The 262,106-nt window shown below is 34.7% G+C and overlaps 2 protein-coding genes across 3 annotated transcripts; both read right to left on the minus strand.

Annotated features, from left to right (window-relative positions):
• Nucleotides 1–1,296: 1,296 nt before the first annotated feature.
• Nucleotides 1,297–120,011, minus strand: LOC120636238 (DNA-binding protein D-ETS-3). The gene is made up of 9 exons (XM_039907614.1): nucleotides 119,899–120,011; nucleotides 112,650–113,020; nucleotides 105,353–105,439; nucleotides 57,727–57,795; nucleotides 47,996–48,067; nucleotides 14,773–14,820; nucleotides 7,158–7,347; nucleotides 6,572–6,780; nucleotides 1,297–1,458 (listed from the first exon to the last, which is right to left on the minus strand). The coding sequence occupies exons 1-9, from the start codon at nucleotides 119,901–119,903 to the stop codon at nucleotides 1,334–1,336; spliced, it is 1,176 nt and encodes a 391-aa protein (XP_039763548.1). The 5' UTR covers nucleotides 119,904–120,011; the 3' UTR covers nucleotides 1,297–1,333.
• A 110,691-nt stretch (nucleotides 120,012–230,702) lies between these two features.
• On the minus strand, nucleotides 230,703–247,139 carry LOC120636155 (succinate dehydrogenase [ubiquinone] flavoprotein subunit, mitochondrial-like). 2 transcript variants are annotated; one of them, XM_039907487.1, is made up of 14 exons: nucleotides 247,121–247,139; nucleotides 244,709–244,757; nucleotides 243,968–244,099; nucleotides 243,097–243,170; nucleotides 241,183–241,355; nucleotides 237,881–238,036; nucleotides 237,349–237,506; nucleotides 235,758–235,922; nucleotides 235,270–235,469; nucleotides 234,526–234,717; nucleotides 233,932–234,076; nucleotides 232,837–232,964; nucleotides 231,722–231,829; nucleotides 230,703–230,974 (listed from the first exon to the last, which is right to left on the minus strand). In XM_039907487.1, exons 1-14 carry the CDS (start codon nucleotides 247,136–247,138, stop codon nucleotides 230,822–230,824), a joined length of 1,851 nt encoding a protein of 616 aa, XP_039763421.1. In that variant the 5' UTR covers nucleotide 247,139; the 3' UTR covers nucleotides 230,703–230,821. The 2 variants fall into 2 exon arrangements, with proteins under 2 accessions (XP_039763421.1, XP_039763420.1); XM_039907486.1 differs by having other exon boundaries at nucleotides 243,968–244,159.
• Between the last annotated feature and the right edge of the window lie 14,967 nt (nucleotides 247,140–262,106).

Consider the following 262,106-nt stretch of genomic DNA (forward strand, 5'->3'; position numbering starts at 1 on the left):
ATTACGTGCTTGACGTGAATACAAGGCTTTTTTTTATAAACACTTTTGTTCCATCGTCTACCGGATGTTCTTATTAATCTGTGATACCTGATAAAAAGGCGACAATATGTGATTAATCCGGCGAGTTAGCCGCAGGAAAGTTATAGCCAACAAAAAACAAATAAACATGCATATCAAAGTTCAATTTAAAGTTTTTTATGCATTATTTTTAATGGTTTTTAATTTACTGGTTTTTAGAAATATATAGTCAACCCTGATAAGATATAATCAAAGTCAAGTATTTAAAAGTTTTGATTAAAAATACGTATTTAGAAATGAAAAAAATCTATCAATTTTATTAAACTGATAAAATATGTGTTTTGCTATTTATTTTATTTCTTGAATTGTTTCATAAATAAAATAAACAGTAAGTTATTTTAATTTATTTCAATAAATTAAAAACCATAAAAATAATCAAAAAAAAGATATCTGAAAATCATAGATGTATAAATGTTACATTCACGACGTCAAATTTCTCACCTCTTCATACAAGAACTGTCAACTGTCAAAATTTACTCTTACAAGTTTTGTTTTAAAAATGTATTCGGTTATTACGGTAAAAAAGAATGCGAGTATTTAAAAATATTTTAACTACCCCGAGCGCTCGCAAGTAGAGTAGCTTTAGCGTATCAAAATATTATATGGTCTGGTTTTAGAGTTGCAGATTCTGTACTATTGATAATTATAATATTATAAACGGCTTGCCAATCTTAGCCGTAAAATTGGAAAAATTTAAGCTTAACACAATCTTATGGTCAGTTATTTTTAATCGTTTGTCATAATCGAAAACTCTACGATTGCGAGTGTAATATAGTAGTAAAGATACTGTAATGTTCTGAAAGCTGATAGGAAATTTACATGTGGTTCGATTAAAGCTGAAATGTACTAATATAGTATGGATATTGTAAAGAAGTCCACAGAATCAGTACGGAAATTAAATAGAATACTCAGTCGGCTCGTGTTGCATTAGAGGGTAAAAGTAAGTGTTTATTTAAAAAAAAAATTGGCTTGCAATTACGCAGAGATCTTTCAAAGTGTCCTTTGTGTATATTTTTTCAGAAACGAGATGACCTCAAAATTTTTTGCAACTTTTCCGACCATAATAATGATTTTTAAATTAAAAAATAAATCATACAACATAAATATTTATTGTACGGCTCTCTGTACTAAAATCGAAATTGCTCATTTTTGATCGCAACTATAGACGTCAAACTTGACAGTTTTTGTTTAAAGAGTCACATTGCAGGGTTTATCTTCTCCTTCAATGTGGATATTCCGACGTTCTGTAGGTTGGTCATGCGTAGTGCGGATAGGAGCCCAAGTGTGATGTCACGTGGGGAGGAGCCATAGAATGGGGGGAGTAGAGGTTGCCTCCACCGCCTCCCCAATTACTCCATGACGGTGACGGGAATATTGATGCTGTAACAAAGTGGTTTGCTAACCTGAGTTAATAATATGTAATAATAAAAATATTTTCACTACAGAGCTCATCGCACATCTAGTACCAGCTGAATTTATAGAATTTTTATTACAGTCCTTCTATCTTACAAAGACGATTTACGTGTAAAAATCTAAACAATATAATTAATATTATACGTTCACAACATTTTGTTGAGCGGTCTTCATTAAACAGAAAAGCTATAAGTAAATAATATGAATTGAGCACTCCAGCCAATTTTCGAAATATATCATTAAATGTTAAAGCGTGTCTACACCTGCACACATGTACGGACAGTGCGGTTCCCGTGTGTCTTAGAAGCACTATAGACAAGTTTGCAAACGGTTAGCGGGTAGTTCGCGTGTAAGTTATGTATGTAGGTATGTAAGTAAATGCTCTCGCGTAAATAATGTAAAGCGTAAATTCAAAGCCTGTCACGTGTCCGGTTCATAGTACGTGTACCTAAACGTATGGTCTGTCTAGAAATGCATTAATGACCTATACTGTGAAATTCCAAAAATGCCGTTTCACATAATTTTGCCGAGCGTGACTAGATGCGTGATGAGCTTTAGTATAAACACACGAAAAATAATACAAGTAGCAGTATACTTAATTTTATTGTTACTCAAATAAGTTCGAGGTTCAATGTATTTTACATAATATTACAAAAAAATACACGTACCTACACGCGGCACCGTATGATGTGACTATTGACAAGTTAAAAATATACCTAATTACTGTCGTAGTACATTTGAAGTAGTTACCGAATAAATTAATTTTTTCTGGTTTTGTCTTTGTAACAAGTTAGTTAGATATGTAAAAACAATTTAAGGCTAAGCTTAATACTTTTATCTATTTCTCTATTGCTATGACATTAGATATAGGTAGGGTTTTTTAAACATAGGGACGTTTAAAAGGAAAATATTCCTGTAGAAGAAGTGGCATACGTTAACAAACTGATTTACTAAAATTCACTTCTAAAGGATTAAAATCTGCAGTAGATATATTAATAAAATGTAGTTGTAAATACATTACATCTTCCAGCTTTTTTTTAAGAAAGTGTTTATAATAGGGTAGAAAGAATTGTATGGAATTTTTTTACGTATAAGTAAAGAAGGAAAAGTTTAAATATCGTCATTATTGTTCATTAATTGTCAGGGATCCTACATCTTCTGGTGTGATACTTATCCTTGGAAGACAGCCCGGTAATGATGGATACCAACGCACACCCTCAGCACATATTGGGAATCCCCGGATTCCCCGACGAACACACCAGTGTTCCTCGTCGCCCAAAGGCTAATCAAGGGAGAAACTGTCCCCGGAAATTTGTGAGACATGTATCTACGTTACAACCGTTCCTACCACAATGAAGTACAACACTTGTTCCTAAACACATAGCTGTCAATATTAACGGAACTTTATAAGCATGTTTCGTCCAGACTCGCGGCGATGTTATCACCGTGTGGAGATTGCCTCTGTTGAGTGATATTGAATTTGATTGCGCGGCGTGTCCATCGTCGGGATATACTCACTCGTGGAGTCGATCCTTTATTGCCAAAAGTGTCACCATACTGTGCCGCAAATGTAGTATCCACACGCAATAATGTATCTACTTGTATTGTTACAATATAAGTAAATGCATATACTTCAAAAAAAAGTTGAATTTCAAAAAAAATCGCGAATGCATTATTAGTTAGTCATCGTATTATTACCATCGCCAATCTTTATTAGTACTATTCTAGTATAATAAAGTAACTAGTATTTTAAAAACTACTGTTCCCAAAGTGGCTCTTATTTCACCACTGTCAGAACTTTAAAGTAGGCCATTACAAGAGACTGCAATTAAAGTAGTAGAAGCTGTTATATAACTAGGTGCCCCCGTTATGTAAATACGGGTACCTAGTTATTTGAAGTTTCTTGAAAACTTTATCTCGATTCATAACTTAAAAGCCTTGTACGAAATGACACGAAACAATAAATTAGTGAAACAATTAATGGCGTCAAATATTAGCTGATCATGGCGCAATTTTTTCTAATTCATTTTATTTTGTAATGGAAACAAGAGAGACACGTATAATACGTAATTTTTTTATTTTTGCTTTTTATTTCAGTATTGGGTTTCATAATTACCTTTAGTATTGCCTTTGGGATTGCCAACTTTTTTTTAAATAAATAAAAATCTGATTTATAGGGCTGACATGCAGCTGTTCTGAAAAAGCCCTTAAAAAAGATTAAAAAAAATAACAAACAGATTTCAGAGAGGGTAAATGAAGGATACCAACCTCATAAAAAGGACTGTCATTAAATAAAGCCTGTAAACTGAATTCTGTTTGCTACAAACATTGAACAACCTTTTTGAAGCGACCTATGTTGGCTTCGTTCAGAAATGTCCTAGTGAGGCTTGGGGATACCAACATTTGGTATAAAGTACAAATTTTGTGATGTGACAATAGGGATGCTTGATTGATATAATTAGTTTGTTTAACAAGAGCAACCTCACTCTCAGCTTAATGCCTATGCTACTCATACTTAGAAGAAGGGTGTAGGCCGTAGTCTACTATTCGAACTCTATTCGAAGTACTATTCGGGCTCGAACTTGGTCTCCATGAAAGGAAAGCCGAATTCTCACTCACCAGGCTATCACCGCTTGCTAGTAAGTAGATACTTGACCTTAATTTTGTTATACTAATAGGCTTACCGCATTTGTATTACTAAATATTCTACGCATTACTGCGGTAATGGTGATACCCACAATCGGAAACATTTGTTTTTTTAGAATTAAATATATTATTATATTTTTTTTTGTTATCACCATCTCGCATTGTTACTCAAAAGTACCTAAGCACCTATAAAGTTTATTTCAATATGACTATTTTAAATGATCGGTATAAGCCGAGCAAGGTTTAACCATTACAGCCCCGAACCGTACAGACCGTGTAGCCTTCTTGAAGCCAAATATTCCGAACGAATCGCATGGAACTGACATAACGCTTGTTCTTTACCTGACGATTTCTACCAGTTCACTAACGGTAAAGGCATTTATCCTCAAGCCAGGTTAAGAAACTTTAAACACAACATTTAAATAGGTGTTACGTGTCCGCATGAGAGCTACTATGATTCAGGCACAAAGACGAACATAAAAAGCGGTCTTATAACACCCCTCTTATTGCGTCGGTTTTTTAATGATATGCGCTCCACTTGTCCTTGTACATAAACGCCTTACAGGCTCCATCCAAGGCATTTTGCGAAAATGAATGTTTATTCCATTAAGTCAAGAGAGTGAGCAAGCCTTGCCGGTGACATCTCGCTTCGAGTACTAAGTCAATGTTTGAGCAGAAAGTGGATGCAGATTACACTTTGCTCTGCGCATGAAGGGTGCATGATATTAGCTAATACTACAAGTTATTTAAGTGGTTCGTTGTCTGGCCGTTAGTATGTTTAACTTCAGATTACTATGTGCTGGGTTCGGAGATACGAATCCAGTGGCTCTAAAAAATTAAGTTCTTGTTCTAACAATGATCGTTTAAGTTCACCAGCGCGAATTAGAGCAGGGTAATAAGCTCTAAATCACTCTCTTCTAGATGACTGGGCCCAGTAATGCGACATTCTGAGGCTGATGATGACAAGTGAGTCTGACCATCTTTAGCTTGTTAGTTGGTGCTTCCTTAGTTGTCAAAAAATCGATTGTCTGTAAATTCGGTTTACTGAAGATACTCGTAGTTAAACGTGACAACGTCATAAGAGAATACTGATGGAATGGTTGCATTTTTCAAAAGAAAGTTTTGATATTTATTTGTTTGATAGATATTTTGTATGGATATAGAAAGTAGATAGATTGAAATCACAATTGAATTGATCAAGTTACATTTATTTGTACGCATGAATACAATTATGTAATTTTTTTTTACAATGTACATAGTTTCTATCATCATCATTGCTAAAAACAATTGACACCACATTCACTTTTCACTGCACTTCATACTTGACGAAAACATGTAAATGTATTATTGTATAGCAGCTGTCCACGCGGACTCATTGCTCACTCAAGTAAGAGAGAGACAGATGTCGAACGCTACCGAGCGCGGAAGCCGATTGTGCCTCTTTGTCGCTCGTTCCGCGCTCTCGCTTGTACTTCAAGTCTTAAATGGAACGCCTCAGCGCGAGGTCACGCCGCATGTTGTCACGTTTTTTCGTGCGTGCAGCCGGCTCCATCGAATTATAAGACGATGTCACGTCAAAATGACTGACTGTCTTTCTAGCAGGGGGATTTTGGCTAAGTGGGACATTAAAAACGAAATCATGTTGTGCATTGGAACGCACAGTCTAAGCTCCGTGATAATCATTCATTAATATGATTGGTCGGAATGCACCTTTACTTATAATGTGTGTTCGGATGCTAAGTAAACAGTCATAAAATAATCATAGTGTTGTAAGTGAAACGACGAGTTGTCAAGTGAGAACAACCGTGAAACTGTAGTTGCGACTATTTGACGTATAATTGAGGTAGGTGCCTGCACACCTGTATCACCTACTTTAAAAATGCACCGTTTTGACCAATCAGAGGCTATTGAGAGATGACATAATCACGTCAAACCATTTAAGGAAATACTACCGAACCAACAATAACGCCTCGAGAGCTTAAATTGCTTCATGATGGGGCGCTATTGATTTGATCTTGGCATATATAATGCTTAAAGATTAAAGACTGAGGATTTATGCGGGAGTTATTTACTTTTTTAATTTTTTAAGGAGCATATTTCGACCATAGCTTGAAAGATATTCAAATAGTCAGATGCGTGATTCCTACTTTATTAAGCAGGTACATATTGGTATTAGCTTGACATCAAAATAGGAGATAAAATGATTTAACCTGTTGAACAGCTGCAGTCATAAAAGATTAAAAAAAATAGCGACATAAGTATATTTACACCAAATTAAAATTTTTAATTGGTAGCTATTTTTAAAATGAGTAAAAATGGTGTGAGATTTTACGGAGAAATTGATAACATGTCTGAAATATTTCTAGATTGGTAAAAACTTCGCAAAGGCTTCACACTATTCAAAAATAAGTAATCAACTGAAAAATATAAGTACCTGTTGACGTCGGCATTGCTGCGTGTGGGGCCATGAATGATGAGAGTTTGGCCGAATGGTGGTATGAGCTCATAAAGAGGTCACTCTGATACTTATATGCTGGGTCACTGGCCGCAGGCTGCGTGGCTGCAGCCAACCCTTGAAAGTCGAATTTGTACGCGTATCTTTTTCCGTGCACCTTCGTCATTATATTTTTGTCGTAGTAGTATCTGTGCCAATAAATAATAGTTAAAAACAAATTAATACCAATAATCATTGGACTTTCCAATTTGACTATTGGTACGTATTTTCGACGCACTTTCAATTGTAAATTTGGATAAGACCAACTATCTGTGCTACAAAAAAAAATGCAAGGAATAAAATCACTACAAAACTAAACACCAAATCTTTACTGCTCATCAAGCATCATTAATCAAACCCGGTAAATTTACTCCTTGCATTAAACTATTATTAAACTGGGACACACCTAGATATAAATATAATGTTCATATTATAATTGATCGCAAAGGCTTCGCGAAGCGAAATGGGTACCCGTACATCGCAATGCGGTACAAAATAGCACCTGATAGCTTTTAACCAAGGTTACCTCAGAGCTCTGCTGAGTTTGTCATAATTCATGTTCGGCTTAGATTTCCTCTCGCCCCAACGTCGCGCCACTTCGTCAGGGTCAGTGAGTTTGAACTCCCCATTGGTACCCTCCCAGGTGATGCAGCCGGCGTTACTAGAGTCACTCAGCAACTCAAGTAAGAACTGCCACAGTTGTATCTGTCCTGATCCTGAAAGAAATATACATTTATCTATATCCTTAGAAAGAGTGGAAGCATCTTGACATCTTTGCTTATTTTTAAGAGAGCAATATTAAAGCGTCATATAAAAAAAGGTACTCGTTTTAAGGGCTAAATTTCTTACCAGCCTCTTGATCTAACTAAGTTTTGTACTGAATTGCAACATCAAAATTTCGTAAATTTGTTAATAGTATGTATTAACAAATTTATTATTATATTATGTTTATTATTATACTGATTAAATTTAAATTATTTACAAAAACGCTGATTTCGTAGCGGTCAAAATGAGAGTTTATAAGTTTTTGAGACTCGTTTCTATCGACTCCATTGTGTCGCTTGATATCGTCGGATGTTCCTTTTGTAATTAATATTTTTATTTACAGCATGTTTTGCATATTTTGGTTTTAGGTTATTTTTATTAAAAAAATAAGTTAAATCGCTTGTTTTTTTGTTATTGGCATTTGATATGCCAATTCATGAGGAAAGTTAAATAAAAATACCATAAAACTCTCCACCTGTTGTTTTTTACATGAATACTAACAACTTTAGTTCTACGACTAATTTTTTCACTCGATAGTTTGTGATATATTCCAAATTCAATATTTTATATAGATACTCTACTTGTTTCTACTCTGTAATGTAGCATCGGCAACTTCGCGAACTGCTCGCAGCGGTATGGCAACAGTGTCGGTGGACTATGGTGACTGTTCCACTGATCACATGTATTTGTTTTCACAATGTAATGTCACTTTAAAGAAATAATAATATAATAATAATCTCTTTATTTCAGGCAGAGCCAATATTAATTCATTTAAAACAACAATTAGTATTAGTTAATATACAATATCGAAAAATAAAAATAAGATTTCAAAGATTCTAGTGGCATGTCATATATATAATAATAGTTATTTTTTTGTGTATGAAATAAATTAAAACTGAATTTTCAAATGTCGAAGAACAAAAGTTGTTATATTAATGATAGGAACTTCAAGGCCGAGAGCTTTCTGGTATTTTTTTATTTAAACCTGTATATACCTATTACCTAACATTTCATTACAACCCTTAGGAGCCGAGTTAACGGAGTTTTAGCGCGAACTAAGTACATGACGCGGTAGGTCGGGGCATATTGTCTAGAAGAGTGTTTGTTAGGAAAACTTATCTGAAGTTTTACGAAGACGATGTCTCCGGGAACCTATACTTAATCTTTAACGGAACCCTATCGATTCATATAGCCTTAGCATCTCTTTATGCCGTCTCCAAAAGTCTGGAAAGCTGAGGCATAGAAGCAGAAATAATTCAACGTCTATCCATCTATACACGAGGGGTGTATCGTAAGGAATAATGGGCAGGGTCGTTCCCACATGTTGTGATATTGGGCGGCTGTGTTACGAACACGCACGACTTGAGCCGAATGCGCCCGTCTGTAACTAAGTACCGTCAACACGACAAAGTATCTTTAATAAAATAACAGGCATATTTTTCCTGTTTATTCAGTTTTCAGATGCAGAATCTTTATATACTAAATTGATAAATCAAGTAGTAGTTAATCAAGCAAAATACCATGTCAAGCAAATCCCAAGAAGCCAGTGAACTTAAACGTCACAGTGGTCACGTTGCTGTAAAAAAAATTCCGGCGATGAACGTCCGTCGATTGAGAGGATGACGTTAAAAATGCAGTACTAATGGTTGTTATTGCGGTAAAAAAAATAATCATCTTGACAGTCTGACAGATGACAGTGCGTCATCCGTTGAAGATTATTTATTTTTCGCTAAAGTTTATGTTAAGTTTTTTTGTTTTAGATAAATAATAAAAAAATACCCTGTATAACTTATGTAAAGTGAATAAGAAATATTCAATAAAAAATATCAGGATGATGATTTAAAATTAGCCCCCCAACCCGCAAGCTAGCAGCGTGGTGATTGTTTGCTCCAAAACTATGAAAGATTCACAAATGAAATAATTTGCGTGAATTACTGATAGCACGTTACATGATCGGAAAATCGAAATAATCCTGCAATCAGGCAAATAAGAGTAGAATTTCATAACAACTGCACTTAAAAAGCTGTTATGATTATTGAATGAACTGTAGTGAAATCCGGTAGAATTGAATTGAAAAATAGAAGAACTCGTATTCTCACTCCCCAACGCTTTTGGCGACCATACATGCATAAAGGCAGTTTCACACGAGCGTGGCATCTCGTGATTTATCCGCAATCGATTATGTTGAAGTCATAGCGTTGCGCCTACCTCACCCTGTTGGGAGCTCGAGGCAGTGTCTGTTATGCCTCATCGGTTTAACGACTCTTGATTAATCGCCCATCAATGCAACTATAAAACCCTAAAGTGTAATCCAGTCATAAATACTATTATATGGTTTACAACGGATTATATCGTAAAACTGAGGTTTTTTTACGGTTATGTACTTTACTTATAATCTACAGATAACTGGAAGCGTAAGAAAAACATTTAAAAGCTTGGATAAAAATTTGTTCTTCTAGTCATCATTTCTTCATCTTTATCAATAATGAAGAAATATCATTACCAACCCATTACCCGTTATGGCCCAGAATAGAGCACGGATCTCTCAAAATAAGAATGGCCTACTCCCCAACATGCAACTAAGGATTAGTCCTTAGCCCAACATGCAAGTAAGGATTAGTCCTAAGTCCAACATGCAAGTAAGCATTAGTCCTAAGTCCAACATGCAAGTAAGGATTAGTCCTTAGTCCATCATGCAAGTAAGGATTACCTTCCTTAGTAAGAAGTCCTTACTTGCATGTTGGACTACGGCGTAATCCATTCTCAATTTTAGAGACGTAAGGACGAAGTAGTAGACTTCACATGCCCTTGAGAACATTGTGGACATATCTCAGGCACGCTGTTTCTTTCACAATGTTTTCCTTTACCGTTAAAGAAGTGATATTTAATTGCTTATTTATACATCTATATTATACTAGCTGTCCAGGTGAAGGAAGAATGCACAAACACACGGAAAATACACAAAGCAATTATAATATTAGTTAGGATACTGTTGATGTGAAAGATCTATAGGCGGAGGGTAAACCTGATTTTTGCCGTGGCGACGCAACGCCACGCTGTATGATAGAAATATATGTACTAGGTATACGTTGATGAAAATATAGATATGGAGTTGTCACCTTTTTAAACAAATTTTTGAATTAAAACATTTTGTATATGAAGAAAATAAATGTACATTAAATAAACTGTCATCATTTTCTGGAGAAAATTCGTAATATTGTATTTTTTTATCATGTCATATTTAGTTCCTGTCATAATCTGTACTTTTGTGCCTATTACTTGTACAAAATAATTTCGATGTTTCACATCTGCCAGGCGTCCCAATATATTTCAATTATAATACTAGTAAGGATGTGGAATGTGCACACGGGTGGTTTCCACCTTCGATTGATATTGTTTTTGTATATCTTTTTTATAACCATATACCATAAAAACAAGTACTTTTATAAATCAAAGTTCGTTTAGGTCTATTTAACTAAGACTCTACTACATTTAAAATTACTTTTTATTTTTAAGAAGGAATTGAGGAGCCTTTTCCTTTACTGTTTTTCACTGATAAGAATCATGGAGATCTTGTTCATTGCTCCGGTCTCCTAAATGAAACACAGGGCCTAAGGCACCCAAATACGCCGCGCTGCCGGTTCGATTAGAATTCTACGCAGTGATAGTTGCATTGGTATATAGTTATTAGGATTATAGTTAGTTCACAGTACACAGGTGAGTCGGGCGTGTGAACTGAGTTTAGTAATACGCGTAATTACGACCGGGCAGCTACGTGCCACGTGCCGTGAGTCGTGACTGTCCCACGAAAGGCACGCGGGCACGCTCCGTTTAGTAATGGTTCGTAATTATATGCTTTGATTTAAAGGTGTAACATTGGGCAAGGTAATTTATTTTAATTTGTATACCCCGCTAGGAATTTATAACCACGATGTTGATTTTTTATTGTGCAGCTTGTTTTTTTTTCCAGTAGTTTTACTAAACAATATCATTTCGCTCATTTTCTTTAAAGTTGTTTGTGAAATATTCTTTAATACACGTTTTAATTAGATTTTTTGTATGTATAACTAAGCCGTAATGTTCGAAATAAATATACCTGTTGCCTGTTGCTTGAAATTATTTACTAAAGAAACACCAAATTTAATAAATAAGTTTAAATAAATTGAAATGATTGTATATTACTATTTCGTGGTCAAATCCTGCAACAAAATTTTAATCAATCTATAACCGTTTGAACTAAATTTTGAAAACTCATAAGGTTTTGATGGCAATGCAAGTAAGTAAGCAAAGTTACATTTTAAGGCTAGTGTCGTACGTTTTAAATGAGAAACTTACTATGCTAAAGAACTTAAAATTTAAATTAATTCATGTAGGCCAAACACAAGTACTCATGTAGACTTGATACATACCTATATGTTTACATAATTGTAAGGTAAGGTGATAACTTCGTTTGCTAAATTAAACCTAAAGCTTCAAGGGTTCCAAACGCGCCCCGGTCTAAGAAGAGCCCACAACAAACTTAACTACTTACTTTTGCATTTATACTATTGGTAGTTGTGTACTTTAAACCTAAGATAACTTCACGTCAAATTTTATAAAAAGGTGTTGGGTCTAAATTAGGCATTATCAGGTATCTAATTTTCTTATTAAGTATAATATTACATTGCACATTATGTTGTATAGCCCACCAAACCCTATTGGGAAAGCGAACCAAGCGAAAGCTTCTTAAGATGTTGGTCGAAGCTTTTCGCGAGGAGACCATTGACTGAAACGACGATCGGAACAACAACGGTCGACTCAATATTTATTTATTATTATTTATTTATTACATCGGCAACCAGGCCGTTTGGACCACAATGCTGCTTGACGAAATAAATCAGCATGGCGCAGCGGTAGTACTTCCCCAGAGAAACTGTCACTAAAAGCTCTACTAACTAAAATGGAATACTAAAAAATACAATAAAAATAAAACATATATCTAAACGTAATAGACTACAATTCAAAGCGCGAAATTCAAAACACCCCGCAGCAAAAACCAAAAACAAATGTCACTTAAATTAACTATAGCTACATGTGTAGCTTGCCTGTTAGGAATTTTGAAACTGAGACAGCTTATACCCGTGTAAGAAAACGTAGGCGTCATTATATCCAAACTAATCGATACTATACTTAAAAATTTCTCGTCTTAACTTAAACTATACAGTTATAGCTATAACAATGGATAAATAGTTGTAGGAAAATATTTCAGGTATTGCCAGTAATCGAATCCTAGAGAACAACTGAAAAGAACAATGTTTATGAACAGCCCCAGGAAGTTAGGAAGTTTTTAAAAATGAGACAGCTTATACCCTGCGTAATAAAACGTAGTCTTCATTTTATCCAAACTAATCAATACTATACTTAAAAATTTCTTAAACTTAAACTATACTATAACTAAGCTATAGCTGTAACAATGGATAAATAGTTGTAGGAAAATATTTCAGGAATCCTAGAAACAACTGAAAAGAACAATGTTTGTGAACAGCCCCCAGGTGCCGTGATAAGTGAGTGGCGTGACCCTTTTCGACCTAGCGTTGTTAGAACATTAACTTTTTGACTTACCAACCGAGGGGTTGATCAGACAGATAATAGGTACACGTAATACACCCCCGTGAACTCAGACTTTCCCACACGATAATATGGAGTGGTGCGTTATCACACCAAATATCTATAAGTTTTAAGTAGTAGGTTATTAGGTACTATGGAATGCATGAGCAAGTTTTTTATCAATCTATCTAACTTAATTTGGGGCTGACGAATGTTATAAAGATCAATATTGTATAAATCGAGTTTGGTTTCTAACAGGAAACTGTCGGAAACTCTATTGTTTCTTATGGTACAGAAACGTGACTGTTACAAATGGTATGCAGCAAATTTAGATGCCATAGGAAGATGGTGCGCTGGAGAATAGGCCTAGAGCCAATATCACAGTGGCAACCGCCCACTCGACACAAAAACGTCTGCCACCAGCTCGATGGAGCGACGATTTCGTAAAGGCAGCTGTAACAGAAGCAGCCAGCTTAGTCTAGCCGTAAAATGCAATGGGTTGACGATAATGCCCGGAATATCTATTTTTAATTTTCCCACAGTAACTTCCTATGTACGTAGCTGAATTCGGTGCAGTCTTTCTCTATCTATGGTACTGTAAAAAGTACCATAGATTACAGTTGAGTATAATCTCCCACCCACTTGTGGAAGTTCCGCTTGAAATAAAAAATTGGTTTAGTCATTCTGAGGATTACCTCGCAATCTAAATAAAAATTCAAAATGGTATCAATGTTGTGCTATTGCTCAAATAATTTATTTTATTACGATTTTATTTATTTTTATTGGCTAGGATCAATGACCTCTATTATACTGCGCTGGACTGGTAATAAACACCTCCTTATTGAAATCATTTGATTGTGACAAGTTTGGCGCTGATGGCAATGTTGAGGGTTCTCGGAACTAACTCTAGTGAAGCTACAGTTTTAAAAACCGATAATGTTATAAGACTTCTGCTATCAATGGTATCTTATTGCTTTTCAACGGAAAATGAACTATTAGTTTTTTAATCAAGGCCATTGTTTCATCAAAATTATCTTGAAGATTCGGAATTTTGCATCATTAATTTTGTCTGGTGGGAGGTTTTGGTTTTCGCTACTTACCATCCTGCCAACAAAGACTAGATCATAGATTACTATCATACATTTATATTGTTAGCTATGAGACCACAGACAAACAGACAGACAAAATGTTTTGTTACTGAACCACCAATAAAATACAAATGAACACTAATCACCACAGACCTCAAACCCCCCAAAAGACTTTTTATTTGGGGATTTCGAATAGATACGTACTTATCAAAATTTTCTTGGTTGAGTTGAATTTATTTGCAACTAACTTTGAGCAACCATTAAATGTAAACTTACAACGTATACCGCATATTCAATAAAAAAATTGGAATATGGGCTACAAAGGTATAAGTATTATATTATGTCCAAGGCAAAAATATTGCTGTTATACTCTACTTCTTTAAAGTGGTACGTATAGCGTTTTAAAAAGTAAAATATTTGAATTAATGAATTCAACTTAGAATTCCAATTTACAGCCAAAATGATTTTAATTCAGAATCAGATGGAAATATGTAACTTGTTTAATCTTTACAGAAATAGTGTCGATGACTACTATCGACAAAGTACTCTTAATCATAGCGTCACAATTTTTAGTTGTAATTTTATATTATGGTAAAGCCTGTCCAGCGTACTAAAGTATAATAGAGCTCAGTGGCTAGGATAGATATTATATTGGTTTCTTGTATGATAAGTCAATATAGTACTAATATTGGTTATACTTACCAGAATTTGCAAGACGACTGCTGGTCGGTCCGAACATCTGGTATGGGTCTGAAACAATGAGACATTGTCATTTGAAGCTGATTTGTAAAAAAACATACGTAGCCAATTATTGCATGTCGTCAATATCCCAAATGCAAATAGAAAATTTCTTTAGGCGCAACACTTGTGAACAAAAATCGTACGACTCATCACCGAACGCTTTCCATGAGCTATAAGTCAACTGTTTATATATCATGTGTATTTTGGGTGAACATAAAGCGTGGAATGTGTACTTACTATGTATATATGTTCATAGATTGAGTTTTCACTTCTACCTATCGGCATTCCCAAAGATTAACCCGCATATCTTTTCAACCACTCATGCGTTTAAAGAGTTCGGAATGCTCTGCCAGGTTCTGTTACTTCTTTCTTACACTGAGTATCTTTAAAACAAGAGTGATTAGGCAGCTTCTAGGCTCTCCATTCTTCACCATTCTCAACTATAGTATAGCAAGTATATTAAAGCAAGTAATATTTAATTGCTTGAAACGCAAATAACTCCGAAAGGAGGCACGTGCTGGATATCCAACTCGCTCCCCCCAAAATGGAAGCCGGTGCCCTAACCACTAGGCTATCATCGCTCTATCAAAATACTATAATAAAGCTACCTAATATTAAGAATAATTATGAATAGTTATAATAAAGTGTTGAGACTGTTGGGTTTGTGATACCTGACCGATCGGAGAAGGTTATATGTATACCTGTGTTGAGGGTCGCCTAGACCGTAAAGATAGTTGTATCCATGACGACAGGTCAACAACAATACCGAAAAAAATCAGATCCAGTGCATAGATTGCATTTAAAGCAGGCGTAATGAGGCCGACGTGCACCTTTCAGAATTAGCATAGATAGATAACTGGCTTCCCTTAGTAGTTTGTCGATGACCGTGAGCTGCGAATAGTATGTGCACAGTCGGCATTGGTATGCTTTCATTTCACCATGCTTTTTTATATAACTGAGGCTTAAAACCTACGCCTAATGTTTACGGATACAAGGCGGAAATAAGTATGACGTGTTCTTTGCATTGCGCTGCTTTTCCAACCCATGTAATGGAATCCAATAAAAAAATTAACAACGAGCCCTTCGAGAGTTTAACTCCCATTCAAAATACAGACTTATTTCAATCATCACCTTTATTTTGTGCCTATCTTACCTTCGTGTTAGAAGTCAGTTGATATAATTTAATTATAAATTGTTTACTACTTGCAGAGTACAATGATAAATAATTTAAAAAGTCAAAGTTTATCAGTGCAGTGTGGGTGGTCCCTTACTCTATGGACAATTATATGGTATACACATACTCTTGGCCGTTTGTGAATTTTCCCAGATTAACCTATTTGAACTCCTACATACCTAACTAGGTACGTTCTAATAGCTGTGATAATTTAAACCCCATAGGAATCGCTGGCTGATGAAAGTTTAGAGAAAAACATTGTTACACATACGGCAGGAGAAAAAATAATATACCCCGATTATATCCCCTGACAATGAATTTAATTAACGTGTCTACATTACCATACAATTTATACATATACAATATACATATACGTGTATGTAACCATCTATACTAATATTATAAAGAGGAATAAATATTTTGGTTCTTTTGTTTGTATAATATACAAAAAATAGGCTCCGAAATTACTAGATTTAACCAAAATGGTTCGCCAAAAGAAGGCTAAACTATTAAAATTAACATAGACCATTATAGTCAATTTTCAAAAAACTTGGAGAACCTTAAAGAAATAAATAATGTGACCCAAACACTGAATTCAGAACATACATTCAGACTTTTACAGTACTGCGTGCATTGTGTCCAAGAACAGTGAAAACGCCTCGCGCACTTATCACTTCACACCCGCGAAATGATGCTACCTCAAAAACTTTTCCCATTTTCCCCTTTTTATGGTAAACCTTTAGAACATTAGAGGTAAAATAATTACTGTCAACTGCTTAATGGGATGAAGTGACAAACTGTCTGTTCGAGAAACACTACCAAAGTGGAGTAGTTTTTGGTAGTAGTAGTAGTAGTTTTAATTCACAACTAGACCCAGTAGGCGACGCTGCGATAAAATTCTAGGATTTATTTCGAGGACAGGACCAGTTCGGCTGTGGCCGCTTGTTGTGTATAATTAGTTGATGGAAAAATGTTTTATTTTTCACATTAAAAATAATATTCCTTATTGTATTGACATCACACAGAGTATGCAAAATCAGTTAAAAATAAAAACTACAAGCTAATTTCGCCTATGAACAAATAATTCATATCCGCTTATGAATTAGAACTTTGCTGCTTTGAGTTCTTTATCAGTTTTTTTATGCTTGTAGCTAAATAAGCTTAGTTGCAATTTCATGAGTCAGGACACTTTGTATGCACAACTGATCTTTCGATTTTAATTTTAGGAAGTATTGAAAAGTGCACCTGTGCTATTTCCTACAAATTTGCAGATTTTGTAGATATACATAAAGTAGTCTTAGTTGTTATTACATGCAAGCATAAACCACATTAGATTTAAATACTTATAGGAACGCAGAAAGTGAACATATCCAGATTTTATTTTAACCTCAGTAGAATATTTCAGCATTAAGTTTTTATTTAATTAATGTGTTCTAGGGCCAAATTTAAACAATAAAAGAACCCTCCCATTTGTAACTCGCGCACGAGACCCATTCCATGGCATCGACAGTGGCTATGCAAATTATAGTAATAATTCTCAAGTGCGTCACTACAAAAATCCTTTAAATGTTGCACGCTAAATTAGCCCCTTCTACTTTAAAAATAAATACTAGAATCTCGTATCCGAACATGATGCAACTCTTGGCGATAGTCGCTATATGGATATTGAAACAATAGCGTCCCCTTTTTCGCGGCTTTGTTAATATTATAATTAAGTAATAATTGTTAATGACACTCGAGTTATGTCGGGTTATAAAGCAGGGAGCTGTGACGAATCGACCCTATAACTAAAAGATGTGAATATGCCATAAATGGTCCAGCGAAGTACTATTATACATTTGCCTTGGCTGTAGAATAAAATTATACAATGGTGAAAATTATTCAGTTGTACAAAAATCCTAAAAGTCATCTAAATTATGAAGTCGAAATTATGAAATATATAAAGGTGATAAAAAGCTTTTTTCACGAAGAATACTAATTTCAATATAATAAAGTAGTAATGAAACAAATGAATAGTTAAAATAGATGGTTGTATTTAGGAGTAATGTATCAGACTTTTACAACATTTATTTTGTTGTTTAAAGTTAACTTAGAAGTAAAAGTGTACTTAAATGAAACAAAGCGTATGCTATAGGTATATTCTTTATTAGGTAGTCTTATTACTATAATAACCGTAAATTTGCTACATTCCTCTTACGTATTACACTAATTCATATTCGTGTACCTATGTATTCTTTATTTAATTTATTATTTTCGAAGTATAAAGTAAAATCAGTTCTAGGTCTAAATTTGCAGTCGAATATCTTAAAAGTAGCTACCAATCCTTTAGTTAGATTTTATTCAAGTTTTGACATTGATAATATCTGAGATTAGGTACATAAATTATGATATTTGTCGCTAAATAATCAGTTATCCGGAAAAAATTGCTTAGCACTTAGGTGTATGGGCATTTCGAAACCCACTTGGTCAATATATAATATGCTTTTAATAATGCAAAACTTATACGCTTAGTATAAGGCATGTACCAATCGTAAAATCGTTTAGGCGTACCGAAACACTCTTACGTCGAATTGAAATTTACCTTATGCTCGTTTTACAGTCGCAATTTCTGTAATTCAGTTTTGTGTCGACGAATTTAAGCTTTAAAAGGAGTAACATAAATGCTATTTTACTAAGACGTTACAGAGTATAATACAAAATGTTCTTTTTTAATAAGATGAGGTAAGCCTGTCCTTAAAATAATAAAATATAAATGTTATGAACTTGATTCTTTATTATCACGGCTTGCTAAAACGCCATGAGGCAATCAAGGCGGTGCTAAATGGTGCGAAACCTGGGCAAGTTAGCTTGTAGTAAAATTTTTGATGTGTGTGGATAGCTTTTAGTCCAAATCCAATTTTTTGGATCCATAAAAATAAATATCCCTATTCATACCTCCTATCATATCCTCAGGTAAATACCATTCGTAGTAGAAATATTTGAATCTCCGTTGTGAATGACTGTAGGTTATCCGCGGCACGCATATTTGTAAACCGTACGCAGTATTACGAAATGTATCAACTTCGTAGGATGTTGCTCTTAATAAAATACACTTTGGGATTCTAGGTATTTTAATACAACCCTGAAAATGCATTCTCGTATTAAAACTGCGAACCAGCTACTTTCCAACGTACTCGTAAGTAAGAAAGAAAAAGAAAATTTTTTTTTGGTCACCATAAAATGTTAGGTAAAATAATTTAATCTATCGGCATTTCATTGATTATAATTTAATTTACGACTATAATATTATAATATTCTATATCTATTTATTCATTTAATTTACGACTATATAATGAGAAAAACTAAAATCATTAAAAAAAAATTATCTCACATTAGAAAATCACAGAAAATCATCTTTACCTCGTACCTAAATGCCAATATATGTCAAACAAAATCAATAATATAAAAAAAACATGACATAGGTTAATCAATTGAAAGCAATATAATTTATTTTTAGGCGTTTGCTAACAGAAAAAAATTATCAACAAATACTATTGAGGGAATTACATAGTTTCGGTATTCAATTTAGCGAATAGATTGTCTAATACTTCATCAGACCAGCTGCAAAACCAATATTCATAGCAATTGAAGGCGTATCATAGCATTTGTAAAGAAAATATCAATAAATATTATTGAAAAGAATATTATTTTTTTCTGTGCATTATAGGTTCTATTTAGTGAAAAAATGCTGGGCAGGTACTTCATTCGATCAGCTACAAAGAAAACTTGTAATGAGTTGTAGGTTAAGGTCCTTCGCACAACATATCGTCTCAAAGCCGGCTCGAGGCGAACTTAGCTCAAATTAGAGCACGGAAAATCTGGCTTTTTGTCGTGTGACACAAAGAAAGTGGTTATAAAAACTGTGGAAATAGTCGACGACGAGTGCCCACTTGTTTTACACTTCCAACCACTCGTTACTATTCGTTGGCAATGCTGTCCCACAAAATGGAAAAATTATTGCAAAATATAATTACGAGTATGTTGGAAAAGAGCAACCGCTTAGTTTCTTGCTTGCTTTTTCTCGGTGGAATCTGTCTGCTGAACCGGTAGATTCACCACAAACAGACAGATTTTAAGTTTCAAAAGGGTTTACAAAGTGGGTCTACTAATAAAAAAGTATTTTTTTTGACTCGTCGACTACGCGTTGTTGTCTCCTGGCCACAGCGTTGATCATGCACTGTGGCATACCTCACGATAATGCAAAACTTATACGCTTAGTATAAGGCATTCTTCCAATCGTGAAGTAGTTTAGGCGTACCGAAACACTCTCACGTGGAAATTTAACTTATGCTTGTTTTACAGTCGCAATTTCTGTAATTCAGTTTTGTCTAGACGAATTTAAGGTATAAAAAAAGTAATATAAAATCAATTTTTCTAAGACTTTACAGAGTAGCATAAATATTTTATAGTAAGGGTACAGTAGTCGAAAATGCTAACCCCTAGACCAACGACACAGTAGTCTTAATTAGATAAAAGCAACTTACTCTATTTATGATTTTTCCAATAACTTCCATATGATCCAAGTGTACGTGTGCGTAGAATATTGTTCCGGCCTTTACTGGGTTACAGTGGCCGAAAGTATATTCGCTGTGTACTACTTTTAAAATGTGCAAAGAAATTGCAAATGAAAGCAACTCGGTTTCTGAAATGCTGATTAAGTTTAGCGAATCACCTTATTTATAGTAATTTATTTTTAAATGCGGTACATATTTAACAGATTACCTAATTGATTATTACAGCTTTATCAATCAGTTTCCTTCTCTGTTTAAAAGGAAACCTAGTAGAGGTTTCCTTTAAACCAGAGAAGGGTTAGACTCATACCTAGTCCACTACGGCGTTGTCAAATGCTAACTAAAGATACACTGTAATATTGGGGCTAGACTTTAGATTTTCATTTTTAGCGATGCGGCCTAGTCGTTGGACTCCCTTATGACTTATTTTAAAAAGTGTACATAAATATTGTAGAAAGAATTTACATTGCATTGCAACATGGCCAGGCAAATAACATGAGTCTTTATAGTATAGGAGCTAGCAACGTTTTCGAGAAATATTTTTGGGTCATGACGTCCTTCTTGCACTTTCGGTTACAGTCTGGGCTATCTAGCTGGCGGTTGCGGTTGCGTCCATTAGTGCGCATCCTTTTTTTTTTTTTTTTTATCTTGGTGGAAAAACTTTATGGCTACCTCTGTTTTGGGCAGGACAGAGGTTATGTGGGACTCGTTTATCCAAACTAAAAACCACCACGGCATGTCCCTCTCGTTGGCTTTATTGGACGTCCGGGAACCCGTTGTATACTTCCCAGACGAAAAATTTTCGGAACAAACAGGTTTTGACCCTGCGACTCTCTGGCAATCGCAGCCTGAGCGCTTTCTCCAATTAAGCTACGGCTCTCCTATTAGTGCGCATCCTACCTGTCCAGGTAATAATTTTGTATTTTAAAAACATTTTAGAAGGCGTAATTTTTAATTTTTTGTTTTTAAATAAGTCTACCTGACATACTTTTTTTATTGCCAGACATTTTTGACAATGCTAAATATGTGCCAAACGCAATTTTTTTTTTTAATAATGATTGCAAAGTATTTTATAATGTCTTTTATTTTAATATTATGTTATTCAAAGATAAGAGAAACTTAAAATAAACTTGCCGGACATTCTCATCTGATTTTTTAGACTTAAACATAGTTGAAAATGAGTGAATCGAACATTGGAATAACTTTTAACTCCTTCCATTTGACAAATAAATTTGTCAAAAATGTCTGGCAATAAAAAAAGTATGTCAGGTAGACTTATTTAAAAATAAAAAATTAAAAGATAAACAATTTATCTTTTATGCTATTATTATAAGAGTAGAGACTCAGCTACTTGCCTACTCAGCTCTTTTGATAGTATACTTGGCAGAAAATTTGGGAGTTTGAGTTTCGAGCTTGTGTTTATAAAAATGTCTGCAGGCGGGCTTGAAATCGTGCAGTCTTACTGAAAGCAGCCCTCTTCTGCTTGCCGATACAATAACCCCTGTTAGCTACAGCTTTTTTATTTTAGCAAGGGTCCCCCCTTGAACAAACTCAGAAATGCCATTTTTATAAGATTTTGCGAATCGTTATACCAGGAGTGCAGAAATAGGAAGAGATTGCTCTGAAAGAAAAACACCTCATTCTTAAACTGATTTAGAATTATATGAACAATTTATCTTTTATGTTGCTGATATTGAAACTAAATACTAAGTAGAGACATGCCTACTCAGCTCTTTTGATAGAATACTTGGCAGAAAATTTGGGAGTTTGAGTTTCGAGCTTGTGTTTATAAAAATTTCTGCAGGCTGGCTTGAAATCGAGCAGTCTTACTGAAAGCAGCCCTCTTCTGCTTGCCGATACAATAACCCCTGTTAGCTACAGCTTTTTTATTTTAGCAAGGGTCCCCCCTTGAACAAACTCAGAAATGCCATTTTTATAAGATTTTGCGAATCGTTATACCAGGAGTGCAGAAATAGGAAGAGATTGCTCTGAAAGAAAAACGCCTCATTCTTAAACTGATTTGGAGTTATGTGAACAATTTATCTTTTATGCTGCTGATATTGAAACTAAATACTCGCAGTAGAATAGTAGAGACATGCCTACTCTGCTCTTTTGATAGGATACTTGGCAGAAAATTTGGGAGTTTGAGTTTCGAGCTTGTGTTTATAAAAATGTCTGCAGGCTGGCTTGAAATCGTGCAGTCTTACTGAAAGCAGCCCTCTTCTGCTTGCCGATACAATAACCCCTGTTAGCTAGCTACAGCTTTTTTATTTTAGCAAGGGTCCCCCCTTGAACAAACTCAGAAATGCCATTTTTATAAGATTTTGCGAATCGTTATACCAGGAGTGCAGAAATAGGAAGAGATTGCTCTGAAAGAAAAACGCCTCATTCTTAAACTGATTTAGAATTATATGAACAATTTATCTTTTATGTTGCTGATATTGAAACTAAATACTAAGTAGAGACATGCCTACTCAGCTCTTTTGATAGGATACTTGGCAGAAAATTTGGGAGTTTGAGTTTCGAGCTTGTGTTTATAAAAATGTCTGCAGGCTGGCTTGAAATCGTGCAGTCTTACTGAAAGCAGCCCTCTTCTGCTTGCCGATACAATAACCCCTGTTAGCTACAGCTTTTTTTACAATTAAACAATTAAACCAAGCCTACGTATAATTTATGTCCCATTACGGTCATAGGCGACCTCTTTCGTACAACAATCGCGTTGCTCTAAACAAGTTTTTTTATAAACTCGTAGATAGTTTTAGTTGTTATAAGTATATTTTCGAGAGAGGGGACTTACTCTCGAACAAATAATAATTGAGAAGATAAATGTAGGAAGGTAGGTTTAGTAACGCTTACCTTATCTACAGGGTAGAGTAGGTAAAGGATGGCATTAATAAATTTGAGATCAGAAGATTCTCGATAAGAAAGGTTAATTTGTTTCGGGCATTAAACAGTTATTGCGCTGTCGCAACTATCATAATCACCCCTCTCAGAGCATTGAAAAGTCGCATTAACTTTACTCCTTGCGTATTTTTCCATTACAGCAATTTCAACTATTCCGCACATTGGTGTGAAAATAAACAGATTTTATGATCACAAACGTCAGAGTATTATTGCGTAAACAAGTGTTGATTAATGAACAGTACTCCCAGTAATTTTTCCGATTACTGATTGATTTGGCATGTAGTAGCGAATGTGTATATTATATAAGACTCTAACTTTCCCTTTGCGGATTGTACACGTGACGTGATTGGATTGTCAAAAATGCTGGTTTGGCCCGTTAAAAGCCTATAATCAAAAGAAGACGGAGAATATTTCATTTGGATCTGTGAAATTGATTCATTTTCCATTTTCGAAGTTTTCTCCAGTTAAAATGTTTTATTGTTTGAGAAAATTAATATAATTTTATTATGGTAAGTATAGTTTTTATTTCAAGTCACTAGACCGATATTATAGTTTATAATAAATCTATGTTTGTAGTTAGTGAGCATTCGAATATACTATTCTACATTTTCAGTATTAAATCATTCGAATGTACTCATTTGCAGAATTTAATTGTAAACCTAACATATGAATAAACTCATTGCTCATTATTTCAATAAATCAGTCATTAAGTATTCATGTATTCGATTTAACTGTGTCAGTTTCTGTAATTGGTTGTAACTAGATACACTGGCGTATCTGGATACACTGCGGATTTGTGGACTCTTGAGAACATTATGTAGAACTCTCAGGCATGCAGGTAGAAGCAAGTGATATTTTTAATTACTTGAAACGCACATAACTTAGAAAAGTTGCATGCTGGGATTCGAACTCGGCCCATTGAAAGTGAAGTCGAGCTCCTACCCATTGCGCTATCACCGCTTTTCATAACAGGGTTATGCTGTATAAACGATTTACGAAGTAGGTATAGCATATTAGTACAATATCTACTCTTATATCATATCTATGTAATTGTATACCTATTGGCTTATTTGTTGTCCGTTTTCAGATGATCTAAATTTTATTTATAAATTCGGATACGCATTTTTTTCGGAAATCAGTAAACCTTACGTTGCCCACTAATGTGAGTATAATTTATGTTTCCGAGCTTGGTTTTTTACATAACGTTTGTCTATGCTCTATGTAGCCGACCTAGCTGAAAAACCATCATGTGCCCGTAAAAGTGCCCTTAAAACCGAAACACAGAAACTTTCCCAAAAACTCTGTCACAAAAAGCTTTATTATAGCTAGGTGTGGTAGGGTCACCAGTATATCAAAAAAACTAAAAACCTTAATATTTTTTCCATTAAGCATATTTAATGTCAGGTTGTACTTTAAGTGTAAGAATAATTGTGAACGGTGATAACTGGACCGCCATAGAAGCCACTGTCACAATACGAGCAATGCTTCGCTTTGAAGTGTCACTTTATTTAGCAATGTAATGTACTGGGAAACCATCAATTTACACAGCTCTACTGATTGCATTACCTTCTTCGCCAACCAATGACATCTAGTGCTATCCCAACGTCTATCGATTCATCAAACTAGGTCAATAGTTTAATTATTGTAGTATTACTGTGTATCTTAGATAGCTTAATATTATGCACAAGGGTTATTATTGTTAACGTGAATTGGCATAGATTGGATTGCACAATATATTCGTTGTCTACCGATATAGTGCAATATACTAGACTACATAAAATAAGTAATTCATTTAAAGGATATTGGAGATGTCTCTGAAAAAGTTCAAAGTTTGTATTAAACGTAAGCTTATAGAAAAGTCCTATTATAGTATTAAGGACTATGTCAACGATAACAATTCTTGGGTGTAAATTATTGCTCTAACCAGGTTGCTTCTTTATTTAGTTTTTAAAGGACAATGAGAGATGGTGATAACAAAAAAAAAATAACAACCGGCTAAGTTTGTTGTGGGCTTCTTCTTAGACCAGGGCGCGTTTGGAACCCTCGTAGCTTTAGTTTTAAGTTGACGAATAGTACGAATAGTACGCATTAAAAGTGCCATCTTTGTGCCTATTTGAATAAAGAAATATTTGACTTTGACTTTGATTTTGACTTTGACTATACGTCTACAGGTCAAAACTGTATCGGTTCATCGCTTCAGGTCATCAATCGAGTTTCTTAATAGTAGGTAACTTAATTTAGGTACTTACAATAAGATATTTTAGTGCGACAATAGATTTGTATAATCTACTACTATGGTATGGTCTTAACAGAATGTTTTGTTAAAGAATGTCGCGGTTACTTACCTTACTCAAAGATGTTAAATGATGTACTTAAATATATAACGAGAAAAAGAGTGAATACATGATCTTTACGGCAAAAGGTAGAACGACGAAAGAGTGTGAAGTAAACTGTATCATACTGGATGGTCGACCGCTTAAATATGTTAAGCATTTTAAATATCTAGGACATGTTGTTACCGATGACCTTAAGGATGATGCAGATATAGAACGAGAGCGTAGGGCTTTGGCGGTGCGCTGTTGGTCCGCAGGTTTGCCTGTTGTAGCCATGAAGCAAAAATTAGTTTGTTCAAAGCCTTTTGTCAAACCGTTTACACGGGATCCCTGTGGACCAACTATACACAGGCATCGCTAAACGCCCTACGAGTTCAGCATAATGATGGTTTCAGAATGCTGTTGGGCTGACCACGTTATTGTAGTGCATCAGAAATGTTCGCCATGGCTCATACTGATGACTTTTTTGCCATCAGAAGAAATCGAATAGCATCCTTGATGAAAAGAACGTGGGTAAGCAGTAACGGCATTCTGAAAGCACTAATAAATCGATACGACTCTCCAATTTACAAGTTGTATATTAAACTCCACGTAGGGCTGCCTGGACGCAGAAATTTTAATTTTTAACTTTTTTTTTTATATTCCATATTAATATTTAATGTAAGTTTTATTTTTATTTAGTTTAGTTTTTAATTATTCTATTTATGTTATAGTGTAGTGCGTAGTGATGGGTCATAGATACCAAATAAATAAAATTAAATACAAAAATAAGAAAGAAAATATTTTGTACATTTATCCCTTTACATCATTTTATTTGGAAGTATAAGTAGTGTTAATAAAACAAATATTTTATGCCTAGTATTGATAATTAAAAATCACCTTTTTAAACGGTTTTATTTAGCTCACCCCGTTTGTTTTATTTATTATTCTTGGGTCAAATTTAGTAATTCAAATTTCACCCTCTTCCTGTCAACCGATTAATCTGAAATTTTGTATACACTTTGGATTTTGGTGACAATACAATTATGTTTATTCATTATCATTATAAATTTAAGATGGCCGCCGCTACAAAATGGCGGATAACGTAGGTTCTATCAATCCCATCAATATGGGTATTAAATGAAAGTGCTCAACCAGTATAATACAATGTAGTATATAAAATTAAAATCCAAGATGGCGGCCTCTACAAAATGGCGGATAACTTAGGTTTTATCAATCCCATCAACATGGGTATCAAATGAAAGGTCTCAACAAGTAGAATACAATTTACTATGCAAAATTGAAATCTAAGATGGCCGCCGCTACCAAATGGCTGATAACAATTTTTTATCAATCCCACCAATATGGGTATCAAATAAAAGGGCTTGACAAGAAGAATACAGTTTGTTTTCGCAAGAGACGGAGTACATCTTATACACCCGAAAGCCATACAGTTTCCAGCTAAGTACAATTACGGGACGGCTGAAAGAAGAATGTTGTCTTTAATACTTTATGGGCTTCTACAATACATAAAATGCAGGGCAGCACTGTGGATCACGCAGTCGTATACTTAGGTGCGAAACTGTTTGAAGAAGGTCAAGCCTACGTGGCTCTTAGTAGAGTAAGATCTTTGCAGGGACTACGTATAGAGGAGTTGGACTGCAATAAACTAACGGGCAAGAAACCTTGCAATAATGAAGCACTAAATGAATTAAACATAATGCGAAATAAAAACTAAAAACTAGAAAATAAAAATAGGTAAAAACACTTTTTAAGTTAAACGGTTTTATGTTAAACATACATTACAATGTTTAAGATAAATGTACTAAAAACCAAAAAATAATAAAATAGATACAGTCGTGGGAATTATAAACATATGCATAGACTAGACTAAAATAAAACCATGGGGCAAGTCAATTGTCTACAAATTATAGACTTAATGTGCGATAGAAGAATCGTTTAATTCGTCGTTAAAATAGGCAGTTGGCCCGCAGACGGTGAGGAAATTACTTACTATATTCTTGTTCATGGAAATTCCAATAGTTATACACTCCATGTAAATAAAAGAGATGTTTCAACTAGTTTATCGTTGGACATTCGTACTGCTGGCTGGCGAGGAATCGTTTCACTGCTCGTAGTTTGTCTTTAATCGACAAAACATATGATAAAAGTACTACTCGCTCACCACTATGAAACCCTAAAACTCGCTTATAATCGAGCTTGCTAGCTTGTTTCCACATTCTAGCCCTACTTATCACACGTCCATCGTTGTCGGTTGAACAACTGCCTAATTATAGTGTAACATTACAAAACAAACATTTTAATCAACGATTGTAGACAATTGACGTGCCCCACGGTTTTATTTTAGTCTAGTCTATGCATATGTTTATAATTCCCACGACTGTATCTATTTTATTATTTTTTGGTTTTTAGTACATTTATCTTAAACATTGTAATGTATGTTTAACATAAAACCGTTTAACTTAAAAAGTTTTTTTACCTATTTTTATTATGAATAAAAAAACTAGTGGTACTTTAGTTTTTTAATTTATAATTAACTGCTTGTTGTCGGCTATAATGAAAAAGTAAGTTTACTGTTTAGCTAGATAATATAGTAGGTAACATATTAAATCAATAAAAACTATTTTTTTCCTTCATTCGTAACATCACCAATGCACTTGTTATAGAAAAATAGTAGAGAATTTGAAGAGATGAATGAATCACAGCTCGCATTCAACGTAGGTGACTAAGCAATAACAAAAGACACGTTCCGAATGAAAAACGTTGAAAATAACTGTTAAATGGAGGGTAGTTAAACGCCCTTTTGTAGGGCGAGGCGCGATATAATCGAGATGATTATGATAAATGACTACTTGTGTTGTGGGTCGATTTTTTATACTCGACGACATAAGTTAGCTTTTGAAATCTCACATCAAGGTATGGGACGCAACATTGCCGACGCTGCTGCTATCCCTATCCGTACTTCCCTACTAATATTATAAATGTCAATGTAAGTTTGTTTGTTACGCTTTCACGCAAAAACTACTTAACCGATCCTAATGAAACTTTGTAAACATATTCTGGGAAGTGTTAAAAGTAATATAGGATACTTTTTATCCCGACATTAAGCGCGGTTCCTTTCGGAGAGGGGATGAAAGTGATTGACGATTTTACACCATAACTCCGACAAATTATAAACGATTTAAATAATTATTTTTGTACAATAGAGGTTATAATAAGTATTTAATTTTTCCCAAACTTTGTGAAGATCTGATGAATGTGGTTGAAGATAGAGGACAGAATTCCTCGGCGGACAGCAGCAAACCCTTCATTTAAGGCTTAGCGATACTGAATACTAAATTTCTTTATAACTCCAACTAAATTGAATGCCCCATCAAAAAACAAAATCAAACGCAGACGAAATCGCGGGCAACAGCCAATAAATAATAATTATGTGCTGCACAGATTTCGTCCATCTTAGAAGAGAGCTTAATTCCACTACAATGCCTCGTAAATAAACCCGTAGTCAACCACGCTGACTGAGTGCGTATTGGTAGACTTCACACGCCTTTAAGAACACTATGGAGAGCTCTGAGGCATGCAGGTCTCCTCACGATATTTCCTTTCCCCGAAAAGTTAGAGGTGCGTACCGGGGATCGAACTCATAACAACAAAAGGGAGTCCGAAGCTCTTAACCCTAGACTACCGAAGAAATATTAAAGGGACCTATTCATAAGCATTCCCGATCAATCTAAAAAATTGGCGGTATACGGTACACCAATTTGAGTTCGTGAGTACGCAAACACATTGAGCTAACCTAAGCCTTAACCTAACCAATAAACTTAGGAGTTCACGATTTTCTAAATACATTTTCTTAATGGATAGTCTTGATACTAAAGTTTTTACCTCCCTGATGGCTGTCGCAAGTAATAGAAGTTCGCGCAAGTTTAGCTCTGTCTGGGAATATTAAATCGCGATAGTTCCTTGTTATTTTTAGTGATTATCTGAATTAAAAATCAAGTCTGTCTGTTTGTAGTGACTCCACCACCTATACGGAAATCCGACTCTACTGAGAAGAAGCCGACAAGAACTCAGCAGTTTTCCGAAACAATTTGCAACATTCATTTTCCTATCCTGTAAGAGATGTAAGCTAAGCTGGATTCTTCCAAGTAACTTTTTCGTTAAGCAATCCATTAATTGTATTTAACGTCACTGTAGTAAATTGGATTTAACACAAAATTTAAAGAAAAATTTAGGAACCAACGATAATGAGCGTTATACTGCCTCAGTTTGTGGGCTAAGAGAGTAGGTATATCGATGCCGCGAGGGAATTGCCACAGTTTGAACTTCGCCCTTGGGCATATTATTCTAATCTATTCAATGTCACCCAAGTATTTAATTGGTGTTAGGTGTCTGTCAAAAGTGCCTAAAATATTTACTACGTTATCATATTCGTTATTAATATAAAATCTTCTTCTAAAAATCACAAACTGTTCTTATATAATTGTTGTAAATATTGCTTATAAATTGTCAGGAGGCTGTGTGATATCCGCTGAAAACTTAGTAGGTAAGTCTTTAAGTTTCTGACGTAAGTTTCCGACCGCTCGGGTAAGTCTCGTTTGCACTAATGACCTAGTTACCGCGTATAGACGTGCCATTCTATATGGTTAATTATAACATGAGTATATAAAATAAAATATAGATCTATTACAATTATATGTTTTGCGATTGTTTTTTTTATTTCTACCACCACTGACGTAATGTGACGTCTATCTACCACAGACATTTTGAATACCAACACATTCAAGTACTTAGAATGTATGGTGGTAAAAAAAAAATCCTGACAAAGACGTGCCGTTAAGCGATTTAACGGTCCGGTTCAATGTCGCGTAGAAACAGATTCGGGGTATGGGCTCAATATAACTGCCATGTTACCTACCAAGATTACCCACCTGCTTCATCATTTACCACCTCGTGAGATTGCAGTCAAGGGCAAACTTGCAGTGGATTAAGAAAAATTCATATACATATGAACACTAAAATAATTTAAAAAAATTAATTTCATTACTTTTTCATGTATTTTTTTAAAGCATTTTTGAAAAAAAGTCTGTTTGTAGTGACTACCACCGATTCGGGAGCCTGACTCTACCGTGAAGAAGCCGTCAAGAAACTCAGCTGTGCTCTTTTCCAATACTTATCAATTTTCAATTCAATATCCATTTTTCTACCGTGTGAGAGATGAATTTAGCAACCTTGTTTAACACCAAACTTCATAATTTCAATATTAAAATTCGCTATGAATAATTAGTGATAGACCACAGTAGGTCAAAAATTACTTTTACAGCGTTAAAGCACATACTTAAAACCAATGCAACTCCTACAGAAAATATTACACTCCTTCTTTGGGAAGTCGCGTTAAAATATATGAAGCTAATAATAGATTTAATATTATCCCTATCCCTATCCCTACCCTTACTAATATTATTATTATAATTATAAATGTCAATGTAAGTTTGTTTGTTACGCTTTCACGCAAAAACTGCTTCACCGATCCTCATGAAACTTTGTACACATATTCTTGGAAGTGTTAGAAGTAATATAGAATACTTTTTATCCCGCCATTAAGCTCGGTTACTTTGGGAGAGGGGATGAAAGTGTTTGGCGATTTTACACCATAACTCCGACAAATTATAACCGATTTATATAAATATTTTTGTACCTACTGTAGAGGTTTTTTATCCGATGAATGTGGTTGGAGATAGAGGACATAACTCCTCAACAGCAGCAAACCCCTCATTTAAGGCTTAGCGATACTGAATACTTTAACTATTTTTAGAAATACAACTAAATTGAATACCACATCAAAAAACAAAATGAAACGCAGACGAAGTCACGGGCCACAGCTAGTTTTAAAATAAACCAAGTATTAAAAGTCAGTGTGATAAAAAGGTTTCCACTGTAATTTGTATAACAATAACCAGAGAAACCAGTTAGAGTTATCGCAAAGAAGCATTTAACAATCTTCATGATCGGAAATTCAGTTAAACTAAGAGGTTAAAAACAAAAGCTTACTCAAAATTAGTTTTCGCTGCAATCTCTTTGAAACAAAGTAGCACTATATATAGAGAGAACATACTGTGTTAGTGAACTTTAACATGTATAGAATCTATAGTGAATCTGTCAGAACCGTGCCAGACTGATTGAGACGAATAGTGATCTTTAAAATAGTTTCTTATCGATTTCTCCTCAAAGATATCTAATAACAGAATTCCAAAGTTGAATGGCCTGAACTGAAAGATCGATACAATCTAGACAGCTTGGTATTTTTATATTGCGCTTTTGTTTCTGTTGATGGTTTCAATACTAAGAAAAATAAATGATCTGGATTTTGAGCGCTTTGTACGATATAATGTGATATGATGTTTGGACTTTCTTTGTCCTAAAAACGGTAACTTTGAAATAATATTGCAGGCGGCGGTAAAAGCGTTGTCCCGGCCGGAAAAAAACCTGGAATAAGTTCCCAGCGGTACCGGTACCAGTAGGTATTACCGGGGTCAGTTGTAAATATTGAACTTTCTTACCAAAAAAAACATTAAAATCGGTCAAGTCGCTTATGGATTCAGTGTTATTTATTAGACATAGAATAATATTCCTTACAAAAAAATGTTTCTTATAACTTGGATAATGTTATTATGTCATTTGCCCTTTAAAAGACCTTTTGGTGAAAATAATATCTTATTATATGTGTGGTGCTCCATCACACGTTTTATATTCGCCGTTGGATTGACCATCTAACCACGAAAACAATACATCAAAATTGGTCCAGCCGCTTAGGAGCTCAGTGTTATTAGGCATAGAATTTATTTACGTAGTACTTTACCCGCAAACCATGTTATTTAGATGTTTATAAGTTCGTATTATATCTGTCGCTCCACCGTATAGTTTACACACGACGGAATTAAGGTTAAGAGGTACGGTAAAAGGTTACTTGTATGAATACGCGGTTCTTCAACTGGGATATTATGAAATTACACTCCAACCTGGGTAAAACCGCGGGGATCGTGTGTCACAAGGACATAATTATTTAAGCTAGCTAGCTTTGACGACCTCCCTTGCGCGGCAATGAACGCTGTAGTCCTTAGTGGGGAGGGGCCCCGGTTCGATGCCCGACAGAGGCAATTTGGGAATTTATAATTTCTCAACTTTCTCTGGTCGGATCTACTCCGACAAGGATGTACCGGTCAGCAATTTAACGTTCCGGTTCGACGTCGTGTAGAAATCGATCAAAACGAAACTTAGGTGTCAGAATGCAAAATATGGATTTAACAGGTTATTTGATTGCAATTTTCCACATAGACTGGCTGAATTTGGTGTCAACTGTGATACAGAATCGGAATGCTGAACACTGCAGGTGCTATGTGTTTCTTTTACATAGATTTTCCTATGAAATCAAGAGTTCAGATATCATTAAGTTTTGCATAAGTTTCATACGTGGGATCAATTTGTCTCTATCGTAAGTAATCATACCTATTCTCAAAAGATTTGGATAACTACTAATGTATTTTTCATCACCTTTACTCGTAACTTAGAACCCAAGGGTCTTATTACATTCTTTTGAGGCTTGTAATCCAAGAAATAAAACACGCTTTTTTATTTCACATTACCCTGCTCGTGTTTTATTATAAGTATTCATTGACTTAAGTTGGTTCTCACTGCAAGTTAGAAGTATGTAAAACAGTTTTTTTTTCAAACGGTCCTTGGAGTTTTTTATACACTTTCATGAAATTTTACTTTGTCTTATTATTAATACTTAGTTGAATAATAATTGGAATATATATTGCATAATGAAATTTGAGCGATTGATAAAAATGTAATGATAAATGGAGAATCATTAAAAGTTGATATTTTCACAGTTTTCTAGGAGTTACCTTAGATTGCAAGCTACAGTGGGGTTCGCATATCAAGACAAAAGTGGGTAAGCTCAGTTCAGCTGCCTATGCCATCAGGAAATTTGACAGATGTTGAAACTGCTAGTCGGGTTTATTTTGCATACTTCCATAGTGTAATGTCGTATAGGATCTTGTTTTGCGGCAGAGCTGCTGATATAGTAACTATATATTTATACAGAAAAGAGCTGTACGCTCGATATATAAACTAAAATCATACGAATCCCTTCGTGCCAAATTTTTCATTAATTACTATAATTTAATATTTATGAAATAAATCATTAGTCATTAAAAACTTAAAGTCCAAGATATTGAACAGATAAAAAAAGGTATAAGCAATCTACTTACTACAAACTGACATAAATTAGTGCTATTTGCATGTATATTACTCTGAGAAAAGTACAGGAATTATTTTTTTAGCTTTTATAATATTTAAAAACGACTACGAATTTCTTAACATATTTGATGGATTTCTTAACGAAAAGGCTGCTTGGAAGCTGGCCACTCTGCTCTCATCTCTCACAAGATAGAAAAATTCTAAACATTGCTAAACTGTAAAATGGTGTTAAAAAAGAGAAATCTGCTGAGTTTCTTGTCGGTTCTTCTCTACAGACAAACTGATTTCAAGTTACAAAAGTGCTTATAAACTAGGCTTACTTGAAATAAATAAAAAATATTTTTTGAATAAGGATTAAAACCTTTTGCTGGGCAATAGGAATTCAATACGTGTCAATAAATCTTTTATACAAGATAAAGGAAGCTGGCCTGGCTAAAAAAACAACAGCGCCGGGTGTACCGGAACATGGCATTCTAACCGGGAAGCGTAAACGCTAGAAGCTGTAGCGTATCTCCGTTACACTTGGGGGCTGTCATGTCATTTGTGTCGATACTACAACTTGAAATTCCTAGGTCTAGAGAGAAAGATCGGAAATGCATTCACATCTTGCTTGGCCGAGCACGTAAGCTGATATGAATGAATGAATAAATGCTGAGTTGCAAAGTACGTAATACGGTAAAGCGTGGATACGGACACTTGCTTTAGCAAAGAGATTAATGTTCGAATGGCTGGCCCTGTTACTAGACCTAGGTTTTGGGTGAGCATTCAGCAATATGTTTGAAGGTACCAAACACTCATCTAAGAGTAATGAAATTTTTAGAGTTATTTTTGTGTATCGAAATCCAATTATTAGGTATCATAAACATGAATGTTTTAGAGGATTTATGGGTGTTTTAACACATTCACGCAAAAACTACTTAAATGATTTTCATAAAACTGTACAGGTGTATTTATAGGTGTATTTTGTAAAATAAGCCAAAACATAACAAAAAGTATAACTAGGAAAAATCTGCTATCTAAACTTGCGCTGCAAAAACCAGTAGGTACAGTTCGGTTAAAATATTGTAAAATAAAATATTGAATTGTTACTCTTAAAAATTTGTAAAAAAAACTTCTTACGATTTCGTACGGGAAATCAGAAATTGTGAAACATGAACTAAGGGGCATCCGAAACTGTAACTGTAAATTTAAAAAATATATATGTTCCTCGTTCTAAACCCTTATTTTCTGTAATAACGATTTAAAGACATATTGTTAGGAGCGCTGACTGACCGTCCGCAGTGTGACCAAACTTATGCTTTAGAACATGGCAACAAGATCCATTTTTTTCTGTAACGTTATAGTGTTTCGATGTTCTAAAACGACGTTACAGCTGTGAACGTGCGAACATCATACTAGGGGTGTAAGTGTAGCAAATATTTCTCACCTGCACCTAAACGAAGTTATGCATCAAATAGAATTGTCAAACGTGATTACATTTTCCATTTGCGACGAATTGGTGGGACGACCTGAGCCCCGGATTGTTGCGTGATTGTCTAGTTACACGATTTCATATTTGCTTGATTGGAAATCGAATTTCGGGAGCGACCGTACCCCGATGTTGATTTGATAAATATGTTTTTGGTCCAGCGTTATTGTTTATATTCGTTTATGGTGAAGCAAATGAAGTATGTTTAAAGTATATTAGTATTAGGATGTACCTACCTATTTATAACTATGTACCTACGTATTTAATGATGCCACCATCTGTTAAAAATGTAAGTCAATGCGAATGGGAAAGACTCCATTCTAGAGCATCATATGTCAAAGAGTACACCCGTTAAATTACAAATTTCATCTACTGTTATTTTGTGTGTGTTATACACCGGAACCAGGGTAATTGTGCCAGGGGATTTTAAACAAATACTTTTATTACCTATGGCTGAACAGGTAAACCGATTTTGGCAAAATACTGCAAGGTAGGCAGAAGATGGACATTAAAAAAATGAAAAAGTAGGTTTTGTTTCTGTCTATTTCTCTTTCTGTATATATTCTAAATTTTAGCAAAATCCATTCAAGGCAAGTTCTTGTGAAAGGATAATAAGAGTAACAAGAGAAACAAACATAAAAGCTTTGAGATTTATAATATTAGAGTCAAGTCTTAATACTCGTTAGTTAATACTTATTGGAATGACTCCATTCTAGAGCATCATATGTCAAAGAATCCACCCGCACAATTACAAAGTTCATCTATTGTTATCCGCGTGAGAAGTTATTAAGAGGTTGGACAGGTCAAGGCTAAAGTTTTAGTATTGATTTAGCGAAGGTACTTTGTACTTTCCGGTTAGGAGGTTATAAGTATGAAAGTTTCATTATTCACACCGATTGATTTTGTAAAATTGGAGAAAACCAATGATTGAGTATGTAATAAAACATACTCACATGTTTTCCTTGTTTTTATTAAATTTTGAGTATTCGTTTTTCTGAAGCATTTTCATATTTTTTGTATAAAGATTTATGTTAAAACATAAAATCTTCGGTTCCTGAAGAGGAATTTGCGCTAATTTCAAACGTTTGAGTAATGTACAGTTTTTTTAACAGATAGGTTACCTAATTGCAATTTTAATTCTTAAAGGCTTATGTACATACCACACCTCGTGGCAAGAACAACAGACAAGTTAGCTTACATGAGTTGCTAGTGAAAAATCGATTCGGGAATGGTAAATGTATGCCTAGGAATTTGCTTTGAGCGGTGCTGATTTATGAAAATTCATTCAAAATAAACGAGAGAGCCAATGGCGTGATTCTGGCTCTTTAAAAGGAAATGAGTAGGTAATTCTTGTTTATTTGTTTAACATGAAAATATTTAAAGTCACCTCTGTTTTGGACTATTTGTAAACTCGTCATTTTCAGCATCTTATTCTTACAAGCCTGAAAATGCCCCATTGCCTCTTAGACTGCATCATCACTTACCACCAGGTCAGATTGCAGTGGGAATAACAGGCAAACAAAGAATATAAAAATACCTACTTGACGTCTCTAACTTCAGTTAAGCAACTTATTTCAGATTTATACCCAATACTTGTTGTATTGGGCATAATTCTGAAATAAGAGTGTTTTTAATATGAAGAAAATACCCACTCCTGTAAGCGACTGTTGTAGGTGCGAATGAATATGTAGCCAATAAAAAAATATTTATGACGATCGCAATTTTGGATTCGGTGATAAAATAGGACAAGATTGTGCGATTTTTTCCATAAGCAAGGGACAATATGCGCCCCCTGCGGTGTTGACAGCCGCTCTGACACTCTCCCGCGACGGTCAACACCACATTCGTAGCGCAAACAAACCATCCCCTATGTGAAATGTATTGAGCCACTGTAGATAAATCGAGCATTTCTACCGAGAGAGCTTTGATTTATTTCTTGTTGTGTCTGCACATGATAAAGCTGGCTTCAGATGAACCATTATGAAAAATCTAGTAACAGAATTTCAATAAGAATTGGACACGGGCCAAATGACACTACAAATTATCAAACACAAAATAACAGATTTACGAGTAATGGGTTTCCAGACAGAATAAAGGGAACATTACTATTGATTTAGAACTCACGAAATACAGAAAAATATTTTCGCCATCAGGTTTCTTGTCTTTCAGAAATAATCGAATAAAAAAATTAACACAGCAACGCACGACCCAAATAGCAAATGAACAAAGTGATCCAAACCCTAGTTATGCAACTGTAGGGAATATAGAAACCTAGAGGAAAGCTGACGTCTTTGTACACCAAATACAAAAAAGTCTAAGAAGTTATTTGTTTCAAAAGTTTGCGTTCCATGAGAATCAAATGTAAGCCACATTTAATAGAAGGTAGAAGTTTTATGCTACCGATTCTTGCTACCGAAACATGTAAAAAATACTAAGAAGTGTAAAAGTTTTTCAACTGCCTCGTTGGTCTAGTGGTTTGTATGTTTCGAGATCCTGGGTTCACATGTATGCTAGGCATTCAGTTTTAAGAATTATCAGTACGAGCGGCTAGCCCTGATATAGGAATTTGGCGGTTCAAACTTCGTGGGTTCTGAGACGTTAAGAAGTCTGCCCCGGTTATCCTTAATATTCTTTGAAGCCCACCAACCCGCATAAGAACAACGCGGTGGGTCTATACACTAATAACCCTCTCTACCATGAAAGAGTAGGAATGGGACGTCAATAGAGAAAATTTATTTAGATACAGCAGCTGAAAAACGTTTATCGTGTGAAATGCCATTTACTTTGGTTCCCAAGTGTGTAAAAATCTTAGAAGCATACCGATAGTAATAATATACCGACCACTAAACCTAATAAGGCAGCTAAACTAAAGTGAGCAGTCTTAATTGCTTGGAATCGCCGACAAGTGCTTCTGGACGAGTACCTCTAGTGTCACGTACGATGTTTGCAGTTTAATGAAATCAGTGCGAGGCTAATTCCCAAAGCACTCGGAACCCCTTCGAACGATCGCTGCTCGCCAAATGAACCTCGTAATGTCCGCTTTTCTACTGTAATTACGCACCCATTACCAACACTAATCTTTCTACCACTGTGCATCCAGGTTAATCAAAATGCGACCGTAACGGAACGTAACTACGATCAATTTTGTACATTGCATTGAGTTCTGTCAGTATTGAAGGTATTTTTTTACAAACTCAAAACAGTTCTTATTGCTTTAGCAGTAAATCTAAAATCGTTGATCATGCGTGATAGCAAAGCGATATAAACCTTGGACTCAATAAAATAAGGCATTTATTTGCTGGCCATAAGCATGTACATTGTAGGGTGTAGCTAGAGGCTCGAAGGAGTTAATGCGTGACGCACAAAAGACCAAATCACGACCCTCCCGACGTGGCCGCGGCGTCAAAGAAGAAATTTGTATTCCAATTATGACGCCACAGACACCCGTCGATCAATATTGCTGGCCATTTTCAGGATCTATGAATCTTGTGTTATTACTTAACTACTTATTATTTAGGGCGGCCAGTATATGAACAATTTTTATATGAACTTCTTATAACTTGCTTTAACATCTTTCAAATAAAGAATATATGACCCAAGCCTTTATTATTGCTAATGTTACAAAAGAAAATTTATTATTTCAAAGACTTAAATGCAAGTTTTACAATTAAGGTAGTATATCTCTATTTAACAGATTAGAGTGTTCTTTTCATTCGAAATGTTCCGCAGAATAAAAATTATGTGATCTTAGACAATAGAATAGCGTCCAGAGTGGCAATAAAATAATAATATATCGATAATTACTCCATTTCACTGCATTAACGTGCACTAGTCGGATGGGAAAAGTAGCCATTCTAGAGAGTGCATATTTGCTTTGTTATAATCCTTATATTTGGTAGCTTAAGAGTCACAAAGAAAGCTTGTATTTAGTCCAGTAAAAGAACCCTCTACTATTAACTATTTGATTGCAATTCCAGCCCCAATCTCGGATTCAATAAAGCTCGCCCTGCAGATAAATTTTGTCATTTCTATTTGTTAAGACATTGCCGATTATTGGTTAGTAATTGCTTCGAATCGTTTCGGGGATAACTTAACATCAAACAGTTTTTTGTACCAATTGTTTATCATTTTTCCGCAGGCAGAAAAAAGTTATTCCCGTTTTCACTAACGACGAACTAGGCAATGCCTAGTAACGCCTTATCAAAGAAGAAGATTCCAAGGCGTACATTTACGGCATCAATCGATTTTCACTAGGCAACTCATATAACCTAACTCTGTCTCTCCTAAAATCTGAGTAGAGAAGAAAGGAAAATACGCTCGGTTGTACAGCTTAGCATATTAAAAAAAAAGTAAAAGTTACCCCTACTTCCTGCATCGTTTTTTTTTTAAATTGATTCAAATCTTGTGCTCAAGCATAATATATATAGGTAAAATTAACAATAGCTAAGTCTAACTTGCTAGTATCTGCGACAATCAGATAATTGTTTATGATGTTTTCTTCTTAAAAATCATAATACAGACTGAAAATATACAAAAAATATGCAATAACAAAGCATATTCGGGTGATTTACGTCAGGTTCTATGCAAAACTTTGGGTTAAATTTAAAATTACATATTTTTATTAAGTATACTTAAACAAAATTAAAAAAAAATAAAAAACTATGTCGCAAAATTAAGTGTACCGATTCTTGACAGCGATGTCTCAAGCGAAACTAAACTAGGCAGAATTTCTATTCGGCCGACTTTTTTATAAGTTTACCCCATGTTTGTACGGCGTGTTTGAGTAACGCGGTTTGTCTTTGGGTGGGACCGATCAAACGTCGAACAAACACCCTATAATAACATTGTTTTATTGGGGCTAAATTAAACGGATGTCAATGAGCATATCTCGCGTGACGCGTGATGTCACTGATTGCAAAGGTGTATTTAAATTGATGATATGATTTGTTAACCCAAAACTATTCACGATAATTGAATAACGTAAAATTACATTAAAATGTTATCCCTCTAGCAAATAAAATGAAATAACGTTAATATTATTTATGGTAAAGTAATATTTTCTTTTTCTATTTTATACATAGCTGTTGCCCGCAAATTCATCTGCGATTGATTTTGTTTTTTGATGTGGCTTTTAATTTAGTTGTAGTTCAAAAAAATTTGAAGTATTTAGTATCGCTAAGCCTTAAATGAGGGGTTTGATGTTGTCCGCTTAAAAGCTTTGTACTCTATCTCCAACCACATTCATCAGATCTACACAGTTTGGGCAAAATTAAACACATATTATAACCTCTATAGTACAAAAATAATTATTTAAATCGGTTATAAATTGTCGGAGTTATGGTGTAAAACCGTCAAACACTTTCATCCCCTCTCCCAAAGAACCCGAGCTTAATGTCGGGATAAAACGTATCCTATATTACTTCTAACACTTCCAAGAATATGTGTACAAAGTTTCATGAGGATCGGTTTAGTTTCTTTTGCGTGAAAGCGTAACAAACAAACTTACATTGACATTTATAATATTAGTAGGGATAGGGATATGGATAGGGATAGGGATAGTATCCCAACTATTCCTATCCCTATCCATATCCCTATCCCAGGGAAATAGGGATTAGTAAGGATACTATAGTTAAACCGTTCACCGCGTACCTACTGGCGACTTGAAATGTATAAAAATACTGATTTGATTTGGGTTAATGTTTCGATTTGCGATTTCGTAACCAACTTTTTTTGTACAGATTGTTCATCATCATCAAATTAACGTATTGACGGCCACTTCTAGACATAGTTCTTTTTTACGGAGTTTCAGAACCACGTTCTTGGGCCGCTTGTTCCCAGTGGCTCCTAGCGATTCGCTTGATGTCATCTGTCCATTGTGTCGCGGTATTTTCAGCAGTGGAAGTCCATTGGTAGTCATGATGATGTTAAAACGTATCTATAGACTAAAAACATGTGGAATAAACCTGGTATGAGAATTACACGATCAAACTCGATTGACTTTTAAAAGTATGCACTGTCAGACATCTGGAGACACAATCAAATCGAGTCCTATTCTCAGAGCAATGAATAGACATATTGGTCGGCCCCATCTCGTTGTATCATCTCCTTTAACATAGTATACATGCAGTGGCGTGCACAAAGCCTTTGACCAGGGTATGCATAAATAAGGAAGATTGCATAAAATGGAAAAGCCCTTGGCCTTTATGAGTTATACAAACATTTTAGAATAAGCAGCAAATACATGACTTTTATAAAATTAACTCATCAGTTTTACGAAATATTGACTTCGCTGTAATAGTAAGAAATCGTGAAGCGAATCAATAAAACTTTGTATTAATATTCATGACCAGGAGTAAACATGAAACCAAGGCGCCTAAGAATTCTGTTCACAAGACAATACCGACCACGCGACATTGTGTCACGCAATTGCACTGTGCCAAGGAATTGCTGACCGAATATTTCTCCATATCGCCAACGCTATTTAACATACCTTATTCTATACCTACTAATCTTGTAGAACAGGATATTTTTGATCTTTGAACGAGCAAAGCTACAGAACCGCCTCCAACATAGGACCAAAATAGTTTTTCTTTAACTACATATAAGCATTTAAAATTACACTATATATAAAATTACGCATAAAGCTGAAAAAATTGTATGTTTAAGAAAGCTAATCCTAGGATATTGGATAGAAGCAGGCGTTACTTTACGGAAATCCATAATAAATTATGAAAATTAAGCTTAATTCGCTATGCTCCGTGAACAGCAGGAGAATCTAAATGGTGTAATTTATAATTTCTTAATTCAGTATACTCCACACCAAACAGATCCTCGGCAATGTACCCTCTACGTACGTTTCGCACCGAAACCGCAGCATCCTCAGGAGATGTTGACTTTACAATGAATAAATTATTGTTAAGAAACTTTACAATGAATAATTGTTTACTTACTGGTTCTTTCAAAATTACTCATACACCAGCAGTTTTTTCTTTTTTTTTAACATGCTTTTATTTACGCTTTAGCCCAGTAGTAGAGAGAGTGGCAGATATATTAGATACCTAATCGTTATCTACGCTAAATCGCTTAGCGGCACGTCTTTGTCGGTTGGGTAGTAACTAACAGCGGCCGAAGAATCCCACCGGACCAGACCAAAGAAAATGCAGAAAATATAAATTTCCCAATTGCAACTACCGGGTATCGAACCTACGACCTCAAACTGAAAACCAAAGCGCCCACCACTGCGCTAAGGAGGTTATCAACAAGGAGGCTGTATGTTTAACCCCCTAATCTCAAAAACCAACTATCTGATTTGAAAACTTACTGCTTTACTTGTTGCTTTACTACATGCTGTCTAGGCGGTGAAGTAATATTTCAGTTTTCATTTACACGTTTTTATATGCGTATACATAGTATGTATGAATACATAGTGTACATACACAGTTTACTATACTAGGCGACGCTAGGCTGATGTTATACGTCACGAGCATGTCAGTACCATCCGAGACGCGAACTCAGGAGTTTTACTCTAACAAAAATTACTCAACATGGCTTATGAAGTTTGCACTTCAAGAATGGTATTGTTATTATATTACAGCGCTCAATATTAAATGTAGCTTCTGGTATTAATATGCCAGGAGCCACGGTTGCGCGTACGCCAGAAAGGAAGCTTAAATTAAACATACAAAACTCTTTGGATTTAACATCGAATCTAAATTTTAATTAAAAAGCCAACTGACTTGACTAACGCTGTTTCATTTCCTTGCAGAATCAAAGTTCAAAGCTTTGTGGGTATTGTGTTTTTTATTGGGCGGCCTTTTGGTTCGATTGGATATACGTTTCAGTTAAAATGGCTTGTTGTACAATCAACTATTCTAATATTTCGTTTTTTATTTTTATTAAAGTGTTTTTACCTAAATTTTTAGAACTAAATTCACCGCAATAAACTCTCAATTGCCAAAGCTTTCAATTGAGTCCAAATCTCGCTGGCAATGTTATTTTAATATGTAATTTATTTTTATTAACGATATTTTGTAACTTATTTCTTTTACCTCTTTTATTTTTTTTATTCCATTACAAGCTGAATGCAATTTTACCTGGCTGTTAGTGATGATGCCGTCTAAGACGGTAATGGGTTAACCTGTTAGAGTTTATCTCAGTTATATTAGATTCTTAATCGGTTTCTAAGTTTCGGTAGGGTGGTAACCAGACTCTTCCTCCAACGAGAAGTTCTTACAAGCTAACGTAAAACCACAGGACACAGCTAGTAATAAATAAATGGCAATGTTTGATCTCAAAGTCAGGATGTTCGTAAGTAAAAGCATTGAACCCTACAGTAGGGCCGCATGTAATCCGACCCCGGCGTCAAGAGTCACGCGGTTGACACGCGCAAACACAGTTTTGTGACGAAATAGAGAACTGTGTTGCCTGTCAACGTTCACTGTCAAAACTATAATGGTATATCACCGTGGCACAACTCCCGCCGCTAGAAGAAGAGTGTCATAAGTATAACCGTATTGCCAGTCGAATCCAGATGAATATGTACGATGTAATTTATATTGTATCTTTATTTTTATTTTACTTTTAATTGAATTCGTAATGTTTTGGTAAAATAATATATTAGCATCACAAAACCCACTCAGGTTTAACCGGGTGCCCAAATCTCTACTAATAATTAAGTTTGATATGTTTGACTGTTCAATCGTATGAAAGGTTACTTTAAATTTCAAAATTCTAAAAACTTCACACTGGTAGTTTAGGTAGATAAATCTTTTTTTCATTTGACAGCCGCATTTTCCGAGAGGAGTTTTATTATACTTTCGTTTTGGTTAGTGGTGAAGAGTTGTGCCACGCTGATTTTTGACGAACTCCCTGCCGCCACGGTAAGTTCTGTGAATTTAAGTAGGAGGTCTCGGGTTCGATTCCCGACAGGGGTAATTTGGGGATCTATAATTTCTGATTTTTTTCTGGTCTGGTCTGGTCTCTAGCCGTGACTAGTTACCACTGTACCGACAAAGACGTGCCGCTAAGCGATTTAGTGTTACGGTGCGTTATCGCGTTGAAACCGATTAGGTGTATGACTACCATACACCTTAACAGGTTACCATCTTGGACTACATCATCTCTTACTACCAGGTGAGATTGCAGTCAATGGCTAACTAGTAGGGATTTAAAAAAAATACATAGATATATATAAAAAAGTGATGACAACCTGGCTTAAAGCTTCGACCTTCCTTTCGTGGGAAACTAGTTCAATCCCGGGCGCGCCCTAATTTAATATCATTTGCTTTAAAGGTAGAGGAAAATATTGTGAGTAAAACTGCTAAAAGTTCTCCACAGTGTTCTCAGAGGCTCGTGAAGTCCATCAATGCTTATTGGGCCAACGTGATGGACTACTGCATACACCCTTCTCATTTAAAGAGTATACCTGTGAACACCCTGTAGTAGGTTGGCAATGCTGATGTGCATGATATAAATATAATTCTACTTACCTTTAGTACAGAGTAAGGATTATGATACGGAAGTCCGACGAAGCCCTTGAGCCAGAGAAGTCAGGCTTCCGTAGTAGGGGACCTACGTAACCTATATACGAGTACAATGTCACGACATTGTCTAACAATGTCGGCATTTGGTGGATGAGGCGACAAATATATCTCTTCTTTATATATTACTAGCTGTTGTCCGCGACTTCGTCTGCATTTGATTTTTTTTTTGATGTGGCATTCAATTTATTTTGTAGTTCTAAAAAAAAATTAAAGTATTCAGTATCGCTAAGCCTTAAATGAGGGGTTTGCTGTTGTCCGCTGAGGAGTTCTGTCCTCTATTTCCAACCACATTTAGATCCACACAAAGTTTGGGCAAAATTAAACACATATTATAACCTCTTTAGTACAAAAATAATTATTTAAATCGGATTAACACTTTCATCCCCTCTCCCAAAGGAACCGAGCTTAATGTCGGGATACAAAGTATTCTATATTACTTCTAACACTTCAAAGAATATGTGTACAAAGTTTCATGAGGATCGGTTAAGTAGTTTTTGCGTGAAAGCGTAACAAACAAACTTACATTGACATTTATAATATTAAGTAGGGATGCTATAAGAATATTTCATTGAAGCTAAGTGGATCATAAAGTTAGACAATATTGCAGTAGTTATCATAACTCGGTCCACCGTATCAACAAATTACCGACCCACTAAAGGGCACGGGTCTCCTCCTCCGGTTGATATCTTGGGGAGGTCACTAAAGAAGTTCAAAGTTTGCATTAAGCGAAAGCTTATAGAAAAGTCCTATTATAGTATAAAGGATTACGTAAACGATAAAAAAGCTTGGGTGTAAACAATTGCTCTAACCAGGTTGCTTCTTAAATATTTTCTAATAACAATGTGAGATGGTGATAACAAAAAGAACACCTGGCTAAGTTTGTTGTGGGCTTCTTCTTAGACCAGGGCGCGATTGGAACCCTCGTAGCTTTAGTTTTAAGTTTACGATTGTAGTTATCGCCATCACTACTCACTGCTATGTACACATTTTGTATATAATAACGCATCAAAGGTGCTATCTATGTGCCTATTTGAATAAAGAAATATTTGACTTTGACTTTCACTTTGACTTTCCTCCCACAATGAGAAGGGGTTAAGGCCGTAGTCCACCACGCTGGCCCATTGCAGCATGAGAACATTATAGAGCAGGCTTCCTCACGATGTTTTCCTTCACCGTTATGGCAAGTTATATTTTAATTGCTTAGAAAAGTTAGTGGTCTGCGTGCTGGGATTCAAACTCGGTGAAAAGTGAAAAGCTCAGACCTCTGCTAACTTAGAAGCAACTAAATTGTCCTAAGGTAAAATGTTATCATCATCATCTTCTCTTCAACCGACTGAATTCCACTGCTGGACATAGATCTTATGTAGGGAGTTCCAAAATGTGTATTGCTAGTTCAGCTTCGCGATTCGCTCTTCCTCATTACTCATTTAATCACGTATATATGCTTCTAGCATAGCTCTCTTGATCGTTCAGTATTATGGATACTTTAGTTCAGCTATTTTCAACAAAATCTCACGTTTAACAAGCACCACTATAATTATGCTAGTGATACAAATTTTACTTTGACCATAAACAGTAAATACAATTTATATCGTGAGCTCTTTCAAATGTATAACGACAGCGTTATGGTAGAGAGCAGATTTTATTTAAATTGCCCATTCTATACGTTACCCCCTAAAGAATATGTTTGGACACACACGGGTCCGGGGAACAAATAAACGTCCTTCAGGGTAACTGACCGTGGACGATAAACAGTCGGACTGTTTGCTGGGGACTTTTGCAAATGTATGAAAGAAAATATTTTAGTTCGTTAAACAATTCTTTTACTTTACCCTTTACTTGCGATAACGTCTGAAGACGTTTCGAGCAAAAATAAAAAAGTGGAGAATGTGTAAATTCCAATGTTTGGCAATGCTATTGCTTCTTACGACTGTTTGTGTAACATGTCGTAAGCTTTATAGAATGTCTCCTTTAATTACTACATAACCTATAACATCGACATAAACTATCTAAAAAATCGAATTAACCATATGTTACAGAAAATTACTTTTGATAACTATTACTTAAGAAGTGCCCCATTCATCTGAATTGATTGATTGATCAGCATTTTACCGAAAAACATTTCTTATTTATTTAATGCATAGTTTTCAAGAAATAATTAAAATATTATTTAATTTAAAACTAATATACAGGATATTATACATGTCGGTAGGTATTTTGATATTAAATGCATTTGAATTGAAGAAAACAATAAGAAATTTTCTATTGTCATATATACTTCTGTTATAGCTATTAAAATATTTTAAATTAGTAACAATTCGGATAGTAATAGAATACTGTAATGTTTTGGTATAAATTTGTTTTCAAGTAATAAAAGAGACAAAAAGTAAAAGCAGATAAAAATAAAAATACTTTATTTTTCCAGTACTTTCAAGTATATTTAATTGTATGAGTATTGTTGAACTACTATTATTAAATCTCTGTTGTGTCACAGTGAAAAATACAATGTTTTTTTATGATCATATTTCTAGTAACCACTTTAAACCATTAAGTTTAACGTACTTAACAGAAAAAAAACCAGATATACCTTTAACACAAATCAGAAAACTTTGTTACTTAACTGTCAAAATTTTGGGCTAAAATTAAAAATACTCTAAACTTTCGTATAGGGATTATTGATTTCTTTGGTTATGTTTTATTTTATTTAGGAAACCTGATATATCAGAAAAGTGTAAATGGAAAAGTACACGAAGCGGCTTTTCATGATCACGTTCTATTTTGCAACGTTCTGAAATCAAATCCAGTCATGTCTGAATTGAAGAATCAATATGAAGTAGCTCACGAGCTTTAGTCGATCAAGACGATGTGTAAGAATTAGTTCTAGGATCTGTTTAATGTAATTTCTATAAAAGAAGTTCATGCTACAGTACAATTTTTACAAATAAACTCACCTGGTTGGCGTAAGTGTGTGTGAGCTTCTAAAGATGACTTCGGCATCACTGATAAATTGTTCCCGCCATAGCCTGCAAGAAATAAACATGTCTAAATCCAGGAAATCTTACCTGTATCTAGATACGATATACATATAAATAACAATCATAAAAATACATTTATAAAACTTGGAAGAGAGGGAAATTCACAAATCTCTTAACTTTATCACTTCCATCATTAATGCACATTTTATACTGCTTTAACTTTACTTCATTTAACCGAAAAACATCACTGCTATAAATTTTATATATATATAATTTAAAGCGCAGTTATTATGGATACAAAAGAATGAAATCTAATTTTTTGGTCTGATATAAATTATATGAGCTATATTTAAAAAAAAATAACAGAAAAGTTATTACAAAATTATACACTAAACTAATATATAAGTGATCTACGGCTAAAATAATTGAATTTACAAATAAAATATGAATAAATTTTATAGCCGACCGATTTAATGTAGTAAATTTTGTTTTATCATTTCTGTACAAATATATTACGCAGATTTTTGGTCCTTTATCAACAACAAAAGGTCTGCACCAAATTGTTGTATAATTAGAGCTACCACCTCATCAGCAAGCCTGAGGCCATCAAATCTGTGTAGATAATATTGCCTATTTCCCCCACGAGGGATGACATCTATGTGAACTGGGCATTCGAGAATGGCATTTTGTTTGTAACCCTATTCCTGATACCTTAGCTCCTATTTTCAACTAAATGCGACAGATCAAGGATTATAGTCTCTTTGATGCTCTCAATAGGATTTCACGCGTTGTTAGTGTTAGAGCAACATTGTGGAAACTCCTTTTGATTTTGGGTATATTTTTGATTCCATGTTCTACGGCTCTTTGATTTTTGGGGCGCTGTTAGTGACATTGTTAGGGGATATTTTATCGAGGTAGCGATATTATAGCGGAAAAATTGTTGAGATTTTTGTATATTGTATGATTTTAAATCATATTTTACTATTCTATTCATAGTTTTAATCATTTTCTATTTTTTTCCTTTGAGAGCTCAAAATATCCTCTACTGCATATTCATTTAATAAGTATTTTTAAACTACCTTCAGTTTTAAAATCAATACTCCTATTAATAACTAGCTTGCGTTTTTCGTCAACGTTTATTGTAGTGTTTTACAAATCCCGTGGGATGTTGGAGAAAAGCAGGCGTTACTGTGCAGAATTCCATGATATTTTAAAAATTTAGCTTAATTTGCTATACTCCACGAAACGCAGGAGAATCTGTATGGTATAATTCTAAATTTATTAAATGACATTGATGTTGTTTTAACAATTTTTTCATTAATTTCGACTTTACAATTCATTGTAAAGTCAACATCTCCTGAGGATGCTCCGGTTTCGGAAGCGAAACATGCGTAGAGGGTACATTGCCGAAGATCTGTTTGGGTGGAGTACAAGGATAGCAGAAATTATAAACAACACCATACAGATTTTGTTGCTTTTCGCGGAGTACCTATAGCAAATTAAGCTTAATTTTCATAATAAATCCCGAGGGAACAAACAGTTCCCACAGGAGAGGGAATAAAAGAGTTTGAAAATTTTTCATTGTTACACCTTGAAATGTGAAACGCATTTAGTTATTCTTTTTGTATTGGAAATCTATTTAGTTTTTACGAAGTTTATAAAAATAAAATAAATAAATATACTACGACAATACACACATCGCCACTTAGCCCCAAAGTAAGCGTAGCTTGTGTTATGGGTACTAAGATGACTGATGAATATTTTTAAGAATTATATATACATAAATACTTAGAAAATACATATAAACACCCAGACACTGAAAAACACTTATGCTCATCACACAAACAATTTCCAGTTGTGGGAATCGAACCCACGGCCTTGGACTCAGAAAGCAGGGTCGCTGCCCACTGCGCCAGTCGGCCGTCAAACATAACAACGGCCGTATAGATCTAAAGAACATTTATCGATATAGAGGACAGAACTCCTCAGCGGACAGCAGCAAAGCCCTCGCTTAAGACTTGAAGGGGTTAGATATTTTATTAGGAAATAATGACAGCTCTCAAAATTCGCTCGACTTAGAAATTGTAAAAAAAATAATGTTAAATTCACCTGTAAAATTTCTAACTCAATTACGAACAGTAATTATACATGTAATTATAAAAAATCGGTTAAATGGAATCTTGGACATTTTGCTGGAGACCAAATCGACATAGGTATGGCCTAATAAGTCTAGTCTTAGACTGCAGTATCAATCAGCACCAGGTGGGACTGCCGTCAAAGGTTGTTAGAGAAAAAATGAAAATCGTTTATACATTGCGTTAAACAGTTTTTACGTATTTACCGCGAATCTGGTTTAGTAACAAGCCTAGCTACATTATGATATGTGATTATTGATTTACAAAATAGATATCTCATCATCAGAATTTTGGGCATCAAGCCCCAAAGTAATCGTAGCTTGTGATATGGGTACTAAACTGGGCCGCCAAAATGTTATGGTATGGAGGACAGTATGGATATGATGTACGGCAGAAGCCGCGGGCTGATCTAGAAACATATAAGTTATAACATATCATGATCTATTAGGTCTGACCCTTGTTTGCGCATCGCGCACTATCGCCGACGGCATCAATCACTCGAAACACGATATTCGAGTCTATCGTTTCTTAAGCCACAATTCGGATATGCGAGTATGTCCACACACCAAGGTTATAGCGAACTAGTAAGGCGCGTGAGTTATAGGGAATATCTATTATCTTTTCAGGTTCGCCCTGAACAGTAATCTCACTTCTGTGGAAATGGTTTAAGATGGTAGCGGGCTAATCTGCAAGTCGCGTGCCATTTATATTAAACTCATAACCCTTATCGTTTTATGCGCACCATTGTATTGGAAAGCTTTATCGTTTCCCGGGAATTCTTGTCGGGTGATACTAGCCACGGCCAAAGCCTCACACCAGAGAAAAGAGTTTTAATAAAACTGCCATGATGTAACAGGTTAGCTATCATCTTAGACTGCATCATCACTTACAAACGGCGAGATTGCAGGCAAGGGTGTAGAGAATAAAAAAAAAAACAGCCCTCACTCTATCAATACTATCTTAATCCAAACTTTATTGTGACCGAACAAGTCGTTGTTTAACAGATATTACTCAGGGTCCTTTGCATAAAATCATTTTCGACGATATTGTTTCTATTCTCTGTAGGTTAGCGCTTGACTGAACGCGATTTAACACCAATTTGGCTAGCACCGATATTGTGATTATCATATTGGGATCAACAGGCATTTACTAAATTTACAGTGCAAATTCTTTTCACAGTTTAATTAACACAGGCTAATTTCTTGCCCTCTTGAGTTAATGTCGCCTTCAATTTCAGCGTAGGTCATATTCGGTAAGGAATTAGTTTAATGAGTTTCAAATAAAGAATTATTTCAATATTTCAGTTACCATTCTACTGAAAAGACGTGGCTCCAAGTGATTTAGCGTGCCGGTACGATCCTTCGTTGTACTCGATTAAGTATTCATACTCCTAAGTTCCTTAGCTTGTCTTCTCTTCTTAAATAGCTTCCATACTTCTGACAGTTGAACCAACTACCATTTAAACAGAATTAAAATTTAATGAAATCTTTTAAATAGTTCCTGCTACTTTCCTGTTTAAAGCAAATATTTTCTTCCTTCACTTTCACGCTCTGTCATAATGGGGCTTAAAGTATATGACCCAGCTTTCGAAGCAGCTTATTTAAAATTCCAGACACGATTTCTAAGATGTATATAAAAATATCTACTTAAATAAGTAAACGTCGAAAATACCACGATTTTCATTTGAAATTTCAATCATCCATCTTAATAGTATACCCGTAGAATACGTATAGCACTCGTTTTCGCTTCACGGCACGCAAAACAATAGGGCGCTTGGTTTCCCTCGCCTAAAGCGAGTTTTCCTCCCGTCTCCCATCCCTCTCGCACTCATTGCGAGTTACGTCAAACAGAAACGAAAGGCAAATACCACTCTCAGTTAATTTTCGGAGCCGCCGCTAGCTTCGTCTCATTTCAGCACACCCGGCTTTAAAGTATCGGTTTATTTTTAAAATCTCCGCTTCAATCTTTTACTCTGCTCGTAAAGAAATCTTATTAATCTGACGCCTTTTTATTGAATTTGTCGCGTAAAAACATTTTTTTATAATATGGTGTGCATTGTTTTGACTGGAACTCGATTCACAATTCGATTAGTAAATAAGCTCGATTACGACTTTCTGAGATAGCTTTTAGATTACTTTGAGTTTGTGAATCATTATGAAAAAAAAACTTAACATATTTCCGATAAAAAATACTAAATTATAGGTGATTTTTAAAGTTAGAGGATTGTCCCCAATGGACTGGTTGCACTCGCAATTAGTGTGTGAGGGGCAATAGTTAACTCTGTTAATAATATTATTTATAAATCTTTTTTTAAATTCTATTTACTTACATTAATGTCACAAACATATGAGGCCCTGTCAGGGCGTAGCAATGAAATAAGTTTGACCCTTAATTTTAACAACAATTTACACGATTTCAGTCTTAGTGTAGTCTATAAGTGTATAGTCTAATTGGTGTTAGTAAAAATAAAATCTTAAGCATCTCACATACTAATTGAATTATTGACTATAATAAAAGGGACTACAATAAGTTTTTTTAATCATTGAAATAAAACTGAAACGCAAAACTTTAATAATATCTCCTGCAATATTTTAATGTCGGTGCCAAGTAACCTTCAGGGTTAAAAGATCAATATCACTGAAATTTAAAAAGGATTACTTTAAAGCTCTACGCAAAAATAATTATAAAAATAGGTTCATAAAAAAGAAAATATTTTGCGCGCTATGTTTTGAACCGAAGCGAATCGAGAGAACCGCATCAGTACTTTTTTCGAACAATCTTTAGAAATGCACGAGTATTATAAATTTAAAATAGTTCACAATGTTCTTTAAATGCCCTTTGCGACAAATCGACTTATAAACAATGCAAATGAGACCTATTAATAAGCATTACGAATTAAGGGTGCCATTAGGGGCGTCACCTCACAAATCTCGTCCAGTTTAAATAAAGTTGTAGGAAGGTTATTTATATTTCATTTAGGTACAAGGGAGTTCATGCGGATTATTGAATACCATTTGTCAAATAGTATGATAACTTTTATTATTATACTTGGTTATTTGTTACATAATTTTTTGTTGCTCACGTAGTTATCACCAAGGTTTACACCATTGAAAGAGAGGTCGGTACCGTCTTACCGTCGGTACCCGCGTGACTATACCGTCAGCCGGCGGCTTTTGTGAGTTTGCGTTTGGGGTTAACATTTGCGTACTTTGTGTTGTTATATCGCTTTTACTGTTTAATGTATGTATTCTGATCGTATATTAAAACGAGTGTATTTTGTAAATATGCTACGCGCCGGTACAATGTAGAGACTTATGTGGGGCAGTTTAGAGTAATTAATAATATTATGATTAGTTTGTATTACAGGATAACTGCTTTAAAATCCCTTGCGTAGTTATAATATCTGAACAGCGGAAGCGATATACGATGTTAACATAATACTAACTTCTTTCAATAAAAAAGTCATCACCAACATCGTATTCAACTAATATACGTCCACTGCAGGACATAGGTCTTTTGAAGGTACTTTCAAATTCCACGCTTTTGCGACGCGCTTAATGTCATCTATCCACCTCGTTGGAGGTCGACCAACGCTGCGCTTACTAGAGCGAGGCTGCCATTCCAGAAAGTTGGGACCCCAACGTACATATGTGCCGTAATAAGCTATGTGTCACGCCCATTGCCACTTCAGCTTCGTGACTCGTTGAGCTATGTCGGTAATACTGGTTCTTCTACGGATCTCCTTAATTCTAATTGGATCACGTAGAGATACTCCGAGCATAGCTCTCTCCTTTGAGTGACTCTATGCCTCCTTATGAGGAATAAGATAAAGTATGAATTTAAAAAGAAATATCACTTTTCTTTTAACGAAATCTAACTTAAATTCGATACAATTTGAATGCTATTATCACGCTAGTTTTTACAAAAATATTAGAATTATGAATAATTAATTCAATCTTTGAATATTTCTAGCAGGCCTATTATTATCGGGCGCTATGATAATGGGGCGAATATTACTCCCTGGGGTGAGTTTAAATCGTTTGTAACTATTGTCCGGGGGCATTAAGTCGTCACGGACTGAAGCGGTGACGCGCGAAGCGACTATTCACCAAGTGTTACTCTTGGACCGTGTATCCCATATTGCTTTAGGCCACTCGCAGCTTATTAAAAATAGGTAACGTAGAGCTTCATTCGTCATCCTCGGCCTATTAAAGCCCTAATGCTGGGCAAAGGCTATTTCTCATAGGTATTTAGACCCTAGACCCTCTTATTCTATATTAATATAATAACGCATACCGAATTCTGATGAAACTGCCTAAATTCTGCAGTGCGTCGAACATGTTTGCCGATGCCAGAATAACAGACTATTTCGCGCTTACTCGTGATCTCGAGTTGCAGCCTTCTGATTCCGTATACGCAATTCCAAAAACGGAATCCTTGGTTTATGCTCCGAGTACCCGGAGAATCCTATTGTAAAGAGTCTGGCTTGCCGTGCATCGCGACGGAAACCGTAAATAGTAGGTTCTACGGGTACGAAACCTCTTTTGGGGTAATTTATTATATTTTATTTGTATTTTTTTAATTGTTTTCATTTCATTTGTTATTTTTTAGATCTTTTAAAATACTTTGCTACTTTTTTTACGTGTATATTGAGATGGGTTTTACCTGAATTAAACAATTATTATTATTATTATAATTAAGTGCGTCTAAAGCAATAAAATATCACTATCTTGAACGGAGATGGAAAACATCTGCCTCTAAGCAGCATTGCTGCAATGCTGTGTTCCGGTCTGAAGGCCGTGGTTGCCGGTGTAACTACTGGCACATGAAGTTTAAAACCTACGGCTCAAATTGATGGACACAGTGCGGCATGTTGCAGGGCGTTCTCCTTGTATGCCCTGTGTAGCGTTACTCTGTTTCTAGCCGATATTCCACCATTTTTTTTTTGTCGTGGTGGAAAAGCTTTATGGCTACCTCTAGTCCTTTTGGGCAGGACAGAGGTTATGTGGGACTCGTTTACCCGAACTAAAAACCACCACGGTATGTCCCTCTCGTTGGCTTTATTGGACGTCCGGGGAACCCGATGTATACTTCCCAGACAGGCGATATTCCACCTACCATCAGGTGGGCCATCAGATAGTTTCATCAATTATTACCGTTGAAAAAAAGCATTTCTGAGAGTTCTCTATAATGTTCTGTGAGTTCCACCAAACCGCTCTTGGTCAGCCAGTGGCGTGCACATAGTTTTTGAGGGTATGCATTAAGCAGGAAGATTTATGAGTTGTACAAAATTTTTTAGAGTAGGCAGTGCTTTTGTGAGTGTATGAAGTGCACGCCACTGTGGTCAGCGTGTACTACGGATTTAAACTTTCCAATTCTGTAAAGAGATCCGTTTCCTTTAGTGGGCCGGTAATGCGCTGATAACGACGATGAAAATGCACAACGCGAGATATTAAGTCACGTGAGAGTAAAGCAATCTGAAATCCCAAATTATTTTACTTGAACATGACGAGAGATTGGCTTCGTAACGACGAACAGCGTCAGTGAAGCGTGCCAATGATAATAATCCACGATCCCTCGCTTCTCACTGAGCGGCATAACGGCATAACGATAATCATCGCAATATTGCATCACTTACCGAAATATTGTAAGTGTCAATCAAAGAATTAAGTTTGCATTGTCGGTCGTCGCGGGGCACGTGGCAAGCGCACGCCGCCCGATCCCTTCCATTTCACAATAATTCGCGACATGCTAGGTAGCTTTTATTTTGGGGCGCCTTTGTTTTGATTTTAAAGCGTAAAAAATGTACGTAACGCAACACAGTGCGGCAAATATTAACACGCGATCGGATTCCCGAGTCGAAACGTAATGTTTACATGTTAATTGAAATGGCTCTCCAAATAGGTTAATTAACTTATTGTGAGCACGTAAATATTTTGAAGAGAGCTTTCTGTTTCAGTACAAATTTCATTATTTTTCTGCTCTTTTTTACTCAGTATTTTAAAAATATATAATAAATTCAGTCACTCAGTTTCAACCATAAATAAAGCAAAATTAATATATTAGTTTTCGGACAGGATACTGATTTTAAAACTAAAACTAAATTTTTATTTTCATCGTAAGAGCAAATCAAGCCCATCGTGTTCGGAAGTTATCATCAACATCATGTGACACAATTATAAAAACTCATCAGTAAAACAATTCCGTTGTCTCCGCGTTTAACCAATCACAAGATTGCTGCTCGATCGTGGGCTTCCTGTGATTGGTCGCACGCTGGACGCAATCTTGCCAAGAACGCTTGTTTGACGCCACAGTTTGCCGTTGTATGAACAAAGGAAGTACTTCAGATATGAATATACTATTATCCAAAAATAATGTAAGTTAGCATTTACTAGCAAAAATTATAATAAGTGAAAAAACTACTGCCGTGATAAAAAATTATAATAATTAATGTTTCCATTTACAAATTTGGAAACAGGTGATCAAATTACGTTACTATTTTAAGATTAAATTGAAACCGCAACTGTAAGGCGCCTCTAACACTCGATATAGGATGGTTCTTATAAGTCGTAACTATTGAATTAATTTTCTTGTTTTTACTTTTCCGGTTGTAGTACAAATTGCACATATAAATGGAATCACAATTGCAAGAAAAGAGAAAATGTAGGTGGCGTTTTAGTTTCGAACGTTCTGGTATCCAATTAGATCTTGTCACGCTTATAGCTCAAATTATATTTATTTCGTTGTAAAATACAAACATACTACTGTGTTACGGTTAAACCTATCGGTTTTATACATTTAGTATCTATGATTATGGTAAGAGGCACACTAACGTTAAGTGTAGAGGCGCCAATCTTCTTGACGCCATAACCGGCCCTCTACAGGGCACGAGTCTCTTCTCAGAAAGAAAAGTGTTTATGCCGTTGCACACGATACTGGCCAAGTGCGGATAGGTGGGATTCACGTTATGGATAACTCTCAGGCATGCAGGTTTTTCTTCATCGTTAAAGCAAATGATTTTTTAATTTGCTTAAATTAAACATAGCTCCGTAAAGTTAGAGGTGAGTGCGTGTGTGGACCAAACTGGGACTCTCCGAAAGATAGGCCATAGGACAACAAAGATAGGCTTTGTATAACCGGTATTATATGACTACCTTTGAATGAACTTAAATGCGATTCGTATTTTAAGAAACGATTTTTTTCCATTGAAAAGGCGTGGCGGTATTTTTCCCTCAAATGATGAGATGCGTAGCTTGACAATTATCAGCTTTTCTCTCAGCTGCAGGCAGCACAGGCAGGAGACAAAAATTATATCCCCCGATTATATCCCCTGTCAGGGGATATAACTAACGTGTCCACCTGCTAAAGCACGGAAACAGGGAATAGGAGAAGTTTATCCCCCTTTATTTATTACACATTATACAATTTGGATATTATTTCCACTTGTGCGCCAATGCACTGAGATTTGATAATGCTGTGGGAGTCTCCTGCCCATGCTAGCCGTATTGGTATAAATTTCAAAAGATAGGACATAGGTTAGGATTATAGAAAGTCGGAATAAAAATATCTCACCTGAGGTACTTGGGCCAGACGAACTGGGCGACGACCAGGATGCCGTTGACTTATATGAAGCATCTGGAACTTGAAAAAAATATTATTTTCTATAAGCCTCATACTTTGTCAAAACCTTATTTATTTTAAAACTAGCAGTTGATCACTATTACTATATGTAATACGCAAACTTTCCCATACAAACTTTTGCCCCTATTCAACACCCTTTACGGTTATTAAATAAAATAACGGATATAGAAGTATCTTATTTAAAGCTATGAAGATTTTATAGCCTTTACTTTACAACATTGGACTTTCAATAAATAATCTTCTGACCCCCGATTAACCTCTTCAGGGGTAACTCTTTCTTATTGGATATGAGCCACCTAAAATTTTACGTTCCTTACTTTGAATAACATCCGGACACAGAGTTTTTCCCAATTTCATCGATTTGTAGTTGAATTTTCTGTGATCACGTCTGCTACTCTGGTTTTTTTTTATCCCGAAAAACAAAGGGGTGAAAGTTTTCATCGATTTTATACCATAACTACGTCATTACCTGTGACTAAGTAATTTAATTTCTCATTATTCGCATTTATCTATATACATACGAGTACATATATAAAATCACAGAACTGACTGACTGATATATTAACGCAGAGTTCGGGGTTGACAGTCCCCTTAAAAAGTAAACAGCCACTAAGAAAGGATTTTTTGAAATTATTTCCTGATGAGGATAAATTATGTGATAAAGTCCGAGATTTTTCACGTTATATTCATGAAACTTGGTATTGGGCTTTCGGTTAAAAATACAGATATTGGTATTCCACAGTTGTTAATATTCCAAAGGAGCTATTTACCTAATCGTTGATTTTTCAAGTGTTATCAATGAAAATTGGTTAGCTCGACAGTAAAAATACATGTTTCAGGATTTATAAAATTTTCCTTTTTATTTTTATTTTATAGCCTGATTGTTGAGTGAACATGCTTTTATATATCACGCCAAAACTCTTAGGCAAACGGATGCTATAACGATGCAACACGGTGGGTCGAAGAATGATATTATGTATATTACTTTACTTAACATAAGTAACATAAGAAATACGCGGAAGAAGCTACTATTTGAAACTGTCAATATTTACGTGATTTTTGCGATTCAAATGATGATTGATTGGAGCTTCTCCAATCAAGGTTATTATTATCGCACATCTTAGCCTATTAATGATATATGTTTAAAAAATTCATCGCTATCTTTATATCCTATTCGTTCTTAGTATTATCAAACGAATGAGGATGACTTTGAATCATAGTCTATAGTAAAGACGATGTAACAATTTACAGTCTGACTTGTAGGTGACGCGGCCAAAACCTCCCCGAGGCTAGTTAGCTCTATTTCCTTAAAATTATAAACCATATTGAAAATTATTTATTTTATACTTGTTTCTATATCAGGTTCATCAATATCCTATATCAGTACACTGATGGACTTAAAGCCTCTCCCAACGGGCGGGAATGCCCTCATCCTCAACGCAGGTCAGTCCTCAATTAGGTAATCGCTTAAAATAGTTGCATTGCAAAAGAAAAATCGATGAATTCTATTTTTAAAAGCCGTTTTCTCGTAAAAGCGGCGCGGCGCATTGGACTATGACGGCGATACAAGCAAAAGCTATTTTTAGTTTTTACCACCTTCGGGCTATTTTAATGAGCTTCAAAAGCGCACTTTTAGCAGTCTATGTATGTTTACATTAAATATTCCCTAAATTTTGAGGAAGTGCTATGGTTGATGTACTTTTAAAATTGCTTAATTTAAAATAATAACAAAAGTTAAAGTTTATAGTATTGTTTTTTTATGCTTGTCAGTAGAATTTGCATTTTATACCGGTGGCAGAGTCATGCAAACAAACAAATAGACCAGGCACTATAAAGGCATGCTAGAAATAAATCATATTTGTATTTGACTTATTTATAAAAGAACACCATTTCTTATGTAACTCGGCAGGATCATTTATCTGTGCGTTACGAAAAGTGTGATCGGGCGAAACATGGAAGTGGAGTGGGAGATATAAGTTAGTAAATATAGAAAGAGAGAAATTTACGACTATATATATTACTGTAGAGGCAAGAAAGAGCGGAGCCAGCACACATTTTTTTCTCTTTTTCCTATAGCCTAACCTATTGTATCGGTGTTACAATCAACCACAGTAATCACTGATGCACAAGAATAAAAAAATAAGGAATAAAAATAGAAGATCAACTATTACAAAAATATGAATTTTTCAATGAAAACCATACATTAAAATTATTGTAAAAAATTAATTGCTTAAATTAAAAAAAAAGAAGTATTCTTTAGACCACGAGACTAAGATAAAAGTTTTTTAACTCCATCTATATGTTATTTAAATTTAAATAATAAAAAAAAAAATTGGAAAATCCAAAAGTGCACGACTCATAATGCTCATTTAATTATCAAATATTGAAAAAAAAAAAAGAAATTTTAAAACAGCTGTACTAGGAAAGTGATGCACAGGCGCCCCTGGTGGAATAAAATGTACATAATATCTATAGATATAGATATATCACCATCCATGTTAATTTTACATGGATAAATATAGATCTACAGTCTTGCAGTTTTTGTTTTTTATTAGAATTTAAAAAAAAAAAATTAACTCAAATAATGGTTTTTTTCACAAGTTTCGGGTGTTTTCGGGTTTCACACATGACGGACAGGAAATTTTTTTGACCTATTTTGGTGTTTTTTTCCAATTCTATTGCAGTAAATAAATTTTTTAAAAGTATGGAATTAATCTCCATTAAATTATCTCGACAATAGTATGCAAAATATCTTGATTCCGTGATCTAACAAGGCTATAATAATAAAAATAGCCGCCGAAATGAGGCGAAAAAAATTGCTTGCTTCGCATCATGAGTCGTGCAAAATATTTAAATTTATTTTCTACAATAATTTTAATGTACGAGCATGTAGATTTTTTACACGACGTTTTTCTTCACATTTAAAGCAAGTGATATTTAATTAAATATCACTTGCTCGAGAACACTGCCTAAATCCTTTCATTCTGAGTGGAGACTGTGTGCACTACAGTGTAATAGATTCATAATGGGTTCATAATTCCAATGAATTCAAAAGATAATAAGGGCAATAATAATAACAAAAGTACTGCAAACTGCACTACCAACACCATTTAAAAAGCGCAATACACGAACGCAAATTAGATACGTCTATTCACTGTTTATCGAATACCTACTTGTAATCAAATAATTATGTTAACTTGTTGATATATTTTTTGTATTCCATTACGATATAGCCGTTAAGTTAGTTTGATTTTTCAGTCTAAGATAGTAGCGGGCTAACCTGTTTGCGCTATCAAACCATCTGTTCGCCTATCGGTTTCTACGCTGCATCGTACCGGAACGCTAAATCGCTGGGCAGCACGTCTTTGTCGGTAAGATGGTAACTAGCAAGCCATAGTCAAATTCTCAATTGTTCCCGGAAGCGGTGACAACGGGTTCCATCCCGGCGCGAACCCCTAACTTTTCTAAGTTATGTGCGTTTTAAACAAGGCGAGTCTCAAAGGCGTGTCCAGTCCACACTGGGCCAGCGTGGTGGACTAAAGCCTTAACCCCATCTCATTATGGGATGAGACCAATGCCCAGTAGTGGGCTGATAATGGGTCGATATGATGAGGATAATTGCCTCTAATAGTAATCGAACTCGAAACCTCCCACTTATAAAAACACAAAGCTCAATGCTGCCTCAAGGAGGTCATCGTTCCTATTATAATGAGAGCTATAAAATCCAACTATCCTACTAATATTATAAAAGTGAAAGTGTGGATGTTTGTTACTCAATCACGTAAAAACAGCTGGACGGATTTGCATGAAATTTGGCGAGCATGTAGCATGGATATTGACATGGAAAAGAACATAAGCTACCTCCTATGCCGATTCCTGAAGTAGTTCCCGAGGGAAAATTGAAAATTGATTACGAGCAAAGCCGCGGGCAGACAGCTTTGAAATCTGGTATGGTGCATGTCACCTATGCTTTGGAAAATAATAAATACTTTCTACACCAAGCTCTCAAATAGATGCCGTGGTGGAATTAAAAATAGTGAACGGGCGAAGCTTTAGACAAAATTCTAAAGTGTACGCAGACGAAGTCGCGGGAAGACGCTAGTGTTCTCTAAATAAATAATGTTAATAAATATTTTAATACCATTCATTCATGCAAGTTCCTTATTATCTAAATAGCAATAAACAATTGCCTGTCACAGTAAATACGCCCTAGAGATGCAAGTAAGGCGTCAAGAGACGGTGATTAAATGATGCGGCTAAAACAGAACCATTACGCTCTCAAAAAGTGATATAAGCTGTAAAGTTGGTGAGGGTGTCACTTTGCGAAAGCGTTTGATGTTTAAGGAAGTATGAAGTGTGCTAATGATTTGCGCTTGTTATTCACAGCGGTATATCTACTTAAACCTACAAATATACATAAAACCTTAGCCTAATAATGTCCTACTACTGGGCAGTGGCCTCTTCTCTCAAGGAGAGTGGAATAGAGCCTCCACGCTACTCAAATGTGGGTTGAAGGGATTTCACAATTAGGTACAATCGAATTGACGAAGGTAAAAAAACATTCTAGAATTACCTGATGAGTGGTGAATACTAACTGGTACTTGGGCGCTGCCAAACTGATAGAAAATTTCAAAAGAGTAGACAAATGCCTTAAGTAAGAATGGGAAGATATTTCGAGGAGCCACAGAGAATAGACAAAGAGATACATTTAAATATATATAATTAAGCGACTTCGAGACTTCATCATCGGTTCAGGCTGCTATATTTACGACCAAGAAGAAAAAGTTGTGGAGAAAAAAGAAATCATAGAAGGATTTTTATCCATGGATTGTGTTGACATCCAATCCAATCATCCAATCATCATCCATCCAATCCTGGAACCTTTCCTGGTCATAATATGTCTTACATGTGTAAGTGAGAATAAGAGACACCGACGGCTTAATGTTCCCTCTAACTTTGACTAGAATGTAATATTAAAACTATACCTTTCAAAAATAGTTTTATATAAGAATTTATTGTGCGCGGCGTTTATGACATAAAAGAGACGCATGGAGTCGCTCGATACAAGCCGCATAAAACTGATGGACTGCAGTGACCGTCCTTGGGATGCTGATGATAAAAGTCTAAGGACGTATAAAGTGCATTTTTAGGAAAATACCTATAAAAAAAGGTCAACGTGTTTTAATGGCTGCACGGTGCACTTAAATGAAACTATGAATATACTTTAATTTATGATCAATTAATCGTCGTTTTCCGGGATACAAGCTATGTAAGAGCCAAACAAGACGAACGAATCATAATATAAATAATATTAATACGGATTATGATCATTCCAAGAAATAAAGAGTACTACCCAATTATATGAAAACATTTTAAGTTACAAAATATACAATCTATAGAATTGCGCTTCATAAACAATACCTATTACCTACTAGTAAACTTTTATATACCGCAACATTTTCCATAAAGCAACCAAAAAACTTTGAGGTTCATCTAACCGTTAAACATGTTCTACAAGTAAAACCGCGGTGTCAAACTGGCGTTCTTATCGGCGTTCAAATTTGCGTCAAACGTGCAACCAATCATTAGGCGCGTGCGTTCAAATAACAGCCCTGTGATTGGCTGTAAGACGCAAATTTGAACAATGCTTAGAAATGCGGTCTTACGCAGTCTTAGCTTTAGAGTTGTACTCTTACTCAGGAAAACAATATTATATGGTATTTGAACCTCCGATCTTTCAGATTTTACTTCGGCTAAGTCATAGAGCTCGCAAATGATATATTGTAATTTGATGGCAGACTGCCGAAACTTCTCCAAAAGCAGCAGAATAATTCAACTCAACACAGATAAATTAACATGCTCCATAATCACATAACTAGCATAAGTATAAAACAATGGCTAGTCATGGTAATACGCCCTACAGTTGCGAGCGAGGCGTTAAGAGACAGTAATTAAAGGATGAAGCTATAACAGAATCATTACGCTCTCTGAAAGTGCTACAAGCTGTAAAGTTGGCGAGGGTGTCACTTTGTAAAAGCGTTTGATGTTTTCACGAAAGTATAACGTGTGTTAATAATTTTGCCTCTAATCGACATCGGTCCCGTATTTTTGTAGTGATGGCGACATTTATGTATAATTAGCAACAAATTATGTGAATTTATGTGTTGAGTGTTACAGTAAATTTTACGAAGATAATCTAACGCCAACAACCTTATGAAACACTGATGATTGGTAGAAAGTGAGTCGATTTAAATAAAAACATAATTTTTGCATGAAAATCAATCCGCAGTCACTAAAAGGTACTTTACGCTACAATCACGTGAAATTAACCGGCGTATAGCACCGAGAAATTACTAAAGGTCCGTCCGACTGAGGGATTCAGCTGTTAGCAGCTGTAGAGTTGGCAAAGGTCTCTCTTGGTAAAAGCGTAAGATGTCTTCACGATAGTATAACGTGTGTTGATAAACATAATGCTTTTAATATGCGGTATGCAATTTTTTTTATTGATGGCAACACCATTTTAAGCAGTGAATTATGTGTTTTCTATTATCAACGTAATAATTTAAACCGATTACCGGCTCACTACAGGGCACGGGTTTCCTCCGATGAGAAAGGTTTACGCTGTAGTCCACCACGCTAGCCAAAAGAACATTATGGTGAACTCTCAAACTTGCAGGTTTCCTTACGATGTTTCCTGCACCGTTGAAGCAAGTGATATTTTAATTATTAGAAACGCACATAACTTAGATAAGTGAGAGGTGCGCGCTGGGATTCGAACTCGGCTCCCCGAAAGTGTAGCCGAAGTCCTAATCAGTGGGCTATCGCCGATTTACCTTCGTGTTTTCTATAGTACGACTCAATTATCTTGCCTATCTTTAATTAAATTAAAAACTACTAGCAGCCAACATTTCGCATGCGATAACAGTGAAGCTAAACCACGCCAGATATGTTTGTGGATCTCAGAGCTACGAGTAAGTGAAATTCTGTCATGCCATGTTTTACCAACGCTATTGCAATTAATTACCCTCGCGTTGGTTTACCTGGTTTTATAATGGTTTACAATTTAAATCATGGTATCACAAAGTCCGCCTTAAAACATCTTTATATGTTTTTATCATAGAAATTGAACCTATTTGTTCGCTTCTTATAATCGTCTATCTTGATTTTTTTTTGTTCTTGCCATGAGTAGTAAACAAAAATGGCAGAGTGCTAAATAAGGTCAGGACATTATTTTATGAATGTTAATTTTATGTACGAGTATATATTTTGCCTGTTACCCTACGCGGTGACTGCTACGCACTACAGAGGACTCGTAGCAAAGACTTTGCATACGCTTACTACGAAAACCTGCCTACCTATATTATGCTACGTAGTAATTAATTTTTTGGTCTACGCAGGTGAAACGCTGCCATTGATCGATATAATCACGTATTTATAGTAATATTTTTAATAATTCCATTGGTTCCGGTAGCATAAACATCTGGGCTACTGGGTCGCTAAATCGAAGTCGCTAAACGAAAAATGCTCGTAAGTTTGCTTGAATTAAATATTTTAAGAAACAAAATTTTAATGTTTGGTATTTAACGTACCGCAGGAGCCGAAACACATCTTTCATGAGATGAACGGCGCAATAATGGCAGCGCAATAAATACTTTCTTGTTCAAGTTCCGGCCAATGTAAATCGATGCCATCGCCATCAGCTGTTGAGCACGGTCCGACACGCTACTCTGATTCGGGTTGGTAGGCAAACGGCATAACATCATCATTATGACGGTACACAGCTACACGTAGGCTGTTCTGAGAGTAAAACATCAAACCGTCGTCCGCTTTTCTCAGCAGGTTCATCGGTCCAGCGGCATTGAGCTGAAGTTCGTCCTACACGACCCGCGTATTATTTAAATGGTAAAATATTATTTATTTGTTGAAATATTAAAATGAAATTCGATTTACGTTTCGCTTCTGTCAAGTGTTCCACTAGACGTCAACTGTTTTAGAATACTCAGCTTTTGCTTTGAAGTAAAGTGAAAAATGTTTGGAGTATGTAATTAATACGCAACAATACACAAGCCACTAAGCGAAACCCCGTGCGGCACTTTCCCGCAACGCCGAGCGTTCTTACATAAGTTTTTTCTTGATGAAAATATTTTTTAAAGGTTTAATTTTTTTTTCGCTTTACAAATCACGTTGCTTGCTCCCATTTATAAACGTTTTGAAGCTAAGAAACTGTGACAATTTATGGATTTAAGTATTTGTCTGCTGTTTATCTCATTTGTTGCCGTATTGCTATTTGTTTCTTAAATAAATAGAACATCTGGCTTTAACGCGTGGCATAGCTCTCTGTGAAGGTGCCTTTAACAAAACACCGTATAAAATTTTCTTACGATAAATATAACTATAAGAACATAATTAAGAACGCCGACGATCTGATGGATGCACTGACGATTGAAAGGAATCTGTACTTACGGCATGCGAGACGATTTAAATAAAAACATAATAATTGCAAGAAATTCACACTTCACACCACAATCACATAAAAAATAAGCATATGCAAATATTCACCGGCGAAAAGCATCGAGAAGTTGGTAAAGGTGCCCGTCCGACTGAGGTAGTCGGCGGAGCCTTTGATGTCGAGCATGGCGCGATTAAGTCGGACGCATTGCACGGATACACATGGCCCTACCGATACCCTCGGAGACCAGAGAACGACTCGAAGTCTCCCAGCAGAGGCGGGGCCCGAGAACCCGCCCCTAAACCGCCCCTCGCACCCTCGCTACACGCCTCGCCAATAGGGAAACACTCCGGCTAATCTTTATCAGAGAAAAATAAACAGGGTGGGAGATAATGACGAGGTGCTTCGACGGCGCTGGTAATCACTGCGCTTTGTGGCCCACGACAGCCTGTTAGCGAGCTTATCCGACGATGGTTTGCCGAAAATTGAAAGCTTTGTGTCGCTTTCAGCTCTTTTTTGTTGCGATTATTACGCCGAGGAGAATCGAAGTTGCCATGCCTTTATAATTCTAAAGCTCGGGATACGTTGCGCTTGCAACGTCGGAAGAGAGAAATTCAATAGGACTAGTGTGAACAGCACGCTTTCTGTTTAATCTTGCGCCTTTGTATAGCAGACATTTAATATGTCTTGCGTGTAGACGTTGATTGGGTGACCACGCTTGAACACTTTCATACTATAATCCTGATTATCTATGAAATATACAATTTTGTAGCACTCAAAATACATTTGATTCTGTTTTGTTACTTCATTTTATAACCTACTTATATTGATTGAAAATGGAATATATACTGCCTACTAAATTCACTAGCATTTTCAACTCATGGCGTGTATACGCCTGCCCGAGGAGAGCTGGACAATAAATCCACACTTGGGCTGCGTGGTAGATTACGGCCTAAACCTTCCTCATCCTGGGAGGAGACCCATGCCCAGTAGTGGGCATGTAATGGGTCGATGATGACTGCTTACTTATATGTATACAACTAAGTACCATTAATTTTTACGGTGACTTATACACACTGATGCACGGCCATGGTTTTTCTATACGATTAGAGCCTTATTAATAAACGCGGCATAACGTCGGAATAGTTATGCAGAGTTTTACCACACACGGACACTTGAAAGGTATTGTTAGTTGAAGTGTGACATGAAACTGCATTGCTACTCCGACGGTACCAAGTTTATCATTAAGGCACTAAGAGTTGACCTAAGTTTTTATTTTGAAATGTTAATTTTTGAAATCTTATTATGGGAACAGTACAATAAAACGGACACTAAAAACACAAACAGCACATATAGGTATAACTACAATAACATAAGTAGTTCGCTTTGTTGTGTTACGGAATACTAAAGGGGGTGAATGATTCAGTTTAAAAACGCTTGGTACGATAGTATTCCGGTTTGTCATTAAAATGTTTGTGGTATTACTATTAAAAAAAGATTGTAAAATTAAACGAAAAAGTTGTCGAAGGTCTGCATGGGAGGGTGTCAGTCGGTTGTACAGACAGGCTGTCTGGTATAGGCGCATGATAATTAAACATGACTAATGTAAGTACAAAAGATAATAGCTGTACGCTGTGCTTAGAAAAATTATTCTTTCAGTATTATTAATACAATGATTCTTTCATTGCATTAATAAGACATTTTCTTCATAGAATTAAACATAATTCTTAGAAAAAAAAATTAAAAGTGAAATTATACTTGGCGCGCCTTTGCAGTAACATCGCCCTGTATGCCGTCACGTCAAATGGCAATGCGCTCTCTTATGCCAGCATACCTACCCCCTCTGCGCCACTGGATATTTAATTTTCTTGTAATTATATTCTTCACTGTGTACTTATATTCATTGAAATAATAAGAAAAATATTTTTATTTTACTAACAAAAACTGTTTGTTACTCGCAACTATTTTACCCCATTATTTAAAATTGTTTTGGTTAAGGTGCTCCACTGTTCATAACTGCCGTTTACCTTATCTCAGAACACCGTAACTAAGGCAAAAACTGCTGCTAAAAAGTTCAGCATCCTCAAGGTTAAGTGGTGCTTCACATCCAAACAATTTCTTACCCTACATCAGGTATGATAAACCATTGGCCCGCGTGCCAGAGATGGCACTTAAGTAAGAATATTTCGCACGTCATGAATTGGATGAAATTAACTGATATATGTGAAGCGGTGATAGCCTTGTGGGTAGGACTTCGAAGTCACTTTCGGGGGCCCGAGTTCACATCCCAGCAACCTCTTACTTTTCTAAGTTATGTGCGTTTTAAGAAACTAACACAAGAGTTGTGTGAACACAAGTCATTGAACTCGCGTCATCGTAACCGAACGTTTTCTATGAGCTATGTTTACTGTGAATACATGGATTTAGATTTCACTTCTATTGGCAGTCCCCAAAGACTGCTTCTCATGTTATTTTTTTAAATATAAGAATATTAGAGCGCATTTAGCTTGATTTGTTATGATTCGCGATAGCCAGATACAACATAAGTTTGGTGAAATTTATATTCGCAACACTGATTCTCAGAAAGTACGTGATATACAACTGCTTCGCTCCAGTACATTCTTATTCGATCTTTATTTTTCTAATGAACATTTGAAAGTGAAGGATATGAATTAATGTCTGAGATGTTCTTAAAATATTCAACCACAATGGCAAACGGGGCAAAAAAATGGCACGTCATTATATTACTGAAAAGGTTGACCAGCCCTGCACTATATACACTAAGTTAAATTTCTGTCGTGCATGCAGTACTACAACCATTTATGGGATTGCTCTGCTAAGTATCACCGTGTTAGGAGATTCATCAGTGATAATGCAGTAGTAAAAAAGCAAGACTCAAAGGTTTAGGACTTCGTCTCTAGGCAACTATCGGTATTTGGCATGATATATTTCGGAGAGTGTTCTCGGGATTCTTTTATTCGTTAAGTTCTCACTTTTCTAACATTGAAATAGGGTTTGAACTGTTATACGCTTAATATTCGATGGCGAATTCCCGAATTCATATGCGACACTTTTAATATGGACTCGTTCGAATCTAACGGGTAAGCGTAGTCCACCTTAAACCGCATCTTCACTGCTAATATGAGATGTTATTCCCAACTGGAAATCAGTTATTCACATAGTCGGTCATTAGTTCTAGTGATAAAATAACTTATAGATATCAGAGTGGACCTAGTACTGCCAAATTATAAACAATGCACTGTTTGTGAAATCATATAAACTACAGTAATGGGAATTCTACGGTGTGTACGGTTATGTGCCTGCGTAATAGTACGGCAGGGTCACACATACAACAAGCCCACCCCACGTGACGCCAAGCGTGTCGAGCCCTATCAAAACGTAATATTTTGTTTGTCTATAAAACGAATTTGCACACCCCTGACAAAAGCCCTATTTAGACCTATTTAGTTTCAGTTATCACAGCAACACTAGTTAATATGAGTTGGAAAACGTAGTACGTAACCTATACGTACTTCCCATTATCCTCATTCTTAATCTATTAGTTTCCCATGGCTGGTTGAAGGTCACTGGCACATAGTTGAACTAGCGCTTAGACCCTCCGCGCTCCTCCTCCCCTTACAATCAAGGTACAATCAAGGTACTCATAATTCATAAAAATGTAATTCATTAGAAAGATTTTCAATGTGAAATAAAATTACAATTTGTACTTTATGTCACTAAACAATGTGAAATGGACAAAACAAAAATAATTTCGGCCAACCGTTGTCCAAGCGTTTTCAAACGTAGCGTGAAAAGGTGAACGCGAACAATACGTCTAAAATTAAACCAATTATATGGACAGCCATCAAGATAGGGCCACAGGTAGCGCAATTTTATATAAAATGAAACCTATTCAAATCGTCCGCGGTTTATTGTCCAATGCCCGAATGCGAAAAATTTAAAAGAATAAAATAAAACGACCTATCTTTCATAGGCGGACTCCATAGCCAATATTGAAATATGAAGCAATATCGAAAGGTTACATCTAAAGTCTGGAGTATTCTGACGATTTATTTTTCAATATGGAAATTAAATTTAATGAAGACTTTCATGGAAGTTCCCGTTCTGGAACTTTGACACCGGCTTACACCACTAGTAGTGTAAAAGGTATTTTAACAGTGTAGCACTATTTGTTATTAGTGTTTGTGTAGTGTATGTGTATTGTAGTGTTTGCGTAGTGTTTTGTACTGAGATCAAATAGTACTATTTTTTGGTAGTGTAATGAGTATTAAAAAATACTATTAACAAAATCCATGATGCTAGCCAGTAGTGTCAAGGATCCTTTCCGATACTCCTAGGTAAAAATACAAGAAGACTTTTAGTCTTCATTGAATTCGTTGAATGTCTATGTCTTGTCTATTATATAGGATCTTTTTGAAAATAGAAATTGCAAAGAGTATTCAAACCTCATTTTAGAATACTCAACAGCCAGCATGTTATGTTTAAAAGTTTTCTCACGTAACTGAAAGATAAGATTACACTCTGAAAATCTTGTAAAGTTGAAGCGAACCCCTCACGGTGTTTGCATGTTGTTAATACGAAACACCATTATAAGAGCTCGCCGTTCCCCTTTGATAGCCTTTATAGACATCAACGAACCAATTTTAAACATTAATCCATACTTCTATACAAATATTAAATAAATAAAATAATAAAAAAATATACTGCGACAATTCACACATCGCCATCTAGCCCCAAAGTAAGCGTAGCTTGTGTTATGGGGGCTAAGATGACTGATGAATAATTTTTTTTAAGAATAATATACATAAATACTTATAATTTACATATAAGCACCCAGACACTAAAAACAAATCCTGTTCATCACACAAACATTTTCCAGTTGTGGAAATCGATCCCACGGCCTTGGACTCAAAAAGCAGAGTCGCTGCCCACTGCGCCAGTCAGCCGTCAAAATATTGTAAAGTGGAAAGAATTTTTTTTGTATGCTTGTACCAAATAGGCTCCGACAGTACTGGACTGATTTGAACAATTTTACCTGATTTTTACAGAACAGGTATTTAGTATCTTCTAATTTAATTTACTATTCGACTCGACAACATATCTCTCGAATAAACGGTGGAGCCTTTAAAGACATGAAACAACGCGGACGAAGTATGTTTAATTTTTATTATTCGATGAGAGGTTGCAAGACTGCGACCCTTTCTGATGCGTTGAAGTATTGAACCCATACTTCTAAGCGATTTCTGCGCAGAGTCATACAAATCCCAGTCATACAAATCAGCCAGTTGGTTAATAATAAGTCGTAGCGTAAGCGGAAGCGTTCCTGTGACCTTGACCGTGGGGTTTAATTCAGTAAAAGTGTCGTTCCTGTGACCTTGACCGTGGGATTCTGTAGAAGTGTAGTAATAGTAGCGGTTGTTGTGACTCGTCCGGGGAAATGCCGCCATGGTTATTACTGCCGCTAATAAGCATTGTTGCTATGCTGTATTCTGGTCTGAAGACTGTGGTTGTTGGTATTACAGACACATGAGGCTTTGGGTTGATGGACCCAAGGCGGAACGTTGCACACGTGTGTTTCTTGCATGCCTTGCGAAGAGTTGCTATGTTTATAGGCGACGATGTAGAATCTGCTTGGACCGTCAACTATTACTTATAAAAAAGCCTAACTGTACATAACATTCATAACCATACCTCTAAACCTTTTTGCTTCGCTATTTCAAGAAAATCCATGTAGAATTCTTTCACAAAGAAAAACATATGAGTTTACACGTGTTTGGAACATTTCAGCTTTATCCAAAACGGGGAAGTGGATCAAATTCAACTTGCAAGATTTTTTTTGATATAGAAAAATGTGAGGACAGGTGAAATAAAAGCTTTGAAAACCAACCATCCTATCTACTCACTAAACATTGGTGTGTAAAAAAGCATAATACGTATCACGTATCAAATTGAAAAGCTCTTCCATTTTTAAAGTTGGTTAGAAAATGCTCTCGACATTTTCAGCTCAAGGGTACAATCGGGTTGCATTGGAATTAAAACGGGTCTTAATGAAAAACCTTTCTTTGTCTGGAGCTTCGATTAAATTTTAAAGGAAGCGGTGATAGCACATTGGGTAGGAGCTCGATTTTATTTTCGGGGTCCGAGTTCCCATCACAGCGTCCACATCTAGCTTTTCTTTTTTAAAATAACACTAACTACAACGGTGAGCGAAAACATCGTGAGGAAAACCTGCATTCCTGAGAGTTCTACATAATGTTCTCAAAGGTGTGTGGAGTCCACCAATCCGCACTTGGCCAGCGTGGTAGACTACGGCTTTAACCCTTTCTGCCTCCCTTTCTAATAGGTTGTTGTGACGATGATAATGATAATGACAGGAGCTTTTCAATCTAATATCGGCTACTACCAACTAAAGAGGTCTGTAAACAAAGCATTATATCTGTTTTCAGTTTGAACATGTATCAAAGTTCCATTTTTAATGTCGGTTATAAAATTCTCTCGAAACTTTCAGCTCAAGGGTACAATCGGGTTGCATTGGAATGAAAAACGGGTCTTAATGAAAAACTTTTCTTTGACAGGAGCTTTCCAATCTTATATTTCCAATCGAGGCAAACTTAATGGCTAATGAAAGGCACAAGGCAAAACTTGTGTTTAATAATGTCAAATTGTCACAAAGTAGGGATCAGGGAGAATTTGCCTTTATATAGACCAGCCTATAACTTTGTGTCTTTGTTCCTCTAACTTTCAGTTGGCAGTATTACTATTTAATACCTAGGGATTCAACCATTTGAAAAGGAATATAATATAGTTTCATATTACCGAGTCAGATGAAAAACCTGATAAGTTTGGAAAGGTTTTGTTGCAGATCCTCTATCCACTTTGAGCAAAAGCCATTTTTTTGAACAAAGTTAGTTTGTGCAATCCTGGCACACTGCTACTCTAATGCGGTGGCGAAATTAACTTCAGCTCTTAGAAAACGGTTACTTTGACGTTTCAGTATACGGATCGACGGATCAATGAGTTTCCGAAACACTCAGAAAAGGGCCTAATTCCAAAGTTATACAAATTTAAGAACGCTAATTGTATCCACATCCTTAGAATAAGGAACATACAGAAACATGTACATGACTAATACTGAAGCATCAAAAACCACTCCACTTTAAATTGGTTTCTCGAAAAATCGGTTAGTCACTTCATACCATTTAACAGTTGACAGTAATTATTTTTCTTTTAATCTTCTAAGCGTTCACCATAAAATGGGAAAATGGGAAAAAATTGTGAGCTAGCAACATTCCGCGGGTGAGATGTGCGCGGGGCGTTTTCACTGTTCTTGAACACAATGCACTGTTCTTAATTCAATGATCTAATCAAAGGCAAAAGTTTGATAGGTCGAGATTACAATAAGCTCGAGATTAAAACTCACAACCTAAATATCAAAGAATTCAGTTGGGCTGGGCAGCTTTTGGTAAACTGCGTCAAGTCTTCGATTCGCCGATACCGCAATGCCTCAAGACAAAAGTCTGTAACAAGTGTGTGCTGCTTGTAATGACATATGGAGCCGAGACGTGGACACTGACAGTCAACCTGATCCACAAATTTAAAGTCGCGCAACGCGCTATGGAGCTAGCTATGTTGGGAGTCTCTCTTCGGCATAGAATTCGCAACGACGAAATCCGTAGAAGAACCAAGGTCACCGACATAGCTCAAAGGATAAGCAAGTTGAAGTGGCAGTGGGCGGGTCATGTCTGTCATAGGACCGATGGTCGGTGGAGACCGCGAATGACCAGATGACCTTAAAAAGGCGGCTGGAAGCGGCTAGATGAGAAAGGCAGAGGACCGTGTGTGGTGGCGTGCTCTTGGAAAGGCCTATGTTCAGCAGTCGATTTGTAGGCTGTTGATGATGATGACGGCCGACTGGCGCAGTGGGCAGCAACCCTGCTCTCGGAGTCCTAGGCTGTGGGTTCGATTCCCACAACTGGAAAATGTTTGTGTGATGAACATGATTGTTTTTCAGTGTCTGGGTGTTTATCTGTATATTATAAGTATTTATGTGTATTATATTCATAAAAATATTCAACAGCTACCTTAGTACCCATAACACAAGCTAAGCTTACTTTGGGGCTAGATGGCGATGTGTGTATTGTCGTAGTATATTTATTTATTTATTTGATTTATGATGATGAATAATTTACGAACAAGCAGATGGGTCACTTAATGGATAATGGATAGCCATCGATTATAAGCAGAGCAACACTTTGCAGAAACCATCCAGCAAATTGCAGGCCTGTGTCCACCAACCTGAGACGTAGGTTTTGAGCCTCACGTGCCTGTAATTACACCGGTAGCATCGGCCTTAGAGTATCTCTGACGGCCGACTGGCGCAGTGGGCAGCGACCCTGCTTTCTGAGTCCAATGCCGAGGGTTGGATTCCCACAACTGGAAAATGTTTGTGTGATGAACATAAGTGTTTTCCAGTGTCTGGGTGTTTATCTGTATATTATAAGTATATTCATAAAAATATTTATCAATCATCTTTAGTAACCGTAACACAAGATACGCTTACTTTGGGGCTAGATGGCGTTGTGTGTATTGTCGTAGTATATTTATTTATTTATTTATCTCTGGAAAGGAGAAAAAAATCTTTACCTCACCGATATTAATGCGAAAACCCCACTCACAATTAAAATGATATCTACTTGTAAGAGTATTCGTGACATATCTATTTATTTTAGTGACAACAACGTTGCTTATCCAGCGCTATATGTATTGCCGTAGTACATTTATTTATTTTATTAATTCTACCTATATTTATTAAACCGTTACCTACTGCTATACACAACCTATACATTTTTTAATGAAAAGGTTGCCTGAAAGCTGCTGAGCTTTTATCTCTCAGAACCAGCAAAGTTAAATTGTAAAACGTTGATGTTGGAAAAGAGCTGAGTATTTCGCCAGCTTCTTCTCTGTAGAATATGCTTTCCACACCGGTGGTAAAGGTATTACAAACCGACAAAGGAGCTAGACATTTCAAAAGTCCTTCTCAAGTATTGCGAACAAATTAAGTTTTAATTTGAATTCAAGTACCGGCTAATATCTATAATAACCCCGTCAGACACCATCAAAGGTCATTTTATAATGAATGTGACCTGAACAGATGTACCTTAAGGCGTGAAGAACTCGGCCAACCGTGTCGTTGTGTATGTATACGCGTGATGTATGTAGGCGTGTCTGTGTGTGCGTGCTGGAATGATCGATGCAGAAGCGACGTTGCCGCGCCGTCTTTTAGCGCCGACAACTTGATAAGGGCGGGCATACACTAGTTGGCATTTCGAAGCTATCATCAGCTTTATTTTGGTAAGAAAACAATTATATGCATTCAGTGATCGCGTCAACAACTGCATTGCTGTGGGTGCCATAACGAACCCGGTTAAAATCCGTATTGATTTTTTAAAAATATATTTCTTTATGCACTCATGCAAATAAATGCATTTTTTACGCACGAATTTGGTCACATGGAGTCAAAGTCAAAACTTTCTATGCCTATTCAAATAAATCAATATTATGTACATTTAATACTATCTTTTTAATTCTTTTCCCTGGATTTACGTACATTAGCCAAATACGTTTCAGCATACTCCAATAAACGGAGGTAATGGTAGTCATTTTCCGAAATGGTTCAAACGCGCCCTCGAAAAGCCTGTTCTTTTAAAGCGAGGACTATGCGAATTCCTACAAAATAAGTAAACCTCAAGGATTTAACGCGTATCAGTTTACATTATTTATGTTTGCACCATGATGCTAATTTGTAAGATAAGTGTGATTTGTTATGATTCGTTGAGCGCTAAGGGCGCTGTTACTGCGCAGAGGGCGTTTTATAAATTTCTTTTTCCACAATAAGTTAGCCTTAGCCCTTTACTGTAATCAGTATGATTGTAAGTATAAACTAGCCAATAGGTGTGACGGACTTACGTTCTAGGATATCTAAAAAAAATACAATTTACATCTTCAACCGACCATCTTTGACCGATTTCAATGAAACTTTCAGGGAATCTCCGGATTGACCTGGCAAGTAATCCTGTTAAGTTTGGTGACGATCGGAGCACTCCTATTTTTGAACTGTCAAACTGTCAAATACAGCTTTTATTAAAAATGTAATGATGTAAGTTTATTGTTTAAATAAAATAAAGCAAAATCTAGCCCAGCGAAGCGGGCTGGGTATGCTAGTGTCATATAAAAGAAAATAGTGTAAGGCAATACATTGCCGAGTTAAATTGTGAAAAATTATTTTATTTTTTACATTTGTCAAGCAGCTATGCAAGCAAGGGGCTATGGTGGTGGAATGCAATCTTGGCGGGATGCTAAGAGGATCGATTGGAGTACACGCTAGTATTATTTAAGTTGTAGGTATTCAACTAACTGTGAAATGTGACTAATTATATTCTGCAAAAGAATCATAAGAGTTTGCAAACAAATAGGTCTTGTTTAACACCGTGGCTAGAAAAGCCACCTGTACTTAGGATGGTTTTAAAGCTTTGCGCATCCGGTGTGTTCCGACCTTTAGTGAAGCTATACTGGTCGGGGTAAAGCAAGTTATATTAATTAAAACGTATTTACAGTCGCATTGCTATAACTTTTAAGACATTTCTTAATAATATAAACTGTTAGTCGATTTGATTTCAAAAGGTTAATTAACGGTTTAGATTATTTTATTTGCAGACTTGTTACCGTGGGAACAATGTTTGTTATTTTAGTTTGTTAAAAAAAAATGCGGATTTGTAATTCCTAGAGATTGCCTTCAAAAACAAAACATAGGTACAAACTCTTCAGTTTTGTATAATTTTGATAATATTCTGCAGCCTTTGCCTTAAAACACGTAGTCTTAAATCGGGCCGAACCATTAAAGAGGTAAGGTTTACCTTACCTACTAACATTATAAATGCGAAATGTCTTTGTTTATTTGTTTGTCTTCCTTTAAGCCCTAACTTAGCAACCAATATACTTGATTTTCGGCATAGAGTTAGGTGATAATCTCGTTCACGATAACTAACCGAATAACCACTTTGATTCGAAAGCTTTTTAATAATTTAGACCTCCTAGAAAATATGTATGATAGGAATGACGGAAATAGAGTTCCCTTGCACTGTCGGTACCGGATGTTACGTCATGCCACTCTTGCCACTCAGAATAATACAGGGAATATATTCTTTAATTCTTTGCTTTGAAGGTTATATTTATGATAAACGTCTTGCTTTGTGGTGCTTATGACCATGATCATCAACAGCCTATTGACGGTACACTGATGAATCACAGAATAAAGAACATACAGAACACCGTTTGTCGGGTGCCTTGATCTGACACAAAAACATTATAGCTTGTGCAATCCTAGCACACTGCTACTCTAATTCGTGGGCGCAATTAACATCAACTCTTAGAAACTCATTGACGTATCAATGAGTTTCCGAAGCACTCAGGAAAGGTCTTAGCCTAATTTCGAAATTCCAAAGTTATACAAATTTACGAACGCAAATTTTATCCTCAGAATTAAGAACATGCAGAAACCGTGTAACGACTAATATTAAAACATCAAAAACCACTCCACTATAGATTGGTTTCTCCAACAAAGAGTTAGTCACTTCATACCATTTAAAATTACAGTAATCGTTCACCCTCCAACCTCAAATGTTCTAAGCGTTCACCATAATATGGTAAAATGGGAAAATAATTGTGAGCGAGCAACATTCCGGGGGCTTAAATTGAGATGTGCGCGGGAAGTTTTTACTATTTTTGGATATAATGCACTGCATACAATAATTGCTGAATGACGATTCTGCATGTTTTTACTTCGATGCCTCCACTGTCCTATGAGAATAGGATAGGGTATAAGATAGGATAGGATAGGGGTATTTAGAGGGTAGACCCACAACACTGCTCAAATGCGGATTAATGGGCTTAAAAAATGGAAATTGTTCTCTGATGCAAGGCTGTGAACACCACAAATTTCCTAACTCCTGACTGAGCAATTTTAACAGAACCGGGTTTTCCCGACCCGAGAATTGAAGTCAGGATCTCGAGATCCGATTTAAACATGATGACCACTAGGTCCGGCTAATGTTGAGCGAAAGAAGGAGAACGTTATTTTAATCCTTGGATTTCAGAAATTAGGTTCACTTTCAGTAAACGATAACCAACAAAATGTAGTGGCCACTTTCACTAACGACGGCCAAGGCTATACGCCTATGATATTAGTAACGTCTAATCAAAAAAGATTCCTAGGCATACATTTACCTTTCACTAATCGATTTTCTCATAACTCATAAAGCCAGTTGCGTGCATATAACTTTTGACCAGGGTATGCATAAAGCAGGAAGATGGGCTAAGACGGAATAATCCTAATACTATACGAGATAGATAAAAAAATAGGGTAGGCAATGCCTTTGCGCATATATGCATATAGCCTTACCTGTCTATTCTTATCAGATATCAAGATATTAACATGACACTGGTGTCATGTGTAGATCTTGATATCTGATAAGAATACCCGTCTTATTGGTTGTTGGCTTCTTTTAAGACCAGGGCGAGATTGGAACCAACGCTTGTATAATATTAAAAACACAAATACAATTTACATAAAGGCTGAAAACAAGACAAAAAAATTTACGTATGAATGACAAAGTATGTTTGTAAAAAGGCTCTTTGAATGTATGGACTTTAAAAAAATATACTTGAATTTATCTGATAGTAGCTGTTGCCCGAGGCTTCGTACACGGTTTTTTGGTATTCCATGAATTCTGGGGGAACCGTACATTTTTCCGCAATAAAAGAAGCGTATCCAGAATATAATCTATCTCCATTCAAAAATTCAGTCGAATTGCTTAAGTGATTTTTGCGTGACAGAGTAACAAACATCCATACATACAAACATTCGCATTTAAAATATCAGTAGGATTATAACTCCAATTGTCATTATTAACCTTAATTATTGCGAATTTAACAATAATTGTAAATATTTTTTTTTTATACTACGACAAAACATACATCGTCACCTAGCCCCAAAGTAAGCGTAGCTTGTGTTATGGGTACTAAGATAACTGATGAATAATATACATAAATACTTAGAATATACATATAAACACCCAGACACTGAAAAATATTCATGCTCATCACACAAACATTTTCCAGCTGTGGGAATCGAACCCACGGCCTTGGACTCAGAAAGAAGGGTCGCTGCAAACTGCGCCAATCGGCCGTCTTATTCATAATGAAACTCACAAACTGATACCGAAATTTCATATTTATGTTTATTTACTAACTTCGACAGCTAGAAGCTTTATCCGCACTTAATTTAAAATTAAATCAGGCAGGCGGCGCGCAGGAAATGAGCTTAGAGCGAGGGGTAAAGGGTGAGGGGCGGAGCCGGCCCGTTTTGAATTAGTCCTGATTTATCCAGGGGTCTGCAGTCTCGCTGGATGTTTGCGAGTTTTGCGTTATCTAATTTCATCTTGAGATAATATTGAAGAGAAAAGATCAGGAGGGAAGAGAAAAAACCGGCAAGTGAGAGGCAGACTCGCGCACTCAGGTGTACTGTAGCTTAGAGGGAAAAATTTATATAGCTATTTGGTTTAACAACTATTTGTCATACTTCACGGTTATCAGAACTACAAAAAATGAAAAACATGCTTCCGAATGTACAAATGAAATCATTTCATAGGAAAATTCACTGAATAAAAATATTGCTTCGCCGGTCAGGCTATGGGTATTTATGTATAAATGACTTAAAAAAGAAGCTAACTTACAGTACCGCACTTCCTTTGGGTGCTGCATAAAGAGACCCTACCGTAGCCACGCGATAGATACTAATATAACCAGATATGGTTTACCAGTAAATGCTTTTTTGCATCTACAATTTGGCAGCTACAAAAGAAATTTCTAAATGATTATACACACAGTCGCTTAGCAGGTGTGGCGCTTGACACGAACGGCCAGTGAATAAAAAAAAAAAGTCGTGGAGTATAGAATTTCTAGATTTAGTTACTGTTAACAAACGATTTTCCTTTCCTGCAAAATGTAATGTAATAAAAGGCGGTAATCCAGCAGTTGGCTCACGACTAAGATGATAAATAAATAAATAAATATACTACGACAATACACACATCGCCATCTAGCCCTAAAGTATGCGCACTTGTGTGATGGGTACTAAGATGACTGATGAATGATATACACAAATACTTATAATATACAGATAAACACCCAGACACTGAAAAACATTTATGTTCATCGCACAAACATTGTCCAGTTGTGGGAATCGAACCCACGGCCTTGGAGTCAAAAAGCAGGATCGCAGCCCAATGCGCCAGTCGGCCGTCAAACCCAATGCTGATGTTAATATAATTAAATAAGAAGTTAGGAGGTAAGTAAGAAACAGAGAAGTTGCAACGAGCTGGAAGTAGGGTAGACGTAGAGTGCTGGAATGCGGACATCCCTACAATACACTGCTACCAGCAGTGGTCCATTGGTTTAATAAATGGTGAATAACAAAGACTATAAGCATTCATTTAGTCTTATAATAGATATCAATAAATACATTTGCATTTTTTATTTCATAGTTCATCTTACGAAACTTTATGGAGGACTATCAGTTGTCAGAGTGCTCGTCTTTTTACTATTTTGACAGCCGATTAGCGCAGCGGGCAGCGACCCTGCTTTCTGAGTCCAAGGCCGTGGGTTCGATTCCCACAACTAGAAAATGTTTGTGTGATGAACATGAATGTTTTTCAGTGCCTGGGTGTTTATATGTAAATTATAAGTATTTATGTATATTATTCATAAAAATATACATCAGTCATATTAGTACCCATAACACAAGCTAAGCGTTACTTTGGGGCTAGATGGCGATGTGTGTATTGTCGTAGTATATTTATTTATGTATTTTTTACAACCTAAACAAACAAACAAAATAAATTTTAAAGGTAGATTTAACGTCCCATTTTCATACAATGAGTCGGATACAATTTTCCGTTTCCCATTCTCATGACTTTAGGAGTAGATTTAAGGTAAATTCTTTCTCAAGAAGAACCTCAACCGTGCAGTGAATATCTACATTTAAAAAAAATAGCGAGACTCTCGTCTTTAAACCTTAGATTTCCTAAATGAAATGTGTCCTTTATTCCTACATGTGTATTCTCAATTTTATTTATTTACACATAATATCTTTAGATGCTTTGATTAAAACGTAGTTTACTAACATCATGCACGAATTTCCCTCTGCGCAATGGACACATGCCAGTTAGTGCAAACACACAAAGGAGGCCAGGACCATCACTAACTGAAGCACTTGGCGACTTGGTTCCGGCCGACTAAGTATGAAGGTGTCTTCATACTTAGTTGGCCGGAACCATCCCAGGAGGACAAAGAAGAAGAAAAAATTCCCCCTGCTTCCTTTCCATTTTAATATTTAGTACTCATCAGGTCATAGCCAAAGGTTAATTTTATTTTCATCATTAGAGCTTGGATATGTCTTTATGGGCACGGATCTCCGTCCACAATAAGAAGGGGTTAAGGTCGTAGTCCACCACGCTGGCCATGTATGGGTTGGTGGACTAGAAGTTTTTGTGCAAGTAACTTGTTAATGTCAGGTGAGAATCAGACTTAGCTCTATCAGAGAGACTAGACAATAAGAAAGTCAATTCTCTGAATCTTAGGAACAATGTGACGACGTCAATGCTTTTTTGATGAGTTTCTGACTAACTGACTAATGGTTAGGAATATAATTTACAATATGAATACCATATTTCAGCCAATAAAAACAACTACGATATTTGCAATACTATAATTAGATAGCATAAAGTAAAACTCACGGTAATTATTTTAAATGGCATTTGCAATAGCTTGACTATTACATTGGCATATTTTTGACGCACGTTACAGTGCAACAGTGACTTTTGACTTACGTGCATCAAAGCAATTTAAAAAGGATTCTTAGCCATCACTTGTTAATACAACCAGGCCTAAGGGTACTTGTATGTACACAAAACGAAAACATGTTTTAATAAGTATTATCTTAATCATTTTAGTGAAAGTACAATATATATAAGTATAAAACCAGGCAATATTAAATGAATTGTATCTTTTAACTTGTGATGTATAATGATCAAACAAAGAGACACAATACATTATTTCATATCTTATTTGCGCCTTTCAAATGTGGCCGATGGCTTACGCGGCTCAGGCGTACAACCGTTGTGTATAATGGTGCGTTGTGATCCATAGGGTTCAGGTATCTAATACTTATTAGCAGTTTTATTTTCAGTGCTGTAATTAATGCATAATAAATAAATAAAATAGGTACCAACTATATATAATATAAAGATTAAGCTGCCTTTGACACCATAATATTACTTATAAGAAGTTGCCCGTTTTTTTCGTGGGAAAATCCCGTGGGAAATATTTGTTTTTCCGGGATAAAAAGTAGACATTGTTACTCTTCGTCCTTTCAACTAACTCTATGCCAAAAATAGATTTGACCGGTTTCTTAGTTAGGGTGCAAAGGAATGACAAACAAACAAGAAAAAATACACCTCCTGCATTTATTACTTTATTTATTGCTACTCTTTTTTTGTCGAATTTAGAAAAATAGATTAACATAACAAATTTATAAGAATGTTCTCGGATATAAGTTAGGTAATTGCGAAAAACACGTGCAAAGATTTCAGCAGGTGCAAAAGATATATAAAAATAAACTTTGGGTTATTTAAAATATAAGCAGAGCATCCCATTTCACGGCAGGCTACCAACAATAGCGTGGGTCTTATTGAAAAACTTTACCCGTGGACAGTTTAATTAGTTTACAGGGGTGACAGGGAAGAAGGGCAAAGAAATCCACCCGCCTTAGGGTCAGCGCATACCGAATAAGAAGATGCCTGAAGAGTATCGGCAAGCATTTCCACAAATTAATTCACTATTAAATTTAAAAGCATCCTTATCGAATATAAATCCATACTAATATTATAAACGCGAAAGTCAGATTGTTTCTTTTGTCCTTACTTTACGCCTGGAAAGTTTGATTTGGTTGTAAGGAAATAAATATAGAATTAATAATAATCTAAATAAACAAAAAATGCAAAATTTAATTTTTCTTAAGCAAAAAAAAAACAACCTATGATTGGCAATGACGCCTATGACGTATGACGACTGGTTTTGATATTTGCAAAGTTCCGCAAGAGCGCTGGCGTAGCTCGTATCGTGTAGAGGTATTGGTGCTTTAAACCAAGCTCAAAAAGGTGGTAATGACGTGCGTACAGATTTTATGAACTCGTAAGGGTACAGTGTACAACTTATCTTTCTTAAAAAGAAGGAACGAATACAGTCTTTATATACAAGGTGTTTCCTAAAAAGAGATACTGGTTTTATTAAAACTATTGTTATAATTTGATATTTATAACACTTAAATATGTGTGAAGGTGTGTGCGTATTATTTTTTATCATTTAGGACTTCTATATTTTCGGCTACGATAGTAATCAACACAGGTGATGTTATGGTTGATAACGCGTACACAAGTGATGTTATGGTTGTCATTATTAGGTGCTATTTTTTTTTAAACTTAAGTTATTTCTCTAAGTGTTGATGTTTGGAAAGGGATATGAAAGAAGCGTTTCCTGGCCATGAATTAAAATCTTTTTTGGCTAACAAGTTTATTAATATTTATAATTTCCAGCTAGACTTGTATAGCAATCGAATATATATCCTATTTAAATATGAGTAGCCAGATATACAGTTTGACGCTCTGCGCTGACCTTAAAAGAGCTTTCGTAGAAACAACCCAAATGTGTCTTTAGGCTGTGTTGAGACCATTCTCAACAAATAGAGGTTGTATAACCTATTTACATACGTTGTTGTATATCTTGGAGAACATTAGACATACAGGTTGCAGTTTCTGTAAAAATAGGAGAAAATTTACTTTGTGAACATTTCAACTCCTTATCTTCTATCTATCTTAGTCACAGAGAGTAGCTGGATACGAGCAGCACAAAATCGTAGCGAGTTGAAATCCCTACAAAAGACCTATAGACAACTATACAAGACCAGGAGAGAACGTCCTGTGGTTGAGATGAAAACGGTTACATCTACGATACGTTACTGTTCATGCGACCAATAAAAGCCAGACGGACGGGAGATGGACAGGCGGACCGACGGATAGACAGACGGACGGACTTAATTAAAGGATCTCATTGGCACCCGTCTGGTACGGACCATATAGATTGCAGTTTGTATTAGAAAATATAGTATCAATATCACCTCGCAACAATAAAATAATATTGAAGCAAGTAAGCAATATTACTTATTGAAAAGAGAAGCTTTTAATGAAGACAATTCTAGGCTGAGGCCTGAGGTGCATAATATGTTTTATATTTATTGTTGTATTAGTTGGTAGTATTATAGTTATTGTAAAATAACTCGTCCGGGTAAGTGCTACTGCTATGCTTATATCTGCAGCGGCTACTACACGTTACTGTTCATGATACCACTGAAATAAAAAACACGGACGGGAGGGTGGACAGGCGGACGGACGGATAGACAAACGGACGGACTCAGCTAAAGAATCTCTCTGACACCCGTCTGGCACGGACAATATGACTTGTAGTTTGTATTAGAAAAGATAGTAACAATGTCACCACAGCAATAAAATATTATTGAAGCAAGTAAGTAATATTACGTTTTGCAAAGAGAAGCTTTCAATGAAGACCATTCTAGGCTGAGGCCTGAGGAAGATAATATGTTTTTTATTATTAGTTGGTTGTGTTAGAGCTTCTGTAAAATAACTCGTCCGGGTAAGTGCTACTGCTAGGCTTATATCTGGACCAGCATTGCTGTGTTCCGGCCAACAGAACGTGTTGCCGGTGCAGCCTGAAAACGACGGACACAAGTCGGCAATTTATTGGACGTGCTCCTTACATGCCCTGCAATGTGTTGCTCTGTTTATACTCGATGGTAGTTCACTTAACATGAGGTTGGCAATCTACCCGTAAAAAGGTCTGTCAATATACTATTACGAAATATAAAATAAAATCAAAATTCAAAATTCATTTATTTCAAGTAGGCCTAATTAATAAGCACTTTTGAAACGTCAAGTTAGTCTGTTTGTTGTGACTCTACCACCGGTTCGGAAGGGAGATTCCACTGAGAAGAGCCGGCAAGAAACTCAGCAGATTGCTCTTTTTCAACATAATTTTAAAGTTTAACAATCTTTGGAATTTTTCTGTTTTGTGAGAGATGAGAGCGGAGTGGCCTGCTTCCAAGAAGCCTTGTCGTTACGAATTCAATCAATCGTGTAGTAACCACGATTGATGAATTTTGATTTATTACAGGTAACCAAAATATAACAGGTAATAAATTCGCTAGTGGGAAAGGTGCCTTAGATAATAAAGTAGTTTACAGTTTAGAAATTCAAACAGTGGAATCAAGCAAGTGTGTCTACCATGTCTCACCAGTTTATTCAATAGTCTACCTATTCAATTTACTCAGTATGCTGTCTCCGCTGCCTAGGTAGTCCCGTTATTATTTATGCATGACGACGAGGTAAAAGTTTAACATTGACTTCAAGTTAACGTAACTTTTACCTATGAATGGATGATTCTTAAATCCATGTAAACAAAGAATGTAAACAATTTTTTATTCAGATTATATTAATTTTAATCTATTACTTTTCAGTCAAGCATTAAATCTTTTTAAACGCCGACGCATAAATTATGGGGTGTTATAAGACTGACTTGTATGTCTACGTGTGCGTTTGTCTGTGGCATTGATGAGCCCGAACGGGGAGATCGATTTTGATTTAGTTTTTCTGTTTAAAAGGTGAATTAGTCAGGAGTGTTCTTAGGTATTGGTCAAAAGAAAAGCAGTCTAAGATGGCCGACGCCACAAAATGGCGACTATCATATTTTTTCACAATTCCTAAATCAATATGGGTGTCAAACTTAAGGGCAAGCCCCTGTACAAAATACAAAAAAGTACAATAGTAGTAGTAGTTTGTGTTTTTAATCTCTTTTTATATAGGTTTTTAGTTATATCGTCTTTATCATTTTACCGATAGATGCCCAATGCTCGGAATAGGTGTTTTGTTAAGACTTCCATACTTCACGGTATTTTGGCGCATGAGTCTAGTAGCCAATCGACGAGTCGATTCGCATATCAAATTCGGTATCGTCACAGTAAAATAGACTGCATGACACTCGTTTTAGAGACTCAAATCCTATTCTTCTGATTCTTGTTTTACAAACGCTCTGTCAAAAGCCCAAGTTAAAGAAGTGTGTATCCATTTTACTGCGAAGTTCAAGTATTTCCATCCTCGAAAACGACTCCTCGTACTAAGGCTACCGGTATTTTGTGCGACTCGCTTCATAAATGCCTGTTATAGGCCTACATGAATAAAGAAATTTTGAATTCGAATTTGAATTTGGTAAGAATCATATAACCCAAGACACGGTGTCCCAAGATATCATACAAAAGGTTCGACCTTCTTCCATTCACTATTTTAGTAGTGCAGGAGTAGAAGAGCGTTTTGTTTTCATCCGGGGAAGTACCTAATACTACCATGCTTAGTGCTGCGTCTTAACGGCATTGCTGCAATTCTGTGTTGCAGTCTGAAGAGTGTGGTAGTCACAGAGGGCTTATAACGACCCTACGTATACAATACAATAATGGCTTCAGAGTACTGTTGGAGCTGCCGCGCTTCTTCACAAATGTTTGCGGAGAATCAAGTTGATTCTCCGCAAACTGGTTAATATTTTCCAACAATATTTGGATTATATTAACCAGTAATATTATACCATGTAGTATATTGCTTAAATATGTATATACATATATATATTATGTATAATATGTATGTAGTATTAGAATTTATGAGTAAGTAGTTTATTATAATTATTTTGTATATATTTTTAAACTGAAATTGCTGCACCAACCCGTTCCTTCGTTTTTTTTCCTGACGTCAAAGGTTGTCCGGAAGAGATCGCTTTATGATAAGACCGCCTTTGCACGCTCTATTTTATTTTCTAAGTTTCTTCTGTATTTGTGTTTAATTTATATTAAATGTGTGTGTGCAATAAAGACACATTAAAACAAACAACAAAACAAACAATAAATGGGAAAATCCCTTTATGGAGAACTGGGTTGGTACACACTCACACACCAAGTGCTTAAGAAAGTACTTACCTTAGTTAGGAGATTCCTAATTATTTATTATTTATAGGTTTGGCCAATTTTAGTTTATAATATAGTAAATAAGATAAATGTTATAGTTTTAGCTATGGATTGTTATCTGAATTAAACGTTATTATTATTATTATTATTAAACACGTACGCCTTAGGTTAATGAACACATTTCGGCACTTTGCAGTACCTATGTGTTCCTTGCATGTCCTGCGAAGTGTATATCTGTTAATAGGCGATGGTTTTCTGCTTTGTCCATCAATCTTATATCGTTAAACGAGCAATCCTTGTATATATATATATATATATATAATTGGAACCACGGAATCGGCTCAAACGATTTTTTTTTTTAATTTAGTTTAAAATGTAGTTTAATTTTTTTTATTTAAAAGTGGGTTTCGGGGCTATAAATCGATCTAGCTAGTATTCATTTATATTGGAATCTCGGGAAAAAACGGCAAAAAATATCCTTTTTGAGAGATTCTGATGCGTGCGATGCGTGAACGGTAAACGTTACGCCAAACGACGGAAGTATGTAGTAAGTATACGGAATTGTCGGCATTGTTGTTTCTTAAAAGTTCTATAAAACAGTCCGCGACAGCATACGAATATTTTTTTTAGTCGGCTCATTCGCGGACGAATTCGCGCGGGTCCGCTAGTTATTACTATAAAAAACAACTATCGCATATAACTAAAGTACTTAGTTAAATAGAGACACAGTTCACGTAAACAGTACACGTGGGTTCAACTAGCAAGTGGCACGCAATGAAATTACGAAATGTAAATCCGTGGACTTTTCTTGAGTGGGTCGAATAGAATCAAATATGGCGACTTGACACTCTCCTTTCATTTCGTAGATCGTTGCCCGGACAATAGTCTCTGTTGCACCTACTACCGCTAACTTCACCTCCGGAAGTCACTGTCTCCGCTCCCCGCCGCCATTTCCGCACCGGCGGGCGAGGAGGGGGCCCGCTTCCGAGCGTACCCGCAACTACAATGGCCCCTTTATATCTTCCTACCGCTAATCTAACTGCTGATAATATGATTAAAACTACCTTTGCGACTGTTAATGGTCTCATTTCGTCAGACATAATATTCGGACCGGATTTATTCTTATATTTACCTACGTCCATAGAATGGGTTAAAAAAGAGTTAGATTTTCAAATTTTCAATTCAAAGGGCCAATAGGTTCTGCTAGCTTTTCAAGCACTATGCTTCGTTCGGTTGTTCGGCGTTCTAGATTTTATATAGTTTAACTTTAGAACATATGTTATCTTTGTTTATAAATATTCAAGTGGTAATCTTCAATAAACATTTAACTATTTTAGAAAAAGTGACCATACACATTTTATATAATAGTTAAATGTTTTAACTTCCCGCATTCAATTTGCGCTACAAGGCTATTTAAAAACACTTGTGAATGGTTAACAGGTTTCAATATTTTTTTTATTGTTGTGAGATAACATTGATTATTGGTAAATTAAATCTATTTCTAAACACAACCTGGTCTGAGAAGAGTCCATTGTAAACTCAGCTTCAGCCTACATTACTTGCTCACTACCTACTTAATACTTTTAACCTATATTTTTGAGTTACTGCGTATTATACAATGTGTCCCTCTGATAAACAGTTACCTAAGTAGGCATGTTTTATAAATGTTCACATATATTTTTCATTGGCTAAAACAATAAGGTCGTCAGTTATAAAGGATAAATAAACAAGGCGCCATCTAGTGAAGTCCTGTTGAACTACGTAAAAGTTTCTTTCGTCCAGTGCCCTCTATTGTTATCAAGATAAACTATGTAGTAAAGAATGGTTTATATCTTAGCTGTGCATCTAACCTACTATAAAACTTTTACGCGATGGTTCATAAATATAACGGACTTAAATGTTTTTATTTCACTCTTAGCAAAGCTTGGGTGCTAAATTATTTATCGAGCTAAACGTTTCATTTCAACTTCTGGTTGTGTATAACATGAAACGCATTTAGCCTAACATGGAATACTGCTCAGACATATAGAGGCCCATTTTGTATCTCGATATTAAACTATTTTATAGAAACTATTTATTGTTACCTTCTGGTTGTCAACCGATATTCAGTGCCAACGACTATTATAGGTTAGCTCCTTATATTATATACTGATTGTAAACGTACAGAATGTTAATGCAAAGTATAAAAGGTTTGAAATTTGTATGATAGTAATGTTTCATAGTTTGTAACCTAATGTCATATCAATCGATGTACATGCATGCTGGGCTGCTTCAGTTTGCAAGAATTACTTTATTAATAAAAATAACTTTAGCGAATAAAATTATAACAATCATCACCAAGTATGAGAGTACTTTGAAAGGAAACGAACTAAAGTACCTATTTGGTTTTACTAAAATCGTTGTTTTCCAGGAATTATTTTGAATTTAATATAATTAAATTATGAATGTACATTATTAAATTATTCCTCTTTTTGAATCGCGTTGAAGAAACGTTTTATTTCTCATTACTGACCCACTTTACAATATGTGTTAGTTACTGGGTTCGATTCCTCGGCCAGACGGACAACTGTGATGGTTTAGGTTGTTTGTTTACTAAGCTTGGTTGACTACGTCCTTCCCATTCTGCCCTCTGCCTTGTCTGATCGTTGGTAGGTATCATGGATCGGTAATAATAATAATGACTTTATTTCGGGCATCAAGGTTCATATTTTTGGTAGTAAAAAAACACTTTAATTCTATGTTAGTGAAAGGAATCTTTTGTAATGAGTTGATAATGATGATGTTTACCTACTTAGCAGAGAAATGGAGATAGTTATCTCAGTCAGTCTTAACTGTAAGTTATAATATCGAGACTATATTTACAATAATTTACAGTTATAAATGATAATGCAGTGTATCGTTGGTATATCTAATGAAATAAATAAATAAACCGATACATTTATAATGACACGTTTAAATATCCGGTATTTAACGACTCGTAGCGTCCTTGATATACACCTTATGTAATTCACACCATTATTTTAACGGTACGTCACGGTAACATAAATATCGTCACAAGTTCTAATCAAAAGCCAAATTCACTAGTACACATTCACTACAACTATATTCATAAAATGTGTTAACGTTCATTATATTATGAACCTTTATGATTTTTTATCATGATGAATCTAGATGCTGACCTACACAGCGGGGCATATTAACTACGGTGGGCGTGTTACTGACGACTGGGATCGGCGATGCTTGCTGTGTTTGTTATCTGACTATTACAGTACTGCTGTTCTCAATGATCGCTGCATCTTCGAAAAAAACTTGTTAAAACCCACCAACCTGTATAGGAGTAGTGTGCTGGTTTAAATATATTTTTAACCCTCTTTACGATAAGTTTATAACTCTCATCGTCAACATCATCAAATCAACCGATTGACGTCCACTGCTAGACATAGGTCTTTTATATGGGGTTCCAAACTCCACAATTTTGGGCCGCTTGTATCTAGCTGCTCCCCGCGACTCGTTTGATATCGTCTGTCCACCTGGTTGGGTCAACTAACGCTGCGCTTACCGGTGCACGGTTGCCACTCCAATACATTGGAACCCCAACGTCCATCGGTTATCCGAGCTATGTGCCATGTATAATACAACTCTATTTAAAATCAATTAATAAAATGTAATAAGGTGGGTGTAAATAATTTTAATATTAATTAGCGTGTCAGCACAGAGGATTAATTTTTCTTTTGTTCAGCTTTTAGTTTATAATTGAGTTGGGATTCTAACATTATCATATAATCCAAATATTTTTGACCCCATGGTGAGTATGATTCGTACCATTGTTTGTACATTTCATAGTCGTTTTCACCAGTGAACAAACTATTTGGATTATCTAAGACAGCGTTAATTACTTCTCTTGGCTCTAGAGGTTTGTATGGTAATTGTGCTATTCGACTACCATTTAATAAGACTTCTATAGATTTCTTGATACTGTTAATAGTATAACCCTTTAAAACCTGCGCCAAACCATGAACGTTGAAGTCACGATCCACACCATGATATTTCATTAGTATTTTTGTTAAAACATACGATATACTACCATAATCAGACCTTGGTATTAGAATCAATGAGGGGAATACTTTATACATTTGTGGTCCTTTTGCTAACCACGGCTCTGCAGCTGTGCCCAAAACCAAAATTTTATCATTATTTGGGTTTATGGGTTTTATTATTTCTTTGAAAAAATCTTTCTGAAGGCGCTTTGGATCGAATGCCTTCTCTTCTTTCGGAACTTTTTTGCAAAAAATCTTATCAGCATCCTCAACCAAAATTATAGTAGGTTGCATCAATCTACTAATTTTGTTAACATAGGTGAACATAGTTTTTAAATTTTTAGGACCTGGGAATTTATTGTAAACATTCATGGGAGACAAGTCAATTAAAATGGAGTTTGTTTCTGTTGCGATTGCATATATTAAAGTCCTTTTACCAGATCCTTTCGGTCCAACAATAAGTTGATTTCTAACAGCATTAGGACATGCAGAACCAAGTGTAAGAAGACACCGAAGCTTAACTTGTTCTTTCACATCACCCAAACATGGCGGAGGGAAACTGGGTGTCCAAAGTACGGCACGTGTGTCAGCAGCTGCATAATTTTGGTCCCCCCAGAAATCATCAAGTGTTGTACGAGGATATTTCCTTATGATACCTTCGTCTACTAACGCCTGGAACATAGTTGCAGGTGGAATTTTTTCTGGTTTAGGAGGTTTAATCTTCCTTGGTTTCTTCCTTTTTTTAATCAGAGGTTGTTTAACACCAGCTTCATCATAGTCCATTTTGAGAGCATTTTTAAGAATATTATATTCAATCCTCATGAGATCATCAACGATAGGGCGGAGTTTAAGTTGTAAGTTTTGATATGCATCTTCAGTAATCAGATTCATTATATATCCCTTTAATGCATCTACTGGTGCATCTTTTGTATCTATATCTTTCCATTGATTCTCATACCTATTCAAAGCCTCACGGACGGGGACAACATGGTTACCAATTGTAATATATACTCCGGGATCATTATCTGGATTAAGTCTTTGTTTCTTATAGTCAAGTAATCGTTTTTCTTCTCTTACTTTGGCTTCAAGTTTTAATCTTTTTTCTTCGGCACGAGCGGCTAGTTTTTCAGCTTTAATTTCTTCTTTAGATTTTTGTTGGCCTTGCATTGCTTTTAGTCTTTTTTCTTCTGCAAGTCGCCATTCAATATATTCTTCTAATTTAAAAGTTTCTCCTTTAACTATTAATATAGAACCTCCTTCTTCAGGGTAAGGGAATTCATCAAAAACACGTACTTCATTATACCAAGCTTGTAGCCAATCCCTAATTTCTGCAGATATATCTTCCATGACATCTCCTTCTCTTAATTTATATACATGACTCTGTTCTTTTAAATTATCTTTTAACCACTTTTCATAGTATTTTCGCCGAAAATTTCGGCGTGCTTCTTTTACTTTTTCTAACTCTATTTTTGCAGATGGTGCATGACAAGATGGTATTATCATATTGAGTTTGTATCTCATTTTGTTTTCTTTTATGTGATCTCTTTTGAGTTCCTGAAATCGCCTATATACTATTTGTATTAGTGTTGCTGCTCTTTTTCTAAGGTATTCACTAGCTGGTGATGCTTTTAGTCCAGCAAGCTCAAGATATAAATCGGTATTTTTGTTAAATAAATGTGTCTTTTCTCTAACGGCATACCTAGACCGCTCCATTCGTTGAATGTTCCAAATATGGTCATTATATTCTTGCTGCAATCTCAATTTTTCTATTTCTTCAGGTAGTAATTGGACAGATTCAGTTTCGGAAATATCCTCACCCATGGCTAGCTTTCTTTTAACTTCCGCTTCTTTTTCTGCGCGTATTCTTTCTTCCTCTTCTATTCTTTCTAGTTCACGGAGCTCAATTTCAGATGGCGATGGTGATGGATCACCGATTCGGTTACCAGCAAAAATTTGATCTATAATGTACTGCATTTCTTCTTGTCTTATCTCAAATGGATAATGAAATGGGCACAAGATTTGGATGTCATGAGGAACCATAAGCATTTGTTGCAGAGCATTTTCAGGATATGTATATTCAAAAACTTCTACCTCTTCTAAAGTAGATTTTAATTCGAGGAGACGGCACGTTATCGCATCAATTAAATTGCGTATAAATGGTCGTCTCTGGACTTGTTCCATCTGATCATAGCAGTCACATAATTTGTTGTATAGTTCACAATATTTGCAATAAGTTCTAGCAACAATTTCAACTGCAGTTCCTTGGGGCTTAATTCCTACTAACCCGACTGCTAATCCTTGTAAACCTTCATCTTCAGCAAGTGTTAATTGTAATTTCTCTTTAATCTTTAACCATTGTTCATAGTAACTTTTATTAGACATTATAAAATATTATTTTTTTACGAACCTTAAGCCTATTTTTTAGGTTGAGTTATGTTTTATTTATGTAACATAACTTTCATTTATAAATTACTTTATAAATATAATACAATACATCAAAAATCAATACAAAATAAATGTCAAAATGGGTAAATTGTCGAATTTGACAATAATTTATGACTCTGGCCTTCTAGTACAATTCTGACAGCCGCGCTATATATTTACGCTAGTTAAAAAAGAGAATTTAATCATTACTTTGAATAACTGATTTAATCTGTGGATTCGATATGTTACTATTTGAATTAAGAACCTTACACGTTATAGACTGATTTAAGAACAAAGTATGGGCAGATTTTTCCTATTACGTCAGTGGCAGATTGTAAAATATTCTAAACTCCTTAAGAAGGTGTTGAGCACTTTTTGGGTGAACGAAAATCTTGGAACTCGCTTCAACGTCGCCGAAAATAACGTCAAGTTTCTTGATATCAAAGTGCAAAGCATTTTACATGTAGAGTTAAGTATCAATAGAATTGCGAATAAGATCCGATCATTCTTTAGGAATAAAAGTATTGCGAGCATTATTTAAGTACCTAAGATATTAAACTTACTTTAAAACAAATTTCTGCCCGAAAAAGTTATTATTAAGGATGCTAAATTATTTTTCCACCATTTTAGATGGTAACTACCGGGTTTCCACAACTAATTATTTTTTTCATGTAAGTATTTTTTGAAATTTTAATGTCTTCTAAGTTAATTTCAGGAGTCCGTCGTCTATTACTCGTCAACTTGTAAACCTAATTAGCTGTGATAGTTTAGCTTCGATAAGATTGATGTTTTTTATTCTAATTGCCAAATAACAGTTTTAGGAGTTAGTACCTACCATGGTATTTGAGATTATATTGAATAAGTCGCATAACCATACCTCAGGGTTCCCTTTTGACTGAATCCTATAAAAGAACCCTGATATATTTGGCCAACATCTGTCACAACTTTATTAAATGAAATATATTATCTTTCAAGCACACATTATTTACAAACATAATTATTTAAAACGGCAGTACGTACGATTATTTTGTAACCAAATAAATATTTATTGCGCGAATTTGTATTGCACTTTGCTGGTTTTTTGTACGCTTCCATTGAAATGTATAGCTACGTGACAACATCCTATCTTTAACAGCTTATTACACGTACACTATATGTACAGATAGCATAGGCTCCGAGCAATTTACTCTTTAGATCTTATTCTTTAAAACGTAGGGGGACTAACAATGCCGGTGTGGCCCTCAGCGCTGGTTACAATAAAAATGTTTCAAGTATGCCTCCGTACGTTCCATTGAACATTAGAATCGGTGCACGCGCTCGTCTCTTGCTTCCGGTCTATGACGCGTGCCACTTTCTGCCTGGACTTCAATTTACGAGAGATAGCGGTTTGATAACTGTTTATTTAATAACTGTCAATCCGCTTTACATTGGGTTAATAACATAATTTCGTAGTGCATTAATATAATCTATCTCGTAAAGGCTAGCCAGCCTTTGGAACGTTAGCGCACAAAAATATGTTTGTAACGAAATCACGTTATCAATATTTGACTTTCTTTGCTTGAAATGTATGTTTATCTACTTCATAATTCGACGCGTTTATCTACTTCATAATTCGGCGCGTTTGTACTACCCTACTTCTTAAGATTAGATAGGCTGTCTAAATCGCGTTACGTATGTTTAACTGAAGAATGAAGTACACTCTGTAAATACCGGCCGGCCATGCGACGCTGAGGGTAGAGATACATATAGAACAAAAAGTATACTTTGAATGGGAAAAAATACTTATCAGAATTTAAAAGCACGCATGAATTTGTGGGGAACTATTAGCTAAATATACAAAAGCGAAAAAATGGCTCTCTGACTCACAGGCACTTTGACTACTGATAAAAATACAATAACAAGTGCAATCAATTTTATTGCATATTCCGCAGGTATCATTCAATTTCCAAGATGCAAGCTATCTTAAAGCGAATTACCATCAAGATTGATACAGTGTCTAATCTTTGACTATCTACATTTGGTGGCAGCTTATTCTAAGGAGGGATATAATATATGTTTAATAAATCCAAAACTTAAGTTTTGTCGAAGGGAAATGCAAACCAAGCATAATAACAATATAACTAAGTTTGCTAAACTATTGGAAAAAATCTAATATATATTTGTATTTTAATAAATCGCGCACGCTTTCTCTTTGGGGCAAAATACTCAAAACAGCAACGTCCGAAATGCAACGTAACAATGATTTATTCAGTATCCCTACGATGTATTCATTTCGGGTGTAGAAAATTTACCCATTAATTTTGTTAACTCTGTCTCGGGCAATAAAGCTGGTTTGGGGAGGGTTAAAAGGGATCATGCTATTAGTTTGTAAACTAAATGCTTGGTGGCGATTGCCGTTTCCATTTTAATCGTTATTAAACATTACAATTTAATATTGTTGTAGGTACCAGCTATAGATAGTATGTAAAAATGCAAGCACCGCACCGCTAGGATCTGAAATGCCCTTCCAGCTTCCATTTTCCCCAGTGCCTACAATATGAGTACCTTAAAATCTAGAGTGAATAGGCATCTTCTAGGCAAGCGCGCTCCACCTTAGGCTGCATCTGCATATAAAATGTAATAAAAAAAAATGTAAAAGTTTAATGTGAAATAATACACTTCGGGGGGACAGACTCCGAACCCAGGCACGTACTTCTAACTTATCGTTATGAGTTTTAAGCAATTAAGAAAGCAATCATCATCATCAATAGCTCTTAACAGTAAACTGATGGATTAGAGGCCTCTCCCAACGGAAGGGGTTGCCCCGTAGCAGCAAAGAGGACGCTTCTGCCTGTTCTGCGTTATATTCTTTAGTCCCCACGTACGACGCCCACGTAAAGAAGAAGGATGGACAGCTGTATTCTGATCTGCGGGCATACATCTTACGACGACGAAGACGGATTAAAACCATACGGCAGAAAATGCTGGAAATAATACACCTATTCATACAGTCATAATAATTATAATATAATAATCATAATTCGCATTAACATAAGAGAGAGTAGATGAGTCCTGCAAAGTCATTATGAACTGAATTCACACGAATTAAATGCAATAGTAGCCGCAGCGTGGTTAATCAGGCCTCGTGGCAAATTAGTCTCGGATCCACCCATCCAGTTAGAGCTTGGAGTAGCGGAACCGAGTGGCACAATGATCGACTGAACAATTCGATCGGCGAGATTGGCCCGAATTATCCTCCTGAAACGCTTTTGTCTTGTCTAAATCTCGGCAAAGTATATATTGGAAGTAAAATAGCCCTTGAGTCGCGATAGAACTTTATGGAAGATTCCATTTCAGCCATTAGAAATTGCACATGGTTATGGGTGTTATTTACAAAAACTAGGTAGTAAATAGCATGATACCCGCGTTGAATTATACGTAATATAAAATAATAATAATAACAATAAACGGTGACTGCGCGCTTTAACACTTTGTGCAGTTAGAAATATGATTCTTTGAATACAATAGGTTGGTATAATGATATGTTACCAACATAACATTCGTTATTTAATAAAATGTAGGTAAGTAATGGGAGAAAACGTCTATTTATTATATACCATTTTATGTCGTGCGTAGAACACATATAGTAAATAAAATGTTAGGAAAACCAATATCTTTGTAATCATCTATTTATAGTCATAAATTATTTTCAATATTCAGGCGTACGAATAAGTGTTGTTAATCATTGATTTAATGTCAGTAATCTCATTATTGTTTATTTAAAATAGAATAAATAATTGGAAGCTGCTCCTATGAGAATGGATAAAAAAGAAATGAAAAAACGCGTATAACAATTACTGAATTTAGTCAACCCTAAAATATTTGCGTGTGTCTTTTGTACCGCACACTCTGAGAAAAAATCTCAACGATGCACGCTTGTCACCGTAAATTTGCGATATGCGAGCACGCGTCGCATTCGATACGCGTGGTGGTGCCCATTAGACCCTACTGCATACTGTGTATAGAAAAGTGATTATGATCTCGAATATTTGTTACTTAATATTGAACTGTATTTTTGTATGTTTAATTTGAATTCGATGTTTGTTCAAGTAACAGTTAAGTGAATTCGTTTAAAAACCTCTCCGGGGCACCGTAGTTCATCGGTTCGTTCGTTCCTTCGTTTTTATGTGCGAGGTTTCAGGTTTCCTGGCAATTTGGGAATTTATAATTTCTGAACTTTCTCTGGTCTGGTCTGGGGGAAGGCCTTGGCCAAGGTAGGTTTCCGCTAAGCGACTTAGCATTCCGGTCCGATGTCGTGTAGAAATTGATAAAGGGTATGGGTTCAATATTAATGCAACTCCCTACCAGGGTAGTTCGCTACCATCTTAGACTGCATGACTTAACAGTGCAGTGAGATTGCAGTCAAGGGCTAACTTGTGTTGGAATAAAAAAAAAGTAACAGTAAAGTGAATTCGTTACTTACCTATAGTATAATAATATATTTTTATTTGTATTATTAAATTACTCTGGTTTTCAATTCAATAATTATGTCTATATAGCTATATTTCGTAGATACTCATAATTTTTAACGAATGACCCGAAGCCAGGTTTGCCCGGTAAAAATTTTGGGAAGATCTGATGAAAATATCGAAGAGGAAGGACAGGACTCGTTAACGTTTAACAGCAAATATCTATTAAATAGTGTGGGAAACAGTATTATATCAATCAATAGTAAAACCTTATTTTGACTTTTCAACTAATATTTTAATGACAGTAAGTAATTAAATTAGTTATTGTCATGGATGGATATCTTTAAATATCTCAAAGTTTAACAATATATATTAATTTATATAGAATATTATAGAGTAGAATAGAATTTTATTGTTCACTGTTTTCACATAGAAAGGCAGTTGACAAGAAAAGTATTCAAAACAGTATACCCCCGGCCGGGCGTAGAATTATAGTATTAAATAAGTATATAAATAAAAAATCTAAGTATAATTATGTGGACTAGTATCGTGTTTAATCACATATCGAATTTAATAACGAAGCACTCTCATAGCTCTTCAGCTATGAGAGTGCTTAATTACAAAGCCACATGTGACGACGCGTGTCTCTGTTTACTTACGGGTCTAAATAATATAAAGGTACCTACGTAGCAAAGGGTTGTAGTATTTATATTTTATTAATAAACATATTTATTTGTATACTGATTTATTTGAATATCTGTATATTGACCACCATAAGTCAAGAATTTATCGATTCTTTTGTACTTACTTTAAAAGATACAATAAATTATAACCCGTATATCTTAAAATGTACATTAGATGTATGTACATTTTAAGATACATCCGCGGCATAAAAGTGTAAAAAACTGTCCCAAAAATCTAGATCCGTATAAAAGTTTAAAACGGACAATCTCCTCTGGTCGGGTTATAATTTATTCTATCTTTTAAAGTAACTACAAAAGAATCAATAAATTCATGACTTATGGTTTTCAATATACAGATATTCAATTCTTTTATCCGCAATTTTTTTGATATCTTATCTTAATATATATAAATCACGATGTTTGTCCGCGATGGACTCCTAAACTACTTAACCGATTTTAAATTAAATTGGCACACCGTGAGCAGCCTGTTCCAACTTAAGAGATAGGATAGTTTAGATTTTTAATTATAGTCGCAATTTTATTTTGATGCAAATTATTTTTCTATAATTAATTGACAGTCACATGTTATATACATATAATACTACTATACTAATTTAAGGCTTAGCGATACTGAATGCTTTAAAAACAAAATCAAACGCAGACGAAGTCACGGGCAACAGCTATTAAGTTATAAACCCAAACCTTCTCTATCTACAGAATAACAGCTGTATCTCGATTTCTACTAGATCACCGGTTTGGCCATAAAAAAGTATGCTTACACTATAATTTTGTTAGTATTAATGAAGTTAGTATCATTGATGCTACGTCTGAGATTCGATTAAGATTTTATACAAGAAGTTTTGGGTCTACGGTCTACGCAAGGTCTACGCCAATAGTCTAAGTAATAAAATAACATAATTTGTTTTCTTCTTCATCTTCAACTCTTTAGTGATTAAGTATAGTATTTTCTACAATTTTAATTTTAACAAACCTACCTACCAGGTTTACAACTAACGAATCATTAAATTCATACCCATTGTATAACAAGAGATGAAAGGCATTTCAAGATGACTCTATGCAAAGATAGCTGCTATTTAGCCGTGCCATCAAGCGAACTAACATCCGCTTTGACTGAGCTCTGGTAACTTTTAATTGTCCTGCTCGCTTTGAATTTACGCTTTAGTGGATACTTTGGTATCTCATCTAATAATTGTAGCAATTCGTTATGCGTTATTTCATATCTCGAGTTCAAAATTGGCATTCATTTGATCCTTGTGTTTATATTCAAAACGGTAGTAGTTTAGTGGTTAGGACTTCGGACGTTTTTTCAGACGGATTGAGTTCACTTAAAAGCATCTCCAAGCTAGTAAGCATATCTCACTTTTCGGAGTTATGTGTGTTTTAAGCAAAAATATAACGCATGCTTTTATAATTTTTCTACATAACAATATATTAATACATAACTATAACCTAAAATAAACTATTTAAAAACTAAATAAAATCTAAAACGTCCTCGAAACCACCGCAGCGAGGCACAGATCCCAAGATGCTGGCAGCATTGCCCCTTTGGATGGCTAAACTAATTCGTTGGCCAAGGTAACTGCCCGCTCTAGGATCACCGGTAGACTCGATAACCCTTTTCGATAATTCTTTTATAAATATACATATTTTTTATTCCACTACAAATTAGCCCTTACCACCAGGTAAGTGATGATGCAGTCTAAGATGGTAGCGGACTAACCTGTTAGGGAGTATCAGGTAGTCATAATGCAAGGAGCACGTCCTGAAACATGCCGCCCTGTGTCCATCAATTTGAGGCGTAGGTGTAAAGTATCATATTCTAAGTTGTCTTCAAAACCGATAGGGTAATTTCCGCTGACCTATCTATCTACCATTTGATGTTGGTATGAAAATGTTTTAAAACAAGTGGTGAGAAAAACAATGTGTTTGATGTTGGTATGAAAATGTTTTAAAACAATGTGGTGAGAAAAACAATGAGAAAAACAAACACGGTTCCTTTGGGAGAGGGGATGAGTGTTTGACGATTTTACACCACAACTCCGACAAATTATAACCGATTTAAATAATTATTTTTGTACTACAGAGGTACTCGTATGTGTTTCATTTTGCCCAAACTGTGGTTGGAGATAGAGGACAGAACTCCTCAGCGGACAGTAGCAAACCCCTCATTTAAGGCTTAGCGATACTGAACACTTAATTTTTTTTTGAAACTACAACTAAATTTAATGTCACATCAAAAAACAAACGCAGACGAAGTCGCGGGCAACAGTTAGTATCATATAAGAGCGTTCTCCACGATATCTCCAGTAAATATATTAAAGTTATACGGAAACTACGTACAAACGAGGCCCCAAAGCATCAACATCACCTCCATTGAAGTCCATGCTGGGCATAGGTCTTTATAGGGAGTTCCAAAATCCATTGTCCTGGGCCGCTTGTTTCCAGCGACTCCCAGTGACTCGTTTGATACCGTCTGTCCAACTCGTTGGGCGCCGACCAACATTGCGTTTAGCTGTGCGGGGTCGCAATTCCAGCACCTTGGAACCCCAATGTCCATCGGTTCTCCGAGCTATGTGCCCCGCCCATTTCTACTTCAGCTAAAACCATAAAAACGCTTCAAAGCTAGTACCCCCGACTAAAATCCTGCGATTATATCTTTGGGACCTCGACGGTGCGTGCATCTGTATGAGTGTGCTGTTTCGAACTTTTGTTCATAATTTTCATACAGCTCTAATATATTTACTGTGACGAGACATCAACTTGGACGTTTGTGAGAACATTAAATGTATTTCATAGGAGGTTTATGCAATTATTACAGAAAAAATAAAAACGATATCCCCAGCTAACTCATAAAATTGTAGCCAAGGGTTAACTTATCCGAATAAAAAAAGTATACTTATACTTAAATCCCCGTCAATATTTAGTGAACAATATATTTCATAATCCGACGCAAATGAAGGATGATTGCAAAGACATGGTGTCACTATTTGGAAAACCAAGTTCGGTAGGGCGTGACGTCATTAATAAGGGTGCGTTGACGTCACCAAGGCGAGATAACTAACGGGGAGGGGTATTTACATAGAAGATGTTACAGTAGGTAGAAAAGCTATTTTATGGCATAACGGTCCGTAAGATTATTTGTATAAGGTAGGGTTTGGCCCGTACATATTAAACTCTGTAACATAGAAATAAATTACGTGATAAAGAGATAACTTTGGCACTCGCAACGTTTTATGGGAAAGAGCGCTATAAAGGTATTATAGATGAATTTACATTTATTATTTATGGCACAAATAACAAAACTAAATATCGTAGTTATCATATTTTGAATATAACGTCAGGCTCAAGGAGTTATAGAATTGATTCGAGTGTACGATAAATCCCGAAACAAAATGAACTATTAGGATTTTAACCCCGTCTGTCTGTCTGCTTGTGTTTCTTGCCTGCTTGTGAATTTATGATAAAAGATTTGTTTTATAATTTATCAAATGTCGGCTTACGAGTTTCCTAAACATTACACACCGGCAATTCGGTGGCGTAACTTCAGATGACACCTAACGTCATCTTCTAAGAGTCGGTAAAACGTTTTTTGTCTAAGCATCACCTAAATGATTAGGCTCACGATGTAAGCGTTTCCTAGGTTAATTGAAAAAGGGCATTAGATTCCTAAGATAGCATTTTGGGCTAAATAAGCGTCACTAAAGGTACTCGCGTCACTGGGCTGGGCTTTTGGGCATTCCACGCCAGCGCATGCTCACATCGACCACAGTATCACACTTACTCATACCCCTGTTCTCTAATTTTTTTCATTCAATAAACAATTAATAATTTATATTGATAAAAATTTGTCGGGTTAGCTGGTTATCAATATAATCCAATTAATTAAATAAGCCATTTCCATTAGCTTTACAGTGTTAAGGAGGTCTAGTGGTGATCATGCTTAGCTATGGATATAGAGGTCATGGGTTCGAATCTCAGTTCAGGCCAAAACTAGTCAGCTATTGAGTTTTCATATTGAAGAACTACGGAGTTAACAAATGGGCAGTGTCAACCTCCCGTGCTTCGGAGAGCACATTAAACCGTCGGTGCTGGTTACTATCCCTAACTTGTAATAATCGTTAAAGCCTACTCCCCCGCATTTTGACGGCCGAGTGGCGCAGTGGGCAGCGACCCTGCTTTCTGAGTTCAAGGTTGTGGGTTCGATTCCCACAACCGGAAAATAATTGTGTGATGAACATGATTGTTTTTCAGTGTCTGGGTGTTTATCTGTATATTATAAGTATTTATGTGTATTATATTCATAAAAAAATATTCATCAGCTAGCTTAGTACCCATAACACAAGCTACGCTTTCTTTGGGGCTAGATGGCGATGTGTGTATTGTCGTAGTATATTTATTTATATTATTATTATTATTATTGGGGCAGCGTGGTGGGTCTATGCTCTTAAACCCTCTCCTATGAGAGAGAAGGCCTGTGCCCACATATCGAAGGTTAATAGGCTGACGGTGTTTTTTTTTTTTTCTGTGTGATCATAGTTTTTATCTATAAGCAGTTAAGACGCTGTGTTTTTTAAAAAGAGGTTTAAACGACAGACAGCGTCTGTACCTGTATTAAATCTATTTTGTTCTTAAATAAAATCTCTCAAAAAATATGTTATTCTTGACACTTGATTGGCGCAGTGGGTAGCTTTCTGAGTCCAAGGCCGTGGGTTCGATTCCCACACCTGGCCAATGTTTGTGTGATGAACATGAATGTTTTTCAGTGTCTGGGTGTTTATCTGTATTTTATAAGTATTTATGTATGTATATTAAAATTATTCATCAGTTATCCTAGTACCAATAACACAAGCTACGCTCACTTTGGGGCTATATGACGATGTGTGTATTGTCGTAGTATATTTATTTATATTTATATTAATAGCTTATGCTTAATGAATATAACGCACATATCTAATTAACCTCTAAACACGATATGCTAAAGTTTTTGCAGTTTACTTATTAGCCACATATTTTCACAAAAGCTGACCTAGTACCTACGCCCACTCGCTATCGCTCAATAATACACAAAAGGATGCCCCTCGTGACTCTTTCTTGGTGCACAAACTAAACTGACTAAAAAAAAATCTTATTCATACCTTTACTTTGTTTGAAAATACCTTTTGACCTTTTTTTTTCAAAGTAATTAGTATATTATTAAAAAAAAAAATCCAAAATAACGAAATACCAAAATAAAACTACATAAAATCTAAAGGCCTAGTGCCTAAAATGCCGGCAGCATTGCCCCTTTTGAACTACAGTGCGTCTTTTTTACGTGCGCTAAATTAATTGTGAATTACGTTAAAATCATTTAAATTTTGCAATTTTATCAATAATATAATATCAATGATTTAAGATATCAAACGAGCTTTCGCCCCAAGTTCCAGAAAAACGTTCTGAAAATTAAAATCTTTAAATCCACCTGTTTCAGAAGCGCATTGAATATAAGTCAGTGTTTTTTATGTGCAATATTACAAACAATAATACCACGGTGTAGGTACAAAGTGAGCGTTAAGCGTTAACCGTTTGCTTTAAAAGTATGCCTCTAGGTCTCAAGCTATCGCAAAGTTAAATTTCAGCAAAATCAGTTCTAAACCATTTTAGAATATTATATTTACAGTTATCGGTTTTAAAATTATTTAAATGGTAGATTAAATATATGTGTTTAATGGAAAAAAAAATGTCATTTTATTGGTTTTCATTACTTCTTCACAAAATATGGTAAAGCTTATTTCTCGAGCGTCGTATTTTATGCTGAAATACACAAGATACAAGAGATACAGAGATAGTGTGACAGTTGACCGTTTATAATTTGCGAGTGTTCGTCCAGGTATAATTTGAAGTTATCCAAAGTTGATATTGTAGGTTCCATGGTAGATTTATACGTGAACCTGCCTGCCTCTTTGGCATGTTCGACTACGGATCCCGAGGTCTTGGATTCGATTCGGGGTCGGGCCAAGAGTTAGTAAGAATGCGCTTTTTCTATTACCAAACCTCAGTACCGGTGGAAGAAAATTAACGGTGAACACCAACGTGCCTCTATCGTCACTAACATCACTAAACGGGTAAATAATCATTAAAGCCCATTAAACTGCATTTGAGCAGCTTGGTGGGTTTATGGTTAATATATAATATAATAGAAAGGCCTGTGACCACACTGGGATGCTAATAGGTCGATAGTGTCAACTTCAGAACGGCCAACTACGTCAAAGGTTAAATTATAATAGATTAATTAATATACTGACCTGCACATTTCGTTGACCTCAGTGTGTCGGACAACGTTGAAGACGTTGAATATCCTTTCGCCAAGCCACTTGATAGTTTTTCTGTTCCTGTAATATTATTGCTTCGCTATAAATTGTAGCTTTAAATATAAATTATTAAAAAGACAATCGGGGATATAATCGTAGAAGAGAGAGAAAAATACATGAAAAAATTAAAACTACACGACACTCTTATTGCTAGACCGCTATAGTATACTGAATGTTATAATAATAAGCTTCCTAATGTTAAAATGCGCAAGGGATTTTTCAATAACTAGAATCAACATCATTGCATCAACTCTGTAATATGTATTCAACCTCCTAAATTGTTTTAAAAGCACTAAGTCAATTGATTCCCAAATAAACAAGTCATTATTTATAAAAACGAAATCAAATCCAAACTCTCCCACGCGTATAAAAAGTTAATGCATCATCCCCGAAACGGAATCACTCGGCGCAATATGTTTTGGAACTATTTATTTATTGTATAAATATGCTGAGGCACTTCGTGGGTCGAGCAGAACGCATAAATCTTCGGCGAGGGGGACAGCGAATCATTACTGGTGTTTCTTTCGCGCAATTAAGTGCTCATTGTCCTCGCCACGGTTCCCATGAAATGGCTGACATAACAAACGCAGTGCGCGCGCGCATCCTAGTCGTGCGCCATCTATTGTGACGATGTGGAACTAGAAATGATGTCACTCAATCCGGCCCATTATCGTCCCTGATTTATACTTCACGGGCGAGTGGCTATTGATTGTGCAATAATTGTTTGTTTGTAGGGATGATCCGGGGGTTGCTTGTGAGAGTTTTCGTTTGCGGATGGCTTTATTGGCTTAGTGGTGTTAACAATTTTAATTACGGCGTTTGGTTTTGTAGCAACCCTTAACTTTTTTTTTATAGTCATAATTGATGCACCAAGCATATGTATGGGACATATGTTAGGCGTATACATAACATATGCTATGCATGATAGGCGATGGGTTTCCACTGAACCTAAGAGGAAATCCTTTGCCTTTAAAAAAACAACACTTCGCGAGGGATACGCCTTGCAAAGTGCCGCCATGTGTCTATCAACAAGAGGCGTGGGTTCTAAGCCTCTAAACACAGGCGACCACACTTTTCAGACCGGAACACGGCTTTGCTGCTTGGCGACAACAATGATACTTTACGTTAGACATAAGCACGGCGTCATCACAACGGAAACTGAGGAAACGACGCAGCCAACGAATTGGTGCGGCTGGAAACATCACTAAGGGTAGCTGGACCGGAACCCATTATACCCATACCCTTCAGTGAATACAAAACATGGCTCCACAAACAGACGCAATCATCACACTCGGTGCTATGGTCCAAAACAAAAGAGTGCAAACACACGAAGGAGGCCGTACCAGACCTCAACCCACGATTAACAACAAAATTACTGCAACTAAATCAGTCTAAACTAAAGACAGTTGTAGGTATGATAACGGGGCACTGCCCACTAAACAAACACCTCTCCATTTTAGGTATAACTGACAGCCCTCTCTGCAAAGCATGCATGGAGACGGAAGAAACACCGATACACGTAATGCTCCAATGCAATGGAGTAGCAGAACAACGCGCAGCACACCTTGGCTCCTCAGCATCACTCCATGAAGCACTCGGCGACCTGGGCTGCCTGCTAAGTTTCTGGAGCGAGCTCGGCTGGCTGGAGTGATCCAGCGGGGAGCCGCATCAGTGGCCATACGTACAACGGACGGTCCCAGACCAACCAAGTGCGGAAAAGGCCCAGGAACAGAAGAAGAAGAAGCACGGCGTCAGTACTGCCCCGGACGAGCTCGGTTACAAATAGCTGTACTACTACTTTTAACTTTTATAACTACTTTATGTGGACTAGCTGTTCTTCGCGGTTTCATCTGCGTTAGGTTGTAACATAATGTTATACTAGCCATTTGGATACTTTAAACTTAGACCCCTCTCGTAAGTCCTGTCATATATTTTTCTGAATTTTCTCCTAAACGATGCAATCAATTAAGCCTTTAAAATGTAGGTAGACACTCTACTTTACCATTAGACGAGAAAATTTTGGGCATAAGAGTTTTAGTTTCCACAGGTGGCATAAACATTATAAAAGTTAGTGAATATTTATGGATTGAAATGAAAATGAATCTAGATACAATTTCTCTTCTCCCTTCTTTTAACATAACATAATATTTTAAAAGAATAATAGGTTAACTAGCTTTTCGTCCGACTTCGTCCATGTTAATTTTGTAAATAAAAGTGTTCTACAAAATCCTCCCGGTATTTTTGTAGGTTTAATGAGTACGTAATTTACATGACATACTTTACGACGTAGTACATGACTCTTATGTATCATCGATAGCATAAAGCAGAGCTCAGCGTACGCCTAATAATGAATTTTAAATGCTAAATTTGGTATTATAGGTTGTATTTTTACTATGGATTTCTAATTTTTTTTGTAAAAGAAAAATTATACCCTGTTTTACTTCTTCATAGTTAAGCTTTCTGATGGTAAAATGGTTAAATTAGATCCAGTAGTTTCGGAGCCTATTGGTATTGGGTACAAATAAACAGTCAAACAAGAAAATGTTTCCCCTTTTTAATATAAGTAAGTACTTATTGATGCAATGGAATCTACTTGTTAAGGGGAACGATCTCTGAAAGTAGATCGTCAAGCTTCCATAATTACAACTTGTGTAGTTAGTAGCCACGACCAAAGCCTCGACCAATAAACGACGAAGTTAACATTTTAAATATACAGAAATTCCGTTAGCAATGTTGCTATTTAAACAATGGCTTTTACTAAATTAATATGCATCATCGTCATCATCATATCAACCTTATACCGGCCCACTATAGGGCACGGGTCTCCTCCCACAATGAGAAGGGCATAAGGCCGTAGTCCACCACGCTAGCCTAGTGCGGACTGGTGGACACCACACACCTTTGAGAACATTATTGAGAGCTCTCAGGCAAGCAGGTTTTCCTTCACCGTTGAAGCAAGTGATATTTTAATTACTTAAAACGCACTTTGAAAAGTTAGAAGTGCGCTGGGATTGAAAGGCTCCACCCAACCGAAAGTGAAGTCGAGCTCCTTCCCACTGGAAAATCACCGCTTCAAACGGAATTTAATTATAAATTAAAATATTAGAGTAATATAAGTTCTTCTAAGTTCGAGATCTTATCTTGTGGGCTCCAATAAAAGGGCGTTGGTAAGAGGAACTTTATGTGCTACTTATAATTTCGAAAAAAAATCCACGCCAAAGAAGAATCAGGAAATAGATGGTAAAACATAATCCAATTTTGAAGCAATATCAAATAAACGAAATCAGTATCGTATACGTGAACGGCCATGTAGGTAGCCCGACCGAGCCCTGTTCACTAATGAATATAAATTACAAAACAACGAACCGACCCCAGCCCTTTACGCCATAAACATTAAAAAAATCAATATACGCGTATCAGACCAGTTGCACCGTGATTTATTGAAATATATTTTATCACGATACCGATCTAAAGTACGGCGTCATAATTGATGACGATTGTTGGAGATTACGGATCGAGAGCGAACGTACGTTTTCAGTTGCCGAGGGCGTGAGGGCGTGCCGTAATCATTTTCGTGTTAACAACTCTTTAGCTTAGCCCTCCGGGGCTTATAAATTTTAATATGTTGCTCTTAATGACTATAAGATTAGGGTCGGACACGAGCGTGTCGCGGGGATTTTTGCACTTATTTGAATATTATGTAAATAAGTTTCACCCGGTTCGCTTCCTTGTTTGTTATTCTAGAGTCGTGTTTATAAAACCGTAAAAAGAACGTCCACCTTTGAATTGATAACTGGTTATGACTAAGAAGTTGTATAAAGTCAATAAAAAAAATAAAAACCTACGTATTTTGATGTCAAGGAATTCATAAACATCGGTATGCTAAATAATTTGTATCATAATTCTAAAGTTACTTCACTTTAGAATTATGATACAAATTATTTTCTTTAATTTGAAGAAAACACGCGATTGGACGAATTTATACCACGTCAACCTTTCAATAGATAACTAGTTATGTGAACCATAACCTGGATTAAGCAGTTTTAAAGAATATATATTATACACATATTTTGAAGTCAAGGTCCAATCCATAAACAACGGTATGGTAGAGTTTGTAACATAATTCTAAACTCAGGTCCCTTTGGAATTATTATACAAATTCCTTTAAATTATCTATGTATTTGTATGTTCTCTTGCTGTAAGTCCTATCTACAAAAGTTGCCTGTAAGAGATTGCTTGCAGCAATAAGGCCGCCTATGCATGTCTACATTGTGTACTGTATACTCCTTACTGATTCTTTTCCTGTATGTTATACGTGCAATAAAGTGTTTCTTCTTCTTCCTTTTTTTAATTATACCATATATCTGTTGTAGCTTTGGTAAATTGAAAATATAATATATAAATTACCAAAAACATTTGTCTACTTGATTGTTTTCTCAAATATAAAAATACTTCATTCTGCTTAAGAACCTCTGAGAAAAGAAACTTGTACAAGTTGGATTGTAAATCTTATATTATTAAAATACAATTTACGGATTAGAATAACTTATTTAGGTCTAAATAAAAACAATATCTACAAAAATAAATAGCAGTATTTCAAAATCTACATTATCCACGACAAAAATGTCATCTTGTGAAAATTTACATAAAATAAAACCTTTACTCTTGTAAAAATAGTTCATTGTTTTCTTGCTTCGGGGTTTTATTGTCTACCAACCCTTTTGTCACCTAGACCTTTCTCATTTTAGTATAAAAGATTTTCCTCTCATTCAACGTAAATATTTCAAAAAATATGGATATATTTTTTAATTGACATCGAAACGAGACCCATTTAACTACTTTAATAGTTATTTTTTGTAGTTTATTCTATACGACATTATTTAAAAAGGTTCCCATGCACATTCAATGAATCATTTCATATCAAGTTTAGCTTCATAGTCCGGTGTAAAATCGTATATTTCACAGAATCAGTACGACAATTAGAGAAGCGTGGTGGGTCCTTGCTCTATAAACCCTCCCTCCTATGCGACGGCCGTTAAATGTTAATTGGCTGATGATTAGCCATGGAAGCTGATTAAAGGTAGGTATGGTTTCAATAAACTACGTCTTCTGAATGACTGTATCGTCACTAAACATCAGTCGTATGCAACGATACTTGTTCTTCAAATATCATTGCCTACGTGTTTTATAATACTTATCACGTCTCAAACTACTACTAGTACTTTGAAATAATGACTATAAGTTATGATTTCAAGGTGTTTAAATCCAAATTAAAAGCAAAAAACAAACACTCCTTAGTAAGTTAAAATTAATGTTAATTGTGCATATTAATATATTAAACTAGCTGTTGCCCGCGACTTCGTCTGCGTTTGATTTTGTTTTTTGCTGTGGCATTCAATTTAGATGTAGTTTCAAAAAAAAAAATTAAGTATTCAGTATCGCTAAGCCTTAAATGAGGGGTTTGCTACTGTCCGCTGAGGAGTTCTGTCCTGTATCTCAAACCACAGTTTGGGCAAAATTAAACACATATTATAACCTCTATAGTACAAAAATAATTATTTAAATCGGTTATAATTTGTCGGAGTTATGGTATGAAATCGTCAAACACCTTAAATCGTCATCCCCTCTCCCAAAGGAACCGAGCTTAATGTCGGGATAAAAAGCATCCTATATTACTTCTAACACTTTCAAGAATATGTGTACAAAGTTCCATGAGTATCGGTTGAGTAGTTTTTGCGTGAAAGCGTAACAAACAAACTTACATTGACATTTATAATATTAGTAAGTAAGTAGGTATAGGGATAGGCATTGGGATAGCCTAGTGATTAGGACTTTAGTTTCACTTTCGGGGGGCCGAAATCCAAATTCCAGCACGTACCTCTCTCTAATTTTTCTAAGTTATGTGCGTTTTAAAAAAGAAATGCATGCCTGAGAGCTCCCTATAATATGCTCAAAGGCGTTTGGAGTCCACCATTCCGCACTCTAGCATGGTGGACTACGGCCTAAACCCTTCTTATTGTGGGAGGAGACCCGTACCCAGTAGTGGGCTGTTAAATGGGTTGTTAAGAAGATGTTGAGATGATGTGCATATTTAAGTATGTGCCGACGAAAGGAATTACATTTTATTGTATTAGTACTTAGCTTTTTTTATTTAGCAACACTGATTTATTTGCATAAACCACTTGTAAGTAATTTTAAATGCATCGATAAAAATTAGCTCCTTAAACCATAGCCCTCGTTAAGCCCCGGCCAAACGAACCCCTAGTAAGTCTCGAAATAATGAACTGAATGGAGATAATAAAATTTTATTTTTGCAACTAGTATTTATAGGCGATGATACAGGAGGAGTGGGCGGGCGCGTCGCCATGGCAACCGTAGGGTAAATCCCGTACGCCCCCTCGCTTCCTTGAGAGTGATTGTTATCTGAACAAGAAAGTCCCCACCTAGCCTCCTGTACCTACAGCCTCCCTAGGATTAATCTGAAAGAGTTTAACCACCGGGCGAGGGAAAAACAACTCTATGTGTATGCCAATACAGTGTCTTATACCTTTTGCAATCGCACAATCGATTTCATACCATGTCATATGAATAAATATCTCTGTAACATAATAATGTCACTCGTTTTGTCTGTCTGAAAGTTGGCCTAAATCTAAAGTACACCTAGAATTTTAGATTTAGACCAACTTTTAGAATACAAAATTGTGTAGACTAACTATGCCTAAACGTTCATAGTAATTCATTCTTATAAGAAAAACAAAAGATTTTTTCAGACTTTGTACTAAAACGGGCACTAAATGGGAGGTTGAAGTTTTAAAGTGGGGTTGTTGGGTTGGTGGGTTCTTAAGGTCAAACAGGATATTGTATGAAATTTTTGTTTGCACATTCCTAATAGGTTTTTTACAGGTATAATAAAAAAATAGTATATTTTTTTTATACATATGTATATATATATATACATATATATATATATATATTTGTATATATATATCATTGATTTTCTATTATGTTCTTGATTCGTAACAATCTATATATAGTCTCAAATACTATTCAAAGTGCATGTTTTAAAAGCTTGCTCGAAATGGCAACCACTCTTATTAACTTATTGTGGTAAGTTGTTAGAAATATTTAATTGATGTCAAAAATTAAATACGGGATGTGATAAGATTTGCACGTCATTGAGAATCAAGGCCCTGGAGTAATGAAGAAAGAAATATAAAGATTAATATCTCACCTAATCCTTTAATTTTGTCCATAGATCCAATCATGGAATCATCTTTCCGCGCCCGTATGAAACCTAGATTCGTGCCGGTTGTGTCTTGGCCCAGTTGCCCTCCATAAAAGTCACCGAACGCCGTCGCTGTACCCAAAAGACCTGATCTGTCTTGTAAAGCCGCCTTGGCTTTTTCCACACTCTGTTTCAGTTGCTCGAACGTTGATTGAGGTAAACAGTAAGGTGGCCATTCTGCTGTAGGCCATGGGTCTTCTTTTAGTGCGCTCCGTTTGAGTTCAAGACCTCCCCCATATGAGCAGCTACTTTCATACATCGCTGCTTTAACTCCGCTGCGGAGAGCAGAGGCCAACTTTACACCACGTACGTCGATCCTGAAAATAAAACATGGATAAGCAACAGCGTAAAATTTAAGTCAATATTGAAAGCGTAAACATGGCGCAAATGTAACAAACGTCATCGAAAGGTTTTCAATTCAGTTGTATTTTTATTTTATATTTTTATCTAAGACCTTTGACACTTATGAATTCATTTGTAAAGTTCTCTTTTATTTCAAAAGGTTAAATTCGGTTCAGTTACTTAGGTTTTTATGGATTAAAATAACAAAATAACTTCGATATTGCATATTTTTTATATTGTACCTACTTTTAGCCGAAAATATTGAATTATTTTGCTGACAAAAAACACAGGTACGAGTGGATAGCAATTTGATTGTTAGATATGCAGAGGTAATAAAGTATTGACTCAAATTTCAAGCGACTTGTAAAAACCGGAGGACGTACATAAGTTGGACTCGGGCCCAGTTCTTTGATATTTTAATCTTTATTGCTAAAAGTTTAACACCGGTTCTTACATGTGGTATAAATATTTGCATAACAATTTTTTTTCATGTAACGATAAGAGAAAATAGTAAATAATATTTATATATTGAAAATTTAAAAACCTCCGACTTTCAATGTAGTGTAGGATTAGGTTATCATACTTCAAGCCATTTCATTACATACCTAAGTATATTGAGGGAATTGTGAAGAAAAAATGTGATTCGCCATTTTGTGGTTGCGATAGTATTCTACTAGACAAGCTCTTTTATTTGATACACATTTTGAGGGAGTTGTGAAAAAATATAGATGATCGGGAAATACGATGCAACTGACAGACACATACCCACACACAGACAAGTAATAACACTCCTTTGTTTTTGGGTCCGGGTTTAAAGCCCCCTAAGCTCACTACCATCACTTAAGTATTATTTTGAAATTACAGTTTATTTCTGATACAAATCGTCAATAACATTAAATTAATACTGCTCTATACGCAGATGATTAGCACCAATTTTCTATTTTGCAACTTTAGATGGAACTCCTTTACGTAGTAACCTATCAACAAATCACTTACAATTCTTGCAATAAATAGTATGTAATAAAAGTATTTTTTTTTTAATTCTGTTGTTTTTGTCGGTCAAATTTGCACGTAGATCACAAGTGTAAACGCTACAAGGTAAACATAAATAAGAAGCAGGAGGAATTCAGTTTATGATTAACTGTATCACTGACAATAATTGTCAAACAATAAACGGAAGGTATTTGGATTATTATTGAATTGAATCACCTACTCGCAATGTCAAAGTCATATCTTAAATGTTATTTGTCGTGTAAATAAAGTAAAATTAAAAAAATGTGTAAAATTATTTACATCATCTTAATCATCACTAAACCATAACTACGAACATTAAATAATCTTATTCATTCTAAGATAATCAAAGGGCATTATTTATTTGATTGGGCGTGATTGCCATCGCGCCACCCATCAAATCTACAACTTGAATACACTTGGCATTTATCAAATCGCACCGATATTTATATGTAAACAGCCACAACATGTAAATTAAGCACTCGCCGTAAGTCAAACATTATTATGATTATTTCTTTAAAAAAATCCCAAAATAGCAAACAAATTTTACCTAGGTGATTTAAGCTCGATCCTCGTGGTTTGTACAGCTCAGTTAAGCCTTAGGTACCTACTAGTTATATCAATAATAACCGTCATGTACTCCTTGTTAATAAACGTAGCGTAATCTGACAGCACCTATCAAAAGTCTCAACGTAACAAAACACAGCGTAACTACTCCAACACTACACGTCTTTTATAAATAAGTGGGTCAGAAGTTGTAAGCCCGGAAACCCATATTAGAACACCGTGGCGCGTTAACCTTTAAATCTAAGGCTAACACTTCAAAGCCGTCCACAACTGGACGTAGGTCTTGTACAGAGAGTTCTAAATTCGAGTTCTGGCTCGCTTATTTTCATCGGCTCCCAGCGACTCGACACAGTGTAGTGTTGTAGGTAAACCAACAGTGCGCTGTGTTTTCCAGATCTAAGATCGATATAGTGTATTTTCCTAACGTCTAACTACAAAATAAATGAAAAGAAACTAAAGTAAGTAGGTAGGTACGCTCCGTAGATCCTAGCCTAAATCTATTATGACTTTTGAGAGAAGAGGCCTTGGCTGAGGATGAAGATATTGTAATACGCGATAAGTTATAAGTCTGACACTCAGTGCACCTGTATACAAATAGTTACTACTACTTATAGTATATAGGAGTGCCCAATAACGGGTAGGGGAAATAAATTGCCTTCCTGGATTTATTCTTGTAATAGCATGACTATTATGTTTAAACTGGCTTTTACGTAGTTCACAACAATTCTGTACAGCAGACAGGTGTCCAGAATGTTAACAATTGATTATTTCATTTTCGTATTGCGTTTGGAACTTTTGAATCATCGATCGTATAGCATGCATCAATGGAATTTATATATTATTTATTTATTTATAATGGACAACCAACTGTAGATACATGCATAAAAACTTGCTCTTTTTATTGGAATGAGTCACATAGAAAATATTCAACTATTGGTACTACAGGTTATGCATTAAAATGTAAAAAAGTCATTCTTATAAATTATTTACAGTTAATTATTTGTATGTTAATATAAACCTTATAAACTTTTAAAAGTATAAACATAAACAAATAAATAACAACAACAACGCATGCATTACGACATACCTTTGTGTACGCTTGACTTAAATTAACTTTATATTTTTGTTTATAACTATGTATGCGTATAGTTTTGGTAACATTTTATATGTGTGTTATAAATGTGTACCGTGAGTTTAATTTTCTATCATTAATTTAATTTTTTAAACTTTCTTGTTTTTAATCTAAAGGTACGGTGGCATAAAGTGCATTTGATGAAATAGTTTCCATCCCATTTTGAAAGTTATTTTATGCTTAAATATATAAATTTATTTGTTTAACAAAACAACACAACAAATGAAAAAAAGTCAATGCGTAATTCTACTCCCGACGCCCAAGAACGAGTCTTTGAAGTGGCCGACCCTAGCCTAGACTACCAAGTCAGCTTATTTTGGTGTTTGAGTGTACAGTTTGATGTTGGAAACGTTTTGGACCTATGATAGCATAGTCACTATACCATAGTGCTACAAAAATGCGGAATAAAATTTATGAAAGTGTGAACCTATTCACTAATTACGCGCCATCCAGAGTACGACCTGCTCAAATTCAAAGTAATGTTTAAAATACAGAAAACAAAACAAGTGTGTTTAAATAAACCAAAACTTAAACATTAAAAGTAATTTTAATTATACGTTAAGTCGAATAATTAGAGGTGTATAGGTTTTCTTCAACGGTGTGGGTGTATAATAATTCAATTCTATGCCCAGCATCCTACCAGAACTGTAAATCGCTTGGGGGCACAGTTTTGTTAGTAGCTGGTAACTAGCCGCAGCCGTATTCTCCCACCAGACCAGACCAAAGAATATTCAGAAATATTGAAGTTCAAAATTGTCCCTGCCGTAGTGCGGACCCTGTAACCCTCACTATTATGACACAGCACTCACGACTTTGCCGGAGGGGTACTCAAAAAATGTATGCTTTCATTATTTTTTGATCATTCTAAACTCTCAAAGTAATGAGACTACATAGTAAGGAAAAATGGACTTTGTCTTGTTTTATTCAAATGGAATTGCAATTTGTTCTAACGCATGCGCCAAATGCAAGTTGAAGATGACAGTAGTTGCTCAACTACGTTTTATTGAGTCATTATAAAAATTATACGTCATAAAGTGAACCAACAACCAACCTATAATAAAATTTATTACAGGTTGGTTGGTGGTTAGTAAGTATTACCTGTTAATAGGATATATTTACGTGATCATTCAACGGTGCATCCGGGTAGTACAAATTGCAATTTTAATTACGTACACTTTAGCCAACTTCATAAAAGAACAAGGTTCTCATTTTATCTCTTATCCTATTTATTTAAAACTAATAATCAATAGTGCTAGAAAATTTATGCAGCTATACATATAATGTAATAAATTGTATTGTCTGTTTCTAATATTGAAATAACCGCTTTTCACTACATGTATATGAATATATATACGGTACATACACAAAAATATATTTTATTGCTATTCCTGTCTGTCTGTCTGTTTGTTCCGGCAAATCTCTGAAATAGCTGGACCGATTTTGACGGGACTTTTATTGGCAGCTAGCTGATGTAATAAGGAGTAACTTAGGCTACGTTTATTTCAGAAAAGTTATATTATCTATAATATTAATATTATAAAGAGGAAAGTCTTTTGTTTGTTTGTTTGTACCCAATTGACTCTCAAAGTACTGGTCCGATTTTAACCATTTCTTCGTTAAAAGAAAGATCTATTTAGAAAAAAAATGGAGATCCCTAAGAAAATTAGTTAGTTAGCTAGTTTAAGTATTAGTATGTAGTTATATTAGTATGTATTTTTTTTTAATATGTACAACCTGCAGTATGTTATCCTTTTGTTTTCCTTATCCTAAGGTTGCCTGGAAGAGATCGCTACAAAGCGATAAGGCCGCCTTTTGTATACTTCTTCTGTCTGTGTTTTCTTTTATTCTTTTTTTGTATTTTTATTTGTGTGCAAATAAAGAGTATAAATAAATAAATAAAATTGCAATAATGTAAACCAAAGTAGCAAAATTTTTTTTGAGAATTTATTATTTGGCGTGTGCTGAGAACGCTATTGATGATACATAAATATTATGTATTACATAATTCAAGTGCTCATTATTACCTACAAAATATATCTAACTATCATAGTTAATTCGCAATTGCAGCTTTTATGTTCTTGAATTTTAAAAGATCGCCCGTAGAAACAAAAGTGATTCACATTAGTATCGCAGTATTAACACTAATTCAAATAAATCGTTTTATCATCAAGGGTATTTATTTAGCAATAAAATACTTTTTAATTTATTGCAATCGGACATGTAATTAAGAAGTTATCGCGTCTAAATAATTTCAGGACTACACCTAAAGTGCAGTAAAGACTATCTATCGTAATATCGTATGCCTCGTTGGGCTATTGATTAGCAAAATCTATTATTTTGTTTGAATACGGGTTTCGTGATCTTGGGTTCGATTCCCAAATCAAGCTAAGAAGTATTTACTAATTTAATTGACGTTTCACAGTAACCGCCTAAACGTTAAACCGTAATTAATAAGTAGATATATTATATTATATTCCCGAGAATATAACGTTAGGACCAACCAAATCGCATTAGAGCCAAATGAAACGACAAAATCTAAATCCCTCTCTCCTATGATTATTTTTAAGTGGTGTTATAGTTGTACGTTAGCCCTTGACATCAATCTCACATGCTAGTGCATTGCAGTCTGAGATGGTAGAAGGCTAATCGGTTAGAGGTATAGCAATTAGCAGTAATATTAAACTGCGATATCGTACCGTAACGCTAAATCGCTTGGCGACCCGTCCTTGGTAACTTCCAGACGAGAGAAAAATTTGGAATTTGGATACTCTCAAATTTTCCCTGACAGGAACCCGGGACCGTTCAGTTATATGTTATTGTTCGTGTGAGAGTTCACCACTGCGCCAGAGTGGTTGACATTAGATATGTATTTTTTGATTAATGAAACATATTTCTCAAACACATACTCAAATTGGTGAATTTGTTAAACCAAAATAATAATTTCCGACTCTCTCTACTATTAAAATAAATGTAAAAGTGTCGGTTTGCCCTCTTTGGCACGTCATCAGATTGACTGGATATTTGAATGGAGATAATATAGGCATAAGAACTTAATTGTAAAGCGAAATCCTATTCATGCAAAAAAGGCTGATATTTTTTTGATGAAATTTGGTTTTATAGTGCACAACGATTGCTGCAACTAGCTGCAAGGTTCCAGTTTCGATGCAGTTATGCTAACCGCAAAACGGCGACAGAACTGCCATTTTGCAACTATAATGCAGGTCGAATTACCCTCTCCATAAAACCCTGTAATGACCTTACAGGTGAGAGGCTTTTATGGAGATTAGATATGGAGGGTTATAGAACTCATCACGCTGCTCCGGCTATCTTGTACCAGCTAGTGTTAGTGGTAGGCGCACAACGGACCCAATACCAAATTTTATTGCACTGACTATCCAGAACTGACGGCCGATTGGCGCATTGGGCAGCGGCCCTGCTTTCTGAGTGTCGTGGCCGTGGGTTCGATTCCCACAACTGGACAATGATTGTGTGATGAACACGAATGTTTTTCAGTGCCTGGTGTTTATCTATCTATCTATCTATCTATCTATATATATAAAAGAGAAAGTGTGTGGGTATGCACTGTATAGGCTCCGAAACGGCCGGATTGACCTGGCGAGTAATCCTGTAAAGTTTGGTGACGACCGACTCCTATTTTTGAACTGTCAAACTGTCAAATACAGCTTTTATTTACTATCATGATATTCTATTGTTGGGTGTACATGGGTGTAGATAATGATCTTCACCCGCTCGAGAAGAGAATAAATGATTTAATATATTATGGGACTTAAATTAAAAATTTAATGATGTAAGTTTATTGTTTAAATAAAATAAAGCATAATCTAGCCCGGCGAAGCGGGTTGGGTATACGTTGTATATTATAAGTATGTCTGTATATTATTCTTAAAATTATTCATCAGTTATCTAAGTACTCATTACACAAACTACGCTTACTTTGGGACTAGATGGCGATGTATGTATTGTCGTAGTATATTTATTTATTTATTTACTAATAACGTTGTATTACGTCTGTGTAGTACGTTATGCGTATTTGAATATGCTAACTAGACCAATGAGGCAATTCATTCAAAGGGAAGATGAAAGCGTATGACTTGATATGCATATAAAACCGTGTAGTCTTACCTCATGTCGGAGATTCTTTTACGTTTGGGTCGCTTTGGGTCTTTCTTATTCTTTTCCGTGGTGACGTTTAGCAAGTGGTATCACATTTCAGTGATACCACATGCCATTATTAATAAGCCCAACCAAATTTTCAACGATCCCCCTTTAGTGTGTCTCCTTTTCCGAAACCATTTAGAACGAGCTTGATTGATATAAGCACAAGATCACCATAGTTTGTTGAAAAGTTTTCACCGATCACTATTCACTACGTTTCGTACCTAGCGCCTAATTTTGACCGTCATTCAACTACGTCGGTGTGTCCGAACGCAGCCTCTGAATATTTATTTTTCTTTTTTTTTGTATTTCTAGAAAAGGATATGATGATATCGTTATGATGTCCTTCCGACGACTGTACAGCGCTTGCGTCGCGCGCCGTAGCATTCAAATTGATTGCATCCGGCGTAAGGGAAATGTGTCGGATAACCAATTTATATTTGCCGCTCAGTTTGACCACAGAGTTGCGGATACTTTCCTAACTGAGCTACAATTTGTTAGTGCGCACGGCTCTATCAAGCAACCCCGTATGTGTTTACGCCAAACGCGGATCTTCCCGCGGCCTTGGTGTGAACGTTTATCGCCTTAGGCAAGTGCACATTCTATGTCTTTTTTAGGTACATTTAATTAAAAATTATAACGTGAATTGATCGGTGACTACTGTACCACATGAAGTTAAGGAAAACTTTATTACAAATTTACAAGGAAAACAAAAACAAAAGAAAATATAATAGGTGGCCTTATCACATAGCAGCGTAGCTCATCTCTCATACACTTCTATGATATCCTTCGTCAGAGATATCTTTTGTTATCGATAACAATTTTGAAATACTTTTGTATGGGAACATTCAAGATAAGCCCTAAAAGCAAGTTTTTAAAAACACCTTATAAGCATATTATACTTAGTTAGTTGTTTACTAAACTATTGCACTAATTGAGGGATTTGCTTCCATCTGATTAGGTGATCCAAAAGGATTATTACGTCAAATTTGCAGTAGCGAGAGCAGTAGCAACGCGACTGCAAAGTGTTACTACTAACAAAAGTGTTCACACAAACAACACAACAACTGTACTGTTGTGTACAATACAAAAATATCCACACGTTTAATACACTGCAGTTTGGCAGAAGATCACGAGATTCGTCTAAACGCAAGCCTTTTGTGAAATTTGTAATAATTTTACTGACTTTATTATAGAAAATCATAATTAGCTTATGCCAAACATCAGAGAGACAATCCTGACAGTTGTTTATCTCAAGTGTAAAATAATCGCTTAAAATTGCTCTAAACAAGAGGGTACCGTACCGCTTGTGCATCGACGAAACCAATCTACAGGTTCAATTGAGAACTTCCTCTTTTTTTAAAGTGTTTTAAAAGAGCAATGGTATCTTTTGTTCTATGTACCCTAGTAAACTCCACAAAAAGTTTATTTTTACTTCTAATATTCATATTGTTATGCTTCATTTTTTTTTAATTTTGTTGTAATTTATATGCTAGGGTGCTAGATTTCATAAAAACCAGAATTACTTACCCTACCTTTATAATATCTCAACTGTTTGAGGTGCGGAACGAATGGAAGGGAATATATAATATATGGTTTTATCATTCTTTTGTTATAAAATATATAAGCATGTAAAATTTCGGTAGGTATCTACATTAGGTAATAAGATACTTAGAACAAATTTTTTTAAGTCTCTCAATACCTTAGTTTCTTAAGATCAGCGTACAGTTTTCACCGAGCCTTCTCTTCCCGCGGGTGTCGTACGAGTTGATTAAGGATAACGGTTCTCCCTCGAGGCAGCGGCGTGCTACTACTACCTTTTACTGCAATCCCTCACCGCCTACCAAGCGTGTTGAGTATGGGCAAACCCCGTTGGGAGAGGCCTTAAGTCCACTAAGGGACTGTTAGTTATAGGTTACTGATTATTACGAAAACTTCTGGCTCCCGAACGTATTCATTAAGTAATTAAAGCCTATAAGAAAACTCAGCGAAACTTAGAAGGCGGTGGGGACCTACTTTCGTAGTACTTCTGCATGATCAAATAAGAAATAACCTAAGTCACTGGCGTATCTAGCTCGGTGAGCTGAAGTAGGCGATGTCTCGGAGAACCGATGGAAGTTAAAGTCCCAAGGTTTTGGTGTGTCAACCCTACGGAAAACCCAGTCGTGGCATACAAGGAAGAAAGGAAGAAAAAATAGGTACAAGACCGTGGCGTGACAAAATCCCTCCAAAAGACTTATACAGCCATGGACGTCCATCCCCTCCACTTGAATAAATGTATGAATGAATGCACTTTTATTGTACATCACAAAAAAATATAGAAAAAATGTAAATAAAATTTTAACGAAATTTAACAATTTGCATAGAAAACAGGAATTAAGAGTTTAGTAAGACCACACGGAATGGAAGCAGTGATAGCCTTGTTGGTAAGGATTCGGCATTCCTTTCGGGGAAATCGAGTTCCCGGCTCCTGCCACACACATTTCGGAGTAATGTGCATTTTCATTTAAGCAATTAAAATATCACTTGCTTTAAACGGTGAAGTAAAACATCGTGAGGAAACCTGCATGCCTGAGAGTTCTCCATAATGTTCTAAACGCTGTGTTAAGTCTTCTTATCCGTACTTGGCCAGCGTGGTAGACTACGGCCTAAAGCCTTCTCATTCTGAGAGGAGATCCCTGCCCTACCTGCCACCCAGCCCTGTAGTGGGTGATGGGTTGATGATGACGATGATGGTGATTATGACGACCACTGCTACAACTCTGGAGCAGAAAATTTCACGAGATCAAATACGTCAAACTGCATCTTTATACTGTGCCTAAATTCAGGACCGCGAGATCCATCGTCTTTTAGACCCAAACTTTTTTATCAATGAGCATTAGTGAGTGTTGTCGGTAGTACACAATTCGGTCGGCAGTTGGCGCGGGCTCAACGTGTGGGCGCTGGGCCACTTTACCGCAGGATGTCGGCACATTACCTTATTATATCAGACAAAACGTCGTCCGCTAGCTATCATGCACTGTACTGTCTCGCCTTGCCAGTGTTGGCCTTCACCTTACTCTTGACTTAGATCCTGCAATACAGAACCCTCAAGTATCGCTCACGACACCACTTGACGACACTGCAGGGTTGTCCCGAAGATTTTATTTTGGAACCACACCTAATGAAGTTCTCATACAGCATTTAGCATAACATTGTATTGGTGAATGTGGGTGGTCTAGACGAATGATCGGTCGCTCATATTTTGTTTTTCTGCCCGAAACTCCTTCATAAGCTTTACGACGTCCTTCCTCCTATATTCCCCGTCCATTAAATGTCCAAAGTTTTCTTATGCTGGTTTTTAGTCGTTATGTAGAATTTGTATGTAAATATATTTAATGTAACAAAATTAAGCTCTAAATATATCACATTATGATTTATAATAAAAAAAAACTTTGAATTGACTTACACTAACCAAAGACCACACTCCATTACAACCGCCTTATTTTGGAATACTAAGATTTATAAAAAGTATAGTGCTATAGTTATATAATATTTGACAATCACTTTTGTGGATCTTCCGTGACATTGGCGAAGAACAACGTGTCGATTTGGCACACCTAAAAGCCAAAAAAGCAAAAAAAGAAGAAGAAGCAGTACATTGTATTGAAGCTTATAGACCAGTGGGTAAGGCATCGGCTTTCTTTTCGTATCAATTTTAATTTAAGCAAATTAAATATCACTTGCTTTAAATGGTGAAGGAAAACGAGGAAACCTGCATGCCTGAGAGCTCTCCATAATGTTCACAACGCACTTGGCCAGCGTTGTAGACTACACTCTAAGCCCTTCCACTGTTTCTATACCGATGACCTATCTGTCCAGATTCTTTTCGCTTCAAGGAAAAGGTTTTTTATTGGTTATACTATTTGACTTTCAAACTAAATATATACACTTACAAGAAATGGTCATAAATTAGTGACATCTGCATATCGTCTGCGAAAGGTGCAGAAGTCATTTGTGGGATTGAGTAGACGCTTTTATAATATGATTCCTAAGGTAATTTTGGACATACCAATGCATAAGTTTAAAGAATGTATTAAAACACATTTATTACAGCGAGGTTATTATACAATTGATGAATTTTTTAATGACAAGGTTGCTTGGAAGCATCTGGTTCCGCTTTCATCTCTCACAAAATAGTAAAATAAATTTTAAAATGTATAATGTAAATTGTTGATATTGGAAAAGAGCAACTGCTGAGTTTCTTGCCGGCTTCTTCTCGGTAGAATCTGGCTTCCGAACCTGTGGTAGAGTCACTACGCACAGACAGACTTGACGTTCCAAATTGCTTATGGCCTACTTCAAATAAATTAATTTTGAAACAAAATAACATAATTTTTATTATTATTTTGTTTCATTTTGGTTGCACTAAACTTAATTGATAGATCTAATAGTAGGGTATTTCAACAACGTTCACTGTAGAAAAGAATAGCCCCGTTAAGAAATTGTCAATTAAATTTAATTTAGAGATTGGAATACAATAGAATCGACACCAAAATAATGGTCTTTTAAACTAATAGGAAATTAAAATATAATTAAAACGTAAAAATGGTTTAGTTTAAGGTAAAGCGCGATTTTTCAGCAGTTGCAAAAAGAAATTGTAAACGACACGCCTTTTAGTATTTTCCACCTCCTATAGCGTCGTTTAAAATACATGAGAACCCTGAGTTTTACGTTTATAAACCTCATCGTTTTAACGGCACTGGTCTACATAGGTAGTTCCACATAGGTAGTTAAAATCACAACATTACAGATTTAAATTCAAATCAGCGCAAAAATTCAACACATCTTCAATCAATGACTGAAAATGTTGATCACATATGCTTTATCAGAGTCATATATAGACTTTGAATGTGTTACAGTTAATATTTAACAGAGAATCATCCTTGGCTTTCTTACTAATTCCCAATTTCTGGACACAGGTAGATGACATTGAAATCTAATCTGGGCATACATTTTGGCACTTCTTCATGCCATGACTAAACATTTATCACAAATAGTGTTTGAATACGTACAGTCGGTAGGTAGGTATATAATAAAGATCATCGTCGAAATACTGATCACCCTCTGATAGACAGAGGTCTGCTGTCACTGAGGCAATACGGAATTATAATCTGTTCTAACCTCTTTAAGCAATGACTGAAGATTTATCACCAATAGTGTGTGTCTAACAGTTAGGATATACTTATAAAGATGTATCAATCGATCAAAAGCCTATAACAGTCCACTGCTAGAATAGAGGCCTCTCTCAACGTGGTTATGGGCAAACTATATGGGGTTTATCTATAATCACCAAGCTGGACGGACGGCTTGGTGATCGCAGTGGATTGTGGTAGTGGTAGCACTGAGGACGCTGCTGACCTTTCTCCGTTATATTAGTCGTATCTCTTTAGTCGCCTCGTAGGAGGGTGACCACTGTATTCTGTTCATTTTACAATGACTATGGATTAAAGACTAGCCTCTGATTTCGGATTTCGAATTCCGAAATTATGAGCCAGTTTGCTTCAAGCAACATAAGCCAAATTATTGCTTTAAGATCAAAGTCAAAGTCAAAGTCAAATATTTCTTTATTCAAATAGGCATATATATGGCACTTTTCATGTGTTCATTACATGAAAAATATAACATAGAAGTGAGTCAGATATTAAAGATCACCCCTGACCTAATGCTACAGGTCTTAACTATTTTAGTCGATAGGTTTTTCTCGTTAGTTTATTGGTTTAAATGCTCGACATCCATTCTGGGCCAGTATTTTTTTGGTCAAAAAATTGTCAGTACCAGTCCGGAGTGTCTTTCAGAGTACGATAAGCCTTCTTTTCTAGTTATTACGAATCCATTGAATTATTTTCATTAAACCAAGCTGGGATACGAATAACAGACGCGGCATTTTATGCCATAAAGCTTACTGTAGCGCCAAAAGGTCCAGAATCAAGAAAAATAAGAAAAGAAAACGCCCGGCCACTTATCACGCACCAAATGGAGAGTGAAATCGACGTTGGACTGGCATTATGGCAAGGGGCAGAAACTTTGCAACGCTACGAAAAGCCGCTCTACGCTTCAGCGACTCAGTATTTTAACCAACTACGAAAGGCGGGAGGGAAATAAGGTGCTTCTCGATACAAATAGTATACATAAAGGTATCCATAATCATCTTAAGCCCACCTGTCCCAATGTTAGGCACAGACCTCTCTGGACAGGAGTTTAACAGAATTAGAGTTACTATCGTCCTCAAATTCGACTTCGCGGGCTTTAACGATTATTGCCACATGTTATAATAATGTTTGGGACCAACTACTTAACTTGGTTTTTAATTTTTGTTAATGTATGGGAGTACCATAAATTTTTAGATAGAAAAACTGAACACTTTACAATTTTTGTGATAAAGCTGAAAATCGAAGAATGAAGAAGCTACTATTCCTATAAATAAACAGTAATAAGTCATAAAACATTTCTTTCTGAATTCATGTTTATTATTCGAGATATTAATTATACTATTGAGCTTGTTATAGTAAAATACTAAATCAATTAATTATACACACAATAATACATCTGTATTAATATTTATTAAAAAAGAAATAAATGGTTATGATTAAGGCGTGATTATTGAAATATTCTATAATGCTCAATTAATCAAAATCACTTTATTGCACACAAACTATGAGTACAGTATAATTGTGTAAAAGTTGTGATGACAAAAAAGGAAGACGCCTCAAAGATGCACGAATCATTACTCTCGCTTTCGCATTTATAATGTTAGTAGTTTTTTCTAAGTAAAGTTCGAAGATACTTTTAAACCGAAAACCAAATTATCAAATACAAGTCAATCAGGTTTGCTATTTAAATACAAAGAGGTTATATAACATACCGTTTTTGGGAATAAACTGCCAGAACTAAATCTGTTGTAAGTACTCAATTTTCACAAATAAACTTATTAACGTTATTTATTTTATATTTATTTTGTAGTGGTATACAAAAATTTTTTTTTTTACTTATATCTTAATAGTAGCTAAAGTCAACAAATAATATTTGTTTACCATCTAGCAATGCATTGGTGATAAAGCTACAATAATACTGAAATATCAAAATAGCAAAGTAACAAAAACAAGTTGCAGGATCCATAACAAATGCCCGTACTATTTCACGTTAATGTCAGCAAAATGCATCAACGCAATATAAACAACCGCTGATGCATCCATTTGGCAAACGCACATAATATAAAAGCATTTATCAACAATAATTATCAAATTATTATGCTACGTTATTATTATGAGTATAAATTTGAAATTTATTAACTATCTTTCTGTACTAAAGCTGTCATTCATTTTTGGTTTACTACGCTCATTTCTATAACTGCCGGTATAATTGGATTCCAGAACACTTTTTTGTGTTTTTATAGCCCAATTCTTGATGAAGTTATTAAGGAAGATCTTTTAATATCACGCTGCGTACCTAAGTAGCTGAGCCATCGAATCAATAGTGCGGGTAGGCGATGCCCAATGTGTTATTATCTAAAAATTGCGGATGCAAATTTGTATAGGGAAAAAATTAGTGATGGTGTGACTTAAAGGTACCTTAGTCGAATAAGCTGTTTAGTCGTACATAGCAATAATGAATTGTTAACTTATATTATAAGGTAGGTAAAAATAAATTGAATTGTCTCTATCTGATTTTGAAATAACAGCTTAAGGTTAAGCTCAAATACTTAATTATATTTTGAAAATCATTAATAGCCCAATCACTGAATTTAAATTTGCTTGAATCGAATTTTAATGGGACATTCACAGCCAGATGTAAAACTTTTGCAAGGTAATGGTGGTTGAATAGTGAGAAAGCATAAATCAGTTTTCCGCAAGACCTTTTCAATTAGATGACTTCGCAAGGTGAAACCAGAAATCAGTCGGAGCCGCTGATAACTGTATAACAAGACAAAAAAAAGTTTATCTTTATAAATAACCCTGTGCCGTCATAAAAATGTCCAAACGGTATATTTAAAACAGCCAACTAGAGAGATAGCACTGTGTCCTACGATAATACCATATTATGTATTCACCCGAACCGAGTTTAGACTCTATTATTGTGCAATGTAAGAGTTAAAATTCAGTTAGTAGATTTCACGTGAATATATTGTAGTTGGTATCAACTTGTATTAACATAGAGGCATAAATTCAGCCGTGCTTCAAGTCAGCGCTGTTGTATGGTAGTTGAATAATAATCAAATAAATCACACACGAATTAATTAATGTTGCGAACTGTCTTACATATGTAATGTTTGCATGCATTACTGTTATGGCAGTGGACTGCTTATTGTGTTTTATTTTCAACTAGCTGATCGGCAGTTCGGCTGGTATAAAATTACGTAGGCGGAAACTATGAAAAGTTGCCATCAAATAACTTTTAAGCCAACAAAGATGATGTTATAGCTACAGAAACTCGACTAGGACTGGAGTTGCAGAAAGCAAGATATGGGTTTAACAGCTGATGGAAGATTGACCTATTTTCTAACATATTTGAAAATTCTTTTTAATACAGAACTGCCGATGAGCTAGTGGAAAATAAAAAACCTCCCATTTTGCAAGGATGGCATCACTGCCATCAACTATTATAGTAATATTAGAGTGCCTGATGTAATTTTTGAAGTTAATGAACGCGACGACGAGTGGCCATTTTACGCAAAATATATAACTATCATCGTCCTCATCCTTAGTCTATTCATGTCCTAGTATGTTGGGCAACAGCCTCTTTTCTTGTAGAAGAGACATTGACCCATCACGCTGCTACAATGAGGGCTTCAATGATTATGCTCTCCGAGTCATAGAGGACCGCCTAATTCCTAATTCCAGGTTGGTACTGAAAATTTCTTCACACAAAAGAAACTCAATTCTTACCTTCTACAAGACCAACAATGTGTATAGTATAACTTGGCAAATAATGAGAAACGAGAGTTATCAACCCATTACCAGCCCAGAAGGTCACAAGTCTCCTCTCAGACTGAGTAGAATTAAGGCCCGGAGAGTAGGGTTTCGACAGAATAAAAACGATTTTGGCAAGGTTAGGCATACTTATGGTTCATTATTCTTATTTATAGCAAATGCCATATTTTGTTCTATGTTGCAGGCCTTGATTAGCCCGATACGATTATTTTTATCTATAATAGTTTGGTTGTCACTGCGTATAATTTCTAACCTATCTATCATGAACATGTCCAAACTTCATAGTCACTATTCTAGAAGTATTCCTGCGAAATAAAATCTGTAACTAAGAAATTCATAGGAAAACCAAAGTCTCTGACAGCCAAGGATTACATAATAAGCCGAAGTGGCAATGGGAGATGATAAGAAACAATAGCTGTTTGATAAACGAGTTTAGAAGAGTGAGAAGTGTAAAGTATACTGAGGGATAGCCTCCAGGTCGATAGGCAGCCAAAGCCGAGATGAAAAAGGTAGAGAAATAGTGGCCGGGTTTTGCAAATCGTAAGTTCAGCAGTGCATGCTTGTAGGTTCTTAAATAAAGAAGGACTGTTATGAGTATGTCGTGAAAGAAGCTCCTCAATATATTCATCCCCCTACGCCTATTAGAATACCACTGGAGGGTAGATAGGACTATTCCTGTAGACGATGTTGAGCCTTGACTACCCCCGATTTACCTGTGCTAGTTCAATTTCAATCTTGCTTATATATTGCAAATCCAAATGTTCGTAAAAATAACCTACATGAAAGGTCGCGCACATTCGTTGGACGTTGGGTTTTCTAAAATATGTTATTCGAGTAAGTAGTTAATAGTCGCTCAGGCAGCCTTCGTAATGTTTTCATCGAATGGCCCAGCACCAGATATGAACACAATCATCTGATGGATATCTACTGCTTGGTAGCGCAGCGGTTCCTTGCGATACTATGCGATTTTATATACAGCATAAAATACGCGTATGTAACGGGGTTACACCGATATCTCGACGATTAGCTTTCACTGGTTGGCCGAACACACCTTATCTACGCGTTGCATTAAATTACATATTACACGTATCTGGACCCGTCTTACAGGTATGCAACTTTCGCTGTGATAGAGTAAAGATAAAGAAGTCGAGCTGTAAAGAAGTATATATGCTTTATTTACTATAATAGTGTTCTTACTTCCACTCGTAACCTATGTTCAGATTTTTGTAGATAGGAGGTATTCGTTGCAAACTCAACAGCCTAGATTTCATTGACTAATCATCTAAAGACTACTCCGACGGAGCCAATCACAGGATCATAGTTTTTACATTAGACAACACCCATAAGAAATCTAAATGGTTAATAAGAGAACGAGCAAGTCCTATGAGAAAAACTTAACCTACCAAAGGATAACCTTCGCCAGGCAAAGTCTTACCTTGAATCAGCTGCATTACACGGAAACCGGAGCACTGTCACAGTCCATGCCTGACCGGCGCCGGCCGCCGGACACGTCGTCACGTCACGTCCGGAAGACACCGGGTTGCCTGCGCGGCAAAAAAATAAACAAATCGATATATCTGAGGAGCAGGCGAGCGTTCGCGGACAGGAAGCTAGGATAATAGCGAAGCCTCGTCCGGTCGCCGGAGACGGTGGGGTGGGGGTGGTTTTAGGCCACGCCCCTAGGAGGAGCCACGCATCGCCTGCGCGGGATTATCACCCCTTCGATGCGCTGACTGATTCTTCTCATCTAACAAAGGAGCATCCACAATGCCTCTAGTATTTTTGAGATAACTCACTCCTTCCTTCGAGGTGGCATTATACTGGGTACGAAATATTTCGATAGTGATGAAAGTTAAGTACTTCAGTGAATTTGGTAAAGTTTTTTGTTATGGTCTTTCATTTTCGAGTCCATTGTGGCTGCCGAGTGGTTCAGAGAACTATATTGTTTGTTATTTTAGCGAGGTTACATAGACAAGTTTTAGATAACATTTTTTTTTATTTTTATTAAAGGCGTTTTTTTAAACCTGTGTTCACCAAGCAACTTTTCAAGTTTTCAGGACTAATTTAAAACAATTTTTTATGTGCTTCTATGTTGATCCATTAATTCTAGTAGGTACATGGGGTATATGGGGATGATTTTGGGCCCACATTTATCTTTCATTTTCCTTTTCTGTTTCCTGCGACTTCGTCTGCGTTTGATATTGTTTTTTGATGTGGCATTCAATTTGGTTAGATCTAACAAAATTTCAAGTAATCAGTATCGCTAAGCCTTAAATGAGGGTTTGCTGCTGTCCGCTGAGAAGTTCTGTTGTCTATCTCCAACCACAGTTTGGGCTAAATTAAACACATATTATAACCTCTATAGTACAAAAATAATTATTTTATCGGTTATAATTTGCCGGAGTTATGGTGTAAAATCGTCAAACACTCATCCCCTCTCCCAAAGGAACCGAGCTTAATGTCGGGATAAAAAGTATTCTATATTACTTCTAACACTTCCAATAATACGTGTACAAAGTTTCATGAGGATCGGTTAAGTAGTTTTTGCGTGAAAGCGAAACAAACCAACTTAAATTGACATTTTTAATATTTGTAGGGATAGGGGATTCTTCTGCATATATTATAGTGGTTTTTACTTGTATGTATCTACAATCCAATGTGGCGAATATTACTCAAAAATACTCTTGAATAAATAACATCTTAAGACGACGGAATATGTAGTTGAATGCGAGTTGAACTTGCACACTAAGGGTTCCGTACCAAGGTGTAATATGAAGCACTCCATTTGATTAATTCATAATTATGGCAATAGTTGCTTTGAAATGTGTCCGGTCTTTCAGCGTTGAAAAGAAGCCGAGACATAGATAGCCATAGATTGGTAAATCCTACCTGTGGAAGTGCCATCAGATTCGGTTGAGCCGTTCCAAAGATAAGAAACGTTTATAGAACTGAAAGTCTATTTTATCCAAATGTAGCCCTTGACTGCAATCCCACTTGGTGTTAAGTGATGACGCAAACTAGGATGCACTCTAAAATTAACTGTTTTGCTTAGGTGTAGTCCTTAATTTTTGTAACTTCGATAACTTCTGAATTAAATGTCCAATTAGAATGAATGAAAAAGTATTTTACTTACCTTGATGCTAAAACTATTTATTTGAATATGAATTAATTCTGCGATACAAATGTAGTCCACTTTTGTTTCTACCAGCGATCTAATAAATTTAAGAACACATAAGCTTATAGTGACTTAAGCTTTTGTGATAAATGTATTGAGATTTTGTGTATAGCTACGGTAAACCAGCCAATTCCAGCGCCAAGCTAAAATTGTCTGAAAAAAAAAATACTTTTGAGCGTTTTGTGGTATATTATGAAAATTAAGCTTGATTAGCTATAGGTACTCCGCGAAAAGCAGGCGAATCTATACGGTGTAATTCATAATTTCTTTAATCTTTATACTCCACACGGTGTGGAGTATAAAGATTGAAGAATTTGTGGACCACACCAAACGGAACTTCACCCTCTACGTTTCGCTCCGAAACCGGAGCATCGTCAGGAGATGTTGACTTTACAATGAATAATTGTTAAGTGAAAATATCGACAAATGTGTCTTTGATTCCTTTCTTACCCCCACCTTATCTATCTAAGCCCCTCCCACCTCATTAATACCTCTCAATATGTTCAATAAAGTTGTAGTTGATAAATTTATTCGTTCGTTTAACCATTCGAACCTTTCAATTCTTATGTTTAATTATTTCCTATTGTTCCCTTAAGTCTCAAGTGTGTACTTACCTGATACTTCGCATGAATAATTACTGGCGTTTGGTGATTGAGTGCCTCGTTAAAATCTTAGTTTAAGGCCAGATGGCCTTAAACTAAGATTTTCGTGATTAATCAACATTTCTCAAATACAGTTCAACGGGTACATACCATGATAATGTTTTGGGATTTTAGTTCGTGAAGCGATTAAAAATCGGTAGCACAAAAACTTCAATCTTGGAATCCACTGGTAGAATAATGCAAACCAAGAAGGCATCATACATCTTCTCAATTTAAAAGTGACGTTGTCAGTGTAGTTTGTCGAACAGTTTTGTAAAATACCAACAAAAAGAACACGAAAGCGGGTAGTCAGATTCTGCCCGTGATATCCAACTTGACATCTCGTACCTCCGCAGTCCCGACTGTGGACAATGACTGGGTCGAAATATCGACAAATCCCAAAATATTATCATGGCATGTACCCGTTGAACTATATACATAAGAAACATAATAGAAAAGTCGTATTATAGTATAAAGGACTACGTAATCGATAAAAAAGCTTGGGTGTCAATTATTGTTGTAACCAGGTTGCACTTGTTACAATTTTAAATGACAATGTTAGATGGTGATAACAAAAAAAACACCCGGCTAAGTTTGTGGGGCTTCTTCTAAGACTAGGACGCGTTTGGAACCCTCGTCATCGCCATCACCTCACTACCTTGTAATTCTCATGTAATGTACGCATCAAAAGTGGCACCTATGGGCCTCCTTGATTACAGATATTTTTGACTTTGACATATCTTTTGAAATACACTGTTATGAATACAAGAATATCTTCGTGCGAAGAAACAATCTTCAATTTATCCTAATAAAATATCAATAATCGGTGAAAAGGTAAATTATTCTTCCGTTTTTTCTTTGTATTCGCCCATGCCTCTTGAAGAAGACTGCCCGATGATTTGAGAATAGAACTATTAGTCGGATAGAGAATTACACATTATAAGTATTAAATGTATAATAATTGTTCCAACTTAAAAATTCAACTCACGTGTAACTTATGCATGCGATACTGATTTTCTTTCGAAGTAATTCTGAAAAAAACTTATATAGGACATAACAGATAAAGTGAACGAATCATTATCGGCTTGGGTGTGATAATTCTATTGTGCTACATTCATTTTTCAATGCGATTTATTAAATAGTGATTTTCGTGAGCAACGGTAAATAAGGATTTTAAACTGTAATGGAATGACGGCCGATTGGCGCAGTGTGCAGCGACCCTGCTTTCTGAGTACAAGGCCGTGGGTTCGATTCCCACAACTGGAAAATGTTTGTGTGATGAGCATGAATGTTTTTCAGTGTCTGGGTGTTTATATGTATATTATAAGTATTTATGTATATTATTAATAAAAAAATATTCATCAGTCATCTTAGTGCCCATAACACAAGCTACGCTTAAATTGGGGCTAGATGGCGATGTGTGTATTGTCGTAGTATATTTATTTATTTATTTATTTATAAACTAAAATTTTCGTGGTTAATCAACATTTCTTATTTATTTATTTAAACTCTTTTTTGGTTACCACTAAACAGTTAGGAAAATAAAGGACGAATAGATAGAAACACAAAAACTGGAGTAGAATACAAAAGGCGGCCTTATCGCTTAAAAGCGATCTCTGCCAGGCAACCTTAGGATTAGGATAACAAGAGCGAGAACAAATAGGTGGTGTAAAATTATGATAAACCTACATTCAAATAACTACATACGAATACATAAACAAAATATACACAAATAAAAACATAAAATAAAATATGTATAAAATAAATATAAAAATAATAAACTAATATATATTATGATAAGCTATATTAATAGATAGATGAAATAAAAATAAAAACCAGTCGCAAGATAATAAGCTTTGACTGCATTTTTAAACATATCAAGCGATTTTGCATGTCGTATGTTCGAAGGGAGAGAATTCCACAATTCGATAGCCTGTCTTGTCTGTAGTCTCATTTCTTAAATATAGTTCAACGGTATAAAATATTATCGCAGTATGTACATACTGCGATAATATTTTTGGATTTGTCGATATTTCGATCCAGTTGCATGGATCGTAGTCACGACGGGACTGCGTAGGTACGAGATGTCAAGTTGGATGTCACGGGCAGAATCTGACTACCCGCTTTCGGGTTCGTTTTGTCGGTATTTCACGAACTGTTCGACACACTACACTGACAACGTCACTTTTAAATTGAGAAGCTGTACGATGTATTGGTTTGCAATTTAAAAGTGACGCTGTCAGTGTACTATACTCATCTATAGTTTGTGTAAGAAAATGTGGGTACTTGTATGATAAATTAAAATGTTACAGGATGACTAATGACAACCAGGGGCGTGCACTTCATACATGCACAAAAGCACTGCATACCCAAATTATTTTATATAACTCGTATTGGAGGGCAATTTTTCAATTTTATGCCATGTACCTACTTCGTGAGAGAAATGCAGAGCATCAACATACCCTGGTCAAAAACCCTGTGCACACCACTGATGACAATTTACTATTTATTTACTTGTTATGTAACTAAGAACTATTAATTTATAGAAGATCGACGATCTCCCTGGCGCAACAGCAGTGGCGAGCATAGAGGGTATGACACATCTGACAGGGTTAGCTCACCTTCTCGTCGTTGTTCTGAATTTGCACCTGATGATAAGCCAGTATTAGTTATTATTACCTCGCCTGTATTCTTCGTAGAGTTTAATTGAATGCAGTGGCAGCCGAAACCAAGAAATAAAAAGAAATGTAATATTATATCAGAATCAGTGGCGTGTACTTCATACATGCACAAAAGCACTGCATACCCTAAAATTGATATATATATCTCGTATAGCGGGAGTATTTCTGCCGTTTTATGCAATTTTCCTGCTTTATGCATACCCTGGTAAGAAACCAAGTTCACGCCACTGATCAGAATTAAATTTTACTTATGACATAATAGCTTTTGTTTCACTTTTAAACTTTAAAGATGTGTGAGGGATTCGACTGAGGATTTCTGTTACATCTGTTTCTTAAGGAAGCTCAGTCTTAGCTAGAGGACGATTTAATATTAAAAAAAATTAAGATAGGATCACCTGCTAGTGGGTTAGGTTATGTTCGGTAAAAATGATCCTGATTCATATCCAACAGGTAAGAGTAGGTTAGTTATACAAATAATATTAAGCAGAGTACAGTGGTGCTCACCAACAGAAATTCATCACACATGCAGAGTATCAACCAATAATTTTAAGGTTAAAGTTAAATCAATTTAAGCATCGTTCCTAACAGCTTTTTGTTTAAGTTATGTTATGTTATATGAAAGTCGTTGCGGTTCATAAATAAAATCTGTTCTGTAAGAAAAATTTCACAACCACTTTTAAAAAAATAGATCTCGGTATTTTCTTCTTTATAATGTCGGCCATGGTTCTTGAAGATGGCTGCCCGGTGATTTCATGTTGGAATTTTATATTGACATAAAACTCAATTTAAAATTGAAAAAAAATTAAGAATTTCGTCAATTTTAAATTACAACACATGTGCTTGAGTGCAGTGATGTGTTATCCAATCTTCTGCTATATAACAAAAACCATAAGGTTACATAATAATAACTGTATTATATAGTAGTAATAGTAAATATAATAGATAAAATAATTATGATGTCAGAACCAATTTTTGTATCAACACTGACGCTAAATACTGAAATGGCTTTTGATATACCTATATAACATTGCAAAAATATATCCTCTATACCAAAAAATAAAGCTCAATATAGCACACCTGCACCTTTAAACTGTGACACATAATCTCAGACGTTGAACGATGTTAAAAATGTTTATCTTTTGGCTCTTAGTCGAATTCGATGTTATGCAGCCGAGTATGTTACACATCAATGGATGAATGTATTGGCCCATTGGCGGAGTGTACAGCGAGCTTTCTGAGTTCAAGGCTGTGAGTTCGATTTCCACAACTGTAAAATATTCGTGTGATAACCATCAATGCTTTTTAGTTTCTGGGTGGTCATCGGTATATTATAAATATTTACATATTATTTATAAAATGATTTATCAAGTTGTCTTAGTACCCATAAAACAAGCTACGCTTACTTAAGGGGGTTGTGTGGCGTTGTGTTTACTATCGTAGTATATTCGTTTTATCATCATCATCATGACAACCAATCGACGTCCACTGCTGGACATAGGTCTTTTGTAGGGAGTTCCACAATACACGGTCCTGGGCCGCTTGCCTCCAGCGGCTCCCAGCGACTCGCCTGATGTCATCTGTCCACCTCGTTAGGAGCCGACCTACGCTGCGATTACCGGTGCGGAGTCGCCATTCCAGCACCTTAAGTACCAACGTCCATCGGTTCTCCTAGCTATGTGCCCTGCCCATTGCCACTTCAGCTTCGCGCCTCGCTGAGCTATGTCGGTAACTCTAGTTCTCCTACGGATCTCCTCATTTCTGATTTGATCACGTAGAGATTCTCCTAGTATAGCTCTCTCCATCGCCCGCTGAGTGACTCTGAGCCTTTTTATGAGGCCCATAGTTAGCGACCATGTCTCTGTTCTGTAAGTCATCGCAACACGCACTGTTCGAAGACTTTAGTCTTCAGGCACTGAGGGATTTTGGACGAGAAGATGTCACGAATATGTGTGTCAAGATATTGGTGTGTTTTAATGAATCTAAATAGAAAATAAAGAAACCTAAAAGTAACAAAAGGTACCTTTATAAAAATATTTAACGTACGGTATCAAGTGTAGTTAAAATTACAAAATTGCTGTATATATAATACTAAGCAATGATACATATTTGTGACTTACTATACCAATATTGTTAAGAGGAAAGTTATTTGGTTTGTTTGTTTGTACTTAATAGGCTCCGAAAGTACTTAACCGAATCTAACCCATTCTTTACCAAAACAAAGCTAAGCTATTAGGAAGTTAAATACATTACTTGGCGTGAGAAAACTTGGCGTGTTAATGATACATACAAAACATATACTATATGATTAAGCCACTCAATATTGTCTGCAAACAAGACGGCAGGTAAAATATCTTACTATATAATTAGCATCTTTGCCGTACTAAAATTTTATTACCGTCCGATGTCGCCGGCTGCCTGGCCCTCTGCCCTGGGCCTCTTCTTATGGCGAACTCTGGCACTCGTCCCACTCCCCGGAGACGCGGTAGCAACCCCTCGAGTGGTTATCGGCAAGTGTCCATCCGAAAAAGAAAAAGGCAGTTTTATTAGTTCGCCGGTAGAAACTAAAGTGGGTATAAATAGTTTTATCATCAAGGCTAAGTACTTTTTAATAAATCTGAATCGGAAATTTAATTAAGAAGTTATAGCGAGTTAAAAATTTAGGTAATACACCTAAAGAAATCATTCCTTTTAGCACTGTATTTATAGAGCTATTCTTATTAGTCCCAAGAATTGTCTTGTTTGTCTTTCCTTTATGGGTTAACTAAGAAAAATATTAGCTTGATTTTAAGGATGGAGTTGGTTAAAAAAAACGGAAAGTGACAGAGGGAACTTTTTATCCCAGTGAAACAAACGATTCTCACGGGATTAGTATGAAACCGTAATAAACGCGGATGAACAACGTAGGCCACAGTTAGTTAACTACATGCAGCTCTCAGCTTCTAAGTTGAGCAGGCCGCGTCACCTGACCGAAAAGGAACTTCGTGTTACAAGAGGTTTGAATAATGTGTTGAGCAGGCTTGTGGGTGATGACTACATTTGTGACTTTTGCTACTTTTCAGTTTTCGGGCAGGGAGCTGTTAGTATTAACAAAGAGACGGAAATAATATGGTAGTAACAGATAGATTAGACAGTCTGCAAACAGATAATAATAAATAATGAATTGAAATTAATCTACTATAGGCAAGTAAATATACATCCATACAAATATATATACAAATGGTTCCTAACTTAATACGGTAACTGTATACTGTCATAAACTAGTAAGAATTTCATATCGTCCGCGTAAGGTACAGAAACCATTAGAGGGGTTGACAACGTTTCAAAAATTTCTTCCATGTTCCCTTAAGAAGGCTGCCCAGTCGTTTCATGTTAGAACTTTTAATAGGTAAACATGCCAGTGAATTAGAATCAAAATAAACTGAGATGTTTACCTACTGCAAATTCCACATTTATGTTCCTTGTGAGTGTGAAGTGCAAATTATTCCTCCTTTTCTTTCTTGACTTCGTTCATGCCTCTTGAAGAATATTGCCTGATGATTTGATGTTAGAATTTATATATGACAAAATTCAGTATTATTTAAAAATGTATTTATAAAATATAAACCGAAATTTGCCAAACTAAACTCAACTCCTGTGTATTCTGGGTAGATGAAATATTGGTTCTCTTGTGATAATCTAAAAGAAACCCTTAGATGTAGAGTTTAAAATAGGTACCATTCACTCCATAACCAACCCGTAACACATTTTATAGAAGTACATTTTTACACCTTGAACGGAACCATTGACATAACAAAATAACTTTCAAACTAAAGTCACTTTAATGATAATTCATTTGTTCGAAATGAACACGGTAGTTTTTATTTTTTTAGCCATTATCGCTCTGGTGACCTTTCTGAAAACCCGTTACATATGTTATATTATAGGCTAACACCGGGAACTTATAAATCAGAAATGCTGTGAAAATCACTAGATATATAATGTTTATAAGTATATAAAAAGATATATTGATTCAGAAAAGACACGTATGTTAAGTTCTATATCTGAACGGAGTGAGAGGATGGGAGGAAGAGTAAAGCAAGCTCCGTCACTCGCTTGTTTTCGTAGGCAACATCCTCTGAAAGAGTTTATTTTATGAAATTGTACTCTTTAATGTATTTTCGTGTATGCAGATATTAATATTATATTATAATAGATATTTGACTTGCCTCCCGTCCTAGGAATCAAAAGGAAAGGAAATCTAAAGTAAATATTGCATTGCATTAGAATATATAGAAGTGCGTAAATAGGTGTGATGACGTAGGAAGGAAGTAGGAATTCTATCAACCTGGTCTACCTAGTAACACCACAAGAGACATGAAACAACACCTCCATAATAGTAATAATAAGATAGTCTTTAGGAAAATCCTTTCATTAGTTTTATTTTACGCCTTGAGTAATAACAGTAGCTCCCTGTTTTAAGACAGATCATCACACGAGAGAAGTTAATATGATCATCACCACCAGTATTTTAGTGTATATCTTACACAAGAGGGGGTTATAATGCGGGATAAAGCGCTATTACTAAATGATCAATTAAAATGACAATAGTCGCAAAATGATGTTCATATGCAGAAATTATTATTGTTATAACTTACTGAGAGATAATATTGCGCTTGGCGTGTGACAGAGTCCGTAGCACGCAAGACTCAGTCATGTAGCGTTACGAATGCACGCAGGGTACGCAGTACACGCGCAAGGTTAGCAATGCATGCGCCTTGCGCGCAACACACCACACGCCATTATGACGCGTGGTCACGCGCCACTATGACGCTGTGACGCGATATCAAGTGTAGTTGAAATTACAACATTGCTCTATAGATAATATTAAGCAGTGATACAAATATGTGACTGAATCTATACCAATATTGTAAAGAGAATTTTTGATTTTTTGATTTATTTGTTTTAATAGGCTCAGAAAGCACTAAACCGAATTTAACCATTTCTTTACAAAAAGAAACAATGGGTGTAATATAGGCATACGAAATTTTGCGTTTAAAATTAATTACCTGGCGTTCGCTGAGAAAACTAATGGTAATGCATACAAATCATATGCAACATAATAATACTCATTATTATTTACAAACAAAGCCCGCCAGTGCAAATGCAGAACGCACTGCTGTAAGGAACACTCCGGTGTCCATGCGCTGTTGACCGCACCGCTAGAGATACACTCTCATAAAGTATCCATGCGCAGTTGTAGATAATCTTCTTACTCGTTCTTTTTGAGACGCCGAACGTGGAACGCACTTATATGATAGTGCCATGCGTTGTTTAATTATTGCTCTGCATTTCTCTCACATCTCACAGGGTTAGCTCAACTTCCCGTCGTTGTTCAGAACTAGCACCTGATGATAAGCCAGTATTAGTTATTATTACCTCGCCTGTATTCTTCGTAGAGTTTCATAGAAAGCAGTCGCAGCCGAAACCAAGGAATAAAAATAAATGTAATATTATATCAGAATCAAATTTTTACTCATGACATAATAGCTTTTGTTCACTTTTAAACTATAAAAGTGCGAGAGGGATTCGACTGAGGATTTCTGTTACATAGGTTTCTTAAGGAAACAAACCAAACACAGGCGGGAACCACGTGAAGGATGATCGCTCTGTCTTAGCTAGGGGACGATTTAAAATTAAAATAAATTAAGATCTGTACCAACTAAAAATTGCAACGTATTATCTGCTTGTGGGTTATGTTATGTTCGGTTAATATGATCCTGATTCATATCCAACAGGTAGGAGTAGATTAATTATACAAATAATATTAAGCAGAGTACAGTGGTGCTCACCAACAGAAATTCATCACACATGCAGAGTATCAACCAACAATTTCAATGTTAAAGTGAAATCAATTTAAGCATCGTTACTAACAGCTTTTTTGTTTAAGTTTTTTTCAAAGATATGAATGTGGTTGCGGTTCATAAATAAAATCTATTCTGTAAGAAAAATTTCACACACATCTAAAAAAATAGATCTCGGTTCTTCTTTATAATATCGGCCATGGTTCTTGAAGAAGGCTGCCCGGTGATTTCATGTTAGAATTTTGTATTGACATAAAACTCAATTTAAAATTGAAATAAATTAGGTATTCCGTCAATTCTAAATTCTACACATGTGCGTGAGTTGAAGTGACGTGTTATCCAATCTTCTGCTGCAGAAAAAAAAACATACGGTTACATAATAATAACTATACTAACTATAAAGGAGCATCCACAATGCCTCTAGTATTTTTGAGAAAACTCACTCCTTCCTTCGAGGTGGCATTATACTGGGTACGAAATATTTCGATAGTGATGAAAGTTAAGTACTTCAGTGAATTTGGTAAAGTTTTCTGTTATGGTCTTTCATGTTCGAGTCCATTGTGGCTGCCGAGTAGTTTCATGTTAGAAATTTTAATTGGCAAGCACCACAAGGAATTAGAATCAAAATTAATCGACATGTTTACCAACTGCAAATTCCACATAATATGTTCCTATGCCTCTTGAAGAACACTGCCTGATGATTTGATGTTATAATTTATGTGTAGCAAGTTCAGATATGTTTAAAAATATATTTATAAAATATAATCCGAAATTTGCCACACTAAACTCAACTCATATGCATTATGCGGGTAGGTGGTAAATTGGTTATCTTGTGATAATCTGAAAGAAACCTATAGATATAGAGCATAACATAGGTACTGTTTACTCCATAGTGACCAAACCGTAACACATTTTTACACACGTACATTTTTTCACCTTGAACGGAAATGGACTTAAATTGGTTACAAAAGGTCTGTTTGGTGTGGAGTATAAAGTTTTAAGAAATGATAAAAACATCGTTCAGACACTCTTGATTTTGCGGAGTATGGCAAATTAAGCTTAACATTTATTGTTTACGTTTGATTCCGCAAAGTAACGCCTGCTTCCATGCAACATTTACTGAATGCTTTATTAGTATAAAGCACTCACTGGAATAGATTAATACACAAGTTTTTATTTTTTGTTACTACACCACAGCACAAAATTATCAAAGATCATTAAACAATACCATGACTTGACATTTTAGTAACAGTGTCAACTCCCAAACAAGCATCGTCATAGGTTTTTAAAGCGTTTTAATACATACATTATTATTACTAGAATTACTATTGTGTAGTACTTACCTAAAATTAGGTTCTAAGTACATTTCATCGTATTCTACACATTTGATTTGAGCATTTATAATGATCCATAGAAATAATATATTTGTTTTGCATGACTCAAATGTCTTTAAAAGACTTCGGACTTGCTTCACTTATTTAAGTGAAGCAAGTCCGAAGTCTTTTATTTTGAGAGTTTTACCGATTTGTTGTTTTAAATTATTGGTTACCCATTTGTTGTTTTAAATTATTGGTCGTCCACGTTTGTTTTTATTTGAGATATGTATGGCATTCAATTTAGGTGTAGGTCTACAGAAAGTTTAAATTGTATATTATTTTGTACAAAAATCTTGGGTAGCTTTTTTAAGCACCAATAGTTTTGAAGATACATTATAGCCTATTTTACTTCCTGATACTTGCGCAAAGAAATAGTTCAAAAGTAGGGGAAGGAAAGCTAAAGGAAAACATATGAGCAACAGCTCATTCGATGCAGAATGCCGTCGAGTAAAATGTATCGAAAGTATAGTACATATATTTCAATTGTTATGAACAAATTAAGAAAAAAAAAGATAGCATTTGTTGAGAACTCAAAAATTATTAAAATTTAAAGAATTTGTTTCAGTTTTCAGTTTCATATCTATTTTAATAGAGTTTATCACGATCTTACAGGGTTAGCTCACCTTCTCGTAGTTGATCTGAACTCGTACCTGATGTTGACCCAGTAGTAGACTTCGTAGGGTTTCGTAGAGCAGTCGCAGTACAAACCTAGAAATAAAAATTAATTTAATATCATATCAAAATAAATTTTTACTTATGCCATACTAATAGCCATTGTTCACTTTTGAACTATGTATAAAGGTGAGAAAGGGATTCGACTGAGGATTTCAGTTACATCTGTTTCTTAAGGAACCAAACCAATAACAGGCAGCAACCACGTGAAGGATGATCGCTCAGTCTTACCTAGGGGATCTACATGACTTGCACTCACCCCCTAGGTCTTTCGCCAACCTCAGCACTGGGACTGGGTGCTGAGGCTAGAGATGGATCTAGCCTACCGAAAGAAAATGTAAGTTAAACCCATCTCCGCCCGACCTTGTGTTCCACAAGGCGCTCTTTATTACAGGAAAATAAACAAAAATCAAGGTTATAGCTATAGAATAATAAAAGATGGCTGAGGGCCAAATTTTTAGTACTAATGTAACATGGAAATTTAATGGGTGACATATTGTTATTTTTACTTGCATACTAATATACGATATTAGTGTAATAAAAGTGTGTTTGTTTGTCCTTCCTTAGCGCCCGACCTAAGCAACTATTCTACTTGATTTTTGGCAAAGAGTTAATTCTACAGACGGGGAGTAATAAGGTTTTTTATCCAGGAAACAAATGTTTTTCAAAGGAATTGTACAAAACCGGCGCGGAAAACAACGCAAGCAATAGCTAGAAATATTATAAAAATAAAAGTATGTTGTGGACTTTAGTTAAACATAGACAAAGTAAAAATAAGTATATTACAGAGTTATACAGGGCAGAGTAACGGATTTCCAGGGCAATTTTTAAGAAATTAAAATACCTTTTTAATGAATTATGTTGACAAGGGCGCTTCGGTAGAAGAGATCACTAGGCACGTGTAGTAAAAAAACAAATGTGGCGCTATTAAAAATGAGAATGAAGCAATCTAGGCAATACGAGGCATATAAATTTGACATTCCTGTACGTAAGTTGGCTTTATTTATGGATGAGAATGTGTGGCCTGAGGGAGTATCATTTAGGCGATATATATATTTTATCACACACACACTTGTACCGTGTCTCTTGAAGAAGGCTACTTGGCGATTTTATGTTGTAACTTTAAATTGGCATAAATATCAGTAAAAAATTAAATTAAATTGGGATTTTGCCACTTTTAGATTCCAAAATATACTCCTTGATTTTTTATTGAAATACTACAATTGAAGACATACTCGTAAGTAATGAAATCCACATCGCTGTAGTAGGAAAATTATAAAACATTACGGAAAAAATTAATATAAAGACAGTTAGTTTTCAGACACCATTAATATCATATCTTATTTTCCTGATCTTTAGAAATATACTTACAATGGTATTTTAAGCATTATTTAATGAATAACTTATGGAGCAATTATTTTCTTTGTTGTTAGTTTGATAATATGATTATGTAACATGATTCCTACTGTTATTTTTGACACACAAATTGCGAAATTTAAGCAATGTGTCGAATGTGATTAATTACATAACGGTATACAATTAACGATAACATTGCTTGGAAGATTGCACCGTTCGTCTCTTTCAAGACAGAATATTTATTGCGAAATTATGAAGAGCAAATGCTACTTGGTGCGACAGTCGAGTCACTATTAACAGATACGTGACGATTCAAACGTGTTTGTTATATTAGACCTACTTGGAAAAAAATCTAATAATTTAGTTTAAAAACTATTATAAAAAATGGAAAAGAATATATTAAATATATTTAAGTTGTTTTTAGTTTCATCAATATATATCTAATATTCATCTTATTAATAATTTCGTCCTTGTAAATTAAACAAGACAGCTCAGTGATTTCATGTCAGAACTTAAGATAAGCATACATCCCAATTAATAAATAAAATAAATTATAATGCGTGTCAAACTTAAATTCCATTCTAATGCTTATGAGTGATGTAATGGTCTGTAAATAATTTTTTTTTTAATTTTTAAACGTTGCAAAAATAAAGATTACTGTAAGAATATAAGTCTCCTTTTCATAATACGTCCATGTTTTTTGAAGAAGGCTGCCCGGTGATTTCAGGTTAGAACTTCATATTGGCATAAATCTCTATTTAAAATTAAAACAAATAGAGGAATAAGACAATAAAAAATTCAAACATGTGCTTGAGTGATATGATGTGTTAACCTTTTCTCTGCAACAAAAACAAAAAGACAACAATTACTACATTATATGAAAAATTATTATGGCGTGACTAATTTTTGAGCCAATGTGGAATGTAAAAATTGAAATGACTTCGAATATTAACTTACAAAAATCTATACTCGATACTAAAAATAAAGCTGAATAATGGAAGCTTTTTATTGGTTTCAAACAATGGAACTTAAATAGATTTAATAATATCATTCACACGGAAGTTCATATAGCATATGCATATATTAGAGCTAAAATAACGCGACAACCCTTAAAAACTTGAAGACTAAGTTTTGCTTCTAGGGACCGCTACGTAATTTCATACCATTAGCGGCCCACAATAGGGTTATATGGGTCTCCTCTAAGAATAAAAAGGATTCAGGCAATAGTCAACCACGTTGGCCAATTGCGAATTGGTACATTAAGTTCGCCTTTAAAAACATTATGGAAAACTCTCAGGTAGTATGTAGGTTGCGTCGCGGTGTTTTCCTTCACCGTTAAACTTAGTGTCATTTCACAATTCAAATTCAAACAGACTAAAATCCGAAAAGTAAGAGTAACGATTTCGGGATAGAATTTGGCAAATAACTTATATAACATAACTAGATGTTGCAAACGACTGCGTCAGCGAAAAAAAATTGTATGCCCCGAAATTAAACGAATTACTGGGATCGCGTCTCTCCAGCAGTACCTGAAAACCATTTTCATGATTTATGCTGCAGTACTAATTTGACCACCTCTAAATCTTCCCGCTCTTTTGCTTCTCCTACTGGGCCGGTTTCCGCATTTCACACTTCTGGTCTGTTGTACGTTCGCATCCCTGTCGTGAGCCCATTCATTTATAATTTTTAACCTAAATGCAACCTTGAATCTACCTTGCAATCTTTGTTTTTTTAATATTTTCTTTACTGTTATACAAATTTTAAAATAATCCTATTATCTAAATTACAGGTTTGTAGATAAGCAAAAAAAAACAGCTTTCCCAAACTGAGATTTATTTTAAGCTGATAACCAATTTCCAAGTATCTAACTTCAAAAACAAAGGTCTTTCATAAAAACTTTCAGCGCCTATTTGATCCCCTTCAATATTATTTTGTAAGACAGAAGACGTACATCTCCAAAATATAATCTATCTTCTTGCCATGTTTCATTAAAACCCGTTCAGCCCTTTAGTAAAAAGGAAACTAACAGACAAACAAACAGACAAACAAACAGACAAACAGACCGACAAACAGACAGACAGACACAGTTACTTTCGCATTTATGATATTAGTATGCTTATATAAACTTGACATAAAATTCCTCTTTAAGCAATTTATGTATCAATAAAAAATGCATTAAAATCCGTTGCGTAGCTTGACCTTAAAAGATCCACAAAGAACGGGAACGACTTTAAAAAATATATAATTAAGTTGTAGCAGGTATCATAAATTATCCATGTTTCCAAAAAAACCGAAAAGATCTCCTGTATAATTTCCTCCGTGTTTTATATGAAGGATGATTTCTCATTAGAGATAATATTGTGGTTAAAGATGTTAATTTTCTTAAAAGAAATTTCAATTTCACTCAATGAGAATATTTGCAACTTATTTTTATGTTTGTTATATTAAAACTTCAAACAACGGGACTTACAAAACAATCAAAAGAAAATATGAAAACTACATAGCCAGGAACGCACGCAGATTTTGTCAATTACAAAGGTTTTAAGTTTTTTTTTTAAATATTGAAATTTTGTTTTATTTTAATTTTTGTTAGGTAAGGAATGAAACTTATAATGCTCCTTCGAAGCTTATGTTTTTCTTAACGTAAATTGTTCGTGGTTTGTTTAAGCATATTTTATTACGTATATATACGAAGTTGTGATCCATGTTCCTGTTCATTTGTAAAGTTTAATTGTAAATGAATGTTCCTGGATTTTTTTGGTATAAATCCTTTTTATAGTTGTAAAAAATTTTGAATGATATGTAGACATTCTAAGTTAGTTTTTGCAGCATTGCCCCATACTTCTATAAGATAGTAAAGGTGAGGTTTAACTAGGGAGTAGTAAATGTTTAATCGAACATTTCGGGAAAGACATCGGACGATGCCATAGATCCTAAAAGACATAATATAGTTAACGTTATTTATATGTGATTTACATGTTATCTGTCAATCTAGTATCATCCCTAGATATTTTCCATCAATAGTAATAAGTATAGTAATAAGAATAATATAGCTTGTTTTTGATATGTTAATCGTAAGCAAATAACATTGAAACCACTCATGTATAACCAATATATCGAGATCGTCTTGCGCTAGTTTTATTAGATCATTTATTGAGCGTCCATAGTAAAATATACCTGTGTTGTCAGCATATAAACAGACTTCACCATGTAAAGATATATTATGACATATATACAAAATAAAAGGGGTCCAAGAATAAAAACATATGGTGCCCTGTGGGACACCATATGTTATTGATTTGGGATCACTTTGGTATTTACCAATTTTTACAATTCAAGATCGACCCACCAAATAAGGTTCAAAAATTATACGATATAATTGGCATGCATTCCAATTTAAAAATAAAATAAATTACGAGATGTACCGTAAAGTATTTTGTCCTGATTTAAATCCAACATATGTGAGAACATTACACAGATAATATTAAACAGAGTTCACTCGCTGAACTACAGTATCAACCATTCAAATTACGACTTTAATTTTTAAATGAAGTGGTAGCATTTTAAGCTTTTTTTGGAAAATATTTTGATGAACGTATGAACCACATTGCAGGTCATAAATAATAATACCTGGATGAAGGTGTTTGTTTGGATAATTCAAAGTATAATAGCAAGCAAAAAAAGGGGGAAAAATAATCATCTGGACTCAAACCGAGATTTTCTGGTTCCGGAAGCGCCCGATTTGAGCAATCTATTAAAATCTCACTAAGATGGTAGCGAAATTTACCTTTGTATTCTAATGGTATTGTAGCAGTTTTTAATTGCCTGAAAATACGGATAAATCAACGTTTTCAAAACTAAACCCTAGCTCGATAGATTTATCGTCTCCGAATCCCCATTTATACTAAATTTCATGAAAATCATATGAACAGGGCACCGGAGCCTCCTCCCGTACTGAGAACAGTTTAGGCCGTAGCCCGCCATGCTGGCCTTACGCGGACTATACTTAGAATTTGTCAGAATCATGGTTGCGTGTCGCCGTGCCTGTAGTGTAATGACTTTTACGTTTCTGTATTTTAAAATAACAATTACCTGCTATTTTGTGTCATTGCTGTTATCCATTTATTTTACACTCTTCAGGAATTCGTCTCCAAATTGCGCCACTGCTTTCTGTCAGGCAAAATAAATAAGTTAGTCAAAAATAGTTTACCCGCGACACATTGTTCATCGAATAAAGAAGAAATTTGCGGTGTACTAGGAATTCGACTGAGGATTTCTGTTACATCTGTTTCTGAAGGAACCAAACAAATAACAGGCAGCAACCACGTGAAGGATGATCGCTCAGTCTTACCTAGGGGATCTTCATGACTTGCACTCGCCCCCTAGGTCTTTCGCCAACCTCAACACTGAGACTGAGTGCTGAGGCTAGAGATGGATCTAGCTTAGCAAAAGAAAATGTTTGTAAGTTAAACCCACCTCCGCCCATAATAACACAAGACGCTCCTTATTACAGAAGTTTTTCTGTGATAAAGAGCGTCTTGTGTTCAAACAAACGTCGGAGTAAAAGAAACATAATACTATTATAAAATATTGCCTCAGGGCCAAATACTACTGCAACCTGCGCACTTAAAAGGATGACATATTGATTATAAAATAATGAGCCCAGAAAATGGTTTTTAATATGAGTAAGTACACATTTAAGTGCAGTGGATGATGAAAAAATATTCTTTAAATAACCATAAGTGATGCATAGCGGTAAAATTTTGGCCCTGATTTACATATCTACAGGTCAAGTTCATTGTTCAAATATTTTAGAACAAAGTTTGGTCGTTCTTGCTCATATTATCTTGTGTACAGAAATTTATTAATTGAAATACTACAGTGGGAGAACTTAATAATTACGTCCACATCGCTATATCAGGAAAATTAGACAGGACTTGGAAAAAGGTCTTAAATGCAGCTCAGTTTCAGCTTTCTCAAAGTTGTCTAAAACTTTAAGAATGTCGGCTTCAATATCACTAAAAATACCACTTGTGAATGATGTAATGATTAGATTGCTTGGAAGATCACTCCGTTCTGCTTTCATCTCTCTCGGGAGAGAATAACTATTGCAAATTTTTAAGTGCAACTGCTGCTTGGACCGTTAGTATAAGACCTACTTCATATAAATGAACTTGGAGTTTGTTGTTCGAAAAAACAACAACAAACAACAGGAATATTTTGAGATTAGTTTTAGTGTCACAAATATCATCTTTTTGTTGAATTAGAAATGAATATTTCAAAACGGGTTTAAATACTCTTCTTCTTTAAAATTACGTCCATGTTAATTGAAGAAGACTGCCCGGTGATAAATTCCAATATATATGCTTAGGAGTGATGGATGATGCATAAACAATTTCTATTGTGTAGAACTTTATATAAACTAAGTAAGATTATTTATTATTCTTCTTTATAATTTCGTCGATGTCTCTTGCAGAAGGCTGCCCGGTGATTTCATGTTAGAACTTAAGATTGGCATGCACCTTAATTTAAAATTAAAATTAGATTAAAATGCCTACCAAAGATAACTTCCAACATATATGCTTAGGAGTGATGGATGATGCATAAACAATTTCTATTGTGTAGAAATTTATATGAACTAAGTAAGATTATTTAATTCTTCTTTATAATTTCGTCGATGTCTCTTGCAGAAGGCTGCCCGGTGATTTAATGTTAGAACTTTATGCATTGATGAACCACCATTTAAGATTAAAATAAATAGTAGAGTACCAATGACTAAAAGCTCCAACATGCTCTAGCGTGATGTGATGTGTTATCCATTTCTCTACATTAAAAACGAATAGCATACGATTATATTTAAATAATTATATTATATTATTATATTAAATAATTATATTAATTAAAGTGTTAACTTTATCAGATAAATTATTGTGGCATTACTTTTTTTGGAGTAATGTGGAGTTTAAGAATTAAAATAACTGTATATTAACTTACATAAATCTGAAATCGAAATAAAGGAAAAACTCGCGGTGTACTAGGAATTCGACTGAGGATTTCAGTTACATCTGTTTCTAAAGCAACCACGTGAATCTCTCATCATCTCCGCCCGACCTTGTGTTCCACAAGGCGCTTTTAATTACAGGAACATAAAGTCAAGGTTATCAGCTATAGAATAATAAAAGATGTCTCGGGGCCAAATTAAATTTAGTACTAATGTAACCTGGAAATTTAATGGGTGACATATTAGTAGTTGTTATTTTTACTTGCATACTAATATTGTAAATGAAAGTGTGTTTGTTTGTCCTTCCTTAGCGTTCTACCTAAGCAACTAATCTCCTTTATTTTTCAGAGTATTAAGGATTTTTATCTCAGGAAACAAAATATGGTTCTCACAGGCTTTGTACAAAACCGTTATAGCAGAAAAGATAGCAGAAGGCTTTATACAGAAAAGATAGCAGGCTTCAGCTAGTACTATTAAAAAAGTAAAAGTGTTTGTTTGCTTGTCCTTCCTTAGCGCCTAACCTGAGCAACTAACATGAGTTTTAGAGAGTTAAAAGGACGGAAAGTAAGAATTTATTAGTGGAAAAACATTAAATTGTGAATTAATAAAGAGCAACTGATGCTTGGCTGAATGGGTCATTACAAAAAAAATACTTTGAGTTACAAAAGTGCATAAATTCGACCAAACACCTGATTTTTAGACATACCACTAATTGTATCTTAAAAAAAATCTCTTGCGTTGTATGTATTGTCGTAGAATATTGGTTTATTCAAATTCATTTTTCTAAGACATTAATGCTCTGGTGACCTTTTTGACAACCCGTTACATATAATATATTAAAGACTAACAAAAGGAACTCATATATCAGAAACGCTGTAAAAGTCATTATATTTACAATTATTATAAGTAGAGATATTATGATTCTAAAAAAAAAACGTATGAAAACTTCTTACTCTGAAGTCTAATTTCTCTTTCTCTCCCGTTCCAGAAATCAAAAGAAAAAGAAAATCTAAAGTAAATATTGCATCTCATTAAAATATATAGATGATTTAGGAAGGAGGTAGGAATTCTATCAACCTGGTCTACCTAGTGGCACCATAAGAGATATTAAACAATACCTCCAACGAAGTAATAATAAGTCTAAGTAGTCTTTAGGAAAATGCTTTCATTTGTTTTATTTTACGTCTTTGTCTAATATCAGTAGTTCCAAGTTTTTAGACAGATCAATACACGAAAGAAGTTAATAGGATCGTCACCACCAGTCTCTTAGTGAATATCTTACAGAAAAGTCCGTTTTAATACGTTTTAATGAGATATTATATGATCAATTAAAATGACAATAGTCACAGAATGATATTCATATGAAGATATTATTATTGTTATAACTTACAGAGAAATTATATCCAACGCTTGGCGTGCGACACGGTCCGTAGCACTGATGTGGCGACGCGATTGTACGCAGGGTGCGCAGTACACGCACAAGGTTCGCAATGCATGCGCCGTGCGCGCAACACACCACACGCCACTATGGCGCACCGCACATGCACATGACGCGCAGCATACGTACGGTGCGGATACACGTAGCAGCGGAATAAATGAAAAATAAAAGATTAGTCACATTAGCTTGTTTTAATGAATATCATCTATCTAAGTAGAAAAGAAAGAAAAAGAAAGAATCTAATCATTTCTTTACCAAAACAAAGCTAAGCTATTAGGGAGTGAAGGACATTACTAGGCGTGCGCTGAGAAAACTGTTGGTGATAAATACAATTCATATGCTACATGATTAAAATAGTCATTATTATCTGCAAAAAAGGCCGCCAGGTAAAATATCTTACTTTTCTAGTTAAGTCAGTAAGCTTTCGTGTTCTTGAATTTTATTCCCTGCCGGCTCTTCTCGTGGCGAGCTCTGGCAGTCGTCACACTCCCTGGAGACGCCGAAGCAACCCCTCAGGTGGTTATCGGCAAGAGTCCATCCGAAAAAGAAAAAAATTAAAGTTTAGTTAGATCGCAGGTAGAAACAAAAGTGGCTATAAATAGTTTATCATCAAGGGTAAACACTTTTTAATAATTCTGAATCGGACATTTGATTAAGATGCTATAGAGAGTTTAAAAATTTTTAGGAATACACTTAAACAAAGCAGTAAATACTTATTGATCCCACTTGCTATTCTTGTTAGTCCTAAGAATTGACCTGTTTGTATATCTTTCAAGGCTTGACTAAAAAAAAAATTTTGCTTGATTTTAAGGATGGAGTGTGTGAAAAAAACGGGTAGTAACAGGGGCACATCCCAGTGAAACAAACGATTCTCACGGGATTATTATAAAACCGTGATACACGCGGATAATTAACTACATAAAACAAAGATGGGGATGCTAAGTTGAGCAGGCCGCGTCACCTGACCGGAAAGAATCTTCGTGTTACAAGAGGACTTAAGGCTATTGAGAATGGAGAGGTTGTCTGTTACAAGTGTGTTTGGCAGGCTTGCGGGTGATGACTACATTTGACGCTATTGCTACTTTTCACTTTTCGGGCAAGGAGCAATTTGCATTGAAAAAGAGATAGATTAGACAGTCTGCAAACAGATAATAATAAATAATGAATTGAAATTAATCTTCTTTCTATAGACTAGTAAATATACATCTATATACATATACACAAATGGTACTTAACTTAATGCGGTAACTTTATACTGTCATAAACTAGTATTAATTTCATATCGTACGCGTAAGTTACAGTAATTATTAGTGGGGTTGACGACTTTTAAAAAATTTCATCCATGTTCCTTTAAGAAGACTGCCCAGTAGTTTCATGTTAGAACTCTTAATTGGCAAGCATCGCAAAGAATTAGAATCAAAATCAATTGAGATGTTTACCAACTGCAAATTCCACATAATATATTCCTTGTGAGAGTGAACTGCAAATTATTCTTCCTTTTCTTTCTTGAATTCGTTCATGCCTCTTGAAGAACACTGCCTGATGATTTGATGTTAGAATTTATGTGTAGAAAATTCAGGTTTATTCAAAAAATATTTATAAAATAAAACCCGAAATTTGCCACACTAAACTCAACTCCTGTGCATTATGCGGGTAGGTGGAAAATTGGTTATCTTGTGATTATCTGAAAGAAACCTATAGATATAGAGCATAACATATGTACCATTAACTCCATAGTGATCAAACCGTAACACATTTTTACACCTTGAATGGAAGCATTGACATAACAAAATAATATTCATAATAAATAGTCACTTTAAAGATAATTCATTTATTCGAAATTACCTCAATCTTTTTTTTCCAAATATTGTATCAAAATTTCTAACTTCCAAGGCATTGACAGTTTGTCATCAAGTATGCAAGTTTGTTCATCAATCTTTGAATAATCTAAATATTAACTTTAACAAAATTTTCCTTCAACAAACTGATGTTTTGTATTTGTATTAATATGCTTCAAACTTTTTTGATGTACCACTATTATTAGCAGCACAAATTGCAGACATCTTCATTTGAAAAATCAAAATAATAAGTTTACGATCATATAACCAATACAGTTCCGTAAATACATTTCTTAATCAGCAAGCACAGCATGCTACATCAACGCATGGGACTTAAATTGGTTACAAAAGGTCTGTTTGGTGTGGATTATAAAGTTTAAAAAAAAATATAAATTACATCGTTCAGATACTCTTGCTTTTGCGTAGTATAGCAAATTAAGCTTAAAATTCATTGTTTACGTGTAATTCCGCAAAGTAGCACCTGCTTCCATGCAACATTGACTTAATGCTATATACTCAGCCTCACTGGAATGTATCAATTAATACTCAAGTTTTTATTTTTTTACTTTTTTACACCACAGCACTAAATTATCAAAGACCATACAACAATACCATGACTGGACTTTTTAGTAACAGTGTCACCTCCCAAATAAGCATCGTCATAGGTTTTAAAGTGTTTTCATACATACATTATTATTACTAGAATTACTTCTGCATAGTACCTAAATGCATGGATATTATATACCATAATACATTTCAAGTATTTCCCTAGCACAGTTTTAAAACTTTCTTAGTATAGTTATGGATATTGACAGTTAAGATTAGTACCAAACATAGCATGTAACATGATGCAACCTATAAATATTCTAAATTAGGTTCTAAGATCTAATACATTTGATAAAATATTTGATTTGCATATATTTGTTTTGCAGGACTCGAATACCTAGGTAAGTGAAGAAAGACCGAAATCTTTTATTTTGAAAGTTTTACATATTAGTAGCCCGCGCCGTCGTCCGCGTTTTATTTTTGTTTTTAAAGCAGCGTTTGTTTGAGATATCTCATGTATGGCATGCAATTTAGGTGTAGTTCAAATTGTATATTATTTTGTACAAAAATCTTGCGCAGCTTTTGAAAAGAACTCTTTCATTTGAGTGTATCTTAAAACTACTTTAATGTTTTTTTAGGTGTAGTCCCAAAATTTTATAAAATCGCGATAACTTCTAAATTAAAATTTTATGATAAAACAATTATCACTTTTGTTTCTACCGGCGATCTAATAAAATTTAAAAATACACAAAAGCTGCTATTGCGACCTATTATGATATTAAGATATATATATGTATCACGCGGACTTTTATGGAATCAATAATGAGTACTTAAACTATGTGGTACCCAATTTTGTGGGTTATATAATTGCAATTTTCTTAAAGCACCAACAGTTTTTGAAGATAAATTATAGCCTATTTTATACTGCCTGATACTTGCGCAAAGAAATAGAAAGTAGTGGAAGGAAAGCTTCGAAAAATATGAGCACCAGGCATTCGATGCAGAATGCCGTCGAGTAAAATGTATCGAAAGTATAGTACATGAAATATTTAAATTTTTATGAATAAATTAAGAAAAAAAAGGTAGCATTTAATTATTTGTTTAGAACTCAAAAATTATTAAAATTTAAAGAATTTGTTTCAGTTTTCAGTTTCATATCTATTTTAATAGAGTTTATCACGATCTTACAGGGTTAGCTCACCTTCTCGTAGTTGATCTGAACTCGTACCTGATGTTGACCCAGTAGTAGACTTCGTAGGGTTTCGTAGAGCAGTCGCAGTACAAACCTAGAAATAAAAATTAATTTAATATCATATCAAAATAAATTTTTACTTATGCCATACTAATAGCCATTGTTCACTTTTGAACTATGTATAAAGGTGAGAAAGGGATTCGACTGAGGATTTCAGTTACATCTGTTTCTTAAGGAACCAAACCAATAACAGGCAGCAACCACGTGAAGGATGATCGCTCAGTCTTACCTAGGGGATCTACATGACTTGCACTCACCCCCTAGGTCTTTCGCCAACCTCAGCACTGGGACTGGGTGCTGAGGCTAGAGATGGATCTAGCCTACCGAAAGAAAATGTAAGTTAAACCCATCTCCGCCCGACCTTGTGTTCCACAAGGCGCTCTTTATTACAGGAAAATAAACAAAAATCAAGGTTATAGCTATAGAATAATAAAAGATGGCTGAGGGCCAAATTTTTAGTACTAATGTAACCTGGAAATTTAATGGGTGACATATTGTTATTTTTACTTGCATACTAATATCGTAAATAAAAGTGTGTTTGTTTGTCCTTCCTTAGCGCCCGACCTAAGCAACTATTCTACTTGATTTTTGGCAAAGAGTTAATTCTACAGACGGGGAGTAATAAGGTTTTTTATCCAGGAAACAAATGTTTTTCAAAGGAATTGTACAAAACCGGCGCGGAAAACAACGCAAGCAATAGCTAGAAATATTATAAAAATAAAAGTATGTTGTGGACTTTAGTTAAACATAGACAAAGTAAAAATAAGTATATTACAGAGTTATACAGGGCAGAGTAACGGATTTCCAGGGCAATTTTTAAGAAATTAAAATACCTTTTTAATGAATTATGTTGACAAGGGCGCTTCGGTAGAAGAGATCACTAGGCACGTGTAGTAAAAAAACAAATGTGGCGCTATTAAAAATGAGAATGAAGCAATCTAGGCAATACGAGGCATATAAATTTGACATTCCTGTACGTAAGTTGACTTTATTTATGGATGAGAATGTGTGGCCTGAGGGAGTATCATTTAGGCGATATATATATTTTATCACACACACACTTGTACCGTGTCTCTTGAAGAAGGCTACTTGGCGATTTTATGTTGTAACTTTAAATTGGCATAAATATCAGTAAAAAATTAAATTAAATTGGGATTTTGCCACTTTTAGATTCCAACATATACTCCTTGATTTTTTATTGAAATACTACAATTGAAGACATACTCGTAAGTAATGAAATCCACATCGCTGTAGTAGGAAAATTATAAAACATTACGGAAAAAATTAATATAAAGACAGTTAGTTTTCAGACACCATTAATATCATATCTTATTTTCCTGATCTTTAGAAATATACTTACAATGGTATTTTAAGCATTATTTAATGAATAACTTATGGAGCAATTATTTTCTTTGTTGTTAGTTTGATAATATGATTATGTAACATGATTCCTACTGTTATTTTTGACACACAAATTGCGAAATTTAAGCAATGTGTCGAATGTGATTAATTACATAACGGTATACAATTAACGATAACATTGCTTGGAAGATTGCACCGTTCGTCTCTTTCAGGACAGAATATTTATTGCGAAATTATGAAGAGCAAATGCTACTTGGTGCGACAGTCGAGTCACTATTAACAGATACGTGACGATTCAAACGTGTTTGTTATATTAGACCTACTTGGAAAAAAATCTAATAATTTAGTTTAAAAACTATTATAAAAAATGGAAAAGAATATATTAAATATATTTAAGTTGTTTTTAGTTTCATCAATATATATCTAATATTCATCTTATTAATAATTTCGTCCTTGTAAATTAAACAAGACAGCTCAGTGATTTCATGTCAGAACTTAAGATAAGCATACATCCCAATTAATAAATAAAATAAATTATAATGCGTGTCAAACTTAAATTCCATTCTAATGCTTATGAGTGATGTAATGGTCTGTAAATAATTTTTTTTTTAATTTTTCAACGTTGCAAAAATAAAGATTACTGTAAGAATATAAGTCTCCTTTTCATAATACGTCCATGTTTCTTGAAGAAGGCTGCCCGGTGATTTCAGGTTAGAACTTCATATTGGCATAAATCTCTATTTAAAATTAAAACAAATAGAGGAATAAGACAATAAAAAATTCAAACATGTGCTTGAGTGATATGATGTGTTAACCTTTTCTCTGCAACAAAAACAAAAAGACAACAATTACTACATTATATGAAAAATTATTATGGCGTGACTAATTTTTGAGCCAATGTGGAATGTAAAAATTGAAATGACTTCGAATATTAACTTACAAAAATCTATACTCGATACTAAAAATAAAGCTGAATAATGGAAGCTTTTTATTGGTTTCAAACAATGGAACTTAAATAGATTTAATAATATCATTCACACGGAAGTTCATATAGCATATGCATATATTAGAGCTAAAATAACGCGACAACCCTTAAAAACTTGAAGACTAAGTTTTGCTTCTAGGGACCGCTACGTAATTTCATACCATTAGCGGCCCACAATAGGGTTATATGGGTCTCCTCTAAGAATAAAAAGGATTCAGGCAATAGTCAACCACGTTGGCCAATTGCGAATTGGTACATTAAGTTCGCCTTTAAAAACATTATGGAAAACTCTCAGGTAGTATGTAGGTTGCGTCGCGGTGTTTTCCTTCACCGTTAAACTTAGTGTCATTTCACAATTCAAATTCAAACAGACTAAAATCCGAAAAGTAAGAGTAACGATTTCGGGATAGAATTTGGCAAATAACTTATATAACATAACTAGATGTTGCAAACGACTGCGTCAGCGAAAAAAAAATGTATGCCCCGAAATTAAACGAATTACTGGGATCGCGTCTCTCCAGCAGTACCTGAAAACCATTTTCATGATTTATGCTGCAGTACTAATTTGACCACCTCTAAATCTTCCCGCTCTTTTGCTTCTCCTACTGGGCCGGTTTCCGCATTTCACACTTCTGGTCTGTTGTACGTTCGCATCCCTGTCGTGAGCCCATTCATTTATAATTTTTAACCTAAATGCAACCTTGAATCTACCTTGCAATCTCTGTTTTTTTAATATTTTCTTTACTGTTATACAAATTTTAAAATAATGCTATTATCTAAATTACAGGTTTGTAGATAAGCAAAAAAAAACAGCTTTCCCAAACTGAGATTTATTTTAAGCTGATAACCAATTTCCAAGTATCTAACTTCAAAAACAAAGGTCTTTCATAAAAACTTTCAGCGCCTATTTGATCCCCTTCAATATTATTTTGTAAGACAGAAGACGTACATCTCCAAAATATAATCTATCTTCTTGCCATGTTTCATTAAAACCCGTTCAGCCCTTTAGTAAAAAGGAAACTAACAGACAAACAAACAGACAAACAAACAGACAAACAGACCGACAAACAGACAGACAGACACAGTTACTTTCGCATTTATGATATTAGTATGCTTATATAAACTTGACATAAACTTCCTCTTTAAGCAATTTATGTATCAATAAAAAATGCATTAAAATCCGTTGCGTAGCTTGACCTCAAAAGATCCACAAAGAACGGGAACGACTTTAAAAAATATATAATTAAGTTGTAGCAGGTATCATAAATTATCCATGTTTCCAAAAAAACCGAAAAGATCTTCTGTATAATTTCCTCCGTGTTTTATATGAAGGATGATTTCACATTAGAGATAATACTGTGGTTAAAGATGTTAATTTTCTTAAAAGAAATTTCAATTTCACTCAATGAGAATATTTGCAACTTATTTTTATGTTTGTTATATTAAAACTTCAAACAACGGGACTTACAAAACAATCAAAAGAAAATATGAAAACTACATAGCCAGGAACGCACGCAGATTTTGTCAATTACAAAGGTTTTAAGTTTTTTTTTTTAAATATTGAAATTTTGTTTTATTTTAATTTTTGTTAGGTAAGGAATGAAACTTATAATGCTCCTTCGAAGCTTATGTTTTTCTTAACGTAAATTGTTCGTGGTTTGTTTAAGCATATTTTATTACGTATATATACGAAGTTGTGATCCATGTTCCTGTTCAGTTGTAAAGTTTAATTGTAAATGAATGTTCCTGGATTTTTTCGGTATAAATCCTTTTTATAGTTGTAAAAAATTTTGAATGATATGTACTTCTATAAGATAGTAAAGGTGAGGTTTAACTAGGGAGTAGTAAATGTTTAATCGAACATTTCGGGAAAGACATCGGACGATGCCATAGATCCTAAAAGACATAATATAGTTAACGTTATTTATATGTGATTTACATGTTATCTGTCAATCTAGTATCATCCCTAGATATTTTCCATCAATAGTAATAAGTATAGTAATAAGAATAATATAGCTTGTTTTTGATATGTTAATCGTAAGCAAATAACATTGAAACCACTCATGTATAACCAATATATCGAGATCGTCTTACGCTAGTTTTATTAGATCATTTATTGAGCGTCCATAGTAAAATATACCTGTGTTGTCAGCATATAAACAGACTTTACCATGTAAAGATATATTATGACTGATGTCATTGACATATATTCAAAATAAAAGGGGTCCAAGAATAAAAACATATGGTGCCCTGTGGGACACCATATGTTATTGATTTGGGATCACTTTGGTATTTACCAATTTTTACAATTCAAGATCGACCCACCAAATAAGGTTCAAAAATTATACGATATAATTGGCATGCATTCCAATTTAAAAATAAGATAAATTACGAGATGTACCGTAAAGTATTTTGTCCTGATTTAAATCCAACATATGTGAGAACATTACACAGATAATATTAAACAGAGTTCACTCGCTGAACTACAGTATCAACCATTCAAATTACGACTTTAATTTTTAAATGAAGTGGTAGCATTTTAAGCTTTTTTTGGAAAATATTTTGATGAACGTATGAACCACATTGCAGGTCATAAATAATAATACCTGGATGAAGGTGTTTGTTTTGATAATTCAAAGTATAATAGCAAGCAAAAAAAGGGGGAAAAATAATCATCTGGACTCAAACCGAGATTTTCTGGTTCCGGAAGCGCCCGATTTGAGCAATCTATTAAAATCTCACTAAGATGGTAGCGAAAATTACCTTTGTATTCTAATGGTATTGTAGCAGTTTTTAATTGCCTGAAAATACGGATAAATCGTTTTCAAAACTAAACCCTAGCTCGATAGATTTATCGTCTCCGAATCCCCATTTATACTAAATTTCATGAAAATCATATGAACAGGGCACCGGAGCCTCCTCCCGTACTGAGAACAGTTTAGGCCGTAGCCCGCCATGCTGGCCTTACGCGGACTATACTTAGAATTTGTCAGAATCATGGTTGCGTGTCGCCGTGCCTGTAGTGTAATGACTTTTACGTTTCTGTATTTTAAAATAACAATTACCTGCTATTTTGTGTCATTGCTGTTATCCATTTATTTTACACTCTTCAGGAATTCGTCTCCAAATTGCGCCACTGCTTTCTGTCAGGCAAAATAAATAAGTTAGTCAAAAATAGTTTACCCGCGACACATTGTTCATCGAATAAAGAAGAAATTTGCGGTATACTAGGAATTCGACTGAGGATTTCTGTTACATCTGTTTCTGAAGGAACCAAACAAATAACAGGCAGCAACCACGTGAAGGATGATCGCTCAGTCTTACCTAGGGGATCTTCATGACTTGCACTCGCCCCCTAGGTCTTTCGCCAACCTCAACACTGAGACTGAGTGCTGAGGCTAGAGATGGATCTAGCTTAGCAAAAGAAAATGTTTGTAAGTTAAACCCACCTCCGCCCATAATAACACAAGACGCTCCTTATTACAGAAGTTTTTCTGTGATAAAGAGCGTCTTGTGTTCAAACAAACCTCACAAACAAATATTGCCTCAGGGCCAAATACTACTGCAACCTGCGCACTTAAAAGGATGACATATTGATTATAAAATAATGAGCCCAGAAAATGGTTTTTAATATGAGTAAGTACACATTTAAGTGCAGTGGATGATGAAAAAATATTCTTTAAATAACCATAAGTGATGCATAGCGGTAAAATTTTGGCCCTGATTTACATATCTACAGGTCAAGTTCATTGTTCAAATATTTTAAAACAAAGTTTGGTCGTTCTTGCTCATATTATCTTGTGTACAGAAATTTATTAATTGAAATACTACAGTGGGAGAACTAAATAATTACGTCCACATCGCTATATCAGGAAAATTAGACAGGACTTGGAAAAAGGTCTTAAATGCAGCTCAGTTTCAGCTTTCTCAAAGTTGTCTAAAACTTTAAGAATGTCGGCTTCAATATCACTAAAAATACCACTTGTGAATGATGTAATGATTAGATTGCTTGGAAGATCACTCCGTTCTGCTTTCATAACTGCACTGCGTGGGAGAGAATAACTATTGCAAATTTTTAAGTGCAACTGCTGCTTGGACCGTTAGTATAAGACCTACTTCATATAAATGAACTTGGAGTTTGTTGTTCGAAAAAACAACAACAAACAACAGGAATATTTTGAGATTAGTTTTAGTGTCACAAATATCATCTTTTTGTTGAATTAGAAATGAATATTTCAAAACGGGTTTAAATACTCTTCTTCTTTAAAATTACGTCCATGTTAATTGAAGAAGACTGCCCGGTGATAAATTCCAACATATATGCTTAGGAGTGATGGATGATGCATAAACAATTTCTATTGTGTAGAACTTTATATGAACTAAGTAAGATTATTTATTATTCTTCTTTATAATTTCGTCGATGTCTCTTGCAGAAGGCTGCCCGGTGATTTCATGTTAGAACTTAAGATTGGCATGCACCTTAATTTAAAATTAAAATTAGATTAAAATGCCTACCAAAGATAAATTCCAACATATATGCTTAGGAGTGATGGATGATGCATAAACAATTTCTATTGTGTAGAACTTTATATGAACTAAGTAAGATTATTTATTATTCTTCTTTATAATTTCGTCGATGTCTCTTACAGAAGGCTGCCCGGTGATTTAATGTTAGAACTTTATGCATTGATGAACCACCATTTAAGATTAAAATAAATAGTAGAGTACCAATGACTAAAAGCTCCAACATGCTCTAGCGTGATGTGATGTGTTATCCATTTCTCTACATTAAAAACGAATAGCATACGATTATATTTAAATAATTATATTATATTATTATATTAAATAATTATATTAATTAAAGTGTTAACTTTATCAGATAAATTATTGTGGCATTACTTTTTTTGGAGTAATGTGGAGTTTAAGAATTAAAATAACTGTATATTAACTTACATAAATCTGAAATCGAAATAAAGGAAAAACTCGCGGTGTACTAGGAATTCGACTGAGGATTTCAGTTACATCTGTTTCTAAAGCAACCACGTGAATCTCTCATCATCTCCGCCCGACCTTGTGTTCCACAAGGCGCTTTTAATTACAGGAACATAAAGTCAAGGTTATCAGCTATAGAATAATAAAAGATGTCTCGGGGCCAAATTAAATTTAGTACTAATGTAACCTGGAAATTTAATGGGTGACATATTAGTAGTTGTTATTTTTACTTGCATACTAATATTGTAAATGAAAGTGTGTTTGTTTGTCCTTCCTTAGCGTTCTACCTAAGCAACTAATCTCCTTTATTTTTCAGAGTATTAAGGATTTTTATCTCAGGAAACAAAATATGGTTCTCACAGGCTTTGTACAAAACCGTTATAGCAGAAAAGATAGCAGAAGGCTTTATACAGAAAAGATAGCAGGCTTCAGCTAGTACTATTAAAAAAGTAAAAGTGTTTGTTTGCTTGTCCTTCCTTAGCGCCTAACCTGAGCAACTAACATGAGTTTTAGAGAGTTAAAAGGACGGAAAGTAAGAATTTATTAGTGGAAAAACATTAAATTGTGAATTAATAAAGAGCAACTGATGCTTGGCTGAATGGGTCATTACAAAAAAAATACTTTGAGTTACAAAAGTGCATAAATTCGACCAAACACCTGATTTTTAGACATACCACTAATTGTATCTTAAAAAAAATCTCTTGCGTTGTATGTATTGTCGTAGAATATTGGTTTATTCAAATTCATTTTTCTAAGACATTAATGCTCTGGTGACCTTTTTGACAACCCGTTACATATAATATATTAAAGACTAACAAAAGGAACTCATATATCAGAAACGCTGTAAAAGTCATTATATTTACAATTATTATAAGTAGAGATATTATGATTCTAAAAAAAAAACGTATGAAAACTTCTTACTCTGAAGTCTAATTTCTCTTTCTCTCCCGTTCCAGAAATCAAAAGAAAAAGAAAATCTAAAGTAAATATTGCATCTCATTAAAATATATAGATGATTATAGTGGCACCATAAGAGATATTAAACAATACCTCCAAGAAAGTAATAATAAGTCTAAGTAGTCTTTAGGAAAATGCTTTCATTTGTTTTATTTTACGTCTTTGTCTAATATCAGTAGTTCCAAGTTTTTAGACAGATCAATACACGAAATAAGTTAATAGGATCGTCACCACCAGTCTCTTAGTGAATATCTTACAGAAAAGTCCGTTTTAATACGTTTTAATGAGATACTATATGATCAATTAAAATGACAATAGTCACAGAATGATATTCATATGAAGATATTATTATTGTTATAACTTACAGAGAAATTATATCCAACGCTTGGCGTGCGACACGGTCCGTAGCACTGATGTGGCGACGCGATTGTACGCAGGGTGCGCAGTACACGCACAAGGTTCGCAATGCATGCGCCGTGCGCGCAACACACCACACGCCACTATGGCGCACCGCACATGCACAGGACGCGCAGCATACGTACGGTGCGGATACACGTAGCAGCGGAATAAATGAAAAATAAAAGATTAGTCACATTAGCTTGTTTTAATGAATATCATCTATCTAAGTAGAAAAGAAAGAAACCTAAATTAGAAAGAAGAAGAAAGAATCTAATCATTTCTTTACCAAAACAAAGCTAAGCTATTAGGGAGTGAAGGACATTACTTGGCGTGCGCTGAGAAAACTGTTGGTGATACATACAATTCATATGCTACATGATTAAAATAGTCATTATTATCTGCAAAAAAGGCCGCTAGGTAAAATATCTTACTTTTCTAGTTAAGTCAGTAAGCTTTCGTGTTCTTGAATTTTATTCCCTGCCGGCTCTTTTCGTGGCGAGCTCTGGCAGTCGTCACACTCCCTGGAGACGCCGAAGCAACCCCTCAGGTGGTTATCAGCAAGAGTCCATCCGAAAAAGAAAAAAATTTAAGTTTAGTTAGATCGCAGGTAGAAACAAAAGTGGGTATAAATAGTTTATCATCAAGGGTAAACACTTTTTAATAATTCTGAATCGGACATTTGATTAAGATGCTATAGAGAGTTTAAAAATTTTTAGGAATACACTTAAATAAAGCAGTAAATACTTATTGATCCCACTTGCTATTCGTGTTAGTCCTAGGAATTGACCTGTTTGTATATCTTTCAAGGCTTGACTAAAAAAAAAATTTTGCTTGATTTCAAGGATGGAGTGTGTGAAAAAAACGGGTAGTAACAGGGGCACATCCCAGTGAAACAAACGATTCTCACGGGATTATTATAAAACCGTGATACACGCGGATAATTAACTACATAAAACAAAGATGGGGATGCTAAGTTGAGCAGGCCGCGTCACCTGACCGGAAAGAATCTTCGTGTTACAAGAGGACTTAAGGCTATTGAGAATGGAGAGGTTGTCTGTTACAAGTGTGTTTGGCAGGCTTGCGGGTGTTGACTACATTTGACGCTATTGCTACTTTTCACTTTTCGGGCAAGGAGCAATTTGCATTGAAAAAGAGATAGATTAGACAGTCTGCAAACAGATAATAATAAATAATGAATTGAAATTAATCTTCTTTCTATAGACTAGTAAATATACATCTATATACATATGCACAAATGGTACTTAACTTAATACGGTAACTTTATACTGTCATAAACTAGTATTAATTTCATATCGTACGCGTAAGTTACAGTAATTATTAGTGGGGTTGACGACGTTTAAAATATTTCATCCATGTTCCTTTAAGAAGACTGCCCAGTAGTTTCATGTTAGAACTCTTAATTGGCAAGCATCGCAAGGAATTAGAATCAAAATCAATTGAGATGTTTACCAACTGCAAATTCCACATAATATATTCCTTGTGAGAGTGAACTGCAAATTATTCTTCCTTTTCTTTCTTGAATTCGTTCATGCCTCTTGAAGAACACTGCCTGATGATTTGATGTTAGAATTTATGTGTAGAAAATTCAGGTTTATTCAAAAAATATTTATAAAATAAAACCCGAAATTTGCCACACTAAACTCAACTCCTGTGCATTATGCGGGTAGGTGGAAAATTGGTTATCTTGTGATTATCTGAAAGAAACCTATAGATATAGAGCATAACATATGTACCATTAACTCCATAGTGATCAAACCGTAACACATTTTTACACCTTGAATGGAAGCATTGACATAACAAAATAATATTCATAATAAATAGTCACTTTAAAGATAATTCATTTATTCGAAATTACCTCAATCTTTTTTTTCCAAATATTGTATCAAAATTTCTAACTTCCAAGGCATTGACAGTTTGTCATCAAGTATGCAAGTTTGTTCATCAATCTTTGAATAATCTAAATATTAACTTTAACAAAATTTTCCTTCAACAAACTGATGTTTTGTATTTGTATTAATATGCTTCAAACTTTTTTGATGTACCACTATTATTAGCAGCACAAATTGCAGACATCTTCATTTGAAAAATCAAAATAATAAGTTTACGATCATATAACCAATACAGTTCCGTAAATACATTTCTTAATCAGCAAGCACAGCATGCTACATCAACGCATGGGACTTAAATTGGTTACAAAAGGTCTGTTTGGTGTGGATTATAAAGTTTAAAAAAAAATATAAATTACATCGTTCAGATACTCTTGCTTTTGCGTAGTATAGCAAATTAAGCTTAAAATTCATTGTTTACGTGTAATTCCGCAAAGTAGCACCTGCTTCCATGCAACATTGACTTAATGCTATATACTCAGCCTCACTGGAATGTATCAATTAATACTCAAGTTTTTATTTTTTTACTTTTTTACACCACAGCACTAAATTATCAAAGACCATACAACAATACCATGACTGGACTTTTTAGTAACAGTGTCACCTCCCAAATAAGCATCGTCATAGGTTTTAAAGTGTTTTCATACATACATTATTATTACTAGAATTACTTCTGCATAGTACCTAAATGCATGGATATTATATACCATAATACATTTCAAGTATTTCCCTAGCACAGTTTTAAAACTTTCTTAGTATAGTTATGGATATTGACAGTTAAGATTAGTACCAAACATAGCATGTAACATGATGCAACCTATAAATATTCTAAATTAGGTTCTAAGATCTAATACATTTGATAAAATATTTGATTTGCATATATTTGTTTTGCAGGACTCGAATACCTAGGTAAGTGAAGAAAGACCGAAATCTTTTATTTTGAAAGTTTTACATATTAGTAGCCCGCGCCGTCGTCCGCGTTTTATTTTTGTTTTTAAAGCAGCGTTTGTTTGAGATATCTCATGTATGGCATGCAATTTAGGTGTAGTTCAAATTGTATATTATTTTGTACAAAAATCTTGCGCAGCTTTTGAAAAGAACTCTTTCATTTGAGTGTATCTTAAAACTACTTTAATGTTTTTTTAGGTGTAGTCCCAAAATTTTATAAAATCGCGATAACTTCTAAATTAAAATTTTATGATAAAACAATTATCACTTTTGTTTCTACCGGCGATCTAATAAAATTTAAAAATACACAAAAGCTGCTATTGCGACCTATTATGATATTAAGATATATATATGTATCACGCGGACTTTTATGGAATCAATAATGAGTACTTAAACTATGTGGTACCCAATTTTGTGGGTTATATAATTGCAATTTTCTTAAAGCACCAACAGTTTTTGAAGATAAATTATAGCCTATTTTATACTGCCTGATACTTGCGCAAAGAAATAGAAAGTAGTGGAAGGAAAGCTTCGAAAAATATGAGCACCAGGCATTCGATGCAGAATGCCGTCGAGTAAAATGTATCGAAAGTATAGTACATGAAATATTTAAATTTTTATGAATAAATTAAGAAAAAAAAGGTAGCATTTAATTATTTGTTTAGAACTCAAAAATTATTAAAATTTAAAGAATTTGTTTCAGTTTTCAGTTTCATATCTATTTTAATAGAGTTTATCACGATCTTACAGGGTTAGCTCACCTTCTCGTAGTTGATCTGAACTCGTACCTGATGTTGACCCAGTAGTAGACTTCGTAGGGTTTCGTAGAGCAGTCGCAGTACAAACCTAGAAATAAAAATAAATTTAATATCATATCAAAATAAATTTTTACTTATGCCATACTAATAGCCATTGTTCACTTTTGAACTATGTATAAAGGTGAGAAAGGGATTCGACTGAGGATTTCAGTTACATCTGTTTCTTAAGGAACCAAACCAATAACAGGCAGCAACCACGTGAAGGATGATCGCTCAGTCTTACCTAGGGGATCTACATGACTTGCACTCACCCCCTAGGTCTTTCGCCAACCTCAGCACTGGGACTGGGTGCTGAGGCTAGAGATGGATCTAGCCTACCGAAAGAAAATGTAAGTTAAACCCATCTCCGCCCGACCTTGTGTTCCACAAGGCGCTCTTTATTACAGGAAAATAAACAAAAATCAAGGTTATAGCTATAGAATAATAAAAGATGGCTGAGGGCCAAATTTTTAGTACTAATGTAACCTGGAAATTTAATGGGTGACATATTGTTATTTTTACTTGCATACTAATATCGTAAATAAAAGTGTGTTTGTTTGTCCTTCCTTAGCGCCCGACCTAAGCAACTATTCTACTTGATTTTTGGCAAAGAGTTAATTCTACAGACGGGGAGTAATAAGGTTTTTTATCCAGGAAACAAATGTTTTTCAAAGGAATTGTACAAAACCGGCGCGGAAAACAACGCAAGCAATAGCTAGAAATATTATAAAAATAAAAGTATGTTGTGGACTTTAGTTAAACATAGACAAAGTAAAAATAAGTATATTACAGAGTTATACAGGGCAGAGTAACGGATTTCCAGGGCAATTTTTAAGAAATTAAAATACCTTTTTAATGAATTATGTTGACAAGGGCGCTTCGGTAGAAGAGATCACTAGGCACGTGTAGTAAAAAAACAAATGTGGCGCTATTAAAAATGAGAATGAAGCAATCTAGGCAATACGAGGCATATAAATTTGACATTCCTGTACGTAAGTTGGCTTTATTTATGGATGAGAATGTGTGGCCTGAGGGAGTATCATTTAGGCGATATATATATTTTATCACACACACACTTGTACCGTGTCTCTTGAAGAAGGCTACTTGGCGATTTTATGTTGTAACTTTAAATTGGCATAAATATCAGTAAAAAATTAAATTAAATTGGGATTTTGCCACTTTTAGATTCCAACATATACTCCTTGATTTTTTATTGAAATACTACAATTGAAGACATACTCGTAAGTAATGAAATCCACATCGCTGTAGTAGGAAAATTATAAAACATTACGGAAAAAATTAATATAAAGACAGTTAGTTTTCAGACACCATTAATATCATATCTTATTTTCCTGATCTTTAGAAATATACTTACAATGGTATTTTAAGCATTATTTAATGAATAACTTATGGAGCAATTATTTTCTTTGTTGTTAGTTTGATAATATGATTATGTAACATGATTCCTACTGTTATTTTTGACACACAAATTGCGAAATTTAAGCAATGTGTCGAATGTGATTAATTACATAACGGTATACAATTAACGATAACATTGCTTGGAAGATTGCACCGTTCGTCTCTTTCAGGACAGAATATTTATTGCGAAATTATGAAGAGCAAATGCTACTTGGTGCGACAGTCGAGTCACTATTAACAGATACGTGACGATTCAAACGTGTTTGTTATATTAGACCTACTTGGAAAAAAATCTAATAATTTAGTTTAAAAACTATTATAAAAAATGGAAAAGAATATATTAAATATATTTAAGTTGTTTTTAGTTTCATCAATATATATCTAATATTCATCTTATTAATAATTTCGTCCTTGTAAATTAAACAAGACAGCTCAGTGATTTCATGTCAGAACTTAAGATAAGCATACATCCCAATTAATAAATAAAATAAATTATAATGCGTGTCAAACTTAAATTCCATTCTAATGCTTATGAGTGATGTAATGGTCTGTAAATAATTTTTTTTTTAATTTTTCAACGTTGCAAAAATAAAGATTACTGTAAGAATATAAGTCTCCTTTTCATAATACGTCCATGTTTCTTGAAGAAGGCTGCCCGGTGATTTCAGGTTAGAACTTCATATTGGCATAAATCTCTATTTAAAATTAAAACAAATAGAGGAATAAGACAATAAAAAATTCAAACATGTGCTTGAGTGATATGATGTGTTAACCTTTTCTCTGCAACAAAAACAAAAAGACAACAATTACTACATTATATGAAAAATTATTATGGCGTGACTAATTTTTGAGCCAATGTGGAATGTAAAAATTGAAATGACTTCGAATATTAACTTACAAAAATCTATACTCGATACTAAAAATAAAGCTGAATAATGGAAGCTTTTTATTGGTTTCAAACAATGGAACTTAAATAGATTTAATAATATCATTCACACGGAAGTTCATATAGCATATGCATATATTAGAGCTAAAATAACGCGACAACCCTTAAAAACTTGAAGACTAAGTTTTGCTTCTAGGGACCGCTACGTAATTTCATACCATTAGCGGCCCACAATAGGGTTATATGGGTCTCCTCTAAGAATAAAAAGGATTCAGGCAATAGTCAACCACGTTGGCCAATTGCGAATTGGTACATTAAGTTCGCCTTTAAAAACATTATGGAAAACTCTCAGGTAGTATGTAGGTTGCGTCGCGGTGTTTTCCTTCACCGTTAAACTTAGTGTCATTTCACAATTCAAATTCAAACAGACTAAAATCCGAAAAGTAAGAGTAACGATTTCGGGATAGAATTTGGCAAATAACTTATATAACATAACTAGATGTTGCAAACGACTGCGTCAGCGAAAAAAAAATGTATGCCCCGAAATTAAACGAATTACTGGGATCGCGTCTCTCCAGCAGTACCTGAAAACCATTTTCATGATTTATGCTGCAGTACTAATTTGACCACCTCTAAATCTTCCCGCTCTTTTGCTTCTCCTACTGGGCCGGTTTCCGCATTTCACACTTCTGGTCTGTTGTACGTTCGCATCCCTGTCGTGAGCCCATTCATTTATAATTTTTAACCTAAATGCAACCTTGAATCTACCTTGCAATCTCTGTTTTTTTAATATTTTCTTTACTGTTATACAAATTTTAAAATAATGCTATTATCTAAATTACAGGTTTGTAGATAAGCAAAAAAAAACAGCTTTCCCAAACTGAGATTTATTTTAAGCTGATAACCAATTTCCAAGTATCTAACTTCAAAAACAAAGGTCTTTCATAAAAACTTTCAGCGCCTATTTGATCCCCTTCAATATTATTTTGTAAGACAGAAGACGTACATCTCCAAAATATAATCTATCTTCTTGCCATGTTTCATTAAAACCCGTTCAGCCCTTTAGTAAAAAGGAAACTAACAGACAAACAAACAGACAAACAAACAGACAAACAGACCGACAAACAGACAGACAGACACAGTTACTTTCGCATTTATGATATTAGTATGCTTATATAAACTTGACATAAACTTCCTCTTTAAGCAATTTATGTATCAATAAAAAATGCATTAAAATCCGTTGCGTAGCTTGACCTCAAAAGATCCACAAAGAACGGGAACGACTTTAAAAAATATATAATTAAGTTGTAGCAGGTATCATAAATTATCCATGTTTCCAAAAAAACCGAAAAGATCTTCTGTATAATTTCCTCCGTGTTTTATATGAAGGATGATTTCACATTAGAGATAATACTGTGGTTAAAGATGTTAATTTTCTTAAAAGAAATTTCAATTTCACTCAATGAGAATATTTGCAACTTATTTTTATGTTTGTTATATTAAAACTTCAAACAACGGGACTTACAAAACAATCAAAAGAAAATATGAAAACTACATAGCCAGGAACGCACGCAGATTTTGTCAATTACAAAGGTTTTAAGTTTTTTTTTTTAAATATTGAAATTTTGTTTTATTTTAATTTTTGTTAGGTAAGGAATGAAACTTATAATGCTCCTTCGAAGCTTATGTTTTTCTTAACGTAAATTGTTCGTGGTTTGTTTAAGCATATTTTATTACGTATATATACGAAGTTGTGATCCATGTTCCTGTTCAGTTGTAAAGTTTAATTGTAAATGAATGTTCCTGGATTTTTTCGGTATAAATCCTTTTTATAGTTGTAAAAAATTTTGAATGATATGTACTTCTATAAGATAGTAAAGGTGAGGTTTAACTAGGGAGTAGTAAATGTTTAATCGAACATTTCGGGAAAGACATCGGACGATGCCATAGATCCTAAAAGACATAATATAGTTAACGTTATTTATATGTGATTTACATGTTATCTGTCAATCTAGTATCATCCCTAGATATTTTCCATCAATAGTAATAAGTATAGTAATAAGAATAATATAGCTTGTTTTTGATATGTTAATCGTAAGCAAATAACATTGAAACCACTCATGTATAACCAATATATCGAGATCGTCTTACGCTAGTTTTATTAGATCATTTATTGAGCGTCCATAGTAAAATATACCTGTGTTGTCAGCATATAAACAGACTTTACCATGTAAAGATATATTATGACTGATGTCATTGACATATATTCAAAATAAAAGGGGTCCAAGAATAAAAACATATGGTGCCCTGTGGGACACCATATGTTATTGATTTGGGATCACTTTGGTATTTACCAATTTTTACAATTCAAGATCGACCCACCAAATAAGGTTCAAAAATTATACGATATAATTGGCATGCATTCCAATTTAAAAATAAGATAAATTACGAGATGTACCGTAAAGTATTTTGTCCTGATTTAAATCCAACATATGTGAGAACATTACACAGATAATATTAAACAGAGTTCACTCGCTGAACTACAGTATCAACCATTCAAATTACGACTTTAATTTTTAAATGAAGTGGTAGCATTTTAAGCTTTTTTTGGAAAATATTTTGATGAACGTATGAACCACATTGCAGGTCATAAATAATAATACCTGGATGAAGGTGTTTGTTTTGATAATTCAAAGTATAATAGCAAGCAAAAAAAGGGGGAAAAATAATCATCTGGACTCAAACCGAGATTTTCTGGTTCCGGAAGCGCCCGATTTGAGCAATCTATTAAAATCTCACTAAGATGGTAGCGAAAATTACCTTTGTATTCTAATGGTATTGTAGCAGTTTTTAATTGCCTGAAAATACGGATAAATCGTTTTCAAAACTAAACCCTAGCTCGATAGATTTATCGTCTCCGAATCCCCATTTATACTAAATTTCATGAAAATCATATGAACAGGGCACCGGAGCCTCCTCCCGTACTGAGAACAGTTTAGGCCGTAGCCCGCCATGCTGGCCTTACGCGGACTATACTTAGAATTTGTCAGAATCATGGTTGCGTGTCGCCGTGCCTGTAGTGTAATGACTTTTACGTTTCTGTATTTTAAAATAACAATTACCTGCTATTTTGTGTCATTGCTGTTATCCATTTATTTTACACTCTTCAGGAATTCGTCTCCAAATTGCGCCACTGCTTTCTGTCAGGCAAAATAAATAAGTTAGTCAAAAATAGTTTACCCGCGACACATTGTTCATCGAATAAAGAAGAAATTTGCGGTATACTAGGAATTCGACTGAGGATTTCTGTTACATCTGTTTCTGAAGGAACCAAACAAATAACAGGCAGCAACCACGTGAAGGATGATCGCTCAGTCTTACCTAGGGGATCTTCATGACTTGCACTCGCCCCCTAGGTCTTTCGCCAACCTCAACACTGAGACTGAGTGCTGAGGCTAGAGATGGATCTAGCTTAGCAAAAGAAAATGTTTGTAAGTTAAACCCACCTCCGCCCATAATAACACAAGACGCTCCTTATTACAGAAGTTTTTCTGTGATAAAGAGCGTCTTGTGTTCAAACAAACCTCACAAACAAATATTGCCTCAGGGCCAAATACTACTGCAACCTGCGCACTTAAAAGGATGACATATTGATTATAAAATAATGAGCCCAGAAAATGGTTTTTAATATGAGTAAGTACACATTTAAGTGCAGTGGATGATGAAAAAATATTCTTTAAATAACCATAAGTGATGCATAGCGGTAAAATTTTGGCCCTGATTTACATATCTACAGGTCAAGTTCATTGTTCAAATATTTTAAAACAAAGTTTGGTCGTTCTTGCTCATATTATCTTGTGTACAGAAATTTATTAATTGAAATACTACAGTGGGAGAACTAAATAATTACGTCCACATCGCTATATCAGGAAAATTAGACAGGACTTGGAAAAAGGTCTTAAATGCAGCTCAGTTTCAGCTTTCTCAAAGTTGTCTAAAACTTTAAGAATGTCGGCTTCAATATCACTAAAAATACCACTTGTGAATGATGTAATGATTAGATTGCTTGGAAGATCACTCCGTTCTGCTTTCATCTCTCTCGGGAGAGAATAACTATTGCAAATTTTTAAGTGCAACTGCTGCTTGGACCGTTAGTATAAGACCTACTTCATATAAATGAACTTGGAGTTTGTTGTTCGAAAAAACAACAACAACAGGAATATTTTGAGATTAGTTTTAGTGTCACAAATATCATCTTTTTGTTGAATTAGAAATGAATATTTCAAAACGGGTTTAAATACTCTTCTTCTTTAAAATTACGTCCATGTTAATTGAAGAAGACTGCCCGGTGATAAATTCCAACATATATGCTTAGGAGTGATGGATGATGCATAAACAATTTCTATTGTGTAGAACTTTATATAAACTAAGTAAGATTATTTATTATTCTTCTTTATAATTTCGTCGATGTCTCTTGCAGAAGGCTGCCCGGTGATTTCATGTTAGAACTTAAGATTGGCATGCACCTTAATTTAAAATTAAAATTAGATTAAAATGCCTACCAAAGATAAATTCCAACATATATGCTTAGGAGTGATGGATGATGCATAAACAATTTCTATTGTGTAGAAATAAGTAAGATTATTTAATTCTTCTTTATAATTTCGTCGATGTCTCTTGCAGAAGGCTGCCCGGTGATTTAATGTTAGAACTTTATGCATTGATGAACCACCATTTAAGATTAAAATAAATAGTAGTGTACCAATGACTAAAAGCTCCAACATGCTCTTGCGTGATGTGATGTGTTATCCATTTCTCTACATTAAAAACGAATAGCATACGATTATATTTAAATAATTATATTATATTATTATGGTTTAATTAAAGTGTTAACTTTATCAGATAAATTATTGTGGCATTACTTTTTTTGGAGTAATGTGGAGTTTAAGAATTAAAATAACTGTATATTAACTTACATAAATCTGAAATCGAAATAAAGGAAAAACTCGCGGTGTACTAGGAATTCGACTGAGGATTTCAGTTACATCTGTTTCTAAAGCAACCACGTGAATCTCTCATCATCGCTTTTAATTACAGGAACATAAAGTCAAGGTTATCAGCTATAGAATAATAAAAGATGTCTCGGGGCCAAATTAAATTTAGTACTAATGTAACCTGGAAATTTAATGGGTGACATATTAGTAGTTGTTATTTTTACTTGCATACTAATATTGTAAATGAAAGTGTGTTTGTTTGTCCTTCCTTAGCGTTCTACTGTAAAAGTCATTATATTTACAATTATTATAAGTAGAGATATTATGATTCTAAAAAAAAAACGTATGAAAACTTCTTACTCTGAAGTCTAATTTCTCTTTCTCTCCCGTTCCAGAAATCAAAAGAAAAAGAAAATCTAAAGTAAATATTGCATCTCATTAAAATATATAGATGATTTAGGAAGGAGGTAGGAATTCTATCAACCTGGTCTACCTAGTGGCACCATAAGAGATATTAAACAATACCTCCAACGAAGTAATAATAAGTCTAAGTAGTCTTTAGGAAAATGCTTTCATTTGTTTTATTTTACGTCTTTGTCTAATATCAGTAGTTCCAAGTTTTTAGACAGATCAATACACGAAAGAAGTTAATAGGATCGTCACCACCAGTCTCTTAGTGAATATCTTACAGAAAAGTCCGTTTTAATACGTTTTAATGAGATATTATATGATCAATTAAAATGACAATAGTCACAGAATGATATTCATATGAAGATATTATTATTGTTATAACTTACAGAGAAATTATATCCAACGCTTGGCGTGCGACACGGTCCGTAGCACTGATGTGGCGACGCGATTGTACGCAGGGTGCGCAGTACACGCACAAGGTTCGCAATGCATGCGCCGTGCGCGCAACACACCACACGCCACTATGGCGCACCGCACATGCACATGACGCGCAGCATACGTACGGTGCGGATACACGTAGCAGCGGAATAAATGAAAAATAAAAGATTAGTCACATTAGCTTGTTTTAATGAATATCATCTATCTAAGTAGAAAAGAAAGAAAAAGAAAGAATCTAATCATTTCTTTACCAAAACAAAGCTAAGCTATTAGGGAGTGAAGGACATTACTAGGCGTGCGCTGAGAAAACTGTTGGTGATAAATACAATTCATATGCTACATGATTAAAATAGTCATTATTATCTGCAAAAAAGGCCGCCAGGTAAAATATCTTACTTTTCTAGTTAAGTCAGTAAGCTTTCGTGTTCTTGAATTTTATTCCCTGCCGGCTCTTCTCGTGGCGAGCTCTGGCAGTCGTCACACTCCCTGGAGACGCCGAAGCAACCCCTCAGGTGGTTATCGGCAAGAGTCCATCCGAAAAAGAAAAAAATTAAAGTTTAGTTAGATCGCAGGTAGAAACAAAAGTGGCTATAAATAGTTTATCATCAAGGGTAAACACTTTTTAATAATTCTGAATCGGACATTTGATTAAGATGCTATAGAGAGTTTAAAAATTTTTAGGAATACACTTAAACAAAGCAGTAAATACTTATTGATCCCACTTGCTATTCTTGTTAGTCCTAAGAATTGACCTGTTTGTATATCTTTCAAGGCTTGACTAAAAAAAAAATTTTGCTTGATTTTAAGGATGGAGTGTGTGAAAAAAACGGGTAGTAACAGGGGCACATCCCAGTGAAACAAACGATTCTCACGGGATTATTATAAAACCGTGATACACGCGGATAATTAACTACATAAAACAAAGATGGGGATGCTAAGTTGAGCAGGCCGCGTCACCTGACCGGAAAGAATCTTCGTGTTACAAGAGGACTTAAGGCTATTGAGAATGGAGAGGTTGTCTGTTACAAGTGTGTTTGGCAGGCTTGCGGGTGATGACTACATTTGACGCTATTGCTACTTTTCACTTTTCGGGCAAGGAGCAATTTGCATTGAAAAAGAGATAGATTAGACAGTCTGCAAACAGATAATAATAAATAATGAATTGAAATTAATCTTCTTTCTATAGACTAGTAAATATACATCTATATACATATACACAAATGGTACTTAACTTAATGCGGTAACTTTATACTGTCATAAACTAGTATTAATTTCATATCGTACGCGTAAGTTACAGTAATTATTAGTGGGGTTGACGACTTTTAAAAAATTTCATCCATGTTCCTTTAAGAAGACTGCCCAGTAGTTTCATGTTAGAACTCTTAATTGGCAAGCATCGCAAAGAATTAGAATCAAAATCAATTGAGATGTTTACCAACTGCAAATTCCACATAATATATTCCTTGTGAGAGTGAACTGCAAATTATTCTTCCTTTTCTTTCTTGAATTCGTTCATGCCTCTTGAAGAACACTGCCTGATGATTTGATGTTAGAATTTATGTGTAGAAAATTCAGGTTTATTCAAAAAATATTTATAAAATAAAACCCGAAATTTGCCACACTAAACTCAACTCCTGTGCATTATGCGGGTAGGTGGAAAATTGGTTATCTTGTGATTATCTGAAAGAAACCTATAGATATAGAGCATAACATATGTACCATTAACTCCATAGTGATCAAACCGTAACACATTTTTACACCTTGAATGGAAGCATTGACATAACAAAATAATATTCATAATAAATAGTCACTTTAAAGATAATTCATTTATTCGAAATTACCTCAATCTTTTTTTTCCAAATATTGTATCAAAATTTCTAACTTCCAAGGCATTGACAGTTTGTCATCAAGTATGCAAGTTTGTTCATCAATCTTTGAATAATCTAAATATTAACTTTAACAAAATTTTCCTTCAACAAACTGATGTTTTGTATTTGTATTAATATGCTTCAAACTTTTTTGATGTACCACTATTATTAGCAGCACAAATTGCAGACATCTTCATTTGAAAAATCAAAATAATAAGTTTACGATCATATAACCAATACAGTTCCGTAAATACATTTCTTAATCAGCAAGCACAGCATGCTACATCAACGCATGGGACTTAAATTGGTTACAAAAGGTCTGTTTGGTGTGGATTATAAAGTTTAAAAAAAAATATAAATTACATCGTTCAGATACTCTTGCTTTTGCGTAGTATAGCAAATTAAGCTTAAAATTCATTGTTTACGTGTAATTCCGCAAAGTAGCACCTGCTTCCATGCAACATTGACTTAATGCTATATACTCAGCCTCACTGGAATGTATCAATTAATACTCAAGTTTTTATTTTTTTACTTTTTTACACCACAGCACTAAATTATCAAAGACCATACAACAATACCATGACTGGACTTTTTAGTAACAGTGTCACCTCCCAAATAAGCATCGTCATAGGTTTTAAAGTGTTTTCATACATACATTATTATTACTAGAATTACTTCTGCATAGTACCTAAATGCATGGATATTATATACCATAATACATAATACATTTCAAGTATTTCCCTAGCACAGTTTTAAAACTTTCTTAGTATAGTTATGGATATTGACAGTTAAGATTAGTACCAAACATAGCATGTAACATGATGCAACCTATAAATATTCTAAATTAGGTTCTAAGATCTAATACATTTGATAAAATATTTGATTTGCATATATTTGTTTTGCAGGACTCGAATACCTAGGTAAGTGAAGAAAGACCGAAATCTTTTATTTTGAAAGTTTTACACATTAGTAGCCCGCGCCGTCGTCCGCGTTTTATTTTTGTTTTTAAAGCAGCGTTTGTTTGAGATATCTCATGTATGGCATGCAATTTAGGTGTAGTTCAAATTGTATATTATTTTGTACAAAAATCTTGCGCAGCTTTTGAAAAGAACTCTTTCATTTGAGTGTATCTTAAAACTACTTTAATGTTTTTTTAGGTGTAGTCCCAAAATTTTATAAAATCGCGATAACTTCTAAATTAAAATTTTATGATAAAACAATTATCACTTTTGTTTCTACCGGCGATCTAATAAAATTTAAAAATACACAAAAGCTGCTATTGCGACCTATTATGATATTAAGATATATATATGTATCACGCGGACTTTTATGGAATCAATAATGAGTACTTAAACTATGTGGTACCCAATTTTGTGGGTTATATAATTGCAATTTTCTTAAAGCACCAACAGTTTTTGAAGATAAATTATAGCCTATTTTATACTGCCTGATACTTGCGCAAAGAAATAGAAAGTAGTGGAAGGAAAGCTTCGAAAAATATGAGCACCAGGCATTCGATGCAGAATGCCGTCGAGTAAAATGTATCGAAAGTATAGTAAATGAAATATTTCAAATATTTCAATTTTTATGAATAAATTAAGAAAAAAAAGGTAGCATTTAATTATTTGTTTAGAACTCAAAAATTATTAAAATTTAAAGAATTTGTTTCAGTTTTCAGTTTCATATCTATTTTAATAGAGTTTATCACGATCTTACAGGGTTAGCTCACCTTCTCGTAGTTGATCTGAACTCGTACCTGATGTTGACCCAGTAGTAGACTTCGTAGGGTTTCGTAGAGCAGTCGCAGTACAAACCTAGAAATAAAAATTAATTTAATATCATATCAAAATAAATTTTTACTTATGCCATACTAATAGCCATTGTTCACTTTTGAACTATGTATAAAGGTGAGAAAGGGATTCGACTGAGGATTTCAGTTACATCTGTTTCTTAAGGAACCAAACCAATAACAGGCAGCAACCACGTGAAGGATGATCGCTCAGTCTTACCTAGGGGATCTACATGACTTGCACTCACCCCCTAGGTCTTTCGCCAACCTCAGCACTGGGACTGGGTGCTGAGGCTAGAGATGGATCTAGCCTACCGAAAGAAAATGTAAGTTAAACCCATCTCCGCCCGACCTTGTGTTCCACAAGGCGCTCTTTATTACAGGAAAATAAACAAAAATCAAGGTTATAGCTATAGAATAATAAAAGATGGCTGAGGGCCAAATTTTTAGTACTAATGTAACCTGGAAATTTAATGGGTGACATATTGTTATTTTTACTTGCATACTAATATCGTAAATAAAAGTGTGTTTGTTTGTCCTTCCTTAGCGCCCGACCTAAGCAACTATTCTACTTGATTTTTGGCAAAGAGTTAATTCTACAGACGGGGAGTAATAAGGTTTTTTATCCAGGAAACAAATGTTTTTCAAAGGAATTGTACAAAACCGGCGCGGAAAACAACGCAAGCAATAGCTAGAAATATTATAAAAATAAAAGTATGTTGTGGACTTTAGTTAAACATAGACAAAGTAAAAATAAGTATATTACAGAGTTATACAGGGCAGAGTAACGGATTTCCAGGGCAATTTTTAAGAAATTAAAATACCTTTTTAATGAATTATGTTGACAAGGGCGCTTCGGTAGAAGAGATCACTAGGCACGTGTAGTAAAAAAACAAATGTGGCGCTATTAAAAATGAGAATGAAGCAATCTAGGCAATACGAGGCATATAAATTTGACATTCCTGTACGTAAGTTGGCTTTATTTATGGATGAGAATGTGTGGCCTGAGGGAGTATCATTTAGGCGATATATATATTTTATCACACACACACTTGTACCGTGTCTCTTGAAGAAGGCTACTTGGCGATTTTATGTTGTAACTTTAAATTGGCATAAATATCAGTAAAAAATTAAATTAAATTGGGATTTTGCCACTTTTAGATTCCAACATATACTCCTTGATTTTTTATTGAAGTACTACAATTGAAGACATACTCGTAAGTAATGAAATCCACATCGCTGTAGTAGGAAAATTATAAAACATTACGGAAAAAATTAATATAAAGACAGTTAGTTTTCAGACACCATTAATATCATATCTTATTTTCCTGATCTTTAGAAATATACTTACAATGGTATTTTAAGCATTATTTAATGAATAACTTATGGAGCAATTATTTTCTTTGTTGTTAGTTTGATAATATGATTATGTAACATGATTCCTACTGTTATTTTTGACACACAAATTGCGAAATTTAAGCAATGTGTCGAATGTGATTAATTACATAACGGTATACAATTAACGATAACATTGCTTGGAAGATTGCACCGTTCGTCTCTTTCAGGACAGAATATTTATTGCGAAATTATGAAGAGCAAATGCTACTTGGTGCGACAGTCGAGTCACTATTAACAGATACGTGACGATTCAAACGTGTTTGTTATATTAGACCTACTTGGAAAAAAATCTAATAATTTAGTTTAAAAACTATTATAAAAAATGGAAAAGAATATATTAAATATATTTAAGTTGTTTTTAGTTTCATCAATATATATCTAATATTCATCTTATTAATAATTTCGTCCTTGTAAATTAAACAAGACAGCTCAGTGATTTCATGTCAGAACTTAAGATAAGCATACATCCCAATTAATAAATAAAATAAATTATAATGCGTGTCAAACTTAAATTCCATTCTAATGCTTATGAGTGATGTAATGGTCTGTAAATAATTTTTTTTTTAATTTTTCAACGTTGCAAAAATAAAGATTACTGTAAGAATATAAGTCTCCTTTTCATAATACGTCCATGTTTCTTGAAGAAGGCTGCCCGGTGATTTCAGGTTAGAACTTCATATTGGCATAAATCTCTATTTAAAATTAAAACAAATAGAGGAATAAGACAATAAAAAATTCAAACATGTGCTTGAGTGATATGATGTGTTAACCTTTTCTCTGCAACAAAAACAAAAAGACAACAATTACTACATTATATGAAAAATTATTATGGCGTGACTAATTTTTGAGCCAATGTGGAATGTAAAAATTGAAATGACTTCGAATATTAACTTACAAAAATCTATACTCGATACTAAAAATAAAGCTGAATAATGGAAGCTTTTTATTGGTTTCAAACAATGGAACTTAAATAGATTTAATAATATCATTCACACGGAAGTTCATATAGCATATGCATATATTAGAGCTAAAATAACGCGACAACCCTTAAAAACTTGAAGACTAAGTTTTGCTTCTAGGGACCGCTACGTAATTTCATACCATTAGCGGCCCACAATAGGGTTATATGGGTCTCCTCTAAGAATAAAAAGGATTCAGGCAATAGTCAACCACGTTGGCCAATTGCGAATTGGTACATTAAGTTCGCCTTTAAAAACATTATGGAAAACTCTCAGGTAGTATGTAGGTTGCGTCGCGGTGTTTTCCTTCACCGTTAAACTTAGTGTCATTTCACAATTCAAATTCAAACAGACTAAAATCCGAAAAGTAAGAGTAACGATTTCGGGATAGAATTTGGCAAATAACTTATATAACATAACTAGATGTTGCAAACGACTGCGTCAGCGAAAAAAAAATGTATGCCCCGAAATTAAACGAATTACTGGGATCGCGTCTCTCCAGCAGTACCTGAAAACCATTTTCATGATTTATGCTGCAGTACTAATTTGACCACCTCTAAATCTTCCCGCTCTTTTGCTTCTCCTACTGGGCCGGTTTCCGCATTTCACACTTCTGGTCTGTTGTACGTTCGCATCCCTGTCGTGAGCCCATTCATTTATAATTTTTAACCTAAATGCAACCTTGAATCTACCTTGCAATCTCTGTTTTTTTAATATTTTCTTTACTGTTATACAAATTTTAAAATAATGCTATTATCTAAATTACAGGTTTGTAGATAAGCAAAAAAAAACAGCTTTCCCAAACTGAGATTTATTTTAAGCTGATAACCAATTTCCAAGTATCTAACTTCAAAAACAAAGGTCTTTCATAAAAACTTTCAGCGCCTATTTGATCCCCTTCAATATTATTTTGTAAGACAGAAGACGTACATCTCCAAAATATAATCTATCTTCTTGCCATGTTTCATTAAAACCCGTTCAGCCCTTTAGTAAAAAGGAAACTAACAGACAAACAAACAGACAAACAAACAGACAAACAGACCGACAAACAGACAGACAGACACAGTTACTTTCGCATTTATGATATTAGTATGCTTATATAAACTTGACATAAACTTCCTCTTTAAGCAATTTATGTATCAATAAAAAATGCATTAAAATCCGTTGCGTAGCTTGACCTCAAAAGATCCACAAAGAACGGGAACGACTTTAAAAAATATATAATTAAGTTGTAGCAGGTATCATAAATTATCCATGTTTCCAAAAAAACCGAAAAGATCTTCTGTATAATTTCCTCCGTGTTTTATATGAAGGATGATTTCACATTAGAGATAATACTGTGGTTAAAGATGTTAATTTTCTTAAAAGAAATTTCAATTTCACTCAATGAGAATATTTGCAACTTATTTTTATGTTTGTTATATTAAAACTTCAAACAACGGGACTTACAAAACAATCAAAAGAAAATATGAAAACTACATAGCCAGGAACGCACGCAGATTTTGTCAATTACAAAGGTTTTAAGTTTTTTTTTTTAAATATTGAAATTTTGTTTTATTTTAATTTTTGTTAGGTAAGGAATGAAACTTATAATGCTCCTTCGAAGCTTATGTTTTTCTTAACGTAAATTGTTCGTGGTTTGTTTAAGCATATTTTATTACGTATATATACGAAGTTGTGATCCATGTTCCTGTTCAGTTGTAAAGTTTAATTGTAAATGAATGTTCCTGGATTTTTTCGGTATAAATCCTTTTTATAGTTGTAAAAAATTTTGAATGATATGTACTTCTATAAGATAGTAAAGGTGAGGTTTAACTAGGGAGTAGTAAATGTTTAATCGAACATTTCGGGAAAGACATCGGACGATGCCATAGATCCTAAAAGACATAATATAGTTAACGTTATTTATATGTGATTTACATGTTATCTGTCAATCTAGTATCATCCCTAGATATTTTCCATCAATAGTAATAAGTATAGTAATAAGAATAATATAGCTTGTTTTTGATATGTTAATCGTAAGCAAATAACATTGAAACCACTCATGTATAACCAATATATCGAGATCGTCTTACGCTAGTTTTATTAGATCATTTATTGAGCGTCCATAGTAAAATATACCTGTGTTGTCAGCATATAAACAGACTTTACCATGTAAAGATATATTATGACTGATGTCATTGACATATATTCAAAATAAAAGGGGTCCAAGAATAAAAACATATGGTGCCCTGTGGGACACCATATGTTATTGATTTGGGATCACTTTGGTATTTACCAATTTTTACAATTCAAGATCGACCCACCAAATAAGGTTCAAAAATTATACGATATAATTGGCATGCATTCCAATTTAAAAATAAGATAAATTACGAGATGTACCGTAAAGTATTTTGTCCTGATTTAAATCCAACATATGTGAGAACATTACACAGATAATATTAAACAGAGTTCACTCGCTGAACTACAGTATCAACCATTCAAATTACGACTTTAATTTTTAAATGAAGTGGTAGCATTTTAAGCTTTTTTTGGAAAATATTTTGATGAACGTATGAACCACATTGCAGGTCATAAATAATAATACCTGGATGAAGGTGTTTGTTTTTATAATTCAAAGTATAATAGCAAGCAAAAAAAGGGGGAAAAATAATCATCTGGACTCAAACCGAGATTTTCTGGTTCCGGAAGCGCCCGATTTGAGCAATCTATTAAAATCTCACTAAGATGGTAGCGAAATTTACCTTTGTATTCTAATGGTATTGTAGCAGTTTTTAATTGCCTGAAAATACGGATAAATCGTTTTCAAAACTAAACCCTAGCTCGATAGATTTATCGTCTCCGAATCCCCATTTATACTAAATTTCATGAAAATCATATGAACAGGGCACCGGAGCCTCCTCCCGTACTGAGAACAGTTTAGGCCGTAGCCCGCCATGCTGGCCTTACGCGGACTATACTTAGAATTTGTCAGAATCATGGTTGCGTGTCGCCGTGCCTGTAGTGTAATGACTTTTACGTTTCTGTATTTTAAAATAACAATTACCTGCTATTTTGTGTCATTGCTGTTATCCATTTATTTTACACTCTTCAGGAATTCGTCTCCAAATTGCGCCACTGCTTTCTGTCAGGCAAAATAAATAAGTTAGTCAAAAATAGTTTACCCGCGACACATTGTTCATCGAAATAAAAAAGAAATTCGCGGTATACTAGGAATTCGACTGAGGATTTCTGTTACATCTGTTTCTGAAGGAACCAAACAAATAACAGGCAGCAACCACGTGAAGGATGATCGCTCAGTCTTACCTAGGGGATCTTCATGACTTGCACTCGCCCCCTAGGTCTTTCGCCAACCTCAACACTGAGACTGAGTGCTGAGGCTAGAGATGGATCTAGCTTAGCAAAAGAAAATGTTTGTAAGTTAAACCCACCTCCGCCCATAATAACACAAGACGCTCCTTATTACAGAAGTTTTTCTGTGATAAAGAGCGTCTTGTGTTCAAACAAACCTCACAAACAAATATTGCCTCAGGGCCAAATACTACTGCAACCTGCGCACTTAAAAGGATGACATATTGATTATAAAATAATGAGCCCAGAAAATGGTTTTTAATATGAGTAAGTACACATTTAAGTGCAGTGGATGTTGAAAAAATATTCTTTAAATTACCATAAGTGATGCATAGCGGTAAAATTTTGGCCCTGATTTACATATCTACAGGTCAAGTTCATTGTTCAAATATTTTAAAACAAAGTTTGGTCGTTCTTGCTCATATTATCTTGTGTACAGAAATTTATTAATTGAAATACTACAGTGGGAGAACTAAATAATTACGTCCACATCGCTATATCAGGAAAATTAGACAGGACTTGGAAAAAGGTCTTAAATGCAGCTCAGTTTCCGCTTTCTCAAAGTTGTCTAAAACTTTAAGAATGTCGGCTTCAATATCACTAAAAATACCACTTGTGAATGATGTAATGATTAGATTGCTTGGAAGATCACTCCGTTCTGCTTTCATCTCTCTCGGGAGAGAATAACTATTGCTAATTTTTAAGTGCAACTGCTGCTTGGACCGTTAGTATAAGACCTACTTCATATAAATGAACTTGGAGTTTGTTGTTCGAAAAAACAACAACAAACAACAGGAATATTTTGAGATTAGTTTTAGTGTCACAAATATCATCTTTTTGTTGAATTAGAAATGAATATTTCAAAACGGGTTTAAATACTCTTCTTCTTTAAAATTACGTCCATGTTAATTGAAGAAGACTGCCCGGTGATTTCATGTTAGAACTTAAGATTGGCATGCACCTTAATTTAAAATTAAAATTAGATTAAAATGCGTACCAAAGATAAATTCCAACATATATGCTTAGGAGTGATCGATGATGCATAAACAATTTCTATTGTGTAGAACTTTATATGAACTAAGTAAGATTATTTATTATTCTTCTTTATAATTTCGTCGATGTCTCTTGCAGAAGGCTGCCCGGTGATTTCATGTTAGAACTTAAGATTGGCATGCACCTTAATTTAAAATTAAAATTAGATTAAAATGCGTACCAAAGATAAATTCCAACATATATGCTTAGGAGTGATGGATGATGCATAAACAATTTCTATTGTGTAGAACTTTATATGAACTAAGTAAGATTATTTATTATTCTTCTTTATAATTTCGTCGATGTCTCTTGCAGAAGGCTGCCCGGTGATTTCATGTTAGAACTTAAGATTGGCATGCACCTTAATTTAAAATTAAAATTAGATTAAAATGCCTACCAAAGATAAATTCCAACATATATGCTTAGGAGTGATGGATGATGCATAAACAATTTCTATTGTGTAGAACTTTATATGAACTAAGTAAGATTATTTATTATTCTTCTTTATAATTTCGTCGATGTCTCTTACAGAAGGCTGCCCGGTGATTTAATGTTAGAACTTTATGCATTGATGAACCACCATTTAAGATTAAAATAAATAGTAGAGTACCAATGACTAAAAGCTCCAACATGCTCTAGCGTGATGTGATGTGTTATCCATTTCTCTACATTAAAAACGAATAGCATACGATTATATTTAAATAATTATATTATATTATTATATTAAATAATTATATATTAATTAAAGTGTTAACTTTATCAGATAAATTATTGTGGCATTACTTTTTTTGGAGTAATGTGGAGTTTAAGAATTAAAATAACTGTATATTAACTTACATAAATCTGAAATCGAAATAAAGGAAAAACTCGCGGTGTACTAGGAATTCGACTGAGGATTTCAGTTACATCTGTTTCTAAAGCAACCACGTGAATCTCTCATCATCTCCGCCCGACCTTGTGTTCCACAAGGCGCTTTTAATTACAGGAACATAAAGTCAAGGTTATCAGCTATAGAATAATAAAAGATGTCTCGGGGCCAAATTAAATTTAGTACTAATGTAACCTGGAAATTTAATGGGTGACATATTAGTAGTTGTTATTTTTACTTGCATACTAATATTGTAAATGAAAGTGTGTTTGTTTGTCCTTCCTTAGCGTTCTACCTAAGCAACTAATCTCCTTTATTTTTCAGAGTATTAAGGATTTTTATCTCAGGAAACAAAATATGGTTCTCACAGGCTTTGTACAAAACCGTTATAGCAGAAAAGATAGCAGAAGGCTTTATACAGAAAAGATAGCAGGCTTCAGCTAGTACTATTAAAAAAGTAAAAGTGTTTGTTTGCTTGTCCTTCCTTAGCGCCTAACCTGAGCAACTAACATGAGTTTTAGAGAGTTAAAAGGACGGAAAGTAAGAATTTATTAGTGGAAAAACATTAAATTGTGAATTAATAAAGAGCAACTGATGCTTGGCTGAATGGGTCATTACAAAAAAAATACTTTGAGTTACAAAAGTGCATAAATTCGACCAAACACCTGATTTTTAGACATACCACTAATTGTATCTTAAAAAAAATCTCTTGCGTTGTATGTATTGTCGTAGAATATTGGTTTATTCAAATTCATTTTTCTAAGACATTAATGCTCTGGTGACCTTTTTGACAACCCGTTACATATAATATATTAAAGACTAACAAAAGGAACTCATATATCAGAAACGCTGTAAAAGTCATTATATTTACAATTATTATAAGTAGAGATATTATGATTCTAAAAAAAAAACGTATGAAAACTTCTTACTCTGAAGTCTAATTTCTCTTTCTCTCCCGTTCCAGAAATCAAAAGAAAAAGAAAATCTAAAGTAAATATTGCATCTCATTAAAATATATAGATGATTTAGGAAGGAGGTAGGAATTCTATCAACCTGGTCTACCTAGTGGCACCATAAGAGATATTAAACAATACCTCCAACGAAGTAATAATAAGTCTAAGTAGTCTTTAGGAAAATGCTTTCATTTGTTTTATTTTACGTCTTTGTCTAATATCAGTAGTTCCAAGTTTTTAGACAGATCAATACACGAAAGAAGTTAATAGGATCGTCACCACCAGTCTCTTAGTGAATATCTTACAGAAAAGTCCGTTTTAATACGTTTTAATGAGATATTATATGATCAATTAAAATGACAATAGTCACAGAATGATATTCATATGAAGATATTATTATTGTTATAACTTACAGAGAAATTTTATCCAACGCTTGGCGTGCGACACGGTCCGTAGCACTGATGTGGCGACGCGATTGTACGCAGGGTGCGCAGTACACGCACAAGGTTCGCAATGCATGCGCCGTGCGCGCAACACACCACACGCCACTATGGCGCACCGCACATGCACATGACGCGCAGCATACGTACGGTGCGGATACACGTAGCAGCGGAATAAATGAAAAATAAAAGATTAGTCACATTAGCTTGTTTTAATGAATATCATCTATCTAAGTAGAAAAGAAAGAAAAAGAAAGAATCTAATCATTTCTTTACCAAAACAAAGCTAAGCTATTAGGGAGTGAAGGACATTACTAGGCGTGCGCTGAGAAAACTGTTGGTGATAAATACAATTCATATGCTACATGATTAAAATAGTCATTATTATCTGCAAAAAAGGCCGCCAGGTAAAATATCTTACTTTTCTAGTTAAGTCAGTAAGCTTTCGTGTTCTTGAATTTTATTCCCTGCCGGCTCTTCTCGTGGCGAGCTCTGGCAGTCGTCACACTCCCTGGAGACGCCGAAGCAACCCCTCAGGTGGTTATCGGCAAGAGTCCATCCGAAAAAGAAAAAAATTAAAGTTTAGTTAGATCGCAGGTAGAAACAAAAGTGGCTATAAATAGTTTATCATCAAGGGTAAACACTTTTTAATAATTCTGAATCGGACATTTGATTAAGATGCTATAGAGAGTTTAAAAATTTTTAGGAATACACTTAAACAAAGCAGTAAATACTTATTGATCCCACTTGCTATTCTTGTTAGTCCTAAGAATTGACCTGTTTGTATATCTTTCAAGGCTTGACTAAAAAAAAAATTTTGCTTGATTTTAAGGATGGAGTGTGTGAAAAAAACGGGTAGTAACAGGGGCACATCCCAGTGAAACAAACGATTCTCACGGGATTATTATAAAACCGTGATACACGCGGATAATTAACTACATAAAACAAAGATGGGGATGCTAAGTTGAGCAGGCCGCGTCACCTGACCGGAAAGAATCTTCGTGTTACAAGAGGACTTAAGGCTATTGAGAATGGAGAGGTTGTCTGTTACAAGTGTGTTTGGCAGGCTTGCGGGTGATGACTACATTTGACGCTATTGCTACTTTTCACTTTTCGGGCAAGGAGCAATTTGCATTGAAAAAGAGATAGATTAGACAGTCTGCAAACAGATAATAATAAATAATGAATTGAAATTAATCTTCTTTCTATAGACTAGTAAATATACATCTATATACATATACACAAATGGTACTTAACTTAATGCGGTAACTTTATACTGTCATAAACTAGTATTAATTTCATATCGTACGCGTAAGTTACAGTAATTATTAGTGGGGTTGACGACTTTTAAAAAATTTCATCCATGTTCCTTTAAGAAGACTGCCCAGTAGTTTCATGTTAGAACTCTTAATTGGCAAGCATCGCAAAGAATTAGAATCAAAATCAATTGAGATGTTTACCAACTGCAAATTCCACATAATATATTCCTTGTGAGAGTGAACTGCAAATTATTCTTCCTTTTCTTTCTTGAATTCGTTCATGCCTCTTGAAGAACACTGCCTGATGATTTGATGTTAGAATTTATGTGTAGAAAATTCAGGTTTATTCAAAAAATATTTATAAAATAAAACCCGAAATTTGCCACACTAAACTCAACTCCTGTGCATTATGCGGGTAGGTGGAAAATTGGTTATCTTGTGATTATCTGAAAGAAACCTATAGATATAGAGCATAACATATGTACCATTAACTCCATAGTGATCAAACCGTAACACATTTTTACACCTTGAATGGAAGCATTGACATAACAAAATAATATTCATAATAAATAGTCACTTTAAAGATAATTCATTTATTCGAAATTACCTCAATCTTTTTTTTCCAAATATTGTATCAAAATTTCTAACTTCCAAGGCATTGACAGTTTGTCATCAAGTATGCAAGTTTGTTCATCAATCTTTGAATAATCTAAATATTAACTTTAACAAAATTTTCCTTCAACAAACTGATGTTTTGTATTTGTATTAATATGCTTCAAACTTTTTTGATGTACCACTATTATTAGCAGCACAAATTGCAGACATCTTCATTTGAAAAATCAAAATAATAAGTTTACGATCATATAACCAATACAGTTCCGTAAATACATTTCTTAATCAGCAAGCACAGCATGCTACATCAACGCATGGGACTTAAATTGGTTACAAAAGGTCTGTTTGGTGTGGATTATAAAGTTTAAAAAAAAATATAAATTACATCGTTCAGATACTCTTGCTTTTGCGTAGTATAGCAAATTAAGCTTAAAATTCATTGTTTACGTGTAATTCCGCAAAGTAGCACCTGCTTCCATGCAACATTGACTTAATGCTATATACTCAGCCTCACTGGAATGTATCAATTAATACTCAAGTTTTTATTTTTTTACTTTTTTACACCACAGCACTAAATTATCAAAGACCATACAACAATACCATGACTGGACTTTTTAGTAACAGTGTCACCTCCCAAATAAGCATCGTCATAGGTTTTAAAGTGTTTTCATACATACATTATTATTACTAGAATTACTTCTGCATAGTACCTAAATGCATGGATATTATATACCATAATACATTTCAAGTATTTCCCTAGCACAGTTTTAAAACTTTCTTAGTATAGTTATGGATATTGACAGTTAAGATTAGTACCTAACATAGCATGTAACATGATGCAACCTATAAATATTCTAAATTAGGTTCTAAGATCTAATACATTTGATAAAATATTTGATTTGCATATATTTGTTTTGCAGGACTCGAATACCTAGGTAAGTGAAGAAAGACCGAAATCTTTTATTTTGAAAGTTTTACACATTAGTAGCCCGCGCCGTCGTCCGCGTTTTATTTTTGTTTTTAAAGCAGCGTTTGTTTGAGATATCTCATGTATGGCATGCAATTTAGGTGTAGTTCAAATTGTATATTATTTTGTACAAAAATCTTGCGCAGCTTTTGAAAAGAACTCTTTCATTTGAGTGTATCTTAAAACTACTTTAATGTTTTTTTAGGTGTAGTCCCAAAATTTTATAAAATCGCGATAACTTCTAAATTAAAATTTTATGATAAAACAATAATCACTTTTGTTTCTACCGGCGATCTAATAAAATTTAAAAATACACAAAAGCTGCTATTGCGACCTATTATGATATTAAGATATATATATGTATCACGCGGACTTTTATGGAATCAATAATGAGTACTTAAACTATGTGGTACCCAATTTTGTGGGTTATATAATTGCAATTTTCTTAAAGCACCAACAGTTTTTGAAGATAAATTATAGCCTATTTTATACTGCCTGATACTTGCGCAAAGAAATAGAAAGTAGTGGAAGGAAAGCTTCGAAAAATATGAGCACCAGGCATTCGATGCAGAATGCCGTCGAGTAAAATGTATCGAAAGTATAGTAAATGAAATATTTCAAATATTTCAATTTTTATGAATAAATTAAGAAAAAAAAGGTAGCATTTAATTATTTGTTTAGAACTCAAAAATTATTAAAATTTAAAGAATTTGTTTCAGTTTTCAGTTTCATATCTATTTTAATAGAGTTTATCACGATCTTACAGGGTTAGCTCACCTTCTCGTAGTTGATCTGAACTCGTACCTGATGTTGACCCAGTAGTAGACTTCGTAGGGTTTCGTAGAGCAGTCGCAGTACAAACCTAGAAATAAAAATTAATTTAATATCATATCAAAATAAATTTTTACTTATGCCATACTAATAGCCATTGTTCACTTTTGAACTATGTATAAAGGTGAGAAAGGGATTCGACTGAGGATTTCAGTTACATCTGTTTCTTAAGGAACCAAACCAATAACAGGCAGCAACCACGTGAAGGATGATCGCTCAGTCTTACCTAGGGGATCTACATGACTTGCACTCACCCCCTAGGTCTTTCGCCAACCTCAGCACTGGGACTGGGTGCTGAGGCTAGAGATGGATCTAGCTAAACCCATCTCCAAATGTAAGTTAAACCCATCTCCGCCCGACCTTGTGTTCCACAAGGCGCTCTTTATTACAGGAAAATAAACAAAAATCAAGGTTATAGCTATAGAATAATAAAAGATGGCTGAGGGCCAAATTTTTAGTACTAATGTAACCTGGAAATTTAATGGGTGACATATTGTTATTTTTACTTGCATACTAATATCGTAAATAAAAGTGTGTTTGTTTGTCCTTCCTTAGCGCCCGACCTAAGCAACTATTCTACTTGATTTTTGGCAAAGAGTTAATTCTACAGACGGGGAGTAATAAGGTTTTTTATCCAGGAAACAAATGTTTTTCAAAGGAATTGTACAAAACCGGCGCGGAAAACAACGCAAGCAATAGCTAGAAATATTATAAAAATAAAAGTATGTTGTGGACTTTAGTTAAACATAGACAAAGTAAAAATAAGTATATTACAGAGTTATACAGGGCAGAGTAACGGATTTCCAGGGCAATTTTTAAGAAATTAAAATACCTTTTTAATGAATTATGTTGACAAGGGCGCTTCGGTAGAAGAGATCACTAGGCACGTGTAGTAAAAAAACAAATGTGGCGCTATTAAAAATGAGAATGAAGCAATCTAGGCAATACGAGGCATATAAATTTGACATTCCTGTACGTAAGTTGGCTTTATTTATGGATGAGAATGTGTGGCCTGAGGGAGTATCATTTAGGCGATATATATATTTTATCACACACACACTTGTACCGTGTCTCTTGAAGAAGGCTACTTGGCGATTTTATGTTGTAACTTTAAATTGGCATAAATATCAGTAAAAAATTAAATTAAATTGGGATTTTGCCACTTTTAGATTCCAACATATACTCCTTGATTTTTTATTGAAATACTACAATTGAAGACATACTCGTAAGTAATGAAATCCACATCGCTGTAGTAGGAAAATTATAAAACATTACGGAAAAAATTAATATAAAGACAGTTAGTTTTCAGACACCATTAATATCATATCTTATTTTCCTGATCTTTAGAAATATACTTACAATGGTATTTTAAGCATTATTTAATGAATAACTTATGGAGCAATTATTTTCTTTGTTGTTAGTTTGATAATATGATTATGTAATATGATTCCTACTTTTATCTTTGACACACAAATTGCGAAATTTAAGCAATGTATCGAATGTGATTAATTACATAAAGGTTTACAATTAACGATAACATTGCTTGGAAGATCGCACCATTCGTCTCTTTCAGGACAGAATATTTATTGCGAAATTATGAAGAGCAAATGCTACTTGGTGCGACAGTCGAGTCACTATTAACAGATACGTGACGATTCAAACGTGTTTATTATATTAGACCTACTTGGAAAAAAAATCTAATAATTTAGTTTAAAAACTATTATAAAAAATGGAAAAGAATATATTAAATATATTTAAGTTGTTTTTAGTTTCATCAATATATATCTAATATTCATCTTATTAATAATTTCGTCCTTGTAAATTAAACAAGACAGCTCAGTGATTTCATGTCAGAACTTAAGATAAGCATACATCCCAATTAATAAATAAAGTAAATTATAATGCGTGTCAAACTTAAATTCCATTCTAATGCTTATGAGTGATGTAATGGTCTGTAAATAATTTTTTTTTTATTTTAATTTTTATTTTAATTTTTCAACGTTGCAAAAATAAAGATTACTGTAAGAATATAAGTCTCCTTTTCATAATACGTCCATGTTTCTTGAAGAAGGCTGCCCGGTGATTTCAGGTTAGAACTTCATATTGGCATAAATCTCTATTTAAAATTAAAACAAATAGAGGAATAAGACAATAAAAAATTCAAACATGTGCTTGAGTGATATGATGTGTTACCCTTTTCTCTGCAACAAAAACAAAAAGACAACAATTACTACATTATATGAAAAATTATTATGGCGTGACTAATTTTTGAGCCAATGTGGAGTGTAAAAATTGAAATGACTTCGAATATTAACTTACAAAAATCTATACTCGATACTAAAAATAAAGCTGAATAATGGAAGCTTTTTATTGGTTTCAAACAATGAAACTTAAATAGATTTGATAATATCATTCACACGGAAGTTCATATAGCATATGCATATATTAGAGCTAAAATAACGCGACAACCCTTAAAAACTTGAAGACTAAGTTTTGCTTCTAGGGACCGCTACGTAATTTCATACCATTAGCGGCCCACAATAGGGTTATATGGGTCTCCTCTAAGAATAAAAAGGATTCAGGCAATAGTCAACCACGTTGGCCAATTGCGAATTGGTACATTAAGTTCGCCTTTAAAAACATTATGGAAAACTCTCAGGTAGTATGTAGGTTGCGTCGCGGTGTTTTCCTTCACCGTTAAACTTAGTGTCATTTCACAATTCAAATTCAAACAGACTAAAATCCGAAAAGTAAGAGTAACGATTTCGGGATAGAATTTGGCAAATAACTTATATAACATAACTAGCTGTTGCAAACGACTGCGTCAGCGAAAAAAAATTGTATGCCCCGAAATTAAACGAATTACTGGGACCGCGTCTCTCCAGCAGTACCTGAAAACCATTTTCATGATTTATGCTGCAGTACTAATTTGACCACCTCTAAATCTTCCCGCTCTTTTGCTTCTCCTACTGGGCCGGTTTCCGCATTTCACACTTCTGGTCTGTTGTACGTTCGCATCCCTGTCGTGAGCCCATTCATTTATAATTTTTAACCTAAATGCAACCTTGAATCTACCTTGCAATCTCTGTTTTTTTAATATTTTCTTTACTGTTATACAAATTTTAAAATAATGCTATTATCTAAATTACAGGTTTGTAGATAAGCAAAAAAAAACAGCTTTCCCAAACTGAGATTTATTTTAAGCTGATAACCAATTTCCAAGTATCTAACTTCAAAAACAAAGGTCTTTCATAAAAACTTTCATCGCCTATTTGATCCCCTTCAATATTATTTTGTAAGACAGAAGACGTACATCTCCAAAATATAATCTATCTTCTTGCCATGTTTCATTAAAACCCGTTCAGCCCTTTAGTAAAAAGGAAACTAACAGACAAACAAACAGACAAACAAACAGACAAACAGACCGACAAACAGACAGACAGACACAGTTACTTTCGCATTTATGATATTAGTATGCTTATATAAACTTGACATAAACTTCCTCTTTAAGCAATTTATGTATCAATAAAAAATGCATTAAAATCCGTTGCGTAGCTTGACCTCAAAAGATCCACAAAGAACGGGAACGACTTTAAAAAATATATAATTAAGTTGTAGCAGGTATCATAAATTATCCATGTTTCCAAAAAAACCGAAAAGATCTTCTGTATAATTTCCTCCGTGTTTTATATGAAGGATGATTTCACATTAGAGATAATACTGTGTGTGTTAAAGATGTTAATTTTCTTAAAAGAAATTTCAATTTCACTCAATGAGAATATTTGCAACTTATTTTTATGTTAAAGATGTTAATTTTCTTAAAAGAAATTTCAATTTCACTCAATGAGAATATTTGCAACTTATTTTTATGTTTGTTATATTAAAACTTCAAACAACGGGACTTACAAAACAATCAAAAGAAAATATGAAAACTACATAGCCAGGAACGCACGCAGATTTTGTCAATTACAAAGGTTTTAAGTTTTTTTTTTTAAATATTGAAATTTTGTTTTATTTTAATTTTTGTTAGGTAAGGAATGAAACTTATAATGCTCCTTCGAAGCTTATGTTTTTCTTAACGTAAATTGTTCGTGGTTTGTTTAAGCATATTTTATTACGTATATATACGAAGTTGTGATCCATGTTCCTGTTCAGTTGTAAAGTTTAATTGTAAATGAATGTTCCTGGATTTTTTCGGTATAAATCCTTTTTATAGTTGTAAAAAATTTTGAATGATATGTACTTCTATAAGATAGTAAAGGTGAGGTTTAACTAGGGAGTAGTAAATGTTTAATCGAACATTTCGGGAAAGACATCGGACGATGCCATAGATCCTGAAAGACATAATATAGTTAACGTTATTTATATGTGATTTACATGTTATCTGTCAATCTAGTATCATCCCTAGATATTTTCCATCAATAGTAATAAGTATAGTAATAAGAATAATATAGCTTGTTTTTGATATGTTAATCGTAAGCAAATAACATTGAAACCACTCATGTATAACCAATATATCGAGATCGTCTTACGCTAGTTTTATTAGATCATTTATTGAGCGTCCATAGTAAAATATACCTGTGTTGTCAGCATATAAACAGACTTCACCATGTAAAGATATATTATGACTGATGTCATTGACATATATTCAAAATAAAAGGGGTCCAAGAATAAAAACATATGGTGCCCTGTGGGACACCATATGTTATTGATTTGGGATCACTTTGGTATTTACCAATTTTTACAATTCAAGATCGACCCACCAAATAAGGTTCAAAAATTATACGATATAATTGGCATGCATTCCAATTTAAAAATAAAATAAATTACGAGATGTACCGTAAAGTATTTTGTCCTGATTTAAATCCAACATATGTGAGAACATTACACAGATAATATTAAACAGAGTTCACTCGCTGAACTACAGTATCAACCATTCAAATTACGACTTTAATTTTTAAATGAAGTGGTAGCATTTTAAGCTTTTTTTGGAAAATATTTTGATGAACGTATGAACCACATTGCAGGTCATAAATAATAATACCTGGATGAAGGTGTTTGTTTTGATAATTCGAAGTATAATAGCAAGCAAAAAAGGGGGAAAAATAATCATCTGGACTCAAACCGAGATTTTCTGGTTCCGGAAGCGCCCGATTTGAGCAATCTATTAAAATCTCACTAAGATGGTAGCGAAATTTACCTTTGTATTCTAATGGTATTGTAGCAGTTTTTAATTGCCTGAAAATACGGATAAATCAACGTTTTCAAAACTAAACCCTAGCTCGATAGATTTATCGTCTCCGAATCCCCATTTATACTAAATTTCATGAAAATCATATGAACAGGGCACCGGAGCCTCCTCCCGTACTGAGAACAGTTTAGGCCGTAGCCCGCCATGCTGGCCTTACGCGGACTATACTTAGAATTTGTCAGAATCATGGTTGCGTGTCGCCATGCCTGTAGTGTAATGACTTTTACGTTTCTGTATTTTAAAATAACAATTACCTGCTATTTTGTGTCATTGCTGTTATCCATTTATTTTACACTCTTCAGGAATTCGTCTCCAAATTGCGCCACTGCTTTCTGTCAGGCAAAATAAATAAGTTAGTCAAAAATAGTTTACCCGCGACACATTGTTCATCGAATAAAGAAGAAATTTGCGGTATACTAGGAATTCGACTGAGGATTTCTGTTACATCTGTTTCTGAAGGAACCAAACAAATAACAGGCAGCAACCACGTGAAGGATGATCGCTCAGTCTTACCTAGGGGATCTTCATGACTTGCACTCGCCCCCTAGGTCTTTCGCCAACCTCAACACTGAGACTGAGTGCTGAGGCTAGAGATGGATCTAGCTTAGCAAAAGAAAATGTTTGTAAGTTAAACCCACCTCCGCCCATAATAACACAAGACGCTCCTTATTACAGAAGTTTTTCTGTGATAAAGAGCGTCTTGTGTTCAAACAAACGTCGGAGTAAAAGAAACATAATACTATTATAAAATATTTCCTCAGGGCCAAATACTACTGCAACCTGCGCACTTAAAAGGATGACATATTGATTATAAAATAATGAGCCCAGAAAATGGTTTTTAATATGAGTAAGTACACATTTAAGTGCAGTGGATGATGAAAAAATATTCTTTAAATAACCATAAGTGATGCATAGCGGTAAAATTTTGGCCCTGATTTACATATCTACAGGTCAAGTTCATTGTTCAAATATTTTAAAACAAAGTTTGGTCGTTCTTGCTCATATTATCTTGTGTACAGAAATTTATTAATTGAAATACTACAGTGGGAGAACTAAATAATTACGTCCACATCGCTATATCAGGAAAATTAGACAGGACTTGGAAAAAGGTCTTAAATGCAGCTCAGTTTCAGCTTTCTCAAAGTTGTCTAAAACTTTAAGAATGTCGGCTTCAATATCACTAAAAATACCACTTGTGAATGATGTAATGATTAGATTGCTTGGAAGATCACTCCGTTCTGCTTTCATAACTGCACTGCGTGGGAGAGAATAACTATTGCAAATTTTTAAGTGCAACTGCTGCTTGGACCGTTAGTATAAGACCTACTTCATATAAATGAACTTGGAGATTGTTGTTCGAAAAAACAACAACAAACAACAGGAATATTTTGAGATTAGTTTTAGTGTCACAAATATCATCTTTTTGTTGAATTAGAAATGAATATTTCAAAACGGGTTTAAATACTCTTCTTCTTTAAAATTACGTCCATGTTAATTGAAGAAGACTGCCCGGTGATAAATTCCAACATATATGCTTAGGAGTGATGGATGATGCATAAACAATTTCTATTGTGTAGAACTTTATATAAACTAAGTAAGATTATTTATTATTCTTCTTTATAATTTCGTCGATGTCTCTTGCAGAAGGCTGCCCGGTGATTTCATGTTAGAACTTAAGATTGGCATGCACCTTAATTTAAAATTAAAATTAGATTAAAATGCCTACCAAAGATAAATTCCAACATATATGCTTAGGAGTGATGGATGATGCATAAACAATTTCTATTGTGTAGAAATTTATATGAACTAAGTAAGATTATTTAATTCTTCTTTATAATTTCGTCGATGTCTCTTGCAGAAGGCTGCCCGGTGATTTAATGTTAGAACTTTATGCATTGATGAACCACCATTTAAGATTAAAATAAATAGTAGTGTACCAATGACTAAAAGCTCCAACATGCTCTTGCGTGATGCGATGTGTTATCCATTTCTCTACATTAAAAACGAATAGCATACGATTATATTTAAATAATTATATTATATTATTATGGTTTAATTAAAGTGTTAACTTTATCAGATAAATTATTGTGGCATTACTTTTTTTGGAGTAATGTGGAGTTTAAGAATTAAAATAACTGTATATTAACTTACATAAATCTGAAATCGAAATAAAGGAAAAACTCGCGGTGTACTAGGAATTCGACTGAGGATTTCAGTTACATCTGTTTCTAAAGCAACCACGTGAATCTCTCATCATCTCCGCCCGACCTTGTGTTCCACAAGGCGCTTTTAATTACAGGAACATAAAGTCAAGGTTATCAGCTATAGAATAATAAAAGATGTCTCGGGGCCAAATTAAATTTAGTACTAATGTAACCTGGAAATTTAATGAGTGACATATTAGTAGTTGTTATTTTTACTTGCATACTAATATTGTAAATGAAAGTGTGTTTGTTTGTCCTTCCTTAGCGTTCTACTGTAAAAGTCATTATATTTACAATTATTATAAGTAGAGATATTATGATTCTAAAAAAAAAACGTATGAAAACTTCTTACTCTGAAGTCTAATTTCTCTTTCTCTCCCGTTCCAGAAATCAAAAGAAAAAGAAAATCTAAAGTAAATATTGCATCTCATTAAAATATATAGATGATTTAGGAAGGAGGTAGGAATTCTATCAACCTGGTCTACCTAGTGGCACCATAAGAGATATTAAACAATACCTCCAACGAAGTAATAATAAGTCTAAGTAGTCTTTAGGAAAATGCTTTCATTTGTTTTATTTTACGTCTTTGTCTAATATCAGTAGTTCCAAGTTTTTAGACAGATCAATACACGAAAGAAGTTAATAGGATCGTCACCACCAGTCTCTTAGTGAATATCTTACAGAAAAGTCCGTTTTAATACGTTTTAATGAGATACTATATGATCAATTAAAATGACAATAGTCACAGAATGATATTCATATGAAGATATTATTATTGTTATAACTTACAGAGATATTATATCCAACGCTTGGCGTGCGACACGGTCCGTAGCACTGATGTGGCGACGCGATTGTACGCAGGGTGCGCAGTACACGCACAAGGTTCGCAATGCATGCGCCGTGCGCGCAACACACCACACGCCACTATGGCGCACCGCACATGCACATGACGCGCAGCATACGTACGGTGCGGATACACGTAGCAGCATAATAAATGAAAAATAAAAGATTAGTCACATTAGCTTGTTTTAATGAATATCATCTATCTAAGTAGAAAAGAAAGAAACCTAAATTAGAAAGAAGAAGAAAGAATCTAATCATTTCTTTACCAAAACAAAGCTAAGCTATTAGGGAGTGAAGGACATTACTAGGCGTGCGCTGAGAAAACTGTTGGTGATAAATACAATTCATATGCTATATGATTAAAATAGTCATTATTATCTGCAAAAAAGGCCGCCAGGTAAAATATCTTACTTTTCTAGTTAAGTCAGTAAGCTTTCGTGTTCTTGAATTTTATTCCCTGCCGGCTCTTCTCGTGGCGAGCTCTGGCAGTCGTCACACTCCCTGGAGACGCCGAAGCAACCCCTCAGGTGGTTATCGGCAAGAGTCCATCCGAAAAAGAAAAAAATTAAAGTTTAGTTAGATCGCAGGTAGAAACAAAAGTGGCTATAAATAGTTTATCATCAAGGGTAAACACTTTTTAATAATTCTGAATCGGACATTTGATTAAGATGCTATAGAGAGTTTAAAAATTTTTAGGAATACACTTAAACAAAGCAGTAAATACTTATTGATCCCACTTGCTATTCTTGTTAGTCCTAAGAATTGACCTGTTTGTATATCTTTCAAGGCTTGACTAAAAAAAAAATTTTGCTTGATTTTAAGGATGGCGTGTGTGAAAAAAACGGGTAGTAACAGGGGCACATCCCAGTGAAACAAACGATTCTCACGGGATTATTATAAAACCGTGATACACGCGGATAATTAACTACATAAAACAAAGATGGGGATGCTAAGTTGAGCAGGCCGCGTCACCTGACCGGAAAGAATCTTCGTGTTACAAGAGGACTTAAGGCTATTGAGAATGGAGAGGTTGTCTGTTACAAGTGTGTTTGGCAGGCTTGCGGGTGTTGACTACATTTGACGCTATTGCTACTTTTCACTTTTCGGGCAAGGAGCAATTTGCATTGAAAAAGAGATAGATTAGACAGTCTGCAAACAGATAATAATAAATAATGAATTGAAATTAATCTTCTTTCTATAGACTAGTAAATATACATCTATATACATATGCACAAATGGTACTTAACTTAATACGGTAACTTTATACTGTCATAAACTAGTATTAATTTCATATCGTACGCGTAAGTTACAGTAATTATTAGTGGGGTTGACGACGTTTAAAATATTTCATCCATGTTCCTTTAAGAAGACTGCCCAGTAGTTTCATGTTAGAACTCTTAATTGGCAAGCATCGCAAGGAATTAGAATCAAAATCAATTGAGATGTTTACCAACTGCAAATTCCACATAATATATTCCTTGTGAGAGTGAACTGCAAATTATTCTTCCTTTTCTTTCTTGAATTCGTTCATGCCTCTTGAAGAACACTGCCTGATGATTTGATGTTAGAATTTATGTGTAGAAAATTCAGGTTTATTCAAAAAATATTTATAAAATAAAACCCGAAATTTGCCACACTAAACTCAACTCCTGTGCATTATGCGGGTAGGTGGAAAATTGGTTATCTTGTGATTATCTGAAAGAAACCTATAGATATAGAGCATAACATATGTACCATTAACTCCATAGTGATCAAACCGTAACACATTTTTACACCTTGAATGGAAGCATTGACATAACAAAATAATATTCATAATAAATAGTCACTTTAAAGATAATTCATTTATTCGAAATTACCTCAATCTTTTTTTTCCAAATATTGTATCAAAATTTCTAACTTCCAAGGCATTGACAGTTTGTCATCAAGTATGCAAGTTTGTTCATCAATCTTTGAATAATCTAAATATTAACTTTAACAAAATTTTCCTTCAACAAACTGATGTTTTGTATTTGTATTAATATGCTTCAAACTTTTTTTATGTACCACTATTATTAGCAGCACAAATTGCAGACATCTTCATTTGAAAAATCAAAATAATAAGTTTACGATCATATAACCAATACAGTTCCGTAAATACATTTCTTAATCAGCAAGCACAGCATGCTACATCAACGCATGGGACTTAAATTGGTTACAAAAGGTCTGCTTGGTGTGGATTATAAAGTTTAAAAAAAATATAAATTACATCGTTCAGATACTCTTGCTTTTGCGTAGTATAGCAAATTAAGCTTAAAATTCATTGTTTACGTGTAATTCCGCAAAGTAGCACCTGCTTCCATGCAACATTGACTTAATGCTATATACTCAGCCTCACTGGAATGTATCAATTAATACTCAAGTTTTTATTTTTTTACTTTTTTACACCACAGCACTAAATTATCAAAGACCATACAACAATACCATGACTGGACTTTTTAGTAACAGTGTCACCTCCCAAATAAGCATCGTCATAGGTTTTAAAGTGTTTTCATACATACATTATTATTACTAGAATTACTTCTGCATAGTACCTAAATGCATGGATATTATATACCATAATACATAATACATTTCAAGTATTTCCCTAGCACAGTTTTAAAACTTTCTTAGTATAGTTATGGATATTGACACTTAAGATTAGTACCAAACATAGCATGTAACATGATGCAACCTATAAATATTCTAAATTAGGTTCTAAGATCTAATACATTTGATAAAATATTTGATTTGCATATATTTGTTTTGCAGGACTCGAATACCTAGGTAAGTGAAGAAAGACCGAAATCTTTTATTTTGAAAGTTTTACACATTAGTAGCCCGCGCCGTCGTCCGCGTTTTATTTTTGTTTTTAAAGCAGCGTTTGTTTGAGATATCTCATGTATGGCATGCAATTTAGGTGTAGTTCAAATTGTATATTATTTTGTACAAAAATATTGCGCAGCTTTTGAAAAGAACTCTTTCATTTGAGTGTATCTTAAAACTACATTAATGTTTTTTTAGGTGTAGTCCCAAAATTTTATAAAATCGCGATAACTTCTAAATTAAAATTTTATGATAAAACAATAATCACTTTTGTTTCTACCGGCGATCTAATAAAATTTAAAAATACACAAAAGCTGCTATTGCGACCTATTATGATATTAAGATATATATATGTATCACGCGGACTTTTATGGAATCAATAATGAGTACTTAAACTATGTGGTACCCAATTTTGTGGGTTATATAATTGCAATTTTCTTAAAGCACCAACAGTTTTTGAAGATAAATTATAGCCTATTTTATACTGCCTGATACTTGCGCAAAGAAATAGAAAGTAGTGGAAGGAAAGCTTCGAAAAATATGAGCACCAGGCATTCGATGCAGAATGCCGTCGAGTAAAATGTATCGAAAGTATAGTACATGAAATATTTCAATTTTTATGAATAAATTAAGAAAAAAAAGGTAGCATTTAATTATTTGTTTAGAACTCAAAAATTATTAAAATTTAAAGAATTTGTTTCAGTTTTCAGTTTCATTACTATTTTAATAGAGTTTATCACGATCTTACAGGGTTAGCTCACCTTCTCGTAGTTGATCTGAACTCGTACCTAATGTGGACCCAGTAGTAGACTTCGTAGGGTTTCGTAGAGCAGTCGCAGTACAAACCTAGAAATAAAAATAAATTTAATATCATATCAAAATAAATTTTTACTTATGCCATACTAATAGCCATTGTTCACTTTTGAACTATGTATAAAGGTGAGAAAGGGATTCGACTGAGGATTTCAGTTACATCTGTTTCTTAAGGAACCAAACCAATAACAGGCAGCAACCACGTGAAGGATGATCGCTCAGTCTTACCTAGGGGATCTACATGACTTGCACTCACCCCCTAGGTCTTTCGCCAACCTCAGCACTGGGACTGGGTGCTGAGGCTAGAGATGGATCTAGCCTACCGAAAGAAAATGTAAGTTAAACCCATCTCCGCCCGACCTTGTGTTCCACAAGGCGCTCTTTATTACAGGAAAATAAACAAAAATCAAGGTTATAGCTATAGAATAATAAAAGATGGCTGAGGGCCAAATTTTTAGTACTAATGTAACCTGGAAATTTAATGGGTGACATATTGTTATTTTTACTTGCATACTAATATCGTAAATAAAAGTGTGTTTGTTTGTCCTTCCTTAGCGCCCGACCTAAGCAACTATTCTACTTGATTTTTGGCAAAGAGTTAATTCTACAGACGGGGAGTAATAAGGTTTTTTATCCAGGAAACAAATGTTTTTCAAAGGAATTGTACAAAACCGGCGCGGAAAACAACGCAAGCAATAGCTAGAAATATTATAAAAATAAAAGTATGTTGTGGACTTTAGTTAAACATAGACAAAGTAAAAATAAGTATATTACAGAGTTATACAGGGCAGAGTAACGGATTTCCAGGGCAATTTTTAAGAAATTAAAATACCTTTTTAATGAATTATGTTGACAAGGGCGCTTCGGTAGAAGAGATCACTAGGCACGTGTAGTAAAAAAACAAATGTGGCGCTATTAAAAATGAGAATGAAGCAATCTAGGCAATACGAGGCATATAAATTTGACATTCCTGTACGTAAGTTGGCTTTATTTATGGATGAGAATGTGTGGCCTGAGGGAGTATCATTTAGGCGATATATATATTTTATCACACACACACTTGTACCGTGTCTCTTGAAGAAGGCTACTTGGCGATTTTATGTTGTAACTTTAAATTGGCATAAATATCAGTAAAAAATTAAATTAAATTGGGATTTTGCCACTTTTAGATTCCAACATATACTCCTTGATTTTTTATTGAAATACTACAATTGAAGACATACTCGTAAGTAATGAAATCCACATCGCTGTAGTAGGAAAATTATAAAACATTACGGAAAAAATTAATATAAAGACAGTTAGTTTTCAGACACCATTAATATCATATCTTATTTTCCTGATCTTTAGAAATATACTTACAATGGTATTTTAAGCATTATTTTATGAATAACTTATGGAGCAATTATTTTCTTTGTTGTTAGTTTGATAATATGATTATGTAATATGATTCCTACTTTTATTTTTGACACACAAATTGCGAAATTTAAGCAATGTATCGAATGTGATTAATTACATAAAGGTTTACAATTAACGATAACATTGCTTGGAAGATCGCACCATTCGTCTCTTTCAGGACAGAATATTTATTGCGAAATTATGAAGAGCAAATGCTACTTGGTGCGACAGTCGAGTCACTATTAACAGATACGTGACGATTCAAACGTGTTTATTATATTAGACCTACTTGGAAAAAAAATCTAATAATTTAGTTTAAAAACTATTATAAAAAATGGAAAAGAATATATTAAATATATTTAAGTTGTTTTTAGTTTCATCAATATATATCTAATATTCATCTTATTAATAATTTCGTCCTTGTAAATTAAACAAGACAGCTCAGTGATTTCACGTCAGAACTTAAGATAAACATACATCCCAATTAATAAATAAAATAAATTATAATGCGTGTCAAACTTAAATTCCATTCTAATGCTTATGAGTGATGTAATGGTCTGTAAATAATTTTTTTTTTAATTTTTCAACGTTGCAAAAATAAAGATTACTGTAAGAATATAAGTCTCCTTTTCATAATACGTCCATGTTTCTTGAAGAAGGCTGCCCGGTGATTTCAGGTTAGAACTTCATATTGGCATAAATCTCTATTTAAAATTAAAACAAATAGAGGAATAAGACAATAAAAAGTTCAAACATGTGCTTGAGTGATATGATGTGTTAACCTTTTCTCTGCAACAAAAACAAAAAGACAACAATTACTACATTATATGAAAAATTATTATGGCGTGACTAATTTTTGAGCCAATGTGGAATGTAAAAATTGAAATGACTTCGAATATTAACTTACAAAAATCTATACTCGATACTAAAAATAAAGCTGAATAATGGAAGCTTTTTATTGGTTTCAAACAATGGAACTTAAATAGATTTAATAATATCATTCACACGGAAGTTCATATAGCATATGCATATATTAGAGCTAAAATAACGCGACAACCCTTAAAAACTTGAAGACTAAGTTTTGCTTCTAGGGACCGCTACGTAATTTCATACCATTAGCGGCCCACAATAGGGTTATATGGGTCTCCTCTAAGAATAAAAAGGATTCAGGCAATAGTCAACCACGTTGGCCAATTGCGAATTGGTACATTAAGTTCGCCTTTAAAAACATTATGGAAAACTCTCAGGTAGTATGTAGGTTGCGTCGCGGTGTTTTCCTTCACCGTTAAACTTAGTGTCATTTCACAATTCAAATTCAAACAGACTAAAATCCGAAAAGTAAGAGTAACGATTTCGGGATAGAATTTGGCAAATAACTTATATAACATAACTAGATGTTGCAAACGACTGCGTCAGCGAAAAAAAATTGTATGCCCCGAAATTAAACGAATTACTGGGATCGCGTCTCTCCAGCAGTACCTGAAAACCATTTTCATGATTTATGCTGCAGTACTAATTTGACCACCTCTAAATCTTCCCGCTCTTTTGCTTCTCCTACTGGGCCGGTTTCCGCATTTCACACTTCTGGTCTGTTGTACGTTCGCATCCCTGTCGTGAGCCCATTCATTTATAATTTTTAACCTAAATGCAACCTTGAATCTACCTTGCAATCTCTGTTTTTTTAATATTTTCTTTACTGTTATACAAATTTTAAAATAATCCTATTATCTAAATTACAGGTTTGTAGATAAGCAAAAAAAAACAGCTTTCCCAAACTGAGATTTATTTTAAGCTGATAACCAATTTCCAAGTATCTAACTTCAAAAACAAAGGTCTTTCATAAAAACTTTCAGCGCCTATTTGATCCCCTTCAATATTATTTTGTAAGACAGAAGACGTACATCTCCAAAATATAATCTATCTTCTTGCCATGTTTCATTAAAACCCGTTCAGCCCTTTAGTAAAAAGGAAACTAACAGACAAACAAACAGACAAACAAACAGACAAACAGACCGACAAACAGACAGACAGACACAGTTACTTTCGCATTTATGATATTAGTATGCTTATATAAACTTGACATAAAATTCCTCTTTAAGCAATTTATGTATCAATAAAAAATGCATTAAAATCCGTTGCGTAGCTTGACCTTAAAAGATCCACAAAGAACGGGAACGACTTTAAAAAATATATAATTAAGTTGTAGCAGGTATCATAAATTATCCATGTTTCCAAAAAAACCGAAAAGATCTCCTGTATAATTTCCTCCGTGTTTAATATGAAGGATGATTTCTCATTAGAGATAATATTGTGGTTAAAGATGTTAATTTTCTTAAAAGAAATTTCAATTTCACTCAATGAGAATATTTGCAACTTATTTTTATGTTTGTTATATTAAAACTTCAAACAACGGGACTTACAAAACAATCAAAAGAAAATATGAAAACTACATAGCCAGGAACGCACGCAGATTTTGTCAATTACAAAGGTTTTAAGTTTTTTTTTTAAATATTGAAATTTTGTTTTATTTTAATTTTTGTTAGGTAAGGAATGAAACTTATAATGCTCCTTCGAAGCTTATGTTTTTCTTAACGTAAATTGTTCGTGGTTTGTTTAAGCATATTTTATTACGTATATATGGGCGCAAATCGCCACCTGTCGGCAATAATTGGCGACTATTGATATTTACGTTTTAGTTTATCGTTAAAGTGAATATTTTATTATAAAAATATCTGAAATATATCGGATTTAAATTCAAATAGTTATTTGTAAACATGAAACCGCTACTTATTAGGGCCTGATATTTAATAGACACTGTTTTGACTGTTTGAATGTTTTAAAGATGTTTGATGTTCCATTTATTGTTAAACTACTTTATTTACTGTGAAAATGTTCAAATTAATATCTTATAGAATTAATATCATTATTCTGTATCAAACTTTATTATTTTATGCAATAAGTCTTTCTTTAATTCATTTTAAATCTGGCCTGCAGCGCCATCTTTAGACTGACTAATGTTTGTTGCAATTAAATGAACAAATCTCTGTATTATATAAATGATTAATCATTTTAAGTAATTTAAATTGATTAAACATTTATTATAAATATTAAGGAATATTTTAAGAATTATTTTGCAGTACCTAATTTTATTTGTTTGTTTCAAAAGAAGTTGTATTTGCTATATCCGTTTTAGCCATTGTAAGGAAACTATAAAAGCGTTTAATTTATGTAAATCGTCTCTGTTCTATACTAGCAATTGTGCGAAAATAAACTACGTGATATTTTGTGAGTTATTTTATTATAATGGACACCGAGCGTGAAAACCCTGGCGTATCGCCGACATATATATACGAAGTTGTGATCCATGTTCCTGTTCATTTGTAAAGTTTAATTGTAAATGAATGTTCCTGGATTTTTTTGGTATAAATCCTTTTTATAGTTGTAAAAAATTTTGAATGATATGTAGACATTCTAAGTTAGTTTTTGCAGCATTGCCCCATACTTCTATAAGATAGTAAAGGTGAGGTTTAACTAGGGAGTAGTAAATGTTTAATCGAACATTTCGGGAAAGACATCGGACGATGCCATAGATCCTAAAAGACATAATATAGTTAACGTTATTTATATGTGATTTACATGTTATCTGTCAATCTAGTATCATCCCTAGATATTTTCCATCAATAGTAATAAGTATAGTAATAAGAATAATATAGCTTGTTTTTGATATGTTAATCGTAAGCAAATAACATTGAAACGACTCATGTATAACCAATATATCGAGATCGTCTTGCGCTAGTTTTATTAGATCATTTATTGAGCGTCCATAGTAAAATATACCTGTGTTGTCAGCATATAAACAGACTTCACCATGTAAAGATATATTATGACTGATGTCATTGACATATATTCAAAATAAAAGGGGTCCAAGAATAAAAACATATGGTGCCCTGTGGGACACCATATGTTATTGATTTGGGATCACTTTGGTATTTACCAATTTTTACAATTCAAGATCGACCCACCAAATAAGGTTCAAAAATTATACGATATAATTGGCATGCATTCCAATTTAAAAATAAAATAAATTACGAGATGTACCGTAAAGTATTTTGTCCTGATTTAAATCCAACATATGTGAGAACATTACACAGATAATATTAAACAGAGTTCACTCGCTGAACTACAGTATCAACCATTCAAATTACGACTTTAATTTTTAAATGAAGTGGTAGCATTTTAAGCTTTTTTTGGAAAATATTTTGATGAACGTATGAACCACATTGCAGGTCATAAATAATAATACCTGGATGAAGGTGTTTGTTTTGATAATTCAAAGTATAATAGCAAGCAAAAAAAGGGGGAAAAATAATCATCTGGACTCAAACCGAGATTTTCTGGTTCCGGAAGCGCCCGATTTGAGCAATCTATTAAAATCTCACTAAGATGGTAGCGAAATTTACCTTTGTATTCTAATGGTATTGTAGCAGTTTTTAATTGCCTGAAAATACGGATAAATCGTTTTCAAAACTAAACCCTAGCTCGATAGATTTATCGTCTCCGAATCCCCATTTATACTAAATTTCATGAAAATCATATGAACAGGGCACCGGAGCCTCCTCCCGTACTGAGAACAGTTTAGGCCGTAGCCCGCCATGCTGGCCTTACGCGGACTATACTTAGAATTTGTCAGAATCATGGTTGCGTGTCGCCGTGCCTGTAGTGTAATGACTTTTACGTTTCTGTATTTTAAAATAACAATTACCTGCTATTTTGTGTCATTGCTGTTATCCATTTATTTTACACTCTTCAGGAATTCGTCTCCAAATTGCGCCACTGCTTTCTGTCAGGCAAAATAAATAAGTTAGTCAAAAATAGTTTACCCGCGACACATTGTTCATCGAAATAAAAAAGAAATTCGCGGTATACTAGGAATTCGACTGAGGATTTCTGTTACATCTGTTTCTGAAGGAACCAAACAAATAACAGGCAGCAACCACGTGAAGGATGATCGCTCAGTCTTACCTAGGGGATCTTCATGACTTGCACTCGCCCCCTAGGTCTTTCGCCAACCTCAACACTGAGACTGAGTGCTGAGGCTAGAGATGGATCTAGCTTAGCAAAAGAAAATGTTTGTAAGTTAAACCCACCTCCGCCCATAATAACACAAGACGCTCCTTATTACAGAAGTTTTTCTGTGATAAAGAGCGTCTTGTGTTCAAACAAACCTCACAAACAAATATTGCCTCAGGGCCAAATACTACTGCAACCTGCGCACTTAAAAGGATGACATATTGATTATAAAATAATGAGCCCAGAAAATGGTTTTTAATATGAGTAAGTACACATTTAAGTGCAGTGGATGTTGAAAAAATATTCTTTAAATTACCATAAGTGATGCATAGCGGTAAAATTTTGGCCCTGATTTACATATCTACAGGTCAAGTTCATTGTTCAAATATTTTAAAACAAAGTTTGGTCGTTCTTGCTCATATTATCTTGTGTACAGAAATTTATTAATTGAAATACTACAGTGGGAGAACTAAATAATTACGTCCACATCGCTATATCAGGAAAATTAGACAGGACTTGGAAAAAGGTCTTAAATGCAGCTCAGTTTCCGCTTTCTCAAAGTTGTCTAAAACTTTAAGAATGTCGGCTTCAATATCACTAAAAATACCACTTGTGAATGATGTAATGATTAGATTGCTTGGAAGATCACTCCGTTCTGCTTTCATCTCTCTCGGGAGAGAATAACTATTGCTAATTTTTAAGTGCAACTGCTGCTTGGACCGTTAGTATAAGACCTACTTCATATAAATGAACTTGGAGTTTGTTGTTCGAAAAAACAACAACAAACAACAGGAATATTTTGAGATTAGTTTTAGTGTCACAAATATCATCTTTTTGTTGAATTAGAAATGAATATTTCAAAACGGGTTTAAATACTCTTCTTCTTTAAAATTACGTCCATGTTAATTGAAGAAGACTGCCCGGTGATTTCATGTTAGAACTTAAGATTGGCATGCACCTTAATTTAAAATTAAAATTAGATTAAAATGCGTACCAAAGATAAATTCCAACATATATGCTTAGGAGTGATCGATGATGCATAAACAATTTCTATTGTGTAGAACTTTATATGAACTAAGTAAGATTATTTATTATTCTTCTTTATAATTTCGTCGATGTCTCTTGCAGAAGGCTGCCCGGTGATTTCATGTTAGAACTTAAGATTGGCATGCACCTTAATTTAAAATTAAAATTAGATTAAAATGCGTACCAAAGATAAATTCCAACATATATGCTTAGGAGTGATGGATGATGCATAAACAATTTCTATTGTGTAGAACTTTATATGAACTAAGTAAGATTATTTATTATTCTTCTTTATAATTTCGTCGATGTCTCTTGCAGAAGGCTGCCCGGTGATTTCATGTTAGAACTTAAGATTGGCATGCACCTTAATTTAAAATTAAAATTAGATTAAAATGCCTACCAAAGATAAATTCCAACATATATGCTTAGGAGTGATGGATGATGCATAAACAATTTCTATTGTGTAGAACTTTATATGAACTAAGTAAGATTATTTATTATTCTTCTTTATAATTTCGTCGATGTCTCTTACAGAAGGCTGCCCGGTGATTTAATGTTAGAACTTTATGCATTGATGAACCACCATTTAAGATTAAAATAAATAGTAGAGTACCAATGACTAAAAGCTCCAACATGCTCTAGCGTGATGTGATGTGTTATCCATTTCTCTACATTAAAAACGAATAGCATACGATTATATTTAAATAATTATATTATATTATTATATTAAATAATTATATTAATTAAAGTGTTAACTTTATCAGATAAATTATTGTGGCATTACTTTTTTTGGAGTAATGTGGAGTTTAAGAATTAAAATAACTGTATATTAACTTACATAAATCTGAAATCGAAATAAAGGAAAAACTCGCGGTGTACTAGGAATTCGACTGAGGATTTCAGTTACATCTGTTTCTAAAGCAACCACGTGAATCTCTCATCATCTCCGCCCGACCTTGTGTTCCACAAGGCGCTTTTAATTACAGGAACATAAAGTCAAGGTTATCAGCTATAGAATAATAAAAGATGTCTCGGGGCCAAATTAAATTTAGTACTAATGTAACCTGGAAATTTAATGGGTGACATATTAGTAGTTGTTATTTTTACTTGCATACTAATATTGTAAATGAAAGTGTGTTTGTTTGTCCTTCCTTAGCGTTCTACCTAAGCAACTAATCTCCTTTATTTTTCAGAGTATTAAGGATTTTTATCTCAGGAAACAAAATATGGTTCTCACAGGCTTTGTACAAAACCGTTATAGCAGAAAAGATAGCAGAAGGCTTTATACAGAAAAGATAGCAGGCTTCAGCTAGTACTATTAAAAAAGTAAAAGTGTTTGTTTGCTTGTCCTTCCTTAGCGCCTAACCTGAGCAACTAACATGAGTTTTAGAGAGTTAAAAGGACGGAAAGTAAGAATTTATTAGTGGAAAAACATTAAATTGTGAATTAATAAAGAGCAACTGATGCTTGGCTGAATGGGTCATTACAAAAAAAATACTTTGAGTTACAAAAGTGCATAAATTCGACCAAACACCTGATTTTTAGACATACCACTAATTGTATCTTAAAAAAAATCTCTTGCGTTGTATGTATTGTCGTAGAATATTGGTTTATTCAAATTCATTTTTCTAAGACATTAATGCTCTGGTGACCTTTTTGACAACCCGTTACATATAATATATTAAAGACTAACAAAAGGAACTCATATATCAGAAACGCTGTAAAAGTCATTATATTTACAATTATTATAAGTAGAGATATTATGATTCTAAAAAAAAAACGTATGAAAACTTCTTACTCTGAAGTCTAATTTCTCTTTCTCTCCCGTTCCAGAAATCAAAAGAAAAAGAAAATCTAAAGTAAATATTGCATCTCATTAAAATATATAGATGATTATAGTGGCACCATAAGAGATATTAAACAATACCTCCAAGAAAGTAATAATAAGTCTAAGTAGTCTTTAGGAAAATGCTTTCATTTGTTTTATTTTACGTCTTTGTCTAATATCAGTAGTTCCAAGTTTTTAGACAGATCAATACACGAAATAAGTTAATAGGATCGTCACCACCAGTCTCTTAGTGAATATCTTACAGAAAAGTCCGTTTTAATACGTTTTAATGAGATACTATATGATCAATTAAAATGACAATAGTCACAGAATGATATTCATATGAAGATATTATTATTGTTATAACTTACAGAGAAATTATATCCAACGCTTGGCGTGCGACACGGTCCGTAGCACTGATGTGGCGACGCGATTGTACGCAGGGTGCGCAGTACACGCACAAGGTTCGCAATGCATGCGCCGTGCGCGCAACACACCACACGCCACTATGGCGCACCGCACATGCACAGGACGCGCAGCATACGTACGGTGCGGATACACGTAGCAGCGGAATAAATGAAAAATAAAAGATTAGTCACATTAGCTTGTTTTAATGAATATCATCTATCTAAGTAGAAAAGAAAGAAACCTAAATTAGAAAGAAGAAGAAAGAATCTAATCATTTCTTTACCAAAACAAAGCTAAGCTATTAGGGAGTGAAGGACATTACTTGGCGTGCGCTGAGAAAACTGTTGGTGATACATACAATTCATATGCTACATGATTAAAATAGTCATTATTATCTGCAAAAAAGGCCGCTAGGTAAAATATCTTACTTTTCTAGTTAAGTCAGTAAGCTTTCGTGTTCTTGAATTTTATTCCCTGCCGGCTCTTTTCGTGGCGAGCTCTGGCAGTCGTCACACTCCCTGGAGACGCCGAAGCAACCCCTCAGGTGGTTATCAGCAAGAGTCCATCCGAAAAAGAAAAAAATTTAAGTTTAGTTAGATCGCAGGTAGAAACAAAAGTGGGTATAAATAGTTTATCATCAAGGGTAAACACTTTTTAATAATTCTGAATCGGACATTTGATTAAGATGCTATAGAGAGTTTAAAAATTTTTAGGAATACACTTAAATAAAGCAGTAAATACTTATTGATCCCACTTGCTATTCGTGTTAGTCCTAGGAATTGACCTGTTTGTATATCTTTCAAGGCTTGACTAAAAAAAAAATTTTGCTTGATTTCAAGGATGGAGTGTGTGAAAAAAACGGGTAGTAACAGGGGCACATCCCAGTGAAACAAACGATTCTCACGGGATTATTATAAAACCGTGATACACGCGGATAATTAACTACATAAAACAAAGATGGGGATGCTAAGTTGAGCAGGCCGCGTCACCTGACCGGAAAGAATCTTCGTGTTACAAGAGGACTTAAGGCTATTGAGAATGGAGAGGTTGTCTGTTACAAGTGTGTTTGGCAGGCTTGCGGGTGTTGACTACATTTGACGCTATTGCTACTTTTCACTTTTCGGGCAAGGAGCAATTTGCATTGAAAAAGAGATAGATTAGACAGTCTGCAAACAGATAATAATAAATAATGAATTGAAATTAATCTTCTTTCTATAGACTAGTAAATATACATCTATATACATATGCACAAATGGTACTTAACTTAATACGGTAACTTTATACTGTCATAAACTAGTATTAATTTCATATCGTACGCGTAAGTTACAGTAATTATTAGTGGGGTTGACGACGTTTAAAATATTTCATCCATGTTCCTTTAAGAAGACTGCCCAGTAGTTTCATGTTAGAACTCTTAATTGGCAAGCATCGCAAGGAATTAGAATCAAAATCAATTGAGATGTTTACCAACTGCAAATTCCACATAATATATTCCTTGTGAGAGTGAACTGCAAATTATTCTTCCTTTTCTTTCTTGAATTCGTTCATGCCTCTTGAAGAACACTGCCTGATGATTTGATGTTAGAATTTATGTGTAGAAAATTCAGGTTTATTCAAAAAATATTTATAAAATAAAACCCGAAATTTGCCACACTAAACTCAACTCCTGTGCATTATGCGGGTAGGTGGAAAATTGGTTATCTTGTGATTATCTGAAAGAAACCTATAGATATAGAGCATAACATATGTACCATTAACTCCATAGTGATCAAACCGTAACACATTTTTACACCTTGAATGGAAGCATTGACATAACAAAATAATATTCATAATAAATAGTCACTTTAAAGATAATTCATTTATTCGAAATTACCTCAATCTTTTTTTTCCAAATATTGTATCAAAATTTCTAACTTCCAAGGCATTGACAGTTTGTCATCAAGTATGCAAGTTTGTTCATCAATCTTTGAATAATCTAAATATTAACTTTAACAAAATTTTCCTTCAACAAACTGATGTTTTGTATTTGTATTAATATGCTTCAAACTTTTTTGATGTACCACTATTATTAGCAGCACAAATTGCAGACATCTTCATTTGAAAAATCAAAATAATAAGTTTACGATCATATAACCAATACAGTTCCGTAAATACATTTCTTAATCAGCAAGCACAGCATGCTACATCAACGCATGGGACTTAAATTGGTTACAAAAGGTCTGTTTGGTGTGGATTATAAAGTTTAAAAAAAATATAAATTACATCGTTCAGATACTCTTGCTTTTGCGTAGTATAGCAAATTAAGCTTAAAATTCATTGTTTACGTGTAATTCCGCAAAGTAGCACCTGCTTCCATGCAACATTGACTTAATGCTATATACTCAGCCTCACTGGAATGTATCAATTAATACTCAAGTTTTTATTTTTTTACTTTTTTACACCACAGCACTAAATTATCAAAGACCATACAACAATACCATGACTGGACTTTTTAGTAACAGTGTCACCTCCCAAATAAGCATCGTCATAGGTTTTAAAGTGTTTTCATACATACATTATTATTACTAGAATTACTTCTGCATAGTACCTAAATGCATGGATATTATATACCATAATACATAATACATTTCAAGTATTTCCCTAGCACAGTTTTAAAACTTTCTTAGTATAGTTATGGATATTGACACTTAAGATTAGTACCAAACATAGCATGTAACATGATGCAACCTATAAATATTCTAAATTAGGTTCTAAGATCTAATACATTTGATAAAATATTTGATTTGCATATATTTGTTTTGCAGGACTCGAATACCTAGGTAAGTGAAGAAAGACCGAAATCTTTTATTTTGAAAGTTTTACACATTAGTAGCCCGCGCCGTCGTCCGCGTTTTATTTTTGTTTTTAAAGCAGCGTTTGTTTGAGATATCTCATGTATGGCATGCAATTTAGGTGTAGTTCAAATTGTATATTATTTTGTACAAAAATCTTGCGTAGCTTTTGAAAAGAACTCTTTCATTTGAGTGTATCTTAAAACTACTTTAATGTTTTTTTAGGTGTAGTCCCAAAATTTTATAAAATCGCGATAACTTCTAAATTAAAATTTTATGATAAAACAATAATCACTTTTGTTTCTACCGGCGATCTAATAAAATTTAAAAATACACAAAAGCTGCTATTGCGACCTATTATGATATTAAGATATATATATGTATCACGCGGACTTTTATGGAATCAATAATGAGTACTTAAACTATGTGGTACCCAATTTTGTGGGTTATATAATTGCAATTTTCTTAAAGCACCAACAGTTTTTGAAGATAAATTATAGCCTATTTTATACTGCCTGATACTTGCGCAAAGAAATAGAAAGTAGTGGAAGGAAAGCTTCGAAAAATATGAGCACCAGGCATTCGATGCAGAATGCCGTCGAGTAAAATGTATCGAAAGTATAGTACATGAAATATTTCAATTTTTATGAATAAATTAAGAAAAAAAAGGTAGCATTTAAATATTTGTTTAGAACTCAAAAATTATTAAAATTTAAAGAATTTGTTTCAGTTTTCAGTTTCATATCTATTTTAATAGAGTTTATCACGATCTTACAGGGTTAGCTCACCTTCTCGTAGTTGATCTGAACTCGTACCTGATGTTGACCCAGTAGTAGACTTCGTAGGGTTTCGTAGAGCAGTCGCAGTACAAACCTAGAAATAAAAATAAATTTAATATCATATCAAAATAAATTTTTACTTATGCCATACTAATAGCCATTGTTCACTTTTGAACTATGTATAAAGGTGAGAAAGGGATTCGACTGAGGATTTCAGTTACATCTGTTTCTTAAGGAACCAAACCAATAACAGGCAGCAACCACGTGAAGGATGATCGCTCAGTCTTACCTAGGGGATCTACATGACTTGCACTCACCCCCTAGGTCTTTCGCCAACCTCAGCACTGGGACTGGGTGCTGAGGCTAGAGATGGATCTAGCCTACCGAAAGAAAATGTAAGTTAAACCCATCTCCGCCCGACCTTGTGTTCCACAAGGCGCTCTTTATTACAGGAAAATAAACAAAAATCAAGGTTATAGCTATAGAATAATAAAAGATGGCTGAGGGCCAAATTTTTAGTACTAATGTAACATGGAAATTTAATGGGTGACATATTGTTATTTTTACTTGCATACTAATATCGTAAATAAAAGTGTGTTTGTTTGTCCTTCCTTAGCGCCCGACCTAAGCAACTATTCTACTTGATTTTTGGCAAAGAGTTAATTCTACAGACGGGGAGTAATAAGGTTTTTTATCCAGGAAACAAATGTTTTTCAAAGGAATTGTACAAAACCGGCGCGGAAAACAACGCAAGCAATAGCTAGAAATATTATAAAAATAAAAGTATGTTGTGGACTTTAGTTAAACATAGACAAAGTAAAAATAAGTATATTATAGAGTTATACAGGGCAGAGTAACGGATTTCCAGGGCAATTTTTAAGAAATTAAAATACCTTTTTAATATATTATGTAGACAAGGGCGCTTCGGTAGAAGAGATCACTAGGCACGTGTATTAAAAAAACAAATGTGGCGCTATTAAAAATGAGAATGAAGCAATCTAGGCAATACGAGGCATATAAATTTGACATTCCTGTACGTAAGTTGGCTTTATTTATGGATGAGAATGTGTGGCCTGAGGGAGTATCATTTAGGCGATATATATATTTTATCACACACACACTTGTGCCGTGTCTCTTGAAGAAGGCTACTTGGCGATTTTATGTTGTAACTTTAAATTGGCATAAATATCAGTAAAAAATTAAATTAAATTGGGATTTTGCCACTTTTAGATTCCAACATATACTCCTTGATTTTTTATTGAAATACTACAATTGAAGACATACTCGTAAGTAATGAAATCCACATCGCTGTAGTAGGAAAATTATAAAACATTACGGAAAAAATTAATATAAAGACAGTTAGTTTTCAGACACCATTAATATCATATCTTATTTTCCTGATCTTTAGAAATATACTTACAATGGTATTTTAAGCATTATTTAATGAATAACTTATGGAGCAATTATTTTCTTTGTTGTTAGTTTGATAATATGATTATGTAATATGATTCCTACTTTTATCTTTGACACACAAATTGCGAAATTTAAGCAATGTATCGAATGTGATTAATTACATAAAGGTTTACAATTAACGATAACATTGCTTGGAAGATCGCACCATTCGTCTCTTTCAGGACAGAATATTTATTGCGAAATTATGAAGAGCAAATGCTACTTGGTGCGACAGTCGAGTCACTATTAACAGATACGTGACGATTCAAACGTGTTTATTATATTAGACCTACTTGGAAAAAAAATCTAATAATTTAGTTTAAAAACTATTATAAAAAATGGAAAAGAATATATTAAATATATTTAAGTTGTTTTTAGTTTCATCAATATATATCTAATATTCATCTTATTAATAATTTCGTCCTTGTAAATTAAACAAGACAGCTCAGTGATTTCATGTCAGAACTTAAGATAAGCATACATCCCAATTAATAAATAAAGTAAATTATAATGCGTGTCAAACTTAAATTCCATTCTAATGCTTATGAGTGATGTAATGGTCTGTAAATAATTTTTTTTTTAATTTTTCAACGTTGCAAAAATAAAGATTACTGTAAGAATATAAGTCTCCTTTTCATAATACGTCCATGTTTCTTGAAGAAGGCTGCCCGGTGATTTCAGGTTAGAACTTCATATTGGCATAAATCTCTATTTAAAATTAAAACAAATAGAGGAATAAGACAATAAAAAATTCAAACATGTGCTTGAGTGATATGATGTGTTACCCTTTTCTCTGCAACAAAAACAAAAAGACAACAATTACTACATTATATGAAAAATTATTATGGCGTGACTAATTTTTGAGCCAATGTGGAGTGTAAAAATTGAAATGACTTCGAATATTAACTTACAAAAATCTATACTCGATACTAAAAATAAAGCTGAATAATGGAAGCTTTTTATTGGTTTCAAACAATGGAACTTAAATAGATTTGATAATATCATTCACACGGAAGTTCATATAGCATATGCATATATTAGAGCTAAAATAACGCGACAACCCTTAAAAACTTGAAGACTAAGTTTTGCTTCTAGGGACCGCTACGTAATTTCATACCATTAGCGGCCCACAATAGGGTTATATGGGTCTCCTCTAAGAATAAAAAGGATTCAGGCAATAGTCAACCACGTTGGCCAATTGCGAATTGGTACATTAAGTTCGCCTTTAAAAACATTATGGAAAACTCTCAGGTAGTATGTAGGTTGCGTCGCGGTGTTTTCCTTCACCGTTAAACTTAGTGTCATTTCACAATTCAAATTCAAACAGACTAAAATCCGAAAAGTAAGAGTAACGATTTCGGGATAGAATTTGGCAAATAACTTATATAACATAACTAGATGTTGCAAACGACTGCGTCAGCGAAAAAAAATTGTATGCCCCGAAATTAAACGAATTACTGGGATCGCGTCTCTCCAGCAGTACCTGAAAACCATTTTCATGATTTATGCTGCAGTACTAATTTGACCACCTCTAAATCTTCCCGCTCTTTTGCTTCTCCTACTGGGCCGGTTTCCGCATTTCACACTTCTGGTCTGTTGTACGTTCGCATCCCTGTCGTGAGCCCATTCATTTATAATTTTTAACCTAAATGCAACCTTGAATCTACCTTGCAATCTCTGTTTTTTTAATATTTTCTTTACTATTATACAAATTTTAAAATAATCCTATTATCTAAATTACAGGTTTGTAGATAAGCAAAAAAAAACAGCTTTCCCAAACTGAGATTTATTTTAAGCTGATAACCAATTTCCAAGTATCTAACTTCAAAAACAAAGGTCTTTCATAAAAACTTTCAGCGCCTATTTGATCCCCTTCAATATTATTTTGTAAGACAGAAGACGTACATCTCCAAAATATAATCTATCTTCTTGCCATGTTTCATTAAAACCCGTTCAGCCCTTTAGTAAAAAGGAAACTAACAGACAAACAAACAGACAAACAAACAGACAAACAGACCGACAAACAGACAGACACAGTTACTTTCGCATTTATGATATTAGTATGCTTATATAAACTTGACATAAAATTCCTCTTTAAGCAATTTATGTATCAATAAAAAATGCATTAAAATCCGTTGCGTAGCTTGACCTTAAAAGATCCACAAAGAACGGGAACGACTTTAAAAAATATATAATTAAGTTGTAGCAGGTATCATAAATTATCCATGTTTCCAAAAAAACCGAAAAGATCTCCTGTATAATTTCCTCCGTGTTTTATGAAGGATGATTTCACATTAGAGATAATATTGTGGTTAAAGATGTTAATTTTCTCAAAAGAAATTTCAATTTCACTCAATGAGAATATTTGCAACTTATTTTTATGTTTGTTATATTAAAACTTCAAACAACGGGACTTACAAAACAATCAAAAATATGAAAACTACATAGCCAGGAACGCACGAGATTTGTCAATTACAAAGGTTTTAAGTTTTTTTTTTTAATATTTAATTTTTGTTTTATTTTAATTTTAGTTAGGTAAGGAATGAAACTTGTAATGCTCCTTCGAAACTGCATGTTTTTCTTGACGTAAATTGTTCGTGGTTTATTTAAGCATATTTTATTACGTATACGAAGTTGTGATCCATGTTCCTGTTCAGTTGTAAAGTTTAATTTTAAATGAATGTTCCTGGATTTTTTCGGTATAAATCCTTTTTGTAGGTGTAGGAAAAATTAGTTGTAAAAAAATTTGAATTATTTGTAGACATTTTAAGTTAGTTTTTGCAGCATTGCCCCATACTTCTATAAGATACTAAAGGTGAGGTTTAACTAGAGAGAAGTAAATGTTTAATCGAACATTTCGGGAAAGACATCGGACCCATGACACCGATACCGGATGCCATAGATCCTAAAAGAGAAAATATAGTTGATTTAACGTTATTTATATGTGATTTACATGTTATCTGTCAATCTAGTATCATCCCTAGATATTTTCCATCAATAGTTTCTTCGACCTGGATATTATTTATAGTCAGTGGAATATGTTTTGAAATAATTTTATTTTTTGCTTTAAGAATAATATAGCTTGTTTTTGATATGTTAATCGTAAGCAATTTACATTGAAACCACTCATGTATAACCAATATATCGAGATCGTCTTGCGCTAGTTTTATTAGATCATTTATTGAGCGTCCGTAGTGAAATATACATGTGTTGTCAGCATATAAACAGACTTCACCATGTACAGATATATTATGACTGATGTCATTGACATATATTCAAAATAAAAAGGGTCCAAGAATGGAGCCCTGTGGGACACCATATGTTATTGATTTGGAATCACTTTGGTATTTACCAATTTTTACAATTCAAGATCGACCCACAAAATAAGATTGAAAAATTATACGATATAATTGGGATGCATTCCAATTTAAAAATAAAATAAATTACGATATGTACAGTAAAGTATTTTGTCCTGATTTAAATCCAACATATGTGAGAACATTACACAGATAATATTAAACAGAGTTCACTCGCTGAACTACAGTATCAACCATTCAAATTACGAGTTTAATTTTTAAATTAAGTGGTAGCATTTTAAGCTTTTTTTGGGAAAGATATTGATGAACGTATGGACCACATTGCAGGTCATAAATAATAATACCTGGATGAAGGTGTTTGTTTTGATAATTCAAAGTATAATAGCGAGCAAAAAAAGGGGGAAAAATAATCATGTGGACTCCAAACCGAGATTTTCTGGTTCCGGAAGCGCCCGATTTGAGCAATCTATTAAAATCTAACTAAGCTGTTAAAATCATCTAGGTGGTAGCGAAATTTACTTTTGTATTCTAATGGTATTGTAGCAGTTTGTCATTGCCTGAAAATACGGATAAATCGACGTTTTCAAAACTAAACCCTAGCTCGATAGATTTATCATCTCCGAATCCCCATTTATACTGAATTTCATGAAAATCATATGAACAGGGCACCGGAGTCTCCTCCCGTACTGAGAAAAGTTTAGGCCGTAGCCCACTATGCTGGCCTAAAGCGGACTATACTTAGAATTTGTCGGAATCATGGTTGCGTGTCGCCTGTGCCTGTAGTGTACTGTATTTTATTATGTTTCTGTATTTTAAATAAAAAAACAATTACCTGCTATTTTATGTCATTGTCGTTATCCATTTATTTTTCGCTCTTCAGGAATTCATCTCCAAATTGCACCACCGCTTTCTGTCAGGCAAAATAAATAAGTTAGTCAAAATTGTTTACCCGCGACACATTGTTCATCGAAATAAAGGTAAAATTCGCGGTGTACTAGGAATTCGACTGAGGATTTCTGTTACATCTGTTTCTGAGGGAACCAAACAAATAACAGGCAGCAACCACGTGAAGGATGATCGTTCAGTCTTACCTAGGGGATCTAAATGACTTGCACTCAACCCTAGGTCTTTCGCCAACCTCAACACTGGGACTGAGTGCTGAGGCTAGAGATGGATCTAGCTTACCAAAAGAAAATGTTTGTAAGTTAAACCCACCTCCGCCCATAATAACACAAGACGCTCCTTATCACGGAAGTTTTTCTATGATTAAGAGCGTCTTGTGTTCAAACAAACGTCGGGGTAAAAGCAACATAATAATATTATCAAATATTGCCTCAGGGCCAAATTTTGTTTTACTACTGCAACCTGCACACTTGAAAGGATGTCATATTGATTATAAAATAATGAGCCCAGAAAATGGTTTTTGATATGAGTAAGTACACATTTAAGTACAGTGGATGTTGAAAAATTATTCTTTAAATAACCAAAAGTGATGCATAGCGGTAAAATTTTGGCCCTGATTTACATATCAACAGGTCAAGTACATTGTTCAAATATTTTAAAACAAAGTTTGGTCGTTCTTGTTCTTATTATCTTGTGTACAGAAATCTATTAATTGAAATAGTACAGTAAATAATGACGTCCACATCGCTATATCAGGAAAATTAGATAGGACTTGGAAAAAAAATATCTTAAAGACCGCTCAGTTTCAGCTTTCTCAAAGTTGTCTAAAACTTTATAAAGACCACTTGTGATTGCTGTAATGATTAGATTGCTTGGAAGATCACTCCGTTCTGCTTTCATCTCTCTCGGGAGAGAATAACTATTGCAAATTTTTAAGTGCAACTGCTGCTTGGACCGTTAGTATAAGACCTACTTCATATAAATAAACTTGGAATTTGATGTTCGAAAAAACAAAAAAAAAAATTAAAGGAATATTTTGAGATTAGTTTTAGTGTCAAAAATATCATCTTTTTGTTGAATTAGAAATGAATATTTCAAAACGGGTTTAAATACTCTTCTTCTTTAAAATTACGACCATGTTAATTGAAGAAGTCTGCCCGGTGATTTCATGTTAGAACTTAAGATTGGCATGCACCTTAATTTAAAATTAAAATTAGATTAAAATGCGTACCAAAGATAAATTCCAACATATATGCTTAGGAGTGATGGATGATGCATAAACAATTTCTATTGTGTAGAACTTTATATAAACTAAGTAAGATTATTTATTATTCTTCTTTATAATTTCGTCGATGTCTCTTGCAGAAGGCTGCCCGGTGATTTCATGTTAGAACTTTATGCATTGATGAACCACCATTTAAGATTAAAATAAATAGTAGAGTACCAATGACTAAAAGCTCCAACATGCTCTTGCGTGATGTGATGTGTTATCCATTTCTCTACATTAAAAACGAATAGCATACGATTATGTTTAAATAATTAAATTATAATATTATGGTTTAATTAAAGTGTTAACTTTATCAGATAAATTATTTGGGCATTATTTTTTTTGGAGTAATGTGGAGTTTAAGAATTAAAATAACTGTATATTAACTTACTAAAATCTGTACTCGATACAAAAAATAAAGCTGAATAATGGAAGCTTTTTGTTTGTTTTAACCTTTGGAACGTAATATATTTGAAAATATAATTCAAGAAGAAGTTAATAGGATATATGCATACAGTTGGGCTAAAAAAACGCAACAACCCTTAGAAATTTGACGACATGGTTATTTCAAGGTTTGGCTTCTATGGATCGTTGCGTAATTTAACACCATTTGCAGAACAATATTTATATTTTTTTGGCATTATAACCCTTTCCCGGTGCGGACCAGAATTCTCCTCTAAAAATAAAAGGGTACATGCCATAGTCTACCACGCTTGCCAAATGCGGATTGCTAGACTTAACGTGCCTATGAGAACATTATGAATAACTCTCAAGTGTGTAGGTTTCCTCGCGATGTTTTCCTTCGTAGTTAAAACAAGTGAAATGTCATTATTCAAATTAAAATACTCTAAAATTCATAACTTTAAAGGTAAGATATCGACATAAAGTGCAAATTCGCGGAGTGATAGGAATTCCACTGACGATTACTGTTACAACTGTTTCTTAAGACATCAAACCAATAACAGGCAGTAGCCGCGTGAAGTTGATCGCTCAGTCTTACCTAGGGGACAGGATGGGGATATGACTTGCTTTCACCCCCTAGATCTCCCACCATTCTCAGTATTGGGACTGGGCGCTGAGGCTAGAGATGGATCTAGCCTACCAAAAGAACATGTTTGTAAGTTGAACCACCGCCGCCCACAAGGAATACATGACGCTTTTTTCACAGCAAAGTAAATATAAGTAGAGGAAAAATGTAACATAAAAATATTATCGTAAGTAGTATCGTATTATCTGGGGTCAAATTTCTATTACTAAAGCTACCTGCATGCCTTAATATATGCGGCATCAGTGATAAAAAATAAACTTTGTAGATGGATCTAGAAATGAGTACTTATACACATTGGTACGATATAGGAATTTTAAAATATTCTGTAAACAACCAAAAGTGCTGCATTGTGTACTATTTCCCAACACAAATGTTTTGGCCTTGATTTAAATATAAACTGGTTATTTTAAGTACACTGTATAAATACTTTAAAACAGAGTCTAAACGTTCCTTTCCATATTTTGTGCACATGAAGCTTATCATTGAAATATTACAGTTTTAGACAAAAGTTGTATGAAAAGAATTAGACAAAATTGACTGAAAACTTTTATCTAATTTTTAAATTTACATTTCTTATTTACATGGGCTGCAAAACATACACTAACACTTCACTGGTACTTATTTTGAAGATTATGTTAATTTTATGTATTTCCTAAGGATCAGCCAGCGATTTCAATGTAAGTACAGTGTACATCGATGACATTTTTAATCGAAATAAAGGAAAAACTCGCGGTGTACTAGGAATTCGACTGAGGATTTCAGTTACATCTGTTTCTGAAGGAACCAAACAAATAACAGGCAGCAACCACGTGAAGGATGATCGCTCAGTCTTACCTAGGGGATCTACATGACTTGCACTCGCCCCCTGGGTCTTTCGCCAACCTCAGCACTGGGACTGGGTGCTGAGGCTAGAGATGGATTTAGCTTACCAAAAGAAAATGTTTGTAAGTTAAACCCACCTCTGCCCACACGCCTAAGGAATACAAGACGCTCTTTATTACAGAAAAAAAATAAAAGTCGGTAAAATCAACATAATAATATTAACAAAATATAAATTCAGGGCCAAATTTTGATTCACTAATGCAACCTGCACTTTACTGGATGACATATTGGTAATAAGATAATGAGCTATGAAAATGGTTCTTGATATAAGTAAGTATTCATTTAAGTACAATGGAATAGGATGTTGAAAAATTATTTTTTTAATTGGTGATTTATGATTTACATACCAACAAGTCCTCATAAGTACATTTATTAAATACTTTAGAACAGAGTGTGGTCGTTTCTGTCTATACTATCTTGTGTGCAAAAATCTAATTATTGAAATATTACAGTGGGTGTATTAAATAACGACATCCACATCGCTATGTCACGAAAATTAGACAAATTTTGAAAAAAAAAAATAACTTAAAGGCTAACAGTTTCAGTTTACTGAAATTTGTCTGAAAACTTTAAATTAAATTAATTTTAATTTTAATTTAATTAATTAACTGTAATTTCCCTGGTCTACAAATTTTATTTTTAAAATAAATTTTGAGCAATTAAGGGTTTCTTTTATTTTTTCTTGATTTAGGTTACTGTTCGATGGTTTCTTGTTAGAATTTTTCAACCCAGATGGTTTCTTCTTAGAATTTTTCAGACAGACACCCTATCTTTTAAAAAGTGGTGATATCTAGTGGTTAGAACTACAGCTTCACTTTCGGGGTACCGAGTTCGAATCCCAGCACGCACCTGTGATTTTCTGCAGGACTGTGAACTTGAAGGACCGTTCTGATTTCATTTCTCTGAGGAGAGAATAGTATGTTTCTGCTTAGACCGTTAGACCTACTTGATATAAATTAATTTTGAATATTTTGATCGAAAAAACGATTATAAAAAAATAAAAGAAGTATATTTAGTTTCAGTGTCATAAATATCATCTTTTTGTGGATAGTGATATTAATTTTTAAATAAAATACATTTCTAACAACTCGTTTTCTTTATATTTTTTTCCATGTCATTTGAAGAACACTGCCCGGTGTTTTATATGTTGGAACTTAAGATTGGCGTGTATCTTAGTTTAAATTAAAATGTGTACCAAAGATAAGTTCCAACATACGAGTATGTGCTTAGATTTAGATTTTATGAAAGAACTTAAAACAGAAATAACCCTCTCTTTAAAACAACAAAATAAAATAAAGGATTACCTTTGTTTAAAGTTACCTATGAACGGCGCTGACCAGAATACGGGACTCCTCTAAAAAAAAGAGTTCAGGCCACTGTCTACCACACTGGCCAAGTGCGGATTGGTGGACCCAATAAGCCTTTGAGAACTTTTTGAATAACTCTAAGATATGTAGGTTTCCTCGCGATGTTTTCCTACGCCGTTAGAACAAGTGAAATGTCATTATCCAAATTCAAACACTCTAGAATTCGTAAAGTAAGAGGAGCGTTCCGGGGATCGAACTTGGTAACAAAGTTTTATAGTATAATACTAGTAACGATCAATTTTTCTAGTAAAATAATAGCCATTGTTCACTTTTTTAAATTTCAAGGTAAGGGTTAGATTAAGTAGCTTTTTTTAAAAAAGTTTTTGATCAACGTATGAACCACATTGCAGGTCATAAAAAATAATACCTGGATGACGGTGTTTCATTTTTGTAAGTCAAAGAATAATACTGAGCAAAAAAAAAGGGGAAAAAATATTCATCTGGACTAAAATCGAGGTTTTCTGGTTTCGGAACCGCCCGATTGCCCAACTAAGCTATTAGAATCTTTCGTATTCTAATGGTATTGTAGCAGTTTTTCATTACCTGAAAATACGGATGAATCGACGTTTTCTAAAACTGTACCCTAGCTCGATAGAATTATCGTCTCCGAATCCCCATTTATACTCAATTTCATGAAAATCACCGAGGTCACCGGGGTCTCCTCCCATGAACCATGGTTGCGATTTATCTGAACCATGGTTGCGCGTCGCCGTGCCTGTAGTGCACTGATTTATTACGTTTTTGTATATTAAATTAAAGAAAAATTAACTGCTATTTTAGATCATTGTTATTATCCATTTATTCTTCAGGAGTTCATCTCCGAATTGCGCCACCGTTTGCAGTCAGGCAAAACAAATAAGTTAGTCTTAAATAGTTTAATCGAGCCACATTGTTCATCGAAAGGAAAACTCGCGGTGTAATAGCAAATCCACTGAGGATTTCTGTTTCTGAAGGAACCAAACAAATAACAGGCAGCAACCACGAGAGAATGAGAAAATAAGAGAATGTTTGTAAGTTAAACCCGCCCATAAGGAACACAAGGTTCTTGGTATCACAGGAAAACAAACAAAAAGTCGAATTTGATATCAATATTAAAAAAGACAAAAGCTGTATAATATTACAACTATGCCTATCCAAAACAACCACGTCAATCTAAAACTCCGTTGCGCGGATTTTGAAAGGCAAATGTGGAAAAAAATAGCGATATTGTCCTGCAGCAGCTGTTTTCCTTTTCCGGGATAAAAAGAAGCCTATGAGATGAGCTATGCCGGACTATATTGTATGTCTGTGCCAAATTTTAGCCAAATCGGTTTATTCGTTTTGGCGTTAGAGCATAACAAACATCTATCAATACATACATCCATCCATCAATACATCCATCCTCACAAACTTTCGCATTTATAATATTAGTAGAATGTTAAGCATGCATTCGATCGTTGCCTTGCGACTTGCTGTTATCTGTGAAGAGTTATGTCCTTTATCTCCGACGATATTTATCAGATCTTCATTAAAATTTAATAAAAAAACACATGCCTAATAGTATATATCACTTTCAAATAAAAAAATAATTATTAAAAACGGTGCAAATTTAACGAAGGTATGAAGTAAAATTGATAAATAAAATCTTCCCATTTTCCGGAGGAAACTTATTGTTTATCGGGATAAAAAGTATCCTATATGTTGACCCGGAATATCAGCTACGACTACAAAATTTGATTTAAATCCATTCAGTAATTATCCAAGTAAAATTTTGATTCTTTACACCATACATAATTATGGAGACAAGGAGAAGAGCTTAACTATCAGATTTCGGCATCGGTGGTCAATCTCCAAAAAGATTTTCCAACTACGCAGGAGTGTACGCAGGATATTATAGTGCACAAGTGGGTTCCCAAACATAAGTGTACTCGCTACCAGAAAGAGCAGTTTATCGTGCACTCCGAGACACGGAGATGAATCACCAAAAATTTACATACTTCTGGCTGGTACTTAAAATTTCTTGATAGAAAAACCCCATACTTATTCACTTGCCCGACCCGGGGATCAAACCCAGGGTCTCGTGATCTGCAGTCCAAAACTCTCACCACTAGACCAACGAGGAGTCCACACTTAGGTATATTATAAATGCGAAAGTATGTTTGAATGTCTGTTACCTACGAATATGTTCGGCTCAAATGCTTCAACAATCTTGTTGTAACTTGGCAAATAAATAAAATAAGAGCTTGAATTCTGATATCAACAGGCGTAACTTTTCGGAATTCCATGGTATATGATGAGTACATTGCCGAACAACTGTTTGGTGAGGAGTATATAGATTGAAGGTATTTTAAATTACACCGTACAGATTCATGCTTTTTGCGGAGAATAGCTAATTAAGATTAATTTCATAGTATAAGCTTTTGGTCCTAAAAAACACCCTGGATTGAGGTTTAAAAAACTAATCTTATATAAATTTGTACTGCGCAGGAGCTACATCAATATTGACGAAATTTTTACCCAGGGATTCAGCGGGCTTTAAAGAAACCAACGAAAAGCGTACCTAATAAGTGGCGGGCAGTAGTTAGCTAAACGTACTAGAGAAAGCACCATACTCTTGCCCAGAACTAAATGTATAAAAATCTATCTAGTATTAAAATAAATTAAAGTTACAAATTTTATTGGCTCTATATATAAGTAACACACCAAATCAAATATATCAAAAAACAACGTATTGCTCAGATAATATGGATATAAATAACACTCATAAAAATACACTAAATTAATATACTCTCGGTACAGGAGGGATTGTTTGCACTTCGTTGTTCAATGTTTTGTCTATAACGGGTCGATATGTGATGGTCACTTTACCAGTTTTCGAATCTAACGTGGACAAACTGTGTTTCCTCCAATGTTGTTCAATTGGTTTTGCTGTCTGCAAATAAAATTTATCTTGTGCAATTTTTTCAAAATATATTTATTCTTCACACTTTCCGCAATTCTTAATATTTTTGGCTTTCGGTTGGTTATAATTAAATTAAAATGTCCAGATTAAGTTAGAAAGCAGAGCAATAGTAGATTTGAAATAATGTTCGAAGCGCGAATCGCGAGTGAATAGTCTGTTTCCGTAATAATTTTGAGAGCGACGACAAATTTTTTGAGAACGTATTTCAAAGTTTAGCCTGTTTTCGTTCCCGCAAGTGTTTATAAACGTCTTATGATTGAACGCGTTTAGATTGATCATTGCAATCTCAGCTTCTTTGTCGCTTCGAACGTGAAATTCAAACTACCGTACTTGTTTCATGCCGTACATATAATAGATTATGTACATCATACTCTTATGTAGGTATTCGAAATGAATTTTCCGGTTGCGCTAAATAAGAGAAATATTGTGAACATCTTTTATTTTTACAATCGGTCAATTTAATCGGTTTAGATGCGAACTATATCCTAATCTTTGGCGCACTAACTGATGGGCAAACCGATAATACGACGTGGTACAAATGAACGTATATACAGATAAACGTACAGATACACGGGATCATTGGTGTTATTTATTCTATTTTGTTGTACAAATACAGGACATGACCAAAATTATGCACAACATAAAAAACAGGAGACGCATTATGTAGGCAATGCAAAGTGTTAAGCGTTTTTTTAAAATGAATAAATATAAGATTACCTGTCCTTTTGTGTCCTTGCTGAAATCCATCTCATCTTCTCTCTTCGGAAAGTCATCTCTAAAGTGTGCACCACGGCTTTCTGTCCTGTTCAAAGCGCAAGCGACCACCTAAATGAATAAAATAAAACCATAAGTCAAACATTCTTCCTGGGGTACTAGGTGTACGTAATAGCGAACGGTTACACAAGAAAAACTATTATAGTAATTTGGAACAACAAAGAGTTGTCGAAAAAAAAAAATATTTTTTTATCTATCTGCTTGTAATAAATTTATTAAGTATTTAATAGATTAAAAAATGTTGCCTACTGGGTAGGACTTTGGTTTACTTTCAGGGGGTGTAGTTCGAATTCCAGCACCTCTAACTTATCTTAGTTATGTGCGTTTTAAGCATTTAAGACATCACTTGATTCAACGGATGTCTGAGAGTTCTCCATAATATTCTCAAAGTCCACCAATCCGCACCGAAAAATGAATGAGAATGAGCAATTATTCTATTTAAAACTAAGCTCTTGAAACTTTATTATGGCTAATGCAAAAAGATGGATGAAAATCACCATAGAAATAAAAGTTACTTTTAACCAAATATACAAAAGCTGGTAGAAAAACGAAAAACCTAGAATGTAAGTTCAAAATTTATAAAATTTTATAATTGGTTTGTATCAATTAACTGCCTAATGTTTCATTATTATCACCGTCATAACACAACCAACACCGGACAAGAAGTTGGCCGTAGTCCACCACGCTGGCCCAGTGCGAATTGGTGGACTCAACGCACCTTTGAGAACATTATGGAGAACTCTGAGGCTTGCAGGTTTCCTCACGATGTTATCCTTCGCCGTTGAAGCAAGTTATGATTAGCCACATAATGTACAACTCGATTGCCAATCGAAACACATAATACACTTAGTTAATAGATATTCTTACAGTAAAATTTTACTCATTCTAAACAAAAATTTCTCGGTGGAATCTGTCTTCCGAACCGGTAGTAGTAGTAGTAGTAGTAGTAGTAGTGGTAGTAATTTCACTACAAACAGACAGACTTGACGTGTGAAGGGTGCTTATAAAATAGGCCTAGGGTTAGGAATTATGAATTTTAGTTCTTCTTTTATTCTTACCTGAACAGCAGTTTGTAACATGTTCTGCAGCTCCAAAGCTTCTATCAAATCACTGTTCCAGTTCTTGCGCTGATCTGTAAGTCTGATGTCGAAGAAGCACTGGTACCATTTTTGTATCTCGGTGTTGGCTGTGATGACACAAAAGTCCACTATGAAATTCCATCCTTAAGTATAAGCGTTTATTTGTTTTCAATCAATCAAAGTGGATATTAATTAGAAGACTGCAATGACTTAACCTATTGAGTCAGTGAATAGTGATAACACTATTTTATTAAGCAACTTTGAAGAAAATGTTCATAGTATTTTTCACAATTGGCGGGGGCGGGGAGTATAGCTCAGAGACCGACAACGGTAAACGCAGCGTTGGTCAGCCCCAAACGAGGTGCACAGGCGACATCGAGCGAGTCGCTGGGAGCCGTTGGAAACAAGCGGCCCAGGACTGTGGATTGTAGAACTCCCTACAAAAGAACTATGTCCAGCAGTGGACGTCAATCGGTTGAATTGAGGATGAAGATATTTTTTGAAAAAAATTAATGCACGAAGTCTAATTTATCGGTGGCTCAAAGATTTTTCAAAGATATTTTGCATCGACGAATCATACACAAAATAAAAAAAATCTATAGAAAACAGTTATGTTACTACTATCAGTAGCCCGCGGTTATTACCGTTTTTTTTACAAATCCCATGAAAAAAGGTTTGTTTTCCCGGAATAAAAAGCAGTTACGTTCCGTCCACCAACCAAGTCAATTGGCTGCTCGGTTAGGGCGTGAAAGAAGCACAAACATACAAATGGACACACTTTCGCATTTATAATATTTTAGTCGGGAAAACGCATACACAAAATTAATTTTAAAAATGATTTAACAAATAACAGATAATGAAGGAAAACATCGTGAGGAAACCTGCACGCCTGAGAGTTCAACATAATGGTCTCAAATGTGTGTGGAGTCCACCGATTCGCACTGGGCCAGCGTGGTGGACTACTTCCTTAACCCCTTCTCATTGTGGGAGGAGACCCGTGCTCTGTAGTGAGTGGGTAACAGGTTGATGTGATGATGATGATAAACAAAGGACAAACCAACTATCGTAGCTAACCTTCGGACAGTAGCTTCTTGTCTCTAAAGACACCACATTTGTTTTGCATGGTGGTCCTCATTTTTGCCCTTAACTCGTGAACCGACACAGATCCCTTTGCTGTGCGCACTCTCTCCAAATTATCCAGACTTTCGTCACAGATGCTCTTTAAAAAAAATAATAGCTCAAGTAGTTGTATCTAGTAATAGTGGAGGTTTTTGTTTGTAGGAGTAGTAGTATTTATGACAGAACTTTTTGTGACAGAACTTGTCCCGAGAACCACTACATTGCAGTATACGCCTCAGGTTGATGTTACTTGCATGCTTTGCGAAAAGTTTCTCTATTAAATATTTATAGATATTTTCCACTAACAATCAGATGGACATACTAGTACTAGTAAAGCGAATCTTACACTGCACAGAATAAAATCTCTAAAAAGAAGAAAACAATATTTTCATCAAATTTCTTTATAAAAAAAGTAGCCACTTTAAAGTCACGCAATGGCCTGATCTTACAATCTTAGTTGAATATGGAACTGACGTTGATTGCCTCATGGTTTTCGGGTTATCAAGAGAATTAAAAAGTTCTTAAAATATTTATCAAAATCAAACTTACATCTTTCAACTCTGGTAGTTTGTCACCCGGCTTCGCAATTTTTGGTATGTTGAGACCAATGGATTTGCCGAAGACTACAATGTCCAGGATAGAGTTGGCTCCGAGACGGTTAGCACCGTGGCAGTTGCTAACCGCTTCCCCAGCTGAGTGGAGTCCTTTCATGGTAATATCTGAACCTTCATACTTCAATGCCTAAAAAGTTCAGAAGAACCGTTGTCTTATCAAACACTGGATAAAGTAAATCAGTTTCTATTGGAATTTATAATTTCCATACCAATATATTTAATAGCCCGAGCAATGGTATCAAATGGCGCATCTCATTGTGATAATACAAAAATTATGAATTTTATTATGAATTTTATTACGCAAGACTTGGCTATATTATGGGCTTCGTTGCCAACCTGGATACTTTATTATATATTTCTTGTATGCGTGTGTATGTTACTGAACTCCTCCTAAACGGCTGGAATTTGAATGAATTTTTTGTTATGCATTTGGGTGGCACCCTGAATGGTTTAGATTCACAAATCAGCCCGACAGATGGCGCTGTGGTACGCTAGTTTTATATAGATTTTTTTGTGTATGTACTATTAGTTGACGGAAATTGACCCTCCTATTATTACTAACTTAAAAAACCTAGGATAGATTTTTTTGACATGCATTATTATTAGGTTAATTAAGAATGTTAAATGTATAATAATTAATGTTAATTATTGTCTTGTTGCTATCCAAAACAATTCTTACTTCTCCCTTCCAGTTGATTGGTATACCACCCATGGTATAATGAACAGTGGGTACGATCGGCACGGGCTGTGTATACACATCAGCCCCAGTGAAGGTCCATGCAGTTTCCGAAATTCCTGGAAGGCGTTCACGAATAACCTCCGCTGGGAGGTGGTGAAGTTGTAGGTACACGTGATCCTTCTTTGGGCCAACTCCTCTACCTAAAGGTAATAATTAGAACATTTAAAATATGTAATATCATATGTACAGTCGGCTCTATTTACCACCATGTAAACTAAATTTGTTTAATCTTTAATATCAATATCCCACAGCTGGGCACTGACTTTTTTATAAGAGATCGCTCCACGCTGCGCTAATTTCAGCTGTCGGAAGTTTTGCACTGAAAAGCGTAACTTTTTAAGTTAATTCGCTTAATAACAATCTGGATGATGGTTAGCTTAGAAAGGTAATAACCATTCAAATAAAATAACGAAATAATAAAATAATACCTTGACGTATTTCCGTAGCAATGGACCTAGAGACGACATCGCGACTAGCGAGATCTTTTGCTTTAGGAGCATATTTCTCCATGAAGCGTACACCTTCGCTGTTGACGATATATCCGCCTTCGCCGCGACAACCCTCAGTCATCAGACAGCCAGACCCGTACATGCCTAGATATTTTCAAACGGCTTTTATTAGGCGTTCAATCGAATCGAAATACATATTAAAAATGTGAAAGTGTGTTAGTTTGCAAGGCAACCAATCAACTTGATGCTTGGCACAGAGTTAGTTGTAGAGAGTACTTTTTAAAAAAAATATTGTAATAATCGCGGACGAAAAACGCGGGTAATAGCGAGTATAATACATTTAATGTCGACGGCCGATTGGCGCAGTGGGCAGCGACCCTGCTTTCTCAGCCAAGGCCGTGGGTTCGATTCTCACAACTGGACAATGTTTGTGTGATGAACATGAATGTTTTTCAGTGTCTGGATGTTTATCGATATATTATAAGTATTTATGTATATTATTAATATAATTATTCATCAGTCATCTTAGTACCCATAACACAAGCTATGCTTACTTTGGGGCTAGGTGGCGATGTGTGTATTGTCGTAGTATATTAATTTATTTTATTTATTTATTTATAATGTTAGTAAGTAACTGTCGAGGTTTTTACTAATATACATAACAAACGATGAAGACCGTAGTACAGATTTATATATCTCTGATAATCAAAATGATCACTACCTAATTCATCATTACAGCAGAAGTTTTTAAATTAGTTGAGCTACAGAATAAAGTCCCAGGCAAGACTTAGTAGCCGCAACTACTTACGTATCTCAACTCTTAGCCTTTTAACGTCCCACTGCTAGGGACCCGCCTCCGGCATCTTTTGTCCATTATCCCAAGTTAGTGAATACAACCGGAACCGACGACGGCTAAACGCGCTCAAGCTCGTAAATAGGTATATACTACAAATCCTTTCATCATCACCATATCAACCGATAGACGTCCACTGCTGGACTTAGGTCTTTGTAGGGAGTTCCGAATTCCACGGTTCTGTGCCGCTTGGATCCAGCGGCTACCTGCGACGCGCTTAATGTCGTCTGTCCACTTCGTTGGGGATCGACCAACGCTGCGCTTACCAGTTCGAGGCTGCCATTCCAGCACCGTGGAACCCCAACGTCCATCCTTTCTCCGAACTATGTGCCCGGCCCATTGCCACTTCAGCTTAGCGACTCGTTGAGCTATGTCGGCAACTCTGGTTCTTCTACGAATCTCCACATTTCTGATTCGATCGCGAAGAGATACTCCGAGTATAGCTGTCTCCATCGCCCGCTGAGTGACTCTGAGCCTTCTTATGAGCCCCATACACAAATCCTTTGTGTTGATATAATACATTACAATATTATCTGTATTGTATCCATTTGAAATGATCCAAAAAAAAACACAGTAGAAATACGTACAAAATGTATGAAAATAAATTATTCAGTTTCGTTCCATAATAATAGTGCGTCGTAGCGAAATGTATTCATGGAATCTTTTGTTACAATCAGTCCGATGGCCGTGAATAATGAAGATACATATCAGTATTACCAGTAGGATGAAACTGTATGAACTCCAGATCCTGTAGTGGAATGCCAACTCGAGAGCACATTGCGCCACCATCGCCTGTGCAAGTATGAGCTGCCGTGCAAGAGAAATACATACGGGGGTAGCCGCCTGTTGCTATCACGGTATTTTTAGCTTGGAATCTAAAAGAAATTTAAAAGTTAGGACTTTATGTTTTGACGATCTCCTTGTGCAGTGGTGTGCGCTGTGGTTATAAGTGGGAGGTCCCGGGTTCGTCCCCGGCAGTCCCTCGGCATCACTTACAGCAGGTGAGATTGCAGTCACCCAATAAACTCACACCCCTAATCCGTTTCTATGCGACATCGTACCCGAATAGTTAATCGCATAACATGTATTATTTATAATTATAAGCGGCGATAGCCAGCGTGTGCAGTCCACCAATCAGCCATTGTGGTGAACTACGGCCTAAACCTGTCTCATTTTGGGAGGAGACACGTGCCACGGGCTGGTAAAGAGTTGATAATGACCATCTATAAGTATATTATTTGTACTGCACCTGTGGAGACTGCTATCGTCCATATCCAATGCCAGAGCACCCATGACAGCTCCGTCTTGGATTAGCAAATCTAGCACAAAAAACTCGTTGAAGAGGTCAATGCTCTTATACTTCGTGCAGTATCCATATAGTGTATGCAGTAGGGCGTGACCTGTGCTGTAATTAGTTATTATTTTACAATTAAAATGCAATGTCGAGTGATTATAATTATTAAGGTGCAGACAAAACATTAGATTTGTTTCCTGTAAATAATATCTATATAGAATTGAATCTATAATAATGTAAACTTGTAACACTATTTTATCCTGTACGCTACACCAGTTTGGGAGCCAGCGATGACCTTTGCTTTAAACAGAAGCCGGGTTCTCAAGGCACAGCGTGTGTTAGCACTTCGAGTATGCTCTGCCTACAAAACCATATCGACGGATGAAGCAAGAAAACCGAAAAACTCCGATCTCGCAATTTCAGCTCAACAGGTACACTCGCGAGATGGCAAAATGAGTGGGATACGTCTACCAAAGGCAGATGGACACACCGACTCATTCCTAATATTGAACGATAGACGAGTAAAAAGCATGGCCGATTATCTTACCGACTGACGCAGTGCCTTACGGGCGATGGCGTGTTTATGGAGTACCTTGCAGGCATTGGGAAAAGAGAATCAGGGAGATGCATGTACTTTGCATGCATGTGTTTGAAAATCGTCGTCGTGTCGTGGCCGTAAGGCGGGTAAACGGTCAACGAGGTGACTGGGGGGTTTTAGCCGGTAAAGGTCCGGCACTACCTAGCGCTGCGGGTGTACCTACATGAGGATTTCCCCTCCTGAGTGGAAAAAAGCACTATTTTATGAGCTTTGTACCAAAATGGTAAAGTTTAGGTAACAACCTAAAGTCTATGGCTTATAGAATAATAATATGATTAACTCGTAAACACTTTAGGTCCTATTTTAGGACCGTAGAAAGTCTCCTACGTTCAGTTCAATTTACTCTATGATATAATTATGTTTATAATATATTAATGAATCTTAAAGAGAAATAATTCAAAAAAATATTTTATCATGTTTAACATATTTTTCAGATTTCAGGTTTAGTAGCGTAACGATTCAGCGTAAGAAACAAAAGTCAGGGTCAGCTAGAACTAACATTACCATAGGTCATCTGTATTTATTTTGAATTACCTATCTTGTTAATCGGAAGACTGAATATTTAATGTATAGCATCTATCGATACAGCTCATTTACCTAATATTCAGGGTTGTCCTGTATTTTAAGCGCTAAATCTTAAGCGCCATCTATATTAAAATAATCAAACAAGTTCGCGTTACTAATGCCGGGAAAGGTATCTAAATATATTATACAAATAGCGCTGTTCCACAGCTAATTCCTGAGTTCAACATAGATGGCGTTGTAAGGTTCGGCTGAACATTTAAATAATTAAAAAAAAATGCTTTACACCAGTTTTATAATTTAAATATTAAATTTAATAAAAGCATAACCTATCATTTAAATAATGATTGAAATCAATACAATTACTTTGATTTGTTACTAACTGTGTTTACAAATCAAAATAATTGAATGCATTCAGTTGAAGTCGTAACTAGTATGTAAAGCGCCATCTATTATGAACTTGCCAAGCTAGGTTCTGATGAAATTCCCGTTCTCGGGAAAAGGTAACCAGAGTTTTGCGGACACTGGGAGTTTGCTTGTAGTTCGCAGTTCGCTTTGAGCCTGCCATAGATGGCAGTGCAAGTTGGGTTCAAAGTTTAGCTCCTTGTCACCAGATGTCGTTACGAGCATGTCAAGATTTCGTTGTACAGAATCACTAGCTAGCATCAAATATAAATAAAAATAATAATATTATACGACGTTTCCTAAAATATACGTTATCAAAGTTGTGCAGGTGGCGCCATTGTACACTTACATAAATACGTATATATAGATTTTGACGATCTTCCTGACGCAGTAGTGAGCGCTGTGATCTTATAAGTGAGAGGGCCCGGGTTCGATCGGCAGACATGAATATGAATTCAGAAATTATGATTTTAAGAATTTACAATTTCTGAATTGTAATTTCTGAATTGCAAAAGTGCTCTGGCGGGAGGTTTGGCCGTGACAGGTACAAAGAAGAAGCGCCAAGCTATTTCGAGTTCCGTAACGATATCACGTAGGGGTATGGGTTCAATACCCCTTAGCGATACCTTTACTGATATATACCTAACAGATCAGTCCGTTATCATTTTAGATAGCATAATGACTAATGTTCCACCATGTGAGATTGCAGGCTTTGGCTAACTTGTAGTGGAATAAAAAAATAAAATTATTACTGGCCATTCAAATTATGATGATAAAATACCGGTCTCTGTTGTATGTACATATTTATAATATCTATATAACGTGTAACAGAATTACGAAATACTGTTGAAGGGTGGGCACGAGTATATTTCATAAGGAATCACCCTGTAAATATATTAAATAAAAAGGAACATATATATTTTTCCATACAAAATAATTCATAACATTCTAAGTGTTTACTTATGACAACCCTATTGAAGATTAAAGGTCGACACGTGTATAGTACCTACGCTACGCCACGCGTACCTAATAAAGTGACATGAGTCACTTGATATTACTTTTGCATCTGATTTCTTTCAGTAAAAATGATGACAATGGTTTACTCGAAAACAATAGCGTATCGGTTTCACAGATAAGCCTCAGAGATAGTAAATCATGTACCTCTACAGCCTCTGAAGCCTCTGAAGTATTATTTTGTACATTCACACGTTGTATGTATATAACAGCGGATGTAAAAACCTTGTTCCTATTTTAGGAAAGTACTATTTTGAAAGCAGCTTTTTTGACGTGACAACGTCTTATAATTCGATGGAGCCGGCTGCACGCATGAAAAATCATGACGTATGCGGCGTTACCTCGCTCTGAGGCGTTCCATTCAAGGCTTGAAGTTCAAGCGAGAGCGCGGAACGAGCGACAAAGAGGCACAGTCGGCCTCCGCGTTTGACATCTGTCTCTCTCCTACTTGAGTGAGCGATGCGTCCGCGTGGACAGCTTCTATACAATAATACATTTACATGTTTTCGGCAAGGATGAAGTGCAGTGAAAAGTGAATGTGGTGTCAATTGTTTATAGCAACGATAATATCTATCAAACAAATAAAATTAAAATTTTCTTTTGAAAAATGCAACAACCATTCCATCAGTATTTTCTTACGACGTTGTCACGTTCAACTATCGTCAGTAAGCCGAATTTACAGACAACCAATTATTTAAAAAAAAAAATATTTACTCACCGATCAGCCACTGCACAGGTCCGCTTCGCCATCTCCTTTCCATTCTTTATTGTACCACCTCCAAAGGATCTCTGGTAAATCTTCCCTTCCTTGGTCCTCGAGAACGGCATTCCCATGTTCTCGAGTTCAAAGACGCAATTGGAAGCGTTTTGAGTCAAGTATTGGATAGAGTCCTTAAAAAGAATTACGTAATCTTAAATTCTCGTCGTTGAGGTAAAAAAGCGGTGTAATTCTAGTGGTTGCGACTTTGGGGGGGCGGAGTCTGAATGCCAGCACGCACTTCTAACTTTTTTAAGTTATGTGCGGTAAAGGAAAACACCGTGAGGTAAACTGCATGGCTAAGAGTTCTCCATAGTGTTCTCCAAGGCGTGTGAAGTCCACCAATTCGCACTGGGCCACTGACACCCGTGTACTGTACGTGGCCGGTAAGTAATGGGTGGACACGATGATGATGATGTTTATTATTGGCGCAGTTTTACTGATATGTTGTCTGTAGTTAAAATTATTCTGTACGTCAGTACTCTATTGGTAAATGGGTACTGTATAATATTGAAAATACCGCGAAATCTCATTATCTCTGTCACAGATCGACGTATGTAGATTGTAGATATTATGAATATATTTACACGTATTCGTACAAGAGTACAAAGTGGAACACAAAAGGCGGCCTTATCGCTTAGTAGGGATCTCTGCCGAGGCCAAGATGAATGCTGCTAAATGTGTTTCAAAGAACTCAAAGTAACTACGAGTACTTACTTATTAATGCGTAGTTTTAAACAGAGTAAACGGATATATTATTTCCGACTATATTGGAAAAAATCAATGTTACACGAAAATTTTAAACAAGTTTTGCTTAGTTAAGATTGACACACAAATTTTATGAATTTTTCGTAAAATAAAATATACTATAGGATTTAATTATGTAGATATTAAGGAGTAATAGAGATATTATTTTTCTTCAAAAACACTTGATATAAAAATATACCTAAATATGATTTATTAATTCGGTCATGTCACGATCGTAAGCTGTAGGTAGGTAGAAACTAGTGTTTTTTATGGAAAAACAAATTGCTTTAATATAAGAAATTAAGGGTAAAGTACTCTAAGACAAAGATATCGTTTTGTTTTAGGTTTTATTGAAATCTTTCTTCAATTACCAGTTAAGTGCTTAAAGTAATAACTACTAAACATAATAATAATAATATGGCCCGGGACCGTGGATTGTGGAACTCCCTACAAAAGACCTATGTCCAGCAGTGGACCTCAATAGTGGCTAAAATAACTTACTGCCTACCTATTATTACGAAGTTTTAGTAAATTTCAAAAAGGTTGAGGTGGTAGCCAATGGTATGTTATGGTAATACAAAGCGGAGCAAAGTTTATGGTATCAGTAGGTGGTCTCTGTGGTAGGTGACTGCCAGTGGCGTGCATAGAGGGTATGCACAGGGTATACAGATGATATAAAATAAAGAAAATCTCCAGTACTAGTTAAAAATACTTGAGGCTAGGTTTATATAACTCTTACAATGCCAATCCTTAAGTTTTCTATATTCTATATTATCTGCATACCCTGTGCATACCCTGTATGAACGCCACTGGTGACGGCTAATGGAATTGAGTTGAAGGAAAGGGCATGTTATACCGACTCCACTTAACATGGGGTCAGGGCAAGAAGCGAGCGATTAGACAGGCACAATAATTATATTTTCCAGTATAATTGAGGAAGGCTTACTACTGAAACACAGTTTATACTAGTTCAGTAGTCAATGAACAATTGGATTGTTTTACAATTAAACATAGATATTATGCCATGTAAATGTACCTACCTAATAACTATAACCTATAAATATAACACATCTAAATAATTTGTGAAGATTGAAATAAATAAATAAAATAATAATAACATTCACTTACCTGATCGCCGAGCCAATCTGATCCTTTGACAGTGTCATAGAAATGCCAGCGCCAATCATCCTGATGCATGCTGCCTGTATATTGAACAAGTTGAACTTTTAATATCTAAATTAACCGGGTTGCGGGTTCATTAATTTATATTATATATAAATTAATACTAAAGGTAGGTCAACGGTATTCATTCTTAAGCATGTTACTTGGTTCGTACCATGGGGTACTAGAGCGAGAGGCCGGCCATGTGGGAGATGGGTAGATGAAATAGTAGCGATAGTTGGTGGGAGATAGAGACCAGTGGATTGCCTTGGAGGAGGCTTTTACCCAAAGTTACTAAACTGTTTTTCTTGTATGGACCCCCATACAAGAAAAACAGTTTAACATTATAATACAGGTAACAATTTTATCTTAAATCATAATCATTTTATACATTCTCATTATTGTTAGTTTTAATAATCTGTAATCATTTTGTATGGATTTAAATAAAGCATTTTATTATCATAAACGGTATAATCCTAATGTCTGAGTCTTATATATAGTCGTGGCATAACATTCAAAGCTTTTTTTATTCTCTGTTATTTCAAAAATAAATCGAATTAACCGAGATTACTACAGAACTAAATTTAACTTGGCACCTACTTAATAATGTTGTAGAAAATATTTGTTTCTTGCTTTTTAGTTTCATAAGGTCTGTTTTTTTTTGTCAAAGCACCCCCCACTATACCAGAGTAAATTCAGAAATTTTAAATTGTCAATTGACTCTGCCGGGAATCGAACGCGGGATCTCCTGCTTAAATTCACAGCGCCCACCGTTGCGCCAGGCAGGTCGTCAAAACTAGATACTAACGACCAGATGTGAAAACCAAGTTGGTCTTACCTATTGAAGCGTTCATTCCACCCTGTGCAGCAATAGTGTGAGACCGGGTAGGGAACAGTTTGCTGACAAGTGCAACGGAAAACTTGGCCTCTGCAAGACCGACAGCTGCACGTAGACCCGCGCCACCCGCACCTATCACCAAGCAGTCGTGTTGGTGCTGCGTTATCGTATATGAGCCTTTGCGCTTCGATACTGCGGTAAACAAAAAATATATTAAGGTCCTTAGTCAGTACCTTCTGCTAAATGTTGTTTGCCATCAGGCGAACCATTTGCTTAGTCCTAATTTTAAATTAAAAAAAAAAACAGGTTGCAATAACTTAGCTATTAATAAAAAATATATTAATCTTGACTAAATTTTTCACAAAATATTTGTCTACATTACACGATTTAGCAAAATTATCATGATAGAATAAAATGTTAAAGTCAAGTCTAATTCATTAAAATTTTGGGATAAAATAAAAAAATACTCCAAATTTACTACATTACTAATTATTATGGATACCGATATTTCTACCAATCGTCAGTAAAAAACACTTCACTAGTGATAAATTGATTTTATGATAAATTCGAAGCCTCCGCCGATCATACATTAAAATAGCAAAACAAAACTGCTGAACAAACTTATGATTATTCTAAAGGTACTGACACAACAGTAAAATTCTAAATATTCTCAAAAAAAATCGTAAACATTTAAACTACAATATAATTGTATCGTAAAATAGGCTAAGACTTGAGACATACCTTTGAGGAGCTGCCGGATATTATTCTTGATAATTATTCGAAAATCACCCTGCGATAAATTTTACCGAAATTAAATTACATATATTGATGAGGGTTTCGCTCTTTTCAAAAACCATTTTTTTTTTTACACAAATCCAAGATGCGTTGTCGCTGGTAGAGCTATGGAGGCGATCAATGCCAGTATGCCTACAATATTAACTTATGAAGTACTCTGTAGGTACCTTCACCTTCATCCATTGTCAACATTGTTTGAGGCGGGAATCTGCGCATCTTGGCAGGAACATTCATTAACATAATGTTATTATGATATTATTTTTGTCCAATTGTCGTTTAAACGTGCCACCATCTAAGTTCACCATCAAAGCCACATTATTTATTCATAAGTGCGCTGATAAAATAATATAGCGCGTGAACAGGATGTTCTTTCAGCTCATATATTTCGAAATTCAAACTCAAAATTTCTGTATCAATTTAGGCCTTTCACAGACTTATGAAGAATTCATACGCGTTGCGTTCATATGCGTTTTGACGGCCCATTGGCGCAGTTTGCAGCGACCCTGCTTTCTGAGTCAAAGGCTGTGGGTTCGATTCCCACAACTGGAAAATGTTTGTGTGATGAGCATGAATGTTTTCCAGTGTCTGGGTGTTTATATGTATATTATAAGTATTTATGTATATTATTCATAAAAATATTCATCAGTCATCTCAGTACCCATAACACAAGCTATGCTTACTCTGGGGCTCGGGCTAGGTGGCGATGTGTGTATTGTCATAGTATATTTATTTATTTATTTATACATAATTGTAAGGGGATTGTGATATCTTTGTTTGACAACTTAAACCTGGTTCCAAACGCGCCCTGGTCTAAGAAGAGTCCACAACAAACTTAGCCGGGTAATTTTTTTTTTGTTATCACCATCTCACAGTAAATTAATATTAAGCTATGAAGTTAGAGCAAGTCACACCCACGCTTTTTTATCGTTTAAGTAATCCTTGACATTATAATAGGATTTTTCTGTAAGCTTACGTTTTATACGAACTTTGAACTTATTGAGAGACATTTTAGGGGTTTCATTCGGTAATTTGTTATAAAATAATATACAATTGCCCTTGAATGAATAAGCAATTTTATATAGCCTAGTAAACTGCACTACGAGTTTATTTCTGTTTCTAATATTTATATTGTTAGAGTCCATTTTCTTTTTAAATTTTGTGATATTTTTATGGACATAAATTAAATTTTCCAATATGTACTGACTATGCACCGTCATTATTTCAACTTCTTTAAATTTAAACCTTAATGACTCTCTTATGCCCATTTTATATATCGCACGTAAACCCAGTCCATCACACGTAACTCTTGAAAACGATATTCTTTGAACCTTCGGCTACACATATCTACAATCTACTTATACCGAAATATTTCGTAGTCTTTTCGGAAAGCAGAACAGCACTATTTATATACTTTTGTTTTTCTTCTACTACTAAAACCCCCTAGGTGGTCATTCTAGGCACTTTATAGGCTCCGGGGTCCAACAAGGACACTTAAAACATGCCTCCCTTGCTAGTGTCATCTACTTTTCCCATAAGACTGTCATGCTAAAGAGCATCGAAGACTTTGCTACAGTCGACGAAAACCATCAACACCTGCTTTTTGTTATCAATACATGTGATGAAGCAGTCGGTTAACTTTGATAATAATAATTGTGTAGTTTTTAGGCTGGAAACCAAATTGTTGGCTTGCTACTATTTGATTTTCTTTATAAAAGTTGTGTTATTGCATTTAAATTCTTCCGCAATTTCATCAATCACTAGCAGTGTGATAATGGGCCATTGCTGTGTTCTTTTTTGCACCCCTTTTTGAAAATAAGCCGGAACCAGAAGATAAGCTTCAATTAATCAGTTTGATAATGGCCTGCGTAATTTTATTGCTAATTTTTTATGTCTATGGGTTTTATTTTGTCTATGATGCTTCCGCGTTCTAATGAGATTCTTAAATTGAACAATTTGAGAATCTCGTTAGGCTTTGCACTTCTTAAATGACATGTTAACTGTTTTTAGGTTTATCTTTGTTTGCTCTAGTGTAATTTTGTGTGTTGTTTATTTTTGAATTTTCACCATTATAAGGTGGAAGGGTGAATAAGTTTGAGTGACAATAGTTTTATAAAGTTCGATCATAAGCAAAGATGGACCAATAAAATTGAAAACTTGTGCACAATGGTTTATTAAGATGGACCTACGATTGCTACAAATATACATTTCCCGACTATCATAGAATATTATTTAGTATTTGAATTAATTATAACTGACACCTAAACCTAAAATACAATTTATTGGCTCATCACAAAACAATCATACACCTATCTAATATTTAGTATTAGTAATACATAACAGTTATATTTAACTTCTTACCAGGATAGTATATATCATATTGAATTCAAAACTTAATTTATAAATAAGAACGATCAATATTTACTGTTTATATATACAATTATAGTTCTAGTTTTATATTTTGAGATGGACTTAGTGTCATATAAAAAGCTAAAATCGAAACTGCCAGTTTTGCTTACGTATAAATATAAACATGCGTAAGAGTAAAGAGGATTCAAACACTACGTTATAAACCATTTACTTCTCAAACAACCAATTGAAACTACCAAACCCAAAAATACCATAAATTAGTCATTTCACTCAATCCATGCTAATAATATTATATAAATGCGAAAGTAGCCCATGCTTGCCCTACGGAAAAATCTAGATCTCCCCATCAGATCCTTTTTAGTATTATTATTTAGGTATTATTTACTACACGAGGGGATTAAAGTTGTACCAACTGTGAATTCTTATCAATCATTAAAACAATTTCTTATCAGTTTTTATATTACAATTGTGTTATGTTTGCTGCATAAAAATACAAAATAACTAATCGATTCGATTGCCCTTCACTAACAGTCTGTCTCATTACCGACCTGCTGCTAAGTACGCGTCAGTATAAGTACGCGAATTTATTAAACCAATACTTAGTACTTACAGATGTAAGCAGTATGCAGTATGCAGATGATATAAAATCTCCAGTACGAATTATAAAATACTTAGGGATAGGCATTGTAAGAGTTATAAAAAGCCTATCCTTAAGTATTTATGACTCGTACTAGAGATTTTCTTTATTTTATATCACCTGCGTACCCTGTGCATATCCTCTATGCACGCCACTGCTCGTATGTGTAATCTTAAACGTACAATAGTGTACTCCGGTTAGAGATTTGCCGTATGTAGGCGTCTTATGGCATACAAAGTTATGATATTCAGGTGATGCAAGTTATTTTTAGTTCATACTGAGTTTACAACTACTACATTGTTTATCATCACAAGTAATTCGCCCATTGATGGTTTGGCTCACGCATGGCCATTTGTGGTAAAACATCGACTCACCCGGCGCATGCGTTATAAGTATGCTTTTTAAATTCGGAAGAGAATTCCAAGACGAAATAGTGAGCTGGGATATTTTTAGTGGTGTCAGCTAAAAATAGTTTTGAGGTTATAACACCATTAATAATAATATCCTTAAGTTAACATGTGGAGTGGCAAGTGCATAAGTTAATAGCATTTCGTGAAATCATAACCACAATCTTTCTGGGTATAACAAGTTTTAATTGGTTATTACTAAACATTGCTCATAAAAAGGTGAATTTGATATACGAGCTATATCTACATAATAAATAAAGTGCAAGTTAATTGATGATTTCAGGGGTAGACATCATAGTAAGCAAAATGCATTAATTCATACATCCAGTGCCTTATTCAGTGATAACCAGGTGATAGTTAAGTTACAGTGTTATTTGTATTGGATACAGTGATTGAAGAGACAGTCAACTTCAAGGTATGTATACTTCTAAAAACTCCACTAGCGTAGTAATTGCCAATCGATAATTTCACTGCGGCATAACCACCCTTCGGTTTGTTTACAATATTCATTTTCTAAGTGGCCATGACTGGATATCGTGCTATTTTTTTAAATGAATTACATAAGTACCGATGCAGACACGTTTTATATAAGCACGGATTAATTAAATGCCAGATAGCTAGATTTATCTAACTAATTCGAAAAGGGTTTATAGGTTAAGTTGTGAACAGCTGTCATTGACGTAACTCTACGTTACGTAATACTAGAGCGTAAACCTCATGTGTAGCTGTGGACTTGGTTAACTCAATGACATATTTAATAACACAAAGTTAGGTTACAATCATGCAGTTAATGGCAAATTCTACGCCTATTGAGGCTGTCTATATAAAATACAGTACGCAAATATAGTGCAGGTAAATTAAACAACAATAATGTGATTACATAATAAATAAGCAAGCTCAAATATCTACATCAATATATAGATACAAAAGTGGGATAGGTTATTTTTTTTTTCTTTAATTGACAAAATTTGCTCTTAATGCAGATGACGCTAGTGTCCCTGCATTCAGCGTAGGGCTCATGTTCTGACCATTAACATAAAGGCAAATAAAAGTTCAGGCTTGTGAAAATTGAATTCGTAGGCTCTAAGTATATAAAAGATGTACGCTTGCTACTTTAGAGGTAGGAACCTACCTACGCATTTCAATTGAGATTCCAAAACGATGGCGGAGTTAGATACTAACCCTGCCGTTAAAGTTCAACAGCAATCTGGTAGATGGCGCTGTTTGATAGTTTCTTTGTTTACTCGAGTGTACCAGGATGACTCTGCCTTCACAATACGTAAGCATATAAATTGGTAAAGATTTGGTTTTACAAAAATCTCTAAACGCAACTTAAATAAATTACAATATATGAAGGCTGTCCTTTTCTACAGGGAAGATTGTGATTAAGATAGCATTAGGTTTTTGTCCTGCGGCTGGTAGTAGGGTGGTACCCTACTCACAACGAAAATATAGCTTAATTAAAATCACAGATATCACGTAAATAATCAAAATTGCAAATGAAATCACACAAATCGATATAAATACTGAAAATATGGATTAAATATATATTTTTTGAAAATAATTTCGCTCACAAAAATTTAACAATAAGAACTAATAACTACTTACGCCGTGTGGTGACGGTAGATTAGGATACAGTTGCCAGTAACCTCTTTTGCCCACGGATGAAGTATGAGATGACTTAGATATAACGTAGAACGTTTTTTGTAAGATTATTCCTGCAATATTCTTTTTCTTCATACTTATTTCTTTATTTCTTTGAACACCGCACAGTAAAATTAACACGATCCGACGTCTTCATGATGTCTTTTTTTCACCGGGGCAGCACATACATATCACATACAAAGAATTCCCTACTTATTCACACACAGGTTCATAATAATACTGTGTCTGAAAGAGTAGAGTAATATCTTGTAAGATATTATTCAACAATGTTCTTTTCTTTCACTTTTCTTCGAATAAGTTCTAACTCGATGGGTCTAACGCGCCGGGCAATCTATAACGAAAAACAAAATATAGAGAAGAGTAAAGTCGTCGGTCGATGACATTAGTCCCCTTGTTTCAGCTTTTTTTTATCCCACAACTAGTTAGCCCTATATTGTGGCAAGTGATGACGCAGTCTTAGATGGTAGCGGGCTAACCTGTTGTATGGCAGTCTTTTATTTATGAATTATTACATCTAATTTAAACGGTAGAGCCACTTACACGAAGTCTCCACATTTCTAACATCTTCAAGATTGTTTTTGATGCCAACCAATAGTTGGTAAACTTCCGATTTCGGAGAGCTGTGTGAGCCACACAATTAGCGTTTTCTTCTTGATCTCGGTCTTTTTTCATAAAATCGGTTACATGAAACCTAGTCTAGGTCAGCTGAACAGTGAAACGACTGACACCAAACCCTTCCGATACATAATAATGAGTACAGCCTTCTTAGAGAACTGTCACTAATTACCAGCGATAATTATCTTGTCTTGCATATCAAAGTACATCAATTCATTAAAATTACAAAAATAACATTTCTATTTATTTATAGTACTATATCTAAACTTAAACTGCGAGCGAATGCTTGAATCGAAGAGAGTATTTATAAATAACTTTGTCATTTCCAATTTCGAACACTTTATTTTCCTTCCCAGTAGTTTTTTATACGTAGACAAGTGTTTCTAAATAAACGAATACAAATAAAATCTCTTTTGTTTAAGATTTAAAGTAGAACATAAAAGTATTGGGTGCCCGTATTTTTGCAAATTAGTTTATAATGTACTATATTATTTATGGATATACGTATAAAAGTCACAACAGGGAAGAAAGATTATATTAAATATTATTCATTATATTAAATTAAATTCCTTATATAATATCAAATGTCATTCTTATATGACATTCCACTTTTATTTTATAACTTCAGTTATGTGGTATTTTTACCCACTAATATCACAAACAGACAGACTTGACGTTTCAAAAGTACTTATATTATTAGGCCTACTTGAAATAAATGAATTTTGATTTTTTTTTTAATTATTTATAAATATATATATATTCTACGCCGAAAATAGGTCTCTGGTCACGTTACGCTTGCAACCCAGCAATACAAAATGTTATATTTAATTATTAATTTTTACTTAAACATTTAAAAAATATGGTGTCTTCAGAACACTTGAAACAATAAAGCCTTGTGCACAAAAACCAATTATATAGTTTTTTCAAAAAGTTATACAATTGATAATCAAATTAATTTTTCTAATTTCTGTTGTTATCAATGTCGACACAAAAGTTTAATATTTGATTTAATAATATTTGGATTTGGAGAGGGGATGAAAGTGTTTCACGATTGTAAACCATAACAGCGTCAAATTTTAACCAATTTAAATATTTTTCTATCAGTTTAGTTTTGCACTAAATAAGGGAAGATCTGATGAATATGATTGAAAATAGTGGGCAAGACGACGTAAATATTTGCCACATTTATGAGGATTTCAGTGCTTGGACTAAAAAAAATGCTACAAATTTTCTGGGTTAACCTTAAGCTTATGAACCAACCAACAATGCGAAAATAAAGGTATTTTTAATAAGACTAAACTGGAGTGTGTCCTTTAGACGGGCATTTGCAATTGGCAATGTTAACGTGATTGAAGGTTTCAAATAAGTGGGCTAATAAGCTCTGAGAGCAAGAACAAATATATTATTCGCCCATCCCTCGTTTGTTTCTATTATACATAAATTATTATTATTTTAATATAAAAAAAATTATAAAATATAATTATAATTATATGGATTATCTAACATAGGTTTGTATATTTGGCACTTCCAGTACGATTGGAATAACCTTACATTTGTTATTTGTTGTGATTCAAACTCGGCACTTGATTAGAACTCCTTTATTGTTTTTAATTATAGGCATACCCACATAAAAATTAATAATACAACATGCATAACCACAACATCCCTTCCATAAATTTTTAAAAGCATATAGGTATAGATTCAATACTGGTAGACTGATTACGTATACATGTACAAATATACATAAGCCAATCACCTCATGCACTTAGTATATATTAACAATTAATTCATTGTAAGAACATACCTAATCATAATTATATTAAGAGTAACAATCATTTATATTTTTTTAAATTTAATGCGAGCCTTGACAGCCGCCGGTCTGATTGATATATCTATATCATTATTATTATGAGTTTGTACCCTCATGCAAGGATTCTACGACAGTAGTAGCAGAAGCACAAATCTCATCCGGCGCATTTTGTTCATCACTTTCCGCGCTACTCCACTTTTCTTCCTCTTGCAACATTGCGGTGCCCTCCGCTGAAGGAATACGAAGTAAGTGACGTTTATTTCGTCTATATCGCCTCCCTGACATGTCTGTAACGAAGTACGAGCGCGGCTGAGGCGCTGCACTTTGTACTTTAGCGTGCTTGCGTCTGCCTTCATCTACCATAACTACATTCTCTCCCGGCTTTAGCTCAGGCAACGCTCGCGAGTGTTGATCATAATATGATTTACTCTTAGCCTGCTTACGTAACATGCAATCGTAATCTAACTTGTTATCGCGGTGTGGTCTGAGCATCTGCTCGTATGCTGTAAGTCTGGTACTCAACCTACGCCCCATAAGCAATTCAGCCGGAGATGCTAACCCTTCGCGTGGGCATGCTATAAAGTTTAATAAGCCTAAAAAAAAAATCTGATCCCGAATTAGTCGCTTTAATTAAGTAATTTTTTATTGTCTGAACGCTTTTTTCGCTTCGACCGTTAGCTTGAGGATAATTGGGTGAAGTAAAGATATGTTCAAAACCCCATTTCTTCCGAAATTCCATGAATTCGACTGAGACATTACTGTCATCAGCTCAGGCAACGGCGCACGAGACAGAGTGTCCGCTACGAACATATATTTTCCTGGTTTATATACTACCTTGAACCTGTAACCTTGAATTCTTAGCATCATACGTTGTAAACGTGCAGGTACGGCATCTAACGGCTTATTGAAAAGGGCCTCGAGAGGCTTATGATCCGTTTCTACTGTGATGTCACCCCGGCCGAATAGATATTGATGAAATCGCTCTAAGGCAAATACAATAGCTAGCAATTCCTTTTCTATTTGCGCATACCTAATTTGCGTATCAGTGAGCGTGGACGACGCGAACTCCACGGGCCGTCCCGCCTGCAGCAACACCGCCCCCAGCGCGTGCGAGCTAGCGTCCACGGACAGCAGCACGGGCTCGTCCGCCGCGTACAGCGCGAGAACGGGCGCCGCGCACAGCCGGCCTTTCAACTGGCGCACCGCGTTATCATGCTGTTCGTCCCAACACCAAACTAAGTCTTTTTTCAAGAGACTACGCAAGGGTGATGCTATTTCCGAGTAATTTGTAATAAATTTTGATAAATAGTTTACCATACCTAAGAAACGCTCTAAAGCGGGCTTATCTTGAGGGGTCGGCATAAGTTCGATAGCCTTAAGTTTATTTTTGTCAATTGCCATACCACCAGCACTAAACGTGTGTCCCAAATAACTTACTTCCTGTACCCTAAACTCACACTTTTCCTTATTAAATTTGATACCTACCTACATAAATCCGCGCTTTCATTGTCGATCTGAATCATCCAGTACCCCGAACGAGCATCCAGCTTGCTGAAGTAGCGCGCGCCCTGCAACCTGGCCGCTATTTCAGTGAGGGTTGGCAGCGGGTAGTGCGCACGGCGCACAGCCCGGTTCAGCGGCCGCGGATCGAGACAGACACGAATACTACCATTTTTCTTTGCTACTACTACTATCGCATTAACCCACTCCGTAGGATGAGATACTTTCCTTATGACACCTATGTCTTCCATACGCTTTAATTCCACTTGTAGTTTGTCGCGCACACCGATAGGTATTTTTCTTACAGGACAGACCGACGGTTGTACTCCTGGATCAATAATAATTTTATACTCGCCTGGTTACTTACCTAGTCCGCTAAACAAATCTGAATATTTATCTATATTTATGGTAAAAACGCGTCTGATAATACCTAATTCCTCACAAGCATATTTCCCTAACACGCTCTGACAATATTTTTTACAAATGCAAAAATTTAAGTTATATCTATTGTTTTTATAAATCCAAGAAATATAGCAAGAACCCAGTATAGGTATTTGATTACCACAAAATGATTGAGCCTTAACATTATTTTGACATAAAGCTGAAACATGCAAACCTAACTGTTTATATCTTTCTATAGACATAACATTAAGGTCCGATCCCGTATCGAGTTTGAATTTTTCAGTTTTTAGACTATTATATAATTGCAATGTCTCATACCATTTATTGCTGTCCTTACAGTCCGTATTACTATCGATCGTCGAGACCATGTATAATTCCTCATCCGTATCACTATTTTCTACTATTTGATACACACTTTTCCGCGTATTCAATGCACATTTTTCTTAAAGTGACCTTGAGAATTGCACAAAAAACATACGGCACTCCTAGCAGGACACCTGTAACCACCATCACACCGAAACCCGGCACACTTGGCGCACGAGCGCCCCGCCACATCAGACGAAAACCCGCGAGGCTGCATCCGCGCAGCGCTGCAGGCGGCCCCGCGCGGCGCCCATCCGCGCCCGCGCGGTGCCCGCGGCGCCCAGCCGCCTGCTCGCCCACCGCCGCGCGCGCCGTAAATGACGTCCACCGCCGTCGATGATGTGCACGCCTCACCAGCATCACTTTTCAACTTGACGCCTTCGATGTGTTGTTTTTCTTCTTTTGAAAATTCGTTAGCCCGGCATATTTTTAAGGCACTTAGCAATGACAGCTCTTCTGTCCTTAGTAGCCGATCTCGTACCTTGCCATCCAATACACCGCAAACTATTCGATCGCGAATAAGACCTTCCTCCAAGTGCTCGAATTCACAATGCTCAGATAAGATTTTCAACGCCGTCACGTATTCGTCAACAGACTCGCCGGCTTCTTGATTCCGGGTAAAAAACTTAAAGCGAACCATGGTAGTATTTTGTTTCGTCCCAAAGTGCTCGTTGAACTTGTTCACCAAGGTATCAATATTTTCGCGACTTTCATCTTTCGTGTATTTAAACGTCGTATAAATGTCGTACCCTTCCGATCCTATTAAATTTACTAACAGACTAGCTTGAACATCTGTAGTTTCTTTGTGAACGCCGGCCGCTTTTAAAAACATGAAAAATTCCTGGGTCATTTTCGCCACGCGGTCGCGTGGCACGCCGGTCCTCCTTCTAAGCATAATTCCGATGGCGGTCGAGCGTGTTCCATTATCACTTATGCGCACCGCCTCCAATAACGCACTTTTGCCAATTTTAACACCAATAACACTTATTAATTTAGTAATTATTAATTTACTAGTTCACCGCTGTCACCATGTTGTGATTCAAACTCGGCACTTGATCAGAACTCCTTTATTGTTTTTAATTATAGGCATACCCACATAAAAATTAATAATACAACATGCATAACCACAACAGTATCTGATTTATTCTGGTAGGTGATGACTATGTAGGTACTCGAAATTTACAAGGGCAAAGCCGCACGGAACATTTAGTTCATAATATATCTTTATTTTTTAGCAAACCTATAAAAAATATATGTTTATGTTTGTCATAAGTTTTGCTAATAACATCTTGAGTTTAAAAGATTGATGAAAATGGTGAAATAACAAACGGTCATGTAACGCCTTCTATCTTGCGCACAATTCGAAATAAGTTATTATGTTTTATCTCGGCATTTGCGACTCAAATTGCAAGTAGCAACCGTTTAACACAGCATAGTATAACGTACACGACGATTTACTTTCTTGTATCTGAGAAAATGTGTCCTACATATAAATCACATAGGTAAAATATACTACGTGAAATAAAGGCTCGAAACGTAAGATATTTCCATAAATTTTCTTCTTCCTTCTCTTATCATACACGACGCTCGACCAACTTTCTTCCGCTCTTCTGAGGCAGTATGTCTCTCACGGGTAGACTACAGACTCTAACTGCGTTGTAGTCAATAAAATGAATCATACTACGCATAGAAAAAGTCCGAAACCCACTGGTAAGATAAAACAACTTCAACTTATTATTTTTCTATTCTCTCTTCTTATTATAATTCTTCAGGCACCGCACATTAAAACTAAAGACTAGTATTTTTGTAGTAGGTACATAGTATTTAAAAATGGCGGGACATTTAATAAGCGCACTAGTACGCAACACCACTGGGAAACGTATTTTCTTCTAGCTTAGTTTCAGTAGTACAAAAATAGAATGATATTTTCATTATTGTTTCAGATTATTATTATTTTTGTTCCACAAAATAACTTTTTCACTATGGAATCATAGCCTAGTTAATAAATAGTACTAATTACATTAACTTTAGCCTCAAGAGTGACCGCCCTTCACCCCACCAAACTGTATTAACCCTTTTTTAAGACCATATGTACATTGTCATCTAGGTATATTTTATATAGAACTTCAAATACCATTTTCCGCTAAGTTTGAATGCTTTTAAATTGTTTTGTTTTTGTAGTTAATACAATTTGAGTCACTCCCAACCCGACAATATATACAAAAAGAATTGTAGTGCATGTGCATGTGAAATTCAAACTACGTGCTAAATATGTAATATTATAAGAAACTAAACGAAATTAAAATCACGTAATTTTAATTTTTTTCATATCAAATACTAAATTAGGTACATCTATAATCTATATACCTACTAAAATTATCAATTTCGGACTCGGCCGCTACCTTAAGACATTTAACTAGGATGGGATTAGCTTGCTGGATCAATGCTATTATTCCCAATATCCTATGAGGAGGCATATGTGAGACATTTAACGGACGTGGAAAACGACATAAGCTGAGCATGTTAACTTTCTCCTTTGTTAACAAAATCAGAAGTAGTTAGTATAATCAAAATACCTACTAGGGACATGAGATATACATTTAATACGTAAGCTGTCAATTGATGTAATGGTCAAGTAACTTGTAGTCGAGTTTTAATAACAGTTTGACTTGAGATCTAACCGTCAGCAAATAATGTTTAATCGTTAGAGTCAAAAATTAAGTTAGTCGAGTAGAAAGTACAACTTCGTGAAATATTAATTGAAATCAAGTATATGCGTGTGTGCGTACGTGTGTCTGTGCTGTGGTATCGAGGGTCGAGAATGTTCACATTTTTTACTCCATCAATGCGGATTTCAAATAAAAGGGTTGAATAGTCGAATAACAGAATGCACTATGATAAATTTCAAATCCAAGATGGCCGCCATGTCAATGTCAATATGCAAATTTTTTTTTTTCTACAAGTCCCTCAATATTGTGTATCACAAGAAACGCCTTTACAAGTGTTGTGGGTTTTCAAGTTTTATATTTTATTATTATTGTAATGTTTTTCTCGTATTAATAGCACAACACAGCACAATAATAAAACGTCCACGGCGGTTATGTTTCTTAAAACTGAGGCAATGTGCCCTACATACAAAGGACAAAAAACAAAGGCTCGAAGCCCAAGTGTAAGATATATCCACTCATTTTCTTCTTTTTTCTAACGCAAAGTACACGACGCTCGACCATCTTTCTTCCGCTCTTCTGAGGCAGCATGTCTTACACGCGTAGATTTCGGAATTCGTCTACGCTTAGTTATTAAAATATTCACACTACGCGTGGAAAAAGGCCGAAACCCACTGGTAAGATTTAACAACTTCAACTTATTATTTTTCTATTCCTTCTTCTTATTATATTTCTTCAAGCACCGCACAGTGAAACTACAGACTAGTAATTTAGAAGTAGGTACATAGTATTTTAGAAAGGGAGGACATTTAATAAGCGCTCTTGTACACATCACAACTGTGAAAAGTTTTATCTTCTAGTTTAGTCTACAAATATCATTATATCAGCTGGTATTGTTTTTGTTCCAGACAAAATAACTTTTTAACTATGAAATCATAGCATCATAGCATAAAAATAGTACTAATTACATCAACATAGCCTACAGAGTGACCGCCCTTCACCCCACCAAACTGTATTTACCTTTTTTTAGATCTTATTTACATTATGATCTATATTTAATATATTATATAAAAGTCTTCAGAAACACTGAAACTCACTTTCGTATGGAGTTTTTTCAAGCAATTTTTTCCATAGTAAATACAATTTGAGTCACTCCCGACCCGACACTTATGATACAAAAATAATTCTAGATAGCTATTCTTAATTACAAAATTGTTCCATTACTTAGAGAATAATTTTCTAATATTTACTTGTTTTGAACTTAGTTATTTCTCGTCAAGCTATGTGTACCGCAATGCAATCCTTATTGAGTATTTACTGAGTAATTGCTTCCGGTTCTATTAAGAACTAGCTGCGCCCTGCAGTTTCACCTGCGTCAAGTATGGGTCGCAGCGTAGTGATACATAGTCTACAGTTTACTCAATGATGCTTACCAAGCGCAGATATTTTTCATTCGGACATACAGTTCCAGTCATACAAACAAAGTTTTAGTGTAGATAGTAAAGATAACGATGCAACTTTATAATCGACTAAGGTATGCGGGCAATGAATACTTATCGGAAATTAAATGAATATAACACTTTAACTGTTGTAGTAGAAGCATTAAATGTTAGTCAAGCGCGCTAGGCAAGCAAATTTGTATTAAGTCAGAAGCTGGATGGGTAAGCATCATACTAATAATAGAAACTACCATGTAAAAAAAAAAAATATAAAAAAAAACACCGTAAAGGAAGGCTGAACAGTAAAATCAACAAAAACTTTCATCGTCTAGTCTGAACGAACTCTATTGTTTTCATCCGTTCGTCGTTTTAGTCTTGTATTACTTATTTGTAACGTCTTCCAGTTGTTTTTGTCAAAAATATTTTGATGCTGAGTCCAAAACGGATTTTTATTTAATTTTTGTCTGTCTGTCTCTCTGTCTGTCTGAAATCACGTGAAAACTGCTTAACGGATTTAGATACAATTTAGAATAGTGGTAGCTGATATTCCGGGGCAACATATAGGCTACTTTTTATCCCCATAAACAATAAGTTTCCTCCGGGAAATGGGAGTTTTTATCAATTTTACTTCATAGCTCCGTTAAATTTTAACCGATTTTAAAAATTCTTTTTTTATTTGAAAGTGTATACTATCAAGCATGTATTCTTTAATTTAAATGAAGATCTGATAAATATTCTCGGAGATAAAGGGCATAACTCTTCACTGATAACAGCAAGTCGCAAGGCATATGGGACAACGAATGCATGCGTACCGCCCTACTTATATTATAAATTCGTAAGTTTGTGAGAATTGATGTATGGATGGATGTATGCATGTTTGTTTCACTTTAACGACACATCGGATGATCCGCTAAATTTTGGCAGAGACATACAATATAGTCTGGAATAACTCGTAGGCTTCTTTTTATCCCGGAAAAGCAAACAGCTTCAACACGATAGCATCACAATTTTTCCGCAATTGTTTTCACAATCCGCGCAATTTGCGTTTTAGATAATCGTGGTTTTTTTGGATAGGCTTAGTTGAGGACCTGAAAAGTGACAAAGGCTACTCTTCTGTCTGTGTATCTTGGATTTGACCAAACGGATTTTTGTACGGTTTTCACTAATGAACAGAGTGACTCATGCGGAAGGTTTTAGTTTATATTAGTATGGTTTTCTGTAAATTGTTGCCTGAAATATAACGATGTTTGTTAAAGATTTCATACTGACTTAGAGCTTTACTGGCGTACGCCGCGATAATACATGAAAATAATGTTTAAAGTCATAATTATTACGAACAAAAAAGTCTGGGAGGCTGTCTAACTGTAAAGTCACAATAACGTCTTTTTGTTATAATTTGTCAATCAAAACGGGTAAAATCTAAAGATGGTGGCATTGCTATCATGAATTTCATCCCTATCCAAATAAATAGTTTTATAATGTAAATTGATTATGTACCCGCAAATTCCTCTTTAAAATATTCAAATTAGACCTATGTTTAGAAGTTACAACGGGTATAGAAATGCTTAAAGCAAGGAAAAAGAAATGAGGGCCGCCCGGCCGCGTATTAAATAGTTATAAGCTATAATAAAACTGGACCCCGTAGGTGGCGCTGCAATTATTTAAAATCTTAAAAAAACCTTAGTTTTTTTAAAAAACTAAGGTTTTTTTAAGATTTAAATAATTGCAGCGCCTAATTAAATAATTTTAAAAGATTTAAACCTTAGTTTTTTTAAAAAAACTAAGGTTTTTTTTAAGATATTACAACAGATTATAACCAATTTGGTGCAGACGAAGTTGCGCGGGTCAGCTAGTTTGAATAAACAGGGATTTCTCCCGAGGTACATCCCAGGCGCATTGAAACTTTCTTTATTTGCTCTTGAGTTTTATTTTCTTCCTTGCAAAATCTCGCGTGATTATTATGTCAATTTTTTCCTATTAACATTAACTCTAGTGTCAATTTTTGGTGAGAAGCGGTGCACGTTGCTACGACTTTAGTGCATCATCGAATTTTGTAGTCCCATTTTGTCTGTAGCATGATCAACATACTTCTTTATTCTCGTCTTCTGTTCACCGCAGTCGTCGCTGGTAACACACAAAGTTTGCGATTTTATGGGGGATCATCTTATGTTGCAAAAGATTAATTCACCATAAAACCGGGAACCTCACATGCCTGGAGAATATTTTTTTTGTTTATCAAAGGAATACTAAATCGAAACATAAAACTTTTTTAGTTAGTGAAAGAAAAGACAAATTAATTTATTTACGATTAACATAGGTACATTAACTTAGCATACAGAGTGACCGCCCTTCACCCCACCAAACTGTATTTACCTTTTTTTAGATCTTATTTACATTGTGATCTATATTTAATATATTATATAAAAGTCTTCAGAAACACTGAAACTCACTTTCGTATGGAGTTTTTTCAAGCAATTTTTTCCATAGTAAATACAATTTGAGTCACTCCCGACCCGACACTTATGATACAAAAATAATTCTAGATAGCTATTCTTAATTACAAAATTGTTCCATTACTTAGAGAATAATTTTCTAATATTTACTTGTTTTGAACTTAGTTATTTCTCGTCAAGCTATGTGTACCGCAATGCAATCCTTATTGAGTATTTACTGAGTAATTGCTTCCGGTTCTATTAAGAACTAGCTGCGCCCTGCAGTTTCACCTGCGTCAAGTATGGGTCGCAGCGTAGTGATACATAGTCTACAGTTTACTCAATGATGCTTACCAAGCGCAGATATTTTTCATTCGGACATACAGTTCCAGTCATACAAACAAAGTTTTAGTGTAGATAGTAAAGATAACGATGCAACTTTATAATCGACTAAGGTATGCGGGCAATAAATACTTATCGGAAATTAAATGAATATAACACTTTAACTGTTGTAGTAGAAGCATTAAATGTTAGTCAAGCGCGCTAGGCAAGCAAATTTGTATTAAGTCAGAAGCTGGATGGGTAAGCATCATACTAATAATAGAAACTACCATGTAAAAAAAAAAAAATTAAAAAAAAACACCGTAAAGGAAGGCTGAACAGTAAAATCAACAAAAACTTTCATCGTCTAGTCTGAACGAACTCTATTGTTTTCATCCGTTCGTCGTTTTAGTCTTGTATTACTTATTTGTAACGTATTCCAGTTGTTTTTGTCAAAAATATTTTGATGCTGAGTCCAAAACGGATTTTTATTTAATTTTTGTCTGTCTGTCTCTCTGTCTGTCTGAAATCACGTGAAAACTGCTTAACGGATTTAGATACAATTTAGAATAGTGGTAGCTGATATTCCGGGGCAACATATAGGCTACTTTTTATCCCCATAAACAATAAGTTTCCTCCGGGAAATGGGAGTTTTTATCAATTTTACTTCATAGCTCCGTTAAATTTTAACCGATTTTAAAAATTCTTTTTTTATTTGAA

Source organism: Pararge aegeria, chromosome Z (genome assembly GCF_905163445.1).
Source record: "Pararge aegeria chromosome Z, ilParAegt1.1, whole genome shotgun sequence".
NCBI lineage: Eukaryota > Metazoa > Arthropoda > Insecta > Lepidoptera > Nymphalidae > Pararge > Pararge aegeria.

What these genes read in the sequence shown, in the direction of transcription:
- LOC120636238 (XM_039907614.1), bottom strand. An exon ending in GAGGTCAACGAAATGTGCAG is followed by an intron (nt 57,796 to 105,352) that starts GTCAGTATATTA and finishes ATTTTTTTCAAG; the next exon opens with TTCCAGATGCTTCATATAAG. An exon ending in CACACACTTACGCCAACCAG is followed by an intron (nt 14,821 to 47,995) that starts GTGAGTTTATTT and finishes TCATTGTTTCAG; the next exon opens with ACCCATACCAGATGTTCGGA.
- LOC120636155 (XM_039907486.1), bottom strand. An exon ending in GACGATAGCAGTCTCCACAG is followed by an intron (nt 237,507 to 237,880) that starts GTGCAGTACAAA and finishes AATTTCTTTTAG; the next exon opens with ATTCCAAGCTAAAAATACCG. An exon ending in AACTACCAGAGTTGAAAGAT is followed by an intron (nt 234,077 to 234,525) that starts GTAAGTTTGATT and finishes TTTTTTTTAAAG; the next exon opens with AGCATCTGTGACGAAAGTCT.